A 280710-nucleotide genomic window follows, 5' to 3' on the forward strand; every position below is an offset into this window, starting at 1 on the left:
ATTTATTTTTATCTGTATAATTATGGTTCAAAGCGTTCAGTTCTAGGTAAATGGCATGCAATGAGTCACAAACACCATTTTAATGTCATTTCTTGACTATGTCAGGAGCATGTATACCTGAAATCACGTTAAGTTCCAACACTAAAGTTTAGATCACTGGTGTTAGATGTTCTGCTCCAGGCACCATATTTCTCTCCACCAACTCACTTAAATACTTAAGTCTCCAAGTTATATGTACAGCTCTCCTGCTCAACTTCAGAATTCATACCCTCTATGACCTTTCCAGGAAGCAGAGAAGTGCCCATCATGGCTCTCTAAAACTCAATACCATTATTTGGGAACAAATTTGACACCATAATATAAACATGGAGAGAGAGAGAGAGAGAGAGAGAGAGAGAAAGAGAGAATAGAGAGAGAGAGATGTAGTTTGTGTTCTTTTGACCTCACCATTGGTAGAAACAAAACTGGAGAATTTATTTGTCATTTCACATTTCTCAGGAACTGAAACTTGAAATGAATACCTAACTGCCAGTTTGATGACAACAAATTAGAATGGTCCTTGTGGCCAGCTACAAGTCTTACGAGCTTATGCAATGCAAATCTGTCAAACAGTAAATGTTCTGGATGACCAAAATTTTTAAATACATACAACTGTTCTGGTAAAAACCAACATCAGTGTAAGAAAAGATGCAATTTACCAGATGATTATGGAAGATTCTGTTTGGAAGAAGGGGAGATTTTTTTGGGTACATTCCTATTTTGCAGTTTTTTTGTCACATTCATATTTTGAATTTTTTTGTATCGTTGGCACATCTATATTCTGAAGGTCTCATATTGCTTATCTGGCATACACTCCTCTAAATGGTAATGCATTAGTACATGAGGCAAGCAAAGGAGTTGAACGAAAGTCATCACATCAGGATAATTTCCTGTTACTAGATTCCATATGGTGACATCTAACCTGATGTTTAACTGCTTTGAATAACATCAACTGACAAGATACTATTCTGGCATTTTTCATATGGCTGTGACACATGTTTATGTAAGATGACAGATGTTGATGCTAGGTAACAGGTGTTCATGCAAGTACTCTGCCTATTATATCTGGACCGATGTGGTCGGACAGTTTTGAAGAAAAAACTTGTTCTATAAATATAAGCAACTGGACATCAAAGCTCAAGATAAGTAGCGTATATATTTATGTTTCTGTTTGCCAGATGCTATTCACTGAAAATGCTGTAAGCAACAGGCTTATCATGCAATAAAAGTATGTGCAGTTTAAGGCATCCAAGGTAACCCCATTAGGTAAGTCTGGTTCCCTGACAAAATCCACTAAATCTAATAAGAAACCCACATCAGGATCAAACATGGACAAGCCAGTATCCAGATTTGAAAGCAAATATGACTTTTTCGCAATATTTTCTTTTATTCTTTAATTCTGTAATTTACAGGTCATCTTAGTAAGACATGTCGACAAATCATAACGGTTGGCTGGTCTGGTATAATTTGACACTACTTTCAGCCAGATCAGCTAAAAATGAATAAAGACAAATCTTATGTAGTTGATATTTTATTCCACTTAAATTAATACCACTAAATAAACCCAAGTGAAATAAAAAATTTTATTTAATATGAAGCATTAATATTTTGTAGTTTAACAAAATCATTTGAGAAAGTGCATCCAGTATATCAAACCAAGTGTTGTTCATAGAATGTATTATTTGTTATTTAAAAATTTCCATGTGATAGCCCGCTTTCCTAGCCTGGGTCAAATTATCTTTAACTTCCTGTAAAGCATCATATTTTTTGCCCCAGGCTCTTATCGACTCCACTTCTTCTTGTAACTTCTGTTCCTTCTTTTTCAGTCGCTTTTGCCTAATCTTGCGGTAAAGAAACTTTAACCTCTTCCTCCGCTTCTTTAACTTGTGACGATTCATTTTTTTACGACGTATAGCGATTATGCTCCATTTTGTCTGCTTTTCTGGCTGCATCTGACCTGGACTTTCTTTATCAACAGTTGGTTTTGGATCACTTACTGGATTTTCAATTCTGATTGAAGATGGAGTGAAAATATCATTCAAAAGTGAATGAACATTATTAGGACAGTCTATGGATACTTGCTGTCCAGCACGGCCATTATCCAAGATAACGTGTCTCTTTAAGGAAAGTGGAAGGACAGTATTACTAAGCAAGGGACGACTATTCTCATAGTGTTTTAAACCATACCAATTAGAGTTAGGTGGCACCAATGGTACGGATGAAGGAAATTTCATGGTGTATGCCTCACAGGTTAATGACCTGGCTAAGGTGTGACTACTCAAAAATGGAGCTGCATGGACACCTGAAAAGGAAACATAAATAAGGATTTCATGAACCTGATCAAGCTATCAAACTTTGGCAATGATTGCTACTGTGATAGAACAAATCAACTAGAAAAGTTATTGGACCAATTTGACAATGGCCCACCTATGCTTACACACAGTGTTTGAAATTCTGCAAAAATGACGCAAGCCAGAAGGGCTTAAAGCTACGTCAATCTTCAGACCCTTCATGGAAACTGTAAGCACTAACCAAAAAGTGACAAAATAAAATAAAAAAATGATCTTGTAAACAAAGTATCCCATTCACTTGTTGTAGGTCATTAGCAGACAGAAAAATCACAATATGATGTACTGAGCATTCTAATTGGGGAAATATTTAACCCATTTCAATGATGTTTCAATTTTGGCCAAAAACACAAATACAAAGATATGTTAGCATAAATGGATGATGCTTTTCAATTTACTGTTCAGATATGCAAATTTAACATGTCAGCATAATTCAACACTTGAAACTAAAACAGAAAAAAAATGTTGAAAAAAGTAAACAGGTAAAACATAGTGCAACAGTTTGTTGAATCAAATTTGATGTAACTTGCTAAGCAAACAGATAAAAGGTGTGGCAGCTTGTTCAGTCAAATTTACTGTGATTTACTAAGTAAATAGATAAAAGGAATGACAGATTGTTGAGTCAAATTTGCTGTAATTTACTAAGTCAACAGGTAAAAGGTGTAACTGTTGTGTCACATTTGCAGCATACTGAATACTGGCACAAAACTTGTACAGCACATGAATGATACACTTTGAATTGCCCGTTTGACATATGTATACACATGGGTAAGGGATCAAGTGTCAAATCTGAATGGCAGATAGCCATGTAGTCTGAAGTCTTTCTACTTAATCTGGTGGAGCTCCATTTATTGCCCACGAGTCTGCTCACTAAAGAAATAGATGGGAGAAACCTGACACCATAAACCTGACCACAACTGGTGTCAATTTTATACCTTTACCTGTACAAACTACACTGTACATCCCTGCTGAATGACATGTACATGTTATATACATGCAGAAACTTACATAGTATTCTATACCAAGTGGCAACTTCAATATTCATTATCAATAAAGGATATTTCATGCAAATGTTTGTTGAACTAGTTATTAATTTATTACAGTTTCCCATTGATAACACTGGTCAACAGTGAAATCATTACTGACTTGAAAAGGCCCTAATCAGTAGTATTTTGGTGTGCCGAACACGAATATAACCATGAAAAATTTGTATTGGCTCTCGTTTTGAAGATATTCATAGACCTCATTTTCTATGTTTCACTGTGTAAATTTCTCCAGTAGGACTGCAGCAACATCCGGAATAATGATGTAACATTGCATAATACCATCATGCTCACATCATCCACAGTTGATTGCATCATTTTCTGATGCAATGCAATACTAATGCCATGCGGCTGCTGAAGTAAGTTGACGTCAGCAGTGTACTATACATGTGTAGGCCTATTATACTAATGCCAGGCGGCTGCTGAAGCTGACGTAAGCAGTGTACTATATAAAGCCCAATCAGATAGGTTCAGCATTTAAAATATTTTAGACGTTGTGCGAGACAGTTCAAGCTACTGTTACATAAAACTTATTATTTTATCCATTTACGTACAATAAAGAACAGTAATGCCTCGAAAGTGTGTTAATACCGCGGACAATTTTTGCTATATTTGTGGGGAAGTGACATTTGCCAACCAGAAGAAAAGTATCAATTCTCAAGTGAAGAAGGCATATCATCTTTACTTCGGATGCAAGGTTGGTGACCAAGACAAGCCTTGGGCTCCGCATATATGCTGTGCTACATGTACAACACAGCTTTCACAGTGGTTGAATTGCAAAAGGTCATCAATGCCGTTTGTAGTCCCAATGGTGTGGAGAGAGCCAAGCAACCACCTAAATGACTGTTACTTCTGCTTGGTTCCTCCTCTTTCCGGCGGAATAACGAAGCGAAAGAAGTCGAGAATAGTCTACCCAAACATTCCGTCTGCATTGAGACCAGTTCCACATGGTGAGGGACTTCCTATTCCAGAACCTCCAGCAGATTATTCTCTTGATTCATCTGACGAAGACAAAGGTGAGTCGACCTGTTCTTCTCCTGGTCCATCAGCATGCAGTGATCCAGATTTTCACTGTGGTGCATCATCAACCCCACACAGAATAACACAGGAAGAACTAAATGACCTGATTCGTGATTTGGACTTATCAAAGAACAAGGCAGAATTGCTAGGATCAAGACTCCAACAATGGAATCTTCTAGAAGAAGATGTCACAATTACTGCATATCGAAAGCGCCACCAGCAATTGGAGCCTTTCTTCAGAAAGGAAAGTAATCTGATATTCTGTTCCGATATTGAGGGCCTCATGAATGCTTTAAAAATCACTCATGACCCACAAGAATGGAGACTATTTGTGGACTCTTCGAAACTGAGTCTCAAGGCTGTGCTTTTGCACAATGGAAACATTCTTCCATCTATTCCAGTAGCGTATGCTGTCCACATGAAAGAGACATACGATAACTTAAGGCAGCTACTGAATTCCATTGAGTATAACAAGTACAGCTGGCACCTCTGTGGTGATTTGAAGGTAGTTGCCCTTTTAATGGGACTGCAGCAAGGATATACAAAATACATGTGTTTCTTATGCGAGTGGGATAGCCGAGCAAGGGAAATGCACTACATGAGGAAGGAATGGACTCACAGGCAGAATGTAGCCATTGGAGAGAAGAATATCCAACACCCAGCTCTGGTTGAGGCTCAGAAAATCTTGCTACCACCCCTTCACATCAAACTAGGTTTGATGAAGAACTTCGTGAAAGCCATTGACCGGACTTTGCCAGCATTCCGATACCTGCATGAAAAATTCCCTCGACTCAGCGAAGCAAAGATTAAAGAGGGAGTTTTTGTGGGTCCTCAGATTCGAGAGCTTTTCAAAGATGACCGGTTCAACAACTTGCTGGAAGGTGACGCGAAACAAGCATGGAATGCTTTTCGCCTAGTTTCTACAAACTTCCTCGGAAATGTTAGGGCAGAAAACTATAAGGAACTAGTAGAAGACATGTTGATGAAGTATAAGAAACTTGGCTGCAATATGTCTCTAAAGATTCACTTCCTTCATTCCCATTTGGATTTCTTTCCTAGCAACTGTGGTATTGTTAGTGATGAACACGGCGAACGTTTTCATCAAGATATCGCAACAATGGAACAAAGATACCAGGGAAAATGGTCCACTACAATGCTGGCTGACTACTGCTGGACACTCCTCAGAGATGCTCCCAAACAGCTGTACAAGAGACAGGCGAAGAAATCTAAGATGTAGTCAATGACTTGATTTTTTATAGGTAGACTATTACAGTTGACCTTTTACTATTGGAATGCATTTCGTTATGTAAACATTAATTTCTTGCAGATTACAAAAAAACTAGAGCCAATTTTGCAATTTGACTGTCATATTCGTGTTCAGCACATAAAAATTGATAAGAATTGACTAATTTTATTTCAGTAACATGACTTTTGTAAAAATTTGTTGTCCAGTGTAACCATATCTTTTCCAAGATACACGTTTTCTTCCTTTTTCAAATTAGCTACTGTGGTGGACATATTGGATGTCACATTGACACCAATTTCATTCAGGACAAAGCAGGCATTAAAAGTCATTTATTAAAAAAAAAAAAAAAACTACATCATAATGATCATCCATTCAGAGGGAGTAGCACAACATAACAGCCATATTGGATGTATGCCTGGCACATTCTTTATTTAAGACTTGATAAAATCCCCATGTCATAAAGATCATCTATTCATGGGGGAGTAGTGATAAAAAGATTTTTTAAATCAGACGTGGCAGCCATATTGGATGTACGACTGGAAACATTTTCCTTCAGAACCAACTAGGTATCATAAGAAGTATATTGGTTTAAGGACTCACGGTACTAATTCCACTCCAATGGTAAACATATGGAAACACTATCATATTCAAAATTCAATAATTTAAAATTTATGGGTGCTGATAATGACACCTATAATTTTTCGTGCACATCTAACCTTGGTGCAAGCTTATGTGTGGAGAACACCATATGACCCGCGGCAATTTGTTTACATACATGTGCATGAAACACGTGTTATTGATTCTGCACCAAATGAATCAGGTGCTACTTTCAGTATTGAGTACTCCTGAGTCAAGCCTGTAAAAATGCTAAAATTGCATCAGTAGAAATTTGTCAATATTTTTTTTTACATAACATATAAGATAAGCTCTCAAAAGATATTTTTCCTAAAATTTTAATTTTCATTATTAACCAATTATGGACCATCAAACCTGTAAATACTCTATTATTTCTTCACCCATTTCTAGACTGGTTCACAGTTCTTCCGTATAATTAGTACCGTGTGTCCTATAACCAGATTTAATTTTTTTTGAAAAAGTTGTCTTTTACTCCTTGATATTAGAGCATAATTGTAAGAAAGAATTGGCCATGCTTGTGCATGGATAATAGTGCAATAGCATTTTATGTGATACCAATATCTGTAGTTAAATTGCATCCGCATTACATGTAGCTGTGTTGTATTGTACTTATTAATGGCTTATTCTTGTTATTAAAATAATTGTTTTCTGCCTTTGTATCTTCATGTTATCTTTCTATGGCATGCATGCTACACAAAAGAAACACAAGCATGCTGACATCAGCAAGTATGACATCACAGGGTATCAAATTACATGACGCATTGTGTTTTCATCTCTCACTGGCTATAAGACAAGTTTTAAATGTTTTAAATTTCAAAATGGCATTTCTTTTCTTGCTGACTCTCACAGAAATAACATACAGTGCATCCCTATTCACATCAATCAAACAAAACAAATAAGTGTGCCACATGACAGGTCAAAATGATATGAGGCCATTGCCCTTTTGTGACTAAAACAAATACACACACCCATGAAGCATCAAGAGATGCTGATATTCCAAACTTATTTAAACTATCATCACATGTGATTCATGACCCCCAAATGTTAATAAAAAGGTATAAAAGCCAAGGAAGAGTTCCATAAGCTGTATTATACTGAATAATTAAATAACATAGTGCTACTTTTCAGTATAAAACTATGGGGAAGGGTGAATAAGCAAAGAATAGACAGAGTAATTTCTTCAAGCCTGGTAATGTTCCCCACAACAAAGGGGGGGGGGGGGGAATGTGTATCAACCCAAATAACACATCAACATGAGGTATGTTACATAAGGACATCAAGAGACAAATTTGAAAAAGCTATCCAAAGTTCCTATAATGCTGACATTGATGTTGGAGACAGAAAGTGTATGCACAAACTGTTATGACTCAAGCTGTTAAGTATGCTGGAGGTGGAGAAATGTGTGAAAAACTTTGCTATGCCAAGACAAGTTCATGTCTCTATGCAATATGCAGACACTGATAAAAATTGTCACTGAATACACTACTTGTTAAATTTAAGTAATAGAACTGAATTGCATACTGAAGTTGTCTAATACATAAACATATACCTACATTTACCCAAAGCTCATAAAAAGTTAAGAAAAAGTCTAAAAATCATTACTGTGGCTGCTTTCCACTATAAGCAGTGTTAAATTACTTACTTTTTAATATAAAGCTGAAAAAATGCATACATTATTGAACAAAAGAGAAACAAAGCAAACATTGCAATCACTCAATTACAGTCAAAGGGGAGGTAATACACCTTGATTTGGCAAACCAAATAGCAAGCTCTAATTTACAGCTAAATGATTCCTTACTATTACTTGATGGTAAGAACAGAGCAATGTAGGTTTTATAAATAGCTTTTGTTTCAAATATGAAACCATATTTCTGACATGAAGCTTGTTTTCATTTATTCACAACAACATATATGGTGAACAAAACACATATCACTTAGTGCACGCAGTAATCAAATGCTGAGATTTGGAATAATATGTTCTGAGACCACAAGTTGCAACACCCTGAGTATGAAGGTTTTCTATCATGGGACTTGGTACATGAAGAAAAAAGAGATCTGGTTTGGTGGGAGAGAGCAGTATGTTCACCATGCAGTTATACATCAAGAATGTTTCAACTGTATGAAGAGAGGTTGGGGAAGAAAAACTGCCTGTGTAAAGAATGCAATACAGATAGGACTTTTGCAGAGTTATATTTGGAATGAAGGGTTGAAAACTATTATTTTAAGTGAAAATATCCCTCCCTGCTTCCTCAACAAAAGGAATGCAGAAAAGTTCCAATACTGTTTACCCAAAAATGTAATGTACCAATATGAGAAACATGCTGAACATAGAATAGGTGTCAAGGAGTTTAATTCTAGGATAAGAAATAAGACCGGTATAATTGATATTCAATGTGACTCGACATATAATAATTCAATTTACAGGTTGAGGCAATGCAGCATGTGCAGTTTTGTGTACAGTCCTTATTTTTACAATGTTCTCTGCTTTGATCTGCTGAGTGTGTCTCTAAAGTTAAATGATCAGTACTGATACATAAGTGATTGTGACATAAGTGGCTTACATTTAAAATCTCCCCCACCCCCACCCCCTTTTGGGGAATTGTTGCATGTGTTAAATGGTATTTAACCATATAGGCCAATCTATGGGTACCATCATATGAAATTCTGCCATCAGGCCATACTATGCTCTTTTCCCTATGGCCTGAGCTATCTACTTCCACTCTCCAGTGTATAAAACCATCCCCATCTGTCTTTTGTATAGAATTTTTCTCCAAAACCACATTCAAACCATGATAAAAAGACTCCATTATGATTGTCATATGTAAAAACCACCAAATTGATACCCTGTATGCACGTGGTAACCATGGAAACAACAAACTCCTATTATGGTATAGGTCGCATATAGGACTCATGGTACTAATTCCACTCCAATGGTAAACATATGGAAACACTATCATATTCAAAATTCAATAATTTAAAATTTATGGGTGCTGATAATGACACCTATAATTTTTCGTGCACATCTAACCTTGGTGCAAGCTTATGTGTGGAGAACACCATATGACCCGCGGCAATTTGTTTACATACATGTGCATGAAACACGTGTTATTGATTCTGCACCAAATGAATCAGGTGCTACTTTCAGTATTGAGTACTCCTGAGTCAAGCCTGTAAAAATGCTAAAATTGCATCAGTAGAAATTTGTCAATATTTTTTTTACATAACATATAGGATAAGCTCTCAAAAGATATTTTTCCTAAAATTTTAATTTTCATTATTAACCAATTATGGACCATCAAACCTGTAAATACTCTATTATTTCTTCACCCATTTCTAGACTGGTTCACAGTTCTTCCGTATAATTAGTACCGTGTGTCCTTAAGTCCCATGTTAATACTGCCATGAATCTGGACAAAAGTCCCATGTTAACATAGCCATGAATCTGGGCAAAAGTCCCATGTTAACATAGCCATGAATCTGGACAAAAGTCCCATGTTAATATAGCCATGAATCTGGACAAAAGTCCCATGTTAATATAGCCATGAATCTGGACAAAAGTCCCATGTTAACATAGCCATGAATCTGGACAAAAGTCCCATGTTAACATAGCCATGAATCTGGGCAAAAGTCCCATGTTAACATAGCCATGAATCTGGACAAAAGTCCCATGTTAATATAGCCATGAATCTGGACAAAAGTCCCATGTTAATATAGCCATGAATCTGGACAAAAGTCCCATGTTAACATAGCCATGAATCTGGACAAAAGTCCCATGTTAATATAGCCATGAATCTGGACAAAAGTCCCATGTTAATATAGCCATGAATCTGGACAAAAGTCCCATGTTAACATAGCCATGAATCTGGACAAAAGTCCCATGTTAACATAGCCATGAATCTGGACAAAAGTCCCATGTTAATATAGCCATGAATCTGGACAAAAGTCCCATGTTAATATAGCCATGAATCTGGACAAAAGTCCCATGTTAATATAGCCATGAATCTGGACAAGAGTAGAGAAAACATTTTTGAGATACAAGTTTTCATTCAAGAAGTGTAGCAATGGCAAGACTTTTTTAAGATGAATGTTGTGGTGGCCATACTGGATGTCAGATTGGCACCATTTTCATATAAAACCAATTTGCACATCACAAAACATCTTTAGGTGAAAAATCATAACAATACGGCTTTCTGTTAAAGTAAAATTGTGATTTATATATTTGCTGCCATGGTGGCTATATTGGATATCAGACCAGCACCATCTTTATTTAGGACCAGCTAGAATTCATAAGAAGTCTTTTAATGAAAACCCTCTACTGATATGACCATCCACTCAAGAGGAACAGAACAGTGGTCCCCCTCTTATACAGCCACCCCTCCTGCACTGGGAAAGTGGCCTTTTCAGACTAAATTTTTAGTGAGCAGTAAATCTAATGTATGTTGTAAGAAAGCTACATACTTCAAAGCATTTAATATCTTTGTTTAAAAGTTATAGTCATTATTAAAAGGTTCTTCTTGTCTTAAGAATAGACTTATTTCAGCCGAATATACATTAATAGTTCTTATTCTTGACCTAAGCGTGATATGCAAGCAGGTATTGTTGTCATGCACATTGCAAAACCATTCAAAAACGTCATTTAAATCTTAGTACATACATAATTCTCTTTCCATTTGCTCCATTTTCACACTGCTGCTGAATAATAGGGTTAGGGTTATCTCCTTATCGGTTACGACGTTTTTTCAAGTCTTTTCAGCCTAAAATTGTTCTATTAAGAGTCTTTTGTACATAAAATTGTTTGGCAAGTCCCCCCTTCCCACTCCCGATGTTTTCGAATAAAATAACTGACTTCCTTCAAAAGCAATACATATCCATTTATATGATGACATGTTAATGTTTGATAATGATTAATTCCGAGGTTAATGTGATTTAATTATGCAGATGAAACTTTTGTAGAGTGGATGAAGATTCCTTCTTTGTAAAGGAAGCGATAGATGTATTGTCACATTATTTTTTGGTCTTTGTCTGGTGCCCTGTTTTGTTCAAGGTTAATTTCTCTCTGTGTGTTAATCCACAAAATCTATGTTTAGCCTATGCTGACCCTGTTATGATCTTGACAATTACGTCCAGTTGTAATCATCAAAGAGAAGAACTTGACAGATGTGTAAGGCCCAAAACACTGTTGAGCCCATATCCTGTAAAGGTTGGCTTTATAATGATATAATATTAATCTTAGAGTTACATGTACTTTAGCCAACACTTCTTTCAGTAATGGAAAAATGACATCTGGAGACAGGTATCAATAGCAGAGATAATTTGATTACTTACCTTAACAATATGAATTAATTATTGGTTCTGGACACATTTGAAATAAAAAGTGGCTGCTTATGAGGGGAACATTTTACATTTTTGTACTAATATGATGGCCACTGGTCGTGTTTGAGAGGTGCACATTCATGAGGGGTACTTTTGAACACAAACTCATTGGTGCCAAGGGATTCTGGCCACAAGTAGCAGGTGGCCGCTGGTCGGGGGTCAAAACAAGACCTCTCTAATAAGATTTTCAATCTGGTCTATATGATGGCCATACTGGATGTCAGACAGGAACCATTTGCATTTACACCCTACCAGATATAAAACAAAGTCTTTAGTGAAATCCCATGTTGATAATTCTGTCAGCTCAAGAGTATTGATAACAAATGGCAGTGATATTGTATATCCAAAAGCATGACAGACTGACAACATTTACATTTAAGACAAACTAGGCATCATAGGAAGTACTTCAGTGACAATAATATTTTGATATAACCATCCATTTAGAGAAGGAGAGACAAGATTTTCAATATGGATACCAAAAAAGCTCTTCTCAATGGCAGATTGGCAACTGTTTCATTTAGGATAACTTGACAACATTCAACATCCTTCAATGGAAACTTCATTTTGATATTACATTCTGTTCAAGTAGCAGACTGATAACAAGATTTTAAAGATGGGCACCAATGTGAACATAAGGCATGGTTGTGGGGCACAGAAGATAAACCTAACAACACAAGTGTTTTAGTAAAAGCCCCATACAAATTTAATCTGTTCTGGAGGAGTAGCAATAATTAAATCGTCAATATGGCTGCCATGGTGGCCATACTGGATGCCTGATGGGGACGATTTAGGACCAATCAGACCGTGTATGGAATACTTTGTGGCAAACCTACTAATAGTTTAGCAGAAATAGTAATAAAAATTTATTGATGAACCAATATTCTGAAAATTTATAATGTCAAATATTTCTGACTGTGAAATTCAGTTTTAAAAAAGGCTTCAAGAATAAGGCTTATGGGCAGACTTTAGTATAGAGGTTTGGGCAGCACTGTTTCCAGACTAATGTAATACTATCCATTCACTCTTATTCACTTGGTAACAATTTTTATGAATTTCATGGTGGCTACAAATCCCAAATTCAATGGTATGTATTATCCATCTGTGTAGATAATGTAGCATGACACCTTACTTACTATTCAAACTTAAACTAAAGAATTTTTTTTTAATTACAAATTTGTGAAACTTGATAACCATAAAATTAAATAATATTAATATATTTCCCCATCAACTTAATGGAGTCTAAATGTATCTAATACCTAATAATCACTTGTGCCAAGTTTTGGTTTTGAAGTAGGGAAAGACAATACGTTACCTTCGAGTGGCAAGTTATGTAATCGATGGCACAGTCTAGAGATTTTGATAGCAACCCTTCCAGTGGACATCTTAGTCTGCTTCTTGATGGACAAACCTGAAAAAGTATCTGCAAAATAAAAGAAATACTTTGTTCCAAAAGTTTAACATGTAAACAAGTGCAAATAGCAACACTGAATACCATACTCTGCCGCCATTTGGTTAATGAAGGAATAACCGCCATTGTTAATCCTCAATAATGCATGCATCTTAACACAAGTAAAGATGAGACTCAAGTGGACATGAGATTGCTCACATCTGCTAAATATCCAAATGCACAAGCAATTGGGGAAAAATTTCAAGGTCAGCAGGATCTTTTTGTTCAATTTTCTCCAATGCTTTTATTGCATCCATTATGAGAATGATTATTTTGGTTTGCAAAGTTTGTGTATCTTCATCCACAGTGTTTAGATGGCTTCCTCTCAATCAAGATACTTGTCATCCTTTAAACCAATTTTGGCATTCCTGGTTTCCGTTGCATTCCAGCCAACTGAATTGTAGGTCAATGGAACTTGAATTGAAAACACTTTTTTTTTTGCTTCTGTAAGAATTTGAATTTATTAGATAAAAGACATCTGAGTAAAAAAAGTGTAACTGAAGGAATAGGACTTGAGTTTGTAGAAAAGCATCAACATGGGATGTCAGATGTGTGAGATATTCCTGAAAATCTGACTTTTTAATCAATGTTAATCAACCTGGAACATGCTACACACTGCCATTATTTAGACAGTAAGATGGCAACCTAAAGAACAGAAATATCAGGGGAAGCAGGACTAGTGGTGCGAATACTATAATATTAATATTCATGTCAATATGTGTACTGCTGACAACCTAGTCCTACAATGTAAGACATATTACATGTTATTTATGTTTTGTGCTACAGCTTATTGCTTAAATAATGGTTGTGTGTAGCATGTTCCCAAGTCAACTGAAAGGAGACCTAGAGGTAATATTTTTCAGAAATGTATCACACACCCTGCAGCCCATATCAGTGCTCTTCCACAAATTTAAATCTAACTGGTTAAACTTACTTTGCTGAAAACACACCCATTTACTTGTGTAAGAATTTGAATTTATTTGAAAAAAGACTTTAGAGTAAGCAAAGTCTGCCAAAATCAACATAACTTTAATGTGTGCAGAAGTTTCAATATGTGCTGCCAAGCATGTGAGATATTCTTGAAAATTTCGAAGCTCGTTCAAATATCAGTCAACATCAGAACAGGCTACACAAGATGTAGCACCAAAACATAAATAACGTGATACGTTTTACAGGTGCAATTTCGATATGTGCAATCGTACCTCAGACCACCAACATTCAAATTCAAGTTAAGTGGCTGAGTTATGGACTAAGGCAATCTTAGATGGTAGTCGTACAATGTAAGACCTTGAACTTGTTAATTAGTCTGGTTCCTAGAGTGTATTTAATCGCCAAGTCGGGAGTCACAGCAGTTGAGAACTAGAGTTGATACACCTGCAATTTTTTCTTCTTTTCTTAAAAAACTAGCGACTTATATTTTGTGAGACAATCGTCTATGTCAAAACACAATTTTTGTATTGTTCAATTAGTACAATATTGACGTTGTGATTTCACTGGAAGTAATAGTGAAACTTCTTATCATCCTTGAGGATATCTTTAATTGCCAGTTCAGGAATTCTCTCAAACTTGCTTGCCCATAATGGTCCATATCTGTGAAACCAAGCTCTTTATTTTAAAAAGTATTTGTTTTGCTTGGTTGCCTTGCTATCTTTGATCAGTTATGAATGAGTTGGTTATTTTAAGGTAGTTTAATTATGTTACATACACAATAACATTAGTACCAGTGTTCGAGTCTAAGATTCAGCCAATGTGGGCATGTGAGAAAGCTTGCCAGTAGCTTCTCGTGGGTCGGTGGTTCTTTCCGGGGTTTTCCGGGTTCTTCCTCCACCATTAATACTGGCCGCCATGTATAGCCTATCGTGCTGAAAAATGGCGTTAAACCCCACAACAACAACCAGTGTTCCACTGATCAAATGAAATGAGTTCATACGACCGTGGCCACTAGATTTTGAGTATGTAGGATTTGCATGCCTTTTAGTTTAACTTTTCTTTTATTACACATCCTTTATTTGATTCAAAAGATGCAATTAATGCGATAATACAAAGGAGGCCATCTTTTAATTCAGTGCAACAATGAGATAAATACTTCTGCAAGTCAGTTATCAAAACATGGTCGGCACTTAATTAGGTTAAGATAGAGTGACACATTTTACGTTTAAATACACATTGAATTTATGATGATTACACTTAAAAAGAACTAAAAGAAAGAATAAAAACACAAATTTCACTTAATAAAAATTATTTAATTGCCATTTAAATATTGTTGTTGTTGGGTTTAACACCATTTTTCAGCACACGATAGGCTATGCATGGTGGCCAGTATTAATGGTGGAGGAAGAACCTTGGAAAACCCATAGAACCACCAACCCACATGAAGCTACTGGCAAGCTTTCTCACATATCCACATTGGCCAAATCCTAGACTCAAACCCAAGCAGACAGAGGTGAGATGGCAGTGATCCTTAATGGAAAGTGCTTTAGACCACTCGGGGCGCCATATTTAAATATTAAGGTACAGCATACACTAGGTGTAAGTGACAGTTTCATTGATCAAAATTTCCTTGAATATCTTTAATTATGGTATGCTAAGAATGTCATTTGGAAAGAAAAGTAACAATTATATGACTTCTAATTAAAAGTTGATAATTTTAAAATGTTGATTAAAATTTCCAGGTCCTATCTACCATTTTCGACCACAAAATGAGCGACATATCAACGTTTCAGTTACCAATTTTGATTGAGATTTTCTTCAAGTTCAAGAAATAGGGATGAATTTTTGGGGCATTTTCTGGCTTAAAAATTGGGATCCACACATGACCCTACGTTATAAGTGGGTTTGCGAGTTATCAGGGCGTGAGTTATCGAGAGAGTGGTGTATGTCAACAGAACATGAAAATGCATCCATTTGCTAGTATCAGATTTTGATTCCACCAGGATAAAGACAGCACAGTATGTATATTAATTACACATAAATTTGTGGAACAGTGTTGATATGGTCTGCCAAGTATACAAGATATTCCTGAAACACTGACTACTTGTTCTTATGTCAAAATCGATACTGGAACACGCTACACAAGGCCGCTAGATGGGCAGTAAGATGTAGCACTAAAACATAAATAACATGTTAAACATCTTACATTGTAGGAATAGGGCTACCAAGTGTGCGAAATATTCCTGAAATTTTGACTACTCGTTCGTTATCAACCGATCACGGAACAAGCTATACATGGACGATATTTGGGCAGTAAGACGTAGCACTAAAACATAAATAACATGTGATACATCTTACATTGTAGGACTCTCTTAGCTGGGTAACATCACTGCAATAGATGAGCCTGGTATGCGGAGAACTTGCCCCAACGTATCTGGAGAAGTATCCCCAATTGGTTGGAGAAGTCATCCCAAAAACATGTCACCCAAATAACCTTTTTATAACAGAATTAAGTCATCTTTTACATGACTCATATTTAGATTTATATATATGCAATAACAAAAGAGATATTAACTGGTAATCATAAAAAGCAATATCATAGTAATATTTCTAAGACGAAATTAAATCTTTATATAATCTAATGAATGAAGACAGTATAGTGATTAAAAATGATGATAAGTCAAACACTCTTATTATTATGAATCAAGATGATCATGTTAAACAAGTTGAACGTCAATTAGAAATTAAATAAAAAATTTCAACATGCATTAATGAGATCACTAAAAATAATAATTCCATATATGAGGAATTTGATACTTTCCCTCTTAACATACGTACACCTCAATTCTACATATTACCCAAAATTCAATCTTGACCATTATTTACATTTCCAGGATGACCCATTATATCAGGCTGTAATTCATATACTGAAAGCTTATCAAAATTTATTGATAGTGTTTTAAAACCTTTAATGAAATCACTTCCTTCATACATTAAAGATACAACTACATGTACTTTCATTAAAAAGTTGAAGTCTATTCCACAGCTATCTGATAATTTCAATCCTGGTATCATTAGATGTAACATCACTATATACCAACATTCTGCATGCAGACAGTATTGAAGCATGTAAATATTTTCTTGATAACAATCCTAATAACAGCACACTAGTGAAGATATTTGTAATATAATAAAATTTATAATGGAAAATAATTATTTTCAATTTAATAATACAAATTACATACAAATAATGGGTATGTCAATGGGTATTAATATGGCTCCTTCATACTCTTCCCTTTCATGGGTAAATTAGCAGAGGATTTTCTTCAAAACAAAAAGTTTAATCTATCTCTTTGGTTCAGATTTTTAGATGATATATTTATGATCTGAAGGCATTCAAATGAAGAACTGAAAAAATGTATTGATCACCTAAACCATTTTCACCAGATGATTAAATTTACTGCATCTAGTATGCATGTTTCATTTTTAGATGTAAATGTAATAAAAACAATACTGATAACACTATCTCTACAAATATTCATATCAAGGAAACTAACATCCACCAATATGTCTGCGTGATCATGGTGTTTTATAGATAATAAAATAATGTAATCTTGTTTATTTTGCATCGGTAATTTAGTAGTGAAATATTTTTTTAAACTTCTCGTTCAACTTGAAATAGTTTGTTATCATTGAGAAATAATAAAATTACGACCACTGACAAAAAAGAAGAAATAAACTAAATGATGGGCACTATACAAGTGTTCTTTCAGAAACCATCCGAATTCTGCGCATTAGCCATGATGATGAATTCGGTAGCAACCCCATTTCCTGAGCAGGCGTCAATGACGCTTTGTATTGAGTTCAAGTATCATTTGTCAATGGTTAGCAAATCTCAATGAACAATCAGATTAAATTGTTCAGTTAGAGAGATGATAACATAACTCTTTGCCTTATTGACGGTCATCACCAATTCAGTCGATTTCGGGTTATAGAGGTCCATGCCATAAAGTCATCTCAGGATGACTTTAATTATTAGGTTGTAACCCTTACAAATATAAAACTGCAGACATCACATCATGCTAACACCCTCTCTATTTTTCCAATAAAATGCATCTAATGATTTGAAAAGCAGAGCAAAAGGGACACGTAACACTTATTTTTCGTTAAGTACAGAAGCGGAGTTGATCAAATGGAAAACTTGAAAAACTGCACATTTTATAGATTTAACAAATTAAGTTTAAGAAAAACAACAATAAATAAAGCCTTAACAACCACGTGGCGACATCTCAGAATTACTATATATGATCCTTGGGGCGACTTCTCCAGGCGAAGTGGGGCGACTTCTCCTGACACCTGTGATTAGTTCTCCCAGGGCGAGATCCCCACGGGGCGAGTTCTCCGCTATTCGACGAGTCTTACTGGGACAATACAGCAAAGGTCATGTAAATCATTCTTTGAAAATGTGCATTCATACAATATTAATAACAAAATAATCTCAAAATGATAAATAATCCTATAAAATCAACTATGCATTACAGAATGTTATAGATCTCATCGTGTGATTCACTAACATTTTGGTCCACCGTGTTGCCTTTAGTGCTGTCCAGCCATTTTCGAAGAGTGAGTTCTTGAGCTAAACCACTAAGGATTTTGTAGATAAATAAAACTTGACAAGTTAATTGATTTATAATTGTATAATAGATTTGAATTCATATTTTGCTAATATTCTGCAATGTTATAAATGTTTTTGGGTATTTCTACAAAATTATGGGTTATAGATTAAAGGGAATAAAGTCGTTAAGATGCTTTTCATGAAATTATCTCGCTTCTACAAAAAAGCGTCTAAATGATTCAGAATAATGTTGTGGATGGGCACGTGATGCAGGGTAAACATTACAGACGATACTAAGGAACGTTCAAATTATACAAAGATAGGTTTACGTGGCTCTTTCACCATGAACCCTCCACAGTTTACCCTGAAGGTTTGCAGATTTTTAATGCATTTTTGTTTTCTCTTGTTTTTCCAGTATATCTGGAGCAGAGTATTGCATAAAAATTTAGTACACGTATTGATTTTTTTAGAACCGTATTAATAGGAAGTAGAAAGATCCAGCATCAATGGCTGCTGAATTAGATACCAAGAGAAAGGAAAAAAAAAAAAGCGTACACTTTTCATTGAAAAATAATCCAGGTATCAAAGATGTTAAGTACATATTAAATGGAGACTAACATAAGTCGATTTTGGTATGTTATTGACAGGTACTCAGTAGTAAAGCAAAAGCCGTAACTTTTTACAAGTGATTTATTCGTTTTGAGTCAAATATGAAGTGGTTTTTTTTATTTTAAATTTACTACTCTGGCATAAATATAAACCATTATGTCGTTTCTTACTTTTGTTATTTTTTTTTTTGTTTTTTTGTTCTCTTTGTCATTTGATTTGATTTAGAAACTACAGGATAGGAATTTACCTTAGAATCAAGAATCGTGTACCACTGATGATTGCACTGACTTAAGTTATATAATTTACAGTATGTGAGGAAATAAGTTTATTAGTTATTTGCATGCAGGATGACTTTATACATATACCTCTAATTATTGTCAACCAATGACGATTGTTAAGAAAAATGCGGCTTTGTCTCGACAATGGTTGGAGTCATATCTCTTTCTAGGAACTACCATATTAGCTTTCAACTGAGGTTATATATTTCAGGTTTACTCTTTGACCTCATAGGTAGAGTCAGTTGACTCCAAGAAATGTACACATGCGTTTGGAACTCCAAGCTTTTCAAAAGTGTTGTTTACGTAGCATTGGGATCTTGACAGAAGACTAAATGATGAAATCCTTTTTAAAAAAATACAATTTACCTGGTGTAGTACAAATAATTTTATTTTATTTTTCAGGCTGTGATTATTATCCACTTCATTCTTACAGTATGGTAAGTTTTCAGTTGTAAATTGATAAAGTGAATTCACCCATATTTTTAATCCTGATATTCTAATCATGATGTTTTAAATATGACAATAGAAAAGAATTTAAGGCCCCGGAAACTGAAAATGAGTGACTCCAATAGTGTTTCGTTCAGAAAGCATGATAATAATTCTCACAGAAAGGGTATTTTTAGCATGTATCCCATGGTACAAAGGGTGCCTCATTTTATAGTACATTTATGTGATCAGTATTATTATTATTGTTTTTATTGTGTAAATGTTTTTACAACTGCTGCTAGTCTCATAAGAGGGAGAAATTGGGCTGAAAATGAGTAGACTTTTAGGGGCATCTTGTTGCATGTGGAAAAGGAATCAGATGGGGTAAGTTAAGCAGGAACAAGCCTTATTAACGGACATATTACCAGAGAAATAGGGCTTGTCATTACCCCATGTGAAAAGTGACTTGAGAAAACACGTTAATATGAGATACATATCCACAAATTTTGGTTTCAATTAATTTGTAATGCTTTTCAAAACCATAAAGATGAATACACATGAAATTAAATGAATTCACATTATTATGATTGTCTTTTTACAATAAGACTCAGATGTCATCTGTTTACAATTTCTGTCGTATCTCAAGCATTTGAGCCAAAATATTGTAGGTATTTTAACCAGATTTTGATCATTTTCGAGTGTTCCTGAATTGGAGACAAGGTTTTAAGCATTTAATACATTCAAATAACAAAGATTATTATATTTAAAAATAAACTCCCATACCATGTGAGTCATTGTGGGATTGAAAGAACTGTGTGCTTTTACCTGTTTATATTTAGATACCCATCTACTCAGGATTTTCTGCCATGGGATTTTTTTTTTTAAAGATATATGTATCAATCATTGGTCATTTGAGTCTTACGTGAGGATTCTACATTTATGATTTATACTTCAAGATTATTGCTTTTGCTATAAATAGAAAGAAAAAAAACCTTCAGTACTGGTAAATACAATAGATAAATAAATAATTGTGAGAGACATTGATTGATATCTTTATTTCATTGGTGTTACAGAAAGTAAAATCAGTCATCAGACATACAAAATAGACAAGAATGAACAATTAAAAAATTAACATTAATATTAAGAAAGATAATATCAAATATAAAAAACAAAATACCTTTATTAACGAAGCTGATTTTATGCAAATAAAAGAAAAAAATGTTTGCACTTAGGAAAATATATGTTCACTTGATTATTCAGAACCTTTAAAAGATAAATGTACAACTTGAAATGGTAAAGAGTTTGAACTTAGAAGCACACAAGCTGACACTGACATAAGTAAGCTCAGAGCATGCATTTTAAGAAAATAAAACATGTAACAAAACACATTAGATGTCAGTGTGGTGCATAGTCAAACTTTTCTTATACTGTTTTCACACGAAAGCAACAGTTTGATTATTAAGTATGCATGTACTGTGCTAATAAGAAGCTGAACTATTAGATCATGGGTAGGTGTTCCCAAATGGGTACTAACAAAATATTGGATAATAAATTTAAATTTGTATAAAGATGCACTGAATTTACAAATAATATGGGGAGAGGGAGATATTGGTTGGAGTAATTCAGATGTAAATGGGTAGATCTAATCCCAGGCTTAAATACATTTTAGAATTAAAGACTGATATATAACTTCTATTCTTTTTACTGTATATTGTTTGCACAATCGTATATAATCTATGCTGTTTCCAGGACTTGTACTGAGTGCAGATCATTCAAGAATATTGATTTTATCAGTAATATTGACCTTATCGACTTCAACTTTAGAAATTTTGTTTAGATTGCACTGGTCAACAGTGAAATCATTACTGACTTGAAAAGGCCCTAATCTGTAGTATTTTGGTGTGCCGAACACGAATATAACCGTGAAAAATTTGTATTGGCTCTCGTTTTGAAGATATTCATATACCTCATTTTCTATGTTTCACTGTGTAAATTTCTCCAGTAGGACTGCAGCAACATCCGGAATAATGATGTAACATTGCATAATACCATCATGCTCACATCATCCACTATTGATTGCATCATTTTCTGATGCAATGCAATACTAATGCCATGCGGCTGCTGAAGTAAGTTGACGTCAGCAGTGTACTATACATGTGTAGGCCTATTATACTAATGCCAGGCGGCTGCTGAAGCTGACGTAAGCAGTGTACTATATAAAGCCCAATCAGATAGGTTCAGCATTTAAAATATTTTAGACGTTGTGCGAGACAGTTCAAGCTACTGTTACATAAAACTTATTATTTTATCCATTTACGTACAATAAAGAACAGTAATGCCTCGAAAGTGTGTTAATACCGCGGACAATTTTTGCTATATTTGTGGGGAAGTGACATTTGCCAACCAGAAGAAAAGTATCAATTCTCAAGTGAAGAAGGCATATCATCTTTACTTCGGATGCAAGGTTGGTGACCAAGACAAGCCTTGGGCTCCGCATATATGCTGTGCTACATGTACAACACAGCTTTCACAGTGGTTGAATTGCAAAAGGTCATCAATGCCGTTTGCAGTCCCAATGGTGTGGAGAGAGCCAAGCAACCACCTAAATGACTGTTACTTCTGCTTGGTTCCTCCTCTTTCCGGCGGAATAATGAAGCGAAAGAAGTCGAGAATAGTCTACCCAAACATTCCGTCTGCATTGAGACCAGTTCCACATGGTGAGGGACTTCCTATTCCAGAACCTCCAGCAGAATATTCTCTTGATTCATCTGACGAAGACAAAGGTGAGTCGACCTGCTCTTCTCCTGGTCCATCAGCATGCAGTGATCCAGATTTTCACTGTGGTGCATCATCAACCCCACACAGAATAACACAGGAAGAACTAAATGACCTGATTCGTGATTTGGACTTATCAAAGAACAAGGCAGAATTGCTAGGATCAAGACTCCAACAATGGAATCTTCTAGAAGAAGATGTCACAATTACTGCATATCGAAAGCGCCACCAGCAATTGGAGCCTTTCTTCAGAAAGGAAAGTAATCTGATATTCTGTTCCGATATTGAGGGCCTCATGAATGCTTTAAAAATCACTCATGACCCACAAGAATGGAGACTATTTGTGGACTCTTCGAAACTGAGTCTCAAGGCTGTGCTTTTGCACAATGGAAACATTCTTCCATCTATTCCAGTAGCGTATGCTGTCCACATGAAAGAGACATACGATAACTTAAGGCAGCTACTGAATTCCATTGAGTATAACAAGTACAGCTGGCACCTCTGTGGTGATTTGAAGGTAGTTGCCCTTTTAATGGGACTGCAGCAAGGATATACAAAATACATGTGTTTCTTATGCGAGTGGGATAGCCGAGCAAGGGAAATGCACTACATGAGGAAGGAATGGACTCACAGGCAGAATGTAGCCATTGGAGAGAAGAATATCCAACACCCAGCTCTGGTTGAGGCTCAGAAAATCTTGCTACCACCCCTTCACATCAAACTAGGTTTGATGAAGAACTTCGTGAAAGCCATTGACCGGACTTTGCCAGCATTCCGATACCTGCATGAAAAATTCCCTCGACTCAGCGAAGCAAAGATTAAAGAGGGAGTTTTTGTGGGTCCTCAGATTCGAGAGCTTTTCAAAGATGACCGGTTCAACAACTTGCTGGAAGGTGACGCGAAACAAGCATGGAATGCTTTTCGCCTAGTTTCTACAAACTTCCTCGGAAATGTTAGGGCAGAAAACTATAAGGAACTAGTAGAAGACATGTTGATGAAGTATAAGAAACTTGGCTGCAATATGTCTCTAAAGATTCACTTCCTTCATTCCCATTTGGATTTCTTTCCTAGCAACTGTGGTATTGTTAGTGATGAACACGGCGAACGTTTTCATCAAGATATCGCAACAATGGAACAAAGATACCAGGGAAAATGGTCCACTACAATGCTGGCTGACTACTGCTGGACACTCCTCAGAGATGCTCCCGAACAGCTGTACAAGAGACAGGCGAAGAAATCTAAGATGTAGTCAATGACTTGATTTTTTATAGGTAGGCTATTACAGTTGACCTTTTACTATTGGAATGCATTTCGTTATGTAAACATTAATTTCTTGCAGATTACAAAAAAACTAGAGCCAATTTTGCAATTTGACTGTCATATTCGTGTTCAGCACATAAAAATTGATAAGAATTGACTAATTTTATTTCAGTAACATGACTTTTGTAAAAATTTGTTGTCCAGTGTTGTATATATCCACTTTTTTTAAACCTCTTACTTCCTGGCACTGGACAGGTGTTGCTTTTAAAGGTAGAAAATTACTAAGTATATTGTTGGAAAGAGCATATAGTCCAGATAATGTTGCATTGTTTTTGAGTAGCTTGTCAGTTTTCAATTGTGTGGAGCCATGTGATAAGTGGGCAAAGTGAGCCAAGACTTTCATTTAGCAGCTAAGTTGTACTTGTAGTGTAGATAATCTAGATTCTTTTTAAAATACATTACCCTATCATAATAAATTAGATGTCCTTCCATTACTCATTGACTGCTCTGGTGGCCTAGTGGTTTGAGCATCCGCTTCAGATGCAGGAGGTTGTGGGTTCGAATCCCAGCCAAGTCATACCAGAGACTGATAAAAATGGTACTTCCAGCTGCCTTGCTTGGTACTCAGCATTAAGAGGTTAGTTTTAGGACTGGTCAGCCTGGTGTCAGCATAATGTGACTGGGTGGGACATCATACTACATGTCTGCAGCATGGTGCCCCAGTACTAGACATCACTATAAATTTTCACACTGCAGACATTGTAGTGATATGACTGAAATATTGTTAAAGCTACATTAAAAATCCAAATCACACGCACATCACTATAAACTATTACACAGGAGTTAGGTTGCATCCCTCTAATTTCACAAAACGTTTGCTTCATGGGTAAGTTGTTTGTGTAATGCAACATTTGCCCAACTGCAATAATTGTTTAAACATATTCAGTGTATTTTCTATTTCAGCATTGTAATGCATGATTTGTTGCTTTATTATTATGTTTGTCTGCTGTTGTTGTTGTTGTGGGGTTTAACGCCATTTTTCAGCACATGATAGGTTATGCATGACGGACAGTATTAATGGTGGAGGAAGAACCCGGGAAGAACCACCAACCCATGAGAAGCTACTGGCAAGCTTTCTCACATACCCACATTGGCTGAACCCTAGACTCGAACCCACACAGACAGAGGTGAGATGGCAGTGATCCGTAACGGAGAGCGCTTTAGACCACTCGGCCACTCAGGGGCCCCCTGTTTGTCTGCGTTGTGCCTTGTTAACAGTAAAGGTTAACAACTGAATGTTTTCCTTATTACAAAGATAACAAAGTGAGAAGACTGGTGTGTGTTGGACAATTACATACAGACAGGTGACTTTCACATGTGAAAATAATGCAGTATTATTTACTTTTGTTCTCTTTCAAATAACTTTTGATTCAGAAAACAATTGTCTACTCCATACAAATACACTGTGGTGTATAAATCAAACAGGATATACAAATAGGTGAGTCTCTTCTGTGAAAATTGTATAATATTGTTATTATCAATGTTCTTTTCTAGGTAGATTTTATTTCAGAAACAATGCTGGGATAGTCTCTGAAAAAGTGTTGCCACAAGAAGGAACCTTGGAACACTCACCTTGACTGCCTCACATGTTCAAAGACCACCTTAGAATTGTTGTACCATTTGCACAAATGAACTGAAAAAAAGTCTGAATATAATTGGTTCCAGACATATTGAGGGCAAAGGAAACACCAGTCCCTCTCATGGTTTGAATTTTCAGGTTTATCTCTTACAGAGCCCCAAGAAGGAACACTTTGTAAGAAAACTAGTTCTCCAGCTTGGAAGAACACTCCTGGGTCACATGCACCTATATAATCAGTCTCTTCAGAGATAGGTAAGGCCCTTCCAGAAGAAGGGAATGAATGTTCAAGGAGTAAATTGCTACTCCCAGAATGAGAAGTCGAACATCCCTCATGTTCTTAGTAGCATGTTGCTGCCTTCCATGAGGAAGGAGGAGCACTGCTTTTCTCGGGGTAGCATGTTGCACACTCCCAAAAGGGGGGAACTGCACCACATCCAACATATTCAAGGTAGCATGTCATGCCTTTGTGAATGTGAGGAACAGCACCTCACCTTCATGAATGATAATGAGGATATGTACACCTTCAATCTTTAAATTATCATATACTGGCTCATAGTAATTAATCACAATATCTTAAGAACTTTAATTTTTTCCTGTCACAGTCTCAGAAATGACCTGCCAGTGATAATTATTCTGACCCTCAGATTCCAAAGAAACAGAAATTTTGTATCAATTGTGATATACAGAATAAGTCTCCTAAACTTGTAAGAAATCTTGAGCATCAGTTACAAAATACTGAACATTTGTTTCCCTTTATTTAACACAAAACAAGAAATCTTGAGCGTCAGTTTGCTCCACAAATAAAAAAACAATCCCGGCTACAGTATCAGGACTCAGAACAAATGACTCTTGAGATTTGTATTTACCCATGAAAGGGAAGTTAATGAAGGAGCCATATTAATACCCATTGATGTACCCATTACTTGTATGTAATTCGTATTATTAAATTAAAAATAATTATTTTCCATCATAAGTTTTATTATTTTACAAATATCTTCACTAGATAGTGTGCTATTATTAGGATTGTTATCAAGAAAATATTTACACGCTTCAATACCGTTTTTGTGTCAAGGGTCAGATGGCTCTTTAGTTTTGAAATCTAACGAGAACCCTGTCTGGTGACCAGGTACTGGGCAGCAGTCAGTTAATCAGAGTGGTCATTGTATAGTCACCAGTCACTTCATCCTGATTGGACACCAGCCACTATTCATCTTGTATTTGTGACTGATGTTACACTGGTCATCAGTCAGAGGCATCACAGCATGGGGATAGAGATTGGACAACGATTTTCCTTCTACCCACACTACCATCATACCCTGTACAGGATTGGGAATCTGCTTAGTGAGCCCAAACTAGAGAATGGGGATTGGATCTGTATCCTACTACCCCCCCCCCCAATCCTATTATACCAGTTATTCTGTATGGGATGTGGGGCTCTTCACCACAAGGCAATTGGTCCCTTATGCCTCTTTGGGCTACTGTACCTTCAATGCAGAGTAGTGGCAACTTGTGACTCGCTATCACCTCCTCTGTACGTGGCATCCAACAGGAAAGCATGAAGCATAGCATCATTCAGGAAAGACTAGTGGTCTCATCATTATCCTGGAATGTCTAGAACACATAGAGCCCCATCTCACATAACAAACAAGTATGAGAAAAGGTGCTGTTTCTCCCAGTCGTGAAGGCACGTTACTTCTCCTAAAGGACATAGTGATGCCCAGCCACTCTCCTGCTTAGAGTGTTCTAGATGATAATATGTTATGTCTTTTCTGACTCCAGTGTAGTTTTGAGCTACAGCTGAATTAATGCCTCATATCAGATGCACCAGCTCCTCACAGGTGGATGAAGTGGAGAAGATATGGTCTTCTAGTAAGTCTTTTAATGAAGTTTACCTGCTGTTATCCATGGACAGGTATCTGAAACTGTATGGTGAAAATATCTCCAGGACTCAATCATTGTGCCTGTCTCAAATGAAACCAATCTTGGGTTTTTGACATTGCTGCACAAGTCACCCTTGCTTAATTACGTCATATTAGACTTGCTTACTAGTCTTAAAATCAGTGAAATTCAGACCTTTAGGTTCCATGATAATAGTTCATATTTTCTCATGATGCTTTGGTTTCATTAAAAAGAAGAGTATCCCACTCATAGAAAATCATTCTTTTATTTTGAAATCACTGTCATCAGGAACCCTTCTTGTCCAGGGCATCCTCAGGGCCCCATCTAAGCCCTGACTTGATACATGAAACATATCTAAATCAGAAGAGACAGATGTTGCTTGTTCATATCTCTAAAAGAAATAAAGGAAATGATGATATTTCCATGCAGGTTCTTTGGTCCTGGCATCATTGGGTTAACTCAACACCATTTGAATTTCTTACATGTGGACTTGAAGTAATTCTACCTTGATATGGCTTCTAACTAAAACGGCACAATTTGATCTAATGGAGCATATGCCAGCAGTGCAACAGGCTACATACAGTACCTAACTCTTTCAGCAGCTTAAAAACAATGCAGTTTATTCTACTTTCACTGGATTTGTGGGAGCAAATTTGTTTTCTTTGACACATTAACCCCTGGACGTTTTTGTCATTTTCGTCTGAAAATCGAGTAGGAAACACATTTTGAAAACTATTTCTGAATAGATCAGAAAACACCAAATTCCAGGTGATATTTCAATAACATACTGCCTAGACGGAGCAATTATTTTTGTATTGAGACCATTCTTTATTCCAAATGCCCATCTTATCCTAGTTTTTGCAAAGGTTCCTTTATCTGTTTGCAGTTCATACCAGTTTGCCTTAGATCTGATACCAAAAAGTCTAAAATCCAGACACAAAATCGAATTCTGACCAAGGGCGAATTTTGGGTAGAAAAAAATCAGGCCCCAAAAATGAGGTTTTTCCCTCTGTATTTTGTAGTGCAACTAGATATTCCAGATTATTTGGTATCATTGTAGAGCTACATCTGTCTACCTTTCTATAATACCACCCACTTTAGTGTATCATGCATGGCCATGACGTTACAGGCTACTACCTCCAGCCACGTTAACTCATCGCTAGGGGTTATTGTGTTAAGACAATGTCACTTACTCAAACTGAGTTATCCTATGTCCACTTCTCATATGAGAGTTGAGGTTCAGAGGTCTCATTAGGATTTTAAAACTAGGAGTCCAGGACTCCCATTTTGGTAAAAATAGGAGTCCCACCATCAAAAGTTGCAGTCCCTTCTTTCCTACAGAATCAACACAGACATGGGTGCTTCTATCTTTAGATGGAGAGGTTTTCATAATGTAATCACTATAATATAGCTTTATTACAACAGTCCATTGATGGGATCGCAAATTTATGGTTTATTTATTTGTATACGTACTACTTGTAGTAATTTTAGGCAAATAAATAGTACATGTATCTGATTTGCTGTATTTGCCCGTATTGTCACAGTTACTTGTCAAGTCAGAAAACAGCTTAGACCTTAAAGTGCATCTCACGAATTCCACAACATAGCATTGTCCCATACATTTCTGACCTACATAATTTGCATTTTAAAGTTAAATCTTTAATAAAATAATACCTAGGCTTTGGTTTCAATGATTTGTATATTTTTTCTGAATATATTTGCCCGATGATTTAAGAAAACAGACTATCTAATAAATTGGTACATCCCAGACTTAGCTAAGTCAGCCATTATTTCCTGTTAGGCCTACTGGTTCACTTACAGTTTCAAACTAATTTTATGAAGAAATAGTGTATAAGAGGGAGTTAATATATATCCAGATCACTGATTCTGATCTTAAAACACAAGTTTGTATGTTTTATCATCAAAGGATAGCATGCAGGAAACTGATAGTTGCTACCTTACTTGGAAAAGGGTTAATGGTCAATCAGCTATCAAAACATAATGCTTGTGAATGGCAAGAGTTTGTTTGTCAACGTAACTGATATCAAAACTAGGCCTAGCAACTGATGCCTTGATGAATACATTTTTCGCTACAACATTAGAACTAACCGGGCTAAGGCGAGGGACATTTAAAAAAAATATGGTATGGTCAGTCAATGTACCTCTTAAACATCTCTGGGTCTTTCTGCCTCTTAATTCAATCACTGTACGCATCGGGGCCCCGAGTGGTCTAAAGCGCTTTCCGTTACGGATCACTGCCATCTCACCTCTGTCTGCATAGGTTCGAGTCTCGGATTCAGCCAATGTGGTTATGTGAGAAAGCTTGCCAGCAGCTTCTTGAGGGTCGGTGGTTCTTTCTGTGGATTTCCCGGGTTCTTCCTCCACCATTAATGCTGGCCGCCATGTATAGCCTATCATGTGCTGAAAAATGGCGTTAAACCCTACAACAACAACAACACTGTAAGTATCAGTACATTTTCCTAACCCGGCCGCCAGTCAGAACCTTTGAACTTGCCGCTCACCTATTGCATGTTCTTTTTTATGTACTCTTATAAAATGGCAACATGTATGTATGTATCAAGGGGTCTTTCAGTCACTGAATTCTGTCGTAATTATCAGCACAGCTAATTGATAAACACATTTTCCCACAAAGCAGGTGGCTGAAGCAGGTCTGGCAAGGCTTTGAATTTTGCCGCACACCTATTACATGCATACGGATAACTCCAACCTCAGTGATTTTCTGCGTCCCAGATCAAAAATTGGTGTCCAGCTATGAGTAATTAAGCATTTCCGAGATCTCTGAGGATGCTTCCCATTTGTTAGAAAATTGAGGGTTATGGAAAGTTAACTCCATCACCTGTTACTTATTTTTCAAGCCTGTCATGATCAGATAATGTTTTGGAAAAGGAAGCAGTCTTTGGAATACAAAAGATTTGTTATATAATATTAAACAGATCATATTATGGATGGCACCTCCCAAGACCCTGTCACCTGTCTTTCCTGCAAATTTACATTCCAGGAAAAATGTGCACTTACACTCCAATTGTTATTGATGAATAATAGAGTATTAATGTCTTTGTTAGCAGACATTTTAACACTTATATTGCTAAAACAAGCCAAAAGATGTGTTTTTTTAAAAATGGTTTCTGTGCTTGAAAAGGCTGGATTTGTGAGATAGTGTATGGACCTCTATCATATTATGATTGGGTAAGTTTATCAAAAAAACATTTTACTCCAAAACTTGGTTTCACCATTAGAGATTGAAGTTATATAGACAAGAAAATAGTAACCTTTCAGCTAGGAACTTGCCATTATTCACTTAAGCTAGAATGACTTTTATTTCTATAAATGACACTTGGTTGTAGATTTCAGGTTAGCAGTTACTTAACCTGTGTATCTCTCTCTCTCTCTCTCTCACTGATATTATGGTGGAAAATCTAGAGAAGACTAGCAGATTCAGAATGTTTCTAAAAAGTAGTAGTTGGTTAAACAGATCATAGTTGTTTACATTAGCAACTAGTGTGCCTTTAAGCAATTGTATGCTTATAATATTAGGGAAGTCACTAGCATGACAAACTTAAATGAAAAAATGCTTATATGTTTGTTTTATTTTTAAAGGGCTGCCATGCCTGGCTTTTTATCATCAACCTACACCTATATGAACCTTTTTGTCTTGATGGTTGGAGTCCTTGGTATTGTGTTTGATGAAAATGCTGATATTGTCTTTATGGTAAGTAATGTATTAGGTCCTATGAGATTCCGAGAGACCATCATTTTAAAACTGGAAGGAAGGTGTATAAACAAATATAAATGGTTTAGTCGTATGTAAACTCTGGGACCTGGATATAAAAGTTGAAACAAGACCAGGGTTTAGTTATCAAATCCACCTCAACATAATCATAATATAGCAACCACTTTGGCATATAAATGTATCTGTTTGTTATCTCTTCACACACAAGACAAAAGGTCAGTCATCAACTTTTTTAAATTAAGCCTATTAAAAAAGATTTTTACCTGCTATCAGATGTAATCAATTATATTTCAGTTACTTTGGAAGGCTCGGATTATATTTGCAGTTCCAATTGCTCTAGGGCTGTTGCAGCTGCATAGACCCAGATTGGCTATCACATACTGCACCAGAAGTTCTGGGTCTTGGCAGTTTGGAAAGAGTAATCAGTAGAATGAACAATATAGACCCTTATCTGCTGGCACACAATGTTGTTTGCAGCTGGTCTTGTACATGAGTATATATGGTACTTTTAACGTAATCAGTTACTTTCTGATTACTTTGGATCATGTCTTCATAAGTTCATTAAGACACAGATATATTCTGAGTATCATGAATTTTAAGACAAAAATGTCTTCATGACAACATCTTTTACATTTTAAAGAAATGTCTATAAGAGATGTTTCACATGGCAGGGATGGTCCTGGTTTTTAAAAAGTTGTTGCAAACAAAATCACCAATTGTCAAAAAATGAACATCAGAACATTAGTGAATATTTTTCCAAGTCTATTAATGTAATTGGCAATGAAAATTGAAAAAAAATTGGATCATTATTACTTTCTTGACAACAAGCAATACAGCCATAATGTTACAAATTAAATAATTACATGACTGTTTTGCACTACTTCCATGGCCTTTGCATTCAGCATCACCTGAAATAAATGAATTGTCAATTATAAAATATCTACTTTCCTGACATATACAGCCACTCCCTCTCTTTTTTAATAGAAACATCGGGTATTAAGCAAATCTATATTATATATATATATTATTTTACAAATAATAGTTTTGTAAGGAATTTTAGTTAATGGCAATTTAATACTACAAAACTATGATCATACCTTGCAATGTAAAATAAGTGACTTACGATGTGACTGTTGATTTCATGTATTCAGGAATTAAATGCCCCCCTCCCCATTGCTAGCTTCACAAGGTACATCTCCGTCAACCAAGAGTTCAGAAATTTATTTTTACTGCACTTGTTTTGCTTGTAGTGAATTGCTTCCTAAATCCCAAGAATAATCACCGAATACTATATATTTTTCTCAACAAGCAAACTAGGATTGCCATTCCCATCAGTGAAACTTACACTAGTCAACACCTGACATTAATGTGTACCATATATATAAGCATTAAGTACCATCATGAAACTAAAAGAAGGAACGAAGAAACATATCACAGAGCATACCTGCGCCCCCCCCCAAAAAAAAAAAAATTTATTTTGGAATAAATATGTTATTTAGTAAGCAGTGTTATATGCATATATGAGTTATCAATAAGGAAATAAGATGGGATATAAAATGTGGGAAATAGTTATCACATGTATGGTAGCTTGAGACCACATTTGAACTGTAAACATAAATTCACACCCATTTTAGGCATTATTATAACAAAAACAGGCATTCTTTATTTGTCAGTCACTTGCTAGTGCTTTCACTCACTGCAGAACAGGCAGTTTCTTTTAAGTATGTTGAAGAGGCGTGAGTCTAACCTTTAACTATTGTGCAGTTTGGGCACAGCTGACCAGAATATAAAATGGGGGCACGTTGGGGAGAGGGGGGAATAATGCACTCCACAGGGAGAAATGGCATGTCTTTTGAGAATTTCACATGTATTGGACCCCCAAAAAAATCAGTGAATATTTGGTGAAAGCAGTGCTTAAATATGCCGCAAAAAACTTACCCATGGTAAGTCCCAATCTGCTTGTCTTCGGATTCAATCTCACAACTTGGTTTTGAAAAAATTTATGTTTTGCATGACACACTAGAATAACTGATCTGTATTAACTAAATTTATTCAACACCTATTTGAATTATTTGGAAATCTTTCTGTACATTTGAAACTTCAACAAAGAAGGGGCATTTTTCGTTGGAACATATTCACATTTCTTGGAATTACTGGAATTGAAAGGACTTTTAGGAAATAGGAATTCTTTCACCATGCTGTAAGTTAATTTAATTCTTTCATTGCTGTATTTTGAGAAATAAATTATTTTCAATTATGCAAAACATGTTGGTTTTGCTATTTTATGTTGCGTAGTTTAAGTCCCTGGAGTCATAACACAGGATTGATGGCAAAACTAAAAGATCAATGAGCAAAATTACCATATATTACTTACCCCGCCTGGATTCCTGTTTAATGACACACTCCTTCTTCAAAATATCACAACCAGTTGTAAATGAATCAACGACTTGTGCCTTGATACATATAGCACAGAACATCTGCTTTAACTTTGAATCATATCTCAGCCACGAACGCCCAAGTTTGCAGTTATCGAGAAATTTTTGGGAACTTCTGATCCGTTCATCATGATGTGGTGTTGCACTTGAAGTATTACTATCATCACTACATGTAGATGATGTTGGACTGTCAGGCATAACATCAGGTTCAGTGATTGTTGTCTGATGAATTTGCAATAAATCCAAATGCTGTTAATTTTATTAACTTACTCTTAGGATGGGACGATGAACATGCAACGTCTTACTTACATTTACCCATGATAATGTTGCACTGTTGACAGTATATAATTCTGATTGAGATTTTTTCCATTTGCTTTGTATTTATACACAGCACAGGTGCTCGACACAAGCTTGATGTTGAGAAGAAGAAAAAAATAATCTGAAGGAAAATGATCATACAGAGTGAAAAAAATACCTTAGATTAACCCCATGACCCATTCTGACATAGGACCCTCTCTATCATACTATATAAGAGAGAAGGTATGTAACTTCCAAATACTTTGTTCCACCCATGACCTTTGATTTCCTTCTGCTCTTTCCGTCTTTAAAGGCACACGACCATACTCTGTGGCTTGTTTTACTCCTGAGATATGTTTGTATTTTTCAAGCATTAAACTTAACGTAAAAATTGTAATAGACACTATTAATAGTAAGTGTTATTTTCTTTCAAAAATGTCGCAAAGTTCACAATTTCCAGGTTTGGTATATACGATATTGCATTTCAGAGCATTTCGGTGTTTCTATGCACCGGTCTGAGCTCATGTGACAACCGGTAAAAAGAGCTACATGTACCATGTTAGGAATCATTTGAATGTGTTAAATTAATGAGAGTATAATTAAAGTATAACCTTTTGAGCCAATCATATTTTGGCATTGACGTGTTTCGCATGGTTTACCTGTTTTGAAAGTAGAGTCGCTTGTTTACGATGTATGCTGTGGAGAAGACAATGTCTAATTCTTCCATGGAACAGGATTCCTAAAGTTGATTCGAGTTAATGGTAAGTAAAAACTTACTTTTGCATATACCACTGTTCCATAATTAAAGAAGGGATGTATCGAAGAGTCGCAAACATGGTACCTGTAGTTCTTTTCACTGGTTGTCACATGAGCTCGGATTTGTCTCAACAGTCAATATTCGTAAACATTGTATGTTTTGGAGCCTGTAACTAAAGTTTGGTACAATGCAGAAAAGTCCATGATAGCCAGATGAATAGAACTATATCTCAGAAGTAAAACAATCCATAGAGTATGGTCGTGTGCCTTTAAAGAGAGAAATCAAAGGTCATGGGTGGAATTAAGTATTTGGAAGTTACATACCTTCTCTCTTATATAGTATGATAGAGGGTCCTATGTCAGAACGTGTCATAGTGGTAATCTAAGGTATTTTTGTCACTCTGTATGATTTTTTTCCTTCAGATTATTGTTTTTTTTTTCCTCAACATAAAGCTCACATTGAAGGTAGTCAGTGGTCTATGAAGTTTCAGCAAAACTATTTTATTGGTACATTTTAAAAAAAACCAGAAGGATTAGTGGCCGTTCAGTTAATTGTAGCTGGTTGTGTTTGCATATTCAGAGGTCGGTCAATTGTAGGTAGAGTCTGGTAGCATGACCGAATGTGTTACAGCATACAGTATGTAGGACAGATGTCAGCATAAGCGGATTATGATTAACAATGCACTGTAAAGATGGGTTTGTCAATACAAAGGATTTGTTTATGTAACAGATAGATTCCAGTGCATTGGGTATCCAAGTTTTTGGCTTCCTTTTGTGGTCCCTTTGAATGTCTCCACATCCAATCTATGATTGTATGTACAGATTAAACAGCCAAAAAGGTTGTCGCAAAAAAAATCACCAGGTGGTATATTTTGTTGCCAATAAGGAAAAAAATTGCAATTTGTGACATTAGCGAAGCCGAGGACAATCCCTGCACATGGTGATGGGGGGGGGGTGACCACTGTAGCTTATTTAGGCCAGATTTATAATCAAAGGGTCACAGATTTGATACCCAGCCAGGCCAACCTCAGGATCAGCATCATTAGTGTGTCCTTGGGAAGGACACTTTTTGTAATATTTTGTCAGCATAAATATCCATAGAGAGCTTTCAAGTTCATAAAGTTGAGGCTGATCAGCTGCCATATTGGCAACCACAACTACATTTGAATGGTTTCTTCTTAAATGCTGCTCGACTTAATTTTGTCAAACTTTACAGATGGCAATCTGGCATAAAGGGCTTTAAAACATTGCCAAATGATGCCAGTTCATCAATAATTACATATATGTGCTTACAAAAATGGTTCTAACAGCTGCCTTGCTAGGCGCTCGGCATTAAGAGGTTAGTGTTAGGACTGGTCAGCCTGGTGTCAGGATAATGTCACTGGGTGGGACATCATGCTACATGTCTGCAACATTATGCCCCAGTGCTAGACATCACTATAAACTGCCACACTGCAGACATCGTAGCGATATGGCTGAAAATTGTTAAAGCTATGTTAAAAATCCAAATCAAACACACACACATATATGTGCATTTGAATAGACAACCTAAAGACATGTATTCCATCACATTTTCTTCTTGCACCTCATGATCGAAATAAAATATGCCCCGATATGAGAGAAAGAGGATTCAGGATGATTGTTATCTGTATTATTCAGTTACCTGACAATTGTGATGGTAATGTACAAAGGCAATACGAAATGTACTTTATTCCATATTCAATTAATACTTATCAGGAAACAATTCCTTCTAGTTTTAATAACAATATTCCTTGTCCCAAGGAAAACATGGCTTTGCAGTACTATTTACATGCTAATTAAATAAGTTAGGCTGGGTTGTTCCATTTTCCTGTTTGAGGAAACAATTCAGCCGACCAGATCAAATTAGTGAGGCTACCAATAGGGAAACGAGGCTACTTCGGCCTTAACAAAAAATTTGTCCAATTTCCCAACTAACCCTAATTTTTACTGCTTACAAAAAATGGTCTGCAGTAACTAGAGATTTAAACAAAAATGATATATGAATTTTCTGAATGTTGTGACCAGTCCAGATTTTATATTTAGGTAACAGTATGCTTATTAAGATTCTTACAATTTCCATCAATATTATAAGTGTCTTCTTGACATAGACTAGAAAGCATGAGTCAGTAATGACTATCTTTTAATTCCTGGTTACGTATCGTGGTCAGGTCAGCTTCATATTTACAACAAGCTATATTAGACATAGACCAATTTTGTTATTATACAGTGAGTGCATATTTTGTTGTCATATTACATCATTTTGTTCAGTAATACTTGCAAATCCTTTTTAGCAAAGGATATTTAACATTTAATAGATGGGAGTGGGTGGAGAAATGAGTGAAAATAAACATTTTCTAACTACCAAACTTAACTTTTAGCTCTACTGCTCATATAATGATAGCATGTGGGATTGACCTGCTGTCTGTCTGATGTCTGATGTCTGTCTGTGTTTGCATTTGCTACTGTCATGGTCTTGTTGGGCCTAAGTAAAAATGGTGCTACTCAGACATCCATTTTGGCCTCCACTGCAGCCAGCTTGATAATCTTATTCTTACTTATGCTCTTGATTGGATGGTCATATCAAAATCAGGTTTTCACTGAAAGACTTCTTATGATGTCTGGTTGATCCTAAATGTAAATAGTGCTTATTTGACATTTAACGTAGTAGCACTCTTTACATGGGGGGTTTTCACTGAAAGACTTTTTATGAAGACTTCAAGTCTAGTCAGTCCTAAATGAAAATAGTGCTTATTTGACATTTAACATAGTAGCAATCTTTACATGGGGGGTTTTCACTGAAAGACTTTTTATGAAGACTTCAAGTCTAGTTAGTCCTAAATGAAAATAGTGCTTATTTGACATTTAACATAGTAGCAATCTTTACATGGGGTTTTTCACTAGAAGACTTCTTATGAAGGCTTAAAAGTCTAGTCAATCCTAAATGAAAATTATTCTGCTTAAACATCCAGTATGTCTGCCACAGTGGCCATTTGAAAATCTTGTTATTGTTCTCCATAATTAATGATCATATCAATACGGGGTTTTCACTGTAAGACTTCTTATGATGTCTAGTTGGTCCTAGATGAAAATGGAAGCCAATCTGACATCCAATATGGCTACCATGATGACATCCATCTAGAACGTCTTGTTATTGCTGCTCCTCCTGAATTGAAAGCTATTTTGGCATAGGGTTTTCTCCAGAAAACTTATGATGTCTCTTTGGTAATAAATGAAAATGGTGCAGCCCAGAAACCCATTATAACCATCACAATGGCCATCCTACAGATCTTATTATCGCTACTCCACCTGAATGGCTTTTCACTGAAAGATTTCTTATGATGTTTAGTTGGTCCTAAATGAAAATGGTGCTGATTTGAGAGTCAGTATCATAGGTTCCTGCAACAGCCATCTTAAAAAATCTTGTTATTGCTACTCCTTCTGAAAGGAAAATCATATCTGCATGGGATTTTCACCAGAAGACTTCTTAAGGTATTAGGTTGGTCTTAAAAGAAAACTTGTGCCAATCTGATATTCAATATGGTCACCATGGAGACCTTCTTGAAAATCTTATTGTTACTCCTTCTGATGTGAAGTCATATCGACATTGGGTTTTCACCAGAAGAATTCGGATCTGGTCTATAGTCTGACTATACTTCCCCGTTTGTTTGTACACCCCTACCGATTTCAATAACTAAAACGTTTATTGTGATAAAAAGTGCACAGAACTAAGTTAATTGAACCATTTCATGCTTAACGGACTTTCCATACTAACACGGCACCATATTGTGTACACTATAAGCAAGTTTATTTCCATCAGACAACACAATGACGTAGTTCATACTGTTCACCAACATTACGCTTAGAGTTTGGAATTATATCCCTTTGCACACATGAACAGACAAATTAAACCACTTGTTAAATCCACGTGAAAAGCAAATTTGTTGTCATTATTTTCCTTTGCTTGATTCGACATTGTAAATATTGGAAATCAGACGACTTATGTATGTACATCTGTAGTTGTGACACACCCATTTGATGAAAATGGACTTGTCCAGGAACTGGAAATGGATCCAAGCATGTCCATCTATTACATTGAAAACTTCTGTTAAGCATGAAACACAGATAATCACGGTGTTAGGGCCACTCTACTCACATTCAGGTTAGAAACTATAAATCATTGAATGAATTGACTAAGTTCCTTGCACTTTTTATCACATTAAAGGTTTCCATTATTTAAATCGGTAGGGGGGTACAAACAAATGGGTTTGTATTGTCAGACTATAGCTGGTACTTAATGAAAATGGTACAATCTGACATCAATGTGCTAACTACAGCAGCTACCTTTCAACTCTTTATTGCCTCTGAAATGGAAAGTCATCAACATGGGATTTTCCCCAAGAGGCTGACTACAATATCTAATTGGTCTGGAATAAAAATGGTGTCAATCTGATTTCATATATAATATGGTTGCCATAATGAACATTGAAAATCTTGCTGTGAATTCTCATGAATAGATGGCCATAACAAGATGAGGTTTTCATAAACAAATCTTCTAATGGTGTCTAGTTTATCTTGACAGAAAATGGTGCCAATCTTACAGACAGTATGGCTGCCACACTGGCTAATTTGAAAGAATATCATAGATGGTTTCAACACTCAACAGTTAAAAGGAAGATATGATCTTATCTTGAATTCCAATAAATTCTTTCTGGACAGTAGAGTGTCAGTCCCAATGAGCGATTTTTTTTAAATGAAACCAGAAAGACATTATTTTGCTCCTAATCAAAAAGAAAGGTATATGGATTCTTGACATGTATGTATTTTACAAATAGGCATGTATATAAAAATGCAAAGATAACAACTGGGAATGAAGGAATAAACAGATGTGCAGTGTTTCACTAGCCTGCAATAAAAGTAAAAGGATAGTCAATTTGAAGAGAAAAAAAATATGGTGTCATTTCTTCTTTTTTTCTGTTGTGATATGTACTTTTTTAATTGTGGATGACATGTTTATTGTGGTAATTCTGTTGTAATATGTACTTTTTTAATTGTGGATGACTTGTTTATTGTGGTAATTCTGCAGACTGAATATGTGCTGCAATCCAATTGATACTTTTTCTTTTCAGTTTTTCTTGCTGCATGTATTCACCATCCTAGAGGATATCATATTGCTGGGATTATATCAACCTCGAGCTAACTATGTCTTTGAACAAGAAAGTGTAGATGGTAGATAAATTTGTATATCTTGACATAACCATGCTAACCAAAGTACATTTAAGTCATGTGACACCACTGTTAATCTGTCTATTGGTTTAAATTTCTTTTATAAGTAAAGACAACATCTGGTTGCATAAGTGGATCATCCCCTGACTTTACCATCAATTCCATAAATGCCAGATGATTGGGGACATCATTTAAAGATTTACAACCAATTAAGACCAGTGGTCAGGGTCAAATAGCGAATAGTTTTTTAACTTGCAATAATGGAGTTGGTCCTCACTGGTTTTGTAGGTGTATCCCTATCACAAGTTTCAATCAGTAAGTTATCAGCAGAAATTTTGTTGAAGTTTATCATGGTACATTGAATATTTACATTGATTCTGAGGTCATTGGGTAAATATAACCCAGTCTTATGTTGCATTGACATCAAAAAAACTTTCCACACAAGTTCCCCAATGCATACTGGTATCCTGTGAAAACATGATTGAATAACTGACAAGCCTAAAGGTCTGATTATGGCAAGTTTAATAATACTGTGATAATTGGTTGTTCAAATAAATGAAAACTAAAAAATTTCACTTTTGAAGAAATATTAGTCAGTGAAATGTCCTTTGACAGACTGGCATGCACTTGGAAACATACATTCCACTCTTCCCTGTAATTCAGAATCAGAGACACATTTCTTAGTCTATTTACTTACAACATAGATCCATGGACCATCTTGGGGCTTGAAATGTGACAAGAAAACTGTACTGCAGGAGGAGGCAACTATTGCTGAAAAAAACTTGACACTTGTGCTCATTTCATCATATATTCTGAGACTATTTCAGTGTATTCATGAGACTTGTTCACTGCTTCACTGTGTTTGTGGGACTTGTTCACTATTTTAGTGTCTTTCTGGCCAAGGGTCATAAATCATATAACAGTATAGCACCCAGGATCCCAGGTTCAAGGGACTTTATATCTATCTGTCCTCCAAATCTGGGAGACACACAATTTCAAAAGGAACAAAGATAATACTATATAGCCTTTAAAGAACTAGTAGTTGTAAAATATTGAGATCATTTTATTTTGATTTGACTGTTTTAGCAGCTTAAATTTGTCATTTGCACAGTACGTTTCTTGGACAGTATATTATTGTTATAAATATTGTACAAAGTTCTTAGGTTTTGATGAAACATTACATCTTTTAATATCTCGTTCACCTGAAGAAAATACTGCACTTTGGAATTTTACCATTCCAGATCTTGTTCTTTTTTAATATTTACGCATTTTCCCACTGTGTTCATTATAATAACTTTAATGCTTTTTGAAGTACTTTTTCTTTAAAACTAATAATTCATATATGAAATGCCAGACTGACTAATTGGGCTTTTCACACACCCCAGATTGAGTCTCTTGTCATCAGTCTAACCTTGAAAATATATTGCACTAGTGTCTGACAGAGATTTTGCATTGCATATTGACAGACTACTACAAAACCTTGAATGTTTTGATTGCAAAACTAATGTTGCTTTTAAAATGGAAATGAACTGCCATCTTAAAGTTTGTATCACCTTTAGTGACATTCATCATTGCTAGAACCAAGTTTGATGTTGACATATGTGTACCAAAGATAATTAGGCTGATTATTTAATTATTCCTTGAAGAAAAAGAGTGACCAGGGGGTATGTCAGGAGTCAAGATTTGGAGATATGGAGATATAGGATACAAAATAATGGGAAACTTGTCCTCACCCACTCAAGATGCAATACTGAGACAAATTATTCAACTCATTTTATGGATTTGTACAACTCAAGCATTCAAGGATAATCATCTTGGTATTTGAGTGGTGCTTTCTTTGAGGTGATGGAGTTTTGTTTGTTTACTAACAAGACATTTGAAGATCAAGTTGAATTTTTAATATTTTTCTATATTATGAAGTATATTTGTTAAAGCTATTTATTACATTATACCACATATAACATTTTTTTGCTGGAAAAAAGAGAATCATTCACTCTTACATATTCATTTTTTATATTGTTTTTCTTTTTTTCTCTCATTTTGCAGAATCTCGGAGAAATGAATACAGATTTGCATTGGGGTATCCTTTTTTTGCAAAAGGTGTAGAAGCACTTCTTTTTCTGCAGTGCAGATATCTTCTGATGATGGTATTACTGTAAATCAACTAACTGTAAAAAATGATCAAAGTTAGCACATCTAATAACTTTTCATAAACAGTCTTATTATTTCTTCAACCCTGTACATTAGATTTGCCCCACAGAGATTTTAAAACCGGAGGTCATGTGTTGTCGACAAGCCACCCACCCTTAACCCCTAGTAACATAAAAGACATGGAACATTGTGCTAGTAATAAGGAATCACTAATCAGGGTTGAACTCTCTAAAATCATCCAATTACAAACATTTTACAATATGGGAGTCCAGGTATTGCTGTGATTATTGTTTATTGTGATTATTGCTCACAACACAGAATCTCATAACAGTTGTTTACTAATAGATTCTATGCCTCTTTACGTGTTTTGGTTGTTTGTTTTTTTATAACATTACTCTAACACAACAAAACTCAACAACATTTTCAGTCTCCCTAATCCCAGAACAGGCAGTCTGGGCAGTAGACTGTCTGCTCACACATTCCCATCCTTCTGGTTGATTCCACAAGTATGCTTCAAGATCAGGATGTCCACCACTCAGATCATCCTGATTGCACCTCTGTGGGCTCAAAGGCCATTTTCAGTGATTTACTCAACATGCTGATCTACACACTAAGGTTAGTACCTCTGTGGCCTCAAATGCCAATGTTCAGTGATTTATTTGACATGCTGATCTACACACTAATGGTAGTACCACCGTGGTATCAAAGGCCATTGTTCAGTGATTTATTTAACATGCTGATCTACACACTAATAGTAGTACCTCTGTGGCCTCAAAGGCCATTGTTCAGTGATTTATTTAACATGCTGATCTACACACTAATGGTAGTACCACCATGGACTTTGACATGCTGATCTACACACTAATGGTAGTACCACCATGGTCTCGAAGGCCATTGTTCAGCCATTTATTTAATATGCTGATCTGCACACTAATGGTAGTTCCACCGTGGACTTTGACATGCTGATCTACACACTAATGGTAGTACCACTGTGGTCTCAAAGGCCGTTGTTCAGTGATTTATTTGACATGCTGATCTACACACTAATGGTAGTACCACTGTGGTCTCAAAGGCCATTGTTCAGTGATTTATTTGACTTGCTGATCTACACACTAAGGGCGGTACCTCTGTGGCCTCAGAGGCCATTGTTCAGTGATCTATTTGACCTGCTGATCTACACACTAATGGCAGTACCACTGTGGCCTCAAAGGCCATTGTTCAGTGATTTATTTGACCTGCTGATCTACCCACTAAGGGCAGTACTCTGTGGCCTCAAAGGCCATTGTTCATTGATTTACTCAGCATGCTGATCTACACACTGAGGGTAGTACTTCTGTGGGACAATCTTCTCACAACACAGAGGTACTCTAGTTCATACCAGACCCCAGATCCCCCACCTTCATGCTTGGCTCATCTCAAACGACCAACCCAGGCAAAGTTTTTGAACAATTTTGCCAACTGCATTGTATAAGCTTAGCAGTGTTCTACATCCATGGTCTGTGATGCACAGTGGAAAATCTTATGTGATTGATGTTTTAGGAAGTGTGTTAATCCTTGCCGAGCGTCTCTTGCTGCAGTAGTGGATTTTCTTCTCTTCCCTTTTGCTGAGAGATCTTGTTCATCATATACAAACAAAAATGTTTTAGAGCTGCCCTTTTCAATTACTCTTACATTTTCAAAGGTCAGTCCATTGGTTCAGATCCTCACTTACAGGATCTTGTCAAGTATTTTGAGCTACAGAGAAGGGTGTCTTGCTTGTTGACACCAAAATGGAACCTTTTGTGTTTTGTGGGCACTGTCAAAAACACCTTATGAATCATTGAGACTTATTTTGAAAATCTTGCGCTTAAAACCATTTTCTTCTGGTCATTGTGTCAGCTTGGGGAAGATGTCAGCTACATGCTTTATCAGTTGAGGAAGGATGTTTACACTTCAATGCCAGTTATGATTTTTCCTGTTTAATATGTCAAACTGGTTTCCTTACCAAAAGCCAAATTCCACCAGACTCGCTATTCATAAGCAAATCTATGAAGCCGCTAAGAAGAATGTCACAAATATAGTCCATGCAGCGAAATCAGCCCACTACACTACTAAGATCATGGAAAGTTCCAGCTGCAAAGAGCTCTTCGAGATTACTAACAAGCTAATGTCAAGGAACAAATCTACACCACTTCCAACTACCTTCTCTCCAGTCGACCTTCCAGACATGTTTGCAAATTTCTTCCATGACAAAGTACAAACCATTAGAGATAAGCTTGACACCACAATTTAAATTGACTCGTCGTCACCATACAGCTGGGATACAGAATTTGAGCAGCAATCATTAGCAGCATTTGAACTTGTCTCTATGGATTTCATACGTACAATCCTGATGAAGAGTGCACCAAAGTCATGTGAACTTGATCCAATTCCAACATCACTGCTGCTTGAGTGCTTAGATCCAGTATTGCCTTCACTAAGTGATGTTATTAATACCTCTCTCTCATCAGGGGAATTCCCATCATTTTTCAAAACTGCCATTGTAAAGCCTCTGCTGAAGAAACCAACACTAAACCATAACGATTTAAAGAACTACCGCCCAGTTTCTAATCTCCCGTTCATATCAAAAATCTTAGAAAAGGTTGTTCTATCCCAGCTTGTATCTCATCTGAATTCAAACAGTCTTTTTAGCAATGTACAATCTGCATATCGCCCTTGCCACAGTACTGAAACTACTCTTCTAAAAGTAGTTAATGACATTCTCTCTGCTTTGGATAGCGGAAAGATTACAGTCCTCACCTTCCTTGATTTGTCTGCAGCATTTGACAAAATAGACCATGATGTATTACTTCACCGTCTCCAGCATGTATTTCGCATTCATGATACAGCCTTTCTTTGGTTCAAGTCCTACTTGGTCAACAGGACACAAATTGTGTCTGCAAATGGAATACACTCTAGCCCAGTTGATCTATGTTGTGGTGTTCCACAGGGGTCTGTTCTTGGACCTGTTCTCTTCATTCTATACACTCAGCCACTCTCAAGTGTCATAGATCTTCATCCAGTGTCTCACCAATTGTACGCTGATGACACCCAAATATACAAATCTAGCCACCCAACTGAAGTCGATGCTACCATCCAAGGTGTAGAGAGGTGCATTTCTGATGTGAAATCATGGATGACATGTAACAAGCTGCAGATGAATGATGATAAGTTTGAGGCCATTCTGATTACAACACAGAGACTTTCTCATTCACATCCTTTACCTCAAACAATAAATATCAGCAACACCAACATTAAATTCACACAATCAGTACGAAACCTAGGTGTTACTCTGGACAGTTACTCTCACATTGCACCAACATGTTATGAACATATGCAAGGCTGCATATCCTGAGCTGAGAAGCATCAGCTCCATTCGCAAATATCTTTCAGTTGATGCCACTAAAACACTTGTGTGTTCATTAGTACTTTCAAGACAGGACTGTTGTAACTCAATTCTGTCTGGTTCATCTCAATATCTACTCCAAAAACTTCAAAAAGTTCAAAACACTGCTGTTCGGATCATACTAAGAGTACCACAATCAGAGCACACCTCCCCGCTGCTCTGTACCCTACACTGGCTATCCATTTGATCCAGAATCAAACACAAAATTTGTTCTCTGTGCTACGTTTCACTGATGGACTCTAGTCCAACATACCTATCCGACCTCACCCATGTGTACACACCAGCAAGATACTTACATTCCTCTTCTGACAGCTGTATATTCATTATTCCCACTATGAAAACAAAGTCATATCGACAGCGTTCTTTTGCATATCAGGGCCCAGCAACGTGGAATGAACTGCCCACTGAACTTAGACACAAAGACAAAGTGATCCTATTCAAGAGTGCTCTCAAAACTCACTTATTTCGACTGCAAGAACAAACTTAAAGACCTAATAATGTTTCCTACCTTAAATATTCTCAGCATGTTTTTTTCTGTGTTTTCTGATTTCATGGTGTTTATGTTTGTAATCATATCATTATATGTTTTTTATGTTATAGGTGTTGTCTAATGTTGTAAAGCGCTTAGAGCTTCTAAAGATTAGGCACTATACAAAGTCCTCATTATTATTATTATTATTATTATTATTATTATTATTATTATTATTATTTCCAGTATGTAAAAGAATATAAACCATACCTTCTTTTAGTCCTACTGTGGCAGCATGATTGCAATTCAGCAACCTTCCAGACCTGTTGGTAGATCAACCCAGGTCTCAACCTCACAGGAGGGATATTCTCTCACATCACAGGGGATGCCTCCAACAAAACATACCAAACATTGTCTGCCTTCATGATTGGCTCCACTTATGAGATCTGTCCACCAGAAGACGTTTTTCGGACCAGATTGTTAGTTGAATCATTCGAGCCAAGAGAGCTTCTACATCCAAGGTCTCTGATACCATGTAGAAAAATTTCTCTGAGTGGGGAAGTAGGAAACATGTTGATCCTAGCAGCACATTGTAACTCTTTCGTTGATTTCTTATGCTCCTCTTGCAAACTTAAGACATTCAGTATCAACTGTCAAGGGCTATAGAGCTTCCATTTCATACACACTTTAAAATCTCTCAAGTCAAGGCACCGCAGTCAGTCTGGATTTGCACCTTGTTGATCTCAGTAAGTATTTGGAGTTGCTGAGACCCACTCTTACACACCAAGCTGGAATTTCTCTTTTGTTTTATCTTCCTTAACCAAGACCCCATATGAACCATTAAGTGAGGCTTCCTTTCAGGATCTCACACTCAAAGACTGCTTCGCTTGTTTTGGCATCTACTAGAAGATACAGCAATATTCAGTCATTGTCTGTTGATACTGACTGTCTCTGGTTTAATGGGAATAATGAATCTGTTTCTCTTGTTTGTGAACCAAGATTTACTATCAGTAGCTTCACAACCTATAGAGATCCCCAGTCTCAATCCAGTCTATGCTGGGGATGATTAAGATATGATTCTACACCCAATTAGGGCACTATGTTTCTATCTCTATGCCTCCAGAGGGAAATAGAATGGTTGGAAACTTCCTTTCCTTCCTATTAATGGCTTTGTTGGTATTTGGCTTCCACTATCTCATGGTGGATTATCACCACAATCAAATGAGCTTATCAGTCCTTTAATGATAGAGACCTTTGTACATGAAATTTAAAGCACACAAATTTGAGCCATATTTATCTTAAGCATTATTCCTTGAAGGCAGCATTTTGGTGATCCTATGCTACCTTCTTCTCATTCAACCTCCACTCGCTACAACAAGCACAGGAATTTGTTTTGTCTGGGACCAATAGATCTGGCACATCATGAGACACCAACATTCTGTAAAGTGGATCTCTCCATTAAATGGTAATACATTCCATTTTTTCTCTGCTTTTGATCAGTTTAACACCTCAGCCTATCCACCTGACAAATTCAGCTACACAAAAGTGATGGGTAAGTTATTGCAGCTATTAAAATGCATTTTGGGGTGTGTGTGTGTAAAACTAATAATAATAATTCAGTCACTTTTGTTGAATGCCCTCCATCCACCCTGCTCTGATGTCCTGCCATAATCGTCATCTTTGAAGAGGATGACTGGGTGTGCGAGGGGCATGAATGGACTGTGTTTTATTGACACTTCTCCACTCTGTGGGAAGATGTATTCACATCAAACGGACAAAGGTTTTCAATATGCAAAAGTTAAAGCAACATAATAGCAATGGGGTAAATATTGTACCTTCAGGAAAGTAATTGGCCCTGATCTCTGTCATTAGAACTGGGGAAAACTAATAACACTCGGTCCCCATCTCCATTGTTCACAATTCTTGAGATCACATTAATTTTCTGCAAGAGAAAGCTTGCTTGTCCAATTTTGATTTCCTTAAGTTTCTTTTACTTTCCCTTATTTTTATTTTATTTCAGGGGACTGTTGTTGCATGTTTCTAAATTGTATCAGCTAGTTTCTTGTACACTAATCAAGTGGAGGCAATAGTTGCAACCATGTAATTTTATGTCCATTTTCTCCTTAAGTTCCTAGCATTTTGAATTACTTATACAGAGACCACATTAGCAAACATCATTAGCTGGATAACCAGTGTTCTAGTTTATAATGGTTAAACAGTGGAACAATCATTAGCTGGATAACCAGTGTTCTAGTTTATAATGGTTAAACAGTGGAACAATCATTAGCGGGATAACCAGTGTTCTAGTTTATAATGGTTAAACAGGGGAACAATCATTAGCTGGATAACAAGTGTTCTAGTTTATAATGGTTAAACAGCGGAACAATCATTAGTTGGATAACTAGTGTTCTAGTTTATAATGGTTAAATGCAGAACAATCATTAGCTGGGGAACCAGTGTTCTAGTTTATAATGGTTAAACAGTGGAACAATCATTAGCTGGATAACCAGTGTTCTAGTTTATAATGGTTAAACAGCGGAACAGTCATTAGCTGGGGAACCAGTGTTCTTCTGTATAATGGTTAAACAGCAGGCTTCAAGATGTAGACTAAGCTCATTGCACCATTCTTCCTGTTGTAGGAAGCAACTAATGGAGGCAAAAACCACATTGGTTCATTGGTTAACATGCTGGACTCCAACCAAAAAGGGTATGGGTTGGAATCCTACCTTCTGATCAGTCTTGGTTGTCTTGTGTGCTGTGTCCATGGACAAGGCATTTGACTCTGATTGCCTCAGCACTAAATAACCTACTGGTGTAGCTGACTGTGCCATCTAACATCTAACCACCTTCTGTTCATTTCATTAGTGTTTTCCCAAAGTTAAAATTAATAAGCAAGTGCTATGAAAAAGACTTGAATGTAGCAAAGAGAAATAACCCATGTATGAGTGTGTGTGTGATTTAGATTTTTAACGTAGCTTTAAAAAAATTTCATATCGCTATGATGTCTGCAGTGTGACAGTTTAAAGTGATGTCTAGCACTGGGACATCATGCCGCAGACATGTAGCATGATGTCCCACCCAGTCACATTATCATGACACCAGGCCGACGAGTCCTAACAGTAACCTCTTAATGCTGAGCGCCAAGCGAGGTAGCTGTTAGTACCATTTTTGTAAGTCTTTGTTATGATTCGGCCAGGGTTCGAACCTGCAACCTCCTGCATCTGAGGCAGACGCTCTAACCACTAGGCCACCGGAGCAGTCCACATGTATGATAATGATTAAAATCAGTACTGATGTCTTTCTTTACCTTTTTAAATTTCCTTAGCTAGCTTAGTATGACCATTGCAAACTTGATCATAAAGCCATTCACAGCCTTTTTGCTGTTTCGAGTCTCACAGGAAAGGGGAGGCAACTATGCAGCGATTTCTTTTCCTGGAATCAGTAATCTTCCAGGGTTTGGTAAGTCAAACAGTCAGTATTACAGTGATGTTTAAAAGTATGATATTTTGGAGTTTAAATATATGCTTTAATGTGTACACATTTAGAACTCCAGAGCTTTTGAAGTTTAAAAGTAGGCTATAACATGTATACATTCATGACTTTGGAGTTAAAATGTATGCTGTAATGTGTATACATTCAGAACTTTTGAGTTTAAAAAGTATGCTATAACATGCATACATTCAGAACTTTTGGAGTTAAAAGTATGCTATTATGTGTGTAAATCCAGGGCTTTGGAGTTTAAAAGAATGCTATTATGTGTATACATTCAGAACTTTTGGAGTTTAAAAAGTATGCTATAAATGTATTCATTCAGGACTTTGGGGTTTAAAAGTATGCTGTAACATGTATACATTGAGATATTTGGGAAAAGTATGCTATAATGTGTATACATTCAGAACTTTTGGAGTTAAAAGTAATCTATAATGTGTATACATTCAGAACCTTGAAGTTTAAAAGTATGCTATAATGTGTATACATTCAGAACCTTGAAGTTTAAAAGTATGCTATAATGTGTATACATTTGGAACTTTTGGAGTTAACAGTATGCTATAATGTGTATACATTCAGAACCTTGAAGTTTAAAAGTATGCTATAATGTGTATACATTCAGAACCTTGAAGTTTAAAAGTATGCTATAATGTGTATACATTCAGAACTTTTGGAGTTAAAAGTATGCTATAATGTGAATACATTCAGAACCTTGAAGTTTAAAAGTATGCTGTAATGTGTATACATTCAGAACCTTGAAGTTTAAAAGTATGCTATAATGTGTATACATTCAGAACTTTTGGAGTTAAAAGTATGCTATAATGTGTATACATTCAGAACCTTGAAGTTTAAAAGTATGCTGTAATGTGTATACATTCAGAACCTTGAAGTTTAAAAGTATGCTATAATGTGTATACATTCAGAACCTTGAAGTTTAAAAGTATGCTATAATATGTATACATTCAGAACCTTGAAGTTTAAAAGTATGCTGTAATGTGTATACATTCAGAACCTTGAAGCTTAAAAGTATGCTATAATATGTATACATTCAGAACCTTGAAGTTTAAAAGTATGCTGTAATGTGTATACATTCAGAACCTTGAAGTTTAAAAGTATGCTATAATATGTATACATTCAGAACCTTGAAGTTTAAAAGTATGCTATAATGTGTATACATTCAGAACCTTGAAGTTTAAAAGTATGCTATAATATGTATACATTCAGAACCTTGAAGTTTAAAAGTATGCTATAATATGTATACATTCAGAACCTTGAAGCTTAAAAGTATGCTATAATGTGTATACATTCAGAACCTTGAAGTTTAAAAGTATGCTATAATGTGTATACATTTGGAACTTTTGGAGTTAACAGTATGCTATAATGTGTATACATTCAGAACCTTGAAGTTTAAAAGTATGCTATAATGTGTATACATTCAGAACCTTGAAGTTTAAAAGTATGCTATAATGTGTATACATTCAGAACCTTGAAGTTTAAAAGTATGCTATAATGTGTATACATTCAGAACCTTGAAGTTTAAAAGTATGCTATAATGTGTATACATTTGGAACTTTTGGAGTTAACAGTATGCTATAATGTGTATACATTCAGAACCTTGAAGTTTAAAAGTATGCTATAATGTGTATACATTCAGAACCTTGAAGTGTAAAAGTATGCTATAATGTGTATACATTTGGAACTTTTGGAGTTAACAGTATGCTATAATGTGTATACATTCAGAACCTTGAAGTTTAAAAGTATGCTATAATGTGTATACATTCAGAACCTTGAAGTTTAAAAGTATGCTCTAATGTGTATACATTCAGAACTTTTGGAGTTAAAAGTATGCTATAATGTGAATACATTCAGAACCTTGAAGTTTAAAAGTATGCTGTAATGTGTATACATTCAGAACCTTGAAGTTTAAAAGTATGCTATAATGTGTATACATTCAGAACTTTTGGAGTTAAAAGTATGCTATAATGTGTATACATTCAGAACCTTGAAGTTTAAAAGTATGCTGTAATGTGTATACATTCAGAACCTTGAAGTTTAAAAGTATGCTATAATGTGTATACATTCAGAACCTTGAAGTTTAAAAGTATGCTATAATATGTATACATTCAGAACCTTGAAGTTTAAAAGTATGCTATAATGTGTATACATTCAGAACCTTGAAGTTTAAAAGTATGCTATAATATGTATACATTCAGAACCTTGAAGTTTAAAAGTATGCTATAATATGTATACATTCAGAACCTTGAAGTTTAAAAGTATGCTATAATATGTATACATTCAGAACCTTGAAGCTTAAAAGTATGCTATAATGTGTATACATTCAGAACCTTGAAGTGTAAAAGTATGCTATAATGTGTATACATTCAGAACCTTGAAGTTTAAAAGTATGCTGTAATGTGTATACATTCAGAACCTTGAAGTTTAAAAGTATGCTATAATGTGTATACATTCAGAACTTTTGGAGTTAAAAGTATGCTATAATGTGTATACATTCAGAACCTTGAAGTTTAAAAGTATGCTGTAATGTGTATACATTCAGAACCTTGAAGTTTAAAAGTATGCTAAAGTGGGTATACATTCAGAACTTTTGGAGTTTTAAAAGTATGCTATAAATGTATTCATTCAGGACTTTGGCATTTAGAAGTATGCTGTAGCATGTATACATTGAGATATTTGGGAGTTTAAAAGTATGCTGTAATGTGTATACATTGAGAATATTGAAGTTTGAAAGTATGCTATAATGTGTATACATTCAGAACCTTGAAGTTTGAAAGTATGCTGTAATGTGTATACATTGAGAATATTGAAGTTTAAAAGTATGCTATAATGTGTATACATTCAGAACCTTGAAGTTTGAAAGTATGCTGTAATGTGTATACATTGAGAATATTGAAGTTTAAAAGTATGCTAAAGTGGGTATACATTCAGAACTTTTGGAGTTTTAAAAGTATGCTATAAATGTATTCATTCAGGACTTTGGCATTTAGAAGTATGCTGTAGCATGTATACATTGAGATATTTGGGAGTTTAAAAGTATGCTGTAATGTGTATACATTGAGAATATTGAAGTTTGAAAGTATGCTATAATGTGTATACATTCAGAACCTTGAAGTTTAAAAGTATGCTATAATGTGTATACATTGAGAATATTGAAGTTTAAAAGTATGCTGTAATGTGTATACATTCAGAACCTTGAAGTTTGAAAGTATGCTATAATGTGTATACATTCAGAACCTTGAAGTTTAAAAGTATGCTATAATGTGTATACATTCAGAACCTTGAAGTTTAAAAGTATGCTATAATGTGAATACATTCAGAACCTTGAAGTTTAAAAGTATGCTGTAATGTGTATACATTCAGAACCTTGAAGTTTAAAAGTATGCTATAATGTGTGTACATTCAGAACCTTGCATTTTAAAAGTATGCTATAATGTGTATACATTCAGAACCTTGAAGTTTAAAAGTATGCTATAATGTGTATATATTCAGAACCTTGAAGTTTAAAAGTATGCTAAAGTGGGTAAACATTCATAACTTTTTGAGTTTAAAAGTATGCTATAAAGTGTGTACATTCAGGACTTTGGATTTAAAAGTGTGTGTACATTCAGACTTTGTAGTTTAAAGTATGCTATAATGTGTGTACATTCAGGACTTTGGATTTAAAAGTGTGTGTACATTCAGACTTTGTAGTTTAAAGTATGCTATAATTTTTGAGTTTAATAGTATGCTATAGTGTGTGTACATTCCAGACTTTTGAGTGTAAAAGTATGCTATAATGTGAATACATTCAGGACTTTGGATTCTTAAATAATTCTACATTCAGGGCCTTGGAGATTAAAGTTGAGCAATTTTTTTCAGATGGAATTGTTGAATTTTCTAAGTTGAAACTGAAGCTTATTTTGGATGTGTAGTGATTCACAAAAAAATTTCTCTCATTTTTCCTACCTGGTTGAATCATTGCTGTTGTTGTTTTTAGGTTTAACGCCATTTTTCAGCACAAGATAGGCTATACATGGCGGCCAGTATTAATGATGGAGGAAGAACCCGGGAAAACCCCGGAAAGAACCACTGACCCACGAGAAGCTACTGGCAAGCTTTCTCACATACCCACATTGGCCGAATCCGAGACTTGAACCCACACAGACAGAGGTGAGATGGCAGTGATCCATAACGGAGAACACTTTAGACCACTCGGCCACTTGGGGCCCCTGAATCATTGCATTGGCTGGCTTTGGGAAATAAATTTTTCAGAAAAGAGAACTGCTGAATGTAAAGAATTAAAATTTTCTAGATTTCTTTAATAGTTTTCCATAGTGTCAAAAAATAAGTCATAGGGTGCAGAGGCTAATCTTAATTGGGCTGTGAGTGAGAGATTTCTATTTTTCTTCCAAATAATCATTAATCACATAAGTATCTGTGAGAAAACCATACTTAATTTTTTTTTTTCTGCCATGTATGCTCAGTTAATTTTCTTTAGACATTTTTTTAACATCAAAGTACTTGCATATAATAGCATTGAATAAACACATTCCAGCTAATTGTTCTGACATTGGGACATTGGAAGAGAGAGTATACTGTTGATTTTTCAGACTGCTATATGGAATTTTTGTTTTTCTTTTCTTTAGGCGGACGTGGTGGAATGTATGAAGACATTGATCGTTCTTCTCCCCAGCACACAAACATAGAGACTGCTGAGCCACACAAGACTCTAGAAAAACCATCCGATCCTTAATTATTACAGATTTAAACCAGTTTTGAAAGTTCAAAAGTCATTCCATAAGTTGACAAGGACTAAACATTGTGTGCTCTGGCTTGTTGTAAATCGTAACATTTTTGTGTGATTAAATTTGTGAAGTTGGTATATTTGGTTAGCTTTTTACAGAATTTGGTACGTTTGGCTCATTATTGACAGACTTTATTAATTTGTATTCATTATTTGCATAAATTTTATGTAACTGTAAAGTTTAAATTAGCATCTTGCTTCATGTTTTTGATGAATGCTATCATTCCAATTCATTGACCAATAGGAGATGATTAATAAAAATCTTCATATGTGGTCAGTTTTGCATCAGACAAGATGCTTTGTATTGTTATACACATTCCTAAACAGCTCTAGGAACCAGCAGTTTAGCTCTTTGAGGCATAAAGGTGGAATCCTAATTTGGAGCACAGACTAATAGCATTAATGTTAATATTGTTACCCATGTCTGTCTGTCCATCCTTTTGTGTGTCTGTGTGTCCTTTAGTGAAGTGTTTCATTCTTGATTAATAATTTTATAAGAATTTGTTGATTGAAGCTTAATTAGGAATGAAGTTTCAGATTGGATGTAGGTTGAGTTAGATTTTCACCTTTTTCTGTAAAATTTGGATATTTATTGTCCTGATTTGACCTTGAAGATTATTCTTTCACATTAATTTCCTTTCTGCTCATTACTTTTTAAAGGACTTCGTGGATTAAAACCCAATTTGGTGTGACACTGAAGCTTAATATATGTCAGGTTTGGTGTGTACTGTTTTTCTTCAAAGGTTGAGTCCATGAGTGACTAAGAAGTTGTTTTGGCATCTTGAATTTCATTTTTGGTTGATAACTTCTGGAGGATTTCATGGAATAATTTAAGATGAGTGTTTTGCCACATTTTCCATTTCAACCTAATGGTATCAGTGACTATATCAGGTGTTTTTGGTGGTGGTTTTTGTTCTGGCTTGTTTTTAAAAATGTATTGGAAAATTAAACAAATTTTGCCATGATTGAAACCTTCAGATTTTTCCATTTGTAAATTTTGTACTGTTTACATGCAAACAAATTTATGTTAAAATATTAAGGGTTTAATAAATCAACTTCTTGTAGGATTATTATTACATGATTTTCTCTACACCAGAGTATCCAAAAATAAAAAAATATACAGTATTGTATGGCTGACATGACATGACAGTGAAAATGCTGCATTTCTTTTTTATATATATAACCTTTTGAACAGTGTACATGTATTGAACTACAGATGGAGTTGAAATTTTGGGAGTGGTTGATGGTTCAATTGGGTATTCAGTGATATATAATATGAAATATGACTCCTACATTTTCTGCCACCCAGACATAAAATTCAACAAGTTTGTGCTGGATTTCTTGAAGATATATTTGTGTAATAATTCTATAAACATTGGAAGAAATATTCTGACCCAGATAAATGACATGGTGTCATTAGCCAACAAAAAAATGTAAACAGATGCTTTCTGCTGCTATTGACAGTGTTAGACAAGTATTGCATGTTTGCTAGGTTTTGATTACATAGTTTCTTGAAGCAGAGCTGAAATGTCCATTAATCAAAGGGTCAGTTTGGGGTAAAATATTTTGTATACAGTTGTTTAAACATGCTAGTAGTATACTGTTTTTCACTTTCATTTCATATTGATTTATCATTTTAATTATATTGTATATTAGCTACATAGAGCTGAGTGATACATGCAATAAATGAACACTCAATTTCATTTTAGAATCATGGATTTAGAATAGTATTTATAATGTGCAATAATATAAATAACAAAGATATTTAATTGAAAATGATGTAATGTGCAATAATATAACCAACAAATCTGTTTACAAAAGGAATATAAAATTAATTTAAAATGATGACCATTATCCTCAGCAGACAGTTAGCTGACTTTTATCTGATTAGAAGAAGATTTTATAAGTCAGCAGTAAGTTCTGTGTCAGAAAGTTACAGGAATTAACACTGTATCTTTCCTTCCTTATAACACTACAATTGGGATTCATAGTTACTGATCATGTTGTTTACCAAACCCCAGTATATTGATAACGACCATATGTACTGAGCCATGGTATTGCAAAAATTGTAGCATAGCGGGAATTATATAAAAAAGTTTATGACATTGTGTATAGATGTGGTGGGAGAAAGAGGAATAATGTTTCACTTACTCTGATGTCAGTTTCCTGATGGGATCAGATTTGGACACAAGCAAGTAGATGTGTTTTCAAGTTCTGTTGACATACATTTCAGTTGGTTAAAATGCCATGTTAACTTAGAAATACCAAAGTCATTGTAGTTGGAGTACATTTCTTTAATGAAACAAAGAAAAATATATAGCTTTTGTTTCATTAAAGAAACTCGCTCTTATAAGCATCTTTGACATTCCTCAGCTGCCATCCCATTTCAGTCAGCTGAAATGTACATTTAAGGAACATGAAAATGCATAACTTGTGTTAGAATTTTATTCCACAAAAATAGTATGGTCTGACTAAAGCAATTCGACATTAACCTGTGGAATAGTGGCAATTTGGGCTGCCAGGTATGTCAGTTATTCCTGTAAGTATACCCTCTAGTTCCCCAGTCATTCAAGTGGGGAATGTGCTTCACAATGCTGTTTATTTTGGAAGTAAGGTATCGACCCAAGCAGCATTAATATTAGAGCTGGGTATCACGAACACTTTTGCACTGCAGTAAATTGCTGTATTTCTGAATGTACCGTGATACATGCCGCATTATATTGCAGTCATATTAGGGACCAACACATTCAGTGTTCTAGGGTAGAGGCCTGACAATTTAGTTTAATTTCCATGTCTGTTGATGAAAAAAACATCTTGCTCTGATTTATAGCAAAATAATACCATATTACGTCAGTGATAGTATTTTTTAAAAAATATTAATTATCTTCAGATAAAAGAAAAGAAACCATTTCAGTTCCAAAGAAAATCACAGTACCATCCACATCCCTAAAATTAACTGGCCAGTACCTTATAATAGATGGATTTGCTATGTATATGTTATTTGTTGTGTAAGTTGCAATCTAAAAGCTGTAGCTAAAGTGGTATGATTAGCTTACACTATAGCTGCTCCTGCGAAAGACATTGTGTTGACATTAGAGAGCCTATTGATAACAATAGAAGGCATCAATGCTGAAGCATACAAATTTCTAGCTAAACAATTGGTATAATATGGAGGGAAACTTCAAGTGGAATGCAATCACCCAGACAAGATATTTATCAGAGAGGGTTTCAACAAACAAGAAAATATTTAGTGAACTTTTAAGCATTACCTAAAGTTCAGACAAAAAACAAGGGTAATCCTGAAAATTGTAGGATGATTCCCAGTCTTTTCAGGGAATTAATATATTTAACACATGCACATACACTAGTAAATAACTATAATATGACCTGTGTTCTTGTAGTTTTGTTTTATTTTCTTTTTAATCAGATTTTTTCATGAAAGTTGGTTTTGGTGCAAATATGTTTCACAACATTCCATTAGCCGCTGCTTTGGCAGACATGACGTGACAAATGTGATTAAAGGATCATAAATATAATTTTTTGGTAAAAAGTCCTAACTAGATTCCTTGGGAATTTCCATACATTCCTTACTGATGGAAACTACCAACATACCAGTTCAGTGAAAAAAATACCATGGCATGTATCACTAGAAACTGTACTGCGGTAACCAGTATACCGCTAATACTGATCACCTCTAATCTATAAAGGTTGATGGCTTACATTGTAGGACAACAAAAAGGTATGGTTATATTCTTTTTTCATAGGCAGCCATGTTTTGGAATGCAAGTGGATACAACTAGCTGAAAACATAGAGCATGTCAGTTGGAATTTGGTATCTGCTTGCCTTGAGTATGTTTTATATATAAGCTTGTAGCCTTGTGTAAATTCACGTCTCCCTTCTGTGATAATATATAATCCTTATGTCTGTATCCTGAAGACATTACTACAATCTGATTAGGATCTTTTGCTAGCACGATTCTTTTTTCCTTAAATATTTCTAGACCTTTTTTCATGTGGAACTTTCTTGTAAAATTGTTATACAATTATACCAAATTTCAACACAGCTGTTGTGTAGTATTTCTGTATTTAAGTGATCTGGTCTTAAACCAGAATACCATGTGGGATGCCCTGTTACCACAGTACCATGTGGGATGCCCTGTTACCACATAATTGTTATCGCTGCTCTTCCAAAACTACCTGGAAAATTGCCTTGAAACTTTACACACATATTCATCCCCAAGATATATTTGGTTCTAAATGCAAATGGTGTGCAACTTGGAGATCCAGTATGACCACCACAGTGGCCATAGGGAAAATCTTATTGCTATTTATCATCATTCGATTGTCATATCAACATGGGGTTTTCACAGAAAGACCCCTTTTAATATTAGCTGGTACTTAAACAAAATGTTGTGGATATAACATCCATTATAACTGCTATGACAGCAGTCTTGACAATTTTTTTGATAATCCTCGAAAATGGATGGTTATATTGTCATACATAATCCAGGCATATCAGAGATGTTTTCAACACTCACCAGTTAATATGAATGAATGGTCTTATCATAGATGCCACTGATTAAAAACCAGAGAATTGGTCCTAAATGTTTTTCAGCAAGTAGAGCATCTATCTCTTAAAGAGATTTTTATATTTTGTACTGTTTTGTTACTGATTTCAGTATATTATATTTTGTACTAATTTCAGTACTATTCATAAATATTTTGGTTACTAATTTATAATTTTATGATGCAAAATGTGTATGTATTGTGGCTTTTATGTGTTTGTATAACCACTGCTTATTTTATATCCATATTTAGTGTTATGAGCATCTTTTACCTTGAGATTATTTGTAGGTTTTAGCTCTACTGGTCCGAGACCAGAAAATCTTTCGGAATGGCCTGTTTTTCATTGTCAGTCTATCTTTTAGCACAAGTCTGTTATTATTATGCCATCTAACCTACCTGGAAGATTGCCATAAAACTTTACATCTTGATCACACCGTCTAGTTGATCGTGTTGTTGCTAATCTTGTCATATTGGGACGAGGGTTTTGTTGTTTTCACCAAGGAATTTCTTAAGTTGTCTGGTTGGTTGTAAATGAAAATGGTGCCAATCTGACAGTAAACATGGCTGACATAGTGGCTTTTTGAAAATCTTGTTATCCCTATTCCTACTAAATGGAAATCCATATTGACATGGGATTTTCACAGAAAGACTTTGTGTCTGGCTGACACTGCATGAAATTTTTATCCAACATTTTTGTACATTCTTTCTTTCATAATTTTAACTGTACCTTTAGTTTGTACCCTATAGCTACAAAGGTTGGTCTTGTCAACACTGATCCTCCTCAAGAGATGGTCATGTTGATATTGCATTTTCACACAGATTTCTTAAGATTGATTCTTTTTCTTAATTGCAAATGGTGCTAATCTAACAGCAGCATGATCACCGCAGCAGTGATTTTGAAAATCTTCTTGTTCTTCCAGAACAGAATGTTCAGTCACCTGAAGATTTCTAATGATATCTATTTGGTTGTATGTGAAAAGGTGCCAATCTGACCTCCAATACAGCCACCATGAAATTCTGTTATCACTACTCAAGAAAAGGCGATCATATTGACATTGGATTTTCACCAAAGGACTAATCAAGATATCTGGTTGGTTATATCTGTTCAGGTAAACCAGAAATATCAGATATGGTTAAAAAGAAGAAATGGTCTTATGTTAGATATTCCTGGAAATTCATTCTTACCTGTTTTTCATTGTCACTTTGAGGGACTGTTGCTTAGTCAAGCTCTGATGAGTCTGTTAAATAAGATATAAACAATCCTGAATGCTATTTATGTTTAAATGCTCGATGTAGCACTGAAGCTTTGTATAGCTTGTGTTGTTTGATTTACACCTAATTTAAAATTTGCTTGACTTTATTATTTACACAAACATGATTTTTTCTTCAAATCAGTAAATGTTTATTGAACAATTTGTTGAAATTTCTAGAACTTTAAATGTAATTTCACAAGCTTTGTTATCCAGATATTTGAATTCTAACCAAAGTTAAATCTTAAGGTTTTATTGGAATTAAATTCATTACGACGGTCTAATGTCTGGTATTTTTCTGTCCCTTTTGAAAAGTCTGACATGGTACAAGATAGAGTTGTCCATCCATCTATAAACATTTTTGTATCTGCTTTAGAACTGAAGGATATGTCCCATACCTCAGTGTGGTGCCTGGTTCAAAGGAAGAGGTCACATTGGAGTGGACTCTTTATTCTTTGCACTATTCATTTTGATATGTCCATTTTGAATAGTCAAATAAATTTTTTCATCACACTCTTAATCTGTTTGAAATTTCTTCAGATACTTTTCTCAATAACTTAGAATTAATGTAAATGCTAAAATGTAACTTTTTGATCAAATATGGTATGTAAGCTTGTATCAGCAAGATCTTGGGTGGGTCTGATTATGAGTAATATGATGAAGTATTCAAGTCATTTAAAGCACTCACAGATACAGATCACTGGCATTTTAACCCTGTCTGCATGGGTTTGAGTCTCTGGCTCGGCCAGTGTGGGTATGTGAGAAAACTTGCCTGTAGCTTCCCGTGAATCGGTGGTTCTTCCAGGGTTTTCCCAGGTTCTTCCTCCACCAGTTTTACTGGCCACAATGTATAGCCTATCTTGGGATGAAAAAGGGCGTTAAACCCCATAACAACAACAACAATGAAGTAGATACATTTAATTAAGTTATAGAAGATATAAATATGTGTCATTTAAGTTCTCTTTACGGAATTTCACCAACAGAAATTAGATCTAGGCTTACATTTAAATCATTAACCTCTGGCGCCATGTTTATGAATCAGGAGGTAGTACCACACTTCCAAGCTCTATATCATCAAGGCGATTTAAGATACACTAAAGTGAGTGATATTACAGAGAAGTAGACAGACATAGCTCTACAATGGTACCAAATAATCTGGAATTTTTAATCACATTACAGAATACGGAAGGAGAAACATTTTTTGAGACTCAATATTTTTACACCAAACACTCACCTATCGTTGGAATTGGAATTAGTGTCCAGATTATAGGCTTTTTGGTCTCATATTTAAGGCAGACTGGTCTGAATTGCACACAGACAGGCAAACCTTTGCTAAAAGTAGGATAAAATGGGAATGTGAAGTAAAAAGTGGCCAGGACACGAAAATGATGGGTCCCTAAAAAAAAAAAACTTTTACCCTTCTGCACATATGCAAACGAAATAGCCAATGAAAAATGACATTTCTAACACAACTAGGCATCAGGCTGAAGGGAAATCTCTTGGAAGCCAATTTATTGGGATGTATTCAAAAGTAGCCCTCGTAATTTGTTTCCTACTCACATTTCAGGTGAAAATGACAAAAATCTCCAGGGATTAATGAGTTAATGGGTGAAATTTGATGATATCACCAAATCTAAATATTCCTTGTTTATTTAATCATTTGTGCATCAACATTGCACATAAATGACAAAATTAGCCATTCCTTGACAATTTGTAAGAAATTTCAAAAACCCTTGTTAAGTTGGGGAATCGGCCATCTAATTAGCTGAAATTTAAGTCTGACCTAAAATTGACCAATTAAATGTGAAGATTTATTTTGGTGAAATCGAGTTCATATTAATTAATCAACCAGGTGTCATATCAGCTGAGATTGCAATCACTCTAAAGGCTTTATTACTGTACAAGTTTTGATTTGAATGACATTGACAATTGTCAACCGGTTAAAACTTGCTAGTGATCCACATGGATCACTGACCATTGAGGTTGCCAGACACTTGTACAACATTTTGCAATTTTCTGTATTTCTGTTTGTTTGTTTTTTTTGTCTGATCTCAAAGCACTGACCATTGAGGTTGCCAGCCACTTGTATAAGATTTTGCAATTTCCTGTCTTTCTGTGTTTTTTTTGTCTGATCTCAAACAGATGACTTTGACATCTTAATGGATTTTATTATATACAATGTGCACAAATTCATAATATTATATCTTCACTATTTTTCACCCTGTTTTAGCAAAAAAATTGTTCTCTATGCCTTTGTGAAGTATATGTTTAGATATAAAAAGAAAAATCATAACATCTGTACAAGTTGATATGCTAATGAGCCAGAAAAGCATAGTGGGCATGTTAATGTAGTTTCTGTTGTGGAGGTCTCAAACAAATTTCATTATGAATGATAGCTGTGCATAATAATGAGTCTATCTCACACCTCATAGGCTAGGACATTTTTCTCATGGAGGTCTCAAATAAAATTCGTTATGAGTGACATCTGTGCATAATAATGAGTATGTCACACCTTATTGGCTTGACTATCGCCATCTTTAATAAGCATGAAACTACACATAACATCAAGTGTCCTTGAATCTAGGCAATGTAAGCAGATCAGCAAAATAGATTGAGGAATAGAGGCCATAGGATGGTATCATGATAAGTCACTATGAGATATAATTTATTAACATCACATCCACTATTAATGTAAGGTAATTTATTTTTGTGCTATAAATTGTCATGCCATTGTAAAAGATGTCATTTTCGAGTATGCCACTTATAGAGGAGTCAGTCTTTGTTTCTTCACAGCTGGAATCATTTTGTTTGGTCTATTTGTGCTTTGTAACAACCTCAAAATACATAACAAAAACAAAATTGATATTGCGTGAAGAAAAAAAGTGATTAAAATACTGCAAGGCAGACTTGTGTGCTGTCTTGTTGATGTACTTGGGGTTTAGTTGCATGTACCAAAACTATCAAGGAAAAAAAAAAATAGCCACTAAAAAAATGGCTGATCCCCTCCCCCCAACTGATTGTAGCTATTATAACATACTTTTAGCTAAAATAACCTTGACCTGATATCATTTTGCATATACCAAGCCAAAATATGAACTAGTCATCATGAAGATTACATTTTTGGACATATTTGAAATGAAGAGTTCTGCATGTTTTACATCCTGTGCGTGAGCAATATCAGTATCAGCAACCTTGACCATAGACCTTGCAATCCCGAGATCTGACCAGTAGCTGCTACTGTCAAAGTGTAGAATAACTTTGAAGCTGGATTCAAATTCTATCCTTGAGTTATTATGTTGAGACCATGAATGCAGTTTAACGTCCAGGGATCTTGATGTTCCTCAAGTGCAATGGAATTGTGAAGTGGATAAAAATTGTGTGTGGGGAAACTTTAGGAATTATAATGTTTATTTCTGCAACCTTGACTTTTAATATCTCTGCTTCAAAATCTGAAACAGATCCTACCCAGCTGTAGCATACCATAAAGTTTGATATAAAGAAGAAAATAGGTTAGGGAAACTCAACATATGCAGAAAAGAAAATCAGATTTTTCATCTTTACCTTGACCTTAGGCCTAGCAGCCTCCAAATAAGCAGTTCTGCCTCTGCCAGTGGGAAAAAAACTACAGGAAACTTAAATTGTGTTGCAAAACCCGCATCATCTATGGATAGAAGGTTGGTTAGATTGATTGGAGCGACAGAAAGGTGGACATCACTATTGCTTGAAGATGTAGGGGATATAAAAATAGAAAAGAGATAGCAGTGGCATAAGGAAGAAATATATAACCCACAAAGAGGGACACATTATATTGTTACATATACTATTGGTGTTATCAATATAAAAAACACAAGATGAGTCTGTCATTATTACCATGGGATTAAGACTGCATTTGTTTTCCCTTGAAGATTTGATAATTTGAATTTGATAACTTTCCGTCTTCACCTAGCTGTTATTGGTTTTCATGCTGTGAGAGGATCAACAGAAGTAGTCAACACAGCGTACATGGACGAGACACAACAATGCAAGTATAACAACAACAAATGGAAATATTTGTTTGCTCAAATAATTTAACAGCATATGATTAGGAATGCATGGATTAGATCAATTAACGAGATGAGCATTCAGTGTTCTGTTTGACAGGAAATTAGTGTCATAAGTTTTACAAATTAAGGCCTCCACCTGTTAAATGCCAACATTTATGGGTGTTATTTATGAAGACAATAAGGTAAAGGATGTCTAGCTATTGGGGACTACAAAACACAAACTGTTGACTGTCGGACACATGCTTTTTCAGAATGGCCAACTCTACCGCATAAATGAGGGACATGACAAAATCACAAAATACTACTCCTCTTTCTCCGAGGACCCTGAGACTTTCTTGGAAACGGTCTTTGATTTTAACCATGTAGCTGCTGTGGTAGCAAAGGGGCACGAAAAGACTGGAAGCCCATCGCATCCAGTATATTCGACGACATTCAAGTGTTTTGTATCTAGCAAGGCCACGGTGATCTATGGAATACGTCTGATGGCTACCATGGAAACGGCACTGTCAGTACTGATACAAAGGCTTTCTACCAAGCCTACTTCCTGGAATAAGGTTGAAAGTAAATCCTACTTTTAACAAAGTTGATGCAGTAGACAATCAATTGTAACGTGTCGATTAGTCCATGGGAATCCAGTGGCAATCAGAGTTTATATTTGTTTTATTGCAATTAGATATAACTTGAGAGGAATTATTTATTTAAAATATTTTTTGGGAATTACTGAAGCACTTATTGACTTTTGGATTAATACATTTCTTTGTTTTTTTTGTGAACTCCTTCAAATACATCCTAGGTTGCATCACTGTGTTATATCAGGACATTAAGACTTTTGGAATTCATTCGGAACATTCTTTATTTTTGGAACTTGTGTTAGGACATTTATGATTATTTGTAACTTAATATTGTAACTCTTGAATGATCTCTTTGTATTATAGGGTGTCACGTTTACCCCGACCCAGAGTAGCCCCAGTTTGAAACATGTATAATCAAGGTAATTCTGACAAGCCATTGTTTGATGTTAGCCTAGCACTAATCCCTTACGTAAGATTGCCGTGGCTAGAAATGGAGAGCCAGACCTAGGAGCTGCGAGGCCGCCAGATAGTCAATTATCACCTAGACGTGGAAACGTTTGTCCAGATCAAAAGAAGTTGCCCGAAGAAGCGGGAGTGTCTTAACTTTTTTCCCTGCAGACAGACAGCCAGGTTGAACTGGCCGCTAAGACGATTGGACAGGGTCACAGCGCCACCCAATCACAATCGAGATAGGGGAGAGACCCGGATTTGGCTAGAATGACATCTCCACGTCTTCCGGCAAGAATTAGTTCGCTAGAAAGATTGCCCAGTGGAGGATAGTGTAACTCCGAACAGCCATTCGTTATTGGTGGGAATATCTTAGAACAGGAAATTCTAAGTACAGACAGCTTCAAATAAGGTCAGTGAGCTAGTTGTTCGGTCTTTGCGGAATGCGACTGCATTTTTAATTGTAGGTCGTATGTATACTTTATTATTACTAGAATTGTAGTACGAAGAATTACTTTGTGGTGTTAATATGTTTGCATATTTTTAAAAAATGAGTTGATATTTGTAAAGAATTATATAGCTTGCTAGCCGTCGTAAGAGTTAATATTGTAATTCGCTATGTGGGTATTTTATAGTAGACTAGCACATGTGTTCATGTGATTATAGATTTCGCCATTGTTGAATATTTGTGTAATGTACAGACATGCGTCTGATTGTTGTCAGATTGTAGTACAATGAGATTAAATATATATGTGTATATACTGATGTGACGCAATGTATTGATGTCTGTATGACAGTTCGCTGATACCGTGTTATTATGCCATTGTTTACCCTGCAAGAAGTGTGTGGGAATTTCGATGTGTACGCATGCGTGACAGAAACCGTAATAGCCTTATCTGATGATTAATTGTTGATCTAGTGTGAGGTGAGATTCGATAAAGCATATGTTAACGCCTTGTGGTTTTTCACAGGAAGCTTTGAGGGACAGACCAGTTACAGTTTTGTCCCGTAGTTTCAGATAGAGAGACGGAGGAAAGGAGAAGAAAGGAGATAAGTCAGGAGAAGTTGAAGTCTAGGAGGAAAAGGGGAGAGAAGGGAGGAAGAGGAAATTGGAAGCGAAATTGGAGGAGGAGATAGTCGAGAGGGAAACGGAGTCGAAGGAGGTGTTGGAGGAACGGAAGGAAGGAAGGAATTAGCGAGAAAGAAAGAGATGAGTAGACGCAAGGACAGGGGGAAAATCGAACTCACACTGTAAATCACGGGATGAATTAGGCTGTCACTTGGTCGAGGGAAAGACGGGTGATTGAGAGTTTATCGTTTTAAATTATCGAATTTATTAAATTGTTATTAATTGAATTTCATCTTCGTGTTCTCTATAATTTAGCTGTCGGCATTGCTGACTGGGGGCTCAGAGCTGTAAATCTACCTCGTCACTAATTTAACTTTCTAACCCCACGAGCCCGGGTGGAACTTTCATCATAATTTAATTAATATATATTGGAAGAACCCCACCCCAATGCGTGAAACCGTCACATAAGGAATGAAATTGGCTGTTGATTTTACTTAAATTGATGGTTTCACTTTCTTTCTGTTAATATTTTAAGAGCTAGAGTCTCATATTATCCAATTCAATCATGGAGACAACGCTGAATAAAGATTTATGAGTACCTTTAAAAAAAAACGATTTTTGATTGCTACTCGAAAGCGAGTTTGAGGAAAACATAGTGTTTACGACACTATTTTCACTTTGCAAATATTGGTACTAAAGAGTATATCAAAAGCTTGTAGTAGATTAATTTGTTACTTTGTTGATTTTTTAAAAAAACTTTGACAAAGTAAATCAGTTTTACTGCATCAAAAGTAATACATGCATAGATATTTAAAATATTTGAAAATGTGAGCGTGGGATTAAAACGTTATGTAACAACTCAAAGATATTTAACGGGATATGTTAGTGTTTTAGGTATTATACAGGAATGTGTGATGAGCCCTATTTTGTTTGCACGTTCCATAAATGATTTAAGTGCATATACTCCATAAAAATGTGTGACAGGGGAACATTTATTATAGATGAAATAACTGAAGTATCTAAAATTTTCACTGGCGGATTCATAAACATGGGGTGGACGGGTAAAGTTGGCGAGAGGTCTGTGGTGCTACGAAATGCGTATTTACTGTCCAGCATACATTAAAGTCGTACGAGTTATTCCTCTTTACTGTTCAACTACATTTGCTACTCGTCATTTAAAAAATGAGAATAAGGAGCTTGTTGTTGTTGTTGTTGTTGTGGGGTTAACGCCATTTTTCAGCACGATAGGCTATACATGGCGGCCAGTATTAATGGTGGAGGAAGAACCCGGAAAACCCCGGAAAGAACCACCGACCCACGAGAAGCTACTGGCAAGCTTTCTCACATGCCCACATTGGCTGAATCTTAGACTCGAACCGCCGCAGACAGAGGTGAGATGGCAGTGATCCGTAACGAAGAGCGCTTTAGACCACTCGGCCACTCGGGGCCCGAATAAGGAGCTAACAGCTAAATAATTAAACAAACTGAGCATAGCAAAGTCTTCCGTGCTGAACTTGTCCCAGTAAAACAACACGCGTGGAACGGAAACCCCGGTGCGAAGCCCGTGCACGTACTTTCATTTTAAGCGTTTTTGGAGAAAATAACTAACTATATATATATATATATATATATATATATATATATATATATATATATATATATATATATATATATATATATATATATATATGTGTGTGTGTGTGTGTGTGTGTGTGTGTGTGTGTGTGTGTGAATGTGTACATGAATAAGTAAGAATATATCTTTAGTATCGATTTAATGTTTGTAAATCATTTTCTGTGACAAACGGCCAAATGCAATTAAAGATTACTTATGTCTTCAGCCATCTTTAATTAGTTGGCACATCAAAGCGTTATATTGGACATCATTGTTTAGATAGATTTGTTTAAATGTTTTTCTGTTTTAGTAGCGATTGCTACATTTGACATAGGATCGGCATCAGATGTACAAATATGAAATTCGTTGGGACCAAGGTGCTATCAAACTTTGTAAAATTATGTTTAAAAAAAAAAATCAACTAGACATAGTAAGATGTATTTTAGTGGAAACCTCATGTTGATATGACCATCCATTCACGAGGATTAGCATAGCAAGATTTTATAGATGGCCACTATGGTGGCCATATTAGATGTCACAGTGGCAAAATTTTAATTTATATTGAACTAGAACATGGAATGAATGTGAGTAAAAAGTCCTAGCAATCGTCCAAGTAGTTTAGGAGGAGCATTGATAACAAATGTTTGTTGTTAACGGGCGAATAGACAACGGACACAGGCCATCCCATGAACTCTGGACTAAAAGCTGCTATTATGACAAGAACATTTAATTTAGCGATCATCCATATAAGCATTATAATATGCTTGCAAAATTTCATTCGTCTATGTTGAGTGTGTTTATATAAAAAATTTCACATCAGTCCTTTTTGGGACAAACAGTCATATGAATTGGCAAACAGGACCTAAAATTAAAGTATGCAAATTGCACAAAGCAAAATTATTGGCCGTCTTGCTTGCTAGTAGATACATTTCCACTTCAAACATGTTACCCGATCATAACACCGTAGAAGATCAACTATTACCTTTTAAAGTCCAGCCCACCCAGATTAAATCATTTTAGCTGAAAATCTAAAAATGTATCTGCCTAGCTAGAGTGATCTTCCCTTTATACCGTGATTGGCGCCATATCTCGTGAATCCGCCAGTTATCATGCTCGTGCCGAGTAGCACGCACTCAACATACGAAGCGGCCTTGAAAATCCATGCAAGCAGTTTTTAAGTTTTCCACCTTAAAACAAGTTGGAGGAATTTAGTATTCGAAGGGAAGTATACTCCATTTATAAATGCCTAACTTTTCTTTCTTTCGTCGTCGACATAGTTTAAGATTTTTCTGTATTATCACTTTGCCGTCTTCTATAGGTGACGCTTTACCGATTTTAATTATATAGAACGTCATTGGACCTTTCTTACAGGCAACATTGTCGTTCAGTGGATACTACAGTTTTCACTTCCTAAGCATCAATATTGATGATTCAGTGCCTCTTATGTGCATGACTGGTGTGTGCTATATAAAACTTTTATATTACCGAATAGCTTCCGCCCGGGTCGGATATATACAGCATGTTTTCTGTACATCGTTTACTCATTGCGTCCACTTGAGTTACTATAAGCGACACTTGAGTGATTTTACTTGTATAGACAGTCAAGCGTGTTACTGAACTCGGGTCACAATTATTTCAGGTTCATTAGCCACAAATGCAGTCGTCTATTTTTGAACATTTTTCCCTCTCATTTTGTTGATGATAAACGAGATAAATTGTCATTCTTGGGATTGATTTAATGTTAACTGTTTATTCGTTAAAATATGAACATTATGGTCTGGTTGTATGTATGTATTTTGGCGACATTGCACAGTGAGAATGGAGCAAATGATGCTGATCCGGAAGTGAAATCTGTGACCCATTGCACGTTGCGTTGTTCATAGGCCATTCTGTAAAAAAGGTGTCGGATAACCTATGACAATAACCTGCAGTGAATTCATCTTTAAATGTATTTTAGATTAACACGCGATTTGTTACGATTTGAAATGTTCATTACCGAGAAACAAATCTATAGACTATATAGGAAAAATGTGACCCCAGTCCTGCCAGTAGGAAATCCATACCAGATTATGTTGTGCATATTGACTTTAAAAATTGAACAGTGAAATTACAATTTTATAAATATTCTTTTTAAAAAATAATAAATCCCCCCCCCAACTAAAATACACAAATATGGCATCGGTCGAGGATTGTACTAGTTATTTTCAGTATGTATGTACTAATATGGACAGAAAATGTAACCTCAGATAGGTTACATGGGATGTGGTCATATAGGGAACCTGAGACAAACATGGAAAAAGAAGCATGCGCACAGACTGGCATTAATGGTAAAGAAGAATCTGTGCATTCCAAAAGAGCTTGATGCATCCCATTTTTGCCACCATTGGTTGTGAATGCGGACCACCTTAGCCTGGTACCCCACATCCTCGCTAGCCAAGGTTCCGGTATCTTGGCTCATCCACACACTGGCGGATGGATCGATATGTCAGTGTCCTCTTTTCCTCCCTTAGTATGTAAGGCCAACTAACCAATAGCGGCTAACAGCGATACATTTTGTACAATGCCCGAAAATGGCGGAGGCACTTGACTCCAAAAAGATATTTTGTTAGTTTACTGTCGAAAGTCTGACTCCATACCAGGAAGAAGCCATTACTGTCGTCGTATTTGATTGAAAGGATGTATTTCTGCAAACGCGGATCGACAGTGAAAAATCGCTTATTTACGAGTCCTTTTCCAGTTGTGTGCACACATTGTTTCGGTCATGGAGGAACCATGTTCATGTCTGAACTTGATTTGATTGTATGCGGTGGTATGCCCCTGCATCCATTGCAAAAACTGATCCGAAGCAATGACAAATATCATGGATATGCCAAGGTGTAGATAAGAATCTTTGTGACCGCTTCGGTGGCCTAGTGGTTAGAGCGTCCGCCTCGGATGCGTGCGGTCGTGGGTTCGATCCCCGGTTGAGTCGTACTAAAAACTTACACAGATGGTACTAACAGCTGCCTCGCTTGGAGCTCAGCATCAAGAGGTTAGTGTTAGGACTGGTCGGCCTGTTGTCATTATAGTGTGGCTGGGTGGGACATCATGCTACATGTCTGCGGCATCATGCCCCAGTGCTAGACATCACTATAAACTGCCACATTGCAGACATTGTAGCGATATCGCTACGTTAAAAATCCAAATCACATCACAATACATAAGGAACTTTGGCTAGAGAAAATGGGAACCCCATTATGTAAACAGGAAGTAAAATGTAATGGATATTGGAATTGTTTTAGGCATTGTGAATATTTTCAATCTGCATGCAAAAGTGTTAATTATGGAATGATTAGTTATCACATTTCCTGTACACTCACCCACATCCGTACAGAAAATTATATTAGTATGAACTGGCTGGCTTGCTGGTTGCATTGATGAAATGGTAGAGTTTATTGATTGATTGATGGAGGGATGCATGCATCAATGATTGTGTTGAGTAAGGAGGAATAGATGGAAGCAAGAAAGTAAGAGGGTGGTCCTTATTTTGTTTGACTAGACTTGCTAAGATGACAGCTCTTAAAGAATTTGTTGGTTCAATGATACATATATCCGTCCGACTGTTGGTGTCGTTATAGAATTTAAGATTTATTTATTTTCGTTAATTTATTTACCTCTTCATACTCCGAGAAAACTCTTTTGACCTCTCCATTGGTCTCATAAGGTGGTAGTAGGCAACACAAATGAACATGCCATGCATTGTTACCATCGGATTTTCTTTTCTTCATTATGTGCTTTTGGTGTTTTTGAGCACTCATTTTGCACATGGACTAAGATCAAACATTTCTGTCTACAGTGTCCATTGGCTTCAGCTAAGTCTGTGCATAGGATTGATCGCTCTTGGAATGGCTGTCCAGTAAGTCTTTGCGGTTGTCAGACTTCTATTGTGGGGCGAGTAATGTACCTCAAAGGATTTTGTGTCATATTTCCACGTATTGCCAGCATAGGTTTCCTGGTTTCTGGATAGTTTTGGTACAAGTAGTCGTAAGTAGGGTATTTATACATTTGCTCCTGTGACTTTAGAGTCATTGGTAAAAGTATACTTCCCAAGTGTTTGTTTTTTTTTTTCTTTTCTTTTCAGTGATGATTCCAGTCCGTTATTGAGTCTGTGTATTCTTGAATGCATTCTTGTCCCAAAGTTTCTTGAATGGCTAACAATTTTAGGAAATGTCACACGACTGATTTGTTCAAAGCCTCTGTGTTGTGCATAAAGTCAGTCTTTGTACAACATCACAAGAAAGTATAATTTTCAACACTTCCAACAGGATATTATCATTTTTTGGCCACGTCTGTTATCATGTGCGCACAGGAATTCTGATCGCATCCACCAGCTTTTAGCACTTACTCCCTAAAAGACCTTTTAATGATACATGCACCGACATTTCTTGCAGTTCCCAGAATTACAGCGGAGTGGCATCCAACACTTGGGGAGTTGATATTTGCTATTTCTAACATTACCAGCAGCAGTCTTAATCATTCAGTTGAAAATTAAACTGTATCAGGCTTCAATGTCATGCTGAGAATATTCTGTTTACACTTTTTTCCCTCTCGTTCTTAATCCCATAAACATATTTTCACTAAATTTTGTAGAATTGCGCCGTTCGAACTGGAAAAGACGTAAATGAGTGTGATCCGAGTCATTCTACTTCCCACATTCGATGTAAAATGTTGTAAACATTCCGAAAACCATCAGCAGACGGAGAATCACCATACGTTGTTGTATGCCTAATGAGAATATTTGCAGGACAAACCTGTATCTTTCTTCAAAAGTGACATTTATTTGCTCAGCATCCTGTTGCACATGACCCATGACGTCAGTTTATTAGTTTCAGTGTGTCTGACATGTCCATTTCATTTAGCCCCAAAGTAGCGTTATCTACAGTGTTGGTAGCCCTTTGCATAGATATTCTGCTAAGTTGTGCAATGTCAGTGTCTGCAAGTAGGTATCTAGCCCTGGTGTTGCTCAATTGTGTATCCTCTAGTCCAGCTTGAAGCATTTTTACGGAAGCAGGATTTGGCCCAGGTTTAGTTTTTATCTCCTTGTAGAACTTGTATTTTGGTGACTTGAAACTAGTTTGCACACGTTGTATCCTTCCAAGCAAGACCCCCTTTTGTTTCGCTACCAATTTGAAATTCAGGTCTCGCCCATCTGTGATTGGTTGCAATGGGAATGGATGATATCGTTGCCATGGGATAGATTATTTCAACATTTTTCATACAGATCATACGTGTCCCATCATGCTTATTCACAACTCTTTCAGAGTAAATCTTGCTTTGGATGATGGCCGCATAATTCTAGCAGACCAGGTGTACCATTACAGTCTGATGTCACAACTTACTCGAGACCTCAGGCTTCGTCATTGCCATGAGAGAGAACTTCCCTGCATCCATTCTTTGGTCACTTGAGCAGATGCAGCACTGTAGCTTGGTAGAATATTTTCAGTCGGAAATCTGATTCCTTTGTTATGTGGAATATTTCCCGGCTTCAAAAAAGTGTTCTCTTTCATGTTATAAATAATTGCAGGTAAAGGTTTTGTTGCCTTAACAGTCGGCTATTTTGAACTTGTTTATAATACAATTGTGTCCGATAAAAGCCTGTAACAATCATATTCATGGATGAAATTCCTTGAAATATTTGTAGCAGTATTTACGACATTTAATTTACCACATATAAAAACTTTTTATCCATTTTTAGTCCCAGTTTATTTTTCAGATATTGTTTCCCTTGCTCATTTTGTATGTGATACACGAGTTAGATTTAGGCATTCTTGTTATTGATTTAAAGGTAACTGATTGATTATTCTTAAGAATTTAAACATTATCATGTATTTTGGCGACATTGAGTAGTGAGGCATTGATGCTCACCTGGAATTGAAATGTGAACCATTGTACATGGTTTTGTTTCCAGTTTAGCCTGTAAAAAATGCCGGATATGTATGCCAATAACTTTAAGTGAATTCATCTAGAAGGTATTTTGTATTAGCACACCATTTATGATTTGGACACGGTGGATAGTTCTGTACTGGGAATTAGATGTAGAGACAATACAGAAAAAATAATTGTGACCAGAGTCCAAGTACAACTGATTAATTAGCGCCCACTTCACAAGTATTAATAGTGACGCTCTAATTACTCAAGGCCACTTGCGCCCTTCTGCAGGTAATTGTCATTGCATTTAGCTATGCATGGACACTTTCAAGTTCAAAAGGCAAGACGCGTGGAAACCACACGCGCATATGTTTTTTTGTCTTGCTGATTTAGACTATGGGTGAGACCAGCCTGACAACTACTCTACATGTGTAGCTGACTCTAGTTGTCATTTTTTAAAATTGATTGGCGTATTTGTGACAGAAGTCAATGGGTGGCAATTTTATGGTTACTAAGGGGAAAGGTGCAGAAGCAAAACCCGAGGGATGAATACACTAGCTTGCATGCAAGGGTTTGAAACCATATCATTTACTGTGGAGCAAGATAGAGAGTTCAACAGTTTACGTTCTTATCTTGCATATCAAAAGTAAGGACTGGCTAAGAGGATTAATACCCCATACCTGCCCCAATCTCAAGAACTGGACAATGTCGTGCCGGCCAGGATGGCCCTGTTCCTTCACGACAGGACTAGGTCATATACCTCTGATCGCAGTGGGATACAACTATATTTGAGCATACAATGTCAGCCACCAGAAGAACAAACTTTGTCCAGTTCCACGACTCGCATAGTGCCATTAGGATCTTCCTGCACAGTGTGCCCAGCTTAGTGCCCGAGTACCAAAGAATCCAGTTCATGAACATAGTTATAACGAAGTCTATCCCGCAAATTGCTGCTAGGCACTTCAGTGGCGTCACTCGGGTTGGTGTCACCCAGTGCGGTAGCTCATGGTGTCACCCCCATGGTCCTCCTTCCGTAACAGACCATACAGAATCCTTAGTAATGTCATTTTGGTGTCACCCCCTCTGATGGTGTCACCCGGTGCAGTCCGCACCCCCCGCATCCCCCTAGCGACGCCACTGCTGTGCCTGCTAGTCATGTATTTAACTATGATCGGTTATCCGCTTATGAAATCCGACTAGACCGAGCAGTGTGTGCTCTGTAAAATTTGCAATTTTTCATTCTGGTGTCACCTCTCTGAGATGGTGTCACCCGGTGCGGTCCGCACCCCCCTAGCGACGCCACTGAGGCACTTGCTGCCGACGACGTCCCGTTTGTACAGGCACACCTATATCAGTCTAACCTGCATAGTGCTACTAAACATTTCCTGCAGACGATGATCCCGTGTATAGGCAGTCTCGTGCATCAATCTAACCAGTACAGTGCGTTAGATAATTTCGGTCTAAGATGTCCAGCTTGGTGCCTCCGTTTTCAAGAGATTTCTCTTAACTTGTTCTCAAGTCTTTGCCACCCAAAGTGATCCTTTACTTAGAGAAGGCTTGGAAGTAACGGGCTATAACTTGTGACGAGCTGCAAGGTAACTGGAAGTTTCGCCCAATGGACGTTGCGGCGAAGGACATTTCACATCACAGTTCGCTGGACATTTCGGCCCATAGTAGTGGATATTTCGCCCCCACCTGGTACTTGGAAGTTTCGGTCAGGACATTTTGCCTCACTTCAATGGATATTTCAGACATTTGTAGAAATTTTTATCATTGTCCCCCACTTTACTGTTCAGATTTCATTTCATACCTCATTATCTCCGCTTGTTGCCGCTTTTATTGAAATTCATCACCATAAGTTACCTGCATCCATCTGTTAAGAGAATCAGAAGTAAATATAATCTAAGTATCGGCCTATTACCAATCTTCTATGACGATAAAAAGTCTTACTATATTTTCTTTTATATACCCTTATCAACCATTTGCAGCCGTTATGTAAATGCATTAACACGAGACGATACATGAAAAAAGAAATAAAATCATTTTTTTAAAAACTTGTTTCAAAAATATATTATAATTTCAAGAGAACCACATTTTAAACAAACATGATTATCTAGCAAGTGTTCTTTGGGTTTAATTACAGTCCGGTAGCTTGTTTGGTCTTCGTAGTTCTGGAATCCTCTCAATGTGTTATCAATGTATAAACACTGAAGCAAGGTTTGATTGTCATGGAAACTTTTCAGTAAAGGAATATAATATTATCACATATTTTCAAATAAAAAACAACTGAATTTAAGCATTTATATTTGTTAAATGTTGCAATGGCATAGTCCGGTATGTCCAGTAAAGTGGTGAATAATGTCCACTACCTTGGGCTGAAATATCCATTTATGCGGGACGAAACATCCATAGTCTGAGCTGCAAGTGTAGCGAGCCGCCATCCTCAACACTCTTTAGTAATTTTCAGGTATCACAAGAGGAATGCACTTGTTCTAGTTTAAATCACCACAGTACTGTGGTTGTTCCATGCACAGACAATAGATGATAAAAAACAGTTCACAAATTGATGCCCAATATATAAAAGATGACCAACAAGATCACTGTTACCTCCATGTTTATGCCCGTTAGCAATTCATGAAAGCTACTGCTGTAAAAAAAAACAAGAAATAGTCAAGTCGGTCAAATTCAGAGATATTTATTAACATCAACTCAAATAGTTTTACAGGTTTTGATTTAGGTATTACAAACTTGGTACAAAAGATGGTTACATGGTTTGTGTATATGTAATGTTTAATGGTTGAACACAGCGGTTAGTGAGAGTACAATTGAAATGCACTATAAAGCAGAGCACCAACTCTTAGCTGGTAACGATGAGCTTGTTCCAGTAAATACTTTTAAACGATTAGTAAAAAAATAGATACTACCCTTCCTCCAGAAAGGACAATTTCAACTGATGAACCGATTATTTCCCATTGCTGTTACTGGAGTCGATGTAACAATGACCAACTTTGTTATGCATGTAGATTCGTGTTTGTTGATGGCATATAGCGGACATTGAGAAAATGTAAATGTACAAATGATATTAAGAAAAGAAAATGCACATCACATTTTTAACACTGTAAAGAAATTTTAGCTGAGCTTTAGCAACTAAAGAAAGTGATGACTGTTGACAACTGAACTATCATCTGGACATTTTTCTTTGATGCATTGTCAAGGCATATCATAATATTAAGAGAACTTGTTTATAAGCTCTTGAAAATTTCCTTTTACAACACTATCTGCCAAATAGTTTCTTGCGTGTCACACAGTTGAGTGACATGTTAGCACAACAACTGCATAAATATTTTTTTCTTCTCTTTTCTATAATTGGCCAGGAATTATAAATCAACTATGTGCAGCTAACCACGAGATAAAACTGAACTAGGTTTCAGTAAAAAGCACGATAATAAAACAAATATATTTACATAGTGCAAAATGTCAGCTTAATGCAGACAGTCTGGGAACAGAGCTATCGGATGCAACTTTCCTCAATAAATTTACCAAAATACGACATGTGAAGTCGTATATGTAAGAGTGATGCATCTTTACTGTAAAAAATGTTTATATTCAAACTTTAAATATTCTTGCCAATGAAAACTCAAGTTCATTCAATCGGATTTCTAACTATGGATCTAAACATTCCATCACTGTTGATAGTTTATTCAGAATTGGATTTCAAACTACACATAAACATCCCATCACTAAAGTGACAACTGCATCAAACAAGATGTCTACATACTGACTACCATTTATTGCACTTTAACAAAGTAAAAAAAAAAGACCAAATTAAGTTACTGCATGTTGTTTAAGCAAAGATACAAATTAGCTTCATTTACTATAACATCTAAATTTTCAAAACACCAATAACCAAAGACTCAGTAAGGTTCCAATTAAATAAATACAACTGAAAATCAACAAATTTTTCCATTTCTTTTCAGCATCATAACCTGTAATCTTTAGGAGACTCGAACTGCCTGAGTGAATTTCTCCCATTTTTTATTTTGTGATCTTAGATTGAAATAAACTTCCAACATTTTAAATATGAAACTTGCATTAACAATTTTCCTCTGCTATGTCAATAAGACTCCTCACAGCAGATTCCAAAAGACTCGCTAAGCAGCCTTAAAAAAATTGAATACTGCGATCAAATAGTAAAGCATGAAAGCACATTTTAAATCATTAACAAAAGAGTACATTACAGTATACGTGTATAGACAGTTACATACATCTCTACTGCAAGAGCAGATTACTCAATCGGACCTACCATGTAACTCTGCCGATTTGAATGAAGTTGATGTTAATAGTTTCACATCACTACTACATTACTAATGTCATTCATGTTATGTAAAAATAGGAAACGTACCTTAATAAATTGCATGCTATTAAAGCCATCAATACTGAAATAAAAGCCAAACAGTTGTGAAGGATAATTTTATACTGCAGGTATAACAATCTGTGTACAGGCAATAGGCATTGCAAGTACAATGAACACTGCTCAGCAAAAACAAGAGACAAAAGATGGCAAGTTTTTAATAGCCAAGTTGTGCAGAGCAAATGGGAGCCAAATGCCTTTTCCAAGGAGATTAGCCTTGGTGTACATGAAACCTATGATACTTGTATTACAAGTCCAACATTCTACCAACTGTGCAGCCACTGCCCCAAAGCTGAGAACAGAGCTTTGAACTTGTTGCTTAAGACTTTCATTGCCTTTATACTTAACAGATTTTTTGTTAATGGAATATCAATACAAAATCTTACAAACTTCTGTTTTCTTTCTAAATAGACTCTAGATGCCGATCAAACACAACAATTACATGGTGAATAGAATCTGAGCTGTTCACCTGAACACAAATACCCAAAATGGGTTTGTGTAATTACTTGTTCATAAGAATATTGGAGCAGTATTTTGTTGAAATCAATGGAACTTTTAAGGATTAAACAGATATAGCACAGTAAAACCAATTTCCCCATATATACAAGTCCAATTTAACTACAAACATGGACCCTGATCTACCGTCATATAATGTACCAGCAAATAAGGGTCTGATTACTCCTAATAAACACAGATACGCAGTCTGTTGTCGAATAAACTTGTATGTATGTATGGTACTGGTCCATCACAAATCCCTCGAGCAACATACTTTATAAAACTATTTTTGTATTGGCCCTATATATTAGTCAATAGCAGAGAGCTATCAGACTATTAATGAGGCATTTAAATAAATACGGAAGCATATCTGTACATGTTAAATAAGTCTGTATACAAATTAGTTCATCAACTTCAGTTATACCATCTTCAATAACAAACTAGCAATAGAAACTTTGCTTTTATAAAAATGTATACAAAAGAAACATTAAAAAAACTTTCATTCAATGCAATCCCAAGCACAATCATAACCTGAATATAGATCAAATGGGTGGGGTAAGTAATTGCAGATTTTTCACTTTTAATTTTTCTTGTTCTTATTTAGAACTTTTTAAAATTAAATTTGTGTAAAGAGTACAGTCAATGGCAATATCATACTGCCACCCGATTAACTAATACCTTGACCACAAAATAAACCTGCTTATTTATTGCTCCAAGTGCAAGCCATCCAATACATCTGGGCAAGGTCTGTGATTTAAAAGTACAGCAACCATTTTCTTGTTTCAGTGACCTAGGCATTTTTCATGACAAAATCAGTAAGGTTCTTCAAAGTACCAAATTATTTTTTGGGGTAACTAAAAGGTGAACATATAATGTAATGCAGAAACCAAATTTGGCATGTTACCTGGATTATTGTCATCAGCATATGACTTTTATTCTCTCCATTTAAATGTACAACAACTGTCATTATAATCTATACAGTTGTATAGACAAAGAAATCCCATAAATTGGATACAGCATTTTCCCCGAAGGACTTCTGTTGCTTTGAAAATGTTGGCAGTTAATTAAAAAAAACATTACTATATATACTCTGTAAAACTGAACAGCAAGGACCCAGATTTGCCCTATCACTAACAATGGGCTACTTCACCCCTTCCACTATGTTGAAAAATGCCACCTGGAGAATGAAAGTGTGTCAGTGTAAGCATGTATTGTGTGCTAGGTTTAAAGGACACATCAGAACATCTGGGCCATAAAGTGTCAATTAAGTTCTAAAAATGATACAGAAATTTTAGGTAGATAAACCCTTCCAAATAAATGGAAACATTATATTAGAAAAACTGTCAGTAAATATGATAAAACTGCTTAAAAGGTAATTAAAATGACCCTTTAAATGCATGGTAAAAATGTTTTGTACAAACTGCATTCCCTCGAAAAGTCCGAAAACATCTGACATTTAATGAAGATTAAAATTAACTTGATCTTTTCTTCTCTGTGGCGCTGGTGCGCAATTAGTGAGAGAAAAAACCCTAATTCTTTGCATATAGTAATAATGGGTCATAGAGTGATTCCTTTATAAGGTATGCCTAATAATGTATCAATTGACGAATAAATGTCTTTCAGCTGCCACCCTCATTGTCAGGATTTCAATTCATGCCATGGAAACTTCAGCAGAACTTAGCTAAGTTATTCTGTTTTAACCCATGGAGACAACAGACAAAGGTTTTGATGACATAGGGGTGCAAAATGTTATATGGGCGATATGATCTGACCGCAGATCCAGGTCTGTGCTGTTTGCAGCTGGATGTGTCATGTCCATGATTGCGGCTATCCAAGATTAGCGATGTAGGCAGCTATCAGGAAATGTAATGTACGTTTGCATACAAGACTTAATATACAAAATAACAAATCCTTTCATACATACATATATTTTTCTGTGCAAAAAGAAAATACTTTTCTTTGACAACACATACTACTATAAATGCTTTTTGAATATGCACAGATCAAATTTAGGAATATCAAGTTATTATTGCCACATTTCACACCACATGTTAGTAGTTCTAATTTAAATGATTCTGTCCTGTTGCACAAATAATCATACATTAAAAGTTGGAATATACAGAACTGGATCAATTTAATATGGCAAAAAATATTAAATTTTGAAAACGTTAAAAAAGTTGAGGGTACCTTCATTCAAGTCTATATGAATTTAAAAAAAAAAACAAGTATTGGCAACAAACAAAACCAACAAATCTTCAGTGGACAAAAATCTGTCCATTACCTGAAGATCGTCTTGTGTGAAACAAAAATATGCAAAAATCAGTAATAGAAAATAATCTATCTGTATAAATATTGTTGTACTTCTTGGAACATCTTCATAAATATATTTATCATAAATGAAACAAAGTTTAAATGATTTTAAAATTTGAAACAATTTAAAGCACGTCTGTCTTGGGACGGAATCTGCATGTAAAACAAAGGTGAGGAGATGATCAAATATGAGTGACACTAACCCTTCTGTTTGGTATATTTGCAATTTTTTAAAAAATACCTACATCTTTAAAATCATCTATCCATATGTCTGACTTGCTCAGATATAGTGTTTACATCATCCCAAGAATGTAAGCCTTTGTTCCTCTTCAACAAAATAAAGCAAGCTTGTGATATTTTGGAACAATATACATGTCCCAAATAAAAATGGATAATCCACATTAAAAAAAAAACAACAACCTTAAAGTGGTGGTAATAGCTGTCTGTCTCTCTCTGTTGCCATATAAATAAATGAAAATAACCACTCTGAAATTCTAACCCTTCATAACTGGTCTTCTACAACAGTGTGCCCTAATCTATGGATCTGATTGGAATGCTATAATTTAGACCTATTATCATTATGTCCCCTGCCCTAATGTCTAATGAGTTTTGAACACTTATGTCACATAAATAAGATTGACCTTTCAAGGTCACAAGTCTTGAACACAATGATCTATCTTGGTTTGTTGTCAAAATGAACACATTCACTGAAATATTTGTTTAGAGAAATCAATGAGCATTGTCATGGTGACATAGCTAGCAAGGTAACACAACGATGTTTTGCCTCTTCAGTGCCATTAAATGGGACATGAAAAATAAATGGTGAGATAAACGAACAATATGTTTATTTCTTCTTTTTTTTTATAATGATACTAACATGATTTGAGAGGTCAAAATAGAGCCACATGCCAGCCTCTCACAGAGAGCATATGCTAAAATACTCTGCACATTAGAAATGTAACCTTGCAAAGGATAATCACTTCCTTGTCCAGAATTTACCATACACATTGACAAAAATGCACAAGAATAACATGGAATGATGTCTCACCTGCTCGGCTGAGGAATGTTCCATAAACCAGCAAAGTCACTGTTGTATGAAGTAGGTTGCAGTTGTCTTCCATGATAAATCGCCCATAAAGGTTCATGATTATGCTTACACAAGTCAGCCAAACTGAGCTACATGCAAATGCCTACTCCAAACAATGACAATGTTGTAAAAAGAAAAGAAAAAAAGTGATATATATGTTTTGTCGATACTTTGCAGGTGAGACAATAATGAACCACAGAAAAGAGTGCTTTGCACCTCAGTCTTGGCAATTAATGTGTCAGTGAAAATCAGTTGAGGTTCATATGACCATTCCAACCGGAAGAATATATATTTATATGTACATATATCAAGTGTTTGTGAAAAAAAATATGCCAGTTTTCTCAAGGCAGTCACATGCAAAAACAAGTCATAATTATGACATAGAGTGATAAATATCAGTCTGAACATTCAGTCATGCTTTAATTTCTTGACAAAATCATTCTCGAAGGAGATGGTATGTTTGAAAGTATATCGTGTGACCTCATAATAGCCAGGGCAGTATGTGCTATTTTGTGATATGCTGTTTTGTGAGTTGATGCTGACTGTGGAAGTGCTGCTGGTTGTTCGTTGCAAGTCCTGGGACTGTGTGTCTGTTATCGTTCCAGCATTCCTGTAATCCAGGATAGATTTCCAGATCTTTGTGCGATGGCTGTTACCGATCTTCATCTTCTGCAGATCCTGCAAAAAAGTTTCAGATATCTTCTTATAACAAAGAGGCCAGTTTTCACATTTTGCTAAGCTGAATATTGATTTGACAGTTAACTAAGCATGCATTACTGAGGCAGATGGCGTCAACTCCAAATTATATCAAGCCATCTTTATACACCTCTAAGGATTTTATGTCAACATGAATATACGATACGTCTATGATGAGCTCTTTTTTCATCTTGTAATGGAAAGAAACAAAAAACTAAGTGTCGGGTGTTTCTCACATGATCAGATATTTGTAACTCTTTACTTCAATTAAGTTATTTCTCCAAATCCTCTTGAGGCAATTTATTTATCCAAATACTCTCAAGGACATATAATTCCTGCAGATATTCATGGGCACCTGATCTATACATTATATATAATTTCCTACGAGTTGGATCGAACTGCACAGACCAAGATCTTGAATGCATAAAGTGTCGGCAGATTTAGCTATATGCAGTTTATAAGGATTAATCAGTAGTTCAAATACTCTGATCCTGTTCCTGTGCTTTTGACGGTATAAAAGTATACATCTATTCTGCTTGTTAGCACCTAATATAATATACAATTATCATTAATTATTCCTCCAATACTGTCTACCTTCCCTTTCACATTTGTGATAGCTGCTTGCAAAAAAAAAAGAAGCATACTGTTATGTTAGCTACCACCATTTTGCCAGTGCTACATTACAAAAATCTGCCAATGAAGTGTAGACTGGTTGCTATTTCCTAAGAGTACTTAAAATTCCAACACACTTACCTCCATTGTGAAGTCATCAAGCTGCATGATGCTGTATAGACCCTGCTCATGGAAGTTATCGATGTATGCTGCCAGACCTAGGCTTGTCAGCCAACTGCAAGAGGTTAAAAGGAGACTGTCATAAAAAAGTTGAACAAAATAAGAATTTTTTCCCTTGCCTCAATAAATGTTGATCAAAACCTGCAAGCATACATTACTTCTGTTAACATTATTGGTCCTATGAAATATACTTTTTAGGTTGTTTTTTTTTTTAACTTGCAACCGGCAAATATTACAGTTCTTACAATGGATGAAATTTGATCCCTACTTTGATTTACCACACTCATCAGGTACAATTGATCTCTCTGCAGGCTGCTGCAAACACCAATAACATAACAAATATTCCAATGGCCTGCTGACCAATCCATGAGTTAAAGTGGGAGAAGTTGATAATAAAAGCAAAATCTGAGGTCATGTGTCAACCTGAAGAGGCTCCAGGATTCAAAATTTTTTTTAACATGCCTAACTTGGTCAGTTTTGAAGGTATTCTTCCATGCCCACCTCCATTTATTTCAGAACCCTTGCTGTGAACTGTCACTTCTTACAGATAACAGCCACATGGCTACCAACCAGAATGTAGCTAGATTTGAAAATAGCTGGGATCTTAGTAGAATAGAGGCTTATATTAACACTGTGCTGAATTCTGGGTAATATTTGATGAAATAACATAGAAATTTCAAAATATACTAACTGTTTGCATTTTATTTAAATACTGGAGAATCCTCCCATCAAAATCTGACAGATCTACACGGCTTTCAAAAAATGTTGATGGCAACTTCTCCAATACTGAATTCTATATTTATATAGAAAACTCTCACCCATGCAATGTTTATCACTCGTGTAGTTGTAAAATTTTACCTGAATGCCAGACAAGAGTTTGTCCATCAAAGTGCGTCACTTATGCAATTTTGGCTCTAAAGCATTCAAGATTAAAAGTCATTGTAACTCGTAAATTTCTGTATGGACAAAGTGTCATTTTTTGCAACAACAAAAAACAACACCACTGAAATTGATCCCACAAAAATAATGAACTCACAGTATCAGATTTTTTGGGCAGCCATGGTAGTTCAGTTGATATAGTGTTAAACTTGGAATCTACCAGGTTCCCACTGCTTGAACATGATATAGCCAGAAGCCAAACCAGATTTGTTGTTATCACCCCACCCTGCAATCAAACAATTTAAATATTTGTTCTTAAAACTTTTACCAATTATTCTGAATTTCTTTATTTCATTGTGTATCAGTCTTACTGTTTTGGCGGGGGGGGGGGGGGACTATTTAATGGAGTGGGAACAGGTAAGACCATTATTTTATGTTTTTAAAAAAATTAGTTCACAGCAACAATGAAATCCATCAAAACTGGTGCTCAGTGAAATATAGTGAATTCACGTAACTCCCAGGAACAATATGCACATAAAAATTCCACCCATCTGTTGGAATAATTTTGGTGTTGTTTCAGTGCCATCTATTTCATTTTCTATGACACACTGTTTTTACCTTATAACAGAACTATCTGTTGAAGCTTCTCCATTCATAGAAACTGTTTCCTCTTTCACTGCTGCAGGTACTATTCCACCATTTTGTGCCAACTGGATCGGAGATTGTAAGGAATCGGGGCTTGAGGAAATGGAGCTATCACTCTCTGTGGTATTAAAAGGAAGTGTATGCTGGTGCGTGTCTGTAAGTTGCAGTGTTCCGGAATTCTCCTTGGAGGATATGGAAACAATTCTGGTAGTAGCAGAGGATCTGAAAAATAAACAATATCTTTCCAGTAACACGTGACAACAGCCAAGATTTTGTACACATCTGAACTTCCACATTACAGTCACCTCTGTTGGCCAAAGAACCTGATATACAACTGGACTTCAGTTAATCCCAAAACTTATTTTAAATATTTTTTTGTACATCCAAGTGCCTGATAAAAAAGAATTTTGCATGACTTTTAATATATTCTGCTCATTATTTGATCATATTCAAATGATAATATACATACAATGTGAATGCATCAGATTAACTCAAGACAACACAACAGTTTTACATTGATCACTACTGAGACCTAAACTCTGGTCTGTTTATAAGGGGTGGCCACTATTACTGCTGAAATGAATAACCCAACATCCAAATCAAAATATATTTTTGCAAATATCTGAATAGAAAACTAGTACCAAAATATTCATTTTAGTTACCATGTTGAGTTTGGCAGCATTTGTAAAAACAGGGAATATGGCAAAATGCATACTATGCAACATAGAATTAGTTCAGATGAAAACAACATTAACCAGCTAACTTCAGTTGAGAAAACAGTATAGGATAGGAGTCAATTTGATATTTGTTTCACCTCTTATCCATTGAGCATATATTAATGTTTACTACAGGAATGGCCTTATTTTTTTTTTAAAGTGGCATGTCTGTGGAGGACGCTGAAATAAAATGGGATTGTTTTACCGGTGTGACACTTTACATTTTTTAATTCTTTGATTATCTTTCTAATATGAAGAATGTCAAATTAGATTTAGACATTATAGCTAATACAAAACTTTTTTTTGACATGTATATATGTCTAAAACTACAAATTATTTCAATCTATGAAACAATACTCATTTCTTAATAACATGTCCATTTATAAAATATCATTGAAAAATCACCTGTACCACTCCAATTCGATTTTTAATCTGTCAGTGACAAATTACTTTCAGCAATACCAGTTCTACTTTTAATGTCAGTGACAAATTACTTTAAGCAACTCCAGTCTACTTTTAATGTCAGTGACAAATTACTTTCAGCAATACCAGTTCTACTTTTAATGTCAGTGACAAATTACTTTCAGCAACACCAGTCTACTTTTAATGTCAGTGACAAATTACTTTCAGCAACTCCAGTCTACTTTTAATGTCAGTGACAAATTACTTTCAGCAATACCAGTTCTACTTTTAATGTCAGTGACAAATTACTTTCAGCAACTCCAGTCTACTTTTAATGTCAGTGACAAATTACTTTCAGCAATACCAGTTCTACTTTTAATGTCAGTGACAAATTACTTTCAGCAATACCAGTTCTACTTTTAATGTCAGTGACAAATTACTTTCAGCAACACCAGTTCTACTTTTAATGTCAGTGACAAATTACTTTCAGCAACTCCACTTCTACTTTTAATGTCAGTGACAAATTACTTTCAGCAACTCCAGTCTACTTTTAATGTCAGTGACAAATTACTTTCAGCAATACCAGTTCTACTTTTAATGTCAGTGACAAATTACTTTAAGCAACTCCAGTCTACTTTTAATGTCAGTGACAAATTACTTTCAGCAATCCAGTCTACTTTTAATGTCAGTGACAAATTACTTTCAGCAACTCCAGTCTACTTTTAATGTCAGTGACAAATTACTTTCAGCAACTCCACTTCTACTTTTAATGTCAGTGACAAATTACTTTCAGCAACTCCAGTCTACTTTTAATGTCAGTGACAAATTACTTTCAGCAATACCAGTTCTACTTTTAATGTCAGTGACAAATTACTTTCAGCAACTCCACTTCTACTTTTAATGTCAGTGACAAATTACTTTCAGCAACTCCAGTCTACTTTTAATGTCAGTGACAAATTACTTTCAGCAACTACAGTTCTACTTTTAATGTCAGTGACAAATTACTTTTGCACCTACCTCAATTCCACCTTTAATCCATTAGTGAAAAATCACTTGCACTACAATTCCACCTTTAGTCAGTGAAAAATCACTTGCAGACTACAATTCTATGTTTAATGTCACTGAAAGATCACTTTTACTGACTCCAATTCCACTTGTAATCAGTCAGTGAAATATGTACACAGACTACAATTTACTTTTCATGTCTGTGAAAAACCACTTGTACTGACTCCAATTTCACTTTTAATGTCACTGAAACATCACATACACTAACTCCAATTCCAATTTTAATTGGTCTGTGAAATATCACATACACTGACTCCAATGCCACTTTTAATCTGTCAGTGAAATATCACATACACTAACTCCAATCCCACTTTTAATCTAATCAGTGAAAATCAATTGCACTGACTCCAAATTCCACTTGAAAAATCATGTGCACCAAATCCATTTCTATTTTTAATCAGTGAAAAATCACTTGCACTAACTACAATTCTACTTTTTAATCAGTGAGATATCACAAGCGCCGACTCCAATCCTACTTTTAATATATCAGTTGTACTGACTCAATTCCACTTTTAATCAGTGAAAAGTCACTTGTGCCAGCCCCACTTTCATTTTTAATGAGTTGGTGAAAAATCACTTGCACTAACTCCAATTTTACTTGTCTAACAATCTGTATCGATTATAATTGGTTTGAAAATGATAGCTGCCCTATCTATTTTATTTTTTAAGTCACATAACCTTATCCATTTCAAAGTTCCCATGTGACCTAGTTGCTTTGTCTGCTTAGTAGTCCAATCAAAACTATCGCTTGCTTCTGTAGTAAAAGAAATGTTGATAGACTGTGACTGAAGTTTAAACTTCACAGCCATCATTTGTGTATCTGGGCCTGTTAATATCATGCAATCTTTACCCACAGTTGAGACTAAAGTAAAATCCTTTGTTACATGTAACTTTATTCTGGGGAGGTCAAAAGATAATCAACTGAAGGCAACCTGCTGAATAAATACATAGTTTGTATGCTCAAACATTTTCCAAGAGTCCATTGCCTCAAAATTCCTAAACCTCAACTATATACAGTAAAAGTCAAACTCGTACAGAAAGACAATATAAACCAAAGCATGACTGAACATGTGAAATCAGCAACATAACAGAGCATGATTGTCGATGAACTAATCATACCGATATTCCAAGAACCATACAGCAAAAAATAATTAAAGAGCTTTCAATACAGTGAAAATTAGTTTCAAGCACTTTAACATGAAAATTTTCAAGGATTTTAAGGTTTTTGAATTTAAAAAGTCAAAATTCTGTGCTTTCAAGGATTTTAAGGTTTTTGAATTTAAAAAGTCAAAATTCTGTACTTTCAAGGATTTTAAGGTTTTTGAATTTAAAAAGTCAAAATATTGTAAATATGGGGGCAAAAGTAATTTGGCTGGCACCGATGAAATGAGTAAAATTTCCAGCTCACTTTTGATATAGGCAAAATTTGTCTGCTGCTTGAAGCGCATTTATTCTTCTCTTATATGATCCCTTAATCTGCTAGCTATATTCATAAAATAAATGCATTGAAACAAATTATTTTGGTCAAAATCGTGTGACATGAATGAATTTATTGCTATATAGTCTGTGACAGAGGTCTTAACTGGAACTTTATAAAAAAAATTATTTTACTTCCAATTTTGTATCTAGATGCATTTAATGAAGTTAAATGGTGTGCTCTGTGAACTTGGCAAAACACAAATTTGCACAACCAGATTAATCATGCCTTTCTGAATATATCAAATGGCTTAGTGATGACTTAGAATGATTCAGTCTGCGTTCAATCAGATATCCCAGTAACTGTTCTCACAATGATCATGTACTATCCTTTTAAATGTGCACAGACTGGAAAGAACTTGAACTGACAGCATAGTTTATATTGATCAATTGAACCATCATACAACACAGACTGTGCTTATGGCACCTTTGGACTTAATGCTTCAAATTAGATTGTTTCATATAATATGCATGCATTTAAAAACTGGACTAAATGCTTAAAATTAAAATTAATTTTAATGCATTAAAAATTGATTTAGGGCTATTCCAGAAAAACGTACTTGGGACCAAGGGAAGATATAGTCTCTGTAGTCACATACTGATAGAAATTAGAATTTTATATCATTTGCTGGTGTATATTTTTAAACAAACTCGTTCCATGGTTACCATAAATGTCAAAATGCAGTTTTAGTCTCCTTGCGTACAATGTGTCAATACACAGCTTATTGGGATTTTTCTGTAATTTTCCTGGCTACTTTTACTTTACACCCAACTACTTTGAAAAAAACCTATCCCCACTGGGGTAGGTCCCCCAAACCACCTGCCTACTATGGCAACTCATCCTCCAACTTTAAATCTAACTGAAGGCCCTGCAGACTGATGTAAGAAAATTCTTGACTGTAATACACTACTTATTTAGAATTTGCATGAATTTCTGGAATAACCAGACTGGATTGTTTGAAAACTGCAGCTGTAATAAGCTCCAATCAATGTCTGAGGAAAATCTCAACTGTAATCATGAACTATGAGAAATTTTCCTCTAGAATCAGACAGTGTCAGCGAAAACTTTCAACTTTAAGCAATAATGGAATAATAGACTTGTATTTGAGTATTGTAAGGTAGTCATCTGATAGTACTAACCAATCAGCCATTCCAACACATCTGTAAGGTTTTAGTCACATGCTTGTGTTAGCCAATCAGCCATTCGAACACATCTAAGAATGTAAAGTGCTATCCAACTGGTCATACATAAGTATTTACAGAAACAATTTCAACTCAATTGCCACATCCCATTCCATGTGGCTTAGTGTTAAGGAAAATAACATTTTTGCCTATTTTTGTTACAAAAACAAAATCTGCAGTGATAATATGCTACTGAAACTCACCCAACAACTTGTCAGTACAATGAACTGCTTTTGGTTTTCTTTTATAAAATTGATATCAAGTGCAAACAAGCTCTCTTCAACAGAATGGAAAGTTCTGCTTTATCAAGTTTTAACACAAGTCCCTCAAAGTGACTGACACACTGCTGGTTGAAAAGAATTTCCAGGAATATAAGACAAGATCACTTCTTCACTTTAACCGCAGAGTGTTTCAACCACCTCTGATATTTTTCAGTGATAAACAGATTTTCAAATTAGCTGCTGTGGTAGATATATTACATGTCAGATTGGCATATTTTTCATAAAGGACCAACATGACAGAAATCTACTGGTGAAAACTTAATTTTCCATCATGAATAATATTAATAAGATTTTTAAGATAGCTGCCAAGATGGCCAGAATGGATATCATACTGGCAACACTTCTACTTAATACCCCGAGATACAAGAAATCTTTTGGTTAAAGCACAAAGATGACTTGAAAAGTCACAAAAAGTGTGATAAAAGCATGATCATTGTAGATTTCAGACTGCCATCATTTTTTATGATCAACTAGACATCTTAAGAAGCCATTTTGTAAAACCTTATGTTTATATGACCATCCATTCAGGAGAAATAGAGAGATTTTTCAAGATGGTTGCTGTAGTGACCATATTTAATGTGCAAATGGTACCATTTTAGACACTGTAAAACATATTTGGGTCAAAAACCCATGTTGATATGACCATCCATTCTTGAGTAGTGACAAGATTTTCAAGACGGCCACTGAGGTGGCCATATTGGACATCCGATTTCCACCCATTTTCATTTAGGACCAACTAGATATCATACAAAGTCTTTCAATGAAAACCTATGTTGATAAAACCATCCAATCAGTAGTAGTGATGACAAGATTTTAAAGATGAATACTGTAGTGGCCATACTGAACACCAGATCACCACCATTTTCATTTGGGAATAACTAGACAGGAGGATTAGCTAAAAGATGTTCAACCATTGACTAAATTTGCCAACAGATCAGAACCATTTGCATTTATGACCACCTAGACATCATAAATCTTTCAGTGTAAATCCCGTGTTGATATTCATCCATTCAGTAGTAGCAGCACTAAGACATACATGCCAACCCCCTGAGAGGTACAAGTGTAATTATTGCTATTATAAGTGGCAAAAAAAGTGTAATTTGGGCATAAATGTTTAATCTATATATTACATGCCATAATTACAGCATGTCTGAAAATATATTTTTACGACTAACCTGGTTCAGCCGCTGGTCAAATGTCTTGTCACAAAGGGCAAAATCCATATGAATTAGAACCAGAATACAAACACAAAATATACTGACAAATTGTTTATATTTAGCACTTTCACTGAATGATCGTGAACTGGAACTCTGCAATGATCAGTCAGGTGCTCAGTACTGTATTACACCATCTGCATATTCTTCTTTTAAAGTTTGTAAAGTAGTGCTGAGTTGTCACTTTTTCTGATCTGATATGTTTTGAAGTTTGAAAAGTTCCATCTGTTCTAACGTTTTCTGTAATATAACATCCACAAGTCACACCGTTAAGCGTTTCACTTAACATCTGGTGCCATTTCTTTAAAAACAGACTGGTTCACTACATAACTAGCTTTTCAAAATTGAATTTGTTAGACAATGTGCACTTTAGAAGAAACCCATGTCTTCTTTTAAAAATGGGATCATATGAACAGCAAATAAGGAAATTCTTCTTATGTTATTGTTACACAGCAGTAAACTTTTAAAGAATAATCTCAAATTTTTTTGTGGAATTAAAATGATGATAATAAAATGACAAAACAACTTTTTATTGCTTTAGTTTTTTTTCTTCAGTTTTTAATGTAGCAAAAAAAAGGGTAATCTATATGCAGTCTCATGGAAAACGTAATTTGCTGAAAAAAGCGTAACGATTCAGCCATAAGTGAAATGGTTGTCAAAAATGGTAAGTTGAGCTAGATGGCGACTGGTGACCAAACTGAATGCCTGGATGCTTTCTATCAAATCTATTCAACTTCTGTCAAGAAGTTTCTCAAGAAGCTGGTTAATGGTTTTGTAATTTAGTACTAGTTGATCAGTTGTTGTGTTTTATAACTCGGCAACACAAACAGGTCATTTAGTGCAAGGGAAACTGGATTAAAGTGCCGTGCCCAAGGACACACCACATTAGCTGATAACTGGCTGATCTGACTGTAGGATTCAAACCCACACACTTTCACTTGCAGGCCCAGCATGTTGACCACTGAGTCACAACACCTCCCATTTAGTAATGGCAGCCATATTTGATGACAAGTTTGTATCATTTGTGTAAATGTTATAACATCTCATGCTAGCACGCTTTCTGTCAAACAAGGCTGAAAATGGCCTAGTGGATTTTTTTAAAAGTTTCAAAAACAGATACTGATGATGACCAATGGTGGATGCTGGGCCACACCATAAAGCTCACTTGGCTTTAGCAAAAAACAACAGAACAAAAATCACATTTACATGGTATTGTTATTATCTGGGTTTCAAGTACAAAGTAATATAAATACTACAATATTTTTGAAGCAATTTTATAATAGCAGGAAATTAAATAGTGGCAGTATAACAGTTTAAATGCATGGTTTAACCTCTCTAAAATATGGGTTTTGAAATGGGGTAAAAATGTACACAAAATAAATAAAACTTAGACCATATTTACAATCAACTGAAACACTAATAATTATCCCCATGTTCATAGTCATCTGAAAACCTGTCGAAGAAAATGAAACTTTTACGCTAAAAGTTAGCTGTAGTTTGATTCATTATTCTGTTGGAGGAGATCTAGCAGAATAATGTAAACAACCTGTCTTGGCACTTCTTTGTCAACGTAACATTTTGATAGGCCTTTGTTCAATGGTATATAAAAAGTCTTTAACGTGTTGTAGATCTTAATCCAAAAGAAAACAGAAAAGGAAAAACAATGATTTCAGATGTCATACATCCGAAGTACATTTCAGGCTCTCGTTACATGTTGTGCCAGGCATAAAGAAAATCCATTCCTTAAGAGATAACAAATAATTATGAACATGCTTTTGTACTCTTTCAATCTTCATCAATACATATTACCTTGATTATGAAATGAATAAATGATTCTATACACACAATCTATACAAAAAGAAAATTAAAAAAATGGACGGAATGTGAACAAATAAATCAGGGTTCATATAGAATTCTGAATGATAAATTTAAAGACTTTTACCAAACTTTTAAAACCCACAAACATAGATTTCCGAGACCTATTTTCACTAACATTTTGTATACAAGTTATGTTATATGAGAAAACAAATGCAAAATACTACAACATTGTTTAATAATAATATTCAAACTATAATTAATCAAAAGAAAGAAACCAGGAAAACTCATCTACATCTGAATCTAACACCTTGGAAAATTTTATTTGTGATTATGGAAAAAAATTAAAATGTTTGGGTGTATTTCAATTTTCAAAGACTTTTAAAGACCTCAGGGTAATCTGCTTGATTTTCCCAAACTTCCAAGGCCTTGATAATGCTACCGCATTTTCCCTAAATTGTCTAAGACCTTCAAAGACCATAAGAACCCTGTAAATAAGACCAGAATACTTTATGATGGCTGGATAAACATTCCCACTCACACAGTGAAGGAATATTTTCAATCCTTATATCAGTCCAGAATAAATTAATCATCACCAACTGGTCTTTAAAGAATTTCTTTAGTCTAATCAGTAACGATGATACATGTATATCCGTCCAGAACAAATTAATCATCACCGACAGGTGTTTAAAAAATTTCTCTAGTCTAGTCAGTAACGATGATAAATGTATAGCAGTCCAGAATAAATTATCACCTTTAGGTCTTTAAAAAATTTCTCTAGTATAGTCAGTAACGATGATACATGTATATCAGTCCAGAATAAATTATCACCTTTAGGTCTTTAAAACATTTCTCTAGTCTAATCAGTAATGATGATACATGTATATCAGTCCAGAATAAATTAATCATCACCAACAGGTCTTTAAAAAATTTCCTCAAGGTCCAACCAAAAATGATGATACATAAAATATTCGGATATAAAATTACAAGTCTACAAGGCTTGTACTTTCTGTGTAAAATATCCTTGGAATACCATATAGAAAAAAAGATTAAAATTCAGATCTTGCAAGGAATAAAAAAAATGAAAACATAAATATTATAAAACTGATGAAATCATGAAGTTATGCCATTATTCAGTGTGATGACAATCTCCAAATGATACTGGAAGATGTTGGAGACATGATATGAACACATTGTTTATAACAGCTGCATAGATACCGTTCATCCTACCTTCTCTAAATGTTTAAAACAAAACAAGTACATTTTTTTCATGGCAACATCCATCATGCTTTCCTTGCCTAATCAGAAGTTTGGTCCCTGAACCAAACCAAACTCAGCTTGCCTAATGAAAAGTTTGGTCCCTGAACCAAACTGGTCAGACAGATGATCAGGAATGTTTTTAAACTACCATTTTCTACTCATTTTCTACTCAGACTAAATAAACAAGAAACTCTCTCAAGGACCCAGAACCAGGTTTGAAAGTAACCTTTCGTATGTCTCACAGAAAAGACAAATGGAGTAAAGACGAAATTTTAAAAAACAAGCATAGGTGTTTAACAGGTATTTATCTTTGTGTTGTCCCTTTTTTCCCTCTCTCTAAATGTATAAAATCTACCTATAATAATTACATTCCATTATTAACATTAAGTTAAACCACATAATTTAATTCTTTTCAACATACATCATTAGAAATTTTACATTATCATTCGAGACAGAGATGTTATTGTGATTTCTTTTTTAAATCATTTTCTACAGTTGTTTCATGTATGACCATTAGTGAAACAATATCCAAGGGACATCACTACCATCAGGTTCGAATCCAAGAGACATCACTACCATCAGGTTCGAATCCAAGGGACATCACTACCATCAGGTTCGATCATTTACCAAAAAATTCAGATGCTTTCCATTACAAATATAACTGAGATAAAAAATTAGTGATTAATTTTAGCAAGACCATAAAGTTTATTACGATTTTTAGTAATTCTATCTTTGGTAAAATAGAACAAAAATTCTGGGACCGAGATTTTTCCAGACAAATAAAAATACCAAATTATGTGGTAAATTTCAAAAGAATTTTCCAACTCCTTTTCAAGCATGTGTTAAGAGTTCGGTTCATTTCTTTTAACTAGCTGTAAGCAAGTAAGTTTTTAAAATCGACAGATACCAGACCTGCCAACCCTGACAAGTCTGTCTCAGGAAAGCAGTTGATTTTTTTATGCAAGACTGGCCAGTTTTCAGTAAGGTACAACAAAATATCAATAACTTATTGTAAAGCTGGAAAACGTAATTAAAAGATCGATGCATTGATGATAAACATTATGTTCAACTGAAAATTTGTAAAGTATGCTTAGACTTTATTTACCACTAGTACAGTTGCACAAACTATAGTTCCAAACCCTATGCAGCTCAATGGCTTGTGCTATCTCTCAACTTGACATAATTCTTGGAAATTCTTTTCCATTTCACATGACGACGGTAATCGTATCTCCTGCCTTGAGACATATTCAAATTGGCAAGTGATGTCCAATAAACGTAAATGCATCCTTTCCAGCTTTTATTCACTCTGAATACTCCGTTTTATTTTCTGTGTCGACTATTAACACTTTTCTAGAAGCTTGTTTTCCCATTCATCTTTAACATGCATCGCTTTCTGGATGCCATTTTAAAAAAATTCTACAATCAACAGTTTGATCATGCAGACGCTTCTCATGAACAAAAAGGTGTAGTTTAAAGCATTTGGGTACTGCTGTAAAGTTAATCTGATCCCCTAATTTCACTAATCATAAAGATGAAACCTGGATCCAAAAAACCCCACAGATGAACCAATAATCCAAATTTTTCAGCAACCATCATTTTTCCATAGACTTGCAGCAAAATCATAAGAGTTGGCACGTTTTAGATGACATGATAATATTACATAAAATATGGTACATTTATATTAATACATGCACATGGCCTGCTAAAATATTGTTCTGGTGGAATGTTTTAAGTCATCTTCAGTTTTGTTTTGTCCAAATATCACGTTCAGAAAAAAGCATCCATGGAATAAAGTTCTTGAACACATTAATGGTAAAATCAATGCCTGATAAATTTTCCAGGTTTGTGCTTTTTGCTTTTCTTGGTCACTTTTCTTGTGCCCTCTCTAGCCACCAGTGCAGACAGCCACCTGAAAAATCCAGGTGTGACAACTTGTTAACTCTACCACCAATTAACAATTATTTAATGTACCTACTACTAATTACACCTGGGTTAACAGGTAATTTCAACACCAAGGTGGCTGGCTGGCTGTGGCTTAGAGGGAAGAAGCTGGTGATTTGTGATCAGAAACTGAATATAAATTTTGGCAGTTGAGAATTGTGCAACAGCTAGAAAGATAACATTTTTCTTACCAGATGAAATAACAGGCACAAACCCGGACAAACAGGTTCTCAACCGGTACCTGGTATTGCTGTAAACAGCTAGTAATTTAAAATTCTGATGACTTGAAAAAGAAAGTGTGATATTAATTATCACAGGAAAAGTAAAAGTATCAGATCCAATAATGTTTGTACTTAAAAGCAAATAAAAATCAAACCATTTTCCTGTCAAGTTGTCAATGCAGCATTTCTTTAAAAAAATTAATATAAATAGATATATAAGAATAGACCTTTTCTGGAACACCTTCCTTCCCTTCAAACCAGGTTTTGCCACCGTAAATAAGCAATAGATTAATAATAATAATAATAATAATAATGATGATGAACAGGTTAATACATAATAAACCATTCTAATATGCTGATATTCTTGTAATTTGACATACTGGAAAGAAAATGAGCCAAATATTAACTCAATCATATATTGCACAACCCTTGTGTTTTTAACATAAAAAAAGAAGAAAACCATCAACATGTTTGGTCATGTAAATAAATAAATAAAATAAATAAATTTAATTGCATAAACAGTGTTTTTATCACTTATTATATTTTGAATCATGTGGTTAAGCTTGTTATTTAGAAGGCATTTTAATCCTGTTTTTTACCTCATCTTGATGGAGAATGTGTGCGATTTGGATTTTTAACGTAGCTTTAACAATTTTAGTCATATCGCTATGATGTCTGCAGTGTGGCAGTTTATAGAGTTGTCTAGCATTGGGGCATCATGCTGCAGACATGGTTTTGGTTGTAATCAGACATATGAAGAGTGTTTAGATGGTATTTGTTTCAATCATACTGATGACATGTGTTTACATGTACTGGTTGTAATCAGACTAATAAAGAGTATTTTCATGATGTTGGTTGTTTATAGTGATGTCTAGCACTGGGGAATCATGCCACAGACATGTAGCATTATGTCCCACCCAGTCACATTATCCTGACACCAGGCCGAATGCTGCATTGAGACTTAAAATCCACCATGAATTTTCAATTCTTCTCTGAATATACCTATTAAATCCATATTATATACAATATTTGCAGCCCTTTTCAAGGAGCCAAAGTAGTATTTTCTAATAAGAAAATGTGCCTAACCTAAAGCATCAAGCTTGTCAAAATTACATCATGCCTTTCTGGTTACATTGTGAACCAAAAGAAATAATACATTTTTCAGTCAAAATCTGCAAATTTAGTCATATTACTACTAAGGATAATCTTAATCTAATCTTTAGAAGCTCTAATATTAGGTAACACATAAAAACATACGACAAGATTACAAAAACACCACTAAATTACAAAATAAAAACATGCTGACAGTCAAGAAAACATTATTATGTATTAAGTCTTTTCTTGTATTCAAATAAGCAAGCTGTAAGAGCACTCTTGAATGAGACAACAATGTCATAGTGTCTGAAATCTATGGGCAATTCATTCTCCACAGCTGGACCCTGGTATGCACAATAATGTTGTCCGTGATACCTAGTTTTAACAGTGGGAACAAAGAGAAAATGAGTGTTGGAAGAGGAGCACGTTTCGAGATGGGGTGTACACTTGGGTGAGGTCAGATAGGTCGTAGTCAATGAAATGTAGCACTGTGAATGGATTTTGTTAGAATCCTGATCAAACAGGTAGCCAGTGAAGGAAATAAAAGACGGAAGAGTTGTGCTCAGTTCTTCGTACTCTAAGGATATCAGCTACTAAAATTACGTTAACTTTTCACATCTATATTACAAACTGTCTGGATAAGTAGGTAGGCCACGGATTGAGGTGGCTGACAGAACACACTATATCCAGTACAGTTAAATCAAATACTCACTGTCTCTGGACTTCCATCTGCTTCTGTTTGTAGATCTCCAATTGATTCTGAGGCAACATGGCGGCAATTTCCAAGGAATCTCTGAGTTTGCACAGAATTTCATAATTTTCCCGACCTCGAACCTATAAAAAAAATGAGATAATTAAAATATATTTCAATACCGATGATATTCAGTATGCTCCTATAAATTTGCACAAAACAGACAAGATGCATTCAATGGCAAAAAGCTAACAGTGTTAGAAAATAGTGAAAAATATCTTGCACGTTTCTAAGAAAATATGGCCTTAGTGAATTATAAAAAAAAATGTCATTTTTAAACATTTCAAAAGCTTTTAAAGTGTGGAAGACATTTAAATGGCTCTGACAAAGGTAAACTGAATGATTCCTGATTTCTCAAATTTTATATGCACTCAGCGAGACAGATGGAGAGACAAATGACAGAAAGAAAACATGACTGCTTACTGCAAGATTGAATGTTTCTTCATCACCAATCTTCCTTTTCTTTCCTACAATGGTCATTTCTGTTCCAAGAGTTAACCTGGGAAGTGGAGCTGAAAATTCAAGAGTGAGTAAACAAACATTTAAGTGATTCATATTTTGCCTGAAGGAATATAAATGTTGGTGGTTAATGTAAGTATATTTATTTTTGCCTGAATGAGTAGAAATTTTGGTCATTTTGTAAATATATTTTTTTTCAACCCCTGTTAACAGCATGATAATAAAATTTAGTAATTACTTCACATTACAAAGGTCACAATTTACATTTATTACAATATTCATTTCTGGTATTTGTGTTACTAGCACTGGGTTTCACTAGAAGGTGAGAATAAACAAGGAGAGGCACTGGTTACTTACATTTCTTGGGAGACTGTTTACTGACAGGCATGGCCGTCTTTTCATCTGCTTTCCTATCTCTTCCTGGACAGGCACAGATTCTCACCTCCACTGCACGTCTTCCCAACACCTGGTTACTACGAAAGAAACAAAAAATGCAGAATTAAAATTTTAATTGTTTTACACTGTCAACTTTCCAATAGTTTCAACAATACTTCTTTATAATATGCAACCCAAGTGAGAACTTCACAAACAGTGCTACTTATAATTTTATGATGAAAGCACATATCCAGAATTGATTTTACATCATGTGCAGCAGCATGATTTTAGATCATGTGGTACTTACATTTCATATTAACGGCAGATGGCTAATCCTCACTACTGGAGCTACTTACAACTTTTGAACTGAGACATCATGTACTGACAGGACCGAGCCTTCGCTACCAGTGCTACTTAAAACTTAAAAACTGTCAAGTCATCAAGACTGCTCTGGTGGCCTAGTGATTAGAGCATCTGCCTCAGATGCCGGAGATCATGAGTTTGAACACTGATGGAGTCACACCAAAGACATAAAAATGGTACTAACAGCTGCCTCACTAGGTGCTCAGCATTAGGAGGTTAGTGTTAGGACTGGTGGGCCTGGTGTCAGGATAATGTTACCGGGTGGGACATGATGCTACATGTCTGCAGCATGATGCCCCAGTGCAACAAATCACTATTAACTGCCACACTGCAGACATCATAGCGATGCAAAATTGTTAAAGCTACATTAAAAATCAAAACCACGCGCCAACACACACACTCAAGTCATCAAAGCAGAGATTTCTCTATTGGTACTCAAATAACCATTTATTCTAGTTGTTATAGTAGGAATATAAAAAGGTAGTTGTTGCTGTAGGGTTAACGCCATTTTTCAGCACACGATAGGCTATACATGGCAGCCAGTATTAATGGTGGAAGAAGAACCCGGGAAAAACCCTGAAAGAACTGCCGACCCAAGAGAAGCTACTGGCAAGCTTTCTCACATACCCACATTGGCTGAATCTGAGACTTGAACCCATGCAGACAGAGGTGTGATGGCAGTGATCCATAATGGAGTGCTTTACACCACTCGGGGCCCCTAAAAAGGTATTACTAATCCTGCATTATCTTTTCTTTGACCAGAGATATAAACTTTCTAACACGTTTAAGAACTGTTCAAAAATGAGACATGTTCACACTTTTAAGAACTGTTCTAAAATGAGATATGTTCACACTTTTAAGAACTGTTCTAAAATGAGACATGTTCACACACTTTTAAGAACTGTTCTAAAATGAGATACGTTCACACTTTTAAGAACTGTTATAAAATGAGATATGTTCACACACTTTTAAGAACTGTTCTAAAATGAGATCTGTTCCCACTTTTATTATTGTCCCTAGTCAAAAGTAACATCAAGTATAATACATTACAAGGGAAATATCTGAACTCGTGTAAGTGTAATTCCTAGTTTTATTTCCTTTGTTCCCTAAGAGGAAAATTAGCTTTCTCAAGAAACGTTAAAATCAAAAGTACTTACTCTTTTTCAAGAGTGAATACTATCTGTATTGGTCTTCTGTTGGGACCTCCAACACAGGAGCCTAGGCACATGAACTGGAAAAGGTTGGTGACCCATTCAGAGCCAGCCTGGGGGTTCTCATGGGGAATAAGTACACTCTGTCTACCTGTGTACCCATCCTCAACATATTTGCCTAGCTTGTGCTCACATCTGACAAGGTGTGTGGGGGCAGGGTGATCTGAAATTCATATTTAAAACATACAATAATCTGATTAATAGATTTATTCACACTCTTCTAAATGGATATTTTGAAACAATTTCAAAACAATTCATATATATAAAAGATGAAAAAAAAAATCGTAATGTTTCTATTTATTTTAAACATGTATATAGCAAAACAATTTAAAAGATTATGGAAACACAAATAATACGTTGGAGAATTTTTTCTTCAAGCCTGGTTTTTTACAAGAAATGCAAAAATAGTATTCTCATCAGAAGACCGTTTAAAATCCAAGTGTCCTTACTTTCATTGTGTTCCTTCGATGTGGCATGATTTGGGCATCGTTTCACTGTTTCCTGAACATGTTCTGGTTTCATGAAGATAGGCATTGCCCGGATGATGCATGCTGGTGGAGGCGGCCGAGCAGGGTTGGTTTTAAACCTCACTGGGCAGGTGGTGGCCATTCGTACATACAACTTCTTCAGCATGTCTGAATACTAGTGAAAACAAATCAGGAATGGATAACATTTCAAGAATCAACTAAATTAAGACAAAAAAGATATGTATATCCATCTAACTGATCTACTGTATGATTCATCTGTGATTGTTTAAATGCAATAAGCGGTATTCGATTTAGATCTACCTCAGTTGAGGAAGTATACTTCTATTTTATTTTTGATGTGGTCTAAAGATATTTTTTCTGGTCATTGATTTTAGTTTATTTATAATTTAAAAAAATTTTATCTGGTACATTAAATGGAATAGCTCAAAGGACTGTTGTGCATTATAGTGATATTGATTAGGACTTGGTTTGTTATTGATTAGGACTTGGTTTGTTATTGATTAGGACCTGGTGTGATCAGACTGTGAGACTGTTGTGCATTAAACTGTTATTAATTAGGACGTGGTTTGTTATTGATTAGGACGTGGTTTGTTATTGATTAGGACTTGGTGTGATCAGACTGTGAAACTGTTGTGCATTAGAGTATTGCTGATAAGGACTTTCAAGACTGGACTATTGTAACTCAATTCTGTCTGGTTCATCTCAATATCTGCTCCAGAATCTTCAAAAAGTTCAAAACACCCTAACTCTCTATGTTAACAATGGTCTGGAAATTAACTAATGTGTCTCACTTCACACTCATGTGGCCTCTTCAAAGGCTGTTTAACAGTGGTGAAGCAAGAAATCAAAAACAAAACTAGAACACAAAGAAATTATATACTGTTTCAAAAAACTTTTCATTTTAGTCATCTAACAAGTCCCTAAACACAGTTTTGGTTAATTAACACAACACAAAAAACTTTTTACAAGAAAAGAATTACTTCAGTATTTGGATTAGCTATACCAAAGTCCACAGTCTATTGTTAACAAAGCCATAACTGAATATTAACAAGGCTTACATTTCAATTACTTTTTTAAAATACTTTATCTGGAATATCTTATGGTAGTGTTCAAAGAAACGGAAAATTTAGGCTTATGCTTTAAGGCAACAAGCTCACCGACATTATGTAATTCATTTACATTTTACATCAACAGCTTATTCCTCAATACTTACTGTCCATGTTGTAGATTTTGTTTCCTTTGATGGCTGTGCAAATGAAATTTCAAACCCATATTCGCCTGGGTAGTTTGTGCTGCAAGAAAAAGGAATTATCTTAATTGGGACTATTACTGTACAAGATGTATAGACAGGCTAAAAGGTGATTGTTTTTAATGCTCCCACAAACCCTCCTATTCATAATGGTTGTTGTTGTTCTAGGGTTTAACGCTATTTTTCAGCACAAGATAGGCTATACATGGCGGCCAGTATAACTGGTGGAGGAAGAACCCTGGAAAACCCAGGGAAGAACTACCGACCCATGAAAAGCTACTGGCAGGCTTTCCCACGTATCCACGCTAGCCGAGCCTTGGACTCGAACTCACGCAGACAGAGGTGAGATGGCAATGATCCGAAATGGTGAGCGCTTTAGACCACTCAGGCCCCCCCCCCATTCTTAATGGAATGGTGAACATAAAATACTTGCCCCAAACCACTAGTGTTTTAATTAAATTAAGTGCACCACAATTAGAACTTTGCAATTAATAACAGACATCAAGAATGATATATCTAGCTTTTACTTTTGATGGAAAAGTTTTAACAAGAGAATGAGTGTACATTTTCAAACAGTAAAGATATTACCATTCCCTTCATATCACTGCAACTACAAGGCAGCAGCTAGTAGAATCTGCAGTTTATATATATATATATATATATATATATATATATATAATATAATATAATATTTATTTTATCTGCCTTTGAAATAAATAAAATAAGATCATAAATTTCAGATAAGAGAATTGTTTTCTCACCTTGCTTTTATTTAACTTTTCATTTATGTTTTTTTAAAGTACAGCAATTACTGACTCATTTAAACAGAAAGAACAGTTTAAAGTAAACCAATATGCTAACTCTCAAGTGATACAATATATCTGTAACAACAAAGCTGCCACCCCCTAGAAGAAAATAGGACTGGATTAGTAATCTTTATCTCCTGACCTAGGTACCCTGTGAGATTTGAATTCCCTGGCAATGTGCCAACTATTAACCTGACCAAATACCAAACAAATACCCTATTGTGTCTTGTCATTATGATGGGACTCAAATCTTACTCATAATACAGCTATGTCATACATTATTTTCTTAACTGAAAGCTTCTGATGAATAATTATTTCATTTAAGAGTTTTCATTCAAATAATAAAGCAATGATGTTATTTGTGCAATCTTTCTAAACAATAATGAAGAAAGGATTTTCACAAGCTGCTCCGCACTTACTTCCACATGAATGAGTTTTCTCCGATGAGCTATTTTTTAAAAAATTAAGTCTTTGATAACATGTAACATTATCTGAAAACCAAGACAAAGTCAGAAAATGCCAACCCACGAGCAAGCTTATCATGAATCTAATAGTGGATTGTCATCAATTGTATAAATTTGAAAAGTCTTCATGTCAGGATGCTATGAAATATAGTCAATTTCTTTTTAGCAGATTTTTAGGAAGTTGGTTAACAGGATTTTTCTTTTTGTAACAGAGGCCATATCTGATACCAAATAGCTGTCTAAAAGGCCTTCATTCAAATTTGGTCAAATTCTGTGCAATATTATCGAGGACTCTGGAATGTTTTACTGTTTATAGTAATGGTGGGCATATTTTGTCAAATTCCTATACAGGTTTTTAAAACTAGCCATTTAAAGCTTTTTCTGTTCACTGATAACAGATCACTTGCAAAAAATTAAATGGCTACTGTGAAAGATATTTTCTGTCTAAGTCTAGTCAAATTCAGTGTTTTTTAATTTAGAGTTATTGGAATGTTTTGCTATTTTAAGTATCAGCTCAGATATTGGATGGTTTCCATCTAATTTGTCAAAGTCTGTGAAATTGTTTTTGAAAAGTTAGCAGGTTTGTCCATTTTTAATATCTGACAACAGATTACTGTAATTTGCATAAATTCTGGTCCAGATCAGAGGTTACTGAGAAGAAGTAATTTGAAGTGTTTTCTAATTTAAGTAATAATGGTCATATTTGATTGTGGATTAACACTGTTTTATTCCAAATTAAAAAGACCTTGCCAGGATGCTTTGTCACAAATTTTGGTCCTATTTTAATTCATGGTTTATGAAAGGAATTTTTTCCTCACAATATTTTTCTATATTCAATTTGCTTATGGGTTTAACAGCACATCAGTACAATACTGGCTGTATCATATAGCCAGACAAGTACATCAATTTGCCTAGCAGCCAGTCAAGTACATCAACTTGCCTAGCAGCCAGTTGAGTACATCAATTTGCCTAGCAGCCAGATGAGTACATCAATTTGCCTAGCAGCCTGTTCATCACTGTCTAGCAGCCAGTTGAGCACATCACTTTGCCTAGCAGCCAGATGAGCACATCACTTTGCCTAGCAGCCAGATGAGCACATCACTTTGCCTAGCAGCCAGTTGAGTACATCACTTTGCCTAGCAGCCAGATGAGTACATCACTTTGCCTAGCAGCCAGATGAGTACATCGCTTTGCCTAGCAGCCAGTTGAGCACAATATTTTATTAAGCCTGCACTATTCTCAACTCAGGAATACCCCACCCCATAAAAAAACGTGTTTTTCATGTTGATTGGTGGGAGGGGGGGTTGTTTTACACACCAAATAACATTACACATGGAACTATAATATTCTGGACTTCAATTCTATTAGAAAAATATAAATATCTGCAAATTGTAGTTTTGCTACAACTATGAATTTGAAGACCCAAAACAGCACATACAGCAATTAGAATACAATGTAATATTTACTTAGAACAAACAGATCTGACATTTTATATCTGGTACTTACTTCGATGGGACAGATGGGATGGGTGACTGCATGTTCGTGTGAGGAGAATATGGCGGTGGACTCGTGATGGTCTGAAAATGAAGGAACTTAAACATACAAAAGCATCCAAGATAGGTGCCTTTTGAGTAAGAAACACAACAAGGTTGTCAAGGTGTGGTGGTTTGAATAAAGCTCTGGTGTGTTGACTTTCTATGGCAATCTCCTGAATATTATGCAATGATACCAAGAAATATGACGTTTTACAGCAAGAAATTAGTAGGGATCATTCTCTCTCTCTCTCTCTCCTAAAAAACAAACCAACCGCAAACTGAAACGTATTTCATGTTTTAGTCTAAGCACTATTCCCCATGTTTCTTTCCCACTCTACAATGTACATCATGGCATAATGAAGGCATAAAAATGAAATAAAATGTCTCCCATATGATAAACTGACTTTTCTTGTAACCAATCCATCACTAGGGATTATTCTTGCTGAACTAAATGGCAAGTAAGATAAAGCTAACTCACAAAGTCAAAATACTTACACCCTCATGATATGGACTGGATGCCGAGCTGCCTATGATGTTTGTCTGGCTGTCTGGACTCATACTTGATGCACTGCTGGTCTGCCCTATGATTGGGTTCAGCTGGAAGAAAATACCAAAAGAATAAGCAATGGTGCCCAGTCTACATATAAATTTCAACCGCCTTTTACTGAAATAAATGCTGAGAACTTGAATAAAAGCATCACCTCTTCCAATGCTTCCGGGAATCACTGCCCTAACCCCAACCTGCATGTGTGTGTTGTGCATATGCACATTTTAAACAGACATGTAATAGTTAAAATGCAATGATGAATTGATTAGGTCTTAAATAGTACTAGACAATACTGACTTCTTTGTGTGATTGCAAACATAGTAAAGTTGTTTTTTGTGGTCTCAAAGTGAGATCATGAAATGGTAAAATTGTGTTTTGTGTGGTCTCATGTGAGATCATGAAAAAGAATCCCTTCAAAATGACCTACCTAAATATTTAAATATTATACTCATTTCCTGATCTGCAAGTGCTTAGGCATGTGTTAGCAAACATTGTTGCCATGTGATTTTTATTATTTACTTCTTCCTTGTATTCATAAATATTGACATGTTCTCCATTTTTACTAATCAGCTAGAATTTGTTCTACACTAAACAATAATATATGATATACAATGATATGCATCAGGCTTCCCATAGATACAAATGGTTTAAATATTTCTTGAGAGTGTGTGTGTGTGATCTGGATTTTTAAAGTACTTTAAAAAAATGTTCAGTCATATTGCTACAATGTCTGCAGTGTGAGAGTTATAGTGATGTCTAGCATTGGGGCATCATGCCACAGATGTATAGCATCATGTCCCTCCCAGTCACATTTTCCCAACACCAGGTCAACCAGTTCTAACACTAACCTCTTAGTGCTGGGAACCAAGTGAGGTAGCTACTAGTACCATATTTATGTCTTTCATACAACTCGGTCAGGGTTCTAACACACAAAAGCTTGTTGTTGTTGTTGTCATAGGGTTTAACGCCATTTTTCAGCACCCGATAGGCTATACATGGTGGCCAGTATTAATGGTGGAGGAAGAACCCCGGAAAACCCCAGAAAGAACCACTGACCCACGAGAAGCTCCTGGCAAGCTTTCTCACATACCCATAATGGCTGAATCCGAGACTCGAACCCATGCAGACAGAGGTGAGATGGTAGTGATCCATAATGGACAGCGCTTTAGACCACTCGGGGCCCCCACAAAAGCTTACTTTATAAACAGGTAAAATATAAGCAAAGAAAGAACAGCTCTGCCACAAAAAATTATGTTTTGAAATGTATAATAGAAAGGTTCAGTCTTGAAGTATTTGCTTAAAGTCAGACCATGACTGGCCAATGACAATCCTTATCTTAGTCTTTGCTTCATGTACATGATTAAGTGGTGGAGTCATTTTAAATTCATGAGAGAATATACATTGCCACTTTTCGTGACATTTCTTGTAAAATTTGTATCAAATTCTCACTGAAGGAAAATGAGAAAGTTCACCATGTCAGCTATCCAACCTACTTATTTAGTACCTTCATCCACGAATCATGGATACTTTAATAGATCTGGTGGACACAAATCTGACCAATGTCGGTATAGTTTACATGACTTATCTTTTCATCCCTCAATACAACAGGCAATTTATCATAGGGATTTAATCTCACTCTATCACCTTCACTAAATGAATGCCTAATTGCGATTATTGACCACGATATATGACTTGCCATCTCACACATTTTACACCTGACATAATTTATGTGGAGTGCTATATTTAGCATTTCTGCCTAGGTACCAGCAGACACAGTGCATTGCTATAGCAGACTTCTTATGGGCAGCACTCCAAGCCACCTTTATTGACAGGTATTTAAAATAGCCTTTAAAACCATATGATGTATATACTCTGGTGTGTGTACATACTAAGATAGACCACAAGTTTCATAAATCAAACAGGGTCATTATCACTGGTACATATGATCAGCTGATTAGATTTAACATGTATAAATCTGAACCTGAAGACTGTCAACAGACAAGGAAAAAAAGGTTGTAAATGAACAGAACAAAATCCCTATTGATTATTACTGATGACTCACAATATCTAAGGTTTTAATGCAACCAACAGTAAGCACACTCAGAACTGACTCGTTTGGAAGATAACATCACTGCAAACACACACCTACCTATCATTCATTCGTGTGTGTGTGTGTGTGTGTATATATATATATATATATATATATATATATATATATATATATATATATATATATATATATATATATAGTGGAAGTAATCTACCTTAAGATTATTATAAAAAATGAAAGCAAATACTAAATTACTCAATAAACACCCCTTCCCTCTCATAAAATGAGGTCAAGAACTCGTTCCCTACTTCAAAAATATGGTTAGCCATAATCCTAAATTAAAAAAATCAACTTTCTCATGGGCCAAATAAGGTAATATGAAAATCAACTTTCTCATGGGCCAAATAAGAGAATATGAAAATCAACATGCTATTTGGCACAAGTTGGAAGACAGTTCGTTTTATAAACATTTTCCTAAGTTTAGTCAATTTAAAAAAATGCCAACTTTATAAGCAACACAAAGTATTTTTAAAAAACACTATATAGGATACTGGTCTTCATTAGATATGCAAAATGTCTTCTTTCCAAAACAGTTCACATCCTTCATTAAATGATAACTGTTGTTTTCATCTGAAAATTTTAATTACGATATATTCACAGCGGAATCTAGATAAATCCGCAACCTTCTTTCATCTAAAAAGTTAATTTATTTTATCAAAATGCTTGCACATTTCTTCAAATGAAACTGATTTTTAAAATTCTGTCTAAAACACTTGGCCATAAAAGAAATTGTCATTAATTTTCCACAAAAAATAAAGATATACAAGAGGACTACATAGATAACAGTCCCAAAAACTTCAATGAAGAAAAAATATAACCTTTTAAGACCATAATCTTAAATTTAAATGTAAGTGGCAGGACTGCCATTAGCCAGCAATGAAAGTGAGACTAAACAATACTCACCCGATACGTTGTGAAACCAGTTCTCTCAAATTTGATCATTTTGGATGGAATAATATGACAGAAATCACAGTAAAGTTAATAAATATATCACGCAGAATATATCCCAAGTGTTGTCTATTACATTGCTTGATATATACTGATTATCGCTTTGAAAAGGAATGAGAAGAGAAGCATGCACAAACTTGTCTGTGACAAATACAATCAGGAAAGCTGGACATGATCAAACTTGACTCAAGTTCAATACATGTCTGATCACCTAGCTTGCTAGCTAAGCCCAATTATCATAAAGCAATGTTTAACATAATATAGGACTACACTGATCTGGAGACAAATAATGCATAATAATGACAAGCAGTAGTCAAAGTCACAACAGGGGGAGGGGGAAGGGAAATCAATGTGCTGCAAATGTCACTGACAACCTAGCTTCAGGTGATCACCATAGCTACCAGGTACATTAATATCTCACTGGAGCTATAAATAGCTCCATGCTAGAGTATTGTCCAGATAATAAATCCATTACTCCAGGTATGTTTACTTGTGTTAAACAGGTAAATGGGTATTATTTGACAAGCACTCTAGTGCACTGAACCGTTACAAGACCGTTATTGACTATTTTTTCTGGTTTACCATTTTAAAATAGTTGATACTATCTGCAAACAAAGACAAGTCAAATACCATTGAACAGCAGTGCATATATGTGTGCTGAAGTTGGGTATAGTGTTTTTGTAAGCTATGGGGCATAGAAATAAACCAATAATATGGTATCAGTGAATGTCTTAGAAAAAATAACTTTGAAAGAGACTGTATATGCATTTATTTAATTCTGACAGAAATACATAAACCTTTGAATACATCACAAAAAGTTTTCTGATAGCTACACAATTGTGAAGTAAATTATACATAAGTTGTAGTGTTCAGAAGGGGGTGGTGGGATTTAAAACACTTGTCCTAGTGTAAGTGAACTAAACAAAACGGCTCATGTACCCTTGAAAACCAAACAACGGTCAAATTATGTTCTAATCAGAATTAGATGAACAGTTTGTTAACTGTACCAGACTTAATTTGGACCGAAACTTAACTAAACCACAGTTGTACAGAACAAACATAGTCATCACATACATCTTTATTTGGTAGTGTATATGAAATACACATATCACACGCATATTTGGGTATAGGGGGCTCTGGATAGAGGTAGTACCTTTGTTGTGTGGCAGCTGTAGTTTCTAAGTGGACAGAGGCACTGGCCCTCATCCATTTACCAAATCTCTCACATCTGCCTCCAAGAAGTAACCATTCCCGACATACCCCAAATGATGTTGAGGGGGTGATGTACACATTGCATCACTAGATGTATGAACTTCTACAGTGAAGTCACCAGCTAAGGCATAAGGTCTCTACAGGACAACAGCCAAGTCTTCGGGACCACAGCACACCTATTAGTAGTCTGGCTGTGGTCAACCAGCTATGGTATGAAATAGCAGGGAAGGCAGATCTCTTCAGCCATGGCTGGCCATCTGCCTAAGAGAGGGAAACTCCGATATAAAACCTACAGCCTGTAGACCTTGCTGTCACCGCCATGACATGCTGGGTCATGGCAGATGAACCCTAGGTTTAAAGGGTGAGGCCAGTTTGCACAGACTGCACTCCACGTAAAAGCTCCATTGCGCAGGCATGAAGGAACTGTCTACTGTCTACCCCTATATCTGTATGACTCTATCAAGCCCTGCAGTGATGGGAAAGGGACGAAAATGGCAGGTGAAAGATGTCACTGGAACTCGCAGTCCCAATCCTATATAATAATAATAATAATAATAATAATAATGATAATAACAATAATGAGGACTTTGTATAGAGCCTAATCTTTATAAGCTCTAAGCACTTTACAACATTAAACAACACCTATAAGATAAAAAACATATAATGATATAATTACAAAAACAAACACCATGAAATTAGAAAACATAAAACTTTCTTAGAAAATTATTATTTGGAAAATAATAGTGTGACCCCGCTTTAGCGCACTCCGTTATAACATGAATTCGGATATAACGCAGTCGTGGTGTGGTTTCCGAAATTTCATATACGTATTTTTCTTGTCACAAAAAAATCTTTCTTAAATGTACGAAAAAAGCATAAAACTTTATTATCATTTTGGGGATGAGATATCGTATGTTGCAGTTGTGGGGTTTAACACCATTTTTCAGCACACAACAGGCTATACATGGCGGCCAGTATTAATGGTGGATGGAAAACCTTGGAAAGAACCACCAACCCACGAGAAGCTACTGGCAAGCTTTCTCACATATCCACATTGGCTGAATCCGAGACTCGAACCCACGCAGACAGAGGTGAGATAGCAGTGATCCATAACGGAAAATGCTTTAGAACACTTGGCCACTCAGGGCCCCAGACTGCGTATGAATAATACATTAGTTTTTTCTTCTTAAAAGTACAAAAAATAATGCATAAAAAGTTTATTCTGGGATCGCGCAGGTCTTCGCCAATGTCGCAAATTTGGATTGTTTTTCCTTATTGGCAGGTGAGTACACGGTATTGATACTATCACAGCTGTCAACCCTCATGAATTTGGCGTTAATTTCAAGACTTTTTCAGCGATTCACGGATTCACGCCGCAAGCCAAAAATTTACGAATTCTCCAATTCTCAAAATCTTTAATAAAATAACTGATTTTTCGTTAAGCACTAGTCGTGATATTCGCAGTTGCCGAAATGGTCCAGTACTGCTGGTCGTGATATTAGATCTACACCCAATTAGTACAGTTGGTCCAGTAGCAAGCATTTTAGCCTATTTTAATCTACAGTCAAACCCGGTTATCTCGATTACGTCGGGGGTGTAAAAAAATCGTCGACATAACCGGGTCCCGAGATATCCGGGTTCATAAAAACCGGTAATTTTAAAAATGTCCTTGAGCATTACTCCTGTCTCTTGCTGGTGTTTACTGGAATCCCCTCCCACTGCATGTTACAATAAAATAAACAAAACGCTTAATTGATAATAAAATGAAATGAACTAACCTGGTGTTGTTATCATTTATTCCTTTTTTATCATCATAAGTAATTTATTAAAGAAAAAATATATGAACTCCTTATATCACATGTAGCGTATGCATCCATTACTGTAGTGTGCATCACTTATGTCAGATAACACACGACGCATTTTTATAATTGATGTGAATATTGAAAAACAAATCATGTTTGGTTGTACTCAGAGGTTTGAATATGTTATCAGATTGAAAAATGGATCAAAGAAAATCACAAACGAGAGAGTGAGAGAGAAACATCCACCGATTGCTTTCAGGCACCCGCCATTCACGCATAACGCGGTGTTAGGTGCAAAATAACCAAGATTGTATTATATCCAGGTTAATATATGACAGTATCTCGCAGATAAAGATCAATAAATGTTTTTGAAAATACATGTACATGTACATGTACATTGACTGTGAGTGCAAATGACACTCCTTTCGCTAGCATGGGTTACAAAGAGTATTTATTAAAGCAAGTTAATGTTGAGTAGACTACTTACCCCGCAGGCATCAATGCGAGTTTGTATCAATTATGATTCCATATGGCAAATAAATAGATGCGCGGGTGGTGAATAATAATATATGTTTTAAAACCGTGTGTGGAGAGAGTGCATCTGTTTCAGATGTGGCTGTTAAGGAATGGCATAAAGAAGTTTTGCCAAAAATCTTAGACAAGTTCAAGCCATGCGATATATACAATGCTGATGAAACGGGGCTATTTTGGCAATGTCTGCCTAACAAGACGATGGATTTCAAAGGAAACAAATGCCATGGAGGAAAAAAATCCAAAGAGAGAGTAACTTTGCTTTTGGCCGGAAATATGGATGGAAGTGACAAGATCAAGCCATTAATAATAGGAAAATCAGAAAATCCAAGATGCTTCAAAAACCTGAATAGGTCTTCTCTCCCCATTGACTATAAAAGCCAGTCAAATAGCTGGATGACAGGTGATATCTTTACCAGCTGGTTACGCAAGTTAGATCGCCACTTACAGTTTGAAAAACGAAAGATCGCATTGATAATAGACAACTGCCGTGCTCACCCATGTGTAGAAGGGTTACAAGCAATCACAGTGTATTTTCTTCCTCCCAATGCTACCAGTAAGCTTCAGCCACTCGACCAAGGAATAATTCAGGCTTTTAAAATCCATTATCGGAAAGCTTTAGTTTGCAATTATTTGCTTGCAGTTGAGGAAAAGCGATCCTATAAACCAACTCTGCTAGACGCCATCATGTATGCCCGTGCAGCTTGGAACAGTGTATCGCCGAAAACCATTCAAAACTGCTGGTTCCATTGTATTTTTCCGGAAATTTCTGATGAAGAATTTCACCAGCAGTGTTTAATTGCACAAGAAATTAAAGAGCCTCAATCAGAAATAGGTCTTGAAGCGATGGCTGATGAGATTGCGGACTCCATAGGCATTGCTCGGGATGAATTTTCTAATTATGTTCACGTGGATGATGATGCCAATGCCTATGGTGAACTTACTGATGAGGAAATAATCCAATCGGTGACAACGAAGCAGATACAATCATGCAAGCAAGATGATGATGATGATGATAATGATCAGCCTATCACTATCCCAAGCTACAGTGAAATGTCTGAATGCATTAAAAAAATGAAATTGTTTGTGGCAAGTGTCGACGGTGCCGAGCATATGTATGAAAACGTAAGTGCTTTTGAATCGTTCGTTACAAATCAGCACCGGAGTAAACAAAAGCAGACTGATATTACTTCATATTTACTACAAAAATAATGTAGTGCACATTATGATATGTTTATGTACTTGTGTGTTTTATAGATGTATAGATTCAAAATGAAAAAAGTATTCATTTTTTTATTCATATATAGTATGCGTTTATTGTACATGTACGTGTAGGTAATTTTACCATATATTTTTGTAGTTCCACTACATTATGTTCAGTTTATAATTCCTAGATATTTTGAAAATATTGCTGACATGTTTGGCTATTTTGTCATAAAATGCTATACAATAAATCGTCATGATATTACGTGCATATGGAGCAATTTCATGACCTGAATATTCAGCCGATCAGCACTTTTCCGTCTGCACATTGATTATTAATGTGTACATGTACATAATATTTCATTACTTGTATCTCCTTGATTGTTGTTTCTTGTATACATGTACTTCGGAACATAATTCATATCTGAAATGTACCTTAAGAAATAAAAGGGAAATGATAAAATACACATGTAGCTGACATCTAAGATTCTGCGTTTTCGTAAAATAAAGTTACATTGTAATTTGTACACACTCTTGTCTTTGTGAATCCTTGAATATTTTATGTAGTGAACATGATATATTCTTAATAAACTAATCGATTAAGCTACTCTTACGAACCAAAAATAGAAAGAATATGAAATAAACATGTGACTACTGCTGTAACGGACCAAAATTGTGCCTGAAAATCGATCGCTTTTGCTGACTATTTCTTGTACAATTTCTGTGAGATTGACGTTAAAAAGTTGCATTTCGTCGAATTAAGCGGGTCCACATGTTACTTCGGACCGAAACTTATGCCCGACATAACTGGGTTATCGACTTAACAGAGGTCGAGATAAGCGGGTAAAAAATAGCATAACAAAGAAGAATTTTTTCAGGACCGGACCAAAACGCTCGACATAAGCGGGTTGTCGAGATAACCGAGGTCGAGATAAGTGGGTTTGACTGTATATGCATAAGAGTAGTTTTACAAATGCTTTTGAGAGAAACTGAGGCCTAACCGGAATTTTGCTCCGCGCATGTGTCACCAACACTGATTTGAGTTACCGTTCAGCATCACATGTAAGATCTTGAAAATGTCTTCGCCACCAAGGAAAAAGAAATGTATTGCTCAAAATGTGAAGTTTAATTTGGAATGTATCAAAAATTGCCCATGCATTCTGCCATTAAACATTGATATTCATCGTGCTTTTTGCACTCGGTGTGCCATCGCAGAGACAATGTGAGGAAGCACATCAGTTGCAAAAAACACCTATTAGTTGGGAAAATTAAGAATTCGCAGATTTCAGCTCTGGAATATTTTAAGCCATCGGTGGAAGACCTGAAAGCTACCAACGCTGAAGCATTATTTGTGAGTTTTCTTGTCAAACACAATCTACCTTTATCAGCTGGAGACCATGGTAAACATTTGTTCTGACAAATGTTCCCGGACTCGAATATCGCTTCCAAATTTTCCTGTGGAATAACCAAAAGTGCTGCAGCTCATGTGCATTCCTCACAGCAACAGTGACAGTGAAAGATTATTTTCTCTAGTGAGGAAAAATAAAACAGACTTTAGGGCCTCCTTAGCTACGGAAAATTTGTCAGCAATTTTAGTCAACAAGATCAACCATCAGACAAGAAGTCTGAACTGTTTAGAAAACAAATTTATGATCAAGCATTTGAGGAAGTTAAAGTCTGCCACAGTATCATGTCTTGATAAATAAATATTTCTGCATATATCATGATATAGCATAGTATTGATGATCAGAGTGGATGGAGTTATTGTCATGGTATTTTTCACTAATTCATGTCCAAATTCACGACTTTTTATCCCTATTTTCACTAACTGTGAGCCTGAAAGGTTGGCAGCTATGTACTACTCATGCTATACATTAGACATGTATATATAAACAGTATTCGCGTGTATGTACCAATTCTTGGTTCTTTAAATAAAGTAAACTATTATATACGTCTTCTGTTTTCACTACAGGTGTATTTCTCATTTAACTCTTTAACTTCTAGTGATACTGTAGTGGCTCACTGCTATGCCTAGCTGCTGGGGTCACTACTGCAGCTGATTTGTGGGCTGACTACCAGAGCCTAATGCTGCTGCAGCCAAATCTCAACTTTTTAGCTGATGATGTGGGGATATGGGCTAATTGTGTTAGTTATTTTCTGATTTATAGACTAAAACCATGCATATATAAAAGCTATAACTACCTTATATCTGTTTGATTATTTTATCCTGCTGACATCCACATGAATGATATAAAATCCAGGAATATAACACAAAACACTGTTTGTAAAAACACTAAAATTTATCTGTGAGTCTTTTATACAAAGTTATTTATCAAATATATACATGTAATTACTAAAAATGCCTAGTCACTGTGTTCTACTATTTCTTAAGTAGTTCCTCGTGGTATCTAGAGAAACAGTTATGTTTTATACATAGACGGATATCACACTGTTTGCACATGATGGACACCTCATGCCGCCTTTTTTCTCTGGTACACATTTTGCATCGCCCTGGTTTCTCTGCTTGTATGGGCCAATGTGCATTTCCACAGTTATCAATTGCAGATACAACCTTCCTCTTTCTCGATCCTCGGAATGTCCCTATCATCTGCTGTGCAAGTGCAATTCTAAAATCAAGTTGTCTCCGTCTGATTTCTTTATTTTTTTTGGTGACAAGCTTGTGGTTGGGCGACTCCTGCATAGTTATTAATGCATTAACTAATGCAACATCAAAGCAGAACCAAAACAGATATTTCCACCATTTGGTAGCTTTGCGACAGGTAGAGTACTGCATTCTTTTCTGGTCTGCCAGGTCAACCCCAAACATGTATTTATTATAAAGTTCTGAGACAATCGGAGCTGGCACTTCCTGGTAGGTTCCATTTTTTTGTCTCCTACGCACCATCTTGCTCTCGCTTGGATTGCAACTTGTTGAAAGATAATGGACAATTTTTTTGTCCTTCCAAGCTATAGCACACAGGCTTCCTTTTGTCATCAGGACACTGTCACCTCTGTTCTTTAATTTGGCAGATTTTATTTCCTCTGGCATTCCCTTTCTATTTGCTCGCACTGTACCGAGACAATAAATTTTTTCTTTCCTGAGTGCTTCAAAGAGTGCTGGACTGGAGAAAAAATTGTCCATGTAAACTACATGTGATTTCCCACGTATTTTTGATGTAAGATCAGTTATCACACGTGCACCAAGGCCCTCTTCTTTTGTGCGTCCAGCCTGGCTTTCTTCTCTTCCAGTGTACACTTGAAACTCGTGCACATAACCATTGTGTGGGTCTGCCCGCTCCCAAACTTTTATTCCAAACTTTGTTGGCTTTGCAGGCAAATATTGCTTGAAGGATAATCTACCTTTATATGCTATCATCCCTTCATCCACACTCTGCTCTTTATGACCATTGTAATTTTCGAGACACGTTTTGGAAATTTCGTCTAAAACTGGTCTTACATGACACAATTTGTCATGCCCGGGCTGGCGTCTTGGAGGATTCTGCCTGGTGTCATTTACATGGAAATACTTCGACAACTTTTCAAAACGTACTCTGGTCATAATTGTGGGAATACTTATTATCTGGAAGGGCCATGTTGATCGCCAAGCTAGACTGTATTCTGGAAGTGCCAGGATTGACATAATCAAATGTATTCCTAGAAAGGCCAGCATTTCGTCCATTGTCGTGGGTTGCCAGAGTGAATCAGGCTTTTCTTCGATACATCTTGCCGCATATCCATTCGTTTGTGCAACAATGCTTTCGATCATTGCGAGGGAAAAAAATTTATAGAAAAAATCAATTTCTTTTTTCCCCTCATCCAAAACGAAAGTTGAACCGACACTTTCTGTAAACTCTGTGACTCTCGGAGCACGTAGATCTCTTGTCCACACTTCGTCGTCTTCATCATCGGATTCTGTCTCAATTTCTGACAGACTTGACAAAGAAGATAGATCAATGTCACTACCAATGCTTCTTACTTCAATGTGGCCAAATTCGTCCTCAGAAAAACCAGAAAATTCGGAATCTGAATCACTATCATAAGCTAACGCCATTGTTTTCACTGTCAACTACAAATGCATGTATTAACAAACACGCGGTACAAATTTGAAAAAGAAACCCGGATTTAGTCAGAACAATCATTTGTTAACTCTATTTTGATTGGTTGAATATCCTTTTACTTCCATATATTGACCAATAAGACCAATTGTAACATGAACATACAGAGCGGATCTATCCGTCACTAGGGTATAGGAAGCATAAAAGGCAAGCGGATATATCAGTCACCGGGAGTAATAGTGCTCTGTTTACAAGCGGATTTATCAGTCACTGGTGAGGCTAGGCACATTTATACAGCGGATATACACGTCAGTCGAAGTGAAAGAGTTAATATACATTGATTTAAGATGGTAACTGTGCTGATGAAGCACGTATTTTACCGCCTGTATTTATTACCTACACACCTCCCTGCAATTTTTTGGGGGGTACATGCATAATTTTTTTCAGCTAAATGACCTGGTTGCTTATAACATGGTTCGGTCTATAACGCAGTCAGGTTCTATGGTTCCCAACTACCGTGTTATAGCGGGGTCACACTGTATACATAATATAAATTTGCTTAATACCTATGTTTCTATTTAAAAATAGAGAGACTGTAGGAAAATAGATATTTTACATTTGATAATGCATTTATTTCAGGTGACAACAGTTAGACATATGCACTAACGGTAATGCACAATGCAAAGACCATGGAAGTAGTGCAAAACAGTCATGTAATGATTTATTTTGTAATATTATGGCTGTATTGCATGTTGCCAATAAAGTAACAACTATCCCATCTTTTTCAATTTTCATTGCCTATTACATTAATAGTCTTGGAAAAATATTCACTACTTTTTCTGGCAACATTTTTTGAAAACTGGCAACAAAATATTGAGATTAGTGATTTCTTTTTGGCGACAACCTTTTAAAAGCCAGGACAATCCCTGTAATATGTATGCTGGAAGTTCAACAGCCTCACGAGGCCTCAATGGCTGGTTGGCTGCTGATATTAGGATGAGTACGTGCATGGTATTGATAATTTGTTGTGAGCAGACAATCAGCGGTAGTTTATAGCAAGCGTGTTAAAAACTATTTACTTTTAAGAATATATTGTCTTTCAATTAACCCCAAATCATTCCTTAATTTCCACTATTTAATTCTGATTCAAAATTCAAGCCATGTCAAGATGAATGTTGCGATTAAATTTATATTTGGGAAATTTGTTTACATCGGCACCGATTATTTCTGCCGCTAATGATTGTCCCAATAATCAGCCTGATTATGAGTATGACCGATTAATCTGTACAGCTTTACATTTCCCTGCAGCCTGTGGCCGGATGTGCCTGTCACACACTGGGCTCGCCAGCCACCAGCGTGCTTGCAATAGGCATGGACATTTCCTACAGATACATCTACTTTTTTCGAAATGTGCAACCATATGGCCACTTATGTTGAAGAGTTTCCTTATTTTCTACTTATAGTAACTGTACACGACATGTTTCAAAGAAAACATGGGTTTCTTGAACTGTAAACCAAGTGTCACAGATGGATTCTGTTAAAACTGAAGAACATGCTGCATCCGGAAAAGGACAAATCAGCGGTGCTTTACACACATTTTCAAAAGGAATTAAATAACGATGTAAAACATCACTCAGAATTTGTGGACTTGACTTTACAACCAATCAGTGAAAGATAGACATTTCAGCTAGTGAAAGCAGATGTTGTGTAAATAATTTATCATTTAGTTTTGTGTCTATATTCTCATTCAAATACATACATAGCCGATTTGTGACAAGAATTTTAACTAACTGCAGATCATGGTAAATAGCAAAGAGAAATGTAAATTTTTCATATAGTTTACTGTAATTATGGCATGTAATATACAGATAGCTGTTTTTATGCTCAGACTTTCTGCCACTTATATCATTAAGAATTACACTTACGTCTCTTTAGGGTTGGCAAGTATGAACCTACAACAAAGCAATTAATGTTCACATTTAGCACAATTTCTATTTAAATGGATGATGAGGATTGACAGGTACCTGGTAGATGTTTTCTCATATTTTACCAGCTATACTAAAAGGTTTTAGTAGTTTATTTTCTTGGAACATGTTGACATCTAAACACTGTTGTCTACATTGTACTATTTCTCTGGACACGTATATTATTGTAATAATCTTTTACAGCGTGTACTGGTACTTCTGAAAACATGTCTAAATATGTTTCACCTGAAATTATCTGCACTCAGGAAATTGTTCATTCTGTACATAGCTTTCACTGAACTTAAGTCTTCACTCATTATCTACAAGCAATTATAATTTCCTGAACTACATTTTTAACCTTTAAACCATTGGTTAAATGACAAATAATGTATTTGCATAAATTTACTCCCTTGTCTTTAACTATTCTACCTTGAAATAAAATCTTCATCACTGTAGGTGCACTTTCAACTTCTAAAATAATCTATACTAGTTGCCATCAAAGACTTTACACAAACCTTAAATGTTTTCTTTCCTGATAAATATTGTTTGAGAATATTAAGTGTGATGTAACAGTTTTTATTGCATTTGGCAGCTCTGGTCAATTTTCCACTGCCAACATCGACATGGGTGAATCAAGTGCACTGAAGAAAACAAGTATTTTTTTAAATAAATCTTAACAAAAACAAGTATGCCCTAAACAAGATTTGGGGTACAAGACAAACATTTGCTGGAAATCCCCAATTCCATGCTCATGGTGCAACACTGAAGCATATACCGGTACATAAATGCTTAACTGTTCTACAAGCTACAGGTCATGCTTACTGGTTTCTTACCAAATGCGCCTGGAGCTAGCACACCCACATCAACATCTATATTCATCAGTCGAGACAAATGAAAACATTTCTGGTCTGAATGAATAGGTTTTGCAATCTTCTTAAATTCAGACATGTTTTACTTTATAATTATGTAATCTGGTTGATACTATTTTGACACACTTTACAATTGTGTAGTCTGATACCGTTTTGATACACTTTACAATTGTGTAATCTGATACTATTTTGATACACTTTACAACTGTGTAATCTGATAGACAATATTGTGATGCACTTAACAACTGTGTAATCTGATAGACAATACTGTGATACACTTAACAACTGTGTAATCTGATAGACAATACTGTGATACACTTAACAACTGTGTAATCTGATAGACAATACTGTGATACACTTAACAACTGTGTAATCTGATAGACAATACTGTGATACACTTAACAACTGTGTAATCTGATAGACAATACTGTGATACACTTAACAACTGTGTAATCTGATAGATAATATTGTGATACACTTAACTGTGTAATCTGATAGATAATACTGTGATAACTTAACAACTGTGTAATCTGATAGATAATATTGTGATACACTTAACAACTGTGTAATCTGATAGATAATACTGTGATACAATTTACAACTGTTGATACCCTATATACTCATTTACAAATTGGGCCTACGCAGTTTTTTTTTAGGAGTAATCAAATAAATAAATAACATGCAATGGCAGATCAAAGTATATGCTATCCGCAGTTGTACCCAACCTGTGCATGAGTATATACGGTAAATTCATTAGCCCCATGTTAAGTTGAACACTTTCTTCCAACCCAAGAGTAACACACTGGGGATCTGAAAATCCCCGCCTACCTCACCAATTATTATCCATTATTTGTATTCATGCCAATGCATGTGAACTTAATTTTGTAAGCAAGTTTGGTGGTTTTCTAAAGCAAGATCTTTTACTTTTCTTAATCATTGCTGACTGTGATATTTAAGAAATAGAAGTTGTAATTTACATATTATGTGGCCACTCCTTCTGCACTGGGAAAGTGGCCTGTTAAGACAGATGGCCTTTCCAGAGGAGGACTATATTTGTGAGATGTGTATGTATATATATTAGGAAAGATACATACAACTTAAAGCAGTTAATATCTTCATTTAAAAGTAGCTTTAATTATTAAAATGTTTCAAGGAAACATAAATGAATAGTTCTTATTCTTTGGCGTGAAATGTAAGTGGGGTATGGTTGGCATGCGCATTTTGAAACCATTTAATAACGTTATTTAAATTTTGTTAAGTACGTTGTTTCATATTTAAAATAATTCTCTTTCCTTTATTCCATTTCCCCCACCACTACAGAATATTCTCGTTACCTTTCACTATCTTGTTTATTTGAGTCTTCCCAACATAAAATTTGTCCACAAGTTAGCCCTCCCCAATGTCATCAAGTTAAACAACTTTTACGTTTTTCTTGTCAAGTATTATTTCTTCGTTTACATGTTAAAGTTTTGTAATCATTTATTCCTATGTTGCTAATTGTACAGTACTGCAATTTAATTTTGCAGACAAAACTTGAAATGCCTTATTTAAAAAGGAAGCTATAAATGTACTGCCACGTGATTTTTTGGGCTTTGTCTGGTACCCTGTTTTGTTCAAGGTTAATTTCTGTTTGTGTGTTCATCTACAAAATCTATTTTATCCTATCTGAACAATTACATCTGGTTGTAATCATCAATTCAAGAAATTTTTTTTTTAAAAAATTAAAAAAAATAAAACATTGTTTACAACACTTCCTGTAAACATTTGCGTTAATGATATAATAATAACCTTAGTGGTACATGTACTTCAGCTAACACTTCTTTTAGAAAAGAAACACTGTCATCTGGAAACAGACACCAGGAAAGATAATCAGATTACTTACTTTGCCATAATTAAACACTAGTTCTGGACATGTATTAATAATAAAATGTGGCTGTTTGTGAGGGGTAAATTTTACATGTGTGCACTAATATAACGGGTGGCTTTTCTTGAGGGGTACTTTTGAACATAAATTGGTCGGTGCCAAGGGATTCTGACTAAAGAGTGGGTGCCTACTGGTCAAGGGGGTTGTTCATGATGGGGAGGGGGGACCACTGTATATATGTTTTATCAGCCAAGTAATTCATTTCACAAAACTATGAACATTTTACAAATACTTCAATGTTTATAGCAAAATCAATATCAACAAACCTGTTGGCATCATGATACAATCTTTACCTTATTATAGGCACCAGAGAGTTAACTTTGAAGATTGGAGAGAATAGCGGGAGAAAAAAAGACTACAGGAAAAAACAGGATTTAGGATTGTTACAGTTGACTGAAGTCAGTGTATCACAAGAATAGTGAGTAACCGTTGAAAAAGAACTGTACAACAACCAATTTCACTGTCTACAAGGTCCTGCCAATTTTGATAACCATGGTCACCATTTGAAATTTCTTTTGAAAACAAATGCATTTATTTGCAAAGTAGCGTATTGGGAAGAAACAAATACAAAAATGCATGTTTCAAATATAGACAGGAATGGTTACTCAGGAATTCAAATGGATTATTCATTCTGCAGAAAATGTTTCCAACATTACATAATTTGAATCAGTCATCATTGCAAGGGACAATATTATGGTTTGCACATTTCCTTGTCACCTAAAATAACTCTCCTGGACAGTGGCCATTTTAGCAGAAAATAAAATAACAGAAAACCTTGCTGTAGTTGTTGGAACATTTAATATTAATGAATCCACATTAATATGTAATTGAATTTGTAACTCAGGCCCCACTTTTTCATTTCTTGAATGTACACTGAATATATGAATTATTTATCAATTTTACACAAAATTAAAATATATAAAGAAATATAATCAAACAGATTTCACATTATGCCATCAAGGAAAGAGGTTCAAACTAGAATTGAGACACTAATACCAGCTTTTCCATTCAGACCTTAAACAATCCCTACCCCACCTCCCACTTTTCGAACTTGTCCTGCTGGTTTATATTTTAATATAACCCATGCAGTAGTCTATTTCATTCATTTAACTTAAGAGAAAAAAATATATGTATGTTTACTATTGCACTTGCTTTAGAATTAGCATAGGTATATGATTGGTATACATCATGTATAAAGCACTGGGCTAAACTGGCTCAATTAAATGCACAAATCAATTTGGGGATCTTTAATTAAAAATAATGTTGTTTTATTTTAAACCAGGGTGGAGCTAAGGTAGGCAACGTAAAACAGGGACAGTCAGCTGACCAAAGGCTTGACCTAACACAAAAATTTGCTGAAATCTTAAGTAGCAAAACAATATCTTTTCACTGTCATCGGTTGTATCGACTACAAGAACTACATCTGAATGGAGGAGAAAACTCGCACTTCTTTTTGGCACTAGTATTAGCAAATATAATATTAAATTCAAATAGGAAAATATACTGTGTTTCCCAGCTGAACACAAAAATCAAATCTAACTTCAAATGTGTCACCTTGGCAAGCAGCTTGGTTTCTGGATAGATGGCAAATTCACCTATGTTATGCCTTTGATCTTGCAGCTGAAATGACCACAGGGAACCTCATATCTGAATTAAAATGGAATGGGTGATGTCTAGGCTCAAAAGTTTATAATTCCTGCTCTATATACTACCTCAGATTACGCTTTCTATTCACTAATTCATTATAAATATGTATCCAGTCATTTTAGACTGGACTGCTCTTTTTCATATTTGTATAACTATATAATACAACAACAAAAAAAAACTGCCACATTAAGAAAAACAATAATATTCTGATCTGTTACTTTAAGGAGAACCATTACTGGTAGAAGGATCTGAGTGTTCTTTTGTATCTTCCTCAAGAAAGATAATCCAAACAATCTCTATGTATTATGCCCCTTTGGCAAGTGTTCCAACATTTAAGTTCTCTGTATTCAACAGTAATGAAGATAACCAAGACAATCACAATTCATTTTGTCCCTTTGGTAATTTAGTACCTTAAAGTGTTCCAACAAGCAATCTGTATGCAACAGTTCTCTCCATGCAACTGTAAGCAAGACAATCACAATTCATTTTGTCCCTTTGGTAATTTAGTACCTTAAAGTATTCCAACAAGTTATCTGTATGCAACAGTTCTCTCCATGCAACAGTAAGCAAGATAACACAATTCATTTTGTCCCTTTGGTAATTTAGTACCTTGAAGTGTTCCAACATGAAGTTATCTGTTTGCAACAGTTTTCTCTATGAAACCATAAGCAAGACTACAATTCATTTTGTCCCTTTGTTATTTTAGTACCTTAAAGTGTTCCAACATGAAGTTATCTGTATGCAACAGTTCTCTCCATGAAACCGTAAGCAAGATAACACAATTCATTTTGTCCCTTTGGTAATTTAGTACCTTGAAGTGTTTCAACATGAAGTTATCTGTATGCAACAGTTCTCTCCATGAAACCATAAGCAAGATAATACAATTCATTTTGTCCCTTTGGTAATTTAGTACCTAGAAGTGTTTCAACATGAAGTTATCTGTATGCAACAGTTCTCTCCATGAAACTGTAAGCAAGATAACACAATTCATTTTGTCCCTTTGGTAATTTAGTACCTTGAAGTGTTCCAACATGAAGTTATCTCTATGCAACAGTTCTCTCCATGAAACCATAAGCAAGATAACACAATTCATTTTGTCCCTTTGGTAATTTAGTACCTTGAAGTGTTCCAACATGAAGTTATCTGTATGCAACAGTTCTCTCCATGAAACCATAAGCAAGATAACACAATTCATTTTGTCCCTTTGGTAATTTAGTACCTTGAAGCGTTCCAACATGAAGTTATCTGTATGCAACAGTTCTCTCCATGAAACCGTAAGCAAGATAACACAATTCATTTTGTCCCTTTGGTAATTTAGTACCTTGAAGTGTTCCAACATGAAGTTATCTGTATGCAACAGTAAGCAAGATAACACAATTCATTGTGTCCCTTTGGTAATTTAGTACCTTAAAGTGTTTCAACATGAAGTTATCTGTATGCAACAGTTCTCTCCATGCAACTGTAAGCAAGATAACACAATTCATTTTGTCCCTTTGGTAATTTAGTACCTTAAAGTGTTCCAACATGAAGTTATCTGTATGCAACAGTAAGCAAGATAACACAATTCATTTTGTCCCTTTGGTAATTTAGTACCTTAAAGTGTTCCAACATGAAGTTATCTGTATGCAACAGTTCTCTCCATGAAACCGTAAGCAAGATAACACAATTCATTTTGTCCCTTTGGTAATTTAGTACCTTAAAGTGTTCCAACACGAAGTTATCTGTATGCAACAGTTCTCTCCATGAAACCGTAAGCAAGATAACACAATTCATTTTGTCCCTTTGGTAATTTAGTACCTTGAAGTGTTTCAACATGAAGTTATCTGTATGCAACAGTTCTCTCCATGCAACTGTAAGCAAGATAACACAATTCATTTTGTCCCTTTGGTAATTTAGTACCTTAAAGTGTTCCAACATTAAGTTATCTGTATGCAACAGTAAGCAAGATAACACAATTCATTTTGTCCCTTTGGTAATTTAGTACCTTAAAGTGTTCCAACATGAAGTTATCTGTATGCAACAGTTCTCTCCATGAAACTGTAAGCAAGATAACACAATTCATTTTGTCCCTTTGGTAATTTAGTACCTTAAAGTGTTTCAACATGAAGTTATCTGTATGCAACAGTTCTCTCCATGCAACTGTAAGCAAGATAACACAATTCATTTTGTCCCTTTGGTAATTTAGTACCTTAAAGTGTTCCAACATGAAGTTATCTGTATGCAACAGTTCTCTCCATGCAACTGCAAGCAAGATAACACAATCACTATTTATTCTGTCAATCGGGTATGTAGTACCTTGCAGGATTGAAACATATAAGCTCACTGCAGGTAAAAGTTCAAATTGTCTATTGCATCTAAGGTAAATAACAGTCTACTTGACTGAGGAATAAATTTTGACGAACAGCCAAGGAATTTGGCTGGGCTATCACCACAAGATATGAGAAGTCAAAAACTTTACATTCTGATGCGAAATCGTATATCAAGAAACATCACAACAATAAAACATTTTCACTTCAATCACCTATTTCCTTATATCTACATAAAAGAACCAACAATCTCAGAACCTGCATTGGAAGGTGATTTGTGTCAAGTGCCTTGTTCAAATACACACCACTGAACATGATCTGGGTTGATTCAAGGTAGATTCACACTTGTACCTGATTGGTGATAAGTCTGGCACGCCAATACTGGCACGTCTCATTGTCAACTTTTATATGCACATGGGTAAACACTGATCTTGTTAACCAAAGGGTAAACATTTTTTAATGCGATTTTTTTTGGGCGGATATTATGTATCCATTTGTCAACATGTATCAATTGTTTTATATTATATCCATTTGATAACACAAATTAAAGAAATGAAAAATTGTGTATTTGCATAAATTTAGTCACTACTGTCATTATTTCACTCTCAAAATAAACTATATCTTCCTTGCTGTAAAAGTGACTTTAACCTAAAAAAATAAATGACACTATCGGCTGTCAAACACTGGACAGTGTAACTCTGTTGATGTACAGAAAGGCATTGTTTTTATCTTCTCTGCAAAGTTATGTTTCCACAGCGATTTCTTTCAGCCTCACCATTCCTTCGCTTCTCAAACACTGAAACTTCTGCACAATTTCTGAGGCATTAAATATTATTTTAAACACACCTGTGTAAATTGACCCAATGATAACGACAAATTTAGTTCCGTTATTAACTCATCTAATGTCACTACAGTCAGTGTTTCCCATTACGCACATTTGTGCACCAGGGATGCACGTTGGAGAAAATTGACACATACATTTTGTTGCCGTGCGGTTTTTTGATGCAAATGATTTTCATATGATCAGGATTTATTTAATACCTAACGCATTAGATGATGGATGGCATCATATATATTTCGAGTATAGGCACTGACTGGTTCCCCGCTTTGTTTGCTCCCTGCCTTGTCTTTCTCTATTCGTATAGCAAAGTGCAATGCAGGGAACATATAAAACAATGAACCAGACTAGCATAGGCAATGTTATGACGGAGTAGCTTCCCCATATCTCACAATTTCAATCGAGCTCAGCAAGCTGTCATCTAGATGTTTAACCTCAAGGCTTGTTGCATTAGAAAGTGATCTCCAGATTAAAATGTCATGCACTAAAATGCATTAGCGAAGAAAGTTAAAGAAGCAGAACACAAAAGAGTAACTGTGGATCGAACTTTAATGAAAAATGGAGAAAATAATTCCCTTGACTGGAATACGGCACATCCATTAGAATTACTGGTGTGACTTCTGATCACATGATTGCATAGACTGCAAAAGTGAATAATCCTTTTGTGACAGGATTTTAGAATTTTTAAAAATCTGCCCTCATTCGCCATAAGATATCTGGAGAACACTATAACCTAAGAAATTATGTGCATGTTGGTGTATTGCATGTTTAGAGAAAATGAGAGAGAGAGAGAGAGAGAGTATGTTGTGCAAGTTGCAATATCCTATTTCAAGCTGAAAATTTGTCAGTACATTTTTGACCCCCACATTTTTTATTTGACCCCCAGTTTTGACACCAAGGGTTTTTTTTGTACCCTACATTTCACACCCGTGGAGGATACACTACTTCAGCCAGAATCACGTCCAAATCCTGTCTCCAACATTCTCTGCCTCAAAATATGCACCTGTAATAATTTTTGGACGTTCTTTTTTTCTCTCCATGATGCAGTGTTTTTCACATTTCTCAGTGGCTACAACTTGTTGACAGTCATTGATGATGCCAGATTTTACTGAGAATGCCAATTGGCAAATTTCACAAAAGCAAAGGTTAAAAATGTCAACAGGTACTAGTATAAAATAAACAACAATCCTAAAAAGATCAAGGACATCAGGAGTGAGCAAGACAAAGAATAACAATTACAATTCAAGGCTTGCTCGTATCATGGGACTTTTGGCTGCTGTGAGGTCACCATCTACTTAATGAAGAGTAAAATAACGTAAAATCGGAAATTTTCAAACAAAATGCTAATGCTTATTGGCATCAGAAATGAGGGCACTATGAACAACAATTGCCATGACAATTTCCAATTTTGTACTGGTCAGGCATCAAAATTTAATAAGAAAACATAATTGCACACTGTCAAAATCATCCAGAACAAAAAAAAAAATTATCAAATTATTTTTCACCATATCATAAACATTGTCCCAAATTGGATAAATTAGTTTTTCCCACAGGTTCCAGACCATGTTTGACCTTGTGAGTAAAGTGCATTTTTTGACCTTATTCATTATAAGTTGTTGAAGAAAGCATCAACAGAATTTCTGATCCAGGTTTCTATTATCTGTAAACTGGATTCTTGTCCAAATGTGATGACTCAAATCTTATGAAGTACTCTGAGCAACTGGAAAACAGTTGCTATGTCGAGCAGTGTTTATGACATTTACACTACCTATTTACATTAGCATTAATGTGCATAGAAAACTTTTACTTCTTACATTGCAGACGAAAGAGATGATTGTCTACCTTCTCACTACAGTTATGTACGTATATGCAACAATTAGTGTATGGAATTTTTGTGCAGTCAAGCTGGAAAATAGGATAATTATACAGGGATGTTCTGAAGAAGCTTTAAAATAAAAATGTGATTACTTTTCTTCAGTGGACATGAACTGTAAAAAAAAAAACTACATTAAGAACAATGCGTATATGGCAAATTTTAAACTCTTGTACATAAAAATGACTCTTACCAGATCTGATATGGTATCCTGATTCTGGATGCGGAAACGATCTATCTGAAGACTGGTTTCCTCATCATTATCGTTGTATTGATATTCGAGGTCACGACTGGCAATATGGGTGTACTCTCTGTATAAAGAAAAATTTGCAAGTAAAAGCAGCATTGCAAATAGGATTTGGAAACTATAATGTAAAAACAAAATAATTTATTAAATTCTACAGATTCAAACAGAGCAGTAACAAGAATAATAGTGTCTAGAGTAACTATGCAATCCTCATCAGGGTAAGAGGCAAACATGGGGATAAATATGAATAAGTTACTACTCTTACAACAACCATACAATTTCACATTTCATAAGCAGAATCAAAATTTTCTCTGGCAAATTTTTAAAAAATTCGTTCTGAAGAGCCACATTTCCACTGCACTTAGAATGCTGGAGAGGCCCAATCTGACAACAGATACTGGGCATGATTTTTTTAAACACTTATTTGCAAGCTAGATTTTGAAACAAGTTTCTTTACTTTCCTGTTCTTTGACCAAAAAATGTTTAAGTATGTCACATCAAGTGGGGGAGAGACTTTATAACAAATAAAACACAAATTCACCTCTCGATAAGCACAGAAATGCTGACCATTGGTATAATATTCTAACACATTTGTTGTCCACTAGAATACCAATAAATTGCACACTCAGAGAAATCCCATCAACTCATTTGTCCTTCATATAATATTCTTTGAAGGATGTGCCTTTTCTCTGAGCTACTCAATCCAAATTGGAGTAGTTGGAATCTCTGTGCACAGGTAGGTAACGCCCGTTATCGAAGTCCAGCCACTAACTGTTTTGCAGATCGGTCATGGCTAACACAAAAATTTAAAATGGGAAATTTCATGGGGGAAAATGACATGTAAAAAAAGGGACATATTACATTGAGAAAAATGTGTGTCCTCTGCGAATTTCATGCGAAAGCTCAAGTCTCAGAGAGCCCTGCCCATTGTTCTGTGAATCAAATTAATGCATGAAATTGGAAATTCTGCATGATATTTGAAATATTTTACTCTGGGACTGAAGATTATTTTCAGAGCAAATGTTAACGATTAAATTGGTTAAGGATTAAATTGTAAGACCACAAAATGGAGATCTGCAAAGGACAGAGTCTTAACACAAAAAGAATTCTGATGATAAAAATTGGTTTAACTTACCCATTCTCTGTGACCTCTCCCAAAGTATTCCAGAGGTACTCAAATGTTTCCTGGGACATTGGTGGGTTTGGAGGTGTAGCGGTTGTGGTCACCGAGCTGACACTGGCAGTGGATAGCTGGGACATTTTATGCGGCAAGTTGATGCTACCAAATCTAAAATAAGAAAAACAACTTTCTGAACTGACTGATGGATCAGAGATGGAGGAGAGATAGTTTCAGACCTGTCATCTCAAGTGGAATGAAAATCAGGATGCCAAAGGGAAAAAAAAACAGGATGGGGGGGGGGACAGGATAAGCATTTGCGACTATATATTTATAAAAAATATAATTTTTTCCATTTCATCTTTTGTGTTGATATTTAGTGTCAATTCAAGATGCCAAATATCAGCACAATGAAAATGGAAAAATGATAATTTTCATGGTGTTATGGTATTGTATTCCTTGCATAATGTATGCACCATTTTGCTCTTTTTGAAGAAGGTGCAGCCATCATCAATCACTTTGGGTTTTTTGAGTATTTTTAAAGAGCAGGATGCTGAGCAAAATAAAAGGAAATCTGAATTTTCCGATTTTTCAACACAAATTCTGGATGCTCCCAAGTAAATTGGGATAAGTGGCAGGTCCAAAGTTCCATCCACATACAGCATAGCAATTTATGTCAAATTCAAAAAGAATTCATTACTGTGAAAACTTGTATTGAAAGTACAATAAATTTTTAGTATGTAATGAAAATGTTACAAAAACTGCATAAAATTTGAAGTTGTGATACGCTATAAATTTGTATATGCTATATACTTTGAATCAAGAAGTTGATTCAGACAGTCCAAGCAGCCTGAGTAAATACTTGACCAACGATTGTATTGGTCAGCATCTTTTTAACATTAGACAGGTTAATGCAATCTGCAATCCATCAATTAACAGAGAATAAGCATGGAGTAGCAAGTAGAAAATTTCTGCTTCTTACTCTTTAGTACAGTAGCAAATAAGAAAACCATGCAGTAAAAATGTCAATTGGAACTGTTTTTTCTTCTCCAAAATTCTTACTTGCAAAAACTGTCTACCAGATATTTCATCAAGGTACAAAAACCATAAAAATGTAGCAAATGTTCTCCCAGACAACTAGGCCTCGGTTTGATACTTCACTGATCAAAAACATTTTGCCATGTTGCATCCCAAGTGCAGCCACCATTCTTCAAATACGTTTGAGAAAGAGATAAATGTGTGCTCAGAACCACTTAAAACGTAAATCTAATGTCATATTTTGACAGTACATCTTTTTTACCAACCACCAAACTATAAATGTGAAAACAAAGATGTGAGAAATGGTAAAACGTTGTTCTCTTCACAAGTGTGTCCATGTAATGCAGATAATAATACAGTATAACCTATCTTGAAAGACCACATTTCTTTCTCTTATAACAGGTCACAATGTTATATTATCAACAAATTTGTGCATTGAGAATGTGGTCTCTCAAGACAGGTTTAACTATAATAATAATAATAATAATAATAATGACTTTATTTAAAGAGAATAACACAATTAGGTAAGAACTAATCTACCTTGAGGCCCTCATATGATGGAATTTATTTATTTTAGCTGCATCTCTGAAACCACTGGATATATTGGGTTTGGAAGAGGGAAACAGAGTGGGCATTTCTAATCTCAATTGGAATACTATTCCAGAGCAAATATCCAGAGTATTGGAAACGTTTTAAAAAATAATTCTTTATTTGGTTTGAGAATTTTATACTGTTTGGTAGACATGGATCGCAGGTGGGGAATATTACCAGGTAGTCTATACTGGAATAGGGATTGTAAATATTCAGAAGCACTATTATTGGATATCCTGTACATTAATTTGGCTTTTCTCAAAAGGATTCAGTCTTTAATAGGTAATATTTTTAACTTACCAACTAAATTTTCCTTGCTTTCTTTCTGAATTGATATTAGCCCAAATGCTCTTGTTTGAAATATGCTAGCTTTCCTAAATTTTTATCTGCATTGCCTCATACTGTATTACAGTAGTCTAAATAGGGTTGTATGTAACTGTTATAAAATAGTTTTCAGGGAGAAAATGTCTTATCCTACTGAGAAGCCATAAACGTGAATGGACATTTTTTTAATGATATGTTTGATATGTTCAGTCCATGATAAGTCATTATCTACCAAAATACCAAGTAGTCTATCATGACAGACCATTTTCAAATTTTATTAAAATTTTTATTAAAATTCAAGACACTTGTAGGTGTAGACTTTCTTAGCTACATGTATATTATTAATACATGTGCATGGATATATTTTTCTTAATAAAGAAAATAATATGTTAAATTCATAACAGTTGCTGAAAAATGCACTGCTGGAGAATGACTTGCATTTAAAAATTAATGTCGTCAAATTAAACAAAATCGAGAAAAGATATAAAATTAAACTGTGAGAGTACAATTACGTAATAAAGGTAAGCATAATTAGGTATGCACATTATCAACAATACCCTACACGCATTTCACGTGTAAGAACAAGAGTTATCAATGTATGTTAACCTGAAATAAGCATGTTCTTACGAGAAGAAGAACCTTAAATATTTGGTGCTACTTTTAAATGAAGATATTTGATGCTTTGTAGTTATCTGTAGTTACTATATACTGTACATATACTTGTCACAAATATGTACAGATGGTACTTGTCACAAAAAATGGTGCCAAAAAAGAACGTCTGCTCAAGGACACACGGTACTAATGATATGGAAAAAATGGAAACCAGCCTGGAAATGGGTGAACATAAAATTGAGTATATGTGGGTTTGGCTGACCAGGATTGGTTAATAATGTTGTAAGTTATGTTTTATGAAAAAGAATCTTTTGAGAGCTTATCCTAGTTGTAAGTGAAAATATGTATAGAGACATTGTTTTATTGATGGAATTTCAGTCCTTTAACAGTTTAGAGTTTGTTCAGAACACTCATAACTATAATTAGCTCCCGACTCTTTGGTGCGGAATTGAAAGCACTTGTTTCAAACACATGCAGGTTCAGAAAATGCTGCGGCTCATATCCTTTCCTCTACACAGAAGCTGACATCCGCGTTTCTCTATACTGATAAATATAGGTTTGATCACAAGCACTCAAAAATTTTAAGTTATTGAAATTTTAATATCATGATGTTTGCATAAGTTTACTATGGGAACTGAATTAGTACCATGAGTCCTCAAGTCAAGTCTCTCTTAGTACAGAACATTATATTTTTCAAAGGGTGGTAGACATCAGAAAGAAAACAACCTTCCTTGCATCCCCCCATTTAGTGGTCATTTTTTTGTCATGCCATATTGCCTCTGAATCTTGATGGCTTAAAGTTGTGGACATTCTGTCTGTGCTGTTTTTGATGGCATGTAGTGCCATTACTGCATGAGGACTAAGCACCCATGTTTCTCTTTCCAGTATTCATTCATTGGTTTTATTTGCCCTTTTCTTAATATTAAACAGCAGCAGTTATCATTTGGAAATTAAATGCCCATGTTTATGAGGATTACTTTTCATTAGACATTCAAAACCATAATGTACCTCTTATCAAATCAATGCACAAGTTTTTCCAATGTTTCAAATAAAGTACAATATATAAAAAAATCATACAAATGCCCATGATGAACTTTCAATGGATCACAATAAAAAAGTTTGACATCAACAACAACTACAAACAGAAGGATACTGCATAGAACCGTGTCATAAACACACATCATGTATTGAATACAGAACTCGACATCTTACTTATCTTGTCATATATAACAACAACTGAAAAACGTGAATTCTCTACAAGTTGTATCTGATTGTAAATCACTCTGAAGCCTTTCTTTTGGTCTTAATGAATTGGCTATTCAAATGTCAATCAGTAATGTTGACCAGTGCCCCTTGTAGTGGAGAAGCACAAGCTGTGCCTACCAAGTTGTGACCGTAACCTGTAGTATTTACCCCTCCATGGAGCTTCTTTGCAGAGCAGTGTGAAGTTGATTACTACCCTACTGCAACATGACACATGGAGAAACAACAATGGTGTCTACTGTACAATACTGTACTTATTTCTTGATAATGATAAATGGGCAAACTAGGCAGCAAAGGATGAAGAAGCGGAGGTTGATGCTTGACCACGAGATTTTTTAAAGCCCAATTGATTTTTCTAGTAAATAAACCAATGATAAGGATGACTAAATTGACTGCAGCACTATTAACACATTAACCCCTGGAGATTTTTGTTGTTTTCGCCTGAAATTCAAGTAGGCAACACATTTTGATAGCTATTTCTGAATACATCTCAAAACACCAACTTCCAGGTGATCATCCAATAACATACTATCTAGTTGTACCAGAAACATCCTTTTTCATTGGCTTTTTGGCTCGTGCATAAGCAGATGGGTAAATGTTGGATATTTTTTTGTTGCTAAACGGAGCCATTATTTATTTTTTTATCGGGACCACTCTTTATTCCAAATGCCCATCTCATCCTACTTTTTGCAAAGATTCATCTGTCTGTCTGCAGTTCATACCAGTATGCCTTAGATCTGAGACCATAAAGCCTAAAATTCGGACACAAAATCAGATTCCGACCACTGGTGCATTTTGGGTAGAAAAAAATCGGGTCCAAAAATGAGGTTTTTCCCTCTGTATTTTGTAGTGCGACTAGAACTTCCAGATTATGTTATCATTGTAGAGCTACATCTGCCTACCTTCCTGTAATACCACCCACTTTAGTGTATCACACATGACCTTGACGCAATAGAGCTCGGCAGTGGGCTACTACCTCCTGCCATGTTAACTCGTCGCCAGGAGTTAATGTGTTAACTCCATAATTGAACAGGATTTAAGATTTTATCAGGTCAAGATTTTTAGCAAACCCACCTCTGAAGTGGGCTATAAGCTGGGCAACAATACACTCATGGGTGTCAAGTTTCCCAGTCTGTCTCACAGTACCTGATGTATAGTTGAATGGGGGTACAGAGGGAGTTCAAATGTAGCCAATTGTACTGTCATTTTCGGTGTGTAAATTAAATGGCTACAGGCACTCTGTAAATGTGCTATTTCTGCCTTATTATTTAAGTACCTATACATATAATTCTACAACTATGCAGTGAAATAGCATGCATGACTATCTTATAATGGGAGGGGGGCCTTAAAGTGAGGGAGTTCTATACATTATATCCATTTTACGGCTGACCTGTACAAGTATCAGCCAAATCAACAAACCTGATAAACAGCATGGTAGATTGCATTACATGCATGCATGTTCAACATTACATGCAAGTCTTGCATAAATAATAGCTGGCTCAAATAGATAAATGGAAAACCAACAGTATATTTATGAATTTGTTTTAAATGTCCATCTTCAAGCTCAAAATATAGGTTTTCAACAAGCACAATACCAAAAATGTCCAATCCTAGCACCCATTTTCAAAACTGAGCCCCAACAAAACTGTTTGTTCCTGACAAATTCAATAAACAGATAATGGGGGCTTTGAACTGTTTGCTCAAGCTAAACAAGGATTTTGAATGGGCATTCCAAAATCAATGAACAACAAGCTATTCATGTACAAAGGCGTAGTGGAAGAATGTCCTGTAAACATATTTCGTATTTTCTAAAGAAATCTAAGGAGCAGGCAAATGCTAATGATGCAAGGGCCCTATGAATTTTTCTTGGATGAATTTTAATAAGACCTGGGAGAAAATTATCAGGTTAAGACTATCAATTTGAAATAAAACTTTTGTTGAGTAAAATACTAAAATGGGAATTTTGCATGAAATATTTCAAGTAGGGACTGTGCACCATTACATGGTTATGAAAAATTAGTTTAGAAAAAAGATGCAAGAAGATCCAGTGATACAGTCTTTAACTAAGGGAAGCACAAAAAAAAAAGGTTTTCACCCTCGTTTTATCAATAAAGGATCCCATTTATTGATTTCTAACCTTGTTGATATCCTTTTGCTACCAAACATATAAGTCTGCTCTGGCCACAATTTCAGTATCTCACTGAAATAATTATTTCTGTACATCAATAAGTCAAAGACACAAATACCACCAAATTCAGATAAAAATAACTTTCTGATTTCTATCAGATAAACAATCACTACTTTTGCTATCTGGTAAATTTGTGAACAAATTGAAAATTACCATTTTCCCTGAAAATACTGTCTAGAACACACCTGTTCAAAGCCAGTCACAGGGGTCTAGGTAAAATTTTTGCATTACATCCTTTCTTGCAAACAAAGAACATTGCTATTGAAGATGTGTCCATGAATGCCAAGTTGTGGTAAGGCATGCATTTCCAACGGAGTTCAACTGATCAGTAATTGTTGTATCCCAATTTCCGTGTACATGCCCGTTGAGTCATGACAGTAAAAATAACGGAAGGATCTTGAAACTGAAAATCTGATATCCCTTTCATAAAGAACAGTGGCAAACAAATTACAAAATGTGTGGCAGTGTGAAGAGATACTTAATGAGTTACTATGGTAACCCCATTTTTCAATGAATAAACATTGCCATTTAACTCGCCATGTGCTAGGATAAAATTAAACTTTTTCAAAACCAGGAATTTTTTTGTACCATAAAAAAATCAAGGGCTTGGCATCAAACTGCTAAATAATATGTTTTTAATGTTCACCCATTTTCTTATCAAATGTACATCTGGTACCCGTGTAAAAAAGGGAAACAAATTTCCTTTGCAACATGTTCTAGACTGACTACAAAAAAGGAGATAAGCAAAGTTGATATTTCTGTAACTGATGCACACCAAATCTAAAGTGATGTTGAATTGAATATTAGCACATCTACCTGGCCCAGGTAATTTTCACCTGGTCAGGACATAATGGTCTGGATCTCCCAAGACCTAAATAGCTAATGTAGTTGGCTTATTAAAAAATTTGGACGATGAAATTTATCTTTTCCTGTTACTACATATGATGTAAATAGCTGTATCTAATTTGATGCGTGTGGTATCTTTTACTATGGCCTGCATATGTCTGTGTGCACAAATTATACTGCAGCCACAAGCAACAAGGCCAAGTGCACCGAGATAACTCATCTGGCTGACATCTGCCTAACAGCCAAATGCAAGAACAGTTTCCCAAACATTCCAAGTCAGCAGGCTGTTCTCAAAACAAATTTCTTCAAATAATGTTGATTGTATAAGTTACAAAAAATAACTCCAAACAAGATTTTTCAGGCACATTATTGTCTGCTAAATACATGTATTGTTAGGCCAAATGTAGTATGTCAGAACTGATCAAAATTCTCCGAAGCAGGTAAAAAATCCAAAACGTATGGTTGCCTACTAGACAACCAGTCTAAAAAATCTATTTGAAAAGCAACTTCTTCTGGTTATTCAATTAAAACAATGATTAACTAGTGAATTGATAATTTAGTCCCTTTATATGGTTCAATGGTTAGCATACCAGGTGCACAATAAAAGGGGTGCAGTTTTGAATCCTACCATCAGTCCAGCCAGGGTCAGCTACTGTGGTGTGTCCATGAGCAAGGCACATTACTCTTATTACCTTGGAATTAAATAACATACATTTGTTGCTGTGCCATAAAGCACCAAACCAAACCCTTAAAATGAACCGGAAAAAAGATGCTGGGGGGGGGGGGGGAAGGAATCTTATTGTTGTTGTTCTAGGGTTTAACGCCATTTTCAGCACAACATAGGCTATACATGGCAGCCAGTATAACTGGTGGAGGAAGAACCCTGGAAAACACAGAGAATAACCACCAACCCACGAGAAGCTACTGGCAGGCTTTCCCACGTACCCATGCTAGCCGAGCCTTGGACTCGAACCCACGCAGACAGAGGTGAGATGGCAGTGATCTGGAACAGTGAGCGCTTTAGACTACTCGGGGCCCCCGGAGGAATCTTAAGATGTGTGTGTGTGTGTGATTTGGAGTTTTAACGTAGCTTTAACAATTTTTCAGTCATACTGCATGATGTCTGCAATGTGGCAGTTTATAGTAATGTCTTGCACTGGGGCATCATGCTGCAGACATGTAGCATGACGTCCCACCCAGTCATATTATACTGACACCAGGCCAACTAGTCCTAACACTAGCCTCTTAACGCCAAGTGCCAAGCGAGGCAGCTGTCAGTACCATTTTTGTAAGTCTTTGGTATGACTCGACTGGGGATCAAACCCACAACCTCCCGCATCCAAGGCGGATGCTCTAACCACTAGGTCACCGAAGCAGTTGGAACCATAAGACAGAAAAGAAATAAAGATTGGCCTTGAGAATATTGGGTGATTTTTTTGCCATGTTTCAGAAATCTGTACGAATTCCACAATGGCATGACCTAGACTGATTTTCCATCTTAGTAAATAATATTATTTAAAATTTGTCAAATAGCTAGGCTAGATACTGAAACTTGTGACAGGTTGCTGAATTTTCTTTTTACATTTCCTGGATGAAACAAACATGTCTAATTAGCAAATTGATTTTAAGACAATTGTTTCCTTAAAGAAAATGGACCTATACTTCAACAGACACTGCCATGTCTCTTCAACCAATCAATATGAGTCGGAAAATGAAGCACTTGATTGCAACTGGATTTACTTTGATAAAGAAAAGCTGTTTTGGGGTAAGTATAATAAAGCAATAAGATTCAAAAGTGTTATTATGGGCTGCCAACTTTTTATACATTGGGTTCCACTTTGACTCATGAGGGAATTGTACTGGCAGTAATATGTACCCTCCCAAAAATATCAGTTCATATGTATATATCACGATGCAAATCTTACATTGTATGACTCTCATAAACTATAATAAATCTTGGAAGCACACGAACTTTCCAAATATGATTTAAAAATAAATAAAAATATTAACATTAACATCAAGCTCCATGTCGGCCAATTCTGCACATCAGGTGTGTGTGTGATTTGGTTTTAACGTAGCTTTAACAATTTTACAGTCATAACGCTAAGATGTCTGCAGTGTGGCAGTTTACAGTGATGTCTAGCACTTGGGGCATCATGCCGCAGACATATAGCATTATGACCCACCCAGACACATTATCCTGACACCAGGCCTAACACTAACCTCTTACAATGAGCACCAAGCGAGGCAGCTGTTAGTACCATTTTTGTAAGTCTTTGGTATGACTTTGCCAGGGATCGAACCCATGACATCCCGCATCAGAGGCGGTCGCTCAAACCACTAGGCAACTGGAGCAGTTGCACGTCTGGTAATTCTGTGCAACGATACATTATTTATATAAACAATGGATCATGTGGTGTTTTTTTTTTGTCAAACATCCATTTTGTATCAAGAACAAATGATTGTACATTAACTAAGGAAAGTGATATTTATAAAATGTACAAAATTATCACACATTTTGACTCTAAATGCATACGAAAATGTGATTTCTAAATGTCAACAACAAGACCCACTCCATGACCTTCTGGAACCTGTAACCCACAAAATCCTATTTACTATGTATCTTTTAGAATCATACAAATATATACATCATATAAACGAAGGAAATGTATACCTTAAAACAATTCTGCATCTTAATCCAAGTTCCAATTTTGCACAAAGTTGTCCCACACATACAAAACTGTCTGCTACCCAACGTGTCAACTTGCTGCTAGAACGAGATTCTCAAGAAATTCCCCAACGTAGTCTGTTTGTAATTTCTTTAGTCACTTTTTCCTCCATAAACAAGACATTGTAAACACATTATATCCTGTTCATTGTTGTTTTGCTTCCAAATAAAAGCTAAAAAAAATTATGACATGTTGAACTTTACTATTTTTTCTCATAAGATCAGTTTAGTTTGCTTGCTATTTATTGGCATTGTTACGCTAATTTTGTAAAACCAGCTATAAGCCTGATCTAATTACTCGACTGAACTGCTGACATTAACAGTTCAAAGTAATGTATTTCATTTCTATAGTACGACAGATAAACATTGCATCTTTTCAATGCTGTGCACAGAATAGGCCGTCATATGGCAAGTCACGAAAACACGGTGGTGGTATCTCGTGTGTACAAAATTAATATTATTTTGAACAGAATATGCTGGTGACAATTGCCTCTTTAAAATGGTAAGCATTGCAGTATATTATTTTGGTCAATCGGTCGAATTCGGTAAGCGTTTTGCGTCAATATTGGAGGCGGAAACCTTACGTGCGCAAAAACGACAGACAACGTTGTGGAAATAACTGACATTGATAATCTATAAAAACATCGAGTCACTAGATCACCTGTGAGCAAACATCAATAAATCTCCAGTAATGCCTCCTACTGTATGCACGACTACTTGAAAACCCAATCAGTCTGTTTCATGCAGGTCTACTTGAAAACCAAGTCGCTCAATACACATTCATACAATACACAAATTCCTGTACTTCACTATATGCAATCCGCCATTTTGTGAGATCTGTTTACGATTTCCCATACCTGTAACCATACTTTATTTGAAAAATATGCATGATCTTTTAGTATACTCACGCATGTAAAGAAAGTGATCTTGGATCTGTAGTTCTGCTGGAAGAACCTAGGAAACATGCTATATTTTACGACATTTTGAGAAATGTTGAAGCAGAACCCTAGATATCACTACAACAATGTAAAGCGCACGTGGTTTTCCTGATGGTGGAATGTATAGCATATTCACACGCGCGAAAACACGTCTCAACAACAAACATCATTAGAGTGAAATGGGTTATATGTAAATATAACTTACCCTAATCCTAACCAAGGATTTTTTGAGCGAAAGCATATGGTATCCTCCTCCTTTAAGACCATTTTAAGCGTTTTTGTCATGTTTGAATAGAGAACTAAATTTTATAGTGCCCAGACAAGGGGATAACGGTCCAACCAATCAACGGCTAGCAGCGGTAGATAACAGTTAATTGATTCATTGGAGTCACTTTCCCGTTCGCGCCGATAATGTGAATAACCGGCGGGGTAACATTCTGATTGTCCATTGGCCCCGGAGTCATACAGTCCTCGCAAATTATACCTATCGTATGGCATCAATGGACCGATTCACCCGAATATTATACTCTCAACACCTTTATTGTGGTACCTTTGTACCGTAAACATTCTTATGTGTAAACACGGCAGATGATGAACACTCAATGAAATCTAGTTCTGGATTTTGAACAGCTCTCGGTCATTTAGACCTAAATACTATTTAAAATAGTGGCAATTGCGCGTAGTCAAATGTAACGATGGAGTACAACTTTTGCAAATTATTACATGAAATTGATTTACACCTTTTAAAAGTTACACAGTCACTATTGGCAATCCATTATGTGATATTTTACTTTTATGAATCTACAAAATGTACTAAGTAAAGGTATTAACAATTGGAAGACAGGTCTTTAACTTACACCATGTGTATTAAAGCATATATCAGGTGATGAATTAATAGTTTTGGTCTTAAACTTTAAAAGAAATCATTATGGATGATATTGTGCTGGTATTAAAATGTTTCCCTTGTCCTGGTATTAAAATGTTTCCTGTATCCCGGTATTAAAATGTTTCCCTTTTCCTGGTATTCTAATGTTTCCCATGTCCTGGTATTAAAATGTTTCCCTTGTCCTGGTATTAAAATGTTTCCCTTGTCCTGGTATTCTAATGTTTGCCTTGTCCTAGTTTTCGAATGCTTCCCTTGTCTGGTATTCAGACGTTTCCCTTGTCCTGGTATTCTAATGTTTCCCTATATACTGGATTTTTCTATCTCCCTATATACTCGATTTTTCTAATCCTAATACCTCAATTACTTTAATAAGTAACATGAGTTACTTCCCTTGATATACCAACTCTTATCACAATATATACATTCATAAGCAATATTAGTCTTTGTCAGTTTGTCTCTCTCTCTCTCTCTCTCTCTCTCTCTCTCTGTTTACGAATGGGTACAGCATATTAGAGCAGGCTGTGACCTGTGACAGCTTTCACTGCAGTTCTGTCTTCACTAAGTGTTTGCTTTCCTATAATTGACAATTTGATTAATTTAAAGACTGAAGTAGGGATTTATTTCACAAATTGCTGAACCTAAATGAATAAGGTAACCATTATCTTTAGCTGAATTAATCTCATATGAATAAAAAAAAAAACCTGATTAAGTTTGGTCATTTTAATTTGCAGGATCTGGCAAATTTCAATATTAGAAAATAACCAGAGTAAATGCACGTAGCCCAGCATAACTTCAGTAGCCTAAAAAAAGAGACTTCAGCCTTTATCTTAATTCCTTCCTCAGTTCCTTTTACTGTGTCTTTTTTGTTATTTATTTGAAGAAAAAAAGAAACTAGTCTTCATGATTACTGAGCTACCTGAAATTAGAAACTGGTAGCCCAGTTGTAGCATTCCTGAAGCCCCTAAAGTAAATATACAAGAGTACTTGAACGCTGAAATGGAAATGAAAGTAAACTGGAAGAATGGGCTAGCATTTAATAAAAATGCAACAGGAAAGTATTAAATAAGAGTATATATAGCTTAATAAAACAATTCTCTTTTGAACATCACACTTACATAAAAGGAAAGATAAAAAATACACCTGGTAAATAATTTGCTTTGGTTTGAGTTATGGCTATATATGCATTTTTTGACTACCATCTATGCTAATGTACATGTCAGATCCAGCTGTACAAACCCAGAATTGCTGTCAGATGTGTTTGCCTCAACTTGTAAGCAAGTATATATGGTAGATTGATTGACCAGTGCATCATGCAATGGCAGATTCAGGTCTATGCAGTTTGTTAGGCATAATCAGCAGAACAGTCAACATGGACTCGGGTGCTTTGTGCGACCCCGATCTGCCAGTGCACATATTTTTTAATATATCTTGTTGAGATGATTTAATAAGTTACAAGAAATTATATGAAAATATTTTCTATAAGGGGCCAGAAAATGGCTAGCAAGTGTCAGCAGGGTGTCAGAAGCTTTGTACTGGTAGGTGAATGAAGTGGAAGAAATTAGTCAAACAAGATGGAAAATGAAAGTACTATTATTAATCAATATCTAGCAGGCATAAACCTTTTGATATGTTTAGTTTGGATCTTTTGCAGTGCATGCAAATACCTATAATATGTATTGTAAATTTGACACCAGAATAATAGTTAGTCCACCATTGCGACTGGATTTGTACTGTACCATTACCCGACACTAGATCTATGCTATACCATTAGTTGACACTAAATCTATACTGTACCATTAGTTGACACTAGATCTATACTGTACCATTAATTGACACTATATCTATACTGTACCATTAATTGACAATGAATCTATACTGTGCCAGTAATTGACACTAAATCTATACTGTTCCATTAGTTGACACTAAAGCTGTTCTGTACCATTAGTTGACACTAAATCTATACTGTACCATTAGTTGACGCTAAATCTACACTGTACCATTAATTGACACTAAATCTATACTTTACCATTAATTGACATTAAATCTATACTTTACCCTTAATTGACATTAAATCTATACTTTATCATTAATTGACACTAAATCTACACTGTACCATTAATTGACACTAAATCTATACTGTACCATTTGTCAACACATATGAAATGAGGTAGAAAACCTGATGCTTGAGGTCAAGATTATGTGTTTCCCTTTAATTTGTGGTAGAGCAGTTGTGAAACAAAGTATCTAAATGTGAAATTAGTTACAATAAAAGATGGGGTTCATATGGACTCAATGCTTTTGTTGCAGATATGTATCTTGTTACTGAACAGAAATATGTAGGGCACTGGCAGCATTGATATTCAGGGGAAAACAGTATCTGATCTACTCTAAGAATGTTAAATTCTATATTAAAACAGGGATATTGTCACTGAATTTCTTTTGGTACAACCATTCCCCATCTGCAGTGGTAGGCAGGTGAAGATATTAATGTGGTAGACAATGAAGAAGTAACCAGTTTTGATGCCTATGCAATATTAGTGTGGTAGACAATGAAGTAACCAGCTTTGATGCCTATGCAAAATTGTCTTGTTTGTGAGACATATCAAGTTGCCCTGCTTTGAAGCTGGATACTTTTCTGTATGTTTAAATGCATAAATTTAAAGTAAAAGATTTAAATAGCATGGCCATAACATTCAAAATGGTCTTGGGGAAAGAAATTTGGATATCAGATTTTATATCATAGTATTATGGCCATACCATGTACAGTGGTTATGGAGAAGGAAAAAAATACCAAATCAATTTAGGCGCCTGGACAAGATTTAGGACTTCTGTCAGACTTAATGTGATTTTCGAATTATGAGAAACAAAGCATAACCTGGCTTAAAGTTTCAGCTTATTTTAAATTTTTTTCAAGAAATCTTTACTTTCCATTCCTATTCAAAATACGGTACTGGTATAAAATTTAAAGCTTTTGTAATCTTCTCATTTAGGTGTTTTTCATCAGTTTGTATTTTGTGCACAACAATTAAACTGTCATTGCAATCTCAAATAACATTAACTGCATATATGCTGAAAATAGGGTAAGTAAATTACAATGTTACAGACTTGTAGCTTTTTACTCTTTTTTTTACTGTGAAACAACTTAACAAAAGTTCCCATGTTGTGAGAAAAGATTTGATATGGTGGAATTACAACTTAACATACTCAGCAGGGTGGAGTGAAATGTGACCTTCTGAAAGGGAGGAGATTTTGAATTCTATAATGGAGATTAAATGATCTTTGAGTGAACATTTTCTTCAGCCAAGTGTGACATTGTAGTCATAATTTAAACCAGTTGGCTTTTTTTATTTAAGTATGCTAATCTCTAGTTGCTATGGTTACAAAACTGTATACATTCATGAAAGTATGAGATTCAAATGCCCTGATAATTGGTAAAGAAAATTAAGTTTGCATTCCATTGATCTTGCTGCTTGTCAAACTGTAGATGTTCAGTTTCCTAAGATCATTGCAGTGCAATAAAGATTTTACTGCAAAAATGTATTAATGGCATTAGAAGCAAATTTACAATGTTTACTTTGCCATAAATGGGACAAAGAACGAAAAGATATAGTATCATGAAGACTTAGATTTTGTAAATTCTACAACATTTGATTGGCCAATTTTAAATTTATCTTTGCATTTAATGAATAATTTTACATTGATCTTAAACTGAAGTGCAGAATTAATAGGACATCCAGTTAAAAGTTTATTTTTCTTCTTGTTTTCTTATTTGACACTAGTTTTGTTGGCTACAAGTCACTTAGGATCAATTGCTACAGTTTATTAAATGTAACAGGTAATCTGGGTGAACAACATGCATATGGTGGAAGGAATTTCAAATGAGAGCTTAATTTGTTTCAGGTGTCACACCTGAATTATTAATTAATTTTGAATGACAGGAGTGGCCTGCATATCTTAACAGTAATGATTAAAATAACTACATACCATGTATATTCTCTTATAAGTCCAACTGTAAACTGCACAAACCCAGGTCTGCTGTTTGTAAGGAGTATATAAATAGAACAAGCAATATAGACTCTGATCTGCTGTCATATTATGCTCAGCAGTTCAGGATCTTTGTTGTTTGCAGTTTGACTTGACTTATTTGTGAGCATATATGGTACATGGTGGACATGAAAATCTGTCTCAGTGTTCCAAGCTGGGCAGTTATTGATGTCATACATGCTACCATTACTGTAAAGTAGTTCCTTATGTTAAAATCCCTAAGCAATAGGAGACAGAGCTTCTAGCATTACTGTAAAGTAATCCCTTATTACAAAGCCCCTCAACTGCTTTTCGTATAATGTGGTTATGGTCATGGATCCCATTAAATTGGTCACATTGTGTTGCCCTTTTGTCATGGATCCAGTTGAATTGGTTGCATTGTTTTGCCCTTTTGTCATGGATCCCATTAAATTGGTCACATTGTTTTGCCCTTTTGTCATGGATCCAGTTGAATTGGTTGCATTGTTTTGCCCTTTTGTCATGGATCCCATTAAATTGGTCACATTGTTTTGCCCTTTTGTCATGGATCCAGTTGAATTGGTTGCATTGTTTTGCCCTTTTGTCATGGATCCCATTGAATTGGTCACATTGTTTTGCTTTTTGTCATGGATCCCATTAAATTGGTCACATTTTTTTGCCCTTTTGTCATGGATCCAGTTGAATTGGTTGCATTGTTTTGCCTTTAGTCATGGATTCCATTGAATTGGTCACATTGTTTTGCCCTTTTGTCATGGATCCCATCGAATTGGTCGCATTGTTTTGTCCTTTTGTCATGGATCCCATTGAATTGGTCACATTGTTTTGCCCTTTAGTCATGAATCGCATTGAATTGGTCACACTGTTTTGCCTTTTTGTCATGGATCCCATTAAATTGGTCACGTTGTTTTGCACTTTTGTCTTAATTTATTGCATGCGAAATTAAGTCCTACCTGTTAAGGTCCAAACTTAAATTGGTTTCACATAACTAAATACAGTATATACTCAGTTATAAGTCCAACTGCAAACAACGCAGACCATGATCTACCATTGCATAATGCATATCAGGGTCTCTGTTGTTTGTAGCACTGATTGCTCATGACAGACTGCTAATTCCAGATATACTGGTGCATTATACAACATCAAATCAGGGTCTGTGTAGTTTGCAGTCAGACTCCACTTGTAAGTGAGTATAAGTGGTTACTTGTTTGTGCTGTGTATCAACTATTATGTTACATCCTCAGTAGAAGGTAGCTGGACAGTTTACTTGTACAGCTGCCACGTATGGTCTGATATGGATGGAGCAATGCATTTAATATGTAGGGAACACTTTTAGTTATAGTGTAGGATCTGATATGGAGAGAGCACTGCATTTAATATGGAGGGAGCACTTTTACAGTTATCATATATAGTCTGATATAGAGGGGGAGCACTGCATTTAATATGGAGGGAGCACTTTTACAGTTATCATATATAGTCTGATATAGAGGGGGAGCACTAAATTTAATATGGAGGGAGCACTTTTAGTTATAATGTAGGATCTGATATGGTGAGAGCACTGCATTTAATATGGAGGGAGCACTTTTATTGTTATCATGTATTGTCTAATATGGAGGAGCACTGCATTTAATATGGAGGGAGCACTTTTACAGTTGTCATGTATGGTCAGATATGGAGGAAGCACTGCATTTAATATGGAGGGAGTACTGCATTTAATATGGAGGGAATACTGCATTTAATATGGAGGGAGCACTTTTACAGTTATCATGTATGGTCAGATATGGAGTGAGCACTGCATTTAATATGGAGGGAGTACTGCATTTAATATGGAGTGAGCACTTTTAGTTATCATGTATGGTCTAATATGGAGGGAGCACAGCATTTAATATGGAGGGAGCACTTTTACAGTTGTCATGTATGGTCTGATATGGAGGGAGCACTGCATTTAATATGGAAGTACTTTTGTGGCTGCCATTTATGGTCTGATATGAAAGGAACACAACATTTAATACTGAGGAAGCACTAATATATCTGCCATATACATTCTGATATGGAGCAATGCATTTAATGAGCTTTTCAAAGGTGTCATGTACACAAATCTGATAATGCAATATGTGTTGATTATTACTATGTTGTATGTATTGATTATGATGACATTGCAATATGCATTGATTTTTACAGTCTATATCTGAATTGATTTTAGATTCTTTCCATAACAATTTTGAATTAAAATTTTTTGCAACATAGCTCAGAGATATGAAATGTAATTAGCATATGAGTAAATTTCTAACTAGGTCTTTACAGGTACAGCGTAGTTGAAATGTGAAATAACTGAAGTATTCTCACCTGTCTGCTACTAGTTGTTTGTAACTTGTTGTTTATTTGAAATTCCATTGGTCTCAGTAGACAATATTATCATTGGTTCTGGCATCATTTACACAATGACATTTGTAGGCCTAAGTTTCTTCTATTGGGATATCTGCTACCATGCTGGTTAGACACCTGGACAGTTCGCATTGTATACCATATACATCTACATTCAATGTTTAATAGCATCATTATATTGCAGTCAAAGAGTGTGTAGTTTAATCTATTAACCCCCCAAAAATAAATCTCTGTTAAGGTGATAAATTATCCCCCCAAAAAAACTTTGCAGTAATTAGCATGCTTAACTTTGTTCTTGTTGTTTATCAGATACTATGAAAATGTTTTTTTTTAAAACATAATTTATGAACTGATCATATAACTTGACAGCCTGGAAGTAAGCATATCACTGATAGATATGGTTCTATTGCAATGTTTATTAATCCACTTACGTTAATTATTTATCCAATGTAAATATTCTGCTGTCATATACATTTTCCTAATTTTGATTAATTAGCTTCCCACAGATTTTACCAACACATTTTTGACCCTATAGTCACCATATTGTTGGAGAAATCAATTTGATCTCCTGAGACTGCCATCAGGTGAGACTCATACTCTTTTATTCTTTTCTGCCGCTTTCATGTGTGATCAATTAATGATGATCCTTTGTTCCAGTTTAAAATAACCAATGAAATATTCAGATGTTGTTTGTGTTATTTCAGTGTCTCCAAAGTTTTTCATTCGTCATGTAGCATATGTGTATGCTGTACAAGGTGATTAATGGTTTGTTCTATGGAGAAAGCAATAGGTTAGGTTGTTGTTGTTGTTGTTATTGTGGGGTTTAATGCCATTTTTCAGCACACGATAGGCTATACATGGCGGCCAGTATTAATGGTGGAGGAAGAACCAGTATGGTAAGTATATTGTAATCTAGTGTGTACTGTAAATAAAAGTACTTTATGAATATCATCCATCAAAGGAGTAGTATAAACTCAATGTTAAAGTGGGTGAATCACATGTGAATGAAAAAAGAGACAACTCAAGTGTATTAGAAAAACAACAGTTACTGCAACATAAACAAGAGCAATAAATATAATTGAATAACAGGGGCTATTTTGGGCTCATTAACTCCTTAGGTACAACTCTGCTTTTATTAACTATAATTTCAGTAACAAAATTGATTCAAAATGAAATCTTGAAGAAAAATTTAAAATGTTCAAGTTAGCCACCTGCCGCAGTAATACTGTATAATATCAAAAAAAGTTAGTGTCCACCATTCAATAAATTCAATTTTCTGTCCTTGGTCATTCATTGTTGCATGTCCCATAATAAATAAACTTGTTGACACTATAGGTATCTGTGCTAATGTTAATAACAGTTTAATTTGTTAAGACAATGGCCACATCACACCTTTCCATAAATACCCTTGTGCCTTGCGTAGTGATTATAATGTTAATAACAGCTTAATTTGTTAAGACAATGGCCACATCACACCTTTCCATAAATATCCTTGTGCTTTGAGTAGTGATTATATAAATGAAAATCTTGTTGTTGTTGTAGGGTTTAACGCCATTTTTCAGCACAAGATAGGCTATACATGGCGGCCAGTATTGATGGTGGAGGAAGAACCCGGAAAAAACCCGGAAAGAACCACCGACCCATGAGAAGCTGAAAATCTTGAAAGAATATTCTAAAACTTACCAGTAATTTTGACCGCTTCGGTGGCCTAGTGGTTATAGCATCTGCCTCATCATACCAAAGACTTACAAAAACAGTACTAACAGCTGCCTCGCTTGGTGCTCAGCATTAAGAGGCTTGTGTTAGGACTGGTCAGCCTGGTTTTAGGATAATATAACTGGGTGAGACATCATGCTACATGTCTGCGACATGATGCCCCAGTGCTAGGCATCATTATAAACTGCCACATTGCAGACATCGTAGCGATAGGAATAAAAAATTGATAAAGCTATGTTAAAAATCCAAATCACACACACACATACCAGTATTTTAACTTCCTTAAAGTTTACAGTCTGTAAAGGGGTCCCTGTTTCTTGTACATAATGTAAAGGCATCCCTATTTCCCCATATATGAAGGTTATGGAAACAGGAAACATGGACACCTTAACATAAAGGAAAATGGGACAGCTAAAGCTGTCCCATTTTCCTTTATGTTAAGGTGTCCATGTTTCCTGTTTATAAAGGTGTCCCTGTTTCTTTTCTGTAAAGGTGTTCTTGTTTCCCCATTATAAAGGTGTATGTTAAAGTAACTCTATTTCCTCTATATAAAGGTGTTCCTATTTCCTGTATATAAACATGTCCCTCTTTCCTTTATGTCAAGGTGCCCATCTCTCCCGTATATAAAGGTGTTCCTGTATGTAAAGGTGTGCTTGATTCATGTATATAAAGGTGTTCCCATTTCTCGTTTGTAAAGGCTACAGTTCAAAAAGTTGACATAGTACGCTGATTTACCTGTCCAATTTCATGGTATCAAGGAACAGGAGTGTTTAGTACAAATTATAGAAACATTGACATTCAGGCTGGTTCCCAAAGAGTTCATGCAAGTGCAGTATTGAGACAGGCCCCCGTGTGGTAATACATTCTTAAAACTTTTGGCCTCAGTAAAAACTATTTTAAATTTATCATGGTATATATTTGAACATTATAATTTTTATCTTAATTTGCCTTAACTGCATCTTTTCAAGATAATAAAAGCACATGTAAATCAATATCAGAGTAAAGATTTAAATACAATGCACACCATTTAATTTTGGTTTCTTGGTGAGGCTGAACTGCTTTGTCAGCATGATGCAGTTTGTTTTCATTTTAATAACCCCAACATAATATAATAAATGCAGCGTAGCTTTCTTGAGGTTATAGTAAATTAATCTGCAGTTCTTCGTCATTCCAACCCCAAAATACTCGGAGAGCAAACAGATTTTTCTAAATTTGCTCTCTTTAATCACCAGAATTTTCAGCGGAAGATTAATCCTTGTACATTTTTTAAGTTAGCAGTTTTCTTGTGATGATGATGGTGGTGGTATCAGGAATTCATCTCGCATAGTTTAGGAGTAGGACTCCTGCCAAATGTCAAATAAATATCAAGATTAATTTTTAAATTCTATTTTCTCATCATGCATAAGCAGGGTTCACAAGGATTGCCAGTTTGATATGATGTGTCCTTTTACATAGAGCTTTTTCAACAAAGTTACAGCATAATAATCAGTTTTGTCACTGTATATATTCTCTTATAACTTGGATCCAACTACAAAGACCCAGATATGTTGTTGCGTAATGCACTGGCAGATATTCAGGTCTATGCATTTTTTAGGGTGGGTGTAATCAGTAGAACAAATAACATGGAAACAGATGTACTACTGCATTATGCAATTGCAGATATTTAGGTATATGCATTTTTTTAAAGGGTGAGTGTAATCAGTAGAACAAATAACATGGAAACAGATGCTGTATTATGCAATTGCAGATATTTAGGTCTATGCATTTTTTAGGGTGGGTGTAATCAGTAGAACAAATAACATGGAAACAAATGCTGTATTATGCAATTGCAGATATTTAGGTCTATGCATTTTTAGGGTGGTTGTAATCAGTAGAACAAATAACATGGAAACAGATGTACTACTGCATTATGCAATTGCAGATATTTAGGTCTATGCATTTTTAGGGTGGATGTAATCAGTAGAACAAATGACATGGAAACAGATGCTGTATTATGCAATTGCAGATATTTAGGTCTATGCATTTTTTAGGGTAGGTGTAATCAGTAGAACAATTAACATGGAGACAGATGTACTACTGCATTATGCAATTGCAGATATTTAGGTCTATGCATTTTTTAGGGTGGGTGTAATCAGTAGAACAAATAACATGGAAACATGCTGTATTATGCAATTGCAGATATTTAGGTCTATGCATTTTTAGGGTGGTTGTAATCAGTAGAACAAATAACATGGAAACAGATATACTACTGCATTATGCAATTGCAGATATTTAGGTCTATGCATTTTTTTAGGGTGGGTGTAATCAGTAGAACAAATAGCATGGAAACAGATGTACTACTGCATTATGCAATTGCAGATATTTAGGTCTATGCATTTTTTTAGGGTGGGTGTAATCAGTAGAACAAATAGCATGGAAACAGATGTACTGCTGCATTATGCAATTGCAGATATTTAGGTCTATGGATTTTTAGGGTGGGTGTAATCAGTAGAACAAATAGCATGGAAACAGATGTACTGCTGCATTATGCAATTGCAGATATTTAGGTCTATGGATTTTTAGGGTGGGTGTAATCAGTAGAACAAATAACATGGAGACAGATGTACTACTACATTATGCAATTGCAGATATTTAGGTCTATGCATTTTTAGGGTGGTTGTAATCAGTAGAACAAATAGCATGGAAATAGATGTACTACTGCATTATGCAATTGCAGATATTTAGGTCTATGCATTTTTAGGGTGGTTGTAATCAGTAGAACAAATAACATGGAAACAGATGTACTACTGCATTATGCAATTGCAGATATTTAGGTCTATGCATTTTTAGGGTGGGTGTAATCAGTAGAACAAATAACATGGAAACAGATGCTGTATTATGCAATTGCAGATATTTAGGTCTATGCATTTTTTAGGGTGGGTGTAATCAGTAGAATAAATAACATGGAGACAGATGTACTACTGCATTATGCAATTGCAGATATTTAGGTCTATGCATTTTTAGGGTGGGTGTAATCAGTAGAACAAATAACATGGAAACAGATGTACTACTGCATTATGCAATTGCAGATATTTAGGTCTGTGCATTTTTTTTAAGGGTGGGTGTTAAATCAGTAGAACAAATAGCATGGAGACAGATGTACTACTACATTATGCAATTGCAGATCAGCGTCTATGTTGTTTGGACATGATTTACAAACTGTTTTCCTTTCAATGAATAGTTAAATATGTACACACAAAAAATTAGTTGCATTAATTTTATAGTAGACATAACATTTGGTGAAGTTGCCTGAATTTGCAGGTTTTAAATTTTGGCTTTTTTTAAATGTAGTAGTTGCAAACAGGATGGCTAAAATATATAAGATACTAAATTCTGATGGATTTATATACCCAGTCATGACATGTAGAATAAAAATTGCTACAATGTATAAACTGCTATAAAAAAAAGTTTTTCAGTATCATAAAATTTTCTATATAATATAAATAAATGCAATTTTGTTGTCATTTAAACATTTTTACAAAAGAGTTCATTGCAGTTTATTAGGTGCATAAAAATCAAGTTTGCAAATTCAGTGCTTTCCAAAAATTTGGGAACATTTGTACTCATTAACATTATGTGATTTATAATACTTTGAACTCTTGGAGACCATGAAAACCTGGCTTTATTTTAAACTGATCATACATATACTATAAACCTCCAGTGACAAGTCATGCAGGATGACGAATCGATTTCATCATTTCACAGACATGTAAATCTTATTCAGGAAGTAATTTTTTAAATAGTCAAACCATCCAATCTTTTAAAGGTTAGAAGGTTGCTTCTCAGCCTATACACGTATACTATAATAGGTACAAGATGAAACATGAGAAAATTTAAATCAATATCGTATAGAATAGCTTATCTGTCAGATCCACCTGCAAACTGCATAGACCCCAATCCGGATAATGCAGATCGTGGTCTATATAGTTTGTCTGGACTAATCAGTAGAACAAATAACATAGACCCTAATTAGCTATCTCAATTAATCAGTAGAACAAATAACATAGACCCTAATTAGCTGTCTCAATTAATCAGTAGAACAAATAACATAGACCCTAATTAGCTGTCTCAATGTGCAGGCAAACCAGGGGCCATGTTTTTGCAGTAGGACCTGCTTTGTATGTGAGTATATATGAAAAACTGAAATAGGCTAGCTGCCATCAGCTTATTTCCAGGGATTCTGCATATTTTCTGTCATAGTTGATTCTGGGAAAAGCATGGTTTATACTGCTTAATATGTCCGTCTTCTGTTTTTCATGGTAGAAAATGGGGAAGGGTGTCTTTCAACACACAAAACCCACTAAAGCCACCACTGAGCTTCTAGAGGTTAGTATGGTATCTGGTGGTATGCAGTGTAATGTATATCTTTTCTTGCCCAATAGTGCTTCTTTGCATAATAAAATATTTACACAAGGGCATAAATAATGCATTCAACTGTAACTGTGCATATCACGCTAACAGTTTACAAGTTTGCATTCTATCATGTCTAGTAATCCTGCAGTTTTACATGTGTGAATGCATGTAATTAATGAACCTTTCCCTGCCATAATTTCATGGTCACAATTATTTCTGACACAAAATCAAACTAAGATTGAAAAATCAAAAGTATGTAAAACAAAGTACATATCATTTGTTCTTAATCAACAGTAAAAGTGCAACTCCACAACCTATTCCATGGTTAGATTTGAATGGTTTCCCTTGGGGATTAACATTATGGGTGGTTTTTGATCAGGGCTTGGATAATAATGGGGTTGATGGTGCAGGGTATGTTGCTGTGATAAGGGACAATGAAACTAAGCATCACTACCATGTATGGTGATAATGGTCCAAAGATTTAAGTACCATAGACGCTCAACGATAAGCTGGGTCCAACTGCAAACAACATAGACCCTGATCTGCCATTGCATAATGCACCAGCAGATCATGGTCTAAGTTCTTTTTTCTACTGATTACTCCTAACCAACTGCATAGATCCAGATCTGGTAGTGCATTATGCAATGGCAGATCAGGGACTATACAGTTTGCATTGGGACCTGACTTATTAGCAAGCACATTTGGCATGTGTCATAGTGTCTGACTGTCACAGAACTGTATAAATCCCTTTGTTATTTATTAAATACATGTACTCGGGTTTCTTTTTTGTGAACAATGATGCCAAAGGGTGATTTATGTATACTGTACAATGTTTTGAATCAGTGAGTTTGGTTCATCCTATGCCGCATGTGCGAAGTGCTTTCGATGGGAGAAAAAAAAAACGATATTCATCAAGTGCACAGATGATGTAGGGCTACATCATCTGTGTATAAATACCTCACCTTAGGATGAAATATTTACATTACGGAAATGTCTTGTCAGTGAGCAGTCTACTTAAGGACTTGCAGATCTCAAGCTGTAGAGGTATGCGAGTTATTTATTAATTTCTTAATGTATATTATAGGTTATAACTATTGTACTACTAGGTGTATTTTTGTATATTTTGTATGTAACTCTGGCTTATGTAGAGTAATGCAAATATTTTCCATTATTGTATGTGACTTAACAGGAGATCTATATTAGCAATAAAGTTGCATTTTATTAAGAAACATTTAGTACCATAGGAGTCTTATCAGACGCAGGTAGGTTTACTTCTGAACCTGTTTATTGCTTTGTAATGTTGTGCTGATAATGTAATTTGAATAGCTAACCTTATATAACATCATTATGTGTAATTGTATATACCGTGTCATTCTTAGAACATGGTGTTAGATTTTATTTCAGCTGATCAGAGTTGATGGGGTAGCAGCTGTAGAGCTGACCATAAAGCTGACCAAAGCAACCGTAGAGCTGATTGAACAGTGTTTTGCTGGTTGACTAGCAGGTGATCGGATGTTGCTGACCAATTGGTGAGCGCTGATTGCTTGACTGACCAAGGAATTGTATGGTGGTCGGTGACTAGCTGCAATGCTGACTCCTTGATTGACCAATATGGCTGGTGGCCAAGTATTCTAGTGACGGAGTGTTTTGTGTAACTCGATACATGTATTCTTTTAGCCATGGGCTAATTTTGGGGTTTGTTATACCCAGTGTTTTGGGACTGGAACAATATATTGTATGATATCTGTCCCATTTTTACATCATTTTACTGTTTGAGTAAAGTGCATCATTTTTCACTATTTGAGTAAATACATCATTTTTACTATTTGAGTAAAACACAAGGGCCAAGGAAATCTAATCTTGGGTATGGAAAGTTGAGAAACCTCGTCTACTAATGTATCATGTTTAAACAATAATACCACATATACTTATGAGAAAAAGGTATATGTAAGTAAAATATTGCTCAGTCTATTTTGATGTTTCAAACAGTGATGAATAAATGATACAATATCTGAGATCTTTTAAATTTTCTTAATATCCATAATTGCTGCAAATCCTCAAAAGATTTCACTTGAGAACAATCAAGTTAATGGTCACTTGTACATTCTTTATGAAAAAATGAAAAAATTGATGCAGAATTGTTTACACCTTGTTTCCTCTTAGTATTTGAGTTTTCCTGCTTTCTTTGTAGTTATGGACAAATCTGAGCTGTTCTTGTGAAATATTTTAAGCTCCTTTTTGGTGTCCATTAAGACATAATTTTACCTACTGTTTATACTCACTTATACGTCAAGTCAGATTGCACGCAACAAAGATCCTGATATGCCTTAGCATACTGGTGACTCCTAACAAACTGCACAGACCCAGATCTGCTGGTATATATACAATGGCAGATCTGGGTCTGTGTAGTTTGCAGATATACTCGTCTAATGAGCGAGTATATACAATTTGAATTGGAAAATGCTTATACTGTATGTACTTCCTTACAGGTCAAGTCTAACTGCAAACTGTGCAGACCCATATCTGCCATCACACAATGTACTGGCAGATCTGGGTCTGTGTAGTTTGCAGATATACTTGTCTAATGAGCGAGTATATACAGTGTGAATTGGAAAATGCTTATACTGTATGTACTTCCTTACAGGTCAAGTCTAACTGCAAACTGTGCAGACCCATGACTGCCATCACACAATGTACTGGCAGATCTGGGTCAAGGCACTAATCAGTAGAACATCCAAGACAGGACCTGGTGTGATGAAACATCATGTAACCAACAGCACATCCAAGACAGGACCTGGTTTGATGAAACATCATGTAACCAACAGCACATCCAAGACAGGACCTGGTGTGATGAAACATCATGTAACCAACAGCACATCCAAGTCTACAGTATGTTGTTTGCAGTTGGATTCAACTTACACGAGCACATACAGTACACTGATTTTTGTGACAAGACCAGCCTATTACATATGTCCAATAGTTGTTGTTGTTTTAGAACCCAGCGAAAACCCTGGTAAGAACCACCAACCCACAGGACTTATCCACATTAGCTGAGCACATGACTTGAACCAGTGTGAGATGGCAGTGATTGGAAAAGTTGAGCGCTTGAGACCACTTTAGTCTGGGTGGATTTATCATCACACAAAGACAATATTAGCTTAGCATCAACTATGGGTCTATAATCAGACAAATGTGATATACCTGGAAAAGCATTAATGAGGTTCAGGTAATTGACTTACATGGATCATTTAAGTCAAAGAGTTGCTGATGTGAGAGTAGACTATGGGATGGGATGGGGGATTAAATTTAGCTGTGTTTTTTTATAATCTGGGTTGATTTACTTTATTAAATAGGGTAGTCTTTGTTGAGCTATCAACATTAACAATCAGTCCTCTTTAATGGATACCACCAAAGCATGACGTGTACATAAGGATAACTGTTATATATTTGAATAAGCTCAAGGAACCAAAGAAATGATGATACTTGAGAAAGGGGGAACATGAAATCTAATTTTATATGCTCCATAAACTCTAAATAAAACCTGTTGACAAACTCTAGCGTTGGAATTTTAACTTAACAAAGAATTTGAGCATAAGACTGCATGGACTTACTGTATACATGTATACTATTACATGAAGCGTTACATGAAACGGTGGAGTTGGATGACAGTGGTGTTTCATTGTTTACTTAATGGGGTCAAGCATTGCTTGATTCCACCTGACAACAAAAACATATATAGAATCCTATTTTTAAAAAACTTTTTGTTTACCTTGTTGTAGATATGAAAAGCAAGTAGGGACAAATACAAGTGTGCAAAATTTTTGCCCTTTTCATATAATGGGCTGAGCACAAATAAAAGTGTGCATAGACCAGAAATGAGTAAATGATAGGTATTGGTGCAGAATATCTTCAATTCCGAAATAAAAACTCTGTATCCTAAATCGGTTTTTTGGCAGCACAGATATTTAAATATTAGTTTAAGAAGAAAATTATATGTCTCATCGTGTCTGACAAAAAGGAGAAACAAAGAGAAAATGTATAGAAACAAGTCATAGTTTGAATGAGCATATAGATTTCAGTACTAATTGATATGTCTTAATTAGTTCCAGAAATATCCTACAAGCTTAGCACTGGATGGACATTAATGTTGAAGTTGCAGATATTTTGCAGTCTGTCCTGTTCTATTTAATTTTTTGGGGCCCCGAGTGGCCGAGTGGTCTAAAGCGCTCTTCGTTACGGATCACTGCCATCTCACCTCTGTCTGCGGCGGTTCGAGTCTAAGATTCAGCCAATGTGGGCATGTGAGAAAGCTTGCCAGTAGCTTCTCGTGGGTCAGTGGTTCTTTCCGGGGTTTTCCGGGTTCTTCCTCCACCATTAATACTGGCCGCCATGTATAGCCTATCGTGCTGAAAAATGGCGTTAAACCCCACAACAACAACAACAACAACAACAACAATTTAATTTTTGCATATAAAAAATAATGCCAGAATAGTTTGGAATTTTATATTGTTGTATAGACAGACTGGCACAACAGTTGTATTAGAGTTGTCATTTAACAAAAGAATATCTTTGCATGCAGAATCAACCTAATCCTTAATTTAAAACTACGTCTGAATTCTGATTCCTGTATGTGACAAATCCAATTTTCCTGGACATTATCTCCAGGGCCAAGTCAGGTCCCAAAACCCTGTTATTTTGCTTTATTTACAATAAAGCTTTGAAAATTTTGTTTTGCTCTGATGTGATACATCCCTCATAAACAAAAACATCAGTGATTAATGACTTTATACAGGGGACTGTATCGATGAATGAGGAGTCAGTCTCTTTCTTGAATAAACAGCAATTTCTGATTAGTGGATACCAAGGAAGATTTTTATAAAAATTATTTTTGGATAGAAATCACATAGTCAGTAGGTAATGATGCAGACCATTCCAATGTGTTGACCATATATATCATATATCAGTCAACTATCACAACAGACTGCTAATCAAATCAGTCATTAGGTAGGTGTGAATCATGACATAATCCGCTTGCCAGATAAGAGGTGCCCAACAAGTAAGGCAGAAGTCCAATTTAAAATAACATAGACCCAGACTTGCCATCACATAATATGCCAGCAGATCAACGTCTGTTTTGTTTGTTCTTCTGATTATCCCTTACAAACTTGAGAGAATGTAAACTACTGGTGCATTAAATGATGGCATATCTGGGTTTATGCAGTTTGCAATTGAACTCAGTTTATGTTTTTGTTGCTTTGGGTTAACTGATAGACTATACATGCCTGCCAGAAACTAACGGGAACCTTCTAGCAGCCTTCTCACATACCCACATTGGCTGAGCCCGACACTTGAGCACATGCAGGCAGAGGTGAGATTGTTGTTGTTGTTGTAGGGTTTAAAGCCATTTTTCAGCACACGATAGGCTATACATGGCAGCCAGTATTAATGGTGGAGGAAAACCCGGGAAAACCCCAGAAAGAACCACTGACCCACAGGAAGCTACTGGCAAGCTTTCTCACATACCCACATTGGCTGAATCCAAGACTTGAACCCACACAGACAGAGGTGAGATGGCAATGATCCGTAATGGAGAGCGCTTTAGACCACTTGGCCACTCGGGGCCCCCCGAGGTGAGATGGTCATGACTGGAAAAGGTGAATGGTTTAGACCACTTGCACCCCTGGGGCTCCCTGGTGTATATTCTAATATATATAGCATATTCAAATGAAACTCAATGTAATTTCAATACTTTTCAATTTTTAATGCAATTTTAACTTTATAGTTATGTCTGTCTAAATTCAATTAAACATTTTGGAAATGTAAACTGCTAATTTTAAACAAATACTTGTGCAGATGAGTAGGTGGCACATTCATTATTTTTTAGGAGGATCCAGGTGGCAGATTGGTCTGAGTTGCTCACCGTTATAGATCACTCACAACTCACCTCCATCCACATGGGTCTGAGTCTTGGCTATGACGAACATGGGTATGCAAGAAAGTTTGCCAGTAGCTTCCTGTGGGTTGGTGGTTCATTCCAGGTTTTTCCTCTATGAAATATACTGGCTGCCATGTACTACCTATGTGCAAATATAGTGTTAGACCCCATAGAACCAAATCATTCAACATTTTTGTGAAGGATCAATACTTGTCTTAGCTGAGGAATACCATTATCTTGATTGCCTGTCCTTAGTAGCTTATAACCAGGATGTAATTTCTCGGGACCGATCCAATATAGATTTACAAAGCTATATATTTTTTTAGGGCATAGTTATCGTCATTTCATGGTAGAGTCAAGAAAACTATTGCAAATTTTTTTACTGTATATTATGCTTGCTTATAAGTTAAGTCAAAATGCACACAATAATGATGCTATGTTGCTGTAGCTTAATGCACCTGCAGATTAGGGTCTATGTTGTTTGCTCATAACAAACTGCACAGACCCACATCTGCTGTTGCATTATTCAATGGCAGATCATGGTCTTATCATTTTGCTACTGAACCTGTATTATTAAGTGAGTAGATACTGTAACTTTCTGGTCACCTGACATCCGAGTCGCTCCTATAGGTGGGAATCAACTTTTAAAATGCACATTAAAAATGGTTGGGACAATTGGATTCAACTTTTTAAATGCAAATTAAATATGGCTGGGACAAACTTTTGAATAATTGGCTAGTTGTTGTGCCATAACAAGATGAGGATTTGATGCCAACAGATATTTTATTTCAAAAATTTTACTTCATCTGATCCAAAACCATTTCCCCATTGGATGGACCATTGGTTTGGTAAAGTGTTACCTCTGTACTTGTGTGACCCTGCCAATTTTGACATTCAGTTTCAAATGAATTTACATTCTCCAGTGACTCTTACACATTTTCATTGTGAATTAAGTATGCAAGTAATTGGTGTTATAATAGAAATATGATTAAACCACTAAGTTTTTAAAATGTAACCATTCACAAATAGAAAATCTGCTTTGCACAAACAATTTGCTTGCGTCATGGTGACAGTTTGAAAAGCATGAGTTGTGACTTGTAAACAAATACAATGGAAGTATTTTTCAGACTGAATGCTTTCAAAGTTTGCCTCAGTTTTGAGATGATGGAGCTTTTAAGTTTATATTGAATAATATTGATACAGGATGAAATCATAAACAGTTTTTAAGCCCCCCCCCCCAATAAATGTGTTTCCAGTCAGCCAAGCACTAATTTCTCATTGGTGACCATAGCACTTTTTTCTCTCTTGGTATAAAAATAATCACAAAAGTCACATTAAAAATATATATTTCAAAGAACAAATCTATCTGCCTATGCTAATTTTAAAACCAGTGCAATAGGAAGCACACATATTTTTATTTCCTAATTATGTTCTCAAAACCTTTTACATGTGGGAATTGTCCTCAAGAATTTATTTTTACAATAATGCTCAAATAGTGTATGTCACATTCAGTCAGCTTATTCAGTAGCAAGTGTGACTTTTGAACCAATTTAGCAACGCATTTCTTGTTCAAGATTTTATGTGTATACAAATAGTTTATTGCTTTAACAAAACAATTCTTTTAAACTTCATATTGCTTGAAATTAACCGAGGGACATTATAAGTTATTACTGAATATCAAAAAATAAAATGTGTCTTGAATTGGCTTTTTTAATGCTAGTTCTTGAAAGCAACAGCATTCAGGCAGTGCAAACCAGTGGGCATGGAGACCAAGATGAGTTTCAGCACCTGATCCAATCAAGGAGCCTGAAATCACCTAAATGGTTGAATAAAAATCACTGACACAAAACAGGATGTCTGTTTTGAAAGTACCAGTACCTTTTATATCTTTTCAAGAATGAGAGTGGCATATGAACAGATGATTAGACAGTGTCTGACTGTCATCTACATACTAGAAATGCAACCAATGTGTCAACACATAAAATGGCACCACCCACCAAAGGAATATCAAACTGGATGTGTAACAATAATGTATCGTATCACAGGCTGGGTAGCATGAATTTCATCGGTATGTGGCAGAGGTGCATCATTTCACCACTACTGCTTTCTACAGTTCATAAGCAAGGCCTTAAATTTAACATTTGACAAAGTCAAAGTTTAAAGATGAACATTCAGGGGCCCTAACTCTTCATAATAAGTGAAGTCGTGCATATTACTGCCATTCAACTCTTTATCATTTGTCAGAAAAATATCAAATTTTGGGATAGGAACTCAAGGTCCTGGTATTTAGATCCACTCTATGAGATCTATTAAAAAGTTTGGATTTCCTTGATTGTATTCAAATGGTTCTGAATCACTGATAAAAGTACACTGGTGATCTACAGTGCTTGATAAACTATAATTAAGTACACACTCCTCTTGATTAAAACTCACAAATAAGTTTCCTTTTGAGCAACATCTCAAATCTGATTGGAGAAAAGTGGCTGCTAATGCATGCCTAAGAACACTGCAATTTTACTCTCACAATGCATGCCTCATGACTTCATAAGTTTTAATCAATGTAATAATTCTTGACATGTATTTTATTCAGTGTGACAATGTTTGGAAAAGGAATGCACCTCCAAAATGAACAGCACACAACATGGAGATAAATCTTCTAGTGCATAATACATATGTTCTGAACCACAGTTATAAAGTACTTCTGAAGCATAACAGGTATTAAGGCAAAGTTGTTTGCATTTGAACTGTGGAAAGAATGTTGGCAAACCTATACTGTTTTCTTATACAGTGACTGCACTTTCTTTATATATCATACATGTATTTGGGAAACGGCACACTCATAATCTATGGCTGGTTGTTGAAAGGAAAATGGCTGCTATGGAAAGAATTAACTTGAACCAGACCAAAATGCACTATAGTATTCACCTACATTCCTGGCAGCTTGTAACCTGCTATGGGTTTTAAAAAATCAACAGCATCATGGTATATGTTGTTGTAGGGTTTAACGCTATTGTTCAGCACACAATAGGCTATACATGGCGGCCAGTATTAATGGTGGAGGAAGAATCCGGTAAACATCTGGAAAGAACCACTGACCCACGAAAAGCTACTGGCAAGCTTTCTCACATACCCATGTTGGAATCCGAGACTCGAATTCACGCAGGCAGAGGTGAGATGGCAGTGATCCGTAACGGATAGCGCTTTAGACCACTCGGCCACTCGGGGCCCCCTATCATGGTATATGCACAAAATTTAATCATTTCATTCACCAGTTTATAATTTTTAACTTGATATTTGACAGGGGGCCTCAGACACTTATCTTGTTTGCATTTCAATCCAAATGCAGTTTTCAAGTGTAAAAATAAAAACCAGCTGCACACTGTTCTTTTCTGCTTCCTTGAATTTTGGTGAAGAGGTGAGTTTCTTAGACTTCACATACATACTAGGTAAAAGAAATTATCATCTGCATCCAATAATTGGTTGTTTATTTTTTTCATATTTTTGAAAAGAACTGAAGAAAGCAAAAGGACAAGAACAGCTGACTAGCCTCTGTCTGCGTGGGTTCGAGTCACAGATTCGGACAATGTGGGTATGTGAGAAAGCCTGCCAATAGCTTCTCGTGGGTCGGTGGTTCTTTCCGGGGGTTTTCCTGGGTTCTTCCTCCACCATTAATACTGGCCGCCATGTATAGCCTATCTTGTGCTGAAAAATGGCGTTAAACCCTACAACAACAACAACAACAGCTGACTAAACATGTGCATCTGATGAATTACATCCCCTTCCTAAAAACCATTGTCCTTTTTGACAGTGATTTCAACATGCACTGACCTTATGCTGCCATGCTCATGGATTCTGCTGACACTGGGACAGTTCCTACCATGAACAAATGTGAAGTGTTGAGACTGATACAGCCAGCCAAAATCCAATACTGTGTACTGTATGTAATCACATAAAAGTTGGACTAACAGCAAACAAAATATATCCTGATCTGCCATCATGTAATGTACTGGTCAGTCATGGTCTGTTTTCTGTACTGATCTGACTAGTCCCAACAAACTGCATTGACCAACATTTTGCTGGTGCATTGTGCACTAGCAGATCTGGGTCTATGCACAATTTGCAATAGGATTGGACATATAAGAGAGTAGAGACTAACAAGAGTATGGGATAGTTTTCAGTGCACAAGAATGTGCTGTAGAGACCTTGCCTTTTAAAGTGAAAGAAATTGGTGATTTCATCTCAATAAGATTGTTATAACTTATTATGCAGAACCAAACATTATGTATCAAATAAATATGCATAAATAATAACAAATCTTACCATAATGCATGCTACCTTGTGCATGTAGATGTGAACACAGTGCGGTGTCATTTACTTGTCTTCTAGGAAAGTGATAATGCTTTAGACTATCTCAGTATTGACATTGTAAGGTTTTGCACAGGTGTAATGACCCTAAATTTTTACTCAGAATACTAACCTTGTCATGGTGCAGTAATGATGCTGATCCTGATATTGACAAAATCAATCACCATACTGTAAAACTTCTGAATTTGCCATTTTATTTATTTATGCTAGGACTAGATCAAAGATTTTTTCCATCAGGGTTTTGATTTGGAGAATTGGAACTGGTTCATTTTGCTTAAAATGGCCATATTTTCTCATTTTTGCCACAAGAACATAATATAATATAATATTATAATATAATATTCCATCTGGAATTTTTATTTTATTTTTTCTTTAACTGAATATTGCAACCCACCTGAACCTCCTCTGGATCAGCTCTATTCTGATGTTAATGGTCACAGAGTCATTGTTCCCTCAGTTTAAAAGAGGCTTTTTGAATTTTTGAAGATTTCTGATGTAGTTGAATGATAATTTTTGTTATTGAGATTTACAAGTTTGATATTTATCAAATCCTAAACTCATGAAAGACTATAGAACACAAGGGCCATTTTAATTATTTTAAGCTCATAGAAGACTATAGAACACAAGGGCCATTTTAAATATTTTAAATTCACAGAAGGCTATAGAACACAAGGGCCATTTTAAATATTTTGAACTCATAGAAGACTATAAAACACAAGGGACACTTTAATATTTAAGAATGTATACCTAATTGCTTCATGGAATGTACATTTTTTAAATTCCAATGTATTTAATAAGGGATAGAAAGACGTGACATGCTGTTTCCACCATTTTTGGTTTTAATGCAGTAACTGGAGTTATCACCATGACCCATTTTCAGCTTTGTGAGAACAACTGTACGGAAACATATTCTTGTTTTCTAGACAGATCCAATGAGATTTCACTGATGGACCCAATAATATTGTTTTGCATCATTTAGTTGGGGTGGCAAAGGTTCTGTGGGGTGGAACCCTGAGTGGAAGTTAAGGAGGTGGGGGTGGGGGCCACTTGAAGTTCCCACATTTTAAGTGTATCCAGTGCCTCACCCTTTTTTGGATTTGTTGATTGGTAATTTAAATTCAAATTTCATACTGCAGATTGTAAATGGACTTTGTATTTGTAGCAAAAACCTTTTGCCCTAAAGGAAATGCACATGTCAATTTTTTTAATAAATTTTTGGCCAGAAATACCGTTAGTAGACCCGGATGGGAAAGTTGTGGGCTCAGTTAATAGATACAGTCCTAGTTACAATAGAAAAGTTGGTCATTTGTTAACAAAAGAAACAGCCATTATTTTTTTGGCCAAACAAACCACCACATTTTTAAAACTGAACCCTGATAGGAAAAATTCTTAGACCAAACCTGCTTTCATATTCATGTTAAAGGATAACCCACAATATCCCTAACAAATTTAAAAAAAATAGAATTGCTGATCAATATGAATTATTGGCGATGCTGCTTTTCCTGTGCTGTCGAGAAAGGTTTAGTTCAGTGTTGAACAATACAAGTTTTACTGCTCCATGTTTTTGTCATTAAGAATGGATTCAGTATTGATGAATGCACTTTTCAAGTGCTAGTTTTCCATTATACATTATACTGTACCATTCTTCAGTGTTGGGCTGATGACCCACAGTAAGTGGGTGGAGGGATGCCATATACACCCAACCGAACATCTCACAGGATGATGTACAACACATACTCGCTTATAAGACAAGTTCAACTGCAAACTGCACAGACCCAGATCTGTCATCGCATAATGAGCTGGCAGATCTGGGTCTCTGCAGTTTGCTAAGTGTAAGGCACATTATGCTATGGCAGCTCAGGGTCTATGCTGTTTGCAGTTTGAGTTGACTTATGAGTATATACAGTAGTACATGAGACATACCGTATGTACTTGTGCATAAGGCAGATCCATCTGCAAATTGTGTAGACCCAGATCAAATCTTGTATTAACATGCCAGCAGATCTGGGCCAGTTCATTTCTTTAGAGTAAATAGTTGAGCAAACATCATAGATCCTGATCTGTCAGAGGATTAATTGACAGAAGATCAGGGTCTGTGTTGTTTGCAGTATGACTCTTACACGAGTAAGTACAGTGTGCTAAATGATTTAATAATATGCTTTGCAAACTGAAATGGCAACAGATCCATTTTCCCCCTAATTATTTCTTTTGTCTAAATTGTACACAATATTCTAAGATTACATTGTGAGATCTTTTGAATACTACATAGATTGAAGACCCTTTTCATAGTCATCAGCAGCCATATTGAGTATGTTTGTGTGTTTTGGGGATTTAAAATTTTTAGTCATATCTCTACAATGTCTGCAGTGTGGTAGTTTATAGTGGTGTCTAGCACTAGGGCATCATGCTGCAGGCATAAAGCATTATGTCCCATCCCAGTCAGGTTATCCTGACACCAGGCCAACCAGTCCTAACACTAACATTTTAATGCTGAGCACCAAGCGAGGCAGCTGCTAGTACCATTTTTGTAAGTCTTTGATATGACTCGGCTGGGGATTGTATCCATGACCTCCCGCATCCGAGACACTCTAACCACTTGGCCACTGGAGCGGTCTCTTTCAAAAAGTCCTAGCACTGACCTTTTAATGCTAAGTGCCATTTAAGGCAGCTGGTAGTACCATTTTTATAAGTCTTTGATATGAACCCATGACCTCCTGCATCCCAGCCAGATACTGTAACTACTTAGGCCACCTGAGTGGTGCAGCCATGTTGAAGATCATCTAATAACTGTTACTTTAATGATATAAGGTACTTGACAAGTGAAATAAATTTATTGAATCTCAAGAAGACATCATATATATATATATCAGAGCAGTAAATAAACTTTCTATAATATGTTATATATAAAAGTTTTTGTGCTGATTTTGTCTTAGTTTATATGTTGAAAATTTGTTTGACATGTATAAAGGTCAACTGACAGCATGGTCACTACACAGTTTATGACCTGAGACTTAAATTTGCAGTTAGTGACCTACCAGAAAAAGGAAACAAACAATGAAAGTTGCAACAGATAAGCATGAACACCGGTGACAATGGAATTCAGCAGTGAAACCCAGCAAAATTAAAACCTCAATAAACCTAAACCCCATTTAAACTTTAAAATAGTTTTATGGTTCTAAATATTCACTTTCAATAAAATTACGGAGTAAATCAAAACCCCATCAAAACCACAATATTGAGCTGGCACAGTGGTTAAGCCATTGCACTCATGAATAAAAGGGTAATGGATCAATTCCTTCCATCAGATGGGTTACCATAGTGTGTCTTTAGGTGATGTATTTTTCTTGGCTCAGCATGATACAAACTACAAACGTTTTTCTGTGCAGTAAAACAAAATAAGCACAAACATTTTCAACCTGGTCCCAAACAGTTTTCATTGTTGAGAATGTTTTACTCAACATAAAAAAAACCTACAATTCTAGTCCATTTTATCTGCATTTCCCATATTAATAATAATAATGAGGACTTTGTATAGCACCTAATCTTTAGAAGCTCCAAGTGCTTTACAACATTAGACAACACCTATAACATAAAAAAAAACATATATAATGATATTATTATAAAAAAAAACCAAACACAATGAAATTAGAAAACATAAAAAACATGCTGAAAATATTTAAGGTAGGAAACATTATTAGGTCTTTAAGTTTGTTCTTGCAGTCAAAAAAAGTGAGTTTTAAGAGCACTCGTGAATGAGATCACTGTGTTGTTGTGTCTAAGTTCAGTGGGCAATTCATTCCACGTTGCTGGGCCCTGGTATGCAAAAGAATGTTGTACATATGACTTCGTTTTCATAGTGGGAATAATGAGTATACGATTGTCAGAAGAAGAGCATAAGTGTCTTGCTGGTGTGTACAAATGGGGGAGGTCGGATAGGTATGTTGGAAATGAGCAAACCAGCCTTTTCCACAGCAAATGCACAAAATCTTGTGAAATTCTATGAAATATGTTTGGCGGTGTGATAATATTTTTATTATTTTGAAGAGAATAAACTTTATTTTCCAATGCTGCAAATGGTTGGTTGAAAGCTAAAAAATGTTAATAACCACTGAATCAAAGGTGTCAGCTTAAGTAAAGTCGTTAAAGGGATAAATATTATGACTAACAAATCTATGAAAGACTTAAGATTTTCACTCAAAGTGACTCTCCATTGAGTCACCAATTAATGAGAGAGTTGAAATGGTCACTCAGTGTGGCTCATCATGACTAAACAATTAATTAGAGTGCATATTGTTGCTGAGTTGTTCAACATAATTAAATAATCAATGATATTCTAGATTGTTATTCATAGTGGCTCATTATGACCAAGCAATCTATGCTAGAATCTAGGTTGTTGCTTGAAGTGGCTTATCATGTCTTAGAAATTAATGATAGTCCAGATTGTCATTCAGAGTGGCTTGTCATGACTAAGCAATTAGTGATAGAGTCTAGAATGTCATTCAAAGTGGCTGATCATGGCCAAGCAATCAATGACAGTAGATTGTCATTCAGAGTGATTCATGTCTAAGCAATTAATGATAGTCCAGATTGTCATTCAGAGTGGCTTATCATGACTAAGTAATCAATGATAATCCAGATTGTCATTCAGAGTGGCTCATCATGACTAAGTAATAAATGATAGTCCAGATTGTCATTCAAAGTGGCTCATCATGACTAAGTAATCAATGATAGTCCAGATTGTCATTCAGAGTGGCTCATCATGACTAAGTAATCAGTGATAGTCTAGATTGTCATTCAGAGTGGCTCATCATGACTAAGTAATCAGTGATAGTCTAGATTGTCATTCAGAGTGGCTCATCATGACTAAGCAATTAATGATAGTCCAGATTGTCATTCAGAGTGGCTCATCATGACTAAGTAATCAATGATAGTCTAGATTGTCATTCAGAGTGGCTCATCATGACTAAGCAATTAATGATAGAGTCTAGATTGTCATTCAAAGTGGCTCATCATGGCCAAGCAATCAATGATAGAGTAGATTGTCATTCAGAGTGGCTCATCATGGCCAAGCAATCAATGATAGTCTAGATTATCATTCAAAGTGGCTCATCATGACTAAGCAATCAATGATAGAGTCTAGATTGTCATTCAAAGTGGCTTATTATGGCCAAGCAATCACTGACAGAGTAGATTGTCATTCAAAGTGGCTAATCATGACCAAGCAATTAATGATAGTCTAGATTGTCATTCAAAGTGGCTCATCATGGCCAAGCAATCAATGATAGAGTCTAGATTGTCATTCAAAGTGGCTTATTATGGCCAAGCAATCACTGACAGAGTAGATTGTCATCAAAGTGGCTAGTCATGACCAAGCAATTAATGATAGTCTAAGTTGTCATTCAAAGTGGCTCATCATGGCCAAGCAATCAGTGATAGAGTAGACTGTCATTCAGAGTGGCTCATCATGGCCAAGCAATCAATGATAGAGTAGATTGTCATTCAAAGTGGCTCATCTTGACTAAGCAATCAATGAGAGTCTAGATTGTCATTCAGAGTGGCTCATCATGGCCAAGCAATCAATGATAGAGTAGATTGTCATTCAAAGTGGCTCATCATGACTAAACAATCCATGATAGTCTAGATTGTCATTCAGAGTGGCTCATCATGACTAAGCAAACAATGATAGAGTCTAGATTGTTGCTCAAAGTGTCTCGTCATGACTAAGTGGTCAATGATAGAGCCTAGAATGTCATTCAGAGTGGCTCATCATGGCCAAGCAATCAATGATAGAGTAGATTGTCATTCAGAGTGGCTCATCATGGCCAAGCAATCAATGATAGAGTAGATTGTCATTGAAAGTGGCTCATCATGGCCAAGCAATCAATGATAGAGTAGATTGTCATTCAGAGTGGCTCATCATGACTAGGCAATCAATGATTGAGTCTAGATTGTCATTCAGAGTGGCTCATCATGGCCAAGCAATCAATGATAGAGTAGATTGTCATTCAGAGTGGCTCATCATGACTAAGCAATTAATGATAGTCTAGATTGTCATTCAAAGTGGCTCATCATGGCCAAGCAATCAATGACATAGTAGATTGTCATTCAAAGTGGCTCATCATGGCCAAGCAATCAATGATAGAGTAGATTGTCATTCAGAGTGGCTCATCATGACTAAGCAATCAATGATAAAGTCTAGATTGCCACTCAAAGTGGCTCATCATACACATCCTATTTACAGTCTTGGTCTTCCGTATATAATGGACTCTAATCTGACACTCTACTGGTTACTAAACCGATTCCTTTCAAAACAAAACGAGTGTAAACAATCCACTCAAGATTGAACAATTATATTTTCTCATTATAATATACATTCAGATATGTATCCTGGTTTCAGTACTGTGAACCATCCCAGGTGTAGAATCAGAACAAGCACCCAAAATGACACCATCTCTCATCCTGGGGGGGGGGGGTCAAATTGTCATGCCATATAAGTTTTCTTTCAAATTTTAAATGGAAAAGCACATTTCTAAACTGATAACTGTCTTATTTTTAAATTCTCAAGGAGGTATTACATATGACAGGCTTCACTACATGTCATTATTTTTATGAACTGCGCCACAATGGTGATGCTTTTATATCAAATTATTGGTGTAGTACAACTTACATGACAAGGTCTCAGATGGCCAAGTGGTCTAAAGTGCTGGCCTTTACCAATCACTGCCATCTCACCTCTTGCTCACATGGGTTTGAGTGTTAGGCTCTGTCAATGTGAGTTTGTGAAACAGTTTACCAGTAGCTTCCCATAGTTAGGTGGTACTTACTGGGGTTTTCACAGGTTCTTCCTCTACCAGTTACACTGGCTAGCATGTCTTGAAAAAATGGCATTAAACCCATAACAGTAACAACTTGAATGACAGAGCCATTGATGTTCCTTCGAAAGCTTTTATACTGTCATTTAAGCACAAGACCTAATTGTGTTTTGTTTTTTTGGTTGAGCTGTGACGAAGCACAGAGTGATTAGGTATGTTGAACCTTCATGATAAATTAACCTTTTTGATGGGGTTTTGTTGACACTACCTTTTGCCAAAATAACTGATTAAATGGGCCTTTGAAATGGTTGAATGTGTACAAAATTAAAGCCTCTTTTAAGCCTTTGAATGAAAGCCTTGTGCAATGCTTCAAATCAATGACTGTTTCAGAGAGCAGAAGAAAACTGCATTCTTCTATAATTATTATTTATATTGCGGGTAATAACTAATTTACACATGACTGGATGCCAAAGAAGACTGTTAATGGATGCCAACACATTTCAAGGCCATAAGGAGAATTTGAATATTAATTTAGTACAAGAATGTTTTTCAGTGAATTGTAACAGAACACATTGAAAGGTCTTATAAATAAGTATTAAGTCAATTATGGTAAATAACTTATGATATCAATTTCAATATAATGATACATTGTTCATTTTTTTCCATCATTTTATACCAGCCAATAAAAATTTGTATTGATGATGTATAAATATTCATTAACTGTCACCTACTTTAATTATATTTATTTAATTACATGTATATGAATAAATCTTATTAAAATGGGATTTATTTTGTCATATGATAAAATAAACTTAAATTGTCCTTGATACAGTCACCTCAGTTAGGAAGTTTTTTCTCTTGACTTTTAAACAACTGTCTGATTTCACTTGCTTAAAGTGACACTGAAGTTTAGAAGAATATAATACAAATATAGAGGACAACATAACAACAGTGACAATGTGATTCAAATCTTTTCAATCAGCTTCCAGGTTATGAGTACTTAAATAGCTGTGGAGATATAACTCCTCAAACATGTTACTGTTTCCTGAGTTCGATGGCATTACCCAATGAGGATTACCAAATTTTTTTTTATAGGTTTAACTCTTGTTTTGGTTACTAATGAAATATATTTAATTTAACATCTATATTAAGTACATACCTTTGTGAATGAGAAGGAATATATTTTACACCATTGAATAAATGGAAGTTTAAAGTAGATTTTTTTAAAGGTAAATTTCAGGTATTTGGAGAAATGAACAATTAAATCACAAATGCTGTTAAAAGTATCACCTGCCACACATTTTTACTTAAAAATGCAACAAATTACCATTAACTTTTATTATGATGATTATTACAATTTTTGAACAATCTTTTATTTTGTCAATGACACTAGAACTCATGAATATTAATAAGCTTCCCAGAAGTTATCCCCCCTGATTTTCTGAAAAATCAATCTCTTGAAAAGACCTTTCCCAATTTTGATGGAATTTTCAGTCTTTATTTTAAAATGACCTCTTTATTTTATATTATTTATTTCAGCATAACCACCAAATGCAAATTATGAAAATGCAAATTAATATTGTCACTACTTAATATAGAAATGTATCCCTGCTCCAAAGGAGCCCCCCCCCCACTTTATAATTTCAGATGCACTTGCAAGCCGATGTATTTAAGTCATATACAAGGATGGTGCTATACATTTGATTAGATGAAGTGACAGTGGTGGTGGGTTCTGGGAGATCAGATCAACATAATTTTCTTAATGTATGTCACATTATCAAGTTCAGTTTGTTCTTGTTCCTGATATTTTTAAATATAATTAACTTTTATTACTAAATTTACTGGTGACTTAGAATGGGCTTACAAAGTCCTTTTAAATAGTTTTCACATGCTTATTTGACTAATTTAGAATATGTTTCAGATTTATTTGTTTTGAAGATCTCAGTAGGTACTCATTTAAATCAAAAGAAAGGACCACTTAACTGGTCACACTGTAATAAAACTGGGATACATACATATACACATATACTGTACATAAGAGGATGAAATGATAATCTTAGTGGAAGGATATGGATTACCAAATAATGGAAATAATGTTTGTTGGATGTTGGTGTTAACCATATATGTTGGTTGGGTGTGGGGCTTAGCCAAATATGTTAGGTGTGGTGGTTAGCCATATATGTTAGTTGGGGGTCGGAGGTTAGCCATATATGTTAGTTGAGGGTAGGGGTTATCCTTATATGTTGTTTGGGGGTAGGGGTTAGCCATATATGTTATTTGGGCGTAGGGGTTAGCCATATATGTTAGTTGGGGGTAGGGGTTAGCCATATATGTTAGTTGGGGATGGGGGTTAGCCATTTATGTTAGTTGGAGATGGGGGTTAGCCATTTATATTAGTTGGGGATAGGGTTAGCCATATATGTCAGTTGGGGGTAGGGGTTAGCTATATGTTAGTTGGGGGTGGGAGTTAGCCATTTATGTTAGTTAGGGGTAGGGGTTAGCCTTATAAATTTCTCCTCCTGCATTATAGTGCTGGATCTTTTTATTTCAATAGGCAGTTGTGGATAGATGAAAAATTGTCAAGGTGGGGGGGATTAAAACTCTGATTAAAGAAACAGAAGTAAATTCCTTTCCTTTTCATAGGCAAAAAAGTAGTAAACCTTGTTCACAATCACTAAGTAAATCTGTTCCTGCCAAGTTTAGCTACTTTAGCTGTGTACCATGTATATCCCAGTAAAACCCTATCCCATGATGCTCACATTGTCACACAATTTTCTTTTTGTCCAGCCAGACCTTTGATGAAAGAATCATGCAAAATGGTCTATGTATTACCAGGGATTATTTATGCTGTAAGCAAATCTGCTAGAAACTTAAGAGATAACCCTACCATATGTACTCACTTTTAAAGTCAAGACCAACTGCAAACTGTACACATCAGCCATCCCATAATGCACTAGCAGAGCTGGGTCTGTGCAGTTTGCTAGGAGTAATCAGTAGAACAAACAACAGCAGCTCAGGATCTATGTTGTTTGCAGTTTGGATTGGCTTATAAGCAAGTATATATATTTTGTATGTTGGATGGAGGGGATTATAGATCATAAACTGGATAATTCTTACAGGAGTCAGTCTGACCAATACCATACAGACTTTGCTGCAGGTTATGCAAAAGAAAAAAGATCATGTCTTCAGATGAATATGGTACTTGATGACCAATACTAATTCCAATGCAGTTATTTAAATGAGCTATAAATAATCATTCAGTAGATTTGTTTATAGACAGGACTCAGCATGGTATTATCATTGGGAAGATAGTACTTTTTGCCTCCAAAATTCACCAGAATACCAAACCCATAAGTAAGTCACCAAAAACCAGACCCAGAAGTTAGTCACCAAAACCCTGACCCAGAAGTTAGTCACCAAAACCCAGGCCCATAGTCTCTTGACTCTAGAAACTTTACATTTTGTGAAATTTGTTTTGATGTGATTATATTATGCAAAAATCTATGGAGGAGAAGACTGCCACATATCTCACTAATTCCAGCAAGGTAACACAATATCTTACGTTCACACCCCGTGAATAATACACTTTAAAAAAAATAGTTCAGTAAGTAAGGAGCAGGATGTTTTGGAGAATATTAGATGGATTTAAATTAAATGCTCTTTTATGATCCTTCTGTGACATCAGCTTTGACAGAAGACAGAAATAAACCTATAATAAGGTTTCCTTGACATTCCATGGCATTTAAGAGCATAATTGTAGAATAGCTGTGAGTGTCATACTAACCTTCATTTTTAACCTTAAAAAAAAACCCAGATGTCATAGTCTGTTGTAACCATCCAGTAGTGTCACATGTCAGAGTATATTTTAACCTTCAGATAGTACTGGATTTCATAGTCTAATACCTTCAAATAGTGATGGATGTCATAGTCTATTGTAACCTTCAAATAGTGATGGATGTCATAGCCTATTGTAACCTCCAAGTAGTGATCCATGTCATAGTCTGTTGTAACCTTCAGATAGGGACACATGATGTATGTCATAGTCTATTGTAACCTTCTGATAAGTGACATATGTCATAGCTATTCTAACCTTAAATAGTGATGTATTTCATGGTCTATTGTAACCTTCCAATAGTGTCATATGTCATAGTCTATTGTAACCTTCAAATAGTGACGGATGTCATAGTCTATTGTAACCTTCAATAGTGACTTATAGTATATTGTAACCTTCAAATAGTGATGTATGTCATAGTCTATTGTAACCTTCATAGTGTCGTATGTCATAGTCTATTGTAACCTTCAATAGTAATTTGTATCATAGTCTGTTGTAACCTTCAAATAGTGATGTATGTCATAGTCTATTGTAACCTTCAATAGTGATGTATGTCATAGTCTATTGTAACCTTCAAATAGTGATGAATATCATAGCCTATTGTAACCTTCATAGTGACATATGTCAGTCTATTGTAACCTTCCAATAGTGTTGTATGCCATAGTCTATTGTAACCTTCCAATAGTGTTGTATGTCACAGTCTATTGTAACCTTCAAGTAGTGTTGTATGTCATAGTCTATTGTAACCTTCATAGTGTTGTATGTCATAGTCTATTGTAACCTTCAATAGTGACTTGTATCATAGTCTATTGTAACCTTCAAATAGTGATGTATGTCATAGCCTATTGTAACCTTCAAATAATGATGAATGTCATAGCCTATTGTAACCTTCATGGTGACATATGTCACAGTCTATTGTAACCTTCCAACAGTGTTGTATGTCACAGTCTATTGTAACCTTCAAGTAGTGTTGTATGTCATAGTCTATTGTAACTTTCATAGTGACGTAAGCCATAGTCTATTGTAACATTCCAATAGTGACATATGTCACAGTCTATGGTAACCTTGAAATAGTGATGGATGTCATAGTCTAATACCTTCAAATAGTGATGGATGTCATGGTCTATTATAAAGTATATCAGAGTAGAACAGTATACCTTCCAAATCTAGAAACATACTTTATTCCATGGTTTGTGTGAATATTTGACCTTAAGGATGATATTATCCTATTATTCATCTGTCTATATTTCCAAACATACCTCCTACCTTTTAAAAAAAAAATTAATTCTGATAGACGCTTCTGTATAGTAGCTAATAACCTTGCAGAAAGACTGTAAAACATGTGATCTATGAGCCCTAGCATGATGACTATCAATTATCTAGCATATAACTGAAATTCCAATGGCCTGATGACCAGTCAAGTCATTCGGCATTCCAATGGTCTGATGACCAGTCAAGTCATTCGGCATTCTGATATCTAAGATTTTTTTCTTCTTTTGGTCTGTCAGTTGCTCAAGCAGGCTGGTCAGGAGCCCAGTCAGTCACCTGTATGTGTTAAAATCTGTAAAACATCAGCTCAACATTTCTTGTCCAATTTTCATAAAATTGTCACCACATACATAAACTCAGTCATTAGTCACCATGGCTGTTAAAGACATGACTACACTTAAATTAGATAGTGAAGCATTCTTCTAAAAAATTCAATAGGTCAATTTGTAAAGTGCCCAAACTAAATGAATCATTCCACTGTCAGACAAGTTCACCTACTCTCTAACACATGGGAACCAATTTTTCACATCAGTGCAATAAAAAACAATTATTCCTCCAAAGAGAAGTGTTAGCTACTTGTTCATATCCATAAATTGGTTCCCAATTTTCATCTATTAATCTCTACTGTTACCTAGAAGACTAAACCCAATACTGGATCACACTGACAATAAAACTTTGGACAACTGTTAACATCAGCATTCATTTTTATTCTTGGATTTTGGTATACTTCAAAGTCGGTGTAAACGTGTATCCAGTAAGATCCTTTTGTACAGATGGTATATGCAGTAACCATATGAAGTAATGAAAGGGACACAGAATTTTAAACTACTGTTCAACATATATGGGTCTGTTCTGCATTGGAAGTGTGGTCGACTTTTGCACTTCAGTTCTTGTCCATTCTTACATGTCTAGCTTTGTTTTTTGAGTAAAATTTATATTTGCCTTTCAAACACTATGTAAGTTAGAATCATTAAACCCTATGAGATGCACCCGAAAGCAAATTACACAATCACCCAGAAAGTAAGTTTATGTGAACTGTATTTATACAACAAGAGACTATTATGGATCAAAATTGATTTGTCAGGTATTGTATGTCAAAAAGTCTAGTTGGACCTCAGATTACGAAAAACACGCTCTTCATGGAAGTGTCCAGGACCTGTGATGGGTGTTTGAAATGACTTTTATAATGATATATGGTACAATGAGTGCAGAAAGTGCCAGTCAATGGCCCAGACATATTGCATGTGGCATGATAATGTATTTGTACAAGTGTAGAGGCATGCAACTTTGTAATGCAACACTCGAGACATTTTATTCTCGCTGCTTTTATCAAGGTTTCATCTGCATTTAAAGTTGCTTTGTAATTGTGATGTTTTGGAACTTAATCAGTACACAGAAACTTTGTTGGGTTGTAATACTGTACATTTTTTATTTTTATGAATTTTTTATAATAGAAATAAATCTGTAAATGAGAACTTTAAAGTCAACAATCATATCTCTTATAACAAAATGATAATTATGGTTAATGGAATCAAAAATATATAATTTTCTATTTCTGAAAGAAGTATTTAATTATTTTCTTATGCAAAATAGATAATGTCTTACTGCCAGACTGTGTTCTAATTGTATTTCTCCTTAGTTTAATGTTGAAATTTAGACTTGATGATCAGACTAGTATTTTAACCATTTTCCAAAGGTTTTGTGTTTTTTGAAGCAAGTTTGGGAGTTTAAAATTTAAAACATTTTGAACATAATGTAATAACCCACATCTAATTAAATGCCAGGATATGAGTCAAGGCCACATATTCATAAAATGGTAATTTACTGGTCAGCAGGTTACATTGGAATCACTGTGTTCCTTCATCTGTATGATCCCGCATATGTCCTTATGTTCATCTTTCTTTTCCATGTTTGTAATGCATTCTTGACTTATTGACTTGCAGTATGGATGCGTCTGGGTCACTGTGACTTACTGTGAAGGATTTATTAAAGGTTGCATACAAATTGTAGTCTGTACTCATTGACCCGACTATACCTTCTATAATACTACAGAGTGATATCAGACCTATAATGTATTTGCTTGTTGGGGATGGATGTTAAAGGCTAGAATTAGGCCAGATTTTATTTTGATTCCGATTGTCTTTGACATACACTGTTGACATAGTTTTATGTATACATATTTGTCAAGGTAAATTTTAAACATAGTAGCAACATTTTCACCTAGGTTGCGTCTGTTTTATTTTCTATGCATGTCAAAAGTAACTTACTTATTTAGCTCAGCCTCACCATTTTTTCAGACCCCTGCCCCCAAAAATAGAACGTTTGATATTCATTTGTTTATTTCCTGGCTTTCAATTATCAGTTTGTTCACAAATACCTCCTTATAGCTAAAGTGTTCTTCTGCTGTGTCTAATCAAACTTTATAAATATGGTAGGTTGCTGTGTCTAATCAGATTTAGAAGTAGGTTGCTGTTGCACAGAATTTAAGCAACTCCTTACATATTCTAAGGTTAATAGGTCAAGCTTTAGGATGCCTTGATGTAAACATTTTATGCTGGTTTCTGAACAGTGACTTAAAATTCTTGAGACATTTTTTTTATTGATTTTTTTAAAGATTGCCATCCTTGGGTAATTCCAACTTAAAGTTGAATTAGTGTCAAAATTTTAAAGTTTATATTTGAAAGTTAAATTTTCCTTTGGATGCTTAACATAGGAATTCTATTTTCCCTAGTTGTATCTCATCAAAATTCATTGGTAGGCTGTCTTTAGAAATTAGTATCCACCGGTCAGGGTCACTCTTGACGGAGTGCTTAGCTTCCATGTTATAGTGATTGAAATTTTTTCCCAGTCTTTTGTCATTAGTAAATTGTCCATTTGTTGGAGCAAGAGGTCACAGGTGAGGATGATGGAAGATAAAGGTGTCATTTTTGTCTATGCCTTCATCTTCTTGCCATGTTTCTCAACAAAATTTATTTATTGACAGAGATGCATCTCCCTGTATATTAGGTTGCTGAAATGGGGATTAGAGTATGATATACTGAGGACACTTTAAAAAATGATCCTTGTTGTTTTTTTCATGGAGTGATTTACCATAAAACATTTTGACAACTTTCAATTACCCCTTATTTCAGGAATGCTTCTTATTATTATGCCAAAATTTTCAGAAGTTCAAGGCTGTTTCCTCAGTAACTGGGTAGTGGGGTGATCACCATTTTACTGATCACCCTTGTTTGTGTCATTTACCAAAATGTATGTCTGTTTGTATACAGATATAGAATCAGAATTTGTTTACAAAATTCTGCAACTTACCTGCAGGATGAGTTATATGTGTAGTTTCTAGATGTAGGCAATCTATGAGGAAATGATGTTGTTGGTGGTGGTAGTGGTGGCAGTGGCTTTGGGAATTGTGGACGGAAATTGATTGGAGACATCGGAGACACATCCCCTTGATATGAAGGCATGCTTGATATGATCATAAGGTGGCTAGGAACCTCAGGCTGGATGGGCAATGAAACGGACAATTGTCAACTGGTGATGGACAGATGAAGAACTGAACTACTGGAAGACTTTTGCTAGGTCAGCTTTCTGTCTCTGTCACTGTATAAAAAATATCTTGCTTTGATTAAATTGGTTGATTTCAAAATATATAGCACAAGTGATATTAATAATAATAATTACAATATAATCATAATAAAAACAATAACAGTAAGGATGAGGCTGATGCCCTTTTGGGTATTTTACTAATCCACCAACGTACATTGACACTTCCCCGACCTGCAAATACAATTAATGATGTGAGACAAAATGTAAATTCTTGGGACTTATGTTAATATAGTGAGATGAATTTGTCTCATTTTCTTGATAATTAATCAAGTTGTTCAATCATGATTAGATACACTACAAATTTAGACCTAACTGAAGATTGGGGGAAAGTTCAACCTCGATATATGATTCATAATTAAGACAGTTGATGCTATGATATCCAGATGTATTGATAGGGACATTGACAGTCAATGCTTTCATATCCAGATGCATCATTATGGACACTGGCAGTAAATGTTTTGATATCTAGATATATCAATATGGACACTTGCAGTCAATGCTTTGATATCTAGATATATCAATATGGACACTTGCAGTAAATGTTTTGATATCTAGATATATCAATATGGACACTTGCAGTAAATGTTTTGATATCTAGATATATCAATATGGACACCTGCAGTCAATGCTTTGATATCTAGATATATCATTATGGACACTGGCAGTAAATGTTTTGATATCTAGATATATCAAATGGACACTTGCAGTAAATGTTTTGATATCTAGATATATCAATATGGACACTTACAGTAAATGTTTTGATATCTAGATACATCAATATGGACACCTGCAGTCAATGCTTTGATATCTAGATATATCAATATGGACACTTGCAGTCAATGCTTTGATATCCAGATGTATCAATATGGACACTGGCAGTAAATGTTTTGATATCTAGTTATATCAATATGGACACTTGCAGCGAATGCTTTGATATCAATATGTATTGATATGGACACTGGCAGTTGATACTTTGATATCCAGATTTATATATATTAACACTGGCAGTTGATACTTGGATATCCAGATTTATCTATATTAACACTGGCAGTTGATACTTGGATATTCAGATTATTGATATGGACACTGGCAGTTGATGCTTGGATATTCAGATTATTGATATGGACACTGGCAGTTGATGCTTGGATATTCAGATTATTTATATGGACACAGACAGTTGATGCTTTGATATCCAGATGTATTGATATCGACATTTGCGGTTGATGCTTTGATATTCAGATGAATTGATATGGACACAGACAGTTGGTACTTTGATATCCAGATATTTCAATATGGATACACTCATACAGGCAGTCATAAGTTGTAGGATTTAATAATGGGAGGAAGCTTATATTGGCGCTTTGCCCTACTTTTACAAACTTGTTTCCTGAAAGATAATATTTCATAAAATTCATTTTTTACAATACCATCAGCTGAAATTGTGTCCAAATAAATGGGGTTAAAATTTCACTATATGCTATTTCATCTGATAAGATATGTGTGAAAGATGGAATCAGAGCTCTAAATAGAAGTTAATTGGACAAGATTAGATATTTGTACAAGACATTTAAACATCTCTTTTTCATTTGAAGTAAAATAAATTGCCAACAGACCATAATATTGGTTGTGATTTTTAAAATGGCCAATTTTCTCCAACCATTTTCAGACTATGAATGAAGTGTTTTTAAAGCTTTGCATGCTTTCAATGAGTGGTTTTACATAATTCATTTTTTCTCTGTAGTTGCAGGTTCATGACAATGTTTCTATTTATGTTATTGAATTTTCTTGTCAACATTTTACTGAAAATGTTTTTAAATAAATTTTTTAAAAAAAATGTCTCTAGTATATCCACACATCACCCCACCAATTCCCCATTTCATACACTACCAGGGCACCTGCTGAATTATTTTTTTGGGGGGTCAAACATGTTGTGGTCAGCTATTAAATTGTATGCATTTAGGCCAAAATATGTGTAAAGGTACCCCACCCCCATTGACCAAATGTGCAGGCATCCATGTCCACTACACTGCCCTGTGCACAGGGTAATATGAAACCCACTGTCCAAAACAAACTTTTAAAAATGACAAAAAAGTAAATAAATAGTTATGTGTCAAAGACATGGATTTATGCATTCTTTAATCCATTTTCCAATTAATTTCATTAGCTGAATTGCAAAAATGTTGTTCAGCTACACCCACACCCTATTTGTAATTGAAGTTTTCTCAGGCATTTTCATCTTGTATTTATCAGCACTAGCATGTTTTGCAGTTATATTTAAGGCAACAACATCCAGCAATATAATTTATATGGTTTCCCCCACCTTTCTTCTCACATAGAAAAAAATTAGACTGCCACATGGATAGATATAGAATCAAGAAGATAAATAGAGAAAAAGAAGGAGTCAGAGTTACAGAAGGCACAACATGTCACAATTAACACATCTAGACCAAACTGAACAACAGATGCCTAACAACTAATTGTATTTGATCAGCCATGAGAGAGAGAGACAGAGACAGAAAAAGAGAACAGCTGCTACCTCAAAGCAGGGACACTTGTACATATGTAAATGTCCCTGGTAGAAGTATACAGCTTCAGTATTGTCTATTACCAACCTCTTGTTTATCAACATTTTTGGTATCCATCCATTACACCCTCAATCAAGTGACTATATGACAATGTTTCCAAATAAACACTTTCCACTCATTTTAGAGCTCCACAGCAATTTTCATCTTTTTTCCAGGTAAAAGTCCTGTATTTGTTTACCTAGGAAGAGGTATCAGAGACCCTCTACCTGGCTAAGATAACTGGCATGTAGGTACATGTATCACCTGTTAGCTTAGCCCACCTCATTACCTGTATAATACCCTCCACATGGGCAGAATGAATTTAATGCTGTAAAACAGAAAGATTATAATCAGCACTAGTTTTCTTTAAAATGTACAGTCTTGTGTTCATGTAAGACTGCCCTGTTGCATGTAAACTACACAGTTTTGTCTAATTTTAGCTTACATTTCATCTTATCTGACCAATCAGAATTTGCCAAAGATCCCTATTTTACTCTGCATCTGAGATGTCAGCCCTAAAAGGGAAATCATAAAGGAAATGCTACACAGAATCAAAGCATTAGTTTTCATTAATTTTTCAAATGCAATTATGCAATGGATGCAGTTATTCTAAATTTTTGTTAAGTTTTCAAATGCAAATATACAATGGATGCAGTTATTCTAAATTTTTGTCAAGTTTTCAAATGCAAATATACAATGGATGCAGTTATTCGAATCAAATAATTAGTTGACCAATGTAAATTTAAATGATTCACTTTTGCATCATCCATCAATATACGTGTATCTGCAAAAATGATGAAGAGTCCATATAAAGAAGAAAAGTCTGCACTTATGGTTACTTGATGTAATGACGATGTTTAATTATTTCTATTTAATTTATTAATTTTATTTGAAGACCAGTTTCAAGTTCTTATAAAAATTTGTTTTGCTTTTTCTATATAATTCCTCTATCATCACACTTTATGTTTGCTAATTGGAATCAATGGATTTTTAAGGTTGGGTTTATTCTGTTAAAGAGAAATTTTTGGTGCTATAAAAATACATATATCATGACCATATTTTTTCTCTGGTAATTTTTACATCACAAACCTGTTTGATTTTCCACACCTTATTATAATTAGGCATGAGGCTACAGATATTGCAGACAGACTGATAGGTTAAAATTCTAATTTGCACTGATTATGATGTATTAGTTTGTATTAGCATTAGTCTCCATTGTATGGACTGCAGCCATTTAGCCCTATATGATCAGAATGTGATACAGCAACTCACCATTAATTGGTGATCATCCTCTGTACCATTTTAATGAATATCTGGAAAATAGTAAATGTAATTGATACAACATTTTAGTTCACAATCTACTGTCTTACTGATTTGCTTTGTTTTTGTGAGTTTAATTGCCATTTTTCAGCATTGATAGGCTATACAATAGGGCTAGTATATTTGGTGGAGGAAGACCTCAAAAAGATCCACCAAAGGGTATCTATAAAAAATATAAACTTACGAAAAGCTAGAAGTCCCAAGAAAGTTTAAATATATAAAAGATCTGCTAGTTAAACACAGGGATGCAAAAGAATTATGGGAACAAGATGAAAAATCAACATATAAATTCATAAGAGAAGAAATCACCCAACAAATCAGATGCAAGGTGGAACAAGAAAATGTATGGATAAATTGGGAAAGAGCATGGGGGCACTGGGTTAAACTAGGCTCCCATAAAATACAAAGCCTCTTCTTCAAATACATGCATAATGCATGGTTGACAGGAGAGGTCGCAGTGAGATGGCACATGATCAGAGTATCGCCAAAATATCCACCAATCCAGAGGAAGCTACTGACAAACTTTCACACATACCAACATTGCTAGAGTTTTAACCCAAATTCATGTGGACAGAGTGAAATGTGCGAGCTTCTTGAACTACTTAATGTCCGGAGACCGATCTTACTTATTGAATAGCATTTATGGTTATATAACTGTAGACTGACATAACAATGTATACATTTGAAGAGCATCTAGAAGATGGACCTGACACAGTCCAGATGGACAACATCACAACCAGATTGACTTGGTGAAAAAATGATTCTACACAGGACTGAATATCACCAGAACATGAAGTTTTCCAGGAGCAGATATTGGAAGTGACCATGATTTATTAATGGCAACGTTTCACCTCCACCTGAAAATGACCCAAAAATATAACCAACCAAGAATCATCAATGATCTTGAAACATTTAAACATCCAAAAGTTGCAGAAGACTTCCAAGCAATATTAGGTGGCAAATTTGCACCTTTGATAACCCTGGACAGCCAAGACACTGACATCGAGTCCTTAACAACCACATTCAACATAGCTGTGACTAGCATAGCTAGCAAGATCACTGGCAAATATCATTGAACAAATTAACCTTGGGTCACAACAGATGTCCTTGAACTATGTGACAAAAGAAGAGAACTGAAAAAGGGAAAGAGAGATCATAAGGAGCTAGAAAATAGAGAGATAAACAACATGATCAGGAAATGCATGAAAAGGGCAAAATAATCCTGGATAGAAAGACAATACTGCAAAATCGAAGACAGTCTGAGTAGAAATGATAACAAAATGGCATATCAACTGGTGAAAGATCTCACAACATATTATAAGCAAGGGAAAACTACCACATTCCAGGACAGATCAGGAAAATGCCTCACAGAACATCAAGAGATCCTCAAGCGATGGACAGAATACTGCTCAGAATCATACCATCATAAGACCCAACGAAATCCTAACTACTAAATTGCCCTCAGGCAGAAGAAACTAATGATAACCCCATTCTTCATGAAGAAATATGAATTGCACTTAGGAAAGAAAGGAAAGGATCATGGAGGATGCCTTGCATGACCACAAGGGCACTGTCAGTATTGGAGGAAGAACAATCACCAACTTTTGCTTCTCAGATGATATTGATGGTTTGGCAGGAGAGGAAAAAGAACTGGCTGACTTCCACAGCATATGGTATGGAGATTAGCACCAACAAAAAAAAATAATATCAAACAACACCAACAGCATCAGTGCAGAAATAAAGGTCAGTGGACAGAACCTGGAAAGAGTCACAGGGTTCAAGTACTTGGTATCAGTTATCACAGATGAGGGCTCCAAACCAGAACTACCAGAACTACTTTGCAGGATTGCCCAGACAATAGCAGGAATAACAAGGTTGAGACCAATATGGAAAGATACCAACATTGTTTTTGATTCCAAAATAAGGCTGATGCACTCAGTTGTCATATCCATCTTTCTGTATGCTTGTGAAACATGGATGCTCACATCAGATCTACAAAGAAGGATTCAAACCTTCAAAATGAAATGCTACCACAAGATCTTGGGCATCTCCTATGAAGACCTCTTGACCACTGTAAAAATTGTAAACTGAAGTGGTACGGTCATGTATCAAGATCATCTGGACTGGCAAAAACAATCTTGTAAGGCACAGTGCGAGGGTGCAGAAGAAGAGGCAGACAGAAAAAGAGGTGGGAAGACAACATTGAGGAGTGGACAGATATGGAATTTGGAGATTCCCAAAGGGCAGTAGAGAACAGGGAAAGATGGAGAGAATTGTTTGTAAAGTAAACTGTGGTGCCCCAATGATGATGATATTTGATTTCAGCCCCATCCTGTTCTTTCGCTCTGATATTTTTCCTGCCCTCTCTTTGTCTTCGATTGACAACTCTGAATAAAAATGTCAAAATAAATTTGTTCTAAGTTTTCTTTTTTGTGGTAGCTTTACTCGTCACAGACTAGAGGAGCTTATGTTGTCATGGTATGTTGTCCATCATCTGTTGCCTAATGTATGTCCATCTGTTAGCACAAGTTTGTAATAGCTGTTAATCTCCTAAACTATTTGGAGGATTGCCAGGAAACTTATATGCACACATTCATCCCAAGATCTAGCTGGTTCTGAATGAAAATAATACTACTCAAATATCCAATAAGCTACCACAATAGCCATATTGAGAATATTATTATTACTGTTTCTCATGAATCAGTGGTCATATCAACATGGAGTTTTCACTAAAAGACTTTTTTTGTCTAAATGAAAATGCCACCAGTCTGATATTCAGTATGCCTTCCATATTGGCATGGAGTTTTCACCAGAAGATTTATTATATCTAGTTAGTCCTAAATGAAAATGCAGCTGTCCAGACAGCCAATGTAGCCTCCACAGTGGGACATATCAACTTGGGATTTTCACTAAAAGACTTTTTATGATGTCTGATTGATCCAAATATAAAAATAGTGCTGATCAGACATCCAGTATAGCCATCACAGCAGCCATCTTGAAAATCTTGTTACAGGCGATGCTTGATTTATGCCATAGATGCATTTCTGAGGTTATAGTATAAAATAAAAGTAATCTGAATGTTTTAAAATCATAGAGCAAAGTGAGCAATCTTAGCATATTCATGACAAAGACAGCACTGCTATTTCTTCATTATAAATGGCATTAAAAATAAAGCATGTAAAATCAAATTGTCTTTATATCTGCCTACTCAGCCATACATGTCTGTCTGTCCTCTATTCTGTTTCCACATAAGTATTTCATATTTCCACCATCGATTGTTACCAGACTTTTTAAACTGCTTGCATTTGTGGCAAGGAAGAAACTTTTTTCATACAATTACGTGACTTGTCAATGAGATACCCTGATGAAACTTTGTATTTGGTTTACATATGAGATGAGAAAGAAATGTATTCACCTTGTGCTCAAAAGGTCAAAGACACTTTGTAGGAGATGAATTGTTTCTAAACAGTAAATTTTGTTTTCATGATAGATCTGGACTGAACTTTGTGGATAGCTTGCACTAGGATAAGGAAGAAACTTAATGAATTTGGGATGAAGAGGTTGAAAGTCCAGGTTATTGTGGCTGAAAAATGAAAACTATTTCTGCAAAAAATGTTCACTTCTCATCCTTGTACCCATATAAAATCTTGTCAATTGCTTATACTTTGGGTAAAAAAGAGGTCTGTTGATTTGGAAGTCATTTTGTCAAAGGTCTACATTAATGTGACTTAAGGTACTAAATGACTTTTGAATAAAAGCTGATGTTCCAGACCATAAACCTTAACCAAAGCTTGTGGATGGCTTGCACTTAAAGCATGGGAGAGACCTATTGACTTGTGGGTTAACGGTCAAAAGTCGAAGTTAGAAAAACTAGAAAAAATTATTTTGCACAATAATTGTTGTAGGGATGGAACATGAGATGAGAAAGAATCCTTTAGATTTGGGGTCTAAAGTCTAAAGGTCAAGGTCATGGTAAATCTTGCAAGAAAATAATAATGGTTCATATACAGTATTTCTAATTCAAGACTGCATACCCAGATGAAATGTCCAGGTCATTAATACCTGTTGGTCAATAATCTCCCGAGTCAAGCATGCTCTATCAGAGCCTGTCTGGACGACATTGAAACAGGGCACGTGTATCATGTACTGTTCACACCTCTCTTGTGTCATTTTCTATTGACATAGGATGACATAAGTAAAGTTCCATTACATTTATTATATAAACTAAAAATGACTTGAACACAAAACTTAACAAAGTTTGATGGATACATGTAATGATGGATGGAAACAAGCAACATGAGAAACATAATGGATAATAATAATAATAATAATAATAATAATGACCTTATTTAAAGAGGGTAACACAATTAGCTAAAAACTAATCTACCTTGAGGCCCTCATACAAAGGAATTCATTTATTTAAGCTGCATCTCTGAAGCCACTGGATATATTGGGTTTGGAAGAAGGAAACAGAGTGGGCATTTCTAATCTCAGCTGGAATACTATTCCAGAGCAGAGTTCCAGAGTATTGGAAACTTTTTTTAAAATAACTCCTTATTTGGTTTGGGAATTTTATACTGTTTGGTTGACATGGATCGCAGGTGGGGAGTATTACCAGGTAGCCTATACTGGAATAGTGATTGTAAATATTCAGGAGCACTATTCTGAGATATCCTATACATTAATTTGGCTTTTCTCAAACAGATTCGGTCTTTAATAGGTAATATTTTTAACCTACCAGCTAAACTTTCCTTGCTTTCTTTCTGGATTGATATTAGCCCAAATGCTCTTTTTTGAAGATGTGCCAGCTTTGCTATGTTTTTATCATTTGAATTACCCCATACTGTACTACAGTAGTCCAAATAGGGTTGTATGTAACTGTTATAAAATAGTTTCCTGTGCCTTTCAGGGAGAAAATGTCTTATCCTACTGAGAAGCCATAAACTTGAATTGACTTTTTTACTGGTATGTTTGATATGTTCAGTCCATGATAGGTTATTATCTACCAGAACACCAAGTAGCCTATCATGACAGACTATTTGCAGATTTGTATCCTTCCATGTCAGACATAGTTCATCACTATCAAGATTTGCCCTTCTTTGCCGTGTTGAGATAAGTAATATTTTAGTTTTACCAGTATTTACCACCATGCCATTACATGTGCACCAGTTTTCCAGTTTGTTTAGGGCATTCTGTAAAGAAATTTCGAGCTCATGTTTTGTGTTTTGGATGTCTGACAATGTTGTGTCATCTGCATAGAGATCTGTAGATGTTATTGAGTCTCTTAGTAAAAGTGGTAGGTCATTAATAAATAAAATGAATAGTAGTGGACCTAGAATTGAGCCTTGTGGTACTCCATATCTAATTGTTTCAGATAAAGTTTAAGCTATTGCTATTAAATTATGATGACACATCTTTATCTAGAAAATAAAACATTCACTATTCACATTCATTTTAAGAAATTAGGCCTCCACTATTCACATTCATTATAAGAAATTAGGCCTCCACTATTCACATTCATATTAAGAAATATTGCCTCCACTATTCACATTCATATTAAGAAATAATGTCTTTACATTCACATTCATATTAAGAAATAATGTCTTTACATTCACATTGATATTAAGAAATAATGCCTCCGCTTTTCACATTCATATTAAGAAATAATGCCTTTACATTCACATTCATATTAAGAAATAATGCCTTTACTATTCATATTCATTTTAAGAAATAATGCTTTACATTCACATTGATATTAAGAAATAATGCCTTTACATTCACATTCATATTAAGAAATAATGTCTTTACATTCACATTGATATTAAGAAATAATGCCTCCACTATTCACATTCATATTAAGAAATAATGCCTTTACATTCACATTCATATTAAGAAATAATGCCTTTACTATTCACATTCATTTTAAGAAATAATGCCTTTGCTATTCACATTGATATTAAGAAATAATGCCTTTACTATTCATATTCATTTTAAGAAATAATGCCTTTACTATTCACATTGATATTAAGAAATAATGCCTCTGCTATTCACATTCATATAAGGAATAATGCCTTTACTATTCATATTCATTTTAAGAAATAATGCCTTTACTATTCACATTCATATTAAGAAATATGGCCTTCACTATCCACATTCATTTTAAGAAAGAAAGACCCTCACTATTCATATTCATTTTAAGAAATAAGGCCTTCACTATCAACATTCATATTAAGAAATAAGGCCTTCACTATCCACATTCATATTAGGAAATGAGGCCTTCACTATTCACATTCATTTTAAGAAAGAAAGACCTTCACTATTCACATTCATTTTAAGAAATAAGGCCTTCACCATCCACATTCATATTTCCCACACAATCTGATACATCAGATTTGTAATTGACAGTAAAAAAAAATGAAAGGAGTTGACACTTCTGCACAGGTATCAAAATTCACCACATCATGTTTGCCTGGATTTTACTTCTTAAACAAAAATGCAGCACACATAAGGTCCCATGATGAAATGAGGGGAGACCTCAGATCCCCGCTCTTAGGACTTCATGCCAGGACAGAACCAGTTTCAGACTTTTCTGTCTGTCAGTAAAGGCAGGGACAAAAGCAAAGAAGCTGGATAATCAAGTTTTTCAGTCAACCATAGCCAGTCACATAAAGTAATCTTTAACAGAGTCTCAAGTGTGAAGAAAACTAAGACATCTATAGATGTAGATAATAGCATAAACAAGTCAGATAAATAAATAAACCCCTATCATGATGCTAAGATATGGACCTTTTAGTCTTCCCTATCGTCATGTGCTATGCCATACATACTCACTGGTAAGTTGAGTTCAAATCCAAATGTAGACCCTCATCTGCCATTGCACGATCTTCTTCTAATTACTAATAACAAATCCATAGAGCCAGATCTGCTGGCGCTTAAGGCAATGGCAGATCTTGGTCTGTTTTGTTTGCAGTTGGACTCTGCCTGTAAGTGAGTTAAGATGGTAACTGAGCTTTGTTTTATAGGTGTTGTACACTTAGAAACAAAACTCCACATTTTGATCCTATCTTGGTAGTAGTTTGCATTGATAAATACTATCTATGTTTGCTTGTAAGTTGATATAAGTTGATTCCAAACTGCACAGACACATCAGGTGTCATATAATGCACTGGCAGATCTGGGTCTATGTGGTTTGTTAGGAGTAATCAATAGAATAAGCAACATAAACCTTGATATGCATTATGTGACAGCAGATTAGGGTCTATGGTGCTTATTCTTGGACTCAGATTATAAGGAAGTGTATATGGTAGCATGCTTTGAGTACTGAAAAGCTCAAATCATAAATCTCAAATCATAAAATTAGAATATATATATATATGTATATAAGTCTCAGTATATCAAATTGATTAAAGTTTCCATAAAATCCAACTACAGTGAAACCTATTTAATCTGCTAAGAAAAACAAAAGGCAGAATCAATGATCTTGGTGTCAAATCATTTTAAAGTTGAAATTGTGTGGCTGCATTGGGTAGGGATCAGAATAGATACCTGTTCTGTTAAACAGTTTCCACAATATTTAGAATTGTACCTGCATGCAGATCAGGACAGTAAATCATTGAACATTCAGAACCATCAGGAGACATGGATTTTTAGTAGATAACTGGTTATAAAGATAACTGATAATTATATCCACAATAAATTGTGTGTCGATGGTTACATTCATCAGTCTGTATTCCTTATCATTTATGTTTTTCTTAAGCATGTAAAGGTGAGGGGTATAATAACTAGATGTTGTATCTGCAATAAATAAATCATGACAATTTATTTGTTTAACTCTTAAACAATATTGTCATTGTCTTGTGATGTTTTATGCAAAATTTGACACATTTATGATTTCAGGAAAGTTTATTTGTGATTTTTTCAACCAAACTCCATTTACATTTTGTTTACAATATAAGTTGACTTTGTGTATGCATTTCCTTTCCATTTGATCTTGGCACTGTAACCTGAGTGAGGTATGCTGTATTTTCCACTTAATTTTAGTAATCGAGTGTGTGCCATATGTAATTAAGAGGACATTATTGGACACTAATTCTTTCATTTGCTATTTGGTCCTTCAGAGTATCCTTGAAGAGCTAGAAATAAGAAAATTCATTGATTTGACATAAGATTCTTGTATTCCAGGGGCTGTGTATGTCACCTGTGGATTTACTGCACACATTTTTCCTTCTTCACCAGAAGTGTTGTTGAAACTACAAGTATACAATGGTCAGTACCTCATAAAAAAAAGTACAGATGTATGTGGATGATAAATAGTTGTATATAGTTTAATTTAGAAGAAAAAAATGTAGGCTATATGTTTGTGTGGTGTTTGGCAAACTGCAACAAAAAAAACAGCTAATAGAGTTTAGTATTTCAAATAATGATGTATATACTTGCGTGCTATTTTATAGGATGCTACCACAAATGTACAAGTCATTTAAAACATTTTTGTTATCTGTATTGATTAACACATGCTGCTTGCTTGGACACTTAAATATGTCTTGAAGTATTAATTTCTGTAACATACAGACTTAAAACTGCATTTCAACAACATTTTGTCTGTTCTTCTACATATGAATGTATGAGCTATATACCTACCTACCTACCTATCATGCTGCATTCAGACATACCAACTTTTATGGTAATGAAAGTGGGACTGTTGGTCATTGAAAGTGGGATACTGGGTTTATAAAGTGGGAGTTGAAGCAGGACTGGCAAGTCTTTGAATTTAACACCCAGCAATTGTGTGCATACTGAGGACTCTCATGTCTATACAACTCGGAAGGACTCAGAAATATATATTTTTATCATTTATTTGAAATTGTGAGAATTTTGCTCCCGGTCAGGACTGTCAGGTTTTCTACACAAGATCAGGAGACTCCCAATTAGTTGGCATGTCTGTGTATTATAGCTCAGTGGCAGAGCATTGGACTCAACATACAAAGGTTGCAGGATTGATACCTGCCCAGACCAGCTCAGGTTGGGTGCCTTTATGTGTCCTTGGGAAAGGCAGTTGGCTGCCATTTCCTTGACATGATGTGGCCAATACATGCAATGTGTTAAAATTGTTGTTAACTCCCCATCCCACCCTACCAAGCTATTTATCTATGTGTCTGCATGTATGTCTGTCATTTTCAGCATTATCTCAGTATCCATACTATATCCAATCCCAAAAATAAATACACAAAGTCATATATTTTCAATTAGAAGAGGTCACACTGGAATAATTGGTATTTGTATTTAAGTTTTGATGATGCAACATTAAAATTGCTGTGAACTTTTCCATACTTGCTATGGATCTTGCTGACATTCCTTCATACATTGTCTTTTTGTAGGAATTTAATACCACATAACTTGAATTAGACAAATAAATATGAAGTTGACTATGTACATAATTTCTTTTGCATGTTTTAAAAATGATGTGTAGATTTTACATAGGCATACAAAGTAAAAATCATGATCAAATTAAGTACAAGGGTTCTCCATACTTTTTGCTGGGATTGTCATTTCCATTTTTCTGACCTAAATCCATCTTAGGATGCTTAGATACCTTCATGCATAAATTAAATAATACAATTGTTTTTCTTGAATATGCAAATGATCGGTATAATTTTTCTGATGACATTGAACCTTTAAAGGGTTTACACTGAGCTCCATTTTTCTTATGGCATTGAACCTTTAAAGGGTTTACACTGAGCTCCATTTTTCTAATGGCATTTAATTCATCCCTGGATCCTATATGCATACATCCAAACACATCCGGACATATTTGTGACTCGTTCACATTCACTTGAAGCACTAGTTTCTCTTTCTTTTGAGATTAAATAATAAATTATTAACTTTATTTGATAGGCAGAGTAAGATGTTGTGGGTGTTTTACTCTTTGCATATTTCAACACAGTCTATAAATCTGTTGACAATCAATGCTTACATTCATTTTATTTTTGTAAGGTCTTTGGGCTCATTTTACCATATTTTTATTTCTCTAATATGTTATTTTAATTTGATTTCAAAATTCTTCCACAAACTGCTCTTGTTTTAATAGGCATATACTGAAATTACATAAAATGAATTTATTTTTTCCACCAAGTCCTAATTACCACAGAATTTCACATAAATTGTCTGATTTGTACCTGGGCTTACATAACCACACCTTCCCCAGTCGAATGCTTTGCAATGAGGGTCATCAAATCCTCCAAGTGTGTGCCATGTGTGTTACAATCAGTCAGTAGTAAACATAGAACCAGGTCTCACACTTATACAACATTTTAAGTACACAGTTTGAATGCAAATTCAAAAACTTACAATGAGCATCACAGTAAAACATACATATATCACAATTTCACAGCAAATACTGTCAATAGAGATTTGGGTACATCAAAAAATATTGGTTTATTTTTATGAGTTCTCAAGTCTGTGTTCAATTTCATGACTATAGAACCATCTTTGCAGGTGTTTGCTGCAGATATGTAGAGGTTAATATATGACCTTGGCTTTACCATCGACTGAAGAAGTCCATTATAGAACTTAGTGCTTTAACTCTTTTCTATTTATAAGGGGAAAGAAATGATGCAGAAACATGTACATACATTAAATTGAATGAATGGATCCAGGCTAACAAAGCCAGGATTCCATACTGATCAAACTAAATTGCTAAGACTGGTTGCCATGTTCATTACACTAGATTCCATGCTTATGCATTTTGGCACTGTCACACAACCTTCTCCTCCTTTTACCTTCCCTCATTAGCCCAACAAAGCAAAAACATTTCCTCACTGGATCCCATAATGATTGTTATCTTTATAAAAGTGACCCATGTGGATTCCATCTGCAGTAGCACCTGCTCTTATGTAAGGGTGAGTATTCCTTGTGTGTGTTTTTTATTCACCAGATGTTGAATCATCAGCCTCACACCAAACTGATAAATTCAGCTGTGCAGTAGCAACAGGTATATTAATACTGATATTAAAAAATGAGGGTGGAGGTGGAGGTGTGGTTAGGCTGCTCCCTCAAAAAAATGAAGAGACACCAGCACACATGCCCAATAATATGGGGTTCTCAGGCAAAGGTGGTCTCGTGTTTTGGAAGCTTCTGGGTCATCCTAATGGAAGGATGAAATTTTCATCATTCTGTTTAGATATTTTCATCCCAGAAAAGTACTAGGTATGCAATAGCAACAGGTAAGTATTATGTCATTAAATTTATTTTTCTCCCCCAAGAGAAATATATTTCCTTTTGGCTCAAGATAATTAACTGTTTACAACTAATAAAATGGATTTAACAAGGGTCCTTTTTTTTTAAACTATAAACCAGAGCAAGAGTACTTTTTCCAAACTATTTAAAATGAGTTTTTTCCTGACAAAAAGTTCTCAGGCCCCCAGAAATTTTAATGGTTTACATCTAATATAATGGATTTAACAGGGGTCCTTTTTTTTACTATAAATCAGAGCAAGAGTACTTTTTCCAAACTATTTAAAAATGAGAGTTTTTTCCTGACAAAAAATCTCAGGCCCCCAGAAATTTGAATGGTTGGCTCCTGATCATCTGCAGTGGATGAACAATAATTGCTCTTGCTGACTGCTTTCAGTTGTTTTTCTTTTAATTGTGCACCCTGGACCTGGGCCCTTAATTGATGATGCTTCAGCATACTGATGGCAATTTATATACAGCCCTTAACGTGTACCCAAAATAGAGGCGTGAACAATAAACATTACAATTGGTTACCAAAGCTTTGATCTAACTCAACAAACAGACTAGAACTACTGTTGGATTTTCTATACTTATTACTACTGTTGGGTTACCTATAGAAGACCCTAGGCAAAATAACTGTACCCCTGTGTGCTAATTTGGAACTAAACCAGTTAGACCCAAAACTTTGTCCTGTTGGAAGTGATGACATACTTGTCCTGTGGGCAAACTCGCAACTAAATCCTGTCTTTGTTTATTGCAAATTCTGTGTCTGATATTTGTATGATTCCCTAAATGTTATTAGAATTGTCAAGAAAAGACTGTCCTAAAGGAAAATTCATTGAGCCACAATCCAAAGGTGTCAGCTTAGATGTACATTTTCAATGGAGATTAAGCTGGAATTTGGATGAATAGACATCACACTGTGGATTTCTCTTTATAGTTCAAGGCATAATTTTAAGCAATATGCTGTAAACTAAGGCCATTTTATTTTATAATCTTGTACTTGACAAAGTATGTGTTATAATTTCAATAAGGGCTAATGTGCCTTTGGGGAATCTAAAAAATGTACATACTTTTAGATGTTGTTATTCATTAAAAAATGTTCCTGCAATAAAATATGGCCAGTACCAAACTCTGCAGTGACAGTGTTATTTTGCCACTTATGAACAGGCACCCACTGATTCAAAACTAAAATAACAGTAATGTTATATAGTAATTGACAGTGCCATGAAAGACTTGTTGCTTTAAGTTTTTATTTCTTATTTGTGCATTTTTAAATCCAGATACTGTATAAACATGCTTATAAGTCAAGTCCAAATCTGAACTTCACAGACCCAGATCTGTCAGCACATCAAGCACTGACAGATCTTGGTCTGTGCAATTTGGAGTAATCAATAGAACAAACAGCATAGATCATGATCTGTCAGTGTATTATTAACTAGAAGATCATGGTCTATGCAGTTTGAAGTAATCAGTAAAACAAACAGTATAAATTATGATCTGTCAGTGCGTTATTAACTAGAAGATCATGGTCTATGCAGTTTGAAGTAATCAATAGAACAAACAGCATAGATTATGATTTGTCAGTGTATTATTAACTAGAAGATCTTGGTCTATGTAATTTGGAGTAATCAGTAGAACAAACAACATAAACCCTGATCTGTCAGTGCGTTATTAACTAGAAGATCATGGTCTATGTAGTTTGAAGTAATAAATAGAACAAACAGCATAGATTATGATCTGTCAGTGTATTATTAACTAGAAGATCATGGTCTATGTAGTTTGAAGTAATCAGTAGAACAAACAACATAGCAAAGTATGCAGTTAATAACAGTCAGTAGAATAAACAAAGATTGACCTAGCACATGATGCCACAGTAGATCTGGGTTTATATTGTTTGCAATTTCCGTATCTTTTATAACCACAAACTTATGTTTAAAACCTTACATATGGTCATTTTGTCATCAGAAGGAATTTGTTGTTGCTATACAAAGCAGGTGGTCCATTTGAGGAAGAGGATGATTTATTTTGCATAAAAGGTCCAGTTGTTTTTCACAAATTGTTTTATTACCATTTTTGTCATTTGTGAGTTTTATAGCTTTTTGCCAATGGACTTAAGTCAGAAAAAAGTTATTATTATTATAATTATTATTATTATTATTATTATTATTATTATTATTATTATTGAAAAGTGTGATGTTTAGAATAAGGCAGTCCAGCCCTTTTACAGCTAGGAATTGTCTTTGAGTAGTAAATTTGTTTATGCTAAGAGGGAGATATACTTTTTCATTAGTGTTTTCAAATTACTCAACCAAAATCATTGGGACTGGAAGAAGGATTCCACTAAACTCCCTTGATTGAATAGTTACTGCCTCAGAGCTGCTAGGAAAATAAAGCTTTGATAGATTTAAATTATTTTGTTGTATCAGACAATACATTAATTGTTGAACCTATGGATAGAGCATTTAGGATTCTAAAAAAATCTCTCATGCATAGATCAACAACATAAAATTTTTAATTAACAATGTCTTACCCTTGTAAGTTTGAAAACTTTGGATGGCAGTATGTAATGAAAAGCAATACAGAAAGAGCAGTGGGTGTAGTATTTGTTTCCTAGTACCAACCAAGCCTCGTGTCACATCAAAATTTAAGCATACAATTATGGCATGCAATAAAACATAAATAATTATGCACAAAATAATAAATTAATGCAATATACAAAAGTACATTGCAATGATTCTATCGAATATAAGGCTCAACTTTCAGTTTGCCACATTTCTTATTCACTTTACTGGCAAAGGGTCCAAGTTTTCTAAAGGCTTTTGGTGGCTTAGTGCCTTTACAGATTACACACTCTGTCCAAGTCTTGTCTCAACCAATGTGGGTATGTGTGAAAGCTTGCCAGTAGCTTTCCATGGATTGATGACACATCACAAAGTCTTCCTCCTCCAAACAGTCACTGGCTGCCATGTTTGGCTGGCCTATCAAGTGCTAAACATGTTCTTAAACTTAAAAAAAATCGCAGATCAAAGCTTGAAATGCTTCCTGTTGTAGCTTAATAAAGCATGAAATAAAAGATATTTTCAAAATATTAACTTAAATGAAACAATTTTATTAAAATATATCTTAAATGGGAGAGATATGTCAATTTGTAGCCATATTGAAATAAAAAAACCTAGTTATTACCTTTGTCCCCATACATTTTCTATAGTTTTTTTAATATCCATACTTGATATTTATTTCATAACTACCTATGTTACAATTGTATCAGAGAATGAAGGGATTTTGTGGTGAGGGTGTGATTTTAATATGCAAGCATTTCTTTTACATGATAGGCATTTAGAAATTCATAATAACAATAGAGCACCATCCAAATACTGTATTTTGCTGTAGGGTAACGATACTGTATGGCTTGCAGATCGTTTATCAATGTGCTCTGTCATTCATTTTTTTTATATATACCATCTGTAAGATTCATTATGTCAAGATAGCTGTATACTTTTCAATGATACTCCTTTACCCCCTTTGAAGCAGTTAAGTTTAAAACATTTATGTATATTGCATATACAGTTAATTTTAAATATGACTGAAAATGAGAAATAAGACATTATGCTTGTTGTCACAAATTATAGACAGGTCTTTGATAGTAAATAAATTGTTATTTATCGGCAGGCAATTTGACATGCTAGTTTATGTTTTCAGATTTTGAAATGCAGACAAAATAGAGCATCACATTGTATTGATCACATGTGTCAAATTATCTTTGGCATCTTCATTGCCATGGTGAATGATGGTAAACAGACCATATCTACTCTGATATATTACCCAGTTATCCACCAGCCCATAGCTTTCACATGGTGAATGATGGTAATCAGTCTGTAGCTATCCGGATCAAATACCCAGTTATCCACCCAGGCCATGGCTTTCACAAGGTGAATGATGGTAAACAGTCTTTAGCTATCCAGATCAAATACCTAGTTATCCACCCAGGCCATGGCTTTCACATGGTGAATGATGGTAAACAGTCTGTAGCTATCCAGATCAAATACCCAACTATCCACTCAGTTCATAATTTTCAGATGGGGAATGATGGTAAACAGTCCACAGTTACCCAGATCACATACCCTGTTATCCACGCACCCAGCTGATAGTTTTCACATGGGAAATGATGGTAAACAGTTCACAGCTACCCAGACTGAATACCCAGTTATCCACTCACTCAGCTGATAATTTTCAGATGAGGAATGATGGTAAACAGTTTAAAGCTACTCACATTGAATACCCAGTTATCCACACAACTGATAGTTTTCACATTATAAATTGAATACCCAGTTATCCACCCAGCTGATAGTTTTCACATGGGAAATGATGGTAAACAGTTCACAGCTACCCAGATTGAATACCCAGTTATCCATCCAGCTGATAGTTTTCACATGGGAAATGATGGCAAACAGTCCACAGCTACCCAGACTGAATACCCAGTTATCCACACAGCTGATAGTTTTCACATGGGAAATGATGGTAAACAGTCTACAGCTACCCAGACTGAATACCCAGTTATCCACACAGCTGATATTTTTCACATGGGAAATAATGGTAAACAGTCCACAGCTACCCAGATTGAATACCCAGTTATCCACACAGCTGATAGTTTTCACATGGGAAATGATGGTAAACAGTCCACAGCTACCCAGACTGAATGCCCAGTTATCCACCCAGCTGATATTTTTCACATGGGAAATAATGGTAAAATGTCCACAGCTACCCAGATTGAATACCCAGTTATCCACACAGCTGATAGTTTTCACATGGGAAATGATGGTAAACAGTCCACAGCTACCCATATCGAATACCCAGTTATCCATGTAGCTCGTAGCTATTACATGATGATGGGCAGTAATCAGCAGCCGTCTAGATCAGATACTTGTTTATCCATCCAGCTCATGACTGATGCAATTTCTTTTAATCATGGGTATAATCATCAACAATTATATTAAATGGTCATTAAAATAAATTAGCTTTATACATTGTAACCCTCACAACTCATAACTGACCCATGATACTTTTGCTCATCTAATGACCTCAGGTCACATGTGGATAAATGAATATAATTTAAAATTTCATTTTTATGTATGTGTATTCAATATATCACCTGATTATAATAGCTGTTCTTTGATGGTTGGTGTGATTGTGGCATAATTTTTCAGGGTACATAAAAATAGCAATGCATCAACATTTTCTGAAACAACAACCCTTTCCATTACTTGATGATACATTAATGATAAAAGAACTGATGGGGAAGGGAGTTTGAAAGGGGTCTTTGTATTGCTAGGGAAGGTTTCTTTGCTGTCAGTGAGATTCCTTGCATATGATATTTGTAACTTTTCCAAATATGAGATTATAATTCAAACCAAACATTTGCAGCAACGCTGCATAGTTCCTGTGTCTTTTTCAGTCATTTAAGGAGCTATTTTGGCACAGTGGCTCGCAGGCTGGACTACTGACTAGAATGGCCTGAGTTGAATCATGCCATGACCAGGCCAGGTCACCTGCTTTGAAACTGACCTTCTCAGTGTTGTGCAGCTGGAAAAGCACATATAGTTGAGTACTGGTGGACACTGTATTAACCTATTTTAGACCCAGATCTTCTGTTACATAATGTCCTGTCAGATCAACAGGGTCTGTGCTGTTCTTCTGAAGCAGAAAGAACCAAGTAGACCCAGATGAGCTTTTACACAGTGCTGTGGCAGATCATAAATGTTTATGCTGGCAAATAATCAGGGTCTGTGATGTTCATGTTTAAATCTAAGGTTGTATGAACACCTCAGACCCAGATCTGTTGTTACATAATGCATGGCGAACAAACAGGGTCTTTATGAACATCTCAGATCCTGATCTGTTGTTACCTAATGCATGGCAAACAATCAGGGTCTTTACGAACACCTCAGATCTCAATCTGTTGTTACATAATGCATGGCAAACAATTAGGGTCTTTATGAACACCTCAGATCTCAATCTGTTGTTACATAATGCATGGCAAACAATCAGGGTCTTTATGGACATCTCAGATCCTGATCTGTTGTTACATAATGCATGGCAAACAATTAGAGTCTTTATGAACACCTCAGATCTCAATATGTTGTTACATAATGCATGGCAAACAATAGGGGTCTTTATGAACACCTCATATTTCAATCTGTTGTTACATAAAGCATGGCAAACAATAAGGGTTTTTATGAATGACTCAGATCTCAGTCTGTTGTTACACAAAGCATGGCAAACAATATGGGTCTTTATGAATGCCTCAGACCCAGATATGTTGTTACATAAAGCATGGCAAACAACAGGGGTCTTTATGAACACCTCATATCTCGATCTGTTGTTACATAAAGCATGGCAAACAATAGGGGTCTTTACAAACACCTAATATCTCGATCGGTTGTTACATAGTGCATGGCAAACAATTACGGTCTTTATGAACACCTCATATCTTGATCTGTTGTTGCATAATGCATGGCAAACAATTACAGTCTTTATGAACACCTTAGATCTCAATATGTTGTTACATAATGCATGGCAAACAATTACGGTCTTTATGAACACCTCAGATCTCAATATGTTGTTACATAAAGCATGGCAAACAATAGGGGTCTTTATGAATGCCTCAGACCCAGATATGTTGTTACATAAAGCATGGCAAACAATCAGAGTCTTTATGAACACCTCAGATCTCAATCTGTTGTTACATAAAGCATGGCAAACAATCAGGGTCTTTACGAACACCTCAGATCTCAATCTGTTGTTACATAAAACATGGCAAACAATAGGGGTCTTTATGAATGCCTCAGATCTCAATCTATTGTTACATAATGCATGGCAAACAATAGGGGTCTTTATGAACACCTCATATCTGGATCTGTTGTTACATAAAGCATGGCAAACAATAGGGGTCTTTACAAACACCTCATATCTCAATCTGTTGTTACATAATGCATGGCAAACAATTAGGGCTTTTATGAACACCTCATATCTCAATCTGTTGTTACATAATGCATGGCAAATAATCAGGGTCTACAAAGTTCAAAATCTGAAGTCCATATATACATACATACATACATACATACATATATACATACATACTTCATACATACATGCATGCATGCATGCATACATACATACATCCGGTGGCCTAGAGGATAGAATGACTGCCTTGTTTGCAGTAGGTTGCAGGTTTGAACCCAGCCGAGTCATACTACACACTTATAAAAATGATACTAACACCTGCCTCACTAGGCGCACAGCATTAAGAGGTTAGTTTTATGACTGGCCGGCCTGGTGTCAGGATATTGTGACTGGGTGGGACATCATGCTACATATATGTGGCATGATGCCCCTGTGCTAAACATCACTATAAACTGACACAATGCAGATACTGTAGCGATATAACTGGATCATTTTTAAAGCTACTATAAAAATCCTAATCACACATACACACACTTATTGAAAGCAAAATTTCTGAAACTATTTTCTGGATTTTACTTATTACAGTGTATATTAAAACGTCATGAAAAAGGACACTGATTGGTAGAGTGAGGTTGTTGTTTGTGTGAGACCACTATAGAAGTTATTACTTTAATGGCCTTCACTTAATTTCACACAACTTTGATGAAACTATGTTTGCAAAATCTTGGATAGCTATGATATAATGTTCAAAAACAATTTTTAAACAATTTCTCAAGAAAAATATATTTTCTTAGCTTTTATTATTTATTATTCTGTTAATTATAATGTAATTTGTTTTATTTAAATAATAAATGTGTTCTATTTAAATAAACAAATGTGTTCTATTTAAATAACAAATGTGTTCTATTTAAATAAACAAATGTGTTCTATTTAAATAACAAATGTGTTCTATTTAAATAAACAAATGTATTCTATTTAAATAAACAAATGTGTTCTATTTAAATAAACAAATATGTTCTATTTAAATAAACAAATGTGTTCTGTTTAAATAACAAAATGTGTTCTGTTTTGAATAAACAAATGTGTTCTATTTAAATAAATAATTTCTGTACAATGAGGATAAATATTTTGTCACATATTTCTGTCATCATGTTGATTAAACACCCTCAAATTATTAGTAATTTTCTCTTAAATTTTACATCTTTTGATCAGAAATAGAGACTGTTTGATTATTGTCTGTCACTACAAACATAAAAACATCACAATGTTTACTTACCTACTTTCAGTAAAATAAATCCAAATCTTACCTTTTATTTCATGCCATTCTTTAAAGATTGGCACAATCTCACTAACTTGAAGAAGTGGCCAGAATTTGCAAGGGTTGTAGCCAGATCTGTTATGGTCTATATGAGAGCATCTCTATACCTTTGTACCTGCTTGGTGTGACATTTAGGTAATTGAATAGTGTCAACTGAGACAGGAGTTTTGGAGAAGGAAAATAGTGGGCCTAAGTAATGAACCAGGTATGTATTGCTATTATTACCATAACTAGTAATTAGATCTACCATATACATATAAAATGCTGTAAAGACACTGGTGTTGTGCAGACTCGAACAGCCCATACCAGTCAAAATAACAACATTAAGTTTGGATGAACATTTTCACTCTTACATCCTTACAGAACTGTATTGCAGGGAAACAGCCTGCTTATTTTCACAGGCTCTTTACCCTCGTGCAGTCACATGGCTTACTGAATCCTAAGTTCAACTTTTCTCCTGAAGACAATTTTAAAAGAGAATTCAAAACAATGCTGTAGTATTTTTACTTCCTGATTTTCATAATTTTCTATATCAGCAACCAGTCCACATTCCAAAATGAGAAACATTACATAACAGGTGGGATTACCGGAAATTTCTAAGGGGATGGTCTTAAAACAGAGTTGTTTATTTTGTTAAAAATAAAATGTTTTATCCAGTTTTCAATGAAAAATTATTTGAATTTTAAAAAAATTGTGGAGCACGCTTGTGTTTGAGTTTGACCTCTGATCTCCAACTGTAAATCAGCCCCTACTTAGAGCCATCTGAAAAATGAAAACTGATGCAAATACATATGCCTTCACTAAGACATAATTCTCATATATATTGTTAGCTTTTTGCAGTCCTATCTAATTATAAATAAAGTTATTACAAATGCCATTTGTATTTATTAAAATTTGCATTAGAATTCAATTTTTTTCTCATGTCATTTTTTGACAATAAGACCAGATAGTAATATGGTCATTTATGTAGGTGTTGACCATAATTTAAAACTCTAAGTTTAAGGCTAAGTTTGTAAAATGAAAAATGAAATATGCCATGCCTTATAAACTTTGATGTGCCTTTACAAAGTCTTATCACACACAAGACCTTAATGTGCCTCTACAAAGTCTTATCACAAACAAGACCTTAATGTGCCTATACAAAGTCTTATCACACACAAGACCTTAATGTGCCTACACAAAGTCTTATCACACACAAGACCTTAATGTGCCTATACAGTCTTATCACAAACAAGACCTTAATGTGCCTATACAAAGTCTTATCACACACAAGACCTTAATGTGCCTATACAAAGCTTTATCACACACAAGACCTTAATGTGCCTCTGCAAAGTCTTATCACACACAAGACCTTAATATGCCTCTGCAAAGTCTTATCACACACAAGACCTTAATATGCCTCTACAAAGTCTTATCACACACAAGACCTTAATGTGCCTATATAAAGTCTTATCACACACGACCTTAATGTGCCTTTATGAAGTCTTATCACACACAAGACCTTAATGTGCCTTTACAAAGTCTTATCACACACAAGACCTTAATGTGCCTTTATGAAGTCTTATCACACACAAGACCTTAATGTGCCTCTACAAAGTCTTATCACACACAAGACCTTAATGTGCCTATACAAAGTCTTATCACACACAAGACCTTAACGTACCTCTGCAAAGTCTTACCACACAAGATATCTCCACAATATAAAACTATAAATTGCTGCATTCTATAACATAACATACAATTGATTACTTGACTACTTCTATGCAAAATGTGGCACACTATTTAAATAAACTAATCATTAAACATGATGTTTTGACTTAGTGGAAACTGGGCATTGTCATACTAGCAACATTTGTTGTGTGTCTACTCAACAGTGTCATGCTAGAAACATTTGTTGTGTGTCTACTCAACAGTGTCATACTAGCAACATTAGTTGTGTGTCTACTCAACAGTGTCATACTAGCAACATTTGTTGTGTGTCTACTCAACAGTGTCATACTAGCAACATTTGTTGTGTGTCTACTCAACAGTGTCATGCTAGAAACATTTGTTTTGTGTCTACTCAACATTGTCATACTAGCAATATTTGTTGTGTGTCTACTCAACATTGTCATACTAATAAAATTTGTTGTGTCTAGTCAACATTGTCATACTAGCAACATTTGTTGTGTATCTAATGAAGACTGTCATGCTAGTAACATTTCTTGTGTGTCTTCTCAACATTGTCATACTAGTAACCTTTGTTGTGTATACTCAACATTGTCATAGTATTAAAATTTGTTGTGTGTATACTCAACATTGTCATACTAGTAACATTTGTTGTGTATACTCAACATTGTCATACTATTAAATTTTGTTATGTGTCTACTCAACATTGTCATACTAGCAACATTTGTTGTTTGTCTACTCTCGCGGAGGTGGAATTGCTGTCATCACAAAGAACACCATGATAAAATGTCTTAACCACACCACAACATTTAACGTTGACCACACATTATTTGAACTAGTCCAAACCACACTCACACTGGAGCAAAGGTCAGTCCATTTTTTCTGCCTATACCACCCTCCTCCTAGTAGAAAAAACAAGCTGGCTGACTCTCTCTTCTTGGAGCAGTTTCTGAATCTCCTGGACTATGGAAATTCGATATCTGGCAACCTGGTTATTTTTGGAGATTTTAACTTTCACTTTGACTTTCCTGGAAACCCAAATACATCAAAACTCATAGTTCCATTAATGTTTTCAACCTGAAACAGTCAGTTAACCAACCCACCCATAAACACGGTCACATTTTAGACTGGATTTTTCAGAGACCTGATGATAACATTCTATGGTCCTCCCTGGTATCCCATGACCTTGCATCAGATCACCTCTGCATTACATGCCATCTTGATGTATCAGTCCCTAACCCTCCACCTTTATCTGCTACTAAGAGAAACCTCCGTATGATAAATAGAACCAAACTAATGCACGACATCCAAGCAAATCTAACAACTTGTTTACCTCCTACAGCAGAACAACTCGATAACTGCCTGCATTCATTACTCGACAAACATGCCCCAGCAACCAAGTGCAGAATATCAATTCAAAAGTGTTCTCCATGGTATAGCAGTGTTAGGGACCAGCTTCGCACTGCTAAAAGAGACCCTCGTAAAGCTGAGAGGCTTTGGCTTTCCACCAGACTCACTATTCATAAGCAAATATATGAAGCCTCTAAGAAGAATGTCACAAATATAGTCCATGCAGTGAAATCAGCCCACTACACTACTAAGATCATGGAAAGTTCCAGCTGCAAAGAGCTCTTCGAGATTACTAACAAGCTAATGTCAAGGAACAAATCTAACACCACTTCCATCTATCTTCTCTCCAGTCGACCTTCGGGACATGTTTGCAAATTTCTTCCATGACAAAGTGCAAGCCATTAGAGATAAGCTTGACATCACAATTTCAACTGACTCATTGTCACCATACATTTGGGATACAGAATTTGAGCGGCAACCATTAGCAGCATTTGAACCTGTCTCTATGGATTTTGTACGTACAATCATGATGAAGAGTGCACCAAAGTCATGTGAACTTGATCCAATTCCAACATCACTGCTGCTTGAGTGCTTAGATTCATTATTGCCTTCATTAACTGATGTTATTAATACCTCTCATCCGGGGAATTCCCATCATTTTTCAAACTGCCATTGTAAAGCCTCTGCTGAATAAACCAACACTAGACCATAATGATTTAAAGAACTACCACCCAGTTTCTAATCTCCGATTCATATAAAAAATCTTAGAAAAGGTTGTTCTATCCCAGCTTGTATCTCATCTAAATTCAAACAGTCTTTTTAGCAATGTACAATCTGCATATCACCCTTGCCACAGTACTGAAACTACTCTTAAAAAAGTAGTTAATGACATTATCTCTGCATTGGATAGTGGAAAGATTACAGTCCTCACCCTTCTTGATTTGTCTGCAGCATTTGACACAATAGACCATGATATATTACTTCACCGTCTCCAGCATGTATTTGGCATTCATGATACAGCCTTACTGTGATTCAAGTCCTACTTGGTCAACAGGACACAAATTGTATCTGCAAATGGAATACACATAAACTCCAGCCCAGTTGATCTATGTTGTGGTGTTGCACAGGGGTCTGTTCTTGGACCTGTTCTCTTGATTCTGTACACTCAGTCGCTCTCAAGTGTCATAGATCATCATCTCACCAATTGTACGCTGATGACACCCAAATATACAAATCTAGCCACCCAACTGAAGTTGATGCTACCATCCAAGGTGTAGAGAGGTGCATTTCTGATGTGAAACCATGGATGACATGTAACAAGCTGCAGATGAATGATGATAAAACTGAGGTCATTCTGATCACAACACAAAGACTTTCTCATTCACATCCTTTACCTCAAACAATAAATATCAGCAGCACCAAGATTAAATTCACACAATCAGTACGAAACCTAGGTGTTACTCTGGACAGTACTCTCACATTGCACCATGTCATGAACATATGCAAGGCTGCATATCTTGAGCTGAGACGCATCAGCTCAATTCACAAATATCTTTCAGTTGATGCCACTAAAACACTTGTATGTTCATTAGTACTTTCAAGACTGGACTATTGTAACTCAGTTCTGTCTGGTTCATTTCAATATCTGCTCCAGAAACTTCAAAAAAGTTCAAAACACAGCTGATCGGATCATACTTAGAGTACCACAATCAGAGCACACCTCCCCGCTGCTTTGTACCCTACACTGGCTATATATTTGATCCAGGATCAAACACAGAATTTGTTCTCTGTGCTACGTTTCACTGTCGGACTCTAGTCACTATCCGACCTCACCCATGTGTACACACCAGCAAGATACTTAGGCTCCTCTTCTGACAATCGTATACTCATTATTCCCACTATGAAAACAAAGTCATATGGACAACATTCTTTTGCATACCAGGGCCCAGCAATGTGGAATGAATTACCCACTGAACTTAGACACAAAGACACAGTGATCACATTGAAGAAGGCTCTCAAAACTCACTTATTTCGACTGCAAGAACAAACTGAAAGACCCAATAATGTTTCCTACCTTAAATATTCTCAGCATGTTTTTTTAATGTTTTCTAATTTCATGGTGTTTGTTTTTGTAATCATATCATTATATGTTTTTTATCTTACAGGTGTTGTCTAATGTTGTAAAGTGCTTAGAGCTTCTAAAGATTAGGCGCTATACAAAGTCCTTATTATTATTATTATTATTTGTATACTCAGCATTGTTATACTAACAACATTTGTTGTGCATCTAATGAAGACTGTCATGCTAGTAAAATTTGTTGTGTCTACTCAACACTGTCATACCATCAACATTTGTTGTGGGCCTACTGAAGACTTTCATACTAGCAACATTTGTTGTGTATCTAATGAAGACTGTCATGCTAGTAACATTTCTTGTGTGTCTTCTCAACATTGTCATACTAGTAACATTTGTTGTGTATACTCAACATTGTCATAGTATTAAAATTTGTTGTGTGTATACTCAACATTGTCATACTAGTAACATTTGTTGTGTATACTCAACATTGTCATACTATTAAATTTTGTTATGTGTCTACTCAACATTGTCATACTAGCAACATTTGTTGTTTGTCTACTCTCACGGAGGTGGAATTGCTGTCATCACAAAGAACACCATGATAAAATGTCTTAACCACACCACAACATTTAACGTTGACCACACATTATTTGAACTAGTCCAAACCACACTCACACTGGAGCAAAGGTCAGTCCATTTTTTCTGCCTATACCACCCTCCTCCTAGTAGAAAAAACAAGCTGGCTGACTCTCTCTTCTTGGAGCAGTTTCTGAATCTCCTGGACGATGGAAATTCGATAGGTGGCAACCTGGTTATTTTTGGAGATTTCAACTTTCACTTTGACTTTCCTGGAAACCCAAATACATCAAAACTCATAGTTCCATTAATGTTTTCAACCTAAAACAGTCAGTTAACCAACCCACCCATAAACACGGTCACATTTTAGACTGGATTTTTCAGAGACCTGATGATAACATTCTATGGTCCTCCCTGGTATCCCATGACCTTGCATCAGATCACCTCTGCATTACATGCCATCTTGATGTATCAGTCCCTAACCCTCCACCTTTATCTGCTACTAAGAGAAACCTCCGTATGATAAATAGAACCAAACTAATGCACGACATCCAAGCAAATCTAACAACTTGCTTACCTCCTACAGCAGAACAACTCGATAACTGCCTGCATTCATTACTCGACAAACATGCCCCAGCAACCAAGTGCAGAATATCAATTCAAAAGTGTTCTCCATGGTATAGCAGTGTTAGGGACCAGCTTCGCACTGCTAAAAGAGACCCTCGTAAAGCTGAGAGGCTTTGGCTTTCCACCAGACTCACTATTCATAAGCAAATATATGAAGCCTCTAAGAAGAATGTCACAAATATAGTCCATGCAGTGAAATCAGCCCACTACACTACTAAGATCATGGAAAGTTCCAGCTGCAAAGAGCTCTTCGAGATTACTAACAAGCTAATGTCAAGGAACAAATCTAACACCACTTCCATCTATCTTCTCTCCAGTCGACCTTCGGGACATGTTTGCAAATTTCTTCCATGACAAAGTGCAAGCCATTAGAGATAAGCTTGACATCACAATTTCAACTGACTCATTGTCACCATACATTTGGGATACAGAATTTGAGCGGCAACCATTAGCAGCATTTGAACCTGTCTCTATGGATTTTGTACGTACAATCATGATGAAGAGTGCACCAAAGTCATGTGAACTTGATCCAATTCCAACATCACTGCTGCTTGAGTGCTTAGATTCATTATTGCCTTCATTAACTGATGTTATTAATACCTCTCATCCGGGGAATTCCCATCATTTTTCAAACTGCCATTGTAAAGCCTCTGCTGAATAAACCAACACTAGACCATAATGATTTAAAGAACTACCACCCAGTTTCTAATCTCCGATTCATATAAAAAATCTTAGAAAAGGTTGTTCTATCCCAGCTTGTATCTCATCTAAATTCAAACAGTCTTTTTAGCAATGTACAATCTGCATATCACCCTTGCCACAGTACTGAAACTACTCTTAAAAAAGTAGTTAATGACATTATCTCTGCATTGGATAGTGGAAAGATTACAGTCCTCACCCTTCTTGATTTGTCTGCAGCATTTGACACAATAGACCATGATATATTACTTCACCGTCTCCAGCATGTATTTGGCATTCATGATACAGCCTTACTGTGATTCAAGTCCTACTTGGTCAACAGGACACAAATTGTATCTGCAAATGGAATACACATAAACTCCAGCCCAGTTGATCTATGTTGTGGTGTTGCACAGGGGTCTGTTCTTGGACCTGTTCTCTTGATTCTGTACACTCAGTCGCTCTCAAGTGTCATAGATCATCATCTCACCAATTGTACGCTGATGACACCCAAATATACAAATCTAGCCACCCAACTGAAGTTGATGCTACCATCCAAGTTGTAGAGAGGTGCATTTCTGATGTGAAACCATGGATGACATGTAACAAGCTGCAGATGAATGATGATAAAACTGAGGTCATTCTGATCACAACACAAAGACTTTCTCATTCACATCCTTTACCTCAAACAATAAATATCAGCAGCACCAAGATTAAATTCACACAATCAGTACGAAACCTAGGTGTTACTCTGGACAGTACTCTCACATTGCACCAACATGTCATGAACATATGCAAGGCTGCATATCTTGAGCTGAGACGCATCAGCTCAATTCACAAATATCTTTCAGTTGATGCCACTAAAACACTTGTATGTTCATTAGTACTTTCAAGACTGGACTATTGTAACTCAGTTCTGTCTGGTTCATTTCAATATCTGCTCCAGAAACTTCAAAAAAGTTCAAAACACAGCTGATCGGATCATACTTAGAGTACCACAATCAGAGCACACCTCCCCGCTGCTTTGTACCCTACACTGGCTATATATTTGATCCAGGATCAAACACAGAATTTGTTCTCTGTGCTACGTTTCACTGTCGGACTCTAGTCACTATCCGACCTCACCCATGTGTACACACCAGCAAGATACTTAGGCTCCTCTTCTGACAATCGTATACTCATTATTCCCACTATGAAAACAAAGTCATATGGACAACATTCTTTTGCATACCAGGGCCCAGCAATGTGGAATGAATTACCCACTGAACTTAGACACAAAGACACAGTGATCACATTGAAGAAGGCTCTCAAAACTCACTTATTTCGACTGCAAGAACAAACTGAAAGACCCAATAATGTTTCCTACCTTAAATATTCTCAGCATGTTTTTTTAATGTTTTCTAATTTCATGGTGTTTGTTTTTGTAATCATATCATTATATGTTTTTTATCTTACAGGTGTTGTCTAATGTTGTAAAGTGCTTAGAGCTTCTAAAGATTAGGCGCTATACAAAGTCCTTATTATTATTATTATTATTATTATTATTTGTATACTCAGCATTGTTATACTAGCAACATTTGTTGTGCATCTAATGAAGACTGTCATGCTAGTAAAATTTGTTGTGTCTACTCAACACTGTCATACCATCAACATTTGTTGTGGGCCTACTGAAGACTTTCATACTAGCAACATTTGTTGTGTATCTAATGAAGACTGTCATGCTAGTAACATTTCTTGTGTGTCTTCTCAACATTGTCATACTAGTAACATTTGTTGTGTATACTCAACATTGTCATAGTATTAAAATTTGTTGTGTGTATACTCAACATTGTCATACTAGTAACATTTGTTGTGTATACTCAACATTGTCATACTATTAAATTTTGTTATGTGTCTACTCAACATTGTCATACTAGCAACATTTGTTGTTTGTCTACTCTCGCGGAGGTGGAATTGCTGTCATCACAAAGAACACCATGATAAAATGTCTTAACCACACCACAACATTTAACGTTGACCACACATTATTTGAACTAGTCCAAACCACACTCACACTGGAGCAAAGGTCAGTCCATTTTTTCTGCCTATACCACCCTCCTCCTAGTAGAAAAAACAAGCTGGCTGACTCTCTCTTCTTGGAGCAGTTTCTGAATCTCCTGGACGATGGAAATTCGATAGGTGGCAACCTGGTTATTTTTGGAGATTTCAACTTTCACTTTGACTTTCCTGGAAACCCAAATACATCAAAACTCATAGTTCCATTAATGTTTTCAACCTAAAACAGTCAGTTAACCAACCCACCCATAAACACGGTCACATTTTAGACTGGATTTTTCAGAGACCTGATGATAACATTCTATGGTCCTCCCTGGTATCCCATGACCTTGCATCAGATCACCTCTGCATTACATGCCATCTTGATGTATCAGTCCCTAACCCTCCACCTTTATCTGCTACTAAGAGAAACCTCCGTATGATAAATAGAACCAAACTAATGTACGACATCCAAGCAAATCTAACAACTTGCTTACCTCCTACAGCAGAACAACTCGATAACTGCCTGCATTCATTACTCGACAAACATGCCCCAGCAACCAAGTGCAGAATATCAATTCAAAAGTGTTCTCCATGGTATAGCAGTGTTAGGGACCAGCTTCGCACTGCTAAAAGAGACCCTCGTAAAGCTGAGAGGCTTTGGCTTTCCACCAGACTCACTATTCATAAGCAAATATATGAAGCCTCTAAGAAGAATGTCACAAATATAGTCCATGCAGTGAAATCAGCCCACTACACTACTAAGATCATGGAAAGTTCCAGCTGCAAAGAGCTCTTCGAGATTACTAACAAGCTAATGTCAAGGAACAAATCTAACACCACTTCCATCTATCTTCTCTCCAGTCGACCTTCGGGACATGTTTGCAAATTTCTTCCATGACAAAGTGCAAGCCATTAGAGATAAGCTTGACATCACAATTTCAACTGACTCATTGTCACCATACATTTGGGATACAGAATTTGAGCGGCAACCATTAGCAGCATTTGAACCTGTCTCTATGGATTTTGTACGTACAATCATGATGAAGAGTGCACCAAAGTCATGTGAACTTGATCCAATTCCAACATCACTGCTGCTTGAGTGCTTAGATTCATTATTGCCTTCATTAACTGATGTTATTAATACCTCTCATCCGGGGAATTCCCATCATTTTTCAAACTGCCATTGTAAAGCCTCTGCTGAATAAACCAACACTAGACCATAATGATTTAAAGAACTACCACCCAGTTTCTAATCTCCGATTCATATAAAAAATCTTAGAAAAGGTTGTTCTATCCCAGCTTGTATCTCATCTAAATTCAAACAGTCTTTTTAGCAATGTACAATCTGCATATCACCCTTGCCACAGTACTGAAACTACTCTTAAAAAAGTAGTTAATGACATTATCTCTGCATTGGATAGTGGAAAGATTACAGTCCTCACCCTTCTTGATTTGTCTGCAGCATTTGACACAATAGACCATGATATATTACTTCACCGTCTCCAGCATGTATTTGGCATTCATGATACAGCCTTACTGTGATTCAAGTCCTACTTGGTCAACAGGACACAAATTGTATCTGCAAATGGAATACACATAAACTCCAGCCCAGTTGATCTATGTTGTGGTGTTGCACAGGGGTCTGTTCTTGGACCTGTTCTCTTGATTCTGTACACTCAGTCGCTCTCAAGTGTCATAGATCATCATCTCACCAATTGTACGCTGATGACACCCAAATATACAAATCTAGCCACCCAACTGAAGTTGATGCTACCATCCAAGGTGTAGAGAGGTGTATTTCTGATGTGAAACCATGGATGACATGTAACAAGCTGCAGATGAATGATGATAAAACTGAGGTCATTCTGATCACAACACAAAGACTTTCTCATTCACATCCTTTACCTCAAACAATAAATATCAGCAGCACCAAGATTAAATTCACACAATCAGTACGAAACCTAGGTGTTACTCTGGACAGTACTCTCACATTGCACCAACATGTCATGAACATATGCAAGGCTGCATATCTTGAGCTGAGACGCATCAGCTCAATTCGCAAATATCTTTCAGTTGATGCCACTAAAACACTTGTATGTTCATTAGTACTTTCAAGACTGGACTATTGTAACTCAGTTCTGTCTGGTTCATCTCAATATCTGCTCCAGAAACTTCAAAAAAGTTCAAAACACAGCTGATCGGATCATACTTAGAGTACCACAATCAGAGCACACCTCCCCGCTGCTTTGTACCCTACACTGGCTATATATTTGATCCAGGATCAAACACAAAATTTGTTCTCTGTGCTACGTTTCACTGTCGGACTCTAGTCCAACATACCTATCTGACCTCACCCATGTGTACACACCAGCAAGATACTTAGGCTCCTCTTCTGACAATCGTATACTCATTATTCCCACTATGAAAACAAAGTCATATGGACAACATTCTTTTGCATACCAGGGCCCAGCAATGTGGAATGAATTACTCACTGAACTTAGACACAAAGACACAGTGATCACATTGAAGAAGGCTCTCAAAACTCACTTATTTCAACTGCAAGAACAAACTGAAAGACCCAATAATGTTTCGTACCTTAAATATTCTCAGCATGTTTTTTTAATGTTTTCTAATTTCATGGTGTTTGTTTTTGTAATCATATCATTATATGTTTTTTATCTTACAGGTGTTGTCTAATGTTGTAAAGCGCTTAGAGCTTCTAAAGATTAGGCGCTATACAAAGTCCTTATTATTATTATTATTATTTGTATACTCAGCATTGTTATACTAACAACATTTGTTGTGCATCTAATGAAGACTGTCATGCTAGTAAAATTTGTTGTGTCTACTCAACACTGTCATACCATCAACATTTGTTGTGGGCCTACTGAAGACTTTCATACTAGCAACATTTGTTGTGGGCCTACTGAAGACTTTCATACTTGCAACATTTGTTGTGGGCCTACTGAAGACTTTCATACTAGCAACATTTGTTGTATACCATATTGTAGATTGTCATGCAAGTAACATTTGTTGTGTGTCTACTCACCATTGTCATACTAGAAACATTTGTTGTGTGTCTACTGAAGATTGTCATACTAGTAACATTTGTTATATGCCCACTGAAGACTGCCACACTAGTAACCTTTGTTTAGTGTCTACTGAAGATTGTCACACAAATAACATTTGTTGTGTATCTAATGAAGACTGTCATACCAGCAACATTTGTTGTGTCTAATGAATACTGTCATACTAGTAACTTTTGTTGTGTCTAATGAAGACTGTCACACAAGTAACATTTGTTGTGTATCTACTGAAGTATGTCATGCTTCTAACATTAATTGTGTGTCTAATGAAGACTGTCATACTAGTAACATTTGTTGTATATTTAATGAAGACTGTCAGTGCTAGTAACATTTGTTGTGTGTCTACTGAAGAATGGCATGCTTCTAACATTAGTTGTGTGCCTACTGAAGACTGTCATTGTCATACTAGTAACATTTGTTGTATATTTAATGAAGACTGTCATACTAGTAACATTTGTTGTATATTTAATGAAGACTGTCATGCTAATAACATTTGTTGTATATTTAATGAAGACTGTCAGTGCTAGTAACATTTGTTGCATATTTAATGAAGACTGTCATACTAGTAACATTTGTTGTATATTTAATGAAGACTGTCATACTAGTAACATTTGTTGTATATTTAATGAAGACTGTCATACTAGTAACATTTGTTGTATATTTAATGAAGACTGTCAGTGCTAGTAACATTTGTTGTGTGTCTACTGAAGTATGTCATGCTTCTAACATTAATTGTGTGTCTAATGAAGACTGTCATACTAGTAACATTTGTTGTATATTTAATGAAGACTGTCATGCTAGTAACATTTGTTGTATATTTAATGAAGACTGTCATGCTAATAACATTTGTTGTATATTTAATGAAGACTGTCATGCTAGTAACATTTGTTGTATATTTAATGAAGACTGTCATACTAGTAACATTTGTTGTATATTTAATGAAGACTGTCATGCTAGTAACATTTGTTGTATATTTAATGAAGACTGTCATACTAGTAACATTTGTTGTGTGTCTACTGAACACTGACATGCTAGTAATATATATCTACTCAACACTGCCATATAGTAACATTTATTTTGAATTTTTTTGAGACCTTTCTGATTTTAGGATCGAAGATTAAATTCATTTCATTAAGGGTTACAATAGTCCTACTAACTGGAAACTTTCAGATATACTCACCTGTAATTTGAATCCAACTGCAAACAACAAGGACTATAAACTGCCTCATATGATGTGTCAGCAGATCAGGGTCTATTTATTTGATGTACTGAATAATTCTAAAACACTACATAGATCCACATCTGCTGGCACATTATTTGAAAGCAGATCTAGATCTGTGCAGTTTGCAGTTTGACTTATATGCGAGTTCATATGGTATGTGTGTATTTTGTTGGATAAAATTATCCTGCATTTTTTTTATCAGTCTTTAATATAATCTCTTGCATTTTGTTGCAAAAATTCCAACAAATATGTACATTGATTCAATACTGGACCCCATGGGTGCCAAAGGTGAAAGGTGAAAGGTGCCTGTTTAATTGATTAATACCATGGAATCTGACCCAAGATACAATGCAGTTCACCAAAATAAGATACTTCATGTACTCGCTTTTAAGATGAGTCCAATTGTAAACTGCACAGACCCAGATCGACCATCACATAATGTGCAAACATATCTGGGTCTGTGCAGTTTGTAAGGAGTAATTACTAGAACAAACAAACTAGACCTTGATCTGCAGGTGCATTATGCTACGACAGACCAGGATCTTTGTTGTTTGCACTTGTAAGCAAGTACATGTAGTAGAAATTCATTGAGTAAAGCTGTAGATATATTTATAAGCATTCTTGCAAAGATCAAGTACCGATTATTCAGGTACATTAACTGATATGGAACTGTTGGGGTGAATTTTGGAAATGAGGAAGGGACAGGTTTAATGTAAAATTTGTAAATGTCATTCTGTGGTCCATTAATCACAAACTGGAAAGTAATACCAGGATGTCTACTATCATGTATGAAGCTTTTAGGAAGATAATTTTAGATCCCTTTAATTGGAGTCAATCTGTGTGGATGAGCACCTGTTAATTTTAATTCAAACTTGAAAGTCTACCTCCATGACCAAAATTATTTGTAAGTAAACATGAAAATACATGAACTTCATTCTGATTTTATCTGATAAAAGGTATAGATCTAAAAGCTAAGAGTAGCACTTTTTGAACATTACTGTACTATTATGGACCGTCTAACAGTAGATTAAGAAATCTAGGTATAGTAATCGAAACCATAACACTCTTATATATGCATTTATATGTCAAAAGTAATGGGATTTGAGAAATTTACTTCCAAGAGAGTTTGATACATTGTATTTTGGCAACCTTAGAGTATAATTTCTGAAGAAAATATTCATTTTTGTTGATGCACACAACACAAATTGTTGGATTATGCAGTTATTAAGTTCTTATGCTTGCAGTAGTCACATTACATACATTGACGATGTACATTTTGTAGTTCAGGGCCCATTTCCTAAACAGGTCATAAATTTGTCACAAATCATTTATTATCAAGCAAGAAGTTAAATCTCAGCAAGGATTGGATAGTTTCATGTCATTCCTTAATTGCCAGAACACAGTGTACTCCAAATACCAATATAAAAACAATGCTCAAATGTGGGCAGGAATTTAAGGCCATATCACAGCACTTGTTACACTGTGGATATATAATTTGTAATTTAAAAATTATATTTATTGATTTACCAATATTCTTATCAGCTAATTTATTATGTCAAGTGCACAGGTGTTAACCACAATTACAGGTAAATAGAAGGTAAATAGACTTAGACAGGTAATAAAGGTGTGTCAGTGATGTGATATATCAATCTGCCAGTCCGAAAGAAATAATTAAACTGAAGAGTAAAATTACACAAGTGCTAATTGGTCAGCTTATGAGCCTAATCTTTTATGAGTGTCTAATTGGTTAATTGAGTAATATTTTAAACTGAGAAAACATCCTTACCTTTTTGCCTGGAATTTGTCACACCCCTGTCTTTATATGAAACAATATCATATACACAACCTATTTGTCCATCACATTGAATGTATGTCTACCCACCACCCACCCAGAAATCTAAATTACGTGACAAATATCAGGATATTTTGTTTACTGATTTCTTATGTAAAAACAGAATTTAAATGCTCTGTGAAATTTTCAGAAAGAATAATTTCTTTAATGGAGTCTGTTTGGTAGTTGTAAAAATAAAAGTCAGTCAGGTATTTTTGTCTTTCCAGCAAGGTATATCTAGGAAGACAGCAGCACTTTTCCAACAGTGTGTGTGTGTGTGTGTGTGAGAGAGAGAGAGAGAGATTTGGGTTTTTAATGTAGCTTTAAAAATTTGCAGTCATATCACTATGATGTCTGCAGTGTGACAGTTTATAGTGATGTCTAGCACAGGGGCATCATGCTGCAGACACGTAACATCATGTTGCACCCAGTCACAGTATCATGATACCAGTCCAACCAGTCCTAACACTAACCTTTTAATGCTGAGTGCAAAGCAAGGCAGCTGTTAGTACCATTTTTATAAGTCTTTGGTATGACTCGAGCGGGGATAGAACACACGACCTCCTGCAATCAATGCGGATGCTCTAACCAATAGGCCACTGGAGCAGTCTCGCTTTTCCAACAGTGATGTCATATTTGTTGGTGTAGGCATCAGCAATAAAGTTTTGCATTTAATTCAATTTTGCTGACATTGTTGCAAATAGTTTCATGAAATATTATGGATAATACTCACCAAAAGCAAAAGCAGGTCACACTGACATACTTTTCATATTCCAGTGATTAAATTAAATTTTGCATGCATTCCATATCGTTGATACTATTGCGTGTATAGTCATTAAACTTGACTAGTGCATTCATCTTGAAGGGAGTTTCTCATGACAAGCAAAAGTAGGTTACAGTAACCTAGTTTTCATGGTCTGTGACTTGCTTGCTTACAGTGAAACCTGTTTTGAGAGACTACTGCTATGAGAGACCACCTGTTTTGCGGGATCAGATTCTCCATGTACAGATTTATTGATTATGTAGTGTTATGACCTGTTATGAGAGACCACCTGTCTTGAGAGACCATTATTTGTTGGCAGAAGGGGTGATCTTTCAAGACAGATTCTACTGTATTAGCTAAACTGACTGTAAGTCTAAATAAGCCTACGTTATGGTTCTGCATTAGTAATAATAACAATAACAATATTAATAATAATAATAATAATAATAGTAATAATAGTGAGTTTATTTAAAGAGGGTTTGAACACAGTTAACTAAAGAACTAATCTACCTAGAGAACCTCATACAAAGGAATTTACTTATTTACAAATGGACACAAACACACATACACATACATATACATAGCACCATGTAGACATATAGACAAAAATATATTTACGTTCTTACTTTTCACCAGGTAGATACTCACCAATACCTATTGAAACCACATAGTCATTATACATGCAATATGCAATTAGTGACAAATAGACAGGTAGATGCATTCATAAAAGTGAATACAGTTATTTTCATTTCTCTTTTTAACTACTTCTCTGAAGCCACAAGATCCAGAGCTTGGGGCAGTCACATTAGCTCAGTAGAGTATCAGACTCACAATCAGAGGGTAGTGGGTACAATACTTATGCAGGCCAGCTTGGCATTTTAGCCCTGGTGCATCTTTGGGAAACATCATTTAGTTCCCGTTTCCTCTGTATGGTATAGTCAGTAGTGTGTTAAAGTGCCATTCAAATCAACAATCCAAAAAATATAGAAGCTATATTTAAAATAAGTTTTATCATGAGTTAGTGAAATAGGTAAAAACAAGATGAATTAAAGTTTTAGAGATAGTTTACATAGTATGTGGTTCTTATAGTACTTGAGACTGCTTCGTAAAATGGTCAACTGATATGTATGATGGGTAAGCAATATCATGCATACTTGGGCCTCTTGTTGGATTATGCCATTATGTTGTCAGGGAGACATCATTTTGATTGATTCCTTTAAAAGATATGTGGTTAACCTTTCAACTCCAACAGAACAAGGTTTAAAATTGAGATACATTTCTTACTTCATTAACTTAACGTATTTAATACCCCACCCTCTGCCATAGACACACTATAGCTAGGGAACTATTTTATTACATCAGGCTTGTTCATTTGTATATGTGAAGGTTCATATGTCTGAACAGATTTTGTTCAAGAACTCCATCTTCCAAAAAATTTTAGCCATTAGTTACATTGTTTTGGAGAAAATGGGTCTTAACAGTGCAAAGGTTGATTGATAAGGGGGTTGACAACTCTGAAGTCAAAGGTTCACAAGTTCATAGGTTTGTTAGAAGTTTTTAATAACAAGGGTTCCATAGTCTGAAATTATTTGTAAAAAAGTTCACAAAACTGAATATTCTTTGGTCAGATGGTATTTGAAATAGCATTCATTGGTTGGAACTTTTAATATTTAAAATATATTTTTATTGATCCAGACTAATGCACCTTTGGACCACTGAACCTTTGAACAGTTTAACTCTTATTACAGACCAATGCACCTTTGGACTAATGCAACTTCAGACAACTGAGCTTAAAACCATACAGCACTCTGCTTATCAGATTAAATGAAATACCTTAAAACTATACAGTACTCTGCTTATCAGATTGAAATACCTTAAAACTAGACAGTACTCTGCTTATCAAATTGAATGAAATACCTTAAAACTATACAGTACTCTGCTTATCAGACTGAGTGGAATACCTTAAAACTATACAGTACTCTGCTTTTCAAATTGAATGAAATACCTTAAAACTATACAGTACTCTGCTTATCAGATTTAATGAAATACCTTAAAACTATACAGTACTCTGCTGATCAGATTGAGTGAAATACCTTAAAAATATACAGTACTCCGCTTATCAGACTGAGTGGAATACCTTAAAACTATACAGTACTCTGCTTATCAGATTGAGTGAAATACCTTAAAACTATGCAATACTCTGCTTATCAAATTTAATGAAATACCTTAAAACTATACAGTACTCTGCTTTTCAAATTGAATGAAATATCATAAAACTATACAATACTCTGCTTATCAGATTTAATGAAATACATTAAAACTATAAGTGCTCTGCTTACCAGATTGAGTGAAATACCTTAAAACTACAGTACTCTGCTTAATAAATTGAATGAAATACATTAAAACTATACAGTACTTTGCTTATCAGATTGAGTGAAATACCTTAAAACTATACAGTACTCTGCTTATCAGATTGAGTGAAATGTCTGAAAACTAGATAGTACTCTGTTTATTAGACAGTGAAATATCTGAAAACTAGATAGTACTCTGTTATCAAAGTGAAATGTCTGAAAACTAGATGGTACTCCATTTATCAAATTGAGTGAAATATCTGAAAGCTAGATAGTACTCTGTTTATCAGATTGAATAAAATACCTGAAGACTAGACAGTACTTTGCTCATCAGGTTGAGTGAAATATTTGAAAACTAAATAGTACTCTGTTTATCCAGTTGAGTGATATTTCTGAAACTAGATAGTACTCAGTTTATCAGACAGAGTGAAATGTCTGAAAACTAGATGGTACTATGTTTATCAGATTGAGTGAGATGTCAGAAAACTAGATGGTACTCCATTTATCAGACAGAGTGAAATGTCTGAAAACTAGATAGTACTGTTATCAGAGTGAAATATCTGAAAGCGAGATAGTACTCTGTTTATCAGATTGAATGAAATACCTGAAGACTAGACAGTACTTTGCTTATCACGTTGAGTGAAATATTTGAAAACTAGATAGTGCTGTTATCAGAGTGAAATATCTGAAAGCTAGATAGTACTCTGTTTATCAGATTGAATGAAATACCTGAAGACTAGACAGTACTTTGCTTATCAGGTTGAGTGAAATATTTGAAAACTAGATAGTACTCTGTTTATCCAGTTGATTTAATTTAGCTGTATGGACTATGTAGTCTGAAATAAAGAATTCTTATCTTATCTTATGAGATAGAGTGAAATGTCTAAAAACTAGACAGTACCATATTTACAAGATGGAGATCATGAATATCATCATTCCAAATAATTTTATTCAATTTATATGACATTGAGGATAAGGGGAATGAAATGAGTAAGTACAATTTACTACATTTTAAATACTGTACTAGCAAGGCTTATGTTATGTTTTGAAAGCCAGTCAAAAACTTGGAATGAGATGGCTAGTGTGCTTAGATGTAATTACAGATGTTTGGCAAATCAACCCCTTGTTTGCAGTGATGCTGCAACATTACTTGTGACTGATATTCAAGCTTCTAAGTCATATGATATCAGTGCAAGGCATCCACATTAGTACATTATTATCTCAATATGTTAATATAATTATTCATTGACGACCAAGATCAGACTGTTCAACTCTAATGTGAAGTCAGCCCTACTGTATGAAGTAGATACCTCACCGGGAGAACCACCAAGTCGACCATAAAGAGAGTTCAGACATTCATCAACAGCTGCCTAAGAAGAATTCTCCAGATCTGCTGCCCAGACACCATCAGTAACACCAACCTGTAGCAAAGAACCTCCCAGCTTCTGGCAGAGGACAAGATCAAGAAGAGAAGGTGGGGTTGGATAGGACACACCCTACGTAAGCCACAAACCAACATTACCAGACAGGCATTGAGGTGGAACCCTCAAGGCAAGCAAAGAAGAGGCCAATCAAGAAACACCTGGTGACACGACCTTGGTAAGATGGGTCACACCTGGAGTCAGCTTGAGGGGATGGCACAGGACAGAAATCTCTGGCAATCTTTTGTGGGTGGCCTATACCCTGGCAGGGGTGATGGGCAAAACTGAACTGAACTGAGCTTAATAATATCATTATTATTATATATCATGTTGTCTCCATGCATCAGATTCCAGTTAACTAGAAATCTGTTCAAATAAGCAAATGCCCTTTTCTTAAGGGACCTTGCATTCAAATGTACATTGAGAAACTGACCCTAAATACAAGACATAACCCAATTCACTGAAGCATATAATTAGGTCACAGTGACATGCTTTTTTGCAAGATGGTCTTGTACTCGCTAAGGTGCATCTTCATACCAAGTCGGGTAACTCAGGGTTTAATAGTGCCTTCAAATCTAACCTAAATGCAAAACCTAAACAAAGTCACTAACGCATACACTTTTGTCACAGTGACCTATTTTTTTGTGTGTTGTTGTTTTACCCACATAGACACATTTAAATACCAAGCTGCATAACTATGGGGTGTGCAATTCCTGAAACACTGACCTAAACATAAAATCTAACCTAAGTGTGATGATTGGTTGGTTTTTGTTGGTACTTTGTGCATATTTTGTGAGTGTATTGCACTGTGGAAATGGGAGCTACGTGCCTTTCTCAATGGCTGCCTTGGGTGGATATCAAACCTGTGACTCATGGATTCTGAGTCTTTTTCTGTAGATACAGGTTCAGTTCACACATTCAGATCAACGTTGATAGATTATCATAGTGGTTTCTTAAGAAAGGTACTTGTTCTATGTGCCATTTCATAATATTTCTTACAAAGTGTTGCTCTGCCATAAAGCACTTACCATATTTTATTATGGGAGAAATAATGCAAGTTACTTAAATGTGATGTACCAATAATATTAGATGAATACTTCATCCTTTAATGCGCAATATGCAATACTAACATAACAAAAATAATACATTTGATGATAGGTCAGAGTCAGATGACTCATCAAATCTTCAGTACTAAATATTGAAGACAGACATCTTTGTATGTGATATGATATTGTAGATTAATCTGGGTTTATCAACATTTTTGTTTGAAGTGTAAGATTAGGCATACTAAATCACAGGTATATTTTGAAAAGTAGCACTTGTTGGTCCTATCATTGACAGCCTTTGTACCACTGGGGTATATTCCCATGACCTTTTACCTGGTTCCGTTTGGTAGGTGTGGAAGGGGGTAAGGGAAGGGGTTGAGCTGAAATCGTCTTTCTCTCCAGTAAGAGACAACCATTTACCATCTATACCTGCATATAAGTCAAGTCCAACTGCAAAGTGCTCAGACCCAGATTTGCCATCACAAAATGTGCTAGCAGGTCTGGGTCTATTCAGTTGTTAGGGGTAATATGTAGAATAAACTGCATAGACCCTGATATACTGGTACATTATGCAAAAACATCCCAGGGTCTATGCAGTCTGCAGTTGGACTTGACATACAAGTGAATGTATTTGGTATGTATAACATTTGCTAATTGTTGATCACCCAATCACAGGACAGATTGTACATCATTATTACATTGCTAATTGTAGATCATCCAAATACAGGACAGAGGTTGTACATCTTTATTACATTGCTAATTGTTGATCACCCAATCACAGGACATATTGTACATCACTATTGCATTGCTAATGGAAGATAACCATATATAGAACACAGATTGTACATTATTAATACATTGCTAATTGTAGATCATCCAAATACAGGACAGAGAAGATTGTACATCATTCTTGCATTGCTAATTGTAGATCATCCAAATACAGGACAGAGATTGTACATCATTCTTGCATTGCTAATTGTAGATCATCCAAATACAGGACAGAGATTGTACATCATTCTTGCATTGCTAATTGTAGATCATCCAAATACAGGACAGAGATTGTACATCATTCTTGCATTGCTAATTGTAGATCATCCAAATACAGGACAGAGATTGTACATCATTCTTGTATTGCTAATTGTAGATCATCCATATACAGGACAGAGATTGTACATCATTCTTGCATTGCTAATTGTAGATCATCCAAATACAGGACAGAGATTGTACATCATTCTTGTATTGCTAATTGTAGATCATCCATATACAGGACAGAGATTGTACATCATTCTTGCATTGCTAATTGTAGATCATCCAAATACAGGACAGAGATTGTACATCATTCTTGTATTGCTAATTGTAGATCATCCATATACAGGACAGAGATTGTACATCATTCTTGCATTGCTAATTGTAGATCATCCAAATACAGGACAGAGATTGTACATCATTCTTGTATTGCTAATTGTAGATCATCCATATACAGGACAGAGATTGTACATCATTCTTGCATTGCTAATTGTAGATCATCCAAATACAGGACAGAGATTGTACATCATTCTTGCATTGCTAATTGTAGATCATCCAAATACAGGACAGAGATTGTACATCATTCTTGCATTGCTAATTGTAGATCATCCAAATACAGGACAGAGATTGTACATCATTCTTGTATTGCTAATTGTAGATCATCCATATACAGGACAGAGATTGTACATCATTCTTGCATTGCTAATTGTAGATCATGCAAATACAGGACAGATATTGTACATCATTATTGCATTGCTAATTGTAGATCATCCAAATACAGGACAGAGATTGTACATCATTCTTGCATTGCTAATTGTAGATCATCCAAATACAGGACAGAGATTGTACATCATTCTTGCATTGCTAATTGTAGATCATCCAAATACAGGACAGAGATTGTACATTATTCTTGCATTGCTAATTGTAGATCATCCAAATACAGGACAGAGATTGTACATCATTCTTGTATTGCTAATTGTAGATCATCCATATACAGGACAGAGATTGTACATCATTCTTGCATTGCTAATTGTAGATCATCCAAATACAGGACAGATATTGTACATCATTATTGCATTGCTAATTGTAGATCATCCAAATACAGGACAGATATTGTACATCATTATTGCATTACTAATTGTAGATCATCCAAATACAGGACATATATTGTACATCATTATTGCATTGCTAATTGAAGATAACCATATATAGGGGAGAAATTGTACATCATTGTTACATGGGATTCTTCTAAGACATTTAAGCTGGCATCAGAGTTTAGAGTCAATGCAAAATGGAACAAAGTTTCCAAACTTGCATGCCTGCCATCTGATATATTGAATGTTAAAGATAAAGGTACCCTTTGTTATACTGAAATTTCATTTTGTGTAATCATGGCTTTAAACATATTTTCTTCAGAAACAAATACAGCCTGTATGTATAGAATTGCAGATCTGATACATTGTTTAGATGCCTGTATCATAGTTCAAGGTCACAACTGGATGAAATGATATTGTATAGACTTTATAAAAATTGCCTACATAATAACTTAAATGGAACAGATGAAGGCTTGACTATTTTACCACTAATATGTAATCAACTTTGAAACATATTATGGTGCTAAACTCAAAGTCAAGGTCACAGCAAAGGTTAATTATGATTTTGTGCCTATTTTCATATACTTTGTTAATCCCACAATGAATTCTTGGGTTAATGTTCCCTTGTGAAGCAATCCCATTCATTCTGCTTCACACTTGTTTTCTCCATTGAGGTTTGGATCAGAGTTAGTGATTTATATTAGGGTTTTAGTGATTTATATTAGGGTTTTAGTGATTTATATAGGGTGTTGGTGATTTATATTAGGGTTTTAGTGATTTATATTAGGGTTTTAGTGATTTATGTTAGGGTTTTAGTGATTTATATTAGGGTTTTAGTGATTTAAATTAGGGTTTTAGTGATTTATATTAGGGTTTTGGTGATTTATATTAGGGTTTTGCTGATTTATATTAGGGTTTTAGTGATTTATATTAGGGTTTTAGTGATTTGTATTAGGGTCTTGGTGATTTATATTAGGGTTTTGGTGATTTATATTAGGGTTTTAGTGATTTATATTAGGGTTTTAGTGATTTATGTTGGGGTTTTAGTGATTTATATTAGGGTTTTGGTGATTTATATTAGGGTTTTGGTCAAAGTTTTTCATTTGCATATATTTCCATAATATGTTCATATTTTATGTTCATGCAGTTTTTTGTGTCTTCGCAATGCAAATACAATTCATTGTACTATAGACTTATTCAGCTATCTTTACAGAAGTTAACTGCAAAAGTTAATACTTTAATACATTGAATTTGGACTCAGTCAGCAAGCCATAGTTGCCTTGTTTTTCCTGGTGGCCCCTTTTGAAGAAATGGGTGAATTACATTTTTTCAAACATTAGATCACACTGGTTCATGGAAGCATTGTGGATTTCCAGAGCTCCATGCAGAGAAGTTTGATAGTTTTAATCTGAGATGCAACGGAAGCCTGTGACTCATTAAAGCTACAGTTATATTAATGTCCTGTATGACACAACATTGCAACATCATGACAGAAGTCCAGTACAACACAACATCACAACATCATGACAGAAGTTCGGTATGACACAATATTGCAACATCATGACAGAAGTCCAGTACAACACAACATCACAACATCATGACAGAAGTTCAGTATGACACAATATTGCAACATCATGACAGAAGTGCAGTATGATACAATATTACAACATCATGATGGATGTCCTGATTGACACAATATTGCAACATTATGACAGATGTTCTGAGCCCATATTTTAGCATTATGTGCATTGCAGTAGTACATGGTCAGAATAAAAATAATGACCAGCATACTGAAGGGTTAGTTAAAGTTGAACACTGGAATGAAGTATTTATCTATTGGAATACATATCACATTCAAGCCATCATTTCTTAAATTAAATTCCATATTGCAATTTTAATTGAAATGGCAAACAGTTTTCTCTTAGATTGAAATAATTAATACATTGTTTGCTATATTGAGAATGAAAAGAAAAGAAAACTCATTATATTGTGGAGTGAACTGTATATAATGAAACCAGACAGGAGATGCAACTGTCAAGAAATAGTAGGCTTTCAAGACAGGTTGCTAATAAATAGTAGACTTTCAAGACAGGTGGCCAGCAAATAGTAGACTTTCAAGGGAGGTGTCCAACATATAGTAGACTTTTAAGACAGATAGCCAACAAATAGTAGACTTTCAAGAGAGGTGTCCAACATATAGTAGACTTTCAAGACAGATGGCCAACAAATAGTAGACTTTCAAGACAGATGGCCAACAAATAGTAGACTTTCAAGAGAGGTGTCCAACATATAGTAGACTTTCAAGAGAGGTGGCCAACAGATAGTAGACTTTCAAGAGATGTGTCCAACAGATAGTAGACTTTCAAGACAGATGGCCAACAAATAGTAGACTTTCAAGACAGATGGCCAACAAATAGTAGACTTTCAAGAGAGGTGTCCAACATATAGTAGACTTTTAAGACAGATGGCCAACAAATAGTAGACTCTCAAGAGAGGTGGCCAACATATAGTAGACTTTCAAGAGAGGTGGCCAACAGATAGTAGACTTTCAAGAGATGTGTCCAACAGATAGTAGACTTTCAAGACAGATGGCCAACAAATAGTAGACTTTCAAGACAGATGGCCAACAAATAGTAGACTTTCAAGAGAGGTGTCCAACATATAGTAGACTTTTAAGACAGATGGCCAACAAATAGTAGACTTTCAAGAGAGGTGTCCAACATATAGTAGACTTTTAAGACAGATGGCCAACAAATAGTAGACTTTCAAGAGTGGTGGCCAACATATAGTAGACTTTCTAGAGAGGTGGCCAACAGATAGTAGACTTTCAAGACAGATGGCCAACAAATAGTAGACTTTCAAGAGAGGTGGTCAACACATAGTACACTTTCAAGAGAGGTGTCCAAGAGATAGTAGACTTTCAAGACAGATGGCCAACAAATAGTAGACTTTCAAGAGAGGTGGCCAACAAATAGTAGTCTTTCAAGACAGGTGGCCAACAAATAGTAGACTTTCAAGAGAGGTGACCAAGAGATAGTAGACTTTCAAGACAGATGGCCAACAAATAGTAGACTTTCAAGAGAGGTGGCCAACAAATAGTAGTCTTTCAAGACAGATGGCCAACAAATAGTAGACTTTCAAGAGAGGTGTCCAAGAGATAGTAGACTTTCAAGACAGATGGCCAACAAATAGTAGACTTTCAAGAGAGGTGGCCAACAAATAGTAGTCTTTCAAGACAGGTGTCCAAGAGATAGTAGACTTTCAAGACAGATGGCCAACAAATAGTAGACTTTCAAGAGAGGTGGCCAACAAATAGTAGACTTTCAAGAGAGGTGTCCAAGAGATAGTAGACTTTCAAGACAGATGGCCAACAAATAGTAGACTTTCAAGAGAGGTGGCCAACAGATAGTAGACTTTTAAGACAGATGGCCAGCAAATAGTAGACTTTCAAGAGAGTTGACCAACAATGAGTAGACTTTCAAGAGAGGTGGCCAACAGATAGTAGACTTTCAAGACAGATGGCCAACAAATAGTAGATTTTCAAGAGAGTTGACCAACAAATAGTAGACTTTCAAGAGAGGTGGCCAATAAATCACAGACTTTCAAGACAGATGGCCAACAAATAGTAGACTTTCGAGAGAGGTGGCCAACAAATAGTAGACTTTCAAGAGAGGTGGCCAACAGATAGTAGACTTTCAAGACAGATGGCCAACAAATATTGGACTTTCAAGACAGGTGATCTCGCATTAGAGGTCAACACAGTTGATCCATGCTTGAAAAATGTTTTTGTTAAAGGTGGTCAAAACAGTGGTCTGTTAAGACAGGATGATTCCAGCTCTGAGGCTAAATATAATCCTTCACATGAAAACGATGTCCAAAGTGTACTAAAAAATTAGAACTGCATTTGTTTGATACTTTGAATCTGGATTAAAATAATTTCTTAATAGATACATTTGTTTATTCTATGTTTGTTTTCCATCATTTCTTTAACAGGTGTGTACTTACCTATTAAATAGAATCTTTAGTCCTGTACATAAAAATATCCTTTGTCCACCTCATAACATTTTCACAAAAAAGCTTGTCATCTGTTATGATGAAGTCTTTTTCTTTCATAATTGAAATATATAGAGCAAAAGTCATAAACCACAATAAACAATGTATTTAACACAATATTTCTGATATCAAGTTATCCACTCAGTCCTGCAGTCTTCTGAACAGAGATTTTGATAGAGAGTTCATTGTTCATATGTCATTTTAAGATTCATTCAAAACAGTGAGCTCCATGAGACAATTTTAGAAACAATTGCCACAGTACAAATTATTGATCTGAAAAATTCCAATCCTGCCTGGCTTATCCCTCCCTCTCCATGTATCTGACAAAGCAGGTGCTTGCTTCAGTACCTCTCATGTTCCCTCCAATTACCTATCCTATCATGATGTACACACCCAGTTATAAGTCCCCACATGATTAACATGTATCCTTTATTGTATTTGGAAAGCAGTTTTTAATTTGTTAACAGGTTCCATTCAGAAAGATGTCTGTAATTTCCCAATCCATCTTTTGCTAAGATAAAAATCTGAATAAAATGATTTTCTTTCTTTAGGACATCCAGGCAAAAAAAAGTGAGCCCTGTGCAAAATGAAGTATTTAGGTATATAGGTGAAGACAAATATTAAAAATGTATAATATCTGCTGTTTTTTCCTTTGCAACAGAAGGATTTTGATATGAACTCAATTATGAGACTTTATGAGCATAAAACAAAAGAAGCTTTGGACTTCTTGAGGGAAAGTCATTAAAATAAAAAAAATGTTGACCTTTTATGTTAAAGATTCTATATTTTTTACCTTTGTTAAATTTTTATTTCAGAATTTTAACACCTTTATTTTTTTAAAATATATTTTAGCATGAAATACTTCATGTTTACATTTATTTTTGAAGGTTTATCTTCCCAAAGTTTTCCACAGTTCTTTGTATTTATATCTTTAGAACTTAAGTTTGAATTGGCACCATGTCACCATTATTGTGATGACATGAAATGAAACCATAATATATACATGCATATTGTTGTTCATCCTTCAAGTTCAAAGATGACCATGGCCTCACTGACTGGTAATATACCAGGTAGAACTATCCTGTGTGAGATCTTCTCGAGACTCGGGGTCAGTGTTGAAATGCTTCAAAGATTACTTGAGGGAATCTTTGAAACATTTCTTCTGACCACTCTGACATCACTTTCCCTCCTACAGTTTGCCACAGAAGGTCTTTGGTAGACACTCTCCTGGTGATGTGGCCTGTCACACTCAACTGTGATTTCATCAGTACAGTGTGGATACTTGGAATGCCTGCTCATGTGAGAACCTCAGTGTCTGGGATGCTGTTCTGACATCTTATCCTCATCAGTTTCTTTAGACAGCCCGTGTGAAAATGGTTGCAATTCTTGGTATGGCATTTGTACACTGTCCAGGTTTCGCAAGCATGTAACAGTGTGCTGCTGAGATAGTTCAACTTGTGCACTGTCTCAAGGGTTTGACCATTTACTATGATGGTAGGCTGTACAAAATGTACTGTAATGGTAGGCTGTACATAAGGCTTTCCTGGTGCAGGTTAGTGGATCACCTGTCTTCTTGGTACTAACTGTGAGACTGAAATTGTCACAAGCTGAAGAGAAATTATCCATACTGTGTTGCAGACTCAGATTTGGCATTCAGGAAACAGTCATCAGTAAATAGGAGATCATGAACAGTTACTTCCTTTGACTTTGTCTTTGCCTGTAGTCTTCTCTAATTGAACGGCTTGCCATCAATCCAGTATCTGATGTCAATCCTAGTTTCATGGTCCCAGAAGGCATCAGTAAGCATGGCAGAGAACATTATAATGAAGAGAGCTGGGGCCAACATACAGCCCTGCTTGACTCCATTGGTGACTGGCAATGGTTAATATGACTCACCATCCACAATATGAGCGAGCATGTCATTACACACACACACACACACAGACATTACATACATATTATTCCCATTGCATCAAATATTCTTTATAAGTATCCAGGAAAAGTAAACTAAATTTTATTATTCAAAATTTAATATGTAATAAATTAACATTTCTAAACCAAAAATCATCATGCAAATTTAATGAATTTGAATCTGTCCATATTAATTGAATACCCTCATTTGTACTGCAGTGTCACACCTTTTCAAGAAATCATGTGATCATAATTTGAATACACCATTAACTGTTTTTTGGGGCAGTTTATTGGACCCCAAAATATGCTATCCTTAATATGAGCATTTCTGTTAGCATCAACAATATCAGATATTAAATTTGGACACTTTAAGGAGAAGGGCCATTAGGCTTGGTTGGACAGTGCATGTAATGAATCGTGCCAACATGCATGAGAATGTTGCTATGGCTTTATTTTAAGTTATATTCCATTCAAAAATCAATTTGAAACTTATATGATGAAGAACATATTCTTTGTAACTCATAGCTATCATACAAGCAACTAACTTACCAGCAAAATCTACTGAGATTGTCATCTTAAACTTGGGAAACTCCTAAGCATACTAGTAGTATTAATTACACTCAATTATATAGAGATTCTAAAAATGAGATTCAGTTTCTCCATAATGGAAATATGCAGTTTGTTATGGTTATTGATAGGATCTGTTTGAGTAGAACATATTTTAGGTTGGAGAAAAGTCATCTTGTAGGGACACTGGGACAATGTAGGTTGGAGAAAAGTCATCTTGTAGTGACACTGGGACAATGTAGGTTGGAGAAAAGTCATTGTAGTGACACTGGGACAATGTAGGTTGGAGAAAAGTCATCTTGTAGTAACATTGGGACAATGTAGGTTGGAGAAAAGTCATCTTGTAGTGACATTGGGACAGTGAGGACATGTGATTTTGCCAGCCCATGGTTTAGTTATTGGTAACTAAAATCAAGATCTCTGACATAACAGAGATATGACTGATGCTGATCCAAGATCATGTTCTATTGACCTTTCAGTTCACAAATAAAATTGCAGTTTTCATGTTTATGAAAGATAAAACTTCTTTCAGAGCATATAATTTCTAGCAATAACTTGCCCAAGACAAAATGCAATGCTTATTATAACAGGTTACTAAATTTAATTGGTTAAGGACATAAACCTTTATTGTTGGCTGTCAGATCTAATTATTATTACTGTAGGTCTCGATTTCAATTATACTGAGGTGTGCTGTATGCAGCTGCTTGTGCCATTGCAATCTTTCTGCTGGGTTGTTTCCATGTAACTTAAAGCATAATGGAAACCATGTCAGCCTATTGCATATTGCATTTTATTTCAGCTGCATGATAGGGATAGGAACCACCTGGATTCTCCCTTTTTCTTGACTGGTGTACATTATGCATCACACTCTTTTCTTGACTGGTGTACATTATACATCCCACTTTTTTTTGACTGGTGTACATTATACATCCCACTTTTTTCTTGACTGGTGTACATTATACATCCCACTTTTTTCTTGTCTGGTGTACATTATGCATCCTACTTTTTTCTTGACTGGTGTACATTTTTGTGAAGCATTTGTAGTATTAATCAGTAGGAGAGATACAGTCAAGTTATACTTTTTACGACTTATTTTATTTGAAGGAACTTTACCATCTATACTTGCTTATAAGTCATGTGCAGCTACAAACTGCATATACCCAGATCTGCTGTCACATAATTCACTGGCACATCAGGGTTTATTTATTTCATTAAGAGTAATTGATCAATTTTTTTCCAAGAATTCATTCACTCTTATCAGTATTTTTTTCCTTAGAATTTTGTTGGTATATCTTTTTAAATAATGCAAGAGCAAAGCACATGATCTTTTGAGTGTTGCCTACAACAAGTAACAACGGCTTTTAAAGTAAAACAGCTCAACAGTCAACTGTTGAGAAATGATTCTTTCTTGGAAAATAATTTTAGAGCCAAAATGTTTCTGTATGACTCCACATGGTTTCAAAATCATTGCCAACAGCCATCTGCACCACTTCTTCATCAGCTTAAAACCAGCCTTTATAATGTATCTGAAGAAGCTTAAAATTCCATTCAGAGGGTAACTATTTGTTTCTAAAAGTTAATCTTCTTCAATGTTCAGTTCCCAGAGATAATCTGTTCTATAACTTCTTGTAACCTATATTTTGGTTAAAATCTATTCCATAACTTTTTGTAACATAAATGTTGGTTGAAATCCATTGCATAACTTTTTGTAACATAAATGTTGGTTGAAATCCATTGCATAACTTTTTGTAACATAAATGTTGGTTGAAATCCATTGCATAACTTTTTGTAACATAAATGTTGGTTGAAATCCATTGCATAACTTTTTGTAACATAAATGTTGGTTGAAATCCATTGCATAACTTCTTGCAATTTAAATTTTGCTTCAATCCTTGTTGTGTATACATCTTTAAAAGAAAGTTTTAGCTTTAAAATTTTTCAGTCATATTGCTATGATGCGTGCAGTGTGGCAGTTTATAGTGATGTCTAGCACTGCGGCATCATACTGCAGACATGTAGCATGATGTTCCGCCCAGTTACATTATCCTGACAACAGGCCAACCATTCCTAACACTAACCTCTTAATGCTGAGCGCCATGCGAGGTAGCTGCTAGTACCATTTTTATAAGTCTTTGGTATGACCCAGCCAGGGGTTGAACCTGCAACCTACTGCATTTGAGGCAGATGCTCTAGCCACTTAGGCTATGGGAGTGTCCCATAAAATGTAAATAGATAGTATTACATGTATATGGTTTTACAAGGACAACAAACATTTATCATAGAAGAAAATAAAATAATGTACTACATGTACTTTGAAGTTCATAATTCAGTGGTAGACTGTGGCAGGTAGTCGTTAGGTATGTTGCCATAGTTTCATATGATACATGTGATGTACATGGAAGACATGGGTGTTTGGATAAGTTACCTTTGAGATAGATACAAGTAAGCACTCCCAGTTCTGACAAACAGCAGGGGTTTGGGGTAGATATGTAGAGAAGAGCACTTGACCCTTGGGATGAGAGATGTGTTGAGGGGACATCTTATCGGATATAGATTTGAAATCATGTCTGTTCTACTATCTATGTCCTTTTTATTTTGCTTTCTTTATTTCTCATTCTTTCTTTTTCAATTTATTTTTCATTGTGACTTTTTCTAATTCTCCTTAATTACTTTACTTTTCTCCATCTTCCCTTCTGTACACTATATTTTCTATTTTTTTATTTCTTTATTTTTATCTTTAAGATGCACTTTTCTATAGTTTGTTTCTTTTTTGGAGCTTTTTTGGTTGCTGGCAAAGTTTAAAATAAAATATAAGCTATATTGCAGATATTGGAAGTGAATGAGGGAAAAACAACATTTTATTTAAAGTGCTTCAGAGATCGTTTTCCAGAGTAAGTTACAGGACTCACACCTCTAGTAAGAGATGCTACTCAAGTTTCAGTGCTAACCTAAGTATTATTTGAAAGCTGGGTCAGCATCCCATGCTTTTTTAATTAAATATTTTTGTCTTATGTTAGTAATTTCCTTCACACTCTGTGTGTGTATGTGATTAGAATTTTTAACATAGTTTTAACAATTTTTCAGTCATATTGCTACAATGTCTGCAGTGTGACAGTTTATAGTGATGTCTAGCACTGGGGTATCATGCCACACACATGTAGCATGATGTCCCACCCAGTCACATTATCCTAACACCAGGCCAACCAGTCCTAGCACTAACCTCTTAATGCTGAGCACCAAGCAAGGCACCTGTTAGTACCATTGTAAGTCTTTGGTATGACTCGGCCGGGGTTTGAACCCACAACCTCCCACTTCTGAGGTAGATGCTCTAACCACTATTCCACTGGGGCGGTCTTTTACCACTGTAAAAGTCTTTTGCCCTTATTAATCACCTGACAGGTATGTGTTCATTTATAGGTAGTGTACATGAATATTAATTGGTAATTCATTATGTTCTTATTGAATGATTAAGACTTTATTCAGTTTTTCTGATATTGTTAAATTTTGTATTTCTACTCAATTTCACTGGATTTTTAAAAAATATGCCATATACAGTGTAACAGTCACACTGTACACTTATGATATGAGGGAGGGAAAGATTTGTGAAGTTTATAATTATCATAATATGTGCACATCCACAGCATAATACATAATTCTGTCATCCATAATTTAATAAAAAGGCTGTCATCCATGATATATAAAAAAAATGCTGTCATCCATGATATAAATTGCCCTCATCATGTGTCTGTACATGTCATTTTTAGTATTGGTATGCGGAATGATTTCACCCATCAAGTTAAGTGATCTCAACAAATCAGACATGGATGGTATTAAGTTCATGACAACTAAAATGTAATAGACTCATTAAATTTATCAGCCACTTCACTCCCACAAGGCATGTTGGATCAAGAAATGTATACTCAGTGAAATTATTTTGTGTGACTTAGGAGCAAAAAACAAAAAGGACACATGGCTTATTATGATATGTATGGTTGTTATATTTTTCATCGTATCTTTAAACAAGGATTGCTCAATCCAATAGGTGTTCACTGCCATAATTTCTGTACTTTTTCTACTTCTCTTTGTTTTTTTTGGTTTTAATTTCTTGTGGTGTTTGATACTTTTTTCTTAAAGGAAAATGAATAAGATGCTGAGTGCTATATAAGTCTAAAATGAAATAAAGTTTTAAACATTAATCAAGTATGGTTTGATTTTTGAAGATGTCCAGCAGTTACGATTATTTCTAATCAGTGACACTGCTTGGCTCTGCTATCAACAGTGCTTGATCAAACCCCCTACATTGCTGGAGTGACCCTAAACTTAATTGCATACATCATGATAATAATCAGTTATATATTAGTAATCGATTACATTTTAATATTCAATTGCATATTAATAATCAATTAAATATTAGTAATATATTACATATTATTAATCAGTTACATATTAATAATCAATTGCATATTAATGAGTTGCTGCAATACATCTTTGATTGGTGTGAGAATCTAACATCTTTGTATTCACTAATCAGTTAAAACTTATGGAAGTTAAACAATTTACTAAGAATCTCCTTTCCAGTTGTCAAATCGTATGGTGTTGATCTATTGTCACATGAATTCATTACTTTAAAAAATATGTGAAAATATTTGTTTTTACATTTTTCTCCTTTTTTTTACAATATGCAAACAGTTTCAATCGTTGTCAGAAACAAATATTATGTCTGATTTAGGATTTTAAGTGTCCACAACAAGATTTACTGATAAAAAAGGGAGATGGTATTTCAAAAATGAGTGCAAACATTTCAGTCTGCTAGTAATTAGGGCTTCCCTTAGGTATCAGTACAGTGTTCACCAAATGCTTACAATCCTTGCACAATATAAGCTATCAACAACACCTGTAATTTGTCTCACCAGGCAAGGTAATACTCTTTGATGTATACCTCTCTCTATAGGTAAAAGCAGACTGATTTGAAATAATTGGAAATTAAACTGCTATCTTTCATCCAAAAGCACCCTTACAGATTGTAAATTTCTTTGAAGGTCAATTTGGTGCTCATTGGATAATACAATCATTTTGTGCGCTAACATTTTCTCCATGGATTTTAAAGTATTAGAGAGTAGCTTTTGCTTTTACAAAAAAATTAATAAACCACTGATTTAAGGGGGCTCTCACCAGATATTATGTACTTTTGAGAGAATGGTGTATGTAAGGTGAAGTTGGTTGCATTTAAAACATGCACAGTGGAGAGAATGTTGGCATACCTCTATGCTACATTAATGTAATGTGGATGATATTTCTTTGGATATTGTACTTTTGGAAATTGTACATGATCTAAGCAGACTGCTAACTATAACGACTGATCCCTTGTGCTAAAATAATCAACCTGAATTAGTCTAATGTACACTATCCGTAGCAGCTTCAAATAGGGAAAATGAATTTTGCCAGACTAGACAATACCAGCTTCAGAAAGTGCAATGAATGAATTACCAAATATATAAAATGTAAAAAAAGTTATCGGCTCTTTTTTATACAATTTACCTCTGAAGTTCAGGAAGTGAAAATGACCAAGTAGAGCTAGCACTTTTTTGAAAGGTGCACATCTGAAGTAAGGCCAAGCTGTATACTCTATAACCCATAGTACACCCATCAATCATACACCAAAATAAAGGGAATTAAAGGTTCTTTGCATTATACCTAATATATACAAGGTCTTTTTTTAAAAAGCCAGTATAACCAGTGAGGAAAGCCTGGGAAATTCTTTTTCTTTAAAATGCTAACCCATGCAAAATACGAAACTGTAGAGCACCACCTAAACAGTATTTATTTGCAAAAGTTATTATGGAAAGTACATAAAGCTGAACAACAGATATAAATTAAATCAGTTGTAAATTAGAAAGCCCAGCATGTCCATTCTATACAAAAATTTTAATATAATCAATGCAAGACCACAGATCTCACAACCTGCCAAATATCTATCAACCGCATATCTGCATAGTTTCTCTTTGTTAGGTTTCTGTACCACCAGCAGTTCACATTATAGAAACTATACAACTATTCACTAACACAGGGAACTATTTTGACTATGTCACCTTAGGCCAGTCAATCCATGGTTTCCAGGCACATTTCGCCAGTACAACTGCATCACATTTGCTACCTTGGTGACATAAACAGTTTCTGATAAGTCCCTTCTTGTTGATTTCATTGTGTAATTTACTGGTTTCCTACCATAAATAGTGCCACTGCAGTCACACCACTAATGTTATACCACTAGATTTTAATAGGGACTATGATATTCCAGGGACACTCATTCAGTTTTGACCTGAATTCACAACTAGTAAACCATGGCATCATGGAAACTCACTAACACTTCACTCCATGATGTTTGCTCCTAATAATTGGCTAATTATTTTGGGCTAAGGAATATTTCCACTGGACTGAGTTCCAATAATCAGACAAGTAATCACAAATATCTAAGAATTCCTTAAAACGGGGCACTGTAATCAAATGTGCATACTCCAAATTTATTACAATATAAAGGATTTAGCAACAAACTTGAGACTCTTTCCTCATTATTCTTTAATTTTATAATGTGGCTGATGTTATTACTGAAGGATTGTAAACATTGAAAAAAGCCAATAAGATATTAAATGAAAATTGTATAAACAACTGTAATAATATCAAACAGTGACTTATAAGAATTTATTGCAGAAACATGTTATTGTACTTTAAAAGATCAGAACAAAAATGAAAACTCTGGTGTTCATAGAAAAGAACTTTTAACTTCAGTCATGTAGTAACTAAGTACTAGAGATATGTCAGGTTAGTATCAAGACATAAGTAGTAATTAAAAAAATATGATATAGATTTTGTGTGGTTCTACATGCTTCAGTTTTTTCTTATATTACATCTTTCTCATACTTAGTTATCCCACATAAAATCCCGCAACTTCAAAAGTGGTTTTATGAAAATTAGATAAAGAAGCTCTAATGATTTTGTATGAAGTATAACTATCCAACTTAGGTCTAATGTTTTCTATGTTTCATTGCTTTTTCGTGTGTATGGTAATATAGTTGTTGTTGTAGGGTTTAACGCCATTTTTCAGGACCCTGTATGGTAAGATAGAGTGTACTCCTTGATTCAGCCACGTGTTGATGCAAACTTTCATTCTTAATAACCATTCACTAAAACTTGTGGATGATGTTACTTCTGAAATATGATGGATGTTGTCATTGAGGAATGAATCGATTTGCTGGTGGGGTCAGAAGGTCCAGGTTAACCAGACTCGGCCATGATGTTCTTGTGCCTACCTACCTACAAAACTATTGGACATGGATTACTGTATAACATCCATGGTTCTGTTGATCCATATAACATACTGTACATACTAACTTACATGTCAGGTCCAACTGCAAACAACATAGACCCTGATCTTTCCCATTGCATAATACCTTGACAGAGAAGGGACATATATATATATATATATATATATATATATATATATATATATATATATATATATATATATATATATATATTACCAATAGTGACACTATCATTTGTGTTCTGTTATTATTTCTTTTTCCATGTGGAGCAGAGTCAACAACAACAACTATCCTTGCAAATTAACTATAATTGAATTGTTGTAACTTTTGACCATCTGGCAAGAATTCATCCTTCTTCTTTACCATAGCTCTTAAAAGTGTAGATATTTTTTTTGTACATTTTATTTTTGCATTTTCTCTTTTTTTCTTCTTCATACAATGGAATTGTTTGAACCATAATGTAAATAACATTCCATCTTCTAACATTTCAATGTGTCAAGCATTTATTTTGTCTTTATAAAAGTCTTTTGTTCCCATGATAAAGAGCATGCCTTCCATAAAAACTTCCAAAACTAATACCATCCATGTAATTTTAAGTACAAAGTGACATGTTATATAAAAACCTGTCAGATCCAAAAGACCATACTATACAGTGGTAAGCATTCCATGAAGTCAGTTACTAATTTTCATAATATAAGAATCAATTCATGTTTATTTACATTTTGCATATGTACGTATTTATGGAGGAACACCTCAGATACGAAAGAGACCTCAGAATTTGCTCAGATTTTAGAGAGGTTTTCCTCAGATCTCACAGACTGGTAGACCGACATTGCAATAGTTTTGATTGTGATGTCATATAAGGGTGTGCTCGACAGATATTATGAACTCCTGAGAGAGAGTGACACCTGTACCTATATGTTACTTTCATGTACTGTGGTTGAAATTTCTTTGGATATTGTACTTGTGTAAATTGTACATGATCTTAGCAAATAACTATAATGACTGCTCCCATGTGCTCCAAAGATCAGCCTGAATTAGCCTAAAGTACATTAGCTTTAACAGTTACTAAAATATGGAAAATGAATTTTGCCAGACAAAACAATACCAGCTTCTGAAAGTGTAATTAATGAATTACCAAATATACAACATGCAAAAAGGTTTATTGGCTCATTTGTATATACAATTTACCTCTGAAGTCCAGCAAGTGAAAATCACCAAGTGGAGCTGGCTGCAGTTTTTTGATAGATGCACACCTGAAGTGAGGCTAAGCTGTATACCCCTAACCCATATTACTCCCATCACATATATACATAAAAAAGGGAATTAAAAGTTGTTTTTTTCAATACCCAAGATATACAATTTTTTTAAAAATTAGCCAGTATAATCATTGAGGAAAACCAGAGAAATTCTTTTTGTTTAAAGATCTAATCCAATATAAAATAGGAAACTGATGAGCACTATCTAAAATAAGTAGATCTCACAGACTGGTACACTGATAATGTAATAGTTTTAACTGTGATGTCATGTAGAATGAGTAGATCTCACAGACTGGTACATTGATAATGTAATAGGCTTGATTGTGATCTCATGTAAAATAAGTCTATCTTACAAACTGGTACACTGATAATATAATGGGTTTGATTTTGATGTTTTATAAAATAAGTATTTAATATTGATTCCTCATAACATTTTAAGTGTATTTCAACTGTGACTCAAGAACATACAATTACCATATATACTTGCTTACAAGGCAAGGACAACTGCAAACTGTACAGACCCAGATCTGCTGGCAGATTATGCACTGGCATATCTGGATCTTTGCAGTTTATTGTAATTAGCCAGTGGAACAAACATCATAGACCCTGATTTGCAGGTGCATTTTGCTGGAGCAGATCAGGATCTTTGTTGTTTGCAGTTTGACTTGACTTATAAGCAAGTACATATGGTAATGAAAACAAGAATTTCCCATGTTTTGGCAGCTTTTTAGCAGGTAATGAATTTAGCAAAACATTATTGTCCAGTATATAGTTTACAGTGCAGTGATACTATATATTTTAAGCTTCTCCAAACTGACATGACTATATGAGTCTAATTGATGATACGGGTGTACCAAGAGGTTTGAAAGAAAATGACAAATACGTGAGATGGCTCAATGGGATCAATATCAAGTTCCTGAATCTATTCACATAACAGTATATCAAATGTCTTTTCATTTAGTTCATCTATATGCAAATATTCTGCAGGTGTTTTTTTTTCATGAGTTGAGATGGATCTAAATTGAGATTGGATGATTTGTGATTTTATTTTTTTCATTATGCAGGATGTGTATAGCAATTTTTGGAACACAAGTTATCTTCATAAAGAAGAAATGCAGGATGTGTGTGCCCTTTCAAGTACATACATTTTAAAAAGTTCATGTATGTTAGCCATTAGACTGGTTAAATTTATTGATTGTAATAAACGAACTCAAAGTTGTATATACTTTAAAAAAAAAATATTACAGTTGCATCCTTGAATGTACAACTGCTTGATTAACATTTCTTTCTAAAATTTTATACCAAAGAGACATTCAATCCCTTTATTGTTCACAATGGAGGCAAGAAGTTCCCTCCAAAATATTCAGTTTTAGAATGGATCCTGCATTTGATGCTTTTAGTCTGATGAAGTCTGACACACTTTAATAAAGCACATCTTGTTACATTCTTTATTATGAGTCTGTCCTTACCTAAAATCATATTTCATTTATTGGCTTTCTTTAATGAATATATTAGAATGCTAATTAGTTCAGGTAGTGAGGTGAAACCTTAAAAGAATATAGGAATATGTATTATTTGCAAGAAAGACTTTGCTTTTTTTATATAATTCTTGACTTCATGGTTTAATTTAGAATTCTTTTTTTTTTAAAACAACAAAACAACAATAACATTTTTGTATTCACTATATGTTTTCAATTTTATTAATTATACTAATATTGTAAATATTTTATTTTCAGTTTGTCAGCCTGCCTGCTTTATTCCCATGGTCAATGATGAGAGAGATTGCTAATTAGTGAACTAACTGGTTTCAAAACTAAAATCATGATATTTAAAAAAGAATTACTACTACTACTACTACTACTATTAATACTACTACTACTGCTACTACTACTACTACTACTAATAATAATAAAGCTATATTTTACCCATAGTACAAATTGTTTTAGCTAAGTACAAGCTGAAGATGTACAAATACAATATATACAAATATTTCATATCATTTACAGAAATAATAGTGATGGTGGTGGATTTTTTAAGTTGCAGATCTGGGCTTCTGCAGCTAGAACAAGTCTCTGGAACATCAACTCAAATAGCATGGGTGGTAGAGTGTCTGTTTTGAATTTTGGAGGTCCCAGGTTCAAGACCCTGTCATGATTTGTTGGCATGTGTTAAAGTGATGTAGACCTGTAAAGAATATGATTCATAGTCTAGGTACAGGTATATTCATTTTTAACCTTCAGTCAATAGAACCTATTCCGTTGCATGCAAGTGTCATAATTTTATTTTTAGAATGTAATCTAAACTTACTGTATATACTGGCTTATAAGTTGAGTCAACACAGACCCTCATCGGCTGTAGCATAATGCACATGCCAAAGAGGGTCTATGTTGTTTGTTCTACCAATCACTCATAACAAACTGCAGGGACCTGGATCTGCTGGGGCTTTATGCCATGGCAGATCTGGGCCTATGCAGTTTGCAATTGGACTTGTCTTATAAGCACGTGCAGATGGTACAATTCGTCTAGCTAATTATCCAGTCAAGTTGAAAGTTACAACATAGTTGGCATTTAAGTGGAAAGTTGAATGGACAGGTCACTCTTGTTGGTCTGTAAGAACATGTATTGCTTGTATGTTTCTAGTGAGAAATAAGCATCTACATAACTCTCAGCCAATGGAATTGTTTTCAGGTGCAGCATGGAGATTAGTAAAGTGCATTTTTCTTAAAAAACTTATGGTATAATCATGCAGCCTCTATACGTCCACATGGTGACAGGCATTGGAGTCCCTGGGATGCATATTCATAAAGTCCACATGATGAGAGGCACTGGAGTCCCTGGGATGCATATTCATAAAGTCCACATGATGACAGGCACTGGAGTCCCAGGGATGCATATTTATAAAGTCCACATGATGACAGGAAGGAGGTGAGTGAAAAAGTAAATTCCTATATTTCATGTAAACATTGTACTGCATATGACAACTGTTCAATGTTTGTTTAGATTAAACATTCACTTCCTAGAAACTTCGTACTGGGGTTTTGAAAAATGTTCAATGTATGTGTAGATGGACAGTAACTTCAAAGAAACATCATACTAGGACTGGGAAATGTGAAAACTGTTTAGACTGACAGTAGAAACATCATACTGGGACTGGGAAATGTGAAAACTGTTTAGACTGACAGTAGAAACATCATACTGGGACTGGGAAATGTGAAAACTGTTTAGACTGACAGTAGAAACATCATACTAGGACTGGGAAATGTGAAAACTGTTTAGACTGACAGTAGAAACATCATACTGGGACTGGGAAATGTGAAAACGGTTTAGACTGACAGTAGAAACATCATACTGGGACTGGGAAATGTGAAAACTGTTTAGACTGACAGTAGAAACATCATTATGGAACTGTGAAAACTGTTCAGTGTATGTGCATGTCAGAAGGTTCTGGAATGCTGTGTGAGATCACCCTTCCTTATCGTGCTTGGGTTATCATTAGCTAGGAGATGATTGACCATGGTGTTATTGCTCGAATCAAGTAAACAATAAAATAAAATATGCAATTAATGGATGGAATCCCAGAGATATGAGCAGGGATATAGAATAGAATAACAGGGGCTCCCATATGTAAAATATAACAATTTAATCAATGACATGAAGAAAACTCTGAGTTACAAAACTTATGCAGAATTCTATTAGCCATTCTGTTACACTGCTAAAACAAATTTCATTATAAAATCGAGTGACTGAAAGAACTCAAATTGCTGGCATGTCAGTATCACCTGGTTGCTTCCGGTCTTTTTCCAAATTACTGTTGGTGATGGGATGGCATTGCCAGATTTCTTTTCCTTCTCTTTCTCTCTCTTTTTAGCCTCTTTTGGCCATAAACCATCTTGGTCATAGGATGTGCTCTTGTCCAGTGTCAGTATAGGTAAGGAACTATTTTTCATTCAAAATAAAATTATAATACCAAACCTAAATGTGTGTCAGGTTTTTCTTCTCCTAGGATCAAACAATATACCCAATTTCTTTCACACCAGATATCATCTACCGGTATTATTATTCAACAGAACTAAGCTATGGTCAGTTCACAACCTAATGATACACACACTCTACCATTATAAATTAATGTCTTTTAGCAGTTATATTCTTAACTGGAACTATGACATAATTAACCCTCTTAGATACACTATCACACTGCACAATACATTACTAGCTGACTATGTCAGTTGACACACATTTCTAATGCTAACACCATTAATTCTTGGTTGAAAAAAATTCACAGCTTAATTATACAAATGAATTAATGGACTTAATTCTTGTCTGTGTTACATTACTTTGCTGATTAGCAATTCACTGACATGCATTTCCAGACAGGAAAATCAATTCTCGGCATACATGATACCAATCATTTAAGACAGATAATTTACTTCTCACAATTTGTATCAGAACAAATGCATGAAATTCCTATAATACTTGATTTATATTACATACAAAACCATTAAATCCAAAAATCATTAAATCCAAAGTCATTAAATCCAAAATCATTAAATCCAAAATCATTCGTATATCATATGAATCATAAAACATTTGAGACAAAATGTATGCAAACCCTTAACTTCTGAACTCAAGGAAAATTGAAGCATGAATTCAAAAAGAATAATACAACAAATAATTACAAATGTACATCAATGAACATATTGTATGCAATTGAGAATAACCTTGTGCTTCATTGAGACTCACCCTTACCATGTAGCTGAATCTTGCTCTTTCATGTCCTCAACTTTTCGACATCCATCCCTTGGAGAATCTAATGAAAAATATTTGTTATTTGCCAGAGCTAAAACTCTGGGTTGTCTCAGAAGCTTAGCCTAATTGCACAAGTGGAATTTCTTAAAACCATGATTTCCAAAACTTTTAACACTCCCATCAATGAAAGAATAATCCTCTCTAGTCCTCTTTAACTGACCTTTATTAATAACTATTCTGCAAAAAATCATTCTATGATATCTCTTGGCTCTAGATTTCCTAAAATCTTTGCTTTGGTTTTTCTCAACTCTGTCACTTTCTAGACTTAACCCTACATTGACATATTTTTTGACCATTATTGAAAAGTCTCTAATTGAAATTCAATTCATGCCCCAAACAGAGCAAATCCCATTGCTTGCGGTCAGCAAATTATTGCGAATCTATCCCATACATGAAACTTATTGGTTACATGTCATGCTGACTATGACAGAATTTACTGCAAAATTAACTCTACCAAATTTTGCACCATTACAATGTAGATTGACAGCAACTTCATAGAAACATCATACTGTGACAGTGAAAACTGTTCAGTTTTTGTCAGCTTGACAGTAACTTCATAGAAGTATCATATGTGGAATGTGAAAACTGTTAACTGTAGTTTTAGATTGATAGTAACTTCAGCAAGTTTTTTTTTCAGGGTGGGGTTTGGTAATAAAATCAAACATTTTAGTACTTCCTTAATTGTGAATGAAGAATTCTTGTCTCAAATATGCAAATGCAACAAGCTTACTTATTCTAGAGTGTACATTTTCAGATAACTTCTAAACTTTTAAAATGTTTTAAGTTGAATTTGTTTTTTGAGTTAAACCCTGGCCAGAAGAAATCCATTAAAGCATTTCAAAATGTTTCTATAACAGTACGTACTGGTAGGTAAATGTAGATCCTATATGTGATGTTCATATTGTGTCTTTCAAATTTGAATGATCCTATGTTGACCCCAAGCTTTTCAAACTGATTATTTCAATGGAGTCAATTTTCATCTCCTATATTTTTCAGGCTTGGCTACCTTTCTTTGTTAAGCAAGCCATTTGAACCATTTTACATGCAGGACCCATTCAGTTTATTGCTATGTGATCAAAAACGAACAGACTCCTGTTACTTATCTTCTTTTCCTTATTTCTTTTTGCTTCAGCAGTTTTGTATAGCACATCTCACAGGGGGGATTTTGTTTGCCATACATATGTAATCAATCTTGCAATCTTCCTAATTTGCATAATGTTCATAATAAACTCGTCATAGACACTTACTTTGAATAGAACACAATGAAGATGCCATACGTTTTTAAGAAAAACGGTATAATCATCTTTGAGGTGTGAAGTTTGCCTAGAACAAGTAATATAGTGTGATAGCAGAAAAGGTTTTGTGCAGAAAAAGACAAAAGAATTTTGACAGCTCTGATGCATTGTAAAAAAAGTATCATCCAATAATTTTTAAATTTTTGTTTAATGAAAAGGGATGGGGAAAATGGAAATAAATGTTGAAGTTGGTTTAGAAAAGATGAAGATAAGATTGTTAGGGTACCAGAGCATTTAGTTAAGAAAGTTGAGTGAATTTTATTTTTTGCCATAAGCAGAGGCCTTGTGAGTTTATGGCATGGCCATGCAGCCATCATACCTCATCTGTCTGTCAAATATTTCTTGTTATCATTGTGGAGGCCATAGTGCACATCTAATTTTGATGAAACTTGGAATATGGATGTATATCACAATCATTACTTAGTGAAATACATGCATTTTAATGAGGTGATATTGCATCTGATTGGCTGAGCTTGTTGTTACTCATAAGACCATATTTTTTTCATCAAGATCCCTGACAAATTCAGTAATGATCAGGATTGATGCATATTATTAATTAATTGAGTTGTATATAATTAGCTGAGCTAATTTCTACTGTGGAAGCTATATTTTTTTGTCTTCTTCTGATTTTGATCAAACTTGGAATATAGGATTATATGCTCAAGAGTTTGCATGATCAGTAATAAGTGAAATCCACATTTGTGAAGTGATCTTGCATCTGATTGGCTGAGCTTGTTACCACTGGATGAGACTATATTTATGAGTTATTAAAGTTGGCATATATATTAAATGGAACAAAATCATCAAAACTTTGTATAATCAGTAATGAGATTTTTGCATTTGATTGGCAATGCTTTTACTCTGGAAGCTATATCTTTATTTTTTATCTGATTTTGACCAAATTTGAGATATGAGCTTATGTGATCAAGAGTAGTGATCTATTATATGGCATTTGTTTGTGGTTTTGTACACGTTTCTAAATCAATCATAATGAAAGATCAAGTGAAGGCATGAAACTTGCATGTCATATTTTCAATCCCTGCCATTGTTTCTTCATTAAATCCCTCCTGTATTCAGAAAACATCACCCTTTGATCCCATTGGAGGGAGGAAATTCCACCCTTGTTACCAGTGGAGGGAGGAAATTCCACCCTTGTTACCAGTGGAGTGGGGAAATTCTACCTTTGTTACCAGTGGAGGGAGGAAATTCCAACCATATTACAGTGGAGTGGGGAAATTTCACCTTTTATACCAGTGGAGGGGAACAGCTCTCAATATTTGGCTTTAGAATAACCCAGTTATGCTCCAGTGTGCACACAATTTCACTTTATGAATCATGTGTTAAGTGTCTCACTGGGACTTTTTCTATGTATCATACAATCTTAAGCAAAGTTTCCATCATTTATACTGGTAATATTATAAGTCAGACTTATCCTGCATTTGATTCATTTCAGTTCATGAATTAGCAAAATGTCTTGCAAAGAAGCTGAACTTCTGTATTTGTGCACTGTCAGTGTTTTTGCAATGAAGTTTTTCTACACCTACACTTAAAAGGAGATGTGAATAATGGAAATATCATATTTTACTACGGAGATGTTATGCAGTTTGGGAGATGGTTTATGCACTCTGTTTCTGTAGTGGATGTGTGACAAATGTTACAAATATTGGTCACTTTCAGATCCTTTTTTATCATTTTGTCATTCTTTTAAGTTTATAAAACAAAATCTTGTAGTTAGAAGAAAGTGATTTTGTTTCACATTACACATAAACATGAACACTGATGCATTTAGTAGATAAATGTTTTTTTCTAAAATGTAAATCATTAATTTTGTTAAAAGAATTTTATCATCCTTTTCCATATCAGAATTGGTTCCATTGTCATGATGTATAAGAAACTTGTATATTATGGCCAGATTGGGAGTTTTGTAATTGTTATATCTCAGCCGTTTATGGGAATTTGTCATTATTATATCACAGCTGTTTTTATGGGAATTTGCCATTATTATACCACAACTGTAGGTATTTAGACATAGTCATTGTATTTGAAACTTAACAGTCAACTTGTGCATTAATTAACAAAATCTGGCAAGGGAAAGTAAGCAAAAAATGACATCATATTTTCATTGTTACTCAGCATCCATCCAGATACTCTATTATTTACATATTTACATGAATTCTGATAGAGGTGTTAAATTCTCCTTCTCTCATTTTTCAGGCTTACTGAAAGCATATTTACTAGTTAAGTGCAATGAATGTTTCTTGTTGTAATAGTGTGATTAGTAAACTAAAATCCTATTAATCAATTCGTATGTATATAACCACACTATATTAAAAATGATCCAGAAGACAATGATCAAACTGAGTTTTTACATTATTTATACAACATTTATGCAACAGCAATGGAGGTATTCATAAGTACTGTATATACTCACTTATAAGTCGAGTTCAATTACAAACTGACCTATAAGTGAATATACATGATAATAGGGTACAAGTTATACTAATCATGCATTTTATCAAATACAGTAGAACCTGTCTTGAAAGACCACCCCTTCTGCCAACAAATAATGGTCTCTCAAGACAGGTGGTCTCTCATAATAGGTCATAACACTACATAATCAATAGATCTGTGCATGGAGAATCTGATCTCTCAAAACAGGTTGTCAGTCATAGCAGTGGTCTCTCAAGACAGGCTTCACTTAACAGTGAAATAAACTTTGCTACCTAAAAACATATCAAGAAGTCACAAATGACATCAAAATGCCATTGAGGATGAAGGCACAATCACTGAGACATCAACATAAACTCTAAAAGTAATTTCATTTGTGATTGAAAAAGGTATTTGTTTTGTCATATGATAAAATACTCCAATATTTGTACTCCTTTTAAATGAAATATCTGAAATTCATTGAATAATTTGATTATTTTGCTGGCCAAGGCTTGAAATGGATTTTATGACTCATTTCATAAATTTCACTTGAAATGGGCACTTATGTAAGACATTCTATTTGTAAGCATGTTGACAGTCTGTGCATCACATTACTTTTGCAATATTTTGTAATATTAATTTGAAGATGTTTACTTTTTTCATCCTGTTCAGATTAGATCCTCAAAACTCTGCTGATATACATGCAGTGTTAGACTTGTATGGAAAGCATCATGAGTTTGATACCTATTCTAACCAATACAGGTTGGCTGCCATGGTGTGTCTTTAGAAATGCACTTAGCTCACCTTTGCTCAGTATGAATTAGACAATAATTGTTTAAAGTGTCAATAAAAACAAACCAATTTGCCTGTGATGACCATAGCAAAAGGTGAGACATAGCAGTCAGCATCTGCCTGGCATCAGCTCTTGGGCAATATCTTTTGTCTTCATCATCAGGTTTTGCCCACAAATAACCCAGGGTAAGGAATCTTCATTGAGATTGATGGCAAAGAAGCTGGAAAGTCAAGGTCACATGTACCAATTATTTAATTTGATGAGAAGAGTTAATAAAGTTTTGGATTTTACAGGACTAATTATTTTTGTCCTTTATGAATTTACATCAGAAAAAATAAAGATGTAAACCACAGGATATGCATATAATGACTGATGTGAAGGTCATTATATTATAGGTCAAGGTCATTATGGTCTTATGTTTAGTGCAGTTAAAAAAGGTATATCATGTGTCTGTGGATAGTCATTAGACTTCTGTCCAAATTCACAAGAGTACATGGTACATACTTAAGGATGATGGTTCCATTTTTTAATGTCAAGGTCCACAGGATGAATTGTTTAATTTTGTATTGTAGATTGTAATGCTTTATGTAATTTCTGTTCTATGCTTGCATTGCTATCAAAATTGTCACACGTATGCAGAGGAATGGAATGGTTTAATTTATTAGAGGTCAATGTTATGTGGGTTGTTTAGTCATGTGTTACTAGGACTGTACTGACATCATTGTGGGTAGGATGATAAATTTACTTTTATGAAATTGTAAGAGTCTTGCCATAAAACCTGTCTCAGAGTGCCATCAGTTGCAGATTACAGCCTTTTTCTAGGGGAGTACAGTGGCAGATTATGGCCTTTTTCTAAGGGAGTAGTGGCAGATTACAGCTTTTTTCTAATGAAGTACAATAGAGATTAAGGAGTACAGTAGCAGATTACAGACTTTTTCTAGGGGATTACATTGACAAATTGCAGTGTTTTCCTAGGGAGTACAGTGGCAGATTACAGCATATTTCTAGGGGAGTACAATGGCAGATTATGACCTTTATTTCTAGGGGAGTATAGTGGCAGATTACAGCCTTTTCTAATGAAGTACCATAGAAATTAGGGAGTACAGTGGCAGATTACAGCCTTTTTCTAGGGGATTATATCGACAGATTACAATTTTTCTCAGGAAGTACAATGGTACATTACAGCCTTTTTCTAAGGGAACACAATGGCCTATTACAGCCTTTGTCAAGGGGAGTACACAATGGCAGATTACAGCCTTTTCCTAGGGGAGTATAGTGGCAGATTACAGCCTTTTTCTAGGGAGTGTGATTTTGATAAGTGGGTGTTTTTTTTCCTCCAAAATTAAAATGTCATAATTTCTTTTTACTAAAATGTGTACCTGTACAAGTTTTAGTGGAGAAGAAGTTGGACTGGACCCTCTAAATCTCATTTAAATCTGCAGCTGATATCCAGTTTATTACATCCTGCAATCATTGCTTGGAGGTTATGGTAACATTTTAAGATAGGTGTCTGCTTAACAGAGGTCAGGTTCTTAATATATTTTGACATTTACATAATTGTGTTTTATTTATAAAAATACCATCATGTATATAAAAAGGTTTTGTGACTTTGGTTTATGTTCCATGTAAACATGAAATATTTAAAATCCACAATAAGTGAGGTTTTATATTTGTTTTGCATGCTCCTGAATTTAATAGTGGCAGAAAGAGGAATGCACCAAATATTCCCCCACTTAATTTAGGTGCAAATAGCCAGGTAAATGAAGGGTTACAGGGTACTGTACCAGCTGGAGTGCTCAGGGAAGGTGCTAATCTTGACATTTATGATCTTTATGACACAAATGCTTGCTTTCAAAGTAATAAAAAGTAAACACCAATTGGGGGTAATACCTGACTCTCAGGTGCAAATTGACATCAAAATAAATGATGACAGGTAAAATCAGGAGCATGACCTTTCTCTAATTACAAATAACCAGGTCTTTTATGTATAATTTGTGTTATTTGGACATTCATAAAAATGCCATGATTAATTTTACAAAAGAAAAAGAAAGCTTATTCCTAGAAATAAATAAAAATTGCATAACTAATAGGTACCATATAGATAACTGATTAGTTTTACTTTCAAACTGCAATTTATATATTACATATGGAACACTAATGGCTAGCCCACAAATAAAATTTACCAATGTGAAATTATTAAATGTAAATAAATACTACAAAGGTTTACTTCAGAATAATCATTGTCATTGAAAAGTGAGTGATGTAAGATTTCCATGTATGTGTTCATAAATTGGAAGCATAGAGTCTTTAGAATAACCATCTTGATCAGCCACCAACCATTTCATTTTCAGATTGGGTGGAATTGGGGGTTGGGTTGGTGGGACTGTAGGTTGGGTTGGTGGGATTGGTTATTTTGAACTTCAAGTAGATACAATTTCAAAAGAAGATAAAGAATTTTACATTCCAGGCGATATAAATAGAGACCTTCTCAATGATCAAATAAAAGTGAATTGGATGAATTTTATTGCTTCATTAGGTATGGAGCAACTAGTAAATTAACCCACCAGAGTAACATCTACCTCTAAAACACTTATAGATCATATTTATACCAATACAAAAGAAAATGTTTTGGAAGTAATGGTTCCAAAGATTGGTATAAGTGACCACTTTGCAATTTTTCTAACACATAAAGTCAATGGCAAATCAACAAAAAAAATATCCATAAATCCATTACTTATAGATCCTTTCAAATCTTTGATACTGTTAAATTCTTAGAAGATCTGAAACAGATTCCATGGAATACAGTCCAAATCTTTGAAGATATTGATGATGTTTTAGATATTTGGACAGATTTGTTCATCAGTATAGTGAACAAGCATGCCCCTTTAAAAACACACAGGATGAAGAAAGACCACCAGCCAGGCTGGATCTTCCCAGAAATTTTAGAAGCAATAAAGCAAAGAGACCTACTAAAATCAGTAGGAAATCAAACTGAATATAGAGTTTGGGGGAATAAAGTTAATAAATGATACATCAAGCCAAACAAGCGCACTATAAAAAGGTGCTTGATGAAAACCAAACTAATCCTAAAACAATCTGGAAAGTGTTTACAGGGTTTGGTGCAGGCAAATGTAACAGTAAAGCTGAAATTTTATCCCTCAATCATGAGGGCATTTACACTGATAATTCAATTGACATCTCAAATATTTTTAACTACTTTTTGGTTCAAATTGCTGAAAAACTTAAAGCACCCAGAACTTCATCTGATCATCTGGAACTCAAACATTTTTGTACTATAAACTACCAAACAATATAAAGTTTGAAATTCCTGAAATGAGTCCCAAATTTGTTTTGAAATATATTTTAAAAATGGATGATTGTAAAGCTACAGGACTTTATATGATTGGACCAAGGCTACTAAAAGTAGCTGCACCTGCAATTGTAGAGAGTATAGCTTTCATTTGCAATGAAATTATTAGGTCTAATAAATTTCCACAAACATGGAAAACTGCCAAGGTTATACCAATGCATAAAGCAGGAATAAAAGATGATGTAAATAACTACAGACCCATCTCTATCCTTCCTTGTCTCTCCAAATTACTAGAAAAACATGTACATGATTCTTTTCTCAACTATTTAAACTCTTATGATCTTATTCATGATAATCAATCTGGCTTTCACCAGAATCACTCCTCTGAAACTGCACTTGTATCTTTGATTGATAAATGGCTGAAAGCATTAGATCAAGGAGAAATGGTAGGCACTATTATGGTTGATTTTCGTAAAGCTTTTGATCTTGTAGACCATGAAATTTCGCTTGAAAAACTAAAACTCTATCAATGCAGTGAAAACTCCCTAAACTGATTTACTTCTTACTTAACCAATAGAGTGCAAAAAGGATTTTTAAATGGTCAACTTTCTGAAAGTAAAAATATTAATTGTGGAGTACCACAAGGCTCTATTCTTGGGCCTCTGTTATTCATACTATTTATCAATGATTTACCTCTTAAGATTGGAACTTCAATTTCTTCCACTGACCTTTATGCAGATGATATTACACTATCTGAGATTGGTAAAACCAAAAGAGTACTTGAAAATAACTTACAAGATGCTCTCAACAGACTTCAAGTATGGTGCAAGGAAAACAGTATGATCATAAATACAGAAAAAACGAAAGCCCTACTAGTTACAACACAACAAAAATGAGCAAGGCTAGATAGTGACAAACTCCAGGTTCTATTTGACAATGTGAGCCCCAATATAACCTCTCAAAATAGAATTCTTGGTGTATTCATGGATAACAATCTTACTTGGTCTATTCACATTAAACATATTTCAAAAAAGGTTAGCTCTTATCTTTGGCTACTGAGGAAAATCAAAACATACATTCCTCTTCAGTATAGGTCATCTTTTATAAAAGTTATATTCAGCCATATCTGGACTACTGTAATGTAATTTGGGGTAATACCTCTAATTCAAACATAACAACACTTTTAAGACTCCAAAAGAGGGCTTGCCATTTAATTCTAGATCAAAGTATAGACAATTTTCAGGATGCAATGAATAATATAAAGGTTTTAACAATACATGAAAGAATATTTCTTAGAAAGGACAAATTGATGTATAAAGTATCCAGAAAAGACATTCCTGTCTATCTAAGCAATATATTTCACCAAAGAGATGCTGATAGCACTCCAAATTTAAGGTTCATAAGAAGAAAAAATTACATTATACCAAGGCCAAAGAAGGAATTGTTTAAAAAAAGTTTTCAATATACTGGTCGACTGGTATGGAACAACATTCCCAGTGACATAAGGCAGGCTCCTAGCATTTCATCTCTTCACAATCAATGTCTTAAATGGATGAAATCTTTAGAAAATTGAACAGTTCTAGTACAAAAAATACCACCTGCTTTTCTGTAATTTTACATCATTTGCATAGCTGAATTTTTCATGCAGGATTATATTTTATGTTTTATATATGTTTATGTTTTCACTGATGCCTTTGAATGTGTTCCAGGCTTGATACTTTGAATTTTAAAATTACTTAATTATTTAGTGTCAAGCCAGACTCTTCACATCATGTTGTATATACTGTATATATTGTATATAACAGATAGAAGGCCTCAAGGTAGATTAGTTCTGTAACTAACTGAGTTACCTTCTCTAAATAAAGTCTTTATTATTATTATTATTATTATTATTATTATGTGTAAGGGTTGTGGAGCTAACCAAAGCAAGATGGCAAGAGAGATACAGTTTCAAAAATTTCATTCATTCTTCACCTTAACATCAAGAAAAATCAGTCAGTCTGATGGGAATTCTGTATTGAATGAGCCAGCTCATCTGAATACTCTATGTCAGCTGAAAGGCTTTTGCCAGTCATGTTGTAATTAATTTTCTTGTCTGCAAGCCCAGAAAAGTCAAAATGACCCAATTGGTCCTAAGCTCCTGAAGTTCAAGTGTAATTTAAATATAGTTTATCTGGATCAAACATATACCAAACCACATGCTTGTATGTCCCACAATGCATTGTAGGTATAACCTGGGCATGTTCAACTAGCTTTGCATGTGTGCCATATATACTCACTTATAAGACCAGTCCAAATGCAAAATGTACAGACCCAGATCTTCTGTCACATGGTATCATGGTATCACTTATAAGACCAGTCCAAATGCAAAATGTACAGACCCAGATCTTCTGTCACATGGTATCATGGTATCACTTATAAGACCAGTCCAAATGCAAAATGTACAGACCCAGATCTTCTGTCACATGGTATCTGGATCTGTACAGTTTGTTAGGAGAAATCGGTAGAACTAACAATATAAACACTGATATGCAGGTGCATTAAGCTACAGCAGATCAGGGTCTATATTGTTTGTAGTTGGACTCAACTTATAAGTTAGTACAGATGGTATCTTTTTTCAGAGGGAGTTGTGTTATAATGTTGGAAAACAGAAAGTCACATAAAAAACAATGGATAAAAAGACTCACTTTTCCCCAGGAATAAAATCACAGTAAACATAGTCACAATCAAGTTCTGGTGAATAAAGTTAAACCATACCTAAATTTATATAAGTTTGATATTTCATCTATATGCATGTTGATGTGAAAAAACTATATCTATATGCATGTCTTTGTGAAAAAACTACTTCTATATGCATGTTGATGTGATAAAACAATACATCTATATGCATGTTGATGTGAAAAAACAATACTTCTATATGCATGCTGATGTGAAAAAACAATACTTCTATATGCATGTTGATGTGACAAAACAATAGGTCTGTATGCATGTCTACATGGAAAAACAATATATCTATATGCATGTCTATGTGAAAAATGCATAATAACATGATTTATCATACATTTGTATCTGGAGCATAAAGACGTGCAATTGCTAGGGACTCCTTGGTGATCATCTTCATAGGTTACTCAAATGTTGCATCAGGTTAATTAAGCATGGTGTCAACATTACACTCATCGCTGATGAAGAAGATAAATATTCCAGCAAATATGATAAACTTCTCAGGCCAATACCAGGATAAAACTCTTTATCTGTCTCATTACTACCAATACCATGTGTAACCGCTCCGGTGGCCTAGTGGTTAGAGCATCCGCCTTGGATGTGGGAGGTCATGGGTTTGATCCCTGGCAGAGTCATACCAAAGACTTACAAAAATGGTACTAACAGCTGCCTCACTTGGCGTTCAGCATTAAGAGGTTAGTGTTAGGACTGGTTGGCCTGGTGTCAGGATAATGTCACTGGGTGGGACATCATGCTACATGTCTGCAGCATGATGCCCCAGTGCTAGACATCATTATAAACTGCCACATTGCAGACATTGTAGCGATATGACTGAAAAATTGTTAAAGCTATGTTAAAAATCAAAATCTCATCACATCACACCAATACCATGTAAACACTCTTTGTCTGTCTGATGACAAACAATACCATCAAAACACTCTTCATCTGTCTGATTACAACCAATACCATGCAAACACCCTTCATCTGTCTGATTACTACAAATACCATGTAAACAATCTTCATCTGTCTGATTATACAAATACCATGCAAACACCCTTCATCTGTCTGATTACAACCAATACCATGTAAACAATCTTCATTTGTCTGATTATACAAATACCATGTAAACACTCTTCATTTGTCTGATTATACAAATACCATGTAAACACTCTTCATTTGTCTGATTATACAAATACCATGTAAACACTCTTCATTTGTCTGATTATACAAATACCATGTAAACACTCTTCATCTGTCTGATTACAACCAATACCATGTTACCACTCTTCATCTATGAATGGATGATGATAAAACTGAGGCCATTCTGATCACAACACAAAGACTTTCTTATTCACATCCTTTACCTCAAATAATAAATATCAGCAATGCCAACATTAAATTCACACAATCAGTATGAAACCTAGGTGTTACTCTGGACAGTACTCTCACAATGCACCAACATGTCATGAACATATGCAAGGCTGCATAGCTTGAGTTGAGACGCATCAGCTCAATTTGCAAATATCTTTCAGCTGATGCCACTAAAACACTTGTGTGTTCATTAGTACTTTTAAGACTGGACTATTGTAACTCAATTCTGTCTGGTTCATCTCAATATCTACTCCAGAAACTTCAAAAAGTTCAAAACACAGCTGCTTGGGTCATACTTAGAGTACCACGATCAGAGCACACCTCCCCACTGCTCTGTACCCTACATGGGCTATCCATTCAATCCAGAATCAAACACAAAATTTGTTCTCTTTGCTACGTTTCACTGTCGGAATCTAGTCCAACATACCTATCTGACCTCACCCATGTGTACACACCAGCAAGATACTTACGCTCCTCTTCTGACAATCGTATACTCATTATTCCCACTATGAAAACAAAGTCATATGGACAGCATTCTTTTGCATAATTTAGCCTAGCAATGTGGAATGAATTGCCCACTGAACTTAGACACAAGGGCTCTCAAAACTCACTTATTTCGACAGCAAGAACAAACTTAAAGACCTAATGATGTTTCCTACCTTAAATATTCTCAGCATGTTTTTTAATGTTTTCTAATTTCATGGTGTTTGTTTTTGTAATCATATCATTATATGTTTTTTATCTTATAGGTATTGTCTAATGTTGTAAAGTGCTTAGAGCTTCTAAAGATTATGCATTATATAAAGTCCTCATTATTATTATTATTATCTGTTTGCCACCAATGCCATGTAAACACTCTTTATCTCTCATTTCAATCAATACCATGTACACACTCTTCATTGGTCTGATTACAACCAATACTATGTAAAAATTCTTCATCTATCTGATTACAACCAGTACCATGCAAACACACTTCATCTGTGTGATTACAACCAAATCTATGTAATCACTCTTCATCTGTGTAATTACAAACAATACAATGTAAACACTCATCTGTCAGATCACAACCAGGTACACATAAACATTCTTCTTCTGTCTGATTGCAACCAATACCATAGAAACACTTTCCATCTATTTGATTGTATCTAATATCATGTAATCACTCTCTGTCTATTTGATTGCAACCAATATGATGTAAACACTTTCCATCTATTTGATTACATCCAATACCATGTAAACACTCTCCATCTATTTGATTGCATCCAATACCATGTAAAGAACTTCATCTGTGTTACTGAAACCATATACATAGAAATACACTTCAATTGTCTGATTACAACCAATACCTTGTAAACACACTTCATCTGTCTGACTACAGACAATACCTTGTAAACATACTTTATCAGTCTGACTACAACCAATACCTTGTTAACACTCTTCATCTGTCTGATGACAACCAATACCAATGAAAACACTCTTCATCTGTCAGATTACACCCAAAACCATGTAAACGCACTTCATTGGTCTGATTGCAACCAACACCATGTAAACACACTTCATCTGTTTGATTGCAACAAACTCTATGTAAATTCTCTTTGTCTGTCTGATAACAACCTATACTATGCAAACAGTCTTCATTGGTCTGATTATAACTAATACCATGTAAACACACTTCATCTGTCTGAACGCAACCAATGCAATGTAAATACACTTTATCTGTCTGATTACAACCTACACCATGTAAACACTCTTTATTTACGACCAGCACCATGAAAATACTATTCATCTGTCTGATTACAACCAAAACCATGCAAATACTCTTTATTAGTCTGACTACAACCAGTACATGTAAACACGTGTCATCAGTCTGATTACAACTAATACCATCTAAACACTCTTCATATGTCTGATTACAACCAAAGCCATGTCTGCCGCATGATGCCTCAGTGCTAGATATCACTATAAACTGCCACACTGCAGATATCATAGCAATATGACTGAAAAATTGTTAATTCTATATTAAAAATGCTAATCACACACACACACACCCAATACCATGTAAACATTCTTTATCTGTCTGATTACAACCAAGACCATGTAAGTACTCTTCATCCGTCCAATTACAACCAAGACCATGTAAACATTCTTCATTGGTCTGATTGCAACTAAGACTATGTAAACACACTTCATTGGTCTGATTGCACCCAACACCATGTAAAAACACTCTTCATATATCTCATTACACCCAATACCATGTAAACACTCTTCATCTGACTGTTTACAAACTCTTTATCTCTCTGATTTCAACCAAAACAATGTAAACATTCTTCATCTGATTACAACTAGATCTATGTAAACAATATTCCAGCAAATAGTCAATTAACATTCATCAACTGACTCATTCCAACTAATTCAACTCAAATGCTCTTCAACTGTTTTATTACAGCCAATACCATGTAAACACTCTTTAACTGTTTTATTATTGCCAATACCATGCAAATACTCTTCAACTGTTTTATTATTGCCAATACCATGTAAACACTCTTCAACTGTTTCATTATTGCCAGTACCATGTAAACACTCTTCAACTGTTTTATTATTGCCAATACCATGTAAATACTCTTCAACTGTTTTATTAGTGCCAATACCATGTAAACACTCTTCAACTGTTTTATTATTGCCAATACCATGTAAACATTCTTCAACTGTTTTATTACAGTCAATACCATGTAAATACTCTTCAACTGTTTTATTAGTGCCAATACCATGTAAACACAACTGTTTCATTATTGCGAATACAATGTAAACATTCTTCAACTGTTCTGTTATTGCCAATACTATGTAAACCCTCTTCAACTGTTTTATTAGTGCCAATACCATGTAAATACTCTTCAACTGTTTTATTATTGACAATACTTTATGTATTCCTATATGATATATTCTTTGATTTATAATATTAGCACAAACAAAATCATTAATTAAATTGATGAGTTATAAATCATTAATTGATGAGTTTTAATGAATTAAGCAACAGCTGCAACTGCTCCTTAGTTACTCGGTAAACACTTTTATTTTTATTTTTTAACATAAATTTTAACTAGTCAATTATTGATAAGGGCAAGTTTTTCAAATATTTTTTCAAATGTTTTAAAGTTTTCAAAATATATTTTTAGTATAATGCTAGTACGTTATAAGAAAAAAACTCACCCTAACTTATTGTACATTATTTAGTGTCAATATAATTTATATACATACATGTAATAATTTTGCTTTCTTTTTACATGTGACTTCTTTTTTGTTAGATTCTTTTCCAGTTATTTGTTTTTATTGTGAGTTTTTTTTCTATAATTGTATCCTGGTACTGAATAATTATTACTCATTACCTGGTGACTTTTTGTGACTTTTTCTGTGAGTTTTTTAGTCTATTGACTTTCTTACTTTAGGGTACTATATGTATACTGTCTGACATCTTGTGTGTGCAAGTTATTTTGGCAAACAGAGGAGTTTGCTGAGCCCAAAAAAATAAAACAAGTCTACCTGATATATTGTTACACATGCAATCAGTTACCAGTTCTCTTAAAATTAATATTGGCAAGAATTTCAATAATAAAATTAATTTTCTCTTGTTTTCTTAATTACGTTTTATTCATAATTGTATTAATAACCTGCATGATCGTATGGGCTGATTGGATGACATCAAAATATTGAAAGTTGAATACTATCACAACATATACATCCTTATCAAATATATACATGCATAATGTTTGATGATGACATATTCTGGAAAATACTGAATTACCTCCAGTGTTAAGTCTGTGAGAAAAAATCAGTATTCACTATTTGTGTTGTGTGCCAGTTTTTTAATGTGGTGCCAGTTTGTGGAGTGTAGTTTGTGTGGAGTACCAATTTAAAAAAAAATTGTGATTGCTACAAGCACTTATCTCAATGCCCAATGATGATCTGTCTGTGAAAACAAATGGAGTCTTTCCCAGATCCACAAATTTAAGTATTTACACCTTCCCTCTTGCATAAATTTAAATACTGACTTATCCCCTAATCCTTGAAATTAGGTACCAACATAAATGTCATTTTTCCCAAAACCAAACAATTGTGATGCCCATGAAAATAAACAACCTCACTGCAATAAGTACATGGTATATGAAAATGTGTTATTTTTTTTTTAACAGACTCAGGAAAAATATAAACCCATAAGGTAGAAAAAATGTTGGCACTGAAAACTACACATTGCACATTGAACCTGTTTATTTCTCATACTTATTGACAACATTTTGAAAATAAAAGACCCAGATTAATGTTGTTCAGTGTACAACTGACTATACATGTATCACTGAATGACACTGTGTGCAATACTGCAGCATAACCTAAATGTTTCATCACCGAATCATTCTATGCTTTCTTTATTGTCATTAAAATTTCAAATTTGTAACATGAAAATGTTAGCCTTGTATTTATTTATTTCTTATTATCTTTGTTGTTCCTTTTTATTTATGGTATGCATGTGTTAGGAGGCGTTCTTGTAGCAAGGGAAGTAACATTTGTAATGTACATGTTTGTCTACTAGAGTTAATCCCCCTTGCAATGCCAAATTCTCTAAGGCTTTCTACACAGAGAATTTATTTTGCTTTATTGCCTTTAAATGTCTTTACTTTTGGAAAGTTATACTGGAATGACATGCATATGGGTTCCTTCATATACATATTAATTTTCTGTCAATTTATATTCTTTTGTAATGTATGCTATTGTTGAAAATAGGCGATATATAAACAAGATATCTAAAGATAGTAGACCATACCTAAATCTTATTGTTTGGTTTTTTGAAATAACCTCAGATCTACTTTGCTGTGATATGTGACCCTTTAATTGAAATGTAACTGATAAAAGGACTCCTTGATCCTCATGGGTCCCAAATAGTATTTTGATATAGTAAACCAATTAAAATAAATGTAAATCTATATTTTGAATATTGTTCAATATTATTAAAATTTAAAATTTCATGTAACTTCACAAAGTCATTTTTATTTGTGTGCATGAATTTGTTTATTTGGATTGAAGGATAGTATCTTCAACTCAGAATAGTAAAGACAATCCCAGTTATTTTGTACTTAAAGTGCTCTGGTATTTTGGTAGTGTAAATTTTATGAATTGTAACAGAATATTGTGAAAGCTTGTCTCAGTCAATGAATAAAAAACATTTTGTATTCATCTAATCACTTTCATATTTAAAATTAAAACTGCAATTTGATTCAATTGTATCTAATTAAGGCATGGTCTGAGATTCTCTTTAACCTATGACTCATTCTTTTACAGATTGAAATGCTAAGTTTAAATAAAACAATATTATTTGATAATCTGTTAATCTGAGGTAAGGTTTAATGTAGAGAAAATTATTGCAAGATAAACTTATTTCTATTAGTTCATGGCATTAAAGGTGGACTTTTGACAAGCTTGAATGATCCTGTCTTTTTCATTATTAAATGAATGTTTAATATAATTTTGCAAATTAGACTTTGTACACCCATGTAATATTTCCATAAATTGTTTCACCTTTGGAATAAAAATCCTAATGCCATTATTTAGCTCAAGAATGTGCCATCATCTTGCTCATCTGAAATAGAATATTCATATTGGTATTTGAGGATCACATGTTCATGTACTAGAATATGAGTTGCAAAATTATCTAAGGCAATATCTATTTAACCTGTCAGTAATTTCACTTCATTTCTTTTAATTACATAGCTTTTTTCCCTCTAATGTTAGAATGTTTCTCTTTTTGAGTGTGGGTTGAACAAAACAATGTTAGTTATACACACACAAGCACATTTATAAATAATCCCCCCTCTTGTTCTTTATATATATATATATATATATATATATATATATATATATATATATATATATATATATATATATATATATATATATATATATATATATATATATATATATATACACATACATATCTATATATAGACAGTAGTGCACTAATTTAAATATGGTACATATTATAATAGTATACACTAACAAGTACATGCACACATAGTAATATACATATATACAGATGAAACCATTTATGTACATACATAATGGTCACATGGAAGCCTGTTTATTAAATTATGATTTTATCCCTGCTGTGAATTTGTGGGTAAAATACTGACTGGATGATAGTTTTCTTTGTCTGATGCATCTTTCTTTTTTTAAATACATAGGTAGCTCTAGACAGTTTGAACTGATGTTGGATCAATTCTTTTTATTTTATTTTACTGTGTGTTCAATGTTTCAGAATGACTGGATTACCATAATGTAGTGTTTTTGAAGATATGTTGTCAATGCCTGCTGCTTTCTATTAGTCCTATCTTATTGATATATATTTTTAGTCATTTTCAATGACTGCTTTGAAAAAAAAAATTGGTATCCTGCTTTGGGTGATGTTTATAGATAGCATTAAAATTTAAAAGGAAGTGTTGAGTTTGATAAGAGTATAAATTTTGAGAAGATTCAGAGTAAAATTTATGGTACTTGATTTAAGCTTTTCATCCATGACCCAACCAAATAACCCTTGCTGTGATCATTAAATATCATTAGTGTTATAAAAAAAAAAATGGGTATCAAAATTCGTTTGAGGTACTGGATGAACTTGTATATCTCAAAGTTCTATAATACACCTGTATACACATTTTGTCCTCCTCAAACTTTTTGCTGCATTTTCAAGAAAGATAATAATAGTAAGGAGGCAATTGCTAATCGTTCTTGCTATCAAATTATTACAATCACATTGTTTATTTGTTAATTATCATCATCTATCAGAACATGCTTATTGTTTTCTCATAAACTTGTTGGACTGTTCAACAAATTTTACACATAAAATACTATATATGATGGTGTATATGTTAAAATCAAGAAAACATGTATGTACCATTTAATTTTCTGCTAAGTGCTTTTGATAGCTTTTTAAAGGAAAATAATTCTGTTCTAAAATTATATAGAAAAAAATATTGTTGCTCAGATTGTAGAAAACAAAAGCTAGTTTTATCAATCAAATCAGCTGGAAAAAAAAGCTTCATAAAAGACCCCCTCCCCCCAAATAAAGAGTTGTAATAAAAAGATTTTTTTGTTGTGAAAATTGTGAAAGACATTTTTTTCTGATATAACATGAGCACTTTAAGCTTCTTTACAAATTGCTTTTTATTAAATAATCCACGCTTTCCAACAATTCTAATTAAAAAATAAAAGAAATATTAAGTTCCTACTCATTGTAGAGAAAATTATTCCTGACCGTATTGGTCATAATTTAAAAAACAAAACATTTTCTTTATTTTGTCCAAAACATTAAAATGTAATGCATGAAAACAATGTGTAATTCTGAATATTTGTCGATCTCAAAGTCAAATGAGTTGAGATTTCACATTTATCAAAAATTGGGATAAGCATGACAGGGGTTATCTCCCACAGAAATCCTGGTAACCAGGTTGTACAGACGCTTCAAATAAAGAAATAAGCTAGGACTAAATTGTAGACGAAGCTTCTAGTAATAGTGATGCAGTTTTAAGCTCAATTCGGGCGCAGAATACAAATGCAAACATTGACAAGTTTTCGCAAGTTTTACCGGTAAAGGTGACAGTAGAGCTCGCATGAAGAAAGGCTTTATACTGTATAATTTGATCTATTGTTAACTTAAAAGGATTGCTGCTTTTGTTTGGTTGGACGCTCGACAGTCGGTAAGCAAATTTACACAAACTTCCCGATTGGGCCGAGACTATGTTGTGATTGTCATTGGGTAGTTGCGTGATTATTTTGTTGTTGTTGTTGTTGACCACTTTCAGTTACAAAATGTTGTAAGATAGGAATAAACGTTTTAGTCACCACAAAGAAGCACCAAAGCTTTAACGAGCCTGTCTTCTTTCAGAGATTCACCTATCCCAAAATGACATTAATATTATATAGCATTCACACACCCTGTCGTTTGTTTTTACACACACACCGATTTAAAACAACGAAAAGCAACAGGAGATAAACAAATGCTAAGATCTTGGTCATTTATTTCATTAATTTATAACTTCTGACCTGATTGTCACTCGGGACTCCCGGCGGGAGTCTCAAGCACTCAACCAATTGGAAACTCGTGATGTAAACATTAAACAAGTAGACATTGCTCACTGTCCTTTTCTGGTTTCTAGAACAGTCCATTTCAGTAAAAGCTGTATCATCTGCTTCTTATATTTGCATTGTATTTGTAAAAAAATATTTTAAAACAAATTGAAGAAATAAACAGGAGGATATTTTTTTATATACATGCACGTGTTCAAAGAGATATTACTCTTATCAAAGATGGTGAACTACACCACATTGGTTGATTGAAAACATAGACACACACACACAGATAGAATGACCATGTTACAAAAAAACTCACATTTGATTTGAAAAGGCAAACAGCTTCGGTATTTTGTACCCCTTGGTGAGAGTCAGGTTAGAAATTATAATATTTTGAATGCAATGACAAAATTTAGTGCATTCCTTGATGCATTTTATTTTCAAAGTTGGGACAAACAAAAGGGTTGATGTGAAAATACTTTGGTCTTGAACAGTGTTGAAACAAGATGCTAAGGCTCTAAGAGCATTCAGGGTCCCTGGAGTTTATGGGACCAGCTTCTTTGGCAGCTTGTGAAACCCCTACAGAAAGTGGGACTGAACGTTTGAGGAGTTAATCCCCCCCCCCAGTGGGAGAATAAGTCGGAAACTTCTTTTGTGTGGGGCAGTGTCTTGCTGTCTCAGGTTGGGGAGGTGGTTCAATTCACACCTCAGTCCATGGGAACATGTTACTCACGCCTACTTAGGAGATGATGCACTGCAGATCTCATATTCACAACAGCATTAGGGAGGTGGTGCACCATGCATCTTAATCCTACAGTGTAAGATGTCTACCCTGATTTCTTCCAGATGGATTCAAATTCTGACACCAGCAAGCGAGTGCATTTTCAAGTTTCATTGACATACATTTTAGTTTTTTGAAATGCAATGGTAGACCTGCCAACCCTCACAATTTTTTGCAAGAATTTCACGACTTATGGTAGTGATTCACAGATTCACACTGCGTGCAAACATTTAATGAATTCTCACTCGGTTTAAATTGGGAATAAAATAACTTTATTTCTTTAAGTGCTAGTCACAATATCAGCAACGGTCACTGATGCCAATAACAGTCCTGTATTTGCTAGTCACAATGTTAACAGAACTATATCCAGTTGTTACAATTTGCCCTGTAGCTAGTAAGCATTGTAAAATATATATAATCTTTACTTTGAACAAAAGTTTTACAAATGCACATGAACAAAACCGGGCCTCAACTGATGTTTGAAAAAAATGGCACATGTTCATACTCGTAGCAACTGTAATTCTTTTTAAACAAACACTAAATGAAGACAGCGTTTTTGAGTTGGGGAATTCTTTAGGTATTGAAAGATTAGCATTTATTGTAATATGCTTGAGTTTATATTTTGCAGTGCATTTTCTGACACTACATATCATTAATTGTTTGACATTTCATCTTCTGGATTAATACCGTTTCATTAATACACTACAGTTAAAATGTTTTCACCTCCAAGGGAAAAGTTATGTATTCCACAAAAAGTGAAGTATGGATTGGAGTACACCAAACATTGGCCATGCATTCAGCCATGAAACGTCTATGGACATTATGCTTTTTGCACAGTAGTGTGCAGATAATTTTAGATTTGGGAATGTACACAAGGGCTCATATCATTGCTTACAATTTAACTGTCATACATGTACTATATAATAATAAATATGTGGCATTTGGCAGAACAATGTGAAAAAGCACACTGCTAGCAAAAAGCAAACAGAAATTGGGAAAATTAAGAGCACCTACAGCAGATTTCAGACTTGAAGCCACCTACTCAAGTCATGCAAGCTACCAGTGCTGAAGTATTGTTTGTGCGATTTCTTGTTGAATAAAACCTGCCTTTCTCATTTGGAGATAGCAATTTTAGTCACCAAGATTATAGCCGGCAAGAAGCCTGAACTGTTTTGCAAACATACTTACCATAATCCATTTGAAGAAGTCTGCTACAGCATCATATTATGACAAATAGCGCAAACTTTATGTGTATCAGTAAATTTGGCAGCAAATAAATTTGTATATGTAATCAGTGTAAATAATGTTCTGAATGATTTTACTCCAGATATAAACTATAATTGATGGGATAATAATTGATGATATGAATTTGATTATTGACAGATCTTTACCCAGGCCGAATCATACCAAAGACTTATAAAAATGGTACTAACAGCTGCCTCGCATGGTGCTCAGTATTAAGTAGTTAGTGTTAGGACTGGTTGGTCTGATATTAGGATTATGTGACTGGGTGGGACATGATGCTACATTGTCTGTGGCATGATGCTCCAATGTTAGACATTACTATAAACTGCCACACTACAGACATCATAGCAATACAAATGGAAAATTGTTAAAGCTTCTTGAAAAATCCAAATCACACACATACACACATTAACAGATTTAATTAGCATTTTATTAATGTAATGTATGTTATGTACAAATGGAGTAAGTGAATGAAAAAGGTAAATCCTAAGAAATGGACGGGATTAGACCAGATAGGTCCATTCATCGGAAACAAATATGCCGAGAGTATTGCTCCATCTCTTACCTATGTAATTAACCAAAACGTTACTAAGAGAATATTCCAATCTCAACTGAAGGCAAAAACTGATATGCCGATGATACTACTTTGCATAAGTCTGATTATAACATCATAACTCTGAAGAAAACAATTGCATGAAGATTTAACTCAACATTGGTCCTCACTAAATAACATGTTTATCAATCCTTTAAAAAGTAAGGCATTGTTGCTTGGAACTAAGCAAAGATTATCAGAGAACAGAAATCCTTATATTGAGCTGTATATTTTCAGTGATCAAATTGTACATGTTGACACAGAAAAACTTGTGGAAGTTAATGTTGATTAGAATTTGACTGGTGTAAAAGCAAGTGAAATAGTTGTTCTGTTGTAAATTCAAGAATTGATATTTTCCAGAGGATAAAATGTTATTTACCACTCAGCTATTAGAAATTGTTTTTACCATGTGTCCATTCTTCCATTTTTGGACTACTGCTGCACAATTTGGGGATATACAGCTGATAGTAATATTGGAACAACCCACAAACTTCAAAAAAGAGCAGTAAGAATAATCATAAAACAGTTTGATACACTATCCATGAAATCTTGACATTGAAAGGACTGAAATTTGAATTTAAATTAAACTAATAAAAGTCCATGTTAATGCTCAAAGCAACGAATGAACTGTGTCCACACTATTTGCATAATAATGTTTCATTTTAATGAGAAGAACTGTACCAAGGACCTAAGATCATTTATAGATGATCATTGCATATCTCGAAAGGCAGTTTTCGTTGTAAATACTGAAATACATGTACTTGAGTTTATTCTTTGAGTGCATTTCATGTACACTTAGTGCTTTTATTTCATCATGCTTTACTATTTTTCTATTTTTCTTTCTGTTTTACTTGTAATTAGAGTTGTTTGTTCATCCTGAGGTTCTCAGGGGAGAATTTTACATTATATTAAGTATTTAGTTATTATTATATTATTTATCAAGTATTTTGAGCTGTAGATACCTGTCTCCTGCTCTCATATGCTCAGATGGACTCTTTGATGGTCTTTAACTGAAACCCCTATGAACCAGTCAGTGAGGCCTTGTTCATGATCTGACACTGAAGGCTGTGTTTTTACTTACCCTATTGTCTGCGAGAAGATGCACTGAGATTCATGCATTCTCTATTGATACAGGCTGCCTGCAATGAAATAGAAATTGCAATTCCATTTGTCTCCTTTGTCAACTGGGATTTTTTAGCAAAGAATCAGTTAACTTCAGTAGCTCCACTACCTATAAAGGTCCCCAGTCTCATTGAATTGGTGCTATGAATGATCAAGATAGACTCTTATGCCCAGTGAGTACTCTCCATTTCTATCATAAGGTCTCCAAAGGAAAAAGATAGGGTAGGAAATGTCTGTTCCTTCCTCTTCAGGGCTCTGTAGACATGGCTGCCACTATCTCATAGTGGATTATCACCACAATCAAAAGAACTTATCAATCACTCGCCAAGTGAGACCTCTCCTTGATGAAACTAAAAGCCCATGAGGTTTGAGGTGTTGCTGCCTCATGTACCTACCTTAATCACTCTTCTGTAGAGGACGTCATGACGGCATCATTTTGGAAGTCCCATACCACCTCCTTTTACCTCAGCTCATTAGCGTAACAAGGCACAGTCATTTTTCCTGTTGGACCTATGGTTGTGCCATAACATGTGGCCCAGAGAGGCACCAGTATTTTATGACATGACCCCCCCCCCTCAACAGTGAGTACTTACGTTCCATTTTCTGTTTTTTTTAAATCAAATTAGAACGAGAGCATCAGCCTACTCACTGGACAAATTCAGCTGTTCAATAGTGACAGGTTAGTTATGGCTGCTATTAAAATATGTTTTTTTGAGTGGGTAAAACTAAGTTTGATATTTTTGAGTGGGTAATACTAATTTTGATATTTTTGAGGGGGTAATACTAATTTTGATAATGCAATACTTACCTGTTGCTATTGCCAAATGCTGTACTCTCACCCTCCTTAAATACCCTTGTGGAATTGTCTGTGAAAATGATAACCCCCTTTTATGCATGTACCTTGCCAGATGGATGAGTGGATTGAGTCATACATGTACAGAGAATTCTGTACTCTTTTGGGAGGATGTATTCACATCAAACAGACCTTGTTTTTTTTTTGGTATGTGAACAAAAAATGAAATCTGAGCTCAGGGTTTAGGAAAACCTCTCATCCTCTTATCCTGACCAGGTAAAAATCGACTGGGCAGAGTAAAATGTTAATACTTACTCATCTCTGGGCAGAGTAGATGCAGATTCTCATCTTCAGAATAAATGTGAGTATATTTTCTACCCTTCAACATTGCTTAACATCTATGGTGTATCAATAATATTTAACTTTTGGCTATTTTTGTCCTACTTGTTGTCACAAAGGCAGCAAAATGTGGGTTGAAAATGAAAAGCATAATTACAAATTTGATTAAAAAAATGAAAATGTTATGATACCTTTTCACACGTAGCCATCAATTTCTTAATGATATTCTCATTTACAGGAACACTTTTTAGTACCTCAAGTGTCCCACCACTCTTTTCAGCAAGTTATCACACGTTTATGAGCAAGACCTCTGAAAAGTTAAGAAACATAACATGCCCAAATTTTGTGATTTTTCTTTAGGTCAGACATTGTTATGTTTTTGTCCCAGGTCACTGATTGTTTGAAGACTGAAGCTTTAAGTTTATTGATATATTGTCAAGCCAATGTGAAGATTCCAGCAGGTATTCTGTTATCTCTGCTTATTTAGAAAGGAGTCATATTGACATGGGGTTTTAACCAGAAGACTTCAGGTAAAGTCTAGTTGGTACTGAATGAAATGGGGTTTTGTTAAGACATCCATAATGGCATCCATAGTGGCCGTCTTGAAAATATTGTTTGGCATCCATAGTGGCCATCTGGACAATATTGTTATTGCTACATGAATTGACATTGGGATTTCACAAAAGGACTTCTTATGATATCTGGTTGGTCATAAATGAAAATGATGTTGATTTGCTATGCAGCATGGCAGCAACAATGGCCATTTTGAAAATCTTGTTATTGCTCCTTCTGAATGGAAAGTCATTTGCATGGAGTATATGAACATATTACTTAGTATGATTGCTGGCTGTAAAGAAAAATTGTGTTAGTCTGGCCTCCAGTGTGTTGACCATCTTGAAAATCTTGTTATGACTGCTCAAGAAGAATTGTTGGTCATATTGGCATAGGGTTTTCACCAAAAGACTTCTTTTGATATCCAGTTCATCCTTAAATGAAAATGGTGCCCCAAAGACATCCATTATGGCCACCCATTGAAAATCTTATCACTAATTCTACTGAATAGGTGGTCATATTACTTGTAGGATGTTTTTTTTATTTACTAATTAGCATGCTTTTTCTTTTTACTAAATGTCTTTTAGCAATGCCATGTTTGTCCCAAATATAAACAGTGGCAATCTTACATCCAATATGGCTGTGACTGGCAATTTGAAAATATTATGGCTCAGGAATATCATAGATGATTGAAGCACTCAGCAGCTAAAAAGAAATTTGTTTATCTTATTATTAATTCCTGGAAATTCTTTTTGGGCAGTAGGTAATCAGTTCCTTTGAATGACTCTTATTGCTTTTGAGGCCTTCATCCTTCCTCCTAAATTCAGCAATACAATAGTTGCGGGTAATGCATTACTGCTAGTAACAAAAGTTGTTTTTTGGGAGGGGATAAAATCAGTTTAAATTATGTAATCCATGTATTTGCGTTACTGCTATTGCAATGATCTACTTCCTCCCCACTTGGCACTTTTTGCACATTATTGGCTATATCATGCTAAGGAAATGGGAGCTAAGTGCCTTTCCCATGAATACAGAAGCAGCCAAACCAGGCTGATCTGATCTGTGTTGAACCCATGCTCCATGGATTATTAGTCTGATGTTGTGCCAACTGAGATACCACATCTCATTTGAAGTCAAAAGTTATTACCGTCGTTGACTCTGATTTAGGAATGAGACTGGTAACCTGGTTTTTTCTTTTTCAGCTGTTGGGGGAAGTAATACTTAGCTTGGACTGGGGACTTCTCATTCTTGAAAAGGAAAGCATATTTGATATTAGATTTAAACCCCCTCCTACATTTTCACCTCTCTGAAGCTACTGTATTATTGTCATAGTCATCTAAATGATGCAGATTTTTGGACAAAATAATTTATGTGTTTCAATAATTGCTTAATTTTGTGGCAGAAATATATATCTGTAAATATGCTAAATATATGAATCCATGAATATAAGTAACCATAGCGTTTGGTTACTGATAACGACAATATAAAAGAAGATCCAATGAGCTACATGCATCCGTGTGATTATGTAATGCCTTACAGCATGCAAGCAGTAACATTGTCCAGTGATCCAGTAGTGTTAGCTCAACAGGTGAGATCAGATGAGGTAATCAGAAGCCATGTTGTCAATCAGTTTATTAATTGTGACCTGAGTTAAAGCAGAGAACTATACTATCTTGTGACTGTGAGGATTTTACCAGCCATGCTTTAACATCTAGCACTTCAAGTTGTATTATGTTGTGACCAGTTTGGGCTGAATTTTATTTTCTTCAAATTATTGAATTCAAGTGATTTTCTCAGGAAATACAAAAGTGCTCTGATAAAATTCTTGGAGAAAGACATTCATTGAAATTTATACTGAATTCAAACCTGGAATAATATTTTTGTGATTCAACAAGAGACTGTTGACACATCAGCACTTTACAGGCCATAACAGACACTTTATCACCTTCAGTTTTGGACCTCTTCGGGAAGTGAATTGAGCTTTATTCAGGAGTTTTTATTACTAGGACTTGTGTTTTTAATTCTTAGATTATTTTTGGATTTAATTTGCAATACCGTAAGTTCTTTTTCTCATTTTTCACTTTGTATTCTAGAGAAATAAATTATTTGTTTTATTTTATAAAGCTTATTGTCTTCACTCTTTTCTGTTACTTATTTTAAGAGCATAGACTCGTAAAAAAAAAAAATGGAGATTCGTCCAGGATAAAAATTTTGTTAAAATATTTCAGAAAACTTTGTTTTTTGAAATTTAAATTCCCCAGGTTTTGGAATTTTTAAAAACCCAAGTATTATTTCACATTTTAGAAATCTTTAGTGAAATCAGCCAGCTTTTTACAGTGTCATCAAAAGTAGAGATCTTTATTTCAAATCCTACCCAGGAACAGTTAGATTCCTTCAAAAAAGATGAATTGCTTCAACTTGCCAGAAAATATGATCTTTCTGCGGCAAAAGCTTCTTTAAAGAAACAAGAAATAAAAAATATTTTGGTCCAGTATTTGGTGGAAAAGAATGTTTTAGATAAAAGTGCTTTCATTTTGATTAGTAAGTCTGTATCAGACTAACATAAAAGTAAAGGAATTAAAAATTAAAATACAAGATGAAATTGTTTTAATCTTTAACGAATAATTGACATGGAAAAATGCATATACAGTATGGATAAATAATATTTTAATGCATAAAAAAATACATAAAACTGGATCTCAAAAATACATATATCTCTATCGATAACTATATCAGAACTTTATGAATAAATAGAGATAAACAGTTTTAATCATATTTTCATATTCATATGTTATTCATATTTTCCCATACAAATGCAGTAACCTATAATTATAAACAAAGTCTTCATTTCTGTTTCATATCAACCTATGGCAATCTGTGATCAGAGTTTGTAGTAATGTTTAGGTATAATTCAAGAAGAATTATTCATTTGTATTATTCATTGGAACTACAAAATGTTCATTACTTTTTGGACTAAATTGCTACTTTGGAATTGTTGAGAACTCATTCAAAGACAGTCTGTATTGTTTTGGTGCATCAGGACATTCAAGAGTATTGGAATTCATTTGGAACATTCTATACTTTGTGATTGTGATAGAACAATTCAGGATATTTGGGATTTAATTCACAATACTGTTAGTGTCTGTTGAATTTTCATTTTGTATTCTAGGGAAATAAATTTGTTGTTGATTGTACTAATCTTTGTTGGTTTGACTTTCTTTTCTGTTAAATAAATTAAGATTTATGAAACTTAAAGCTCTGGAGGTTTGAGCTGTTTCATGGACTTGTTTGAATAATTCTTCCTTGGAGGACATCATGAATATGGCATTTTGGCAAAACCATATTGTCTCTCCTTTTATTTCTGCATGTTAGCACAACAAAGTTCATTCATATTTTCTCTGGGAACCATATTTGTGGCACAACAGGGCCCAGAGCAACACCAACATTCAGTAAATTGGATTTCTCTTTTTTTAAAAATCAGTTTAACTGTTTAACACATCAGCTTACCCACCTGATAAGTTCTGCTGCTTTTAAAATGTAGTTTCTCCTGTGGAGGGAGGTACTTTTTTTGAGGGGGTAAGTCTATACTTTTAATCATGCAGTACTTGCCCATAACTATAGACGAATATACAATGTGAAATGTACAAGTACAGCTTTGCTGATAGTCCAGAATATTTTGGAATAAGATTTTGAGTCAGATAATGTTTTATGGTGGAGGGGCAGGAGGGGGTGGCAAACAAACAGTAGGATGAATGTCTAAGGGTCTTACACTTGTTACAGATGTGTACAGTTCATTTTAAATGTATTAGTATAAAAGGAGATGATCAAATCAGGTGGCAAAGATCTGAGATACAGGTGAGAAGAATTGTCATACCTGTAATTGAACCACCTGTATAGGTGAAAGAATTTATACCATAACCAAATATCAGTTTAAGTCCTGATGATGAATTGATTTCATAAGAGTGCTCCGTCTGTATTTAAATGTATAAATTGCCAGTAGGAATTCCTGAGTGTTCAATATTGAATTGGAAAATAATTTAGCTCACTAGGTAATGGCCTTGAAGTTTAAACTTTCCATGGAGTGTAGGTAAGTATAGCTTAGATGAAGTTGACAGCTCTGACATATTGCTATAAGTGGATCAGTATGGCAGATAATACTTTTATAAAAACATGCTCCTCAGAGCAAAAAAAATAAAATGTACCTATGTTGCCAGAAGGTTTATACAATACTGGTTACAACAAATGTCATAGGTAATTATTTGAAAGTTTCTAAAGAAAGACATGTTTAATGAAACCTGTTTTAGCAGTCACCTCCATTTGAAAGACTTCTATCTATAAAATGATTGTTGTTGCAGGGTTTACCGCCATTTTTCAGCACAAGATATACTATAAATGGTGGAGGAAGAACCTGGGAGAACCCCGGAAAGAACCACTGACCCATGAGAAGCTACTGGCAAGCTTTCTCACATACCCACATTGGCTGAGCCTGAGACCTGAACCCAAGCAGACAGATGTGAGATGGCAATGATCCGTAATGGTGAGCACTTTAGACCACACAGACACACAGGATCCCGTCTATAAAAAGAAAATATTTTCATAAATGATGCCTTGCCAGAAGAACAATGACTTTTATTACCTACATGGGTTTCATGGAACTTTCATCATTAGGCACATTTATACAATAGATCAGTTTAAGATGTTTATTATAGGGCTAAATTTAGTTATTTCAGGTGCTATGGTATTTATATAAGTTTTAAAAGAGAAGATCTATTTGTGTATAAATTTTCTAAATGTTCTCCTTAAATTTAATAATACATGTAGTATGTCTATGACAGAGGAGTAACTCTACATTCACTTAGATTTAGAGGCAGAAATTTGGGGTGGATACTATGTAAACAGCAGCTATTCAAATGCTATAGTGTCAAGTTACAGTGCTGAGAAATTGAAACAAAGGAGTCCGCAGGACAGTTGGATTATGTGTTTGTAAAGCTAATCAAAATCAATTATAGCAAGTCTGCCTTAATACTTAAACATTAAAATTAGTGACCAGTTGAAGGGAAATTTGAATATCTTTTAGTAGGTAGAAAGTGCTTAAAATGGAGCTGAGTAATTATAGTTTAATTTTGAATTCATAAGGATAACGTTTACGAGTAATTTCTTTCGCAATATAATATTTTTGGAAATTCTAACATACACAGTGGGAAAAGAGTGTGTATGGAGAGTACATATATGGCTTTATTTTGGAATACATAATTTAGATTCTGTGCATTTTTATATGTAGATTAGAGTTAGATAAAGGGTCTGCACCTAACACAATCAGACCAGAAGTTTAGTTCTAGAATAAGTCTTCAGGGAATGTTCTCTCTGAAGTCTGCTTGGATTGTTTAAAAAGCCAGGTCAAATATAGTGCAGGGAGTCAGCATGAAGAACTAGAGGTATCAGAGTTCCATTAAATATAGAAAAGAAGAAACCCTCTTGCTTGTGACCAATTCTCCATAGTGCAGTTACATCAAATAGGCACTACAACATGTTGCTTGATTATTGTTTGATAAAAAATGATATGCATTGGCAGATTTGATCAATAAAGTGTGAAAGGTAGGATACCCAGTTCCTTTTGTTTTGATTGAGACAAAGTATAAATATAGCAGTCACTGATTTATTAAAAAGTCCAGCAATCATGCCATCCTGCCAACCAGCGTGTATCAGTTTTTCAATTTAGATCTTGTTTAAAAGGCAGTATCTCCTGTTTTGGGATGAGTGTACCATTTTTAAATTTGGCTCACAACTGCATCAGGATGAAGGAATCTTTAGACACAGCAAAAGAGGTCAAATGTAAAGGTCACATGGGTATTGTCTAAACTTTCTTCCATGGAGGACATCATGAATACGGCATTTTGGCAAAACCATATTGTCTATCCTTTTATTTCTGCATGTTGGATAGTTTGTAGATCTACCATTGATGAATTTTCATGAAACATTGCAGAGACTTTTATAATGTCATATAAAACATTTATAGGAATTGTTAGGTGAAAGGTCGGGTCGTGTTGGTTTCTGTATTTTGGGGAAAACATAACTATGAACTGCTACACTGCAGACATCATAGTGGTATGACTGGAAAATTGTTAAAGATACTTTAAAAATCCAAATCATGCAGACACACATCATGGAAACTCTGTCTTTGAAACGGTATTCCTATTTTTAATAGTGACATATCTAGATATCCAGTATACTGTGTTCAAGGATGCAGTTGTATTGATGATTTGACCTGCAAAAAACTAAGGCCAGATTCAGTTGGAATATGAAGGAAATTGAATTGAAGAATTGAATTGCTTCATTGGCCAGATTTCAGGCATAATATATTTCCTATGGAAAATACAGATGGTAGTTGCATTTGTATGGATTTGACACGTAGTGATGTCATATGGAAAGTGCAGAATGGTAGTTGCAGTTTTATGGATTTCACACATAGTGATGTCATATGGAAAGTGCAGAATGGTAGCTTAATGGGTTTCTCATGGTCACATAGATTGCAATTAAAAAAGGTGATATAATTTTTGTTTTATGCTGTCCTCTGTTTTAGGAAGGAAGTTTGTATTATAAAGTTCAGTCAATATTAAATTCCTATTTCTCATTAAAATACCAGCTGTTGGTGATTCACTTGCCCTACCAGAAATGACTAATGAATATTTTCAGCAGTTGAGTGAATTTATAATTCACTCACCAGATTCAGGGCTGGACATTGTTTCTCCGTAATAAAAGGATATATTGTTTAATAAATTACCAACTTTGTTCATTGAAAGTTCATGCTTTCTACAATTGGTTTGTTTTCTATACGTTTTGATCAAGCTTGTATAAGCACTTGAGTTTTACTTTTCAGTTTGAAGTTTGATCATTAACATTGGCAACTATAATATTTCAATATTCTAGGCGAGGAAAAGTTTCTGTCCTTTCCTGTTTAGCCAGTTGATTTTTTTTAGGCTGTCAATCCCTGCCTGTGTTAGGCTACATTATAACAGAAGTTTGTATTCACTGTATTACCATACAATAAAAGGAACTGGGTCATGACTAGAAAAATCCTACTTTATATGCAAGGTTTGTTTATATTAGCATATGTTACATTCATGGTTGCCTGCAATTATGCATGCTCTGAAGATTAATTGATTGCTTGGTGCTTAGATTATTTTAATTGGAAAGAAGTATACTTGAAGAAATACCAAGTCTAAAAGTCAGAAGATTTGAATAATGTGAAACAAAATGTTCTGCCAGACTTAAAGAATTGATTAATTGATACACAGTATTTCACACTGATAAGTTTCAAGTTGCATTCCTTTTCCAGACTTAGTTCTACATAATTATATCTCTACAGGTAGTGTTTGTTTCCAACCCTTTAGAATTTAAAATAATGGTCATATCATAAAACCTTAACCCAGATTGTCCAGTTTGACCTGTTTAATTTGGGCATAAAATTGTCTTATAGCAACATCTGGACATGAGAGCATATGATGTCTACACATTCTAACTTAATCATTAGCTAGCTGGGTACACTTGCATGTCCCAGTTTATTGACAGCATCATATGCTTGTGATGGCAGCATACTGAGAAACACTGCGTCTCATTTAAATGCTAAATCATGTACTGGACAGTTTTTTTTTTCCTGCTTGAATTCCCCCGTTTTACTGATCTTGGTATACCTTTGTTCAAACTATTTTCACCACTGTTTATTTTTGGAGTACAAGATCAATTAATGTCATTTTGTTATGCAATTAAAAAACATTGTTTTGTCAGAATTAAGTTTTACCGTGATATGCAGTTCATTCTTGTTTATTTTTCTAATACAGGTTTAAATATTTTTTGTATAATTTCTTCAGACCAGAAGATTGATAATAGGTAATACATGTACTGCAGATGGTCTGCTGTTGGGAGGTGAATAGTTATCTCATGGACTTGTAACATTTCTCTGTTATGATTTTAATCTAACACCTTTATCGTTTGTTTCAGATCATTGGATATCCTTAAATTCCATTAGAGTTCGGTCTGTATGGTTGGTTTGTTGATTGTTAATCTCACCTCTGCTGATTATGTGACTTGGATATGTATGCTGGAATAAAATAGCATGTCATCCTGTTGACTTCAAGTTGGACCAGGTATGCCAACCAGACTATGATGGTGATCAAGGTGAGTATAATTTTTTTAATTATTAGCTTTTAACAAAGAAGTGCTCTTTTTTTTAATCATTGTTTTTCATACATGAGATTAGAACTCTACATTTGTAATAATTAACTTTCTCTGGTAAACAGCAAGCCATTGATTACTTTTAATGCTTTGTGTCACATCTTAAGATGATATAGAAATATTAAGATCTGAGAAGCTTTCCCTCCTGGCAGCAACATGTGATCTCGCAAGACAGATGGTCTTTCATTGGAGGGTTTTAGAAGACAGGTTTTAGTGTATAAACACTCAGGCTTTGGATCCCCCTTCCCCTTTTTTTTTTATAAACAACAGCAGTTCTGGTCTTTATACATTTATCATTTAGAGATCGGATTGAGTGTTTATCATGACAAGATAGGTCAAATTTTTTAGCTAATGTATGCTTAGGTCAGTACTGTG

At 35.1% G+C, this 280710-nt stretch overlaps 3 protein-coding genes across 13 annotated transcripts; 1 reads left to right on the forward strand and 2 right to left on the reverse strand.

The window, feature by feature from the left end:
- Positions 1-1554: 1554 nt before the first annotated feature.
- Positions 1555-18794, reverse strand: LOC149781768 (uncharacterized). 3 transcript variants are annotated; one of them, XM_089935913.1, is made up of 4 exons: positions 18382-18399; positions 16441-16576; positions 13018-13125; positions 1555-2341 (listed from the first exon to the last, which is right to left on the reverse strand). In XM_089935913.1, exons 3-4 carry the CDS (start codon positions 13085-13087, stop codon positions 1725-1727), a joined length of 687 nt encoding a protein of 228 aa, XP_089792039.1. In that variant the 5' UTR covers positions 13088-13125; positions 16441-16576; positions 18382-18399; the 3' UTR covers positions 1555-1724. The 3 variants fall into 3 exon arrangements, with proteins under 3 accessions (XP_089792039.1, XP_089792038.1, XP_089792037.1); XM_089935912.1 differs by lacking the exons at positions 16441-16576; positions 18382-18399 and adding an exon at positions 18657-18794; XM_089935911.1 differs by lacking the exons at positions 16441-16576; positions 18382-18399 and adding an exon at positions 18622-18718.
- Positions 18795-18893: 99 nt separating this feature from the next.
- LOC149781769 (type-1 angiotensin II receptor-associated protein-like) lies at positions 18894-60500 on the forward strand. Its single transcript, XM_089935914.1, has 7 exons — positions 18894-19067; positions 19987-20021; positions 31202-31313; positions 39970-40069; positions 42113-42146; positions 49445-49569; positions 54243-60500. Exons 1-7 carry the CDS (start codon positions 19041-19043, stop codon positions 54347-54349), a joined length of 540 nt encoding a protein of 179 aa, XP_089792040.1. The 5' UTR covers positions 18894-19040; the 3' UTR covers positions 54350-60500.
- Positions 60501-76547: 16047 nt separating this feature from the next.
- Positions 76548-230852, reverse strand: LOC149781770 (tumor protein 63-like). Of its 9 annotated transcripts, none has more exons than XM_089935917.1 (15): positions 230741-230852; positions 180195-180482; positions 130764-130916; positions 129575-129692; positions 106048-106149; positions 105524-105594; positions 102712-102790; positions 101460-101652; positions 100957-101173; positions 99419-99534; positions 99026-99114; positions 98564-98685; positions 85157-85405; positions 83621-83714; positions 76548-82849 (listed from the first exon to the last, which is right to left on the reverse strand). In XM_089935917.1, exons 2-15 carry the CDS (start codon positions 180359-180361, stop codon positions 82580-82582), a joined length of 2040 nt encoding a protein of 679 aa, XP_089792043.1. In that variant the 5' UTR covers positions 180362-180482; positions 230741-230852; the 3' UTR covers positions 76548-82579. The 9 variants fall into 9 exon arrangements, with proteins under 9 accessions (XP_089792043.1, XP_089792042.1, XP_089792041.1 ...); XM_089935916.1 differs by lacking the exon at positions 230741-230852 and adding an exon at positions 203872-204021; XM_089935915.1 differs by lacking the exon at positions 230741-230852 and adding an exon at positions 183101-183258.
- Between the last annotated feature and the right edge of the window lie 49858 nt (positions 230853-280710).

Source organism: Sinohyriopsis cumingii, chromosome 15, assembly GCF_028554795.1.
Source record: "Sinohyriopsis cumingii isolate HCF-2022 chromosome 15, ASM2855479v2, whole genome shotgun sequence".
In the NCBI taxonomy this organism is placed as follows: domain Eukaryota; kingdom Metazoa; phylum Mollusca; class Bivalvia; order Unionida; family Unionidae; genus Sinohyriopsis; species Sinohyriopsis cumingii.

Coding starts and splice junctions, on each gene's coding strand:
- LOC149781768 (XM_089935911.1), bottom strand. CDS start 18,658: ATGTTAGTGAATCACACGATGAGATCTATAACATTCT. Junction 13,126..18,621: donor GATGAGATCTATAACATTCT/GTAATGCATAGT, acceptor TTTATTTTGCAG/ATACTTTTTCAGGTTTGTCC. Junction 2,342..13,017: donor ACATAACTTGCCACTCGAAG/GTAACGTATTGT, acceptor TTTCCTTTTCAG/GTGTCCATGCAGCTCCATTT.
- LOC149781769 (XM_089935914.1), top strand. CDS start 19,041: ATGAACCCTCCACAGTTTACCCTGAAG. Junction 19,068..19,986: donor CTCCACAGTTTACCCTGAAG/GTTTGCAGATTT, acceptor TTTATTTTTCAG/GCTGTGATTATTATCCACTT. Junction 40,070..42,112: donor TGAACAAGAAAGTGTAGATG/GTAGATAAATTT, acceptor CTCATTTTGCAG/AATCTCGGAGAAATGAATAC.
- LOC149781770 (XM_089935917.1), bottom strand. CDS start 180,361: ATGATCATATCAAGCATGCCTTCATATCAAGGGGATGTGTCTCCGATG. Junction 106,150..129,574: donor AGGATACCATATCAGATCTG/GTAAGAGTCATT, acceptor ATTTTCTTCCAG/CTGAACCCAATCATAGGGCA. Junction 101,653..102,711: donor CAAAATCTACAACATGGACA/GTAAGTATTGAG, acceptor TGTTTTCACTAG/TATTCAGACATGCTGAAGAA.